This window comes from Trachinotus anak, unplaced genomic scaffold, assembly GCF_046630095.1.
Source record: "Trachinotus anak isolate AG129_WGS33_773 ecotype Australia unplaced genomic scaffold, CSIRO_AGI_Tana_v1 ptg000028l, whole genome shotgun sequence".
Lineage (NCBI taxonomy): Eukaryota > Metazoa > Chordata > Actinopteri > Carangiformes > Carangidae > Trachinotus > Trachinotus anak.
In genome coordinates this window covers 21,964,670-22,205,270 of record NW_027273879.1, presented here as the reverse complement: position 1 = coordinate 22,205,270, position 240,601 = coordinate 21,964,670, and the positions used below count along the sequence as shown (strand labels likewise).

Sequence of the window (240,601 nt, the reverse complement as noted above, 5' to 3'; positions counted from 1 at the left end):
AAGGCAAAGCAGGTTGGGACACCAGTCTTCACACAGCTGCATCACTTTGCTGATGCGAGTGAAGATGCCAATGGAACAGCAAGGTATATCCTGCTGCACTCTGCTACTTGTGAGGCACAGTCCACACTGATGATAGCTAAGCAGGGGTGACGTCCTTGAAGTCTCCAACCACTCCAAGAATGGAACTGACTGCAGCCACAGTTACTATTAAGATGGATAAGCTTCTGAAGATAGGGCTTGAAGTGGAATTTCATGACTCAGTCTTCTTGATGAATAGACATGAAAGCCAAAAGTTCAAGACTTTTGTTGCTAACAGAATCTTAGCAATTCTCAGACTTCAGGAGGAAGTATGTCAACACCACTTTGAATCCCACTGATCATGTTGAGAGGACAGACTGTTGAAGCATTCTTAAGAAATTAAAACTGGCTTTCAGAACCAATTTTCTTGCTGGGCACAAGGTGAGAGGCCAAAGAATCAAGATCCTGAACATGGATGAGCTAAAGTGTGTATCATTCGGGTGCAAGAGCCCAATGATTCAATGGCTCAACTGATGACTCACCGACTCACCTCTCATGTTGGACAAAGCTAAAACATGCTGTTACCTGGTTTCTGAAATTGAAAGATTTGCTTAAGGAACTGAAAGTAAAGAGAAAGGAAATGAACACATTGAGTGGAAAAAGAAAAATGGATGAGTTCAAGAAAGCTGTCAAAGGCTTGTGAAGGACCAGATTCTATCTATCTATCTATATATATATGTGTGTGTGTGTGTGTGTGTGTGTATATATATATATATATATATATATATATATATATATATATATATATATATATATATACAGTTAAGGTATTTGCAGTTATATATAGGCCTTATCACATCAAACAGCACATGAACACACCTAAAGGAGCTCACTGATTGGGCATATTTCACTGTTGTCTGTCAGGTTGGAGAATGTGTGGAATAACAGGCGCAGTACTGAGTTCATCCACACACAAGTGAGTCATGATGTCTTTCTTTACTCTATGAAGTTTATGTGTTGTGGTAGAGAATGCTCAGTAGTAATTAGTGAATACTGTGTTGTATCCTTTGTTCATTATTATTTATTTAGAAAACATGATTATTATTTTATGTTTATATTTCATGATTTGCATTCAGATCCAGTTAAATATTAAATAGACAGTATTAAAATACAGATTAAAAGTAAGGTTAATTTCATACATGATTTCATATAAGGCAACTGATATGTAGCCTAATGTTACTCATTTAGTCCACCAGAGGGCATTTCTGTGTTTACACGTCAGTTGAGAAAGGTCAAGGTTCGAACCATTAAAAAAAAAGAAAGTGTCAGTTGGAAAACGGAAGAAGAGTCATTGTTTATGATCTGTTAGTCATCGTCATTTTTTTGTATTGTGACAGTTTTTTCCGTCACTAAAAAACATGAAAAGACAACCAGAAGTCCCGCTTCGTTTTTCATAAAAGCTGCAGCTAAGTTCCCACATACTGTATTTGTCCTTTGTGAAGGTGAGCCAAGCATTTGAACTTGTGGGGATGGACCTCATTGTTAAAGTGGCTGAGAAAGAGGCAGGGACAGGTACACATGTGTGATGGTGGTCCAGGGACCTCCCCTCCAACAGCTGCAAATGTGGCAGACTGTGTGGTGAAATTTTTGTTTTGTTTTGGGCCCCAGAAAGCATCCTCACAGACCAGGGACGAGAGCTGGATATGAGGTTTGTTGAATGTGACAGCACACGGCTATATAAATGTACATCTATTTTTGGACTGTGTTTAAATATATGAGATGATCTCACATATTTCATATGTCTTTACAAAGGCTGCAATATTTTTGCAATGAATCATTAAATGAATGAATGAATCATAAAATCATTAAAAGTCATTTGTTTCAAACAAAGAATAATGTGCTCATTACTGTGTGTGTGTGTGTGTGTGTGTAAAAGTCAACTTTCGACAAAAAGAGTGCAGACCTACAGTCTGATGTTTATTCAGAGTGAATATTGATCACATTCAGATATTCAAACAACCCTGAATACCCCACATAATTAAATCCCAAAATATCAACAGCCCTGACACCACCAACAACCCCAGGTCCAGGACCACCAGCATCCCTAGTTCCAGGACCACCAACAACCCCAGGTCCAGCACCACCAGCATCAGGCTCTGCTGCAGCCAGAGCTTCATCCCAAAGCAATATTGAAAACTATGTTTCAGACTATTTAATTCTCTTGTATTGTAAATAAGTCAGTTCCTAACATTCCAGGTTGTTATGTAGTAAATCTTTGTGTTTTTTTCCCCCCTCAGATGCGAAAGATGCCTGTGATGCTCTAAAGGAAAGTGTCCTGCTGTAAAAAATTCAGCCATACAAGCTCTTACTGGAACATTGCTGTACTCTGCCTGAGTTGGAGCTTGAGTGTGAGATTAAATCTATATATGTTTTGGAAAATATAATTACCAAAATTAGTTTGAAAAGTATTTAATACTAATTCATATATGGATTGTGTTTGAATAAAATAATTGTGTTTAACACTGTGATAGGTAATGAATGCGTGCTTGGCCACACTGGAGCACCAACACAAGATGACATCAAAGGCTTCACACAGGTACATGTCGAATCAACTGAGTGGGGAGTGGACCAGGGTCCAGGATCCTGGGTCCAGGGTTTATGATCGACTGTCTGCTAACAGTCATTTTGATGGCTTGTAAGTCAAAGCTTTTGAATTTACATCAGTGATGTTTGGTGAATAAACGAACACCATCACTAGTTCAGCTCTTTCAGCATCTGAGAGCAGATACACACATACTGACATGTTGCAGACAGTAAAAGATCTGGTGGTGGTTTTATTTGAAATTTAGATTCAGCTCTAAACTCTTCATCTTGTCCTTTGGTGTAAAAGTAGCTGAAAGTGAGAAGATGTTCTTTCAGCTCACCCTCAGTAGAGCTCTTCATCTTTGAAGACCAAGCCCAGAAATGATTTTAAAAATGTCAACATGGTTGACAAACATGTATTTGCATGTACAATGATGTGAGGTCTTTATGTTACATACAGGTGATATATCCATCTGAAAACAGGGCTCTCCTACTGGAGGCACTGAGAGACACCACTGCAGAAACAGTGCAGGATGTAACAAAGAACACTTTAATTAGAAGTAACATTAAATTTGTATGTTATATTAAAAACATCACATAATACTATAGATACTACTGGAAATAATCAACTGAAGGTTTATTCTTCAGTCTCAAAGACTGAAGATGAATTGGATATCAGGGGAGTGAATATTGTTTATCTGGAGTGTGACCTCAGGGGTAGCCTGGGATGGAGTTAAATCCCCAGGTAGGTAACACTCCAGACAAACTTGATGTGTGCTCACACAGAAAAACAGAATCAGAAACAGTTGAAATGTTAATGTGGACCATTAGATGATATTTACATAATGGATAATGACAAAATGTGCAGGTGTGTGAAGTATCAGGTGAATATCAGCCAGAGGAATAGGATAGAGCAATGAGAACAGTTGCAGCTGTATATGTCAAATATGGACAATGGCAAGTTGTCTTCACTTGCAGCATTAAAGAAGAATATTTAACTGGTGCAGGGGCACAAGATTATGGAGGAGAACAGCTGTTTTTACTGTTTCTAAAAAAACTTGGACTCTGTGTAAAATCTGCAAATCATAAAATAGAACAAAGTTTTATTGTTCTATGAAAAATATTTGCTCAATTTGAATTTGATGCAGCAATATGTTTCATAAGGTTGGGACAGGGACATGTTAACCATTGTGTTCATCACCTCTTCTTTTGACAATACTCTGTATATGTTTGGGAGCTGAGGAGATCAGTTGTTGGAATTTTGAAAGTGAAATGTCCCATTCTTGTCTGATATAGGAATTCAACTGCTCAACAGTTCGGGGTCTCCTTTGTCATATGTTTAGTTTCATGATGCTCCAGATATTTTCAGTAGGTGACAGGTCTGGACTGCAGACAGGCCAGTTTAGTGTCCAGACTCTTCTACTACAGAGCCATGCTTTTGTAATACACTCAGAATGTGGTTTGGCACTGTCTTGATGAAATATGCAAGGCCTTTGTTGTCTGGATGGCAGCATATGTTGCTCCAAAACCTGTATATACCATTCAACATTAATGGTGCCTTCCCAGATGTGCAAGCTACCCAAGCCATGGGCACTAATGCCCCCCACAGCCTCAGGGATGCTGGCTTTTGAACTGTGCGCTGATAACGCAGGGAAAGCTGGATGGTCCCTCTCCTCTGTAGCCCGGAGGACGCAGCATCCAAAAACAATTTGAAATTTTGATTTGTCAGACCACAGGACAGTTTTCCACTTCACCTGAGACCATCTTAAAAGAGCTCGGGCCCAGAGAAGTCGGTGACGTTTCTGGATCATGTTTAGATATGGTGTCTTCTTTGCATGGTAGAGTTTCAACCTGCATTTGTGGATTTGTGTTCACAGACAATGGTTTTCAAAAGTGTTCCTGAACCCATGCAGTGATTTCCACTATAGAATCATGTCTGTACCATCCAGTACTGGTTTTCAGCCTTGTCCCTTGCTCACAAAGATTTCTCTGGATTCTCTGAATATTTTAATGATATTATGAACTGTAGATGCTGAAATTACCAAGGGAGGAACATTGGGCCGTTCTTAAGAAGAAATTTCTTCATAAAACCCACTTAAGTACTTTTTACGAAGGTTCTCACATTCACCAATGTTTTCTTTGTTCTTAGGTAAGACCAGAATCTACGCACATACAAGAGTATTCTTGTGCACATTTGTGCACTGACATGTTTGAGCAAAATACGTGGTTATTGCATTTTCTTCTGTTTTACAGTGATATAATATGATATTATTTAAATTACAATACCCCCTCAAGTGCTCTATGTCTCCTCTGAATGTGATTTTTTTTTTTGGTGTAAGATTTCAAATCAGTAGTGCGCCCTTCTCCAGATACTGCGTTCACTGAATGTGTGATTGCATCCCATGCAGCTTTTAGTGATTTTATATCCAGGATCAATACTACTAAATATTACCACCCGTTTTGAGGCATAAAGTTAAAGATGACACATTTCTTTTCAGCATTTTGTGCAACATTTGATTATTATTTTTGTTTTTTGTGATTGTAGAGTGAAACAAGGGAAGTAACACCATGCAAAAGTTTGGGCACCCCAATGCATTTGAGTTCTCAGGTAACTTTTACCAAGGTTCCAGACCTTAATTAGCTTATTAAGCTACGGCTTGTTCACATTCATCATTAGGAAAGGCCAGGTGATGCAGGTTTGACAACTGTACAACTGTATTCTATATGTGGTGCACTGTTCTACTGTGCAGAGACACTTGAACAAATATGACCTTCATGGTAGAGTCTGCAGAACAACACCTTTCCTGCGTCATAGCCACAAAATTCAGCATCTGAAGTTTGCAAATGAACATCTAAACAAGCCTGATGCATTTTGGAAACAAGTCCTGTTGAGTAATGAAGTCGAAATAGAACTTTTGTATAAATGTATGTTTTAAAGAAAAAGGGGGCGAATTCCAGGAAAAGAACACCTCTCCAACTATTGAGCATGCAGGTCGATCATACTTTGGGCTTGTATTTCTGCCAGTGGCTCAGGGAACATTTCATTGGTGGAGGGAAGAATGGACTCAAATAAATGCCAGCTAATTCTGGAAGTAAACATCACACCATCTGTAAAAAAGTTGAAGTTAATAAGAAGATGCATCCTACAACAAGATAATGATCTGAAACACACCTCAAAATCTACAATGGAATACCTCAAAAGGAGCAAGCTGAAGGTTTTGCCATGGCCTTCACAGTCCCCTGACCTAAACATCATTGAAAATCTGTAGATCGATCTCAAAAGAGCAGTGCATATGTAAGATGGCTCAAGAATCTTGCAAAATTCAAAGCCTTTTGCAAGGACGAATGGAACCCACACAGACAGGGGGAGAACATGCAAACTCCACACAGAAAGGCCCCAGGGTTCGAACCCTCTCTCACTCTTAGGTAATTAGTTTTAATAAATTTGGAAATGTTTCTGTATTTCTGAATGCGTTGAAGGAAACGGCTAAACTTTACTGAGTGGTCCTGTGGATTTCTTGGAGTAGATTCATATTTTTCAAGGTGGATTATGAGGTGAAGACTCATCAGAGCATCAAGTTAAGGCTTCATTCTTTGGAAACCTTCACCAGCAGTGTGACCATTACCATCATCTCCCAGTGACAGATCCATCATTTCCCTCACACATTAACTTCATTTACCTGAGGAGCTGCTCTAACTGGTTTTAAACCCTGGTTACCAGCTGTCTGTACGGAGGACTTCAGATGTGTGAGACGTCCTGGTGGTCCAGCCCATTCAGGGTTTAGTCGTTCCACGTGAACATAACTGTAACAATCAAATATCCTCCAATCAGGATCGTTCCTGTGAAACAGTGAAATGCATCACAGAGGTCTTCTTACATCTCATTGCATCTAGCATGTCTTCTCTATGCAGCAGAAATAAACATGTTTACAGCCTAGTACAAAAACTGTTTTGGTCTCTAGAGCTAATTTCCTCCTTCATGACAACTGTACGGGCTGAATTTTATAGAACTCACCTGTTTACATTTAATTAAGGACAAAAGTAATGAAGAATTGAGGGCGTGGGCTTTGTGAGTGACAAGTGGGCGCTGTCACAGTAGCTTAGCTTGTTCACTACCTAATTAGTCAGGAAATGAATAAGCTCAGACACTCAGCTGTGCTAACGGTAGCATTTGTTTGCCACAAACTGACAGGCACTGCCAAGATGGCAACGGTGGAGCAGCTGCTCTTCAGAAACCTGAAGGTGAAGTCACAGAGGCTACGTCATCTTTATTCAGGCTGTCTAACCCAACAACCAACAACACACTGTGATGCTTTGCAGACACTTTATTACACAAATAACATAGTTACTGAAAATAGTACTCTTGCAGCAAAACCAGTGTTACAATAAATATCAGATAGCTCACATGTGACTGCATGCTGTGGAGGAAATCATTCATTCAAAGCAGCTGATGGGGGTCTGAAGACAAAGGATGAACTTTCATAGAGTAATGAACGAGTGAGCAGATGAAATGAGACCTGAGAATACAGACTGGAACTGAATGCTCTGAACGGACTAATAACACATCTGTCTGTGTGTGACTGTTTATGAGGCGTGTGCTGATGGATGTTAGCTGTTGCATTGTTATTCGGGCGACTCGTGATTGTTACAACCAGATTTCACTGAATAACTTACTTTGATATTTCCCATGATATTCTCAGTCCATTCATTCTACTTATAAATGAATCACTTATACAATCACAAGTGATCAATTAATCATTTATGAGGAGGTGAGCGTGAGCTGAGGAGTGTCAGTCTCTGGAGATGATGGAAGTTTAACTGAGTATTGACTTGATTTTTCTGATCCAAATCAGAGGTTAAGAGTCCTGATACTCATCCTTTTAGACTGTGTAAATCCTCCTACTGAGTCTAATCCACATCCAGACTGTCCTACATCACACAGTTGCTGTCAGTTTGTGAGCTGCTGTACCTGTGTACCGTGGTTAACAGTAAACACAGGCTGATCCATTAAATATGCAGACAAACATTTAAAGGACCATTCCAGCCATTTGTCACGTTTCACAGCAACAACATCTGGATATTTCAGTTCAGGCTCTAGGGAGTAAATGTGGATATTTTTAAACATTTTAGACATTTTATAGATGAGACGACTTATCAGGTGATCAAGAAACTAGCTGCCAGATTAATCAATCATAAGATAATTGTTATTTGCAGACCTGTAATATTAGGTAATGCAGTGCAGACCAAGAAACATGAAGCATCAACAGTGAAGAGCTAAAAGCTGCAGTTCCTCTAATGACCACTAGAATCTGGCTCCAACAGTGAGTCAGTCCCCATAGACTCCCATGTTAAAATTTCCAACTTTACAGCAGAAATAAACATGTTTACAAACATATTTGGATTAGCTGGGAGTTAGGGGCAGAGTCAGAAACTGCCAAGATGGTGATGGTGGAGCAGCTCACTCAGAGCTTCAGAAACCTTAGGGTGACAACATCATCCATCTTAATCTACAGTCTGTAGATACGTACTGTTTTCTCTAATGTTTCAACAGTGACATTGCTGAGATCTGGCTGTTAATGTTTGTTGGCACTGCACGCACGCACGCACGCATGCACGCACGCACGCACGTTTATTCTAACTTTGTGAGGACACTCATTAACATAGTGCATTCCCTAGACCCTTAAACCTGAATGGAAGAGAGATCATGTGGTAGAAGCTCTACTAGCCGCAGCTGTTTTCATCCTGTGGTCATGTGGTAATGGCAGGAGCTGAAGAAAGGCAGAATACACATGAAAAGGCACAGAATTACAATGAAATGTCACGGATCTAAAACATGGAGCAGTAATGCTGTGTGCAGCTTTATGACATGTAAGAGATTCTCACAGGGAGGGAAGCACCTCCCTCACCTGTCTGTTTTAAAACCATCAGAAATTATCTCATTTCTCTACATGATCCGCTTCAGCTGAAGCTCAGTCATGTGTCAAACACTATTCAGTCCAAACTCAAACACTTAGCAGTAACATAAACAGTCCTCCACTGAACAGCTGACAGCAGGCCTCTGTTTTAAAGGAGCAAACACAAGTTTGTGGCCCTAACAAACACACAGGACCAGACCAGACCAGACCCACAGACTGTGTGGGCATCTCCACCTGCTGCTGTGGTTGATGGTATGCAGTGGGCTGTTGAGTGGTGCTGTTGTGTAGCAGCCTGTAAACAAGGTGAACACAGTGAATGTCTATATGTAATGGCACAATGCTCTGGTTTGGCACAGTCAGAGGCTTTGAGTCACTCCCCTCTGGCAGGAGGCTGCGGTCCTTCAGGACCAAAACCTCTCGCCACAAAAACAGCTTCTTCCCGTCAGCCTTATCAACAAGGCTAGAGAGCCCCACTGTCACTGATCCCCCTGATCCCCAATTGCACCAATCACCAGCACAAATTCCTTGTATGTGGAAACATACTTGGCAATAAAACCGATTCAGATTCAGATTCAGATTCTGAATAAACCAGATTTTTTGCGTCAACGAGGAGTGTTCAATTATAACCTTCTCTCTGAGCATCTTTGAGCTCCTGTAGACACACTCGCCACACTGCCAGCAGACTGATGGTGATCCAGAGACAGACATGGTTCTGAGACAAGACCTCAGCCCTCAACCCAACGTCTCCAAAATACCAAGGATTGTGTTGTGATTCCAGCTAATTGTACCTTTGTCTCAACTGTGTGACAGACACACACTTGGTCAGGACAATGCCTGCTGGTCACAGCTCCTCCATGAAAACAGAGGCCTTGGTGTTTCCTAACAGGTCAGCGTCAGTGTGGATGAGTGAAGACATGAACTGACCATGACACGTAGAAATTCTCCATCTAAAAAAGTCATTCAGTGAAGTTTGGTACATTTTTTTATGTGTTCAGATAAAAATCCAATAGCGGGCTCAGGTTTTCCATAAAAAACTGATATTTCCATAGAAAACTCATTTCAAGAATTTCACAGCAAAATTCCTTAAACAAGGGAAACGACAGGATAAATTATGTGAGCCCACAGCTGATTATTCTGGTTTTAAGGCTGAATTTTTGTCCCCTGTGGATTGTGCTGATAACAATAACAATCATTTCACTAATGCTGTTTGATTTGGGGAAAGAAATCTTTCATAGTTATGTGTCAATGTGTCACCGAGGCTGTATCAAGACCACAGCTAAATTAAATAAAGATTAAATAAACTGTCTAAATTATGCCAAATTATTTTATATACAGTATATATTTAAATATATAAACAATAAGATCGGTAGCTAACACAACAGTTACACACTTGATGAATAGCATACATCTTGGCAATGAAAGCAGGTTGGTGGGTGGAGTATCTAGGAGGAGGACTGAGGAGGCGGCAAAGCAGAGTACTCCTCGTTCTCCGAGTCACTGCTGTCCTCGTCATTCCTCTCTTGGTCGCTGCCTTCAGTGCTCAGCTGGTCGAAGCCTTGACGACTGTAACCTTTATGAGACGCAAAGAAGTTCCCCAGATTCAGAGTGCCCACCGCTTTACCTGAGCAGGAGGGAACATCAGAGAGGGGAAAACAACATGATGTCTACAGACAAAGGTTTCCTTCTCCAGGAGGAAAACACACTTTAAAATACCAAGTTAAAACACCACGTTAAAATACCACTTTAGAATAACACATTTAAATACTACGTTAAAATACCACATTTAAATACCATCTTGAATACCACGTTAAAATACCACTTCAGAATACCACTTTAAAATACCATATTAAATACCACTTTATAATAACACGTTAAAATACCACTTTAAAATATCACATTAAAATACCCCATTAAAATACCACATATAAAACACCACCTTATATATCAATATTTCTTAAGTAAAAGTACATTAACATTATTATACTGATTAGTATTAAAGTATTCCCTAATCTCACTCATTCTGCTGTTGTGTTGAATAATGTTAAGAGAATTTCTTGACGCATGAGGCTCTGCAGAGAAACATTCTTTCTTTCTACCTGGTAAATCCTGCACAGTGTTTCCACTCATCACCTGAATCGGTCCACAGTTATAATCATTACCGTAATGAACCAATGATGTATTCACACTCCTCATCATACAGGCCTAATAGAAAACATGTCTAACATTGTGATTTGTGTTGTTACTTCTCTGTAGAGCTGAGTGCAGCAAACTGATTCACTCAGCTCTTCCTTCCCCTCAGAACCAAATATTAAAGAGGCTAAATATGTTTTTTTACCAAGAGCATATATGGAAAGGATTTACACACGATGATGAGACAGTACAGCGCTGTGAACAGTGCAGTGTTCAGTAATTATTTGTAAGAGGAGGCTCACTGGACCCCACTTTAAAACCCCTGCTCTACATCACATCAGATTCAGCTGATTTTGTTAATAATAACTGATCTTATGACCTCACTATTGTTACAGCTGTGTCAGTCACATACTGAATGAATAGTGAAGTAAACCAGAATCAGACTGTTGTTTAAACCTGAGGTTTGTCACTACACTGCTGAGTAAATCAATCAGTCAGACCTCTGTCTGTCTGTCTGTCTGTCTGTACAAGCACAAGTCAAAGAATCAGTCAGGATCAGCGAGTGACGTCTGCACAGGTAAAAACCAGAATCTAATACTCATTTTATTTTCATGTCATATGTTATTATATAAGTGATATGTTATTTTAATGACTTACCTCTTATTTTTCCCAGGATCCCTCCCACAGAACTGGGTTCAGTTTTCATGTCACATTGGTCTGAAAAATTTAAACAAAATTCATAATATTTATCTGAACTGTGAACACAGAGTAAACAGGGCAGAGTGAATCTCTCAGTCCTTTTCTCAGGAAAACCTGATGGTCAAACAGTGTCACACCAGTGTCTGATCTGAGACAGACTCATTGACATTTCTACACCTTCTCCTCCATGTCCCTGACTCTCTGCTCCACTGTCCCATTAACACATTAACATGAAGAGAGCTCATCAATCAGAAGCATCATGTCAGCGTCAGTGGCGCAAAAAGTGGATATGCACTATATGCGGCGCATGGGGGCGCCGCGCTAGAGGGGGCACCAAAGTGATGGGAGAAAAAATATTTTGAGTCGGCATTTTCTGTATTTAACAGCTGTTTGTGCATGTGTAAATGATATGATCAATAACAGAGAGGCATGTCACTAGTTAGGCGCCCCTCCGCTCCCTCTCCTCCCCTCCTCTCGCCCCCTCCCACACACATACACACACTAGACGTTCCAGTGCGCGCCCCCTCGAGCACGTGCTGGAGCGCGGGTTTTTTTTTCTTTTTCATCTTGAATCGTTTGTTAGGCTCCATCTAATGACAGACGGAGCAAAGATGGAGAGGCAGAAGAGAAAGCTCACGGGGGCACAAAACAGAAAGAGGAAGAGGGAGAAGGAGAAAGATTTTGAGGGGATGAAAAAAAGCTTTTCAAAGTGGTTGAAAGACAGTGGGTGAGTTATATCAGTGTATCAAGAGGAGGCTTGTAAACAGTGCTGTTGTGATGTACTGGATCAGATGCAGCGTCCAATCACTAACTGATTTCTCCAAAGGATTTCCAAACTGATTCAATATGGGTATAATTTTTCAGGAGAGACAGGGGAAGACGACAGGTTGGTCTAATATTAGGTGGAAGTGTAGGAACAGCCACTTGATATCAAGTGATTAATTTCTAAATATTATTTATATTAAAAAATTGCATTCGCAAGATGTGTATATTTATTCAAAGCTATTAAACAATGCTTGTTTGACCATTTAGTGGTAACACTGAAACAGAGTACAAACTGTTGTTCAGATGTCATTTTCATATTTGCAATACAGAGCCACTGCTACATGTTATTACATTATTTTTTGTTTTTGATTGAGCTGATCACCTGCTGTAATATGAAAAATAAAAGTCTGTGATAAAAGTCTTATATTTTATAAGCCCATGAATAAATAAGATTTATACACATAAACATTGAAAAAAAAGGGGAAAAAAATGGGAAAAAAGGGGGAGGGGGAATCTAAGGACTCTCAGTGATCAATACCTCATACGACCACGTGACCTGATCAAATGTGAACCTGTCCTTTAAACCATGTGGCCTGGTTTTCATAGAGCCTCTTCAGAACCTGGTATAACTGTCATACATACTGTTCCTCCTCCAGCAAATGAAGACTCCTACAGAGAGGACCAGCAGCAGAGGGACTAGCAGCAGTGTGGTGATTATGGCTGGAAGGACACCCTCCCCTCTATCGGGCTTTGCTGCACTCTTCTCCTCCTCCTTCTCCTCTTCCTGAGGTCGGGGCTGTTGAGCCACAGTTTGCTTCTCATGGATGGCTGCTGTCTTCGACATGTTGTGTTCAGGCCTCAGCTTCGTTTGGATGATCGTCTCCATTTCTACAGAGAGAGTCAGGTTTTTTCAGATCAAATTAGAGAACACCTCAGATCAGATCAGAGCTGTTGCCTCAGTACTTTGACTGATGATGACACTAGAGAAGCAGACATGATGTGAGTACAGTGGTGACTGTTAAAGCTGTGGACTGCTGTCGGCCTCAGTCTTCTTCACCACAGAGGAAGAATCACCACATGCTGACTCCTCTGTGGCTCTGAACCCTGCTCTTTTTCCGGACCTCCACTGCCTCCTGGTCCAGTCACCTGGAGCTCATGTGTTTCTGTCTGTTCAACAACAACAACCAAGAACCACATGTGACAACCTCCCACCTGTTTGTCTTTCCACCTGCACCTGAGGTGACCACAGATGGACAATGTCAAACCACTGGAAATCAGATTGTGTTGACTGTGTTGGTCACGTGACCTCTCACAGTGAGGATGAGACAGACACATCAGAGACGGAGATGACTCCTCATCAGCTTCACATCTGATTTAAGGGTCTCTACATTACAAACAGTGTTTTCAGTTGTTTTAATGCGTCATATTCTGCTGGTGTGTGTGTGTGCTTGCGTGCTGAGACCCTCAGCAGCAGGAAGTACCAGTACTAACATGAACAGTCTGAAACACTCACTTTCAAGTTCTTGAACCTCGATTCCAGCTTTCTTCACAGAACGATGAAACTCTGGAAAATGAAAAAATAATAATGGTGTTTTTAAATTGTTTAATAATACTCAGTTAAATTACAGGTAGACCGTTAAAGACACAACAAAAAGGAAGAAGCATAAACTCTGTGTTTTTTCATCTATTCCTGGAGGAAACAGTGAATCAGAGTCTGTGCTTCAGAGCAGTCAACAGTCTGACTCCTTAGGACACTGACTTACTCTCAGGGGTAAACTTGAAGACTGATTTACTGCCTGCATCCCCAACAAACACGCTGCCGTCCCTGGTCTCCACTATGTCATGAGGCATTTTAAACTCCTGATGAAGGAAACACAGGTTAATGCAACAAAAATGATTCACAGACATCCCAAAGGACCAGTGTAATCACAGCGGTCTGGTCCAGGTGATGTACAGGTCCACCTGGAGGAAAACCTTCACTGACTGTATCTGGGTCAACGTCCACCAAACCTCTGATTCCACCAGGTGACAATGACGGCCAACCACCAGAGACGGGATGTAATAACTGGACATCTATCACCTGCATGTTGAGGTGGTCAAGACCTTACACCAACAACTGGTCCAGACCTCCTTCTGAACCTTGAGCAGGTCTGACCAGCAGCTACTGAGGAGCTGGTTTCAGGTTCAACAGTTATTAATCCAAGCTCCACTGACTGATTTCTCAGAGGAGGGTTAATGACTGAGTTCATTAAAGACAGGGTTAGTGTGATATCAGCTTAGAGACACAGAGTTTGTCTCAGATGAAGATCGGGTTCATGACCTGCTGATACAGAGAACCACTCAGAGGTTGACTCAGGTTTTCTTCCCACTGTTTAATGTCACCGTCTCCTCCCTGGTCCAGGTCCAGCTGAAGGTCTTTTGTGTGTGTGTGTGTGTGTGTGTGTGTGTGTGTGTGTGTGTGTTTACCTTCTTCTTTGGGCTGAACGTATCCAAAACATCCTTGGTTGAATAATTTATAACAAACCCTCTGAGTGGAGCTGAATGATATGGAGACTCTCCATTTACTGCAAAGATCAAACCATCTACACACACACACACACACACACACACACACACACACACACACACACACACACACACACACACACACACACACACACACACACACAGGTGTTACAGGAGCATTTCTAGTTGATATATCCTGGCTCTTAGCCCCTTAAATGAATTCTACCTCTCCCCTAATGCCATTCACCATCTTTGTCAGACCCTACCTCTCCGATGATGTCATTATGACATCATTTTGTTGTTTTCTCTGAATTAACAAAACTCCTCCAGGCCCCTACACAGAGCTTCACAGTCCTGACCAAGGTGAGTCACCAGATGTGAACCTCTTTCATTTCTCATTAGGACTGAATAATACTACTAATAACAACTAATAATCACTCACCTCCTGCAGAGCTGTAGGTGATGGCAAACACCTCCCCTCCAAACTCCTCCTTCTTTATTTCCTTGACGAACTCTCCAGTCTCAGCGATGAAGCACTGTATACGTCCATTCTCCCTGTCGGCCACACACACCTCCTGTCTGTCAGGGAGGAACACCAGGCTGTGGGGGACCCGGAATGGGACACGCCTCCTCCTGTCTGACGAGCCTGCAGCCACAGACAGAAGACCACAGGGCTGAAGGTGTGCCGGTGAGTGCAGGCGAGTGCAGGCGAGTGCAGGCGAGTGCAGGCGAGTGAAGGCGAGTGAAGGTGAGTGAAGGTGAACGCAGGCTTGTGCAGGTGTGTAAACCTGCTGAATCATCTCATACAAATTATCTCACACACGACACAACAAAAGATGGACCTGTGGAAAATCAGTATCAGTGAAACTCCTTATACGTCCTGTATGATCTGATGTGATGTATCAGTTTACAGCAGGATGTTCTCTAAGAAGCATGGTCACATTAAAACAGGGCGACTCAGACATGTGTGTGTCGCCTAAACCTCTCACTGCTCATTCAGGTGTGTTCATTCAGGTCTCATCAGTCTGGTTCACCAAACATGCTGAGAGGTCTTCCTGTTTTGCTCCATGTGTGTCAGTAAAATGTTTCCCAGGAACAAAACTAAAACCTTCACAGAGCAGCTGTCAAACACATCCAGCAGCTGTGACATCACAGAGCTGTGACAATGATAAAAAACACCTTCTTAAGGCAAAGTGATGAAGATGAGAGGCTCTCAGCAGTCATCTAGGTGGAGAGAACAGGTGATGTTATGATGGAGGCTGTTCACCTGGACAGAGGTCTGCAGACAGACTATGAGATAGCTGCTGGACCGTACAAGTCGTCATGGAAACAGCCATGATAAACAACAACAACAATCAAAAACATCAAAAAGCTCTCAGTGAATTAGCAGCCATGACAACTCATCATTATGATGATATGGTGGCATTCAGTAAGCAGTTATTGTGAATGTTCAGTTGGGACAGGCCAGGAGCAGCGGAGGAAACTCTCACATCAGTTAGTTCAGTGTACGTTCTGACACCATGATGTCACACCAGGCCAATGAACCATCAGTGAACCTGACTCTGTATTCATCCCTACAGTCAAACAGTCAGTGATCTGATCAACATCCGCACCCTGATGCTGGAGACACACTGGATGTGTGGTGTGTGAGTTGTGACTGCTGTTGTGTTCACACTGGCTGCATGTCTGTTGTGTCGCTGCTACTGCAGCTCTGTCTGTCTACACAGACAGGATACTTGAAAGTTGGATTTCTCTTCATTTTTAATTATTTTATGATTTATTCTTAACAGAAAATGTCTCTAAAACTCCACTGTCTCCACACGCAGCTGCTGAAATGATTGAAAAAATATCTTTATATTTTTTCATGTCTATGACATGTTCAGGTACACAGAGACTAAAGTGGGAGGTGTCAGTTTAATGTTGCTGGTATGATTTCATAATGATCAACAGGTCTTTTCTCAGTCTATTTTTCTCCGGCCTCAGCCACAGACCTCCTGACCTTTTCCAAGTAGTAGTTTTTTAGGCTTGGCTAATTTGAGTGTGTGTGTGTGTGTGTGTGTGTCTGTACACTTGTACTTGCTACATAGTAAGGACCAAAAAAAGTATTTTACTAACAGAGTGAGGACATTTTGGGAAAGTGAGGACATTTTGGCAGGTCCTCACTTTTTGAGACACCTTAAAATCACATTTTGAGGGTTAAGACTTGGTTTTAGAGTTATGGTTAGAATTAGGTTTAGGTTAAGGTTAGGGTTAGGCACTCAGTTGTGATGGTTAAGGTTAGGGTGTGTGTGTGTGTGTGTGTGTGTGTGTGTGTTTCCCACCTGCTCCCCACTCAGACAGGTACTGGCCCTCCGCAGAGAACCTGAGGATCCTGGCGTTGCAGTATCCGTCAGACACAAAGATGTCTCCGCTCTCAGGGTCCACGGCCACATCAGTAGGCTGGCAGAAGTGTTTACTGTCACTTCCTGGTGTGAAGGCCTCTCCCAGCACCAGCAGGGCCCTGTCTCTGCCATCACTGCTCACCTTTAACACCTGGTGAGAGCAGAGGTTAGGGTTAGGGTTACTGAAGCATCAGACCTGCTGATCACAACTGTTTATTTATAGAGGTTTATTAATGACTGACAGATGATGTTACTTCATCATTAACTAATCATTGTTAATCATAAACTGTTATTAATCCAGGACAGAGGACAGTGACCAGAGTTTCTAATATCATCTAATATGACACAGACACCTGACAACACCTGTGACTACCATAGTGTGAAGTGGGACAGGTTCAGGATGTAACTCTGTACTCTGTACATATTCATGTTACAGTGTAAATATATGACTTTTGACTTATGACTCATTGCTCACATATGTTATGACTTTATGTAGAAGAGATTTACATTCTGTAATCAATAACGTGATAAACCTTACATTCTATAATCAAAAACCTGGAAAATTTTAAATTCTGTAATCAATGACCTGATAAATTCTACATTCTGTAATCAATGTCCTTATAATTTTTTAATTCTGTAAACAATAACCTGATTAATTTTACATTCTGTAATCAATAACCTGATAAATTTCAAATTCTGTAATCAATAACCTGATAAATTCTATGTTCTATAATCAAAAACCTGATTAATTTAACATTCTGTAATCAATAACTTGATCAATTCTACATTCTGTAATCAATAGCCTGGTTAATTTAACATTCTGTAATCAATAACTTGATCAATTCTACATTCTATAATCAATAACCTGATAAATTTTATATTCTGTATCAATGACCTGACAATTTCTACATTCTGTAATAAATAACCTGATAAATTTTACATTCTGTAATCAATAACCTGATTAATTCTACATTCCATAATCTATAACCTAATAATTTTTAAATGCTGTAATCAATAATTTGATAATTCTACATTCTGTGATCCATAACCTGATAAACTTTACATTCTGTATCAATAACCTGCCAATTTTTACATTCTGTAATCAATAACCTAATAAATTCTCCATTCTGTAATCAATAACCTGTGTGATGATAAAGGTGTGGAAAGAGTAGTTTACCTGATGAAGAGCCACGTCAGTGACCAAGTAATTATTCTCCTTGTCTGTTGTTATTCCGTGAGGTAAATAAAACCTGCAACATCACAGATGTATCATCACTGTGTGACAGTTTCCACGGTGATACAACATCACACTCAGCTCTGCTTCACAACAGAGAAACTAAAACACACTGTAACTCACATGTTTCTGCCTGAAGCCTTCAGGATGTTTCCTTTAGCTGGGTCCACAACCAGAATAGTGGACTGCTGGATAGGACCCAGAGACCTCTGCTGATACCTGGCCTGGTTGTTAAAGGAGCTGAGGAGCAAACAAAACAGCTCATGTTATCAGGAAATACACAGGAGAGAAAAGGTGATTTCATTTTGACCTGTCTACCTGTTTGTCCATGTGCCCTGATAAGATCATCATACCTTCAATGCACCTCACATTTAAGAGTTAACACACATCAGTACAGTTCAGTGTGGTGGACTGACTGAGAATATGTGGCCTCACACAGGTGATGTAACTCACTTGGTCCCCCAGTGATGGTCACCTCTGTGGAAAATCACCAGGTTAGAATCTGAGTCCAGGGCGAGACCTGAGACCTGTCCCAGCTGCAGAGAACTCTGTGGCCACGCCAAGACTGGCTCCAGATGGTAGTCTAAAACACACACAGGTTAACACCAGGCTTCACAGAGATGTGTTGGTTACTGTGACACAAACACACAAACACAGTGTTGTTGAAATGGGTTAACATGCACATACTCATCAATAACAATAACACGGTGCATAAATGTGACACTACACTGAACTTGAATCCACAACAGTCTGCTTGGATTTCTGACAGTTCACAGATCACAGCTCTGAGGGAATGTTAACCCTGAGAAGAATTCCTTCCTCTGACTCATTCATTCTCATCAAAGACACATTCTGTACTCAATATTCTGATCATTGATTTAATGTGGTACCAGGGTCAACACAGTCCTCATAGAGAGTGGAGTTCATATTCCCCACAGGAAGAAACATGTTTGTCCCTGGTCACTGATCCTATTTGGATCTCAAGGCACAGCCAGAGGAGGAGGTCCATTTGGGGGACCTCAGAAATGCTGCTCTTTGACTCCCAGGATGCACTGGGGTGGAGCAGAGGTTCCTCCCTCCAGGTCAGGTTGTGGTTTTATTGATGCTGATTTCTTTCCTCCACCACGTCTCTGCTGGCTCTGGTGAGTTCTACCTGAGCCACCTTTATGTCTGCTGAAATAACACCACCTCACTGACTCAAGCAGAACCAGCCTCTGACTCGTTCTTTCTCATCAAAGACTAAAATGTTTAAACAGAGTGAAAACCTCCATCAGAGGAGAGGAGTGAGGTGTGTCTGTCCACAGGATCTGGACGTGTTGTTTGCCATCTCTGTGGAGTGTGAAGTGTTCACGCAACCAATCACTAACTACTCTGTCATTTACCCACAGACTCCTCCTCCCCTCAACATAAAACCAGGCAGACCAGCAACACAGTGGGGGGGCGCTCTGCTGCAGATGGAGGGTAACATCAACACAGGGAGAACAGCACCCTGAGAGGAGATATGACAATGAGTCCTCCTGGTCAACAAACTGAAGAGAAATCAGTCTGTCTCTGTACACAATCACTACTCAGTCACTTTGACAACCTCACTGGGGGGACGATCCTCTCCAGGTCAGCTGACAGGTGTCAGTCCCACAGGGTCATTCTCTGGAAACAGCTCTATATCCAGCTGTTAGGGTTAGGGTTAGGTGGTCAAACCTGTGGTCAGCCTGTGGTCAAACCTGTAGTCAAACCTGTGGTCAGCCTGTTGACAGCCTGTGGTCAACCTGTGGTCATACCTAAGTTCAAACCTGTAGTCAAACCTGTGGTCAGCCTGTTGACAGCCTGTGGTCAACCTGTGGTCATACCTAAGTTCAAACCTGTAGTCAAACCTGTGGTCAACCTGTTGACAGCCTGTGGTCAACCTGTGGTCATACCTAAGTTCAAACCCGTGGTCAAGCCTGTGGTCAAACCTGTGGTCAACATGTGGTCAAAAGTAAGGTCAAACCTGTGGTCAGCCTGTGGTCAAACCTGTGTTCAAACCTCTAGTCAGCCTGTGGTCAGCCTGTAGTCAGCCTGGTCAAAACTAAGGTCAAACCTGTGGTCAGCCTGTGATCAAACCTAAGGTCAAACCTAAGGTAAGCCTGTGGTCAAACCTAAGGTCAAATGAGTGGTCAGCCTTTGGTCAAACAGCAGCAGCTGGACTCAAACTTTTAACTAAAATTCAGTTTGAAAATGTTTTTATGAGGAAGGAAACACACAACATGACTCCTCTGAAACCTCCTTCATAACAACAACTGTGAGCTTCAGCTGTTTCCATGGAGCAGAAGAATGAGTGGTCAGACATCAGATTGTGTTAGATAATGTTTGGGGGGGCAGTGATTAAGGCTGAGGAGAGAGGAGACAGAAATGAGGAGGAAACACAGGATGCTACAGGCAGGGATGGGGTGTATAAAATAATCCATACATCTGTGTGTGTGTGTGTGTGTGTGTGTGTGTGTGTGGGGTGGGGGCGGGGGGGGTGGGGGGGTGGGGGGGGGGGGGTGGGGGGGGGGTGTCTTCAGCACCAGCCACCCACCTTGTCCTGTAGCTAGCTGCTTGCTTCGTGGGGACTTGGCTGGGGCCTCAAGCTGATGAAACCTGTGGACTCTGTCCCTCACCAATACTGGGTCCTCCCTGGTCTGGAAGGCCAGAGTGGCCCTGGGAGGGCCCAGGTCTTTGTTTTGCATTAAGCTATCAATGTGAGCCAGCAGCTCAGCCTGGGCTCTCTGCACCTCGCTGGGGTTGAACTTATGAATGTGAGCTCTGCTCTTACTCTGGCCTAGCAGCTTGGACAAGAGAGAAGAGAGGTCACCTGCACAGAGACACAGAGGGACAGGAGAGAGTGGACAGAAAGGACAAGGAGGTTGGAGGCTGGAGACCAAGAGGTGCTACAGAAGAAGATGCAGAAGTGTAGAAGACTGACAGGAAACCTTCATCAGGACAGTGATGATGATGAGGAAACAGAGCAGGAAACTGGTGACCAGTTAGAGTTGGCTCTAAAGGACCTACAGGCTAAAGGCTCGATCAACACATGAACACATGTCTGGTCCAATGCTCCTCCGACATTGAGGCTTCAAGCTAGCATTAGCTGCTAGCTGCCAGGGTAGCAAACACAATGAGGATGCAGGTGATGGGATGGGCGGAGCTTAACAGAACGGGTGGGGGGACTTATCAGTGTCTGACGGGAGTCAGAGTTATGATCGATCTGTCCAAGGTCACTAGAGGGATCATGGGAGTTTTCCTCCAGTCTACATGTGTTCTGTGGCATGTGCTCCACAGGCAGTCCTGTGGGGGATGCTGCAGGAGTATGTGGTACCAGGGCCGACACAGTCCTCATACAGAGTTGAGTTCATGTTTTCCACAGGAAGAAACATGTTTGTCCCTGGTCGCTGATCCTATTTGGATTTCAAGGCACAGCCGGAGGAGGAGGTCCAGTCTGGGGACCTCAGAAATGCTGCTCTTTGCAGATGATGGGGTTGTGACTCCCAGCATGCACTGGGGTGGAGCAGAGGTTCCTCCCTCCAGGTCAGGTTGTGGTTTTATTGATGCTGATTTCTTTCCTCCACCACGTCTCTGCTGGCTCTGGTGAGTTCTACCTGAGCCACCTTCATGTCTGCTGAAATAACACCACCTCACTAACTCCGGCAGAACCAGCCTCTGGCAGAACAGGCTCTGTGTGACCGCCCCCTTACGCAAGCAGTGAGGAGTGAGACACACACTGCACACACACGAATGACACACAAACTGAGGCTCCAGCCCGCTGTGATTGAGACACATAGGACATGAGTTTGGGGTGCGAATCATCACATCTCCACCGACAGCTGAAGCCTCAGTGTCGACCTGAGATGAGGGCAGACATGACAGTTACTGAGCTACAGAGCATGTGACAGTGGGTGGGTGGGGGGAGGGGGGTTGGGGGGTGAAGACTTGTGCAGGCCTGTGTAGGTGTGGTGTGTAGCTTATTGTCCTTGAACTCACCCTGATCCAGAACCTGTTCTTCTTTGTTGGGATCCAGCAGTGATCTGTTATCTTGATCATCTATGGATGGTGGTGGGAGTGAATCTTACATTAGAATAAATTAATGTTCTCTCCACCATAAAAAGAAAAACATGTTACACTGAACAGCTCTGGGCAGAGGTTCCTCTGTACCTGTTGAGTGTCCCATGTGCGTCATGGAGGTCATGTGACCTGGACTGACAGGGATGGGAACACTGGCCTCTGCTGGGATGTGCTGAAACAGCTCTTTGGAGCCCGTCTCCATGCAGCTCATGTAGGGGATTGCGTGTTTGTTGTCCATGTAGTACATTATATAGAAGTTGCACATTTCATCATCAGAGGTTCCACTGCAGACAGAAGAGAGATGCACATGGAAATAAATACAGCAGCTCTACTCTACTACTCCACCAACCAGCACAGCTTCAGCTAATTAGTATGTGACTTCTTCTGTGAGGTCACGGTGACTTTAGACCTTACCCGGAACATGTCAAAGAGGAAACTGTGATGAAATCAGTATCTACCTAAAATCTGATTTTAATTATAATATGAATCTTAATCTGTTTATAATCTGATTTTAATCTGAAATTTAATGGCTCAGTTTCTCTGCTTGTGTTTTCCTTTCATGTTTCTTGTTTGTTTATGTGGTTAAAGGAGGATTTATCGTCATTTGTTATAAATAAAGTTGGTGTAAAAAAAAAACAAACAATCAGTCAGATTCTCTCTGCAGCGTCATTGTCGTTTCCTAAATCCATATGACCTCTCCTTGACACCTTTCCTTGATCTCATAACGTTTTCCATCGAGGTTGAGGAGACGAGGCCAGAGAGGAGATGATTCTGACCTTTGACCTCAGCCTTTGTGATTATACTGTTTTATTAGCCCCTGAGGAGTGAGTGTAGGGGCTGTACTGGAATTGGGTGTGGGAGTTAAGTGGTAGGCAGGGCTGCGGGTTGTCTGCTCTACTTGCCCATCTGTGCGGGGCTTCCAGAGGAGGAGTTTTAAGCTTCTTCTGAAGTCTCTCAGTGTCTGCAGCAGGAGGACAGTCAGCTGACCTCCCAGCCCTCCTACTGAACTGCAGGAGGCTGACTTACTGCACCACAACATAATGGACTGTGCCCCTGTTGAGCACAGATTTAAACCCTCAGGTTATAGCTCTCTCTGTGTGGACACATGTAAAGAAACACAAGATGAGGAGGAGTGAAAGGACCATGACTGGAATGAAGCCTCAGTACCTGTCTCACACACCTGATACAAGAGCTCATCTGTCATTCAACTTTGAACTGAGTCACAGGTGACCTCCAGTGTGGTATAGTCACAACTCACCCGATGTATGTTTTGGAGGTTCTGCCCTCACCAGTAAACACACATCTGGCAGCGATGGTGTCGCCGTACTTCACACTCACCTCCCTGTTGGCAGGATAGAAAGCCTGGAGAGAGACACAGTCACTGCTGAGCACACAGCAAACAACACACACACTGTCGTCACCAACACACTCCTGCTTCAGGTCACGTGTTACTGTATATGTTTTTAGAGTAGAAGCTGGGTCTCCTGTAACGGCCAGGTGCGTGGTCGACATGAACCAATGAAGGCCAGCCCCCAGATACAGGCCGGGGAAAGACGAGGATTAACTCCTGTCATTCAACGTTCATGCAAGTTAAACATAATGTTCCTTTCTTTCACTTAAAATTAATAAATTCATTTAATACTTTGTTGTTGTGGATCGTTTTTCTGTTGTTGCGTATGGTATGCCTGCAAATATTTCACATTAAAAGCCCTGTTTCTGTCCAATTAAATGCTCAAGGACTTTTACTTTGTAATAGTTACAGGAAGTGTTCAGCTTGCATAAACAGCATAATCCAGTAACTTTAAAAGGACAAACAGGAGCGAATCAAAACAAGGCTTCTTACCAAAGTGTAGGTCAACTTATCAAACAGAGGAATTTAGAAATAAAAGCCTGTCACCTTTGTGTTTTATGTGTCACATGTATCTCATTAGTTAATTAGCCCCTGTGTACATGCAGCCTTTTCTCCTCTGTTCAGCTTCCTGTTCTTTGTTCCTGATTTTCCCGTTTGGACATTTAGTTTTGTTGAATTTTGGATTTCTGTTTTCACTGACTCGTTCCTACCCCCTCCTCCTCATACACCTTTGTTTAATTACTGAATTAAACAAAAGTGTTTAATTCAGTAATTAACTTGGTCTGGGGTCTTCAGTGCCCTGAGGTCCTTTGATCCTGCTTTAATATATTTATATGAACATACAGTCAGAGCCTCACACAAGACACATTAGAAAAACACAGCGGTATATACGAGCTGCACCTTGAGCCGTGCTCTTAAAGTGGCCTTTAACCAAACAGTGACCAGGACACTGACACAGACATCAGTTTACTGCCCTCTGATGATGTACCTGTGGTAACTGAGGCGACTGCCGTCCAATCAGGCTCCACTTCCCGTCTCGGATCCTGTATCCACTGACCACTTTACCTGCAACAGAGACACAAACACATCCAGACTACCACTGGTACTGACTCTAATGACCCTGAATCAGACTGAGGTCTGTGGCAGACTCACCGAGGTGGTGTGTGTGGGTCCTGAAGGCGAAGGGGTAGATGGTATATGAAGTGTAATCACAGGCGATGTCTGCATTTGTAACTGACAGAAAAAAATAAGAGGATGTTAAGGCTCGTTCTGTGACCCCTGTACAGCTTCTTCCAGCCCCTCCCCCCTATCCTTTAAACAGGTGAATGTGGAGGTTCAGGTAGAAAGTTTACCACAAACCACATCTTTTGAAATTAGACCTGAGTAACTGTTTCACCTGCCTCCATTAAACACCGTCCTCCACTAAGTAAAATAGTGTTTAATGTTAACTCTCTCTCAAACACACACACACACACACACACCACATCATTAAACAGTGTCGACAGTGAGACACATCACAGTGACCTCACCAGACAGTTTCACAGTCAACAGCAGGTCTAGGTTTCATACGTTGGTTCTGAGAGCTGGATTCAGATTCATCAGGCTCAGACACAAACAAACCTACAGACCTGGTCAAGTAGCTCTGGAGAGGAGCTGTGCAGGTGTGTTAGTCATTATGAATTATTTGGCAGCAGCAGTGGAGACAGACTGCAGGTGCAGGGATCTGAACAAAGAACCTGCTGCTCTAGACTATTGCCTATCAGGTCTCACGAGTCAAAGTCTGTGTTGGCTGTGCATGCTGCCATTAAATTCTCTATCATGTCTAGTAGAAAGATAAAGATGGCTGCACAGCAGCTTTAAATAAACCTGTATCAACAGGTAAAAGTACCTGACCCTCACTCTGTAACAGGAACAACTGATTCTGTGAACCTGACACAGTCAGACATAAGAAAGGTGCAGTGAGTTTACCTCTTTTTCCTGGAAGAATGACGGTGTCCACAGACATCAGCAGGTAGATACCAGCTATGAACGGCTGCCTTAGAGACCACACAAACAGCCACAGTTAGAGCAGCTCCCTCTGATCTATATTTACATTCCTCCTGATTCTGATGAAGATCCGGCTACACACACCTCTTCATTCATACACAACACACACAAAGACACAGCCCCCTCCACCAGGATCTGTCATGTCAGCATTCTTTAGAGAAGTTGATGCTTACGGTTTGGACGACATTCTTAAGGAAAGTCCTGAGCAGTCTCTGTGATGGTCTGCGGACAAACAATAACATCAGCATTAGGGTTGTGAACGATAAGCCGATGCGACCGGTTATTCGGTTCAACAAGTGAGAGATACGGCTGCATCGGTAGCAGCCTCCTCAATCGATACGAATTATCAATTAATTACTAGATGAATCGGTTATAGAGTCATGGATCGGGTATCGCGAGACTTTGAATCGGTTGGCGGCATTACACACCATGGCCAACCTTATAAGACCTTATAATTTAGTTCTTATAATACATCCATGTTACACACGCGCCAGGTCTCTAAAACAACGCGAGAGCTGAGGCTGCCCGCGAAACGCCGCAGCTGCCTAGCTGGTATCAGCATGAGTGATAAACAAGGGACGACCATGGATGTATTATAAAACCTGGATACGGCGCCGCCGCTCAGACTTGCAGCCAACTTTTTCCAGTGGCCACCCGTGGTATTGCAGCGAAAAATCCCCTGCGGCCCAAAAAGCATTTTTCCCATAGAGCGCAATTAATTTATTTTTTAATAAAGTCATTGAGCTTTTATGTGATAGTTTCTGTGATCTGTGAGCCAGCAGTGTTTCATCCTGACTGCAGGTCACCAGCCTGTCATCCCCTCACAACAACCGCTTTATTATTTTATAGGTCATTTAATGACCTTCACTGTGTCAGCGGGTTAAACTATAACTGAGTCCGGCCTGGATGCAGCGTCCTCTGGGTCAGCAGCGGGGGCCTGAGCCGCTGCAGCCCGCTCCCCCTCTCTGTCCCTGAGGGGAAGAACCGTCCTGGACGTCCTCATCATCGTCTCTCTAACTCCCCACGTCCTCAGTGTGTGCTCAGTATACAGTAGCTATATGTTAAGTGGCATTCTTCATTTAAATTAAATCTTTATAAAAAATAATTTTGATATATTTTTCATTTTCAAATCAAATATCTGTGAAACAGAACAGTGAAAAATAGAAAGAGCAATGATGGGACATAAAGCTTAACTACAGCACTGCAGTTTTTTTAAAGAAGGCATGCCGTATAAATCTGCTTCTCAATGAGAGAAAGTAAACGTAAGAACTTCATCTGATGAGTTGTAGTTTTCTATCACATGCAGCATCCATATCTTAAAATTGCCTAAAAGACAATTTAAACATAATATTTTAGCCTGGTTATGATTTTTTAAAATGTTAATTCCAATGTGACTTTAGGCTCTAAAGCTTCAAACTGAATGTTGTTACTGTTGCCGTTTTAAATCCGTGGTTTAAAGCCCCGGGCCGGTCCTGTATTATTCTGTTACACATCAGTCCGCTAGCAGAGCACTCGTGAACGCGAGCGGCAGATCGAGAACGTTTTTCACTCGTTCTCATTGCCCAAAGGCATGATGGGAGAGACACTACTGCGCAGTCTCTATGGGCCGCATAACGCGGAAGTAACCCGGAAGCCAGAAACTTTTTCGGCGTATGCCATGGATGTATTGTAAGACCTTCTTATAATACATCCATGGCGTATGCGCCAGGCGAGCAACTTGTATTGAACTGAATGGGCGCCATTTTTAGATCCGTCATTCAGGTCTTATAATACATCCATGGCTCAGCCTTGCAGCCAATTGTTTCCAGTGGCCACTCGTGGTATTGCAGCGAAAAATCCCCCTGCGGCCCAAAAAGCATTTTTCCCATAGACCGCAATAGTAAAAGAGACGCCTGTAAAACTTTTAACAGGACAAATATCAATCTTTCTATTCTACATTTTTAAGCCATGGGGTTTTAGTCTTTGTAAAAGTTTTTCAAAGCCCAGAAAAGTCTACTGTCTCTGAGTGACGTCACTACTGTGTACGTGCACTCTATCCACGGTCCCGCTGTGTCTCGGGAACGAGGATGGTTGCTAGGTTACTGCTAGCGTCGTCAGGACGAGAACAAGTTAGTGTGAAAAGTGAATAAACGGCACAAAGGCGAGTTTTCTTCTACACAAACCAAGGTTCATTGATTTTGTGCTTTGTTTTTTGCCGCATTTATTCGTCACTTCTTACACTTTTTTCAGGAATGTAACTGTTTTTAATCGATATATTCGCCGCATAACTGGATTCACTAAGACGCCAATATGATTTTTCATAACTTCCTCCGTAACAGTTTTCTTCAGGGTATTTTAATTTAAGTCACTTAGCTTCCATGTGATAGTTTCTGTGATGTGTGTGCCAGCAGTGTCTCATCCTGACTACAGTTCACCAGCCTGTCATCCGCTCACAACAACCGCCTTATTATTTTAGAGATTATTTAATGACCTTCACTGTGTCAGCGGGTTCAAATGATAACTGACTCCGGCCTGTAACCCGGTTATCGTTCTTACACTGTATGGAATCGATTCGTATCGAATCAGTCTGTAATAAAAGGATATCGTTTTTGAATCGAATCGTAACCTGTGTATCTAGATGCATATCAAATCGTTTTCCACATAGAGATGTGCAACCCTAATCAACATCATCATCATCATCACCACATAACAGAGAGGATGATCGGAGAGAAACACATTTAATCTGATGCAGTCAAACAGAGATTTCGGGATCAACCAACACCTCTGTGATGCTGTGTCACCAATCACTCAACTCTGTATGCATGTGTTTCTGAGACCAGGACTGACCAGGACCTTGCAGGACTCTGCAGGACCCTGCAGCCACACCAGCAGCTCTGCACCAGGTCTGTACCTCAGTGGTGCTTTTTAGCTGAATGTGACCTGGTGCTGGCACTAAATGAAAACATGGCTGTGACCAGAATGTTAAGCACAGTAACCATCCAGAGACTGTTTCAGTCTGGACCAACATCACATGAAGAATCATCACCTGACAAATTAACACTGAGGACTGTTGGGTGGAAACTTAAAGTGAGACAATGATTATTGGTTATTGTGTGTATTGATTTGTGTCTGTGAGCAGCCCTCTGAAAACATCAGTAGAAAACACTAGATTAGACTTAACAACGCTGATGAAACACAATGAATTAAAACTGTTTCCTTACAAAACACAGAGGTCCAAAAGAGCTACAGAGCCGTCACGCCCTTTGACCTCCAGAATGTGGGGTGCTGCCTCAAAACTAAGCTAAAGAAAACTCCAGGGATGCTAACTACAGGTGAATACACAACATTTACTTGTTAGATGTTGTTTCTCTTCTTGTTCTTTTTCAGTATTAGAAATAAAAGCTGCAGCTGAGGAAACATTACTAAAGAGGAGTGACATCTCTCACTCTGACTCTCCCTGATCTCTGCAGACTTTAAATATAAATGAATCATCTGTCAGAAACATAAATGTCAGTAGTTAGACTCGCATTAGGACTCACCTCTGAAAGCACTGACGTCTCCATAATGGATCTGCAGCACGAAGTAGGACATTCCTGAACTTCTCCCCACTTTAAAACCAACATCTGATGAGACAGAGAAGAGAGAGACATGAGACCAATGGAGGAACAGAGGACAGACACACTTACGTGAATACTTATTACAATATTATGTCTCCTGTTTTCAGTGAACTAACTCCTGTGGACTGTGGACAGTGACGTCTGTGGATGACACAGAGTAACTGTGTACAAACATCTGTCCACAGGGTCAGAGACAGCCACAGACCAGTCTATAAATACCACCACGAGTGAACATTTGAGAGACAAACCTTTGGGGAGTTTAGTGGGAGGTGCGTTGCGAGCCCAGGCGTACATGATGGAGGCTTCATCCTCACACGTGCCCTGAACATTGCCACAGTCCCTAGAGACAGAGGAGAGACGATCAATATCAGTCAGCTACGGTTCAGATGGTGCAACACTCCAAAACCTTTCACATGACATCACTTGACCCAACAACAGTGCAACACAAACTTAGGGGAGGGAGTGTGGGGTCCACATACACAACCACATCAAACAACAACACAACACAACTGATACAATACAAACAATACAGTGTCTGAGCACTGCTGTACAACACTACACTGCTGTACAACACAACAGTGAGCTGAAGTTGGACATTACCAGTAGCTGCTGGTGGAGACAGGAGTCTGGCAGCCAAACAGTAGCATATGATGGACTGTGTCCATACTGGCATGAGGTATGAAGTCCACTGAGGAGGAAAAGCACAGTGTTAAAGTGTTTCATACACAACTTAGCTCAGTCACTTAACACACTGGAGATCTGACCATCATCATCAGAAACAAACACTTCAGGTCAGGGGTGTGAGAAAATATTGATTCGATTCTCGATTCAAAAATTGATACAATGCATAGTCTGTTAAGGCAAATTATGGCATCAAAACAATACAGTTTGTATAAGATAATGTGATTTTTAAATAAAGTGATTCCAATGATGTAATCACACAAAGGCAAACTTAAGACAAAAGGCAACATTTATTCACGCTAAACTGCGTTAAACCTGCGTTCTCGACAACGCTGTAGGGACGCAGGTCCTTCGAGATATAACAGGCGATGGATTTAGTTATTTTTTTGGCCCGTTCAGAGTTGGCTGGGAGTTTGTTGACAAATTGGTGTAGTGTACGTTGGCTGGCTGCTGGAGGTGACTGTTGTTCCACCGTCGCTCCTTTTAACTCTGGGTGGTGACGTGCGATGTGTGCACGGGCATTTGTAATGTTTCCAAAGTACTTCACCTTCATTTTGCAAACCTTGCATACTGAATGATTCATGTCAAGCTGCTGTGTCCCAGGAAGATAATAAAACCCAAAATGAGTCCAAACTCCTGCCTTCATTGAAGATGGGACTGGCTGAATTTGTTGCTCCTCCATGGCTCCTGCCCCTTCACAGTAGAGTTGTGCCGTGTCTTTTTTTTTCCAAGTTGCTGCAACTCTGTGTACGGAAGCCCGTGGGGGCGCGCAGAGAGACGGAGGAACGTTAATAAAAAATTGATTTTTGAAGTTTATGAATCGATTCGGAATTGTGGATGATTAGAATCGCGATTCTTATGTGAATCGATTTTTTCCCCCACCCCTAATCAACACTGTATCAGTACTGTTTTGATTTCTAAAGAATGGTTGAAGATGGTTGAAGGGTGGCATGTTGGTGCAGTGGTTCGCACTGTCACCCCACAGCAAGAACCCTGGGCCTGGGGCCTTTCTGTGTGGAGTTTGCATGTTCTCCCTGTGTCTGTGTGGGTTCCCTCCGGGTACTCCAGCTTCCTTCCACAGTCCAAGGACATGCAACTGGTGACTATAAATTGCCCATATGTATGGGTGTGTGTGGTTGTTTTCCTCTATGTGTCAGCCCTATGATAGACTGGCAACCTGTCTAGGGTGTACCCAGCCCTTCTCCCAATGTCAGCTGGGATTGAGATCGACTCCAGCCCCCCCGCGACCTAGTTTGGATAGGCGATATAGAAAATGGATGGATGAAGACAGTGGTTCATGCTGCTGACTGCACTAAATGGACATAGAAAGCTCTGGCCTCATCGCCCAGTCAAAGCACTTTACTAACCACACTCACACTCACACACACACACACACTGAAGGACCCGGGAATCGAACCCCCAACCCTGATCGGGGAGTGTACAACATTAACTGAGACAGCAAGTAGATGCACTGCTAAAGTTAGCATTAGCAAACCTAGCTGAAGTCTGGGCTCACTGACTGACAGGAGTCACTGTTTGTCACAATAAGATACTCAAAGAACACAATGACTAGGGCACGACACCATCCTGATGCAGAGCTAACAGAGCAGCTAACAGCTGAAGATATATACATGTGACTGTTTACATTTTGTTCAGAGGATCCTGCAGCACCTTCACAGACCAGTGTTCACTCACTGATCAGATCACAGTCACTTATCATCTCACAAGGACCGAGGTAAAAACCAATCCGTGTTCAGACCCACTCAACTCAGACTTTCTGCTCATGGTGGTGTTGTCTTTATATGACCACAGTTCTCCCACAGTCAGATCACAGGACCATAACATACTGAACATTAACCCCTGTATGACACGGCACCATCACTTACACCACAGTGTCGTCATGGATTCAGAGAAAATTATCACTTCAAATCATACTGAAGTTCAGTCAAACAACACAAAGGCTGTTAAAGGCTGTCAACATATTCAGTCAAAACAACAACAGAGAGACAATGAAGAAAACACAGCTGGTGTTCTGACCTCCACCTGACCTCTACCTCCATCTGACATCCACCTGTGCATCGCCTGCGTCTTCTGCTCCATCTACTCCTGCTCTTTATCTGACATCTCATCCAGCAACAAACAGCTGGTCCAGTTCAGTTGAATGAGCCGTCAGGCTGAGCAGGTAATGATGGTTTTATAGTCAGGATGGTCTCAGAGCAGGTCTACATGTTCCTCTGTCAGTATGTTGAAGATATACTCACCGATATAAGTGTCTCGACTAGTCGGCACAGGAAAGGCCATGCACAGGTAAGTGTCCGACTGAAACATTGAAGAACAAAGTGGTGATCATTAATGAGAACAGAACAGCCATCAGCTGCTGAGTGTGGTCATTGTCAGACTGATGTCTACAGTAGCAGTTATTTCCAGTTGTATGTGTCATGAGACTGGAGAGCCACGGCAGTGTACTGTGACAGTCAGTGAGTCTGACCGCACAACAGAAACATGTTCACACCATGATCACAGCTGAGGGAATGAAAACACTTTGTTTCCTTCAGGTCAGGTTCCTGTAGTCCTCAAATACATCCTGGGCCCTTGGCAGCTCAAACACAGCTGGGGTCAGAGGCTGTGTCTAACCAGGACCTAGAGGACCTCCTTCATACCTGTATGTGGACCATCACATCGCTCTCCTCACCATGAGCATACCAGAAGACAGGTGCTGCTGTTCAGGTGCTGCTGCTGTGGTTCTGACAAAGACTAACAGCAGAGAGCACATTACTGCAGTTCTCTGTTACTGACTTCAGATAAACAACTGAATTCAGAACTTCACTTATTGTCTAGAAATCACTAAATGACCAGGGCCTGTATTCATGAAGTATATTAAGACTAAAAGTTTCTCCTCACTGTCTGATTCAGGAGAAAATAATAAGCGTGTCCATCCTGACTTCAGGACTCCTCAGACTAATTCACAAAGACACTTAAAGCTAAAAGTCTGGAGGAGTTAGAAATAGTGGAGAGGATCCTGACTCACTGAGACCAGATCACAGAGAATCATGAAGGGCTGTTGTCAGTGGTAACACAGAGCTCAAACTGAGCAGAACTCACTCTTCATGTACAAAAACTCAGAGACGTTTCAGAGGAGAGATGTAGGTGCTGAGGCACAACCTGAGATCAGGAGAATTAATCTGCAATGAATGATTCATTTCATTCATTATAAACTAGTTTGCTACATAATTTCGTCAGTGATCTATTAATTGTCTGATCTATAAATAAAAATGGGTAAAAGAAGATTTTCTGTCTGTGTTGTCTGACCAACAGTGAGCTTCAGAGGACAGCAGCAAATATTCATGTGAGGCCTAAAACACCACAATGACAAAGCTTAACCAACTGCTGAGACATCAGCAGATGAACTTCCTCTAGATTCACGAACTGATCAAAGGTTTCAGTGTCATGATGATGAGTATCCTCTACGTCTCAGAGACTCACCCTGGCCGGGACCACACCAGGCATCCGGATGTCAACAGAGAAGTTGTGAGGGTTCGTGAAGACCTGCTGCTGCTCAGTCCTGGACCCACAGCTGCTGGGGTCCATCAGCACGTCTTCCTGAGACCTGAGAGGAGCCCAACACACTCAGTCATTAACAGCAGTGTCACACACAACGCCTACAGTATACACACAAAAACACACATGGTCAGAACAATGAGGTTTTCATGTAACATCATGTCTAACTCTCAGACACTGACAGCGCTGAGCTTCTGCTTTAAAGGACCAGCTGGTGATTTTACTACTGTCAACCAATCCTCAGATCAACCAAACGGTGAGTCTGTGTGTGTCCCGAACCTGGTGGATCTCATTCCTCTACGTCATAGAGCTGCTGCTGCACTGGGTCACATGTTCCTTCATTATGAAGAATAATTATAAACTGACTAACAACAGAGATCACCTTCAGTCTCTGGAGAGCCACTGGACATGCTCAGAGACTCTGTGAGAAAGGAGTCACTGCATATGTTCTGAGTCTGTGAAGCAGGAGTCACTGCACATGCTCAGACACACTGTGCTTCACTGGTTTGTTGCACTACACATCACACCCTGTGGCTGTGATGATCCATTAAGCTGTAACAGGGAGACTGTGAAGGCAGCAGTGGACACTGATGTTACTGCAGCTCTGAGGACCCAGACAGAATGACAGCAGACTGTTGGTGCAACTGAGGCAGAACATAGACGCTGCAATGAATGCGGGAATCTGGAGGCACTAGAACCTGATACTGCAGGAGCTGCAGAGACCAGGATGAACACCTGTCAGCTCACCTGACAGTGCCAACACTGACTTTCATCTGGGAGAATAAGACAGGATCCACAGAGACAGAGTGGAGGAGCTAATGCTAACTGTACAAGTGGGAGGATTATATGTTCCCACACATTAGCAGTGCCTCCTGCCTCACAGGAAGGACTCCTGATGTAAACCACACTGCTGTGTTTTAATAGTCTCTGAGCTGCACAGCACAGAGAATGAAGGTTCAGAAACACAGAACATAGAACCCTCACAGACTTCACTGAGCCCACATGTGGACACAGAGGGTCTGTGGACACAGAGGGGTTGTGGACAGGTGCAGAGTCATCTGAACCCAGCTCATCTTTAGCTGCAGCAGAATGAAACATGACGTGGCAACAAACCAACGGTCAGTTCGGAGGTGAGCTTAGAAACCAGGTGCTGTGAGTGTAAACTGAGGCTCAGGACAGATGTTTTAATGTCAGTGAACCTGTACCACACACTATATGAGCAGGATGTGAGAACACACAGACGTACACACTTTCAGACCACAATGATGGTCTGAATGAAGGTTCAGAAACACAGAACATAGAACCCTCACAGACTTCACTGAGCCCACATGTGGACACAGACGGTCTGTGGACACAGAGGGGTTGTGGTTCCACAAGTTGGTTGTGGAAGATTCTAATAATCAGAACACTGTTCCTTCAGTGATCTGTCTTCATCAGGTATAGTCTCTTTCATATTAACTTATTGATCCTGTCAGATGATTGGTGGTGAAAACTGAGTCATCAGTGCTGAAGATGAATGAATGATAATGCACACACTAAAAATAAACACAGTAACTGTATGTCAATGACATGACTCCTTCTCTTCTTCCTTCACTAACAGCAGCAGGACGGAGACTGTGGAGATCAGGTTCTGGTTCCACAGGGACTGACATTTATAAAAACTGAGGCCTGCTTTATTTATTATCTGATGAAATTAGGATTTATTTTCATCTTCTCTTTCAGTTGATCAATTATCTCAATACTCTGGTAAATTACAGATTTCAGTTTCTGATCTTCAATAAATTTGTAATCATTTTAAAAACATATTTTCACTGTGGATTATTGAGACTATGAACCTGAGAGTTTATCTCATATCTCTGACAGAACAGATTCTACACTTGGCCATGTGTGTTTCACTCACACTATGTGCAACACAAGTGTGTATTTATGTCTACTACTGTGACTGTGACTGTGTAATAGGTGAATGACTATTTAACCCTGTACCTGAACACACCTCGTGAAGTAGGATTGTGCTGATGATGACGACAATGATCAGAGTGATTGATTATGTTAAAAGTGACTGCTGATAACTGGTGACTTTATCAATGTCAAAACAATATTGTCTAATTTTCCCATTAATGTATTGAATTATTATTATTAGTAATATTAAATTAAATTTGACACACCATGGTCTCAAGTTGGCAACCCGGATTAAACTGGTACTGTGTGTATTTGTCTCCTCTCCTCAGTGATGTATGCTCTGATTATTACATATAAATAATAAATGATATGACAGTTTTGCTTCGTCTGAAGAGAACATAGCTCATTAACATAAAATGTGTTGGTTATCCGACTGTGGCCATGCTCATTCCTCCCTGTTTGTATCAGATATACTCACACTGAGTTTTGATCAGAAACACTGGCTGTGAACATCCTGAACATAACTGTTCAAGAATTTAAGCAAAATAAAACAGATTAACAGAATTTCAGAAAAATATTAAAACATCAAACTTTCCAAATCTCCCTTTGATGTTCCCAGTTACATTTATCCAAAATAAAAAGCTTTGTTCTCACCTTCTAGACCTGTACAGAGCGTTCTGTACTTCCAGGCTGTGGCTGTGACAGATGAATGCTAGCACCACCACACAGAGCACAGGGACTCCCATCATGCCTGTGACCATCACAGTGTGTTCTGCTGCTGCTGTCTGGGCTGCAGATGTGAGGCAGTGGCTGCAAGCTCTACCCTGCACCCCAGGAAAAGACTCGTGGATAAACTGGACAACAGTAAGGCAGAGTCCGGTCAGACCTGGTCTGGGGGTGTGAGCTGAGATGAAGTTGGTCTCCCTGCTGGACCTCACTCCTTCAGCATGTCTGACTGTTAAAGGTTTCTCCAGCAGGTAAGATGGTTCAAAGTCTGTCTGAAGCAACCACCTGAAAAAAACCTGTTAAATGATGTGACAACAAACCCAAACACAGCCGGCTCCGTCAGTGCGTCTTATTTATTTACATGTTGTTATTTGATATGCAGCATATGGGTCATTGACATGACGTGCATATTTTTGTGTCCGAGTGTTTCACTTTCCTTTAAAATAATTTTAATTAATTCATGACATGCATCATTTTATTCTATACAACTGCTGTAGTTTGACCATGTTTTCAGTACATTATAATAATGTATATATTTTATATTTTGGCATCAAACCACCAAAATGTCAGGTGGCGCAACCGTCCAAGTTAATGAACAGCCTGAGAAAAGTATTAAATATGATATTTTAATAATAATAAATTCAAAATAAATACTGTGGCATGATTTCATGTTTGAGACATTTCAAATAAACTAAATTTACATATATTAATAGTTTTAAAGGTGTTAGGTGATAATTCAAAAACTTTTGTCCGAGAATTTGTGTATTGTCAGGGTGGTGTAACTGTATACATGCATCTTTTATTCTGAAGTGAATAGTTACAACATCAAACAGGATATTCCATCAGCCAGAGGACCCCAAGTGATCTTTATTGATGAGTGAAAAGGTTTGTAGAGCTCTCTCAAATATTGATAAAAATAGCTACTTTCAACTCATAGTTAGGCTGGTAGACTTTTCATGTCAGGTGGTATAACAAAGGTAAAACTAGGAAAATGTTATTTTATTATAAAACTCTTCGTTTTATTAATAAACTATATGTATGAACTTGCTAGCAAAGGCTACAGGTTAAACAGGTGTCTAAGTAGAAGCCTGTTTAATTTGAAATTAGCTGCAAAAGTCAGGTGACACAACTGAATCGTCAGGTGGTGCGACCAGGTAAAATATTTATTTAAACCAATAAATGATAGGTTAAAGTGAACAAATGGTTGAAAACTATGAGGTATATAGCTATTGTATTAAATAGATTCATTTGTATATTTATATACAGGTTTTTCTGTATTTAAATGTAAAATTGGATATTAAAAATATTAAATACCTGGCCACTGAAATGCAAGAATCTTAAATTATAGTTAACAAAAAACTCAACCCCAAAATAACAATGTGTTAGCCACTATAGACACACTCAGGTATACTTGCCAAAAATTTCACTTAGAATAAATAGCAGGAAAGTTATTTATATAAATTTGGTTGCGCCACCTGATATTTTTCAGGTGGTGAAGTTAAAAATACAGTCAAAAAATGAATTTAAAATTTTGAAATGTTGTAACACAAATAAGGCTTGTTGAAACACATTATTCTAATTTCAAAAATAAGCATTATATCCATTTTAAAAAGACTTTTTTGAAAAACATTTTTAAAAGCTTTATTTGTCAATGACCCATATATACAATATACTGTGTGTTCCTGCTGGTTCTTAAGGAGCACACTGAGTCAGAGTACAGAGACTGACACAGGCTTCCGTCAGACATTAAACTCCACAAACTGTCCACGTGCTTCATTTTAAAATCATCCTGTCTGACCTGAAGGAAAGCTAACAGAGAGCTAACAGAACCACAATACACTCACCAATCATCCACACACTACTCACTGACTGAATGACAAATTATTCCACTGTTTCCTTCACAAACAGCATCAATAATCACCATAATGGGTGCACTGACAGAGTGATTCAACTGCACTATTATAATCCAGATAAATGCCCCAGCTCTGTGTGTACATTTCTGCTGTTTGCTCAATAAATAAACTTGTCAGATAGAGACAAATCAAAATAAACCTCAGACAGAAATGTAAATGACTCTAGTATCAATGGTTCCATGTCTACCGTCATTAGAGATATATTCTAATGTTTCTGAGAAATAAAATGATGAATTGTGTGTAGATTAACAATCTCAGGGGAACATCTGCTTTTGTTTAAATCTGAAAGATTCAACAGCTAATAGCTCCAGGTAGTTCATCACACAGAAGAATCTCATAGGCAATTCATGTATGAGATATTATTCATGAAATATAATTCAGATATAATTTAGCTATGCTCACTGTTTTGTAATGGACTAACACACCCAGAGGTATTAACCTAACAGCAACCACAGAATAAACAATCTGGTAAAATCCACTACCCACCATGGAGCTGCAGTCTTTCTCCTGTGAAGCTGCGGCGACTCACATTTACTTTGAAACCCAGAGGATGCTGATCGATGGTGACAGAATCAGTGAGATGAGGAGCTGGCTTGGTGACTCATCGCTGTTGACTGAGTAAATGTGAAAATAACAGGGAGAGGAGTGTGGAAGGGCAGTGCTGCTCTGACATCACAGCCCTCTGAGCAGCAGATAGAGGAAACTATGGAAACAGGGCCCATCCCACTCATAGACCACAGCAAGTACTTCAGCAGGGTTTAACACTGAACACAGTTACACAGCCTCACACCTCATTTATACCCATATTAACAAACCAGCATCATGGTAGACACGGTTGCTACTTTCATTACCAAATTAAATAGCAGCAAAGATGGCAGACGGGTCAGCACAGGCTCAGGTGGGAATTAAAGCACACTCACATATAAAACGTGTTTTATTATATCAGTTTGAATATGTTCAACATTAATGGTGTTTTATGTTTTTCATACCACAAAGACTCTGTTAAGGATGAACAGATGTCAGATGTCATGCACTAAACAGGAAGCGACAAAAGAAAATAGCCATCTTTACCTGGCGCTAAGCTACTAGCTAACACACATACCAGACCGCTCTAAACAAGCTGACTGTCATGAAAATAAAGCAGCTACAGGTTTGCTGTAACTCGGTTAGGTCCTTAACTGTAATGTTAATGGTCATGTCACTGTTGTACAGAAGCTAACGTTAGCTATCTTGTTTGCGTTAGTGTGTTTTGACAGGTTAAACACGGCATCGAATCTGAGCTGAAATCAGTTTCAGTGTGAATGTCTGAACAGTGGCTCTAAATAAATGAAAAAGCTAAAGGGAAAATATTAAAGAGATAAAACGGTACCTGTTCGCTGCAGCTGGGCGTCTTTTAGCCGCCTGTACTCAAGTGATAACCTGTGTGTCGTTGGTAAGAATCACTGACAACCATACTTCCATCTTTTCAGAGTAAAACACATGCGCGCGCACACTTTCTTTCTCTCTCTCTCTCACAAACACACAGACACACACAGACACAGACAGACACAGACAGACACAGACAGACACAGACAGACAGACACACACACGAAGTTTGGAACTGGGCTTTATAGTCTGACAAATTATGAATAAAATATAAGTGTTTATTTCTGTAGAGGATATGTGGCTTTTATTGTGTAAATCTCACCGGAAGTTTTCTACATGGCTGTTGGTGGAATGGACTTGTGTGTTGAACTCATGCTAATAGCGGACGGGTTGTTGTCGTCTTAGTGTGTCTGCTGAATCATAAGACCATGTGAACCTGTGCCGCTGCAGGTATGTTGGTAAATGTCTGGGTCTGATGTTCGGTTGTCGTTTTCCTTGTTTTAGCCTCGTTAGCCTGACTGGACGTTAGCTCTCTGTGCTATGCTGAGTTTTGCCCGTTCATAACTAATGAACACAGCCACAGCTCCCAGACTCTGTGATGACTTCTACAGCAATGTACTGTTTAAAAAAAAATCCTCTTTGTCGGGTTCATCAGTACTGATAAACGATCTGAAGTCTATAGTCAAAGATCGTTTAGAGTCATTGCTGTTTTATTAGACTATTTGAAGCTGAGCGGCCCGAGGAACAAGCCTCCGTAGCCACTAGAGGGCCCCAGTGAGCTGTGCTGGCAGCTACTGGGTTATTACTATTCTATTGGATTTATCAGTTATGTCTCCTCCCGAACGTCTTGTGATCCAGATGTTCAGGTGGTTTGTAGCAGGAACCAAATTAACCACAGAGGTCTCCGTGTAAACGGACAGGGTGTTTAAAACCAGTAGAAACACCAAATAAAGCAGTTTCACATCAAAAATCAGTGTTTCTCCAACACTGTTCTGAAACATGCGTCTGAGGGGCAGGGAGCTCTAACATTTACTCAGAAAACTTCAGATCTAGACGTCTGATGATTAAAGTCCTTCATTTGGTTCACATATATAGTTGAAAAAAGCCAAGATGTAAAAAGTGTATCATAAAAATGTGACTTAAAACTGAATAAAAAGTCAGTTATACACAGTATAGGAGTACAAGAGGAGGAGGCATCTCTGAGCGTTACAGAGAAGAGCCTGTTATCTCAGATAAGAAATCAGCCAATCCAGAGCGGCAGTACTGATGCCAGTGTGTTCCGTTTGTCTTCACTGGTCTGAGCTGTACCTGGTAAACTGAGCCCCTCTCACCTTTCTCTCCCTTTCAGATACACAGCAACATGGGTCACAGCAGTGGCAGCAGGGCTCCAGTGGTGGTGGTGTGCCTTGCTGCCTTGCTCCTCAGTAATGTCTTGATCTACCTCTACCTGGCTTCTGTGTATCAGAGTGATGTGCAGCTGGTGTCCTCTCATACTGGCTGTCTGCCTCAACATTTTAAAATGGCCACCATGAAGAACTGCACCCCTTGGCTCCAGTGTTCACAGATCAGTGCAGAGGTGCGCCAGCTGAAGCTGGTGGGCCAAGGAGCTGTGAAGAAGGTAGACAGTCGTCTTCACTATGTGTTGCATTATGGATCAAAAAAATGACCTAATACCTACAGAAAACCTCAGGTCATGTCAGTGCCTCATCCTGTTTGAATGCAAGATTCACCAGCCTGATCCGCAGAATCAAAATCAATTATACTGCGTCAACCCTAACCCTAACCCACAGCTGGAGGCGTTATGTTTTCAGGTCTCCATCCTCCGTAGGTCAAGTTGTCGCGAGCATGATATCTCAGTAACATCTCACTCAAGGGATTTTCTTTGAATTTGGCACAAACATTCATTTGGAGTTAAGGGTGAAGTGATTGGATTTTGAAGGTCAAAGGTCAAAGTCACTGTGACCTCACAAAACATGTTTTTGTCTATTACTTTAAAATGCATTTGCTAATGATGACGTGATATAACTTAAATGTCTGATAAGTGATGACATTTTATATTCAAAAGGTGAAAGGTCACCTTAACTGTAACATCATAATGTTCTGTAAAAACACTGCTGACTGTAAATCAGAAAGGAGAGACTGTGGTGGAGGAAATGACAAGGTGATTCTAGTTGATTACTTTATGTTGACAGAATTTAAAAAAATTTTGAACTCATGGGTGAGGGCACATGCAGCACCCTGACAGTACACAGGACACACACTACTGGTCATTTATAGGCGAGTGTCTTCTATGTTTTAGTTTTCTCATAATAACTTCATTCTGTTAAAACTTCTTCACCATCACCAGAGACAAACACTAATGGACCAGAGTCCAGCTCAGATAACCACAGAGGCTGTCCTCCACACTGAAAATGTAACGTGCTGTGTGCTAAGCTTAGCTAACCGGATGCAAGCTGCTGCATTATATTTAGCAGACAGATATGAGATCTTCTTATCCAACTTACCAATGAGTGTATTTTCCAAACTATCATCACCATCGCCATCACTGTTGGGTGTGGTCACAAACACAATTAACCACACCTGTCTTAAAGAGAATGGCTACGACCACACTGATACATTTTCATTTTAAAACAGTGCTCAGAAAACATCACTGTCCACACCAACACACCTGAAACTATGTCATTGTTTCCAAAGGTCTCTGTTTCTGTCCGTCTAGACTACAACACAACCCTGGAGTTTTAGACCCAAACAGGTCTAGCAGTGTTTCTGAAGACTCTGGAGGAGAGTGGATGGTGGAGGAAACAGAGAAGAAGAGATGAGTTTAAAACTAAAACATAGAAGAATAGATGAGTTTAAAACTGAAACGTGTCAGTGTGGGCGGGGCCTAAGGTGACTTAACTGGTGTGCTTCACCTGTCACCTGTCTGAATTTACATCAAGTTTACAAGGGAACACATCTGACTTTCTTCGGACTGAGTTTGGGACTTCCCCAGACTTCACTGATTGAATTACCCACAATTCACTGCAGTAGTAATGTAGTCTTCAATTTAATTCAATTTTATTTGTGTAGCGCCAAATCATAATATACATTATCTCGAGGCACTTTACAGGGTCAGGTCAAGACCTTACTTTGTTATAGAGAAAAACCCAACAGTTCCCACAAAGAGCAAGCGCTTGGCGACGGGGGGGAGGAAAAACTCCCTTTTAACAGGAAGAAACCTCCAACAGAACCAGGCTAAGGGTGGGCGGCCGTCTGCCTCGACCGGTTGGGTTTAGGAGGAGAAAGGGGGGGTGGTGGGAGGAGAGAGGAGAAAAGAGAGGGAGAGAGACCAGGAACAGCTGTGTAGGTAATGGTGTTATCAATAATAATGACAGATAACAGTGGTTAATAGTAATGATGAGTAGTGGTGGATCTGGATCCTGCTGGGAGAGAGAGAGAGGAGAAGCACAAACTACAGGGGAGAGAAAAAAAATACAAAGTTAATGGCATAAAGTAGTCGAGAGAGAGAGAGAGAGAGAGAGAGAGAGAGAGAGAGAGCCCAGTGCATCATGGGAATCCCCAGCAGTCTAGCTCTGTAGCAGCATAACTAAGGGATGGTTCAGGACATACCTGAGCCAGCCCTAACTATAAGCTTTGCTAAACAGGACAGTTTTAAGCCTGGTCTTAAAGGTAGGGTGCCTCCTGAACCCACACTGGGAGCTGGTTCCACAGGAGAGGAGCCTGATAGCTGAAGGCCCATTCTGCTCTTACAAACTCTAGGAACCCACAAGTAGACCTGTATTTAGAGAGCGAAGTGTCCTATTGGGAAAATAGGGAACTATAAGCTCTCCAAGGTACGATGGTGCCTGACCATTAATGGCTTTGTAGGTGAGGAGGAGGATTTTAAATTCTATTCTGGATTTTACAGGGAGCCAATGCAGAGAAGCTAACACAGGAGAGATGTGATCTCGTTTCGTAGTTCCTGTCATTACTCGTGCTTCAGTATTTTGGATTAATTGGAGGTTTTTTACTGAATTTTTGGGACATCCTGACAATAAAGAATTACAGTAGTCCAGTCTTGAGGTAACAAATGCATGAAGCTTTTCAGCAGCCTTTAGACACAGAATGTGTCTGATTTTTGCAATGTCTTGCAGCTTCACAAACTTGATGGTGAGCACAGTATAAATATCAGAAACCGACCAGGTCCCAGGCTGTGAGTCCAGATGTGGACATCCTGTGGGTCTGGTCTTTACAGTGATACACTACATCACTGCTGTAACAATGCTTTTCCTGCATAGAAGGAGCAAAGCCTTAGTTTAATGCTGCAAAATCAACCACCAGAGCAAAGTAGGTGTGTCTACATGTGATTAATTATTTTATTCTTACAGATTTGTGTTGTATTGAAATGTGATGACACCAACAGAAGATGTTTCAGAACTTCATATCCCTCTATTTGTTTCCTTCAAAGTTTTAACCTTCCCCTTTGTTTGTTTATATGGTTCTTGGTGTGATGACCTATACATTCAGTTGTCAGGCTAAAGGTCTCATGGTCTTGATGCAGGTGACTGTTTACCAGTCTACTGTTTACTGTGGCAGTATAAAGACTGGTGTATAGGTCACCCTGTATATCACCTGGGGAGTGAATTTCATGCTGATGTCATTAATGCACACCTGCTGAAGTAGTGAGTATTTAAGAGAAGAACACAAACATGTTGTTGCATGAAGCTCATCGTGATTTGTCGTGGTCACTTCTAACCTTGTCCGCTTTCCTCTGCTCAGGTCTACCTGGCTGAGTGGAGAGCTCAGAAGGTGGCGCTGTCCAGACTGTCCTCTCCGGATTACCTGGAGGACTTCGTCCATGGACTGTCAATGTTACAGGCCTTGCAGGGCCCCCGGGTAGTGCAGTTGGTGGGGTTTTGCCTTGAAGACCACACCCTGGTCACAGAGCACCACCCACATGGCTCATTGCTTAACTTGGATGATGTTCTTGCACAAGAGCAGCACCAGCAACATAACACGTGGCAGACACGTCTGAGGCTGGCGATGGACTACGTCTCTGTCCTCCATTACCTCCACAACAGCCCCGCTGGGCGCCGTGTCATGTGCGACTCCAGCAGCCTGGAGAAAACACTCTCCCAGTTCCTGCTGACAAATGACTTTCACCTGGTCGTGAACGATCTGGATGCGCTGCCTGAGGTGGACCCGTCCAGAGGCTTGTTGGTGAAGTGTGGCCACCGAGAGCTCACTGGGGACTTTGTGGCCCCGGAGCAGCTGTGGCCCTTCAGAGATAGCGGGGAGCCATTTTCAGACGACCTCATGCCTGAGTACGATGAGATGACAGATATCTGGAAGATCCCAGATGTGACGTGGTTCCTGATGGGGAGGGTACCTGGAGGAGATGTAGTCCACTTCCATCTGTTTCAGATCCATGATGAGTGTAAGAAGGAGGACCCCAGGCGCCGGCCCTCAGCTGTGGATGTTTTAAAGGTGTACAAGTCAGTCTACAGCAGCATGGTCCGAGACAGTGCTGGCTTCAGAGACATGCTGTAGAGTGGGACTCAGTCAGTTATTGTCTTATTTTATATCAGAACTTGTCTGGATGTGTTACTGTTTTCATACAAGGCCTCAAGAAGGAGCAGAGAGTTGACGACTTCTTATTCAACAATATGTAAATATAAGCAGCAGAGGAGGTTGGCTACTGTTTGACTGTAGTGAATCCACTGACTGAGATTAATGACAGCAACATGTTTGAGAAGTAACTATATGATTTCCACCTTTGTAGACTGCTGTTGTTAGCCTGCTAGCTATGTTAGCTTCTTCAGTTTATGTTTACAGTGCCACCCATTCTACTTCCTGTCCTACTTCCTGGTGACATCAGGTCTGCACCAGGCCAAGATGAGCAGGGCCATCAGAGTGTCTGTGTCTGGGACCACATGTAAGAAGATGTCTGTTAAATGAATTTGTACTAAAAAAAAAAATTTAAAAAAAGAAAAAATTGTTCATTATTAATAAAACATTGGATCATTTTTTCAAGTCCATCTTAATACTGACACATATGTGCATGTTCCTTATGTCATGCAAACTACAAATAGATCTTCCTACAGTACATTGTAACAGGCTCAGAGGCTGGGACGGTGACAGGGGTTGTGGATGAGACCTCAGTTACAGAGACTTAACAGCAGCACCACAGGGAAAAGATGAGAAAAACTCAACTTTATGCAAATACCCTCTGATGCAGTATGAGCAACAACCAGGCAGAGCGAGTCACACTCATTTTAATGCCACACAAACTGGAACACAGAGTTGTTTACTTGCTGCTGCAGCAGGGTGTAGAAAGTAAAATAGTGTAGCAGGAAATGAAAAACTTCCCTCTGTGTTGTACTGTCCAGTACAACACAGCTCATTTACATACAGTCTTACACTGTATGTAAATGAGGTGCTCAGTGCAACACAGAGCTGCACAACAGGCCAGAGACAGAGGCTGCCTACTACTTTGTATCTGTATGTGTCGACACAGCAGAAGAGAAGGGGGACAGAATCCACAGTCCTCTGTGCAAAACTGGGATCTCAAGTTTAACTGAGGCTAATAATGAGGCCTCAGTCTGATCTGAATTAGACAAATCAAGTGGCCACTTCCAAAGCCAGGCCTCTTAGGAAGAAATTCCCTCTTGTACTGGCACAAAGAGGTAAAGATGATTAACTCTCCAGTAGCTCCCTGTCGACTGGTATTTCTCCTTCCCACTGTAAACATGCCACTGTTTACCTCCTCTTAGAGAAGGCCTCTAAGGATCTTTTTGTTGTAGGTCATTTTAGACCTGTCTCTCAGCTGGCACTTTATCTAAGATTTACATTACATTACATTTACTCATTTGGCAGATGCTTTTACCCAAGGCGACTTACAGGTTAAATTTCAATAAAATGTGTTCACCGAACATTTCTTTTATCAACATTATCAAATTGAACAAACATGTTACTGTGGTTTTTGTTCTCTAGAGAGCTATGAGACGGTTCTCTTTGATAATGTACTCCACTGGAGCCTTTATATATTATTATATCATCATGTATGATGATTACATCACACATGATAATGTAATCATGTAATCAATCAATATTATCACATGAGTAAGCCAGTAGTCATTACTACATTATTACATTACATTATAACACTTTAACCTCAGTACAGAAATGAAACTTTATTTAATGTGAAAATATGAAATACACATGTTCATAGATGACCAGTAACCTGGGTAATACAGTTATACAGTGATATTAATAACCAGGTCATATTCAAAGCCAGGATGGGACATAACATGAACTGTTGGGTTACCTGTGGGGATAACTGTGGGGATAACTGTGAGGTTAACTTGCAGATGTTCTGTCTTTTGAGGTATTCATGGTGTCATACTCGGTTGTTCACTTTGAAGTTGCCCCTGCTGACCTGCACACCTCCACAAATCTGACCAAACATGACATGACCCTGACTCTGGGGGTGCTGGTTTGGAAAGGTTACGTCAGTCATCAGACAGGAGAGCCGTTTAAGACACTGTGAGACAACCAGACAACCCTCAAGTGGCAACATACTGAAGCTTTTACTCCCTCACACTCTTATCTTTACATTTTCTGAGCAGTTTAAGACACATTTCCTCTAATTTTCTGTAAGTCTTTACTTTTACTGTCATCACCTGCAGGTTAACATTTAATCATTATTTACTTTACATGATTTGAACATGAAAATGAACCAAACTAGGGATGTGTCAGCATTTTGAGATGTGGGTGTCGGACTACAGGGCACATACTGGAGATTCATACTGATGGGCTGGCTTCAGTACAGGTGTGCCTGCCACTGGCACAGCCCCATCCGTCTCAGCAACATCAGGATGTCTCGGTGAAATGCTTTTGTCAGAATTACATAAAAAAATGGGTGTGCACAAGAGTTTAGAGGATAGAAAAGCACCAGCAGCACCTGTGGAAGAAAACAAAAATCAGCCTTTATTTTACACACACTGAAGAAAATCAGGATTCAAGCTAGTCGCACCTTTGAATCAGTGAGGGTCATCAGTGGTTGGTGGAAAGCTGCAGATAAGCCATAGAAGCAAATGGGAGCCAGACACAGGAAGCTGGTGAAAATGAGAACAGCCATGCGTTTGGCCATGCTGGTGTCACTCCTGCTGGACTGGTGCTGCGGATTGTGCACCATGCAGTAGATGTGGAGGTAACATAAGCACACCACCATAAAAGCAATTAAGTTAATCATCAGAATGGAGACCACATAGGCCTGAGCAGCAGCAGTAGCAGTGTCCATGGGTAAGCAGATGCTCACTCTCTGGTAGCTGCTCACACCAAACAACGGCAGCAGTGCGAGGACCACACACTGCAGCCAGCCCACAAGCATCAGCACAGCCGCATGACGTAACCTCATGTTTCTGTCCGGCCTCATGGCAAAGAAGATGGCGTGCCAGCGCTGAAGGCTGATTAAAGTTAATGTGTACACAGACAGCTCACTAGCAAATACTGATAATGTCCCTGCTAGACTGCAGCCACTTCCTGTTTGCCAGGCAATAGCATAGTGGTAATAATGGGAGTGTGTGTAAAGGTCAACAGATGCAATGATCAGTAAGTACATCCCCATACAGAAGTCTGCAAACGCCAGGTGACCCATGAGGAAGCGTGTAACAGACAACTTCTGGCGGCTGGTCAGCAAGATGAACATCACCAGGAGGTTAGCTGAGATGGCTAACAGACTCACTACCCACACCAGCACCCTCAGGAAGCCTCGACTCATCACGTCCTCACAGGGGTTCAGGGCGTCAGGCAGGGGGCTGCACAAAGGCCCATGATCATCTGTGTGAAGGTCATCACACAATGCAAAGTCAAAACCTTCACTGAACTGCTCTGTGGGTAACTCCACAGTAAACACCCCCTCAGTCTCTGACTGCTCAGATGGACAAATGGGGGTCTTGTAGTAAGGATTGTGATTTGTGGTGCCAGCAGTTGTGAGACTGTGTTTCAGACGCTGGTAGATTTTGTGTCCCAGATACTTCTGAGAGACACGTGCAGAGGATCCCTGCAGCTTCCCCAGAGCAGTCCGGGTCAGGTTACAGACAACAGCCTCAGAGAGTCTTGAACACAGATGATAAGTATTATTAATCAGAATCAACCACAACACTTTTTAGATGCATGAAAATGATGAAAGTCTGAAGGTGCGCAAGGTCAAAACCTGTGGATTGCAGAAACACGCACTGTCACTTAACAATGCTTCATCCAACAAAACCACAGACCACCAGGACCATATATAGTACATATAAACATAACCTGTGAAGGTAAGGCAAATGAGCTCCTCAAAAGATAAACTGAATATAATCTGAAAGAATAAGTCTGTATACAAGAGAGCATAAAGGAACAGATTCAAAGATGAAGCAAATACATAAATGAATAAGTGAAGAAATAATTTCAAACATTATGTTGGTTTTGAAAGAGCAGAATTTAATCATGTTTTTCATATGTCTTAAAAACTGTGAAAAGAGGTCAATATTACCTGAAAATCACATAATGGAGGAAATCCATAAAAATCACAACAGTCAAAGATCACCAACAACCACATCCTGTGTGTCATACTGGACTCATACTGGACTCAGGTGGACCTGATGTTTGGGTCCAGGTGGCCCTGTCTCCTCTCATGTGTATCAGTGATCTCAGGTTGGTGTTCATAGGAATGACTCAATGAATTTCACTCACTAACATGGTGGCCATCATCAACAAAAAGTGAAAACTAGCTCTGTTTCCATTTCACTGACATCAGTCCAGACCTGAGCAGCCTCAGTAAGTCTGGGGGTGTTGTGTATGTGGGGGCAGGAGGAACTGCAGAGGTAAACACTCTCTATTGTCTTACTCACCCTCTCCATCTTTTCAGCAGTTTCAGACCGCAGCAGTGGCTCGGGAAGGTCAGTTCAGCTCGCTGTAAATGGACAAAGGCCCCAAAGGGGGGCAGAGCTTTGAGGGCCCAAGTGTTTTTAGCCTGGAACTTTTCAACGGCCTCCATGCCTCTTGAGGGCAAAGAGCTAAGTTTGGTTTCTGAAATGTCTCTGGAACAAAAGACAAAGCACCCAGGTTACGTCACAAAGCTGAAGCTGATCCTGAAGACAGACTCAGACTCAGACTCCTCAGACTCAGACTCAGAGTTAGACTCACTCAGACTCAGACAGACTCAGACTCCTCAGACTCATTCAGACTCAGAGTCAGACTCATACAGACTCAGAGTCAGACTCATACAGACTCAGACAGACTCAGACTCCTCAGACTCCTCAGACTCGGACACAGACTCAGACTCAGACTCAGACTCAGACAGAGTCAGACTCAGACTCAGACTCGGACACAGACTCAGACTCAGACTCAGAGTTAGACTCACTCAGACTCAGACAGACTCAGACTCCTCAGACTCATTCAGACTCAGAGTCAGACTCATACAGACTCAGACAGACTCAGACTCCTCAGACTCCTCAGACTCCTCAGACTCAGACTCGGACACAGACTCAGACTCAGACTCAGACTCAGACAGAGTCAGACTCAGACTCAGACTCAGACTCGGACACAGACTCAGACTCAGACTCAGAGTTAGACTCACTCAGACTCAGACAGACTCAGACTCCTCAGACTCATTCAGACTCAGAGTCAGACTCATACAGACTCAGACAGACTCAGACAGACTCAGACTCCTCAGACTCATTCAGACTCAGAGTCAGACTCATACAGACTCAGACAGACTCAGACTCCTCAGACTCCTCAGACTCAGACTCGGACACAGACTCAGACTCAGACTCAGACAGAGTCAGAGTCAGACTCAGACTCAGACTCAGTCAGACTCAGACTCAGACTCAGACTCAGTCAGACTCAGACAGACTCAGTCACTCAGAGTCACTCACAGGTGAGTCGGGCCCTGAATCACACCAGAAAATGCAAGTTCATCTATTTGTTCCAAATCCAGGTTCCTGTGAAGATACCTGAAGAACAGAGAGCAGGTGAAGGGTCATGTCATCTACTGACTTAAACAAAACTCCACAGTCCTCCATCACTTCATCAACAAATTTTGTATTAATCCAGTCAGGAAATTAAAGCTCAAACACACATTTAATTGTACACAATTAAAACACTATTGTTTCACTGCACTATGACACAAAATGACATACACTTCTTCCAGTCTGGTCCCATTGAAGGCAAAGCTCTGGATCTCCTTCACACCGTTGTTATTCAGCATGCTGAAAAAAAATATACACATTATATTAATAATCTAGTCTCTGTTGAGGTTTAGTCACAGCTCTGCACTGATGCAAACATTTAGTCAAATCACTCTGGTTTAAAGTTGCAAGAGAAAATGAGCAAACATCTAAACCTGTCATGAGGTTGTGACATCAGAGTCTGTGATTAAGTGACAGTAACTATTGGTGAACTGATAGACTCACATGGTCAGAGCATTCTCACATATCCCACTGAAGGCATTCGCAGGGATGACCTGTATGAAGGCGTTCTCCACTATCTCCCTGTTGCAGGAATGAAGGTGAAATATTTTATACCAATTCATTTATTTCATCAAACATAATATTTATTTTTTTAAATTCTACATACAAAATAAAATCCTCTTGGTGGGACTGGATGAACTGTAGTCCAGGAAAGGAGGTGAGACCTGTGTTGGTGATCCCGCTGGTTTCAAACAAACCTCAGTTAGTGCTGGATTATTATTTATAGCATTTATATTATTTATGTTATTTATATCATTTATTGAATGTTTACATTGTTTTCTTGTGAAAATATTTTCTGATACACAGAAACTATAGATAAGAACATTTCACTTACAGGTACTTTAAATTAGGCAGGTCCTTAAATGCCTCTTGGTCAATGAATGACAGTGTTTTGATACCAGTCAGTTGTCTATTGGACACACACACATACACACACATATACACACACACTTCATAAAATGATCTGACTGTTTAATGTTTCTAACAGAGCTCCTTATAAACATAAGGAGCTCTGTATGTGACCTGTCCAGTAGAACTGGTACCAGTGCAGCACACACAGACACTGTGTATTACTGGTACATCAGAGGCTTCATTCCAATCACTACCAGGTGTTGAGAGGTGACGTACATGTGAGTGACTCTGGACAGGTTGTGGAAAGAATGTCTCTCCAGATTTGTTAAAGTGTCATCATCAGAGATGTATCTGAAAAAACACAATACAACATGAAAACAGTCAGATCACTGGCTCACAGTCTTCACCAGAGCTTTAACAACAGCCTGTGGAGTGTTCAGGTTGTAAATTTACAACTGGCTGTAAATGTTACATCAACACTGTCGTGGGCTTTAAGCCTGCAGGTGTAAGTTTATCTGTCACAGCTCACTAATGTCATCAAATCAGTGAGACAGAGGAGTATGTTATATTGTGTGAGATTAATCTGGACTGACAACTGATGAAATCACTGAAACTGCACTAAACATTGGTCTCTATCATCTAATACAGGAACCCACTAAATCAGTGGGCATCAGTAAGCCAGGCCCAGTGGTGGGTGTCAGCCCCAACTGGGTCACCTCAGCTAACAGGTACCAGCTGACTTATAACTGGTGTGGACCAGAGCAGTCTGAAGGGGCAGTGAGGGGGGGCTCGGGATGGATGGGGGAGGAAAACGGATAGCTAAAAGCAGCTTATTAAAAAAACAGAGGAAATCAACTTATGATCAGTCCAATGTGAGGGAAACACATGATCAGGGCTCAGTATAACTGTAGAGAAACCCTAAGAGGCAAGTGATAATTTTATTTTTTTGCCATGATTTTTTTTTTTTTACAGGATTCTTCAGTGTTTGTGTTTGTAATACTCATTTTAGCCACAGGAAGCTGAAGTGCACCATCTCAGTCTAATGAATGACAGGAACACACAGAGAAAGGCTGCCACAAAAAAAATTCACCTCTTTTCAGAGATCAATTTTTTTTATGATCCTGGCAAAAAAATTAATAAAGTAATAATTAGATAAAAAAATCACTTGCCGTCAGGGCTTCCGTAGGTTCTAGGTGATGATGATCCAGTGTTGTTTCTGAAGCAGTAACAGTCATTTTCTACAGTAGGTCTTTGACTGTGTTGGACTATGCAGATTTGGTGGCGCTACTGTCCTCTGTTAGTTTTAATACTGTTTATTTTTCCTGGTTAATGACATTTGTGTTCTGGTTCAGTTTGAAAGAGAAGGGTTAAAAGACCCTAAAATCTTACATGTGAGAAACGTTGGTCAAGTTGGCGAAGGCATTCGGAGGAACAGAGGAAAGTTTGGTCCCTGTGAGCCACCTGAAATAGACAGAAAGAGTCTGGACTCGGTTCAGTCCTGACACTCTGAATAGCCAGATCCTGCAGTCTGAGCTGAAAGAATGTGGGTACTTACACCTCCTGAGTGCTGCAGTGGAAAACAGGCAAGACCTCAGCTCCAACACAGGACACACTGTGGACATCCCAGTCACAGAGGCAGAGAACTGGACAGTGTCCCAGAGATAGAGAGACCTCGACCATCACAGAGAAGAGAACCAGCAGATTCACACCAGTCATCATTGTCAGAGCAGCAAGTTGTGGTGGAGACTCAGTCACAGAGGTTCACAGAAACAATGGGCTGTCCTGGGTTCAGCACAAGAGTGGAAGCAAGAGGGCACTCCTGGATGAGACCTTCAAAATAAAACACATTAACATATTTTTAATGTTTTCTTGTGTAATACAAATTATGTCAAAGTTTAAAATTCAGGTGGACTTCACTATTCAGTTCAATTTAAAATACTTTATTGTCAACACTTTCTTTTGGTGTCAAGATGTAATAACTGGTTTCTAACACATTAAAATGTAACTACATTTTAATGTGTGTTAATTAAATAAAGTGTTAATTAAATTATCTGTTAACAACTATAACTCCTGCTGTGGACACCTATCAGTGGAGGCTACTGATAAAACACAGCTGTAATAATATAAAGTACTAATTATTATATAAGTAAAAATGTTAAATAATAATTACAACTACCTTTATTTATATTTACTTATAATAATCAGATTAAACAGTCCGGCCCCCCTGTAATCTGAACACTGCTCCAGAGGATGCTGGGTCCAGCTCCCACTGCCCAGCTCAGAGGAAGTGACGCTGCAGGAGAGGAGTTAAGAGGCAGACCACTACCTGAGGTCTGAGAGACCTCTATAAACCATGATGTGGATCTGTCCAGGTTCAGGTCCTGATGCTCCTCCACCTGCTCCACCTGTGGGAGGAGGTTTTCTCTTTGCACCACACAGAGCTGCAGGTTCTTCATCACCTCAGTCTCATCAGACCATCACACGTGTTCAGTAGTGCTGTTGAGGTCAGTGATGCAGCAGCTTCCTCTGTGGTCTCCATGGCAACATGACACCATGGTCCATTATGTGTGGTGGACTCATGAACAGAGATGTGAACCAGTTCCTTAAACTGTGACTCTGATCCTCTGTATTGGGCTTTTGGAGTCTCTCCATTAGTCCTCTTCTAGACCTGAACACTGAACCATCAGTGTAGAGACAGTTTGACTGTGGACTGATGAAGATCTGAACTCTCTGAGATATGTTTACCTTTAAAACTCTTCCTAAAATACATCTCTTTGTCTTCCATAAGTACTTTATTTCAGGTCTGAGTTTTCCAGTTTCAGATTTTGCTGTCATTGGCACCGAGGATCTATACTCGGCCCCTTTAGCTGAAGGGTCTCACAATCCTGCCATATGTGGACAACTGGTTGATGGTGCACCAGGACACAGAGACAGTGCTGGCTCATGTGCATATCCTGAGGTTCACAGTGAACTGGAAGTAGGGCAATCTGCAGCCTTGAAAACTGGTGAGCATTTTTGATCTCCACCTCTATTCTTTCACAATGAACGTATGTAAATCCATATAAATCACCATGGTGGAAGTCACTGTGCTGTCTCCATGTAGCAAAGAAGCTACTGACATGGGACGTGGCCTTGACTGGCGTGTCTGAGGGCAAACCACAGGACAGGGCCTCTCCTGAGAGAGTACCCAGTGGAAGTGGCACAAATTTGGGCTCAATACTGGGTGGCCTATGTCAGTTCTTTCGCATCCGTGGAGGTGACCCCTTGCCTTGAATGGTACTCATTCAGGGATCAGAGGGGTAGTTAGGGCATAGACGCGCTCCTTCATTCCTCAAGTTTTCCAGAAGGTTAGGGAGGATCATTATAAATTTGTGGTGGCCTTGATTTCCACACATGATTAAGCTAATACAGGGTCACCTGTGGCAACCACCCTGCGGCTATGGGTCTGGCCTCTGGGAAGTCCATCTCTTGACAGTTAGACGGGGCTACAGCTAATTACTTCCTCAGGTAGAGAATCATTTCAGATTGGTGTCTGGGCATGGACATTGACTCTGTAGCTTTCCTGTACCACTTGGACTTGGACCAAGGCAAGGCAGCCAGTACAATTAACGTTCATGCTCTCACCATTTCTGCATTTCATGGGAGATCGATGGCCTGCCATTGGGTTGGTATCCCTTAGTGTGTCAGTTTCTGAATGGAGCTCAGCACTTGTGTCCAGGCTGTAGCCTGCAAGCACCAAGCACACATATGAGCCTATTGCCAATGCAGACTTGAAAGCTGTGTCTCTTAAGACAGTTTTTCGTTTGGCTCTCTGCTCTGCGAAACAGACTGGAGAGCTGTGTTCACTCTGTTAATGATGATTGTTTATGGTGGAGGGCAGATGGCACAGTGGTGTCACTTTGGCCTAATCTTGCCTTCTTGCCAAAAGTGCTTAATCCCCAGTCCATGAACCAGGTACTGGAGGTGGGTCAGTTTCAACCCTCTTCCTCCTCACAGGCAGAGCAGGAGTTGCTTGCCCTGTGTCCAGCTTTGAGTGTTTATATAACTCGTACTCTGACTCTCTGAGAAAGTCTCATTCTCACCTTTTTGTCTGCTACAGAAAGGCAAAACAAGATCATAGTGATGGTTAGAGTGGGGTATGACTGTCTTTGGCACTCAGAACCCTATGACGTTTTCAAGGAAAGAGGACCCAAATCACCATCTTTTCATAAACCTAACCAAGACATGACCTTTATTATAGTAACCATGGCGACGCAGGTAGGAGCATTGCTCTCTGTACAGTCTGCGTGTTTATTATTGTAACCATGAAAACCAAGGTCTGGTACACCACCATAGGGGCGCTATTTCAGGAGACACTGCTGTGGGTTGGATCAGAGAGACTGGTAGGATCCAGACTAACATATTCTTCCTGCTGAGACCAGGTTTCAGTAAGACAGAGTAGATCAATAGATCCATATGATGATCAGTTATCAGGGATTTACATTAACGTTCAAACTATAAACTTCAAAATGCAGAATATCGAATAAAAAATCTCTGGGGTTGTGTTGAGTGTTGGTAACAATACAGAGCCAGCTTTTACTGACTGAACCTTTCCCTTCACCAGCAGGAGACCAGATTATCTGTAGTGTTGTAGTCCAGTGATGAATAAAACATTAGGATCTCTAGCATCTGCTCATCAGATGCAGGTAATCAGCTGATTCATTATTCACTCATAAACATCAGTCCAGATGTTAAAGTTCAGCTTTGTGCTTCTGAGAGAACACAATCAGCGCACAGGTGACCAGGTAAAAAGGGGCGGAGCATGCACCTTCCAAACTGTGGTGTCAGGGGGCGTTAAAGGCAGCCATTGATTGTTAACTGGAGGATTAAGATGGTGAATATAATCTAAGACAGAGTAGATCAATAGATCTATATGATGATCAGTTATCAGGGATTTACTATAATAACAACAGGCTAAAACAATAGTCCATCTAACATCTATCATATATGATATGATATATATGATAGATGTTAAACTGATAAAGTGTTTATCATTTCAGCTGCAGGATGGCAGATGAGAACATTCTGACACTGTGAGTCACAAAGCACAGAACTGATTTAATGTTTAATAAGAAACAACAGTGCTAAAGGTTTTCATGGTGTATTTACATCAATTGAAGACACTCCTAGACCTAAAAGCAATGCATTGTGGGTAATGTTACGCATACAAGTGACAAAATATGACACTTCAAAGTTGTTATTGTCTATTTAGCACTAATACCCATGTGGAATAGATGGCTACATATAGCTAATATTTTCAGTCATGTTTGTTAAAATATAAATGTGTATAATATATGCTTTCATAGTAATTGATGCTTGTAATTAGCAGGAATTACCAAATAAATAAGAAATAATCTTAGTGTAAATATAAAGAAGTATGGCCACCATTAAAACACTGTTCATGGGGCAGCAGGTCTTCGTCATCATATGCTGATTCTACATACTTACATAAGAAATTATGGCTGATTACAGGGCCCAGTGATGGTTATTTACTCTTCATAGATCTGTTTATTCTGGAGTCTAGAGGAGGTGACAGTCTTTGGCAGGTTTTCATAAACTCTGTTTGTGTTAGTAGACAAGTTTGTTTTTTACAATCACACACACAATCAGACGGGACATGTGAACACAAGCAGTGGTGAATGAAAAAATAAGTGCAGTGACAGTTTCCAATTAGGAAAAAAATAAATGTCTGTACAGATATATGGACCAATTAAAGCAGGTTACTATCAGGTCCATATTTAGCAGTTTCTTTAATCCTAGAATGCACGAGTCAGGAGCACATGTCGTCTTTACATAGGGCAAAATGAACCAATGATTCAGTCTTTAGTTCAGCACACACTCTGTAGATACTCTGAATTTAAAGATGCACTCAGTAACACATTAGTGATGTTCTGGTGAGGGAACAGAGAACTGCTGGTCTTCTTGTCAGTAGTGGCACCACTTGAACTGAGTCAGTGTGTGGACACCTGCCAGCACAGAAGGAAAGGAAACTTTACTCTCTAAAAGACACTTTCAAGCATTATGGGAAATGTAAGCCGCAGCATTGAGCTTGACCCATAAACCACTGCAGGTCCACATTAACATTCAAACTATAAACTTCAAAATGCAGAATATCGAATAAAAAATCACTGGGGTTGTGTTGAGTGTTGGTAACAATACAGAGCCAGCTTTTACTGACTGAACCTTTCCCTTCACCAGCAGGAGACCAGATTATCTGTAGTGTTGTAGTCCAGTGATGAATAAAACATTAGGATCTCTAGCATCTGCTCATCAGATGCAGGTAATCAGCTGATTCATTATTCACTCATAAACATCAGTCCAGATGTTAAAGTTCAGCTTTGTGTTTCTGAGAGAACACAATCAGCGCACAGGTGACCAGGTAAAAAGGGGCGGAGCATGCACCTTCCAAACTGGGGGTGTTAAAGGCAGCCAGCGAGTTATTTTTGATTGTTAACTGGAGGATTAAGATGGTGAATATATGGCCCAGTATGCACTGTTGCAGTTCCTTTAAGCATACCAAGCAGAAAGGCACCGTTGATATTTCTCTGCTACCGCTGCTACATACCAGTGTATGGCACTTTTCCTACAAGACATGAACACATTTGTATATTTTTTATAAAACTCTTTATTCACTACGTCACTAAAATAAAAGTTTCATTTTTCATTTCAGTCTTTACACAGCAAATCATGTATCGAAAATAAAGGTTTAATCATGATTATTTCTTCTCCTCCTCAGCATAAAGGATTCTCAGCATTTCTTTTACCTAACAGCAACTGGGCGTTGTTGGGTGGAGGTGGATGACTTGACTTGCATGTCATTGTGTGATGCTGCTGGGTTAGTCCTGCTGCTGTCCACAACCCCGAGCATCAGGGCTGCAGTGTTGTGTGTGGAGAGGCAGAGCCCCTCTGTCTCACCACTGGACTCCACGCATTGCAGCACGTGACCGTTGGTGACTGCTGCTGTCTTGGTGCTGCAGTCACTGATGTTGTTGTTTGTGTGAATTTCCTGCTCAGGTGATGCTGAGAACTTGTGGCTGGCAGCTGTGTTGTCATGGTCACCTGTGTAGCTAACATCCTCCATAGTAAACAGTGGGCTGGGTGGTAAGCTGTGAGCTATATGACCATAGTTGTAGTGAGCGGAGGTCCTCTTCGGTTCATCCCGGCTCGAGGACTTGTGTGGCTGACGCCTGTTTGACAACAGCAGAGGGCGCTCCTCCTCCCCAGAGGGGCTTAAAGCCACTGAGGGGACAGAGATGGCCAGGCTGGACAGCGGGGCTGACATCTCTGAGGGAGGGGACCCTGGAGTCGCAGGAGAGGTCTGGGACACTGGAGACAGCTGGGTCGGGGTTGTCATTGCAGATACAAACCTGCAACAGAAAGATTAATTCACAATGTTTATGTACCACAAGTGAAATAAAAAGGGTATTGTTCATATTCTGACTCTGACCCACAACAGGTTCAAATAGAATGAAGCAGCAGAAATTTAAAGGTCTCGAGACAGTACGTCATCTGCCCACTCTCTAACCTGATTATCCTGCTGAAGGTCAAGAGGACTATGATGGTGAACTTCTACACCTCCATCATTGAGTCCATCCTCACCTCCTCCATCACCATCTGGTACGCTGCTGCCACGGAGAAGGACAATAACAGACTGCAGTGTATCATCCACTCTGCTGAGAAGGTGATTGGCTGCAATCTTCCGTCCCTCCAGGACCTGTAAGCCTCAAGGACTCTGAGGCGTGCAGGGAAGATTGTAGCTGACTCCTCCCACCCTGGTCACAAACTCTTTGAGACACTCCCCTCTGGCAGGAGGCTGCGGTCCTTCAGGACCAAAACCTCTCGCCACAAAAATAGCTTCTTCCCATCTGCTATTAGCCTCATCAACAAGGCTAGAGAGCCCCACTGTTGCTGATCAATTGCACCAATCACCAGAAAAAATTCCTTGTATGTGAAAACATACTTGGCAATAAAACTGATTCTGATTCTGATTCTGATTCTGATAGAGGCCTCATGCTCCACTGTCATCAGAAACCCTCATCACAGTCTCCTCTTAATTAACCCTTTGATGCACAGCTATAAATCCAGCTGGACCTGCAGGTCTGGACTGTGGGAGAAAACCAGAGCTCCCACAGGGGGATCTACACAGAGGTAGACCAGAGGACTAACCACTGAGTCATCATGTCACCTACAGTATGGATGAATTCATCATACCGCCCCCCAAGCAATCCATAGTGATCTTAATGTTGGCGCCGCTGATGCTGACCAGATCAAATATAACACAATATAGTTCCTTTCACCTCTGCTCATTTTAGAAAGCCCAGAGCCAGGAAACATGCTCTTCATTTAGATTATCAAATGGACAATGAATCATTTGTCTCTGGTTGCTAAAGTTAGTGTTAGCAGCATGGCTACCTATCAGCCTGATGCTGATCTCAGTGCTGGGATAAAGACTGAGTAACAACACCTGGTTGTGTTAATAAGGAGGCAAGTTTTGTTACTTATGGATCCAGCAGAGAAAAGGCCAGCTAAATTTAGGCTTGGAGCTCTCTCCATAGTCAAACTGGCCATCGGGACTGAAGGGACAAATCCCAGTGGGCTGCTGCTGCTTTTGGGCCATAGAAACATCCCTGCAGTTTTTTTTGGCTCTCTCTATCTATAGTCCCAGCAGAGAAGTCCAGGGCTGAATTTTCATGTTTCTGTCTGAGGTTCACTCTTGTTTTACTTTGGGTTGTGTCACTCTGACAATAGAGCCCTTTTTCTTTTAGAGTTTCCACACTTACTCTGGTTGTTCCACCCTCTGTCATTTCCACTACCTGTGGAAAACTACCAATAGCTTCCAGGGAAAACAAAAGCACTATCTCCTTCCTTTCTCTGCAGATTGTATACCCAGTGACAGAATTGAAAGTGAGGCTGATAAGAAACAAATCTAAACACTGATGCACAGCTGTTACATTGTGCAGTCAATATTTACTTCATGATGATAACAGAGTAAAACTTCTGTACTGACACTTTAAATATACAGTCCTCTGATTCTGTTATAGCAGCCAAATCAACCTAAACCCCTAAATGTCCTCTAAACATCAACACAACAACCAGGTTGTGATGGGACAGTCACATTACATCTCCATCCTACCAACACACTCTGTTTAGCTGACTAATGTTAGCTGGTTTCTAACTTGAACCTTAAGTTACAGTTGAGCTAACTAATGTTAGCTAGTTTCTAATGTTAGCCTTCAGTTACAGTTTAGCTTTACCCTGGCAGGTTTTATTGGTGTATCTATTGCATACGTATCATGTTTTTCTCCTGCATTGTACTGGTTTAAATGGAAGTTACCTTTATGCTTTTGTTCTGCTGTCATGTTTCTGAGTGTGTAGCATCATTAGCGCTCACTGACAAGCAGACACGCCATTCAGACACACCCTTGGAGCTAACCATCAGCGAGGACACGGTGTGAGATCATTACACTTCAGTTCTAGAGATTTATGGAAGAGTTTCTTTCTGTCCTGCGTCTTTGACCAGGGAGAAAAAGCCTTCCTCTGCACTGTCTCAGTCAGTCATTCAGTGGAGCTGAGGATGTCTGATACCTGTCTGCCACAAGACATGGGTCATCCCACTCAGTGGCTGTTCACTGGCACTATATATGAAGAAGTATGTGAGGTGGTGGGGTGTGCTTCACCAGACAGCCTCACAGCTCCACCAGCTGCACTGCCTCACTGTCTGTGTTGGACAGACATGTAAGGGTGGAGGACATGTCTCTGGCTATGTCATTGTCTCACTCCTCCACCTCTCCAGTCAGATTTCAGGGAAATTACCTCAAGGTACCACATCAGCTTCTGAGTATTCTGACAGACAGAAACATGAAGCTGCTGTCATGCTGACAAAGACAGCTGTGTTTTATTCTGACAGACTGAAACACATGTTAATGAGATGAACTGTATCCTGAATTCAGCTGCATTAACACAGTGTAGGTGGTACCGCAGAGGGCAGGAGACAGGAGGTTTAATGGCCTGACATCCACTGATGTCTATTAATGTGATATTTTCACATGAGGCCCAAATCCCCAGCTGTGTCTAAACCACTGTTGTTTGCACCAATCAGCATCCTCTGTGGGTGGAGCTTCTGGTAGCTACAGGGAGGCAACTGTTTTGGTTTTCATTAGAAAGACTTTTATTCACAAAGTTTCCCCTCAAAGACAAGAATGGTCCATGACACACTAACTAGCTTTCAAAGCTCCTCAGACTGCTGTGTTTCCTCTTACTACATTATATGATTGACAGATGGTTCATCCAATCACCTGCAAGTATTTTTTTAAAGTACCTGCCCTTTTCCTAACGAAGCCTTCCCAGGTGACTCTCAGCTCAGGTGTCCAACTGAGAAACAGGTATCATGACTGAGCTACAACCAAGACGCTGATCATGTCTTCACATGATGATGAACAAAGACACTGAAAGGTGAACTTATGAGTAAAGTTAGTGTAATGATCTGCTCTGGATGGACTCTTTATGTTTGGACCTTTGGGTTTTCCTGTTTTATTTTGAAATTACCGCCCTTTACTGTCTGTTGGCTGTTGTTTTACTTCCTGTCTTTGTGTTGTTGTAGTGATGGTCTGCCCCGCCCTGTGTTCCACATGTGTTCAGTTAACCTCACTTCCCTTGTGTATTTAGGTCTCTGTCTCTGTCAGTTTGTCTGTTTTTCCCTTGTGGATTTTGCCCTGTGTCTGTTGCCCCTGTATCTGTTGCCCTTGTGTCTGTTGTTACTGTTGTGTTTTCTGGTGTTACCAGTGATTTTCAGTTTAACCTCTGCTAAGTGTCCTCTGTGCAAACCTTGTGCTTTGGTTTTTCAGACTTTGATTTATTTCTGAATTGAATAAGATTTTGTGTTTAATAAGTGACTGAACTTTACCAGCCCAATTTTCTGCTCTGGGTCCTGAAACCACAGTCCAACAACGAGAGACTCGTGTACAGGAGTGTGGTGTGAGGTAGAGGGACTGACACCACATGTGCATGACACCACATGTGCATGATATATTGACCTAATGACAGAAAGACTTCAGTCATAGAGGAGCAGCACTGGAGGATGTTTGCTGCACTCACCATCAGTCATTCATATGATCACACCCTGAGACTGAGGAGCTGCTGTATTGTCTGATTTGACCTCATGTTGGTGGTTAGGTGGTGAAACTGGGGTGATGATCAGTGTTTGGTCTGATTGTCTTGTTAAGAATGATCGTGGATGAATCCTGTTGTTCACTGTCACTGAGACACTGAGTCTGTGGAGAGCAGGTTCTGCTGGGTGTAGCCTTCACTCACTCTTCATAATGTTCAGACCTCAGTGTAGTGTATCCTTTAGGTGAACAGTACAGGCTGCTGTGAGTCAGGAGACAGTGGTATCATGAATAATTACTGTTTTGAGGATCAGCTGTTATGGCTGATTTAGTAATTGTGTTGTTTAGTCTGTTAAATGCTGTGTGTATTTGTTGTGGTGTTTGTCCTTCTTGTTGTTCTCTCTATGTGATGAAGAGTTAAAATCAGTCAGTTACCTTCATTTAAGACAAGTTGCTGTCGGAGGTGAGTGTGTCTTGGCACATCTTTGAACGAGCACTTAAGTCTCTGGTGCCACCAGTAGCGTTCAGGCGACCCCGGCCGCCCTGTGGGGCAATGTGGCTCTTCTCCGCCAATGACATCACCGAGACAGACTCAGTGTCTGACACAACACTGTTGCTCCAGTCATTACTCCAGCTGCAGAGACAGGGAGGGGGTCGTTTACACGGGGAAGGTTGCAGACAGGCCTCTAGACCTTTACCACATAAATATCTGTGGGTTCAGTTTGCGCACCTGAGTCCATCTGATGCAGCAGGTTTTACATATATTAATGTATCTGTATGTGAAGCCAATGAGGACTGAGCATAATGTAAGAAAGTGGACCCAACAAAAATGTTTGATCCCCTTGTTTTCATTTGTTCTCATCCTCATCACTGTGGTCCTTAAATCCTCTAGTGAGGGAGGCACAGACCCAGGACCAGTCTGTCTCCAGCTTTGCTTTGTCAGAGCTAAGATCCACAGTTTGCCCCCCTCCCCTGAGGCCAACTGGTGGTTTCATGTGATCTCTTCATGTAGTCCAGCTGATGGATGTGATAAGCGCTATTGCTCTGGCTACGTGACATTCCTCCCTCTAACTGTACCACTGATGTCTGCCTGTCAGGTTACAAATGAGTGGCAGAATAAATAAATCTTGCTGATAAATATTATGTGTGAGGAGAGTTTAAACACAGTACAAATTTACTGCAAACTTCCATCCTGTCCAAACCTCCCACATGTGCCTGTGGTGCTCTTTGATATGAGGTGGTATCAGAAAGAATAGAAAGAGTGAACACACATTATAGGTGTATGACAGTCATGGCCAATCACATTCAGGACGTTCATCCCCTTTACACACCTTTTAGAGTCAGAGGAAACTTATTAGAGAGGACCTGCAGAATTTAAATACAGTAGCTCAACTGGTAGATTATGTCTCTGTTTATTGTCAATTAACTTTCCTGTTGATGATCCTATGAAATCATGTCTTCTGTGTGTAACAGTGTGTAATTCTATTTGTCAACACAATGATCCACTTAATAATCATCTGCTCTTAAATCCACCACATTGCCGTATTGAAAATGAAAGTAGAATTAAAATGTGGTCCAGTATTTAGCGTCATGAGAGGTGTGCCCGTCTCCTCACTGGACCAGGTTCACACTAACATTAAATATGAATTCAGAGTTGTCCTCGGGGCACCACTCTGTCCAGGAAGCCATTATTGATACAATCTCAAAATATACATCAATTCTTAACTCTGATTAATAATTAACTATAACCAAAACGATCATAACAATAGTTAGTATAAGCAAAAATCATCCTGTGCAACATTAAATAGAGCAGCAGGTATAAAGGCATTTATTTAACAGATATCAAATGCAAAAACACACAGTGTCTGAGAAAACTTGTTCACTTCTGGCTAACTGTAAGTTAAATTGAACTTGTTCACTCCTGAATAACTTTAATCTAAATTAAACTTGCTCACTCCCAACTAACTTTAAGTTAACCCTATAATGCCAAATGCATCAAGTTTGATACAAGCATTTCTGAGACCTATTGCATCACCTTATGGTAAAAACTTCACTCAAAACCCTCTTGTATTCAATCTGATACTTGTCTTCCAACCCCTGGTGGATACCTTTATCACTACAACAATTCAAACACAGTACATGGGACAATCCAAGTTAGCCATCTTCAGATAGTTCCCAACTCACTGGATCAAGGTAAAGAAAATTGCCATTTTTACAATTTTTCAGTGACATTTTCTTTGAAATTTTTAGTAATATTCTAACATGAACACTTAATCTGTTGAAGCAAGTTATAATTACATAATTTTAGTATGTAGTAAAATTGTGTATAAAATTTGGAAAAACCTATATGCAAATAATTTTTTGTAATTTTTTTTTTTTCAAATTTTGTGAAAGGGCCAAATAAAGGTTCCAGATTCAAGAAATCAGAATTTTCTGTCCATTATTTCTAGGGTCAGGCATTACAGGGTTAAATTAAACTTGTTCCCTCCCGACTAACTTTAAGCTAAATTGAACTTGCTTCTTCCAAACAAATTTTAAGTTAAATTGAACTTGCTCCCTCCCAACTAACTTAAAGCTAAATTAAACTTGTTCCCTCCCGACTAACTTTAAGTTAAATTAAACTTACTCACTCTTGACTAACCTTAAGCTAAATTAAACTTGTTCACTCCTGACTAACTTTAAAGAGGCACTCATGTCCCTGCCGTTGAGAAAGAGTGCAGTGCTGCAGTCTGCTGTGGAAAGACCTACAGAGAAAAGCAGTGCTAACAACAGCTGGAGTTCAGCCAGACAGAAGAGAGGGGCACAGCTGGTTTTGTTGACCTGGTTACACCTTGGGTCCCATGTCACACATTGACCAATACTGGCTGGTTGTTTGGTCCCTGGGTGGGTGGACCGAGGTCAACAGCCCTCTCTGACCACTATGGGCAGTTTGTGGATAAAGGCGACATGAAGGCCACCCCTCATCATGATGACTGTTCTGTGTGGATGGGTCCAGCTGACGTCTAAGGCACCTTTAACATCTGCCTGAGCCAGGTTAATGGTCCCTCAATGTCAAAGCCACCACCATCACACCGGTGCTGAAGAAGTTGCCAGTGTTGTGCCTCAAGCTGGGTCTGAACATGCAGGGGCATTGTACCTGTGGGGACCACAGGTACAATGCTGTTGCAGAGCACCAGAACAATACTCTGCCACTTTTATCTCCAAGTGAGAAACACAAAATTTAAAGTTCATTTAATTTGGATTAAATTCGTGTACATTTTTAGGGCCTTGATGATTGGATCATCATTTAAGTGTCTGTCATACAACAGACCAAATAAAACAAACTGAAGGGTCAAAGTTGACATATTGACATTTAAGGTCAACTCATGTAGTGACTAACACGTAAGAAAACATTCCACCAACAACAAACAAGTAGCCGGTAGCAGAGTGAATTAAATAATTTTTAGCTTGGAGAGTTTTTGCTGCTGGAAATGAAAACTAGCTTAGCTATGTCTTCATAGCCTAGCCTGTTAGTTTAGCAATGTTTTCATAGCCTAACCTGTTGTGTTGAGCAAATGAAGCCACATTGGAAACATCCAGGAAAAGGAAGGAGGAAAAGCTGCAGGGCAGCAGAGGTCAAGCTAAACTAACAAGTTAATAAATGATTCATTCAAACACAAACTACTTGTGTTCATTCACCTGCTGCTGATTACAACCTACCACATCATGGTGTCATCTGATGTCACTGATTCCAACCTACTGCTTCATGTAGTCATCTGACATCAGTGATTACAACCTACTATGTCATGGTGTTGTCTGACGTCACTGAGCTGATTACAACCTAAAACATCATGGTGTTGTCTGACGTCACTGATTACAACCGACTATATAATGGTGTTGTCTCACTGAGCTGATATTTGTCTGATGCTGCATCATATTCTCAACATGATCAAACTGGTCATAGAGTCAGTCTGACATCTGCACACATGTATCAGTACATCTCTGGTGAGGAACTGATCAGGACTTCTCTCCCATCCATCCAGAACCAGAGACCTGTCAGATCCATCCACTCTTCTTACAGACTGTCCAGGACCACCAGCCTCTCTAAGAGCTTTAACCACAGCCCATTAGACTCTTCAACTCACTTTAAAACATACACACACTCACAGCCATCTATATATATATATGTCTGTTTTTATGCATATTGAATCAGGAGAAATGTGATTTTGTTGTGCTGTGCTCTTCCTGTTACTTTAACAGAGGATGATCAACAATGATGTACAACCTGTGATTAATGTAAAGTTATTGATGTTCTGATTGGTCCAGGTATTTTAAAAACTACTCAGCCTATCAGCTATAAATCACTGTGCTTCATTAAAACACTGAAGGTGGGGTTTTGTGATGACAGCAGTAAGTGACCAATGAGATAAGGGGGAACCACACAGGGTGTCTGAATCCTGTCCACAACACATTCACACTGACATCATCTCTGTTTGGATAATACAACAAAATACTGTTGGACTCTGTGGAGATGAAAAAAAACATATGTTCTTAATTCTGAGCTGCCTATCTGTAAAACATCTGAAGTGCTTCAGCAATTTTGATGTAGGCCTAAAGTGCAGGAGTAGGAGTTGCAATCGCCAATAGGAAATCTCACTCACTCACTCACTCACTCACTCACTCACTCACTCACTCACTCACTCACTCACAAACAGTTGTGTATGTAGTGCAGCTGGGAAGCCAGGTGGCTGGTGACTGTGTAGCCCTAAGACCAGGCTCACTCCACAGTGTTGAAAATGTTATTATTATATTGTTAAATTTATTAAATTAAAGTGGTAGAAATGTACATTATGTTTGACCGGGTGCACATTATCACCAGTTTGTTCCCTCTGGTCTGTATCTCCCTGCCTCTGCTGAATTATTGGAGACTAAATTTACCCTACCCCCACCATAATAATGGCATCAGTGAGGGTTGATTACATATGTGAGCCCAGGACCAGAAACCACGTGCAGCTAACTCTCAATGAATGACGGGCACACACAGAGGGACAGTAAACCCACATCACCAGTGCTGCTGATGTCCAGTGCAACTATGGAACAGTCTATAGTGCAAACATCAATAATAGTATGTTAATAGTATGTTCTGAAGAGGTTACGTGCAACATGATATTAATGCATGGCTCAATCTGTTTTATAAGTGCTGAGCTGAGGTGAGAAAACAGCCTGGGACAGTTATTCAGTTGTGGCCTGTTAATGAGCAACACAACATACTACATCATTCCTTCTTCCAGTTCACCCACCTTAAAGAGGCTGTTTGAAAGATCAATACCAGTACCTCTAGACCATACTCCCTCTTTGTCTCAAAAACTGAGCTCACAGAAATCTGTCACAGCACTATCTCTGCCCCAGCTGACACAAGACAGTATATTCAACAGTAACAGTATATTGTCCATGTCATGTAATCAGCTCCTCCAGTACAAAGTCCCACATCCAACACATTACTGCTGTGTGTTAGCTAGAGCTTAATGAATGTGAGCTGTGTCTACATGTCTGTGTGTAGATATAGTCTTCATAATCTTTATTTTGGTGTAAACTCTGAATCGTTACTATGTTAAAATGGAAAGACTGAAGCATCTGTACTGACAGTCTGATGGTGTAGGATTCTCTGATCTCACCACTGAGAGTCAGAGACAAACTGTGATCTAAGTTTGAAGAAGCCAGAGTCATGTACAGAGAGTGAGTAAATAATCTGACTCAGATAAGGTGAGGCCAATTCTGAACTCCACTCACCACCAGATTCCTCTGTCCTGACCAGTGGCAGCAGGAATCACTACAAAGTTAAACTGCACCAAAAATGTTTAGGACAGCTGATGCTGACCTTCCAATGAGCCAAACCAGCTTCAAACCAACTTCAAACCAAACTGAGAAAATAACTGTAACTTTACTTCTTTACCTTTGGCTGGAGATATGTGTGAGTGTTGTGGCTTCATGCGCAGATAAGGCATATTTGCTTGTGGAGAAGGTGGTTTCAGTCTCCTTCTCAGCTGCATGCTGCAGGGTCATCCCATTACATTGCTATAAAAAAGCAGAAAACAGATTGACAGGCGACATGAATGTAGAGACTCAACATGGTGTGATGCCTTTTATTTGATACCAACAACTAACAGCATACATTGATGAGCTGCAAATCTTGAAGAGGCAAGTTAGAAATCTGACGTCCTCTGGCTGAGCTTGCCAGGTTGGGGCCAACACCAGTTTTGGTATTGTGGTTCCTCTTATTCCTCAGGCTCTGCCTCAGACGGTCATGGAGCTTCTTCCTCTGCTTCCTGTTTGTGAAGAAACAAACTAGAGTGTGAGGCAGCCACAACTGGAAAGCATATCTGAGGGGATAGTCCCAAACGTACCAAAAGGGAAACATTTACCCCATATTTCATCTAATGTTATAATGACTGACTGCAGTAATCATAATTAATATTTTTTTACTTAATGACATGAGTGGAAAATAAACTGTGTGATATAGTAATTGTGTCCAATAGCACCACCAATCCCTAAACTTTGGTTTGGTTGTATATCTGCTCGATGTTATGCAGATAATGTCTTTCTTTACATTAAATATCAGAGCCTGGATGTGTCTCAGTCCTCTGCAGCTGTGTCACCGCAGTCCAGCATCTGAAATGTCACATTGGGCATCACCTGGATTCCATCTCAAAACTGGGTTCTACAAACCTCTGGGACATTTTTCATACCCAGTAAAACTTTGACAAACAAATTAGTTTAGTTACGCTTGTCTTCACTGGGGCTCTGGCACAATTACAATTAAAGTTCTGCTGGGCAGTTACTAATTAAAAACAAGCATCAACCTCTGCAGCTGAAACATGAGGCCAACACTGAGGTGAAAACCTGCAGTTCCTCTAATGACCACTAGAGTCTGGCTCCAACAGTGAGTCAGTCCTGATATAGACTCCCATGTTAAAATGTCCAACTTTACAGCGGAAATAAACATGTTTACAGCCTGGTACAAAATTGTTTTGGTCTCTAGAGCTAATTTCCTCCTTCATAACAATTGTACGGGCTGAATTTTATAGAACTCACCTGTTAACATTTTATTAAGGACTAAAGTTATGGAGAATTGAGGGCATGGCCGCGTTGAGTGACAGGTGAGTCTTGGCTCCACAAACGCCCCTCCTCTTTGCCAATATATGGATTAGCTGAGAGTTAGGGGCGGAGTCAGGCACTGCCAAGATGGCAATAGTAGGGTAGCTCACTCTGAGCTTCAAAACCGCTCCTCAGAAACCTGTGGGTGACATCACAAAGGCTACATCCACCTTCATTTACAGTCTATGAGAAGACTTAGCAGTCATGTAACCCCTCCCTTCCGAGAATTGCCACCTTAACATGGCGGAGGGGTTTGTGTGTACTGGTGACCCTCAGGACCCTTAGGGTCTCCTAGGGCAAATTGTACCCAGGTGAGGGGCCAGACTAAGAGTGATTCACATAACCCTGAATGAAGAGGCCATGGGAGAGGGAAACCGGGGCCCCCCTCCTGGAGCCAGACCTGGGAGCGGAGCTCACTGGTAGGCATCTGGTGGCCGGGCCTTGACCCATGGGGCCTGGTCAGGCTCAGCCCAAAAAAACTACATGGAGCCACCGCCCTGTGATCCCACCACCCGCAGAAACAGAATTCGGGGTTGGGTGCAATGTAGCCCGGGTAGCAGATGAAGGCGGGGAAGACTTGGGGATGCTCACCCCCCTATTAAAGTCTGATCATGGGAACATGAAATGTCACCTCTCTGGTGGGGAAGAAGCCTGAGCTGGTGCAGGGGGTGGAGCGGTACCAAGCAGATGTAGTTGGGCTCACCTCTATGCATAGCAGGGGCTCCAGAACCAAACTCCTGGAGAGGGGCTGGACGCTCTCAGGTGTGAAGATATTCACAAGCCCCCAGTGGAGCACCGCGATGTTGGAGTTCTCCCTGACGGACAAGAGTGTCACCTCTCTGCAACTTAGAGTTGCAGAGGGGAAGGCTCTGACTGTTGTGTGTGCCTATGCACCACACAGCAGCTCAGAGTATCAGGCCTTCTTGGAGTCTCTGTGTGGTGTCCTGGAAAGGGTTCCGCCTGGGGACTCTACAGTTCTGCTGGGGAACTTCAACACCCATGTGCGCAACAATAAAACCTGGAGGGGCATGATTGGAAGGAACGGCCTCCCTGATCTGAAACCGAGCTGTGCTTTGTTATTGGACTTCCGTGCTAGTCATAGTTTGGCCATAAAATACACCATGCTCCAAAATAAAGTAGCTCATAAGTGTATTTGGTATCAGAGCACCTTAGACCAAAGATCAATGACCAACTTTGTGGTTGTATCATCAGATCTGCGGCCATATGTTCTGGACACTCAGGTAAAGAGGGGGTAGAGCTGTCAACTGATCACCACCTGGTGGTGAGTTGGATCAGATGGTGGAGAAGGTTACTGGACAGACCTGGCAAACCCAAACATGTAGTGAGGGTGAACTGGGAACATCTGGCAGAGGCCTCTGTGTGTGAGGTCTTCAACTCATACCTTCAGAAGAATTTCTAGTACATCCTGGGGGAGGTTGGGGATATGGAGTCTGAATGGGCCATGTTCAAAGCATCCATTGCAGAAGCGGCTGTTGGGAGCTGTGGCCTCAAGGTCGTCTGTGCCTGTCAAGACAGCAACCCAAGAACCTGCTGGTGTACACTAGTGGTGAAGGAGGCTGTCAAGCTGAAGAAGGAGGCCTTTATGACATGGTTGGCCCAGGGGTCTCCAGAAACAGCAGATGGGTATTGGGCGGCCAGAATGGCAATGGAACCCTTGAACCCAACTGACACGTCCTCCCTAAGGAGGCACACTTGGAAGATTCAGGGTAAGTCCAACTGGCAGAGGTTGCACTGGGTGTGGATGAGATACACCCTGAGATGCTGAAGGATTTGGACATTGTTGGCCTGTCATGGCTTATACAACTCTTTCAATGTCACGTGGAGGTCCAGTACAGCACCTATTGAGTGGCAGACTGGGGTGGTGGTTCCCATTTTCAAAAAGAGAGACCAGAGGGTGGGCTCAAATTATTGGGGTATCACACTGCTCAGCCTCCCTGGGGTAGTCTACTACAGGGTGCTGGAAAGGAGGCTCTGACTGATTGTTGAACCTCAGATCAAAGAGGAGCAATGCGGATTTCATCCTGGCCATGGAACAGTGGACTAGCTCTTCACCCTTGTGAGAGTTCTGAGGGGGTCATGGGAGTTTGACCAGCCAGTCCACATGTTCTTTGTGGACTTGGAGAAGGCATATGACTGTGTCCCCCCGAGGGGCTCTGTGGGGGGTACTGTGGGAGTATGGGGTACCAGGGCCACTGCCATGAGCCATTTGGTCCCTGTACAACCCAAGTGAGAGCTGTGTTTGCATCCTCGACACAAAGTCAAATATGTTTTAAGTGAGTGTTGGACTCTGTCAATGTCCCCCCTTGTCTCCAATCCTGTTTGTGATATTCATAGACAGGATCTCAAGGCGCAGCCAAGGCAAAGAGTGTGGCAAAGAGTGAGGGTAGGATGGAGCGGGAGATCAACAGGTGGATGGGTGCAGCATCAGCAGGCCCCAGGGTAGACCCAGAACTTGCTGAAGGGATTATATAGGGGGTGTATTTGGGGGCACTATTGGACACTATAATAAAATCAGAGAGTGTTCCTTTAAGTTATAAATTAAGCATAAAAATGTGACATGAATTACTTTGTTTTGCAGTAGGCAACCACACACATGATTCCAACGACTAGGAGTGCAATGCAGATTCCTGATATTGTTAAAATACGTTTCTGATACAGCTCCTCAGCTTCTGAAAAAGAGGACAGTCCACTGTTAGAACGTAGTCTACAACACACACAGACATACACATAATGACCATTCCAACCATAAACCCAAATAGTAATAAAGGGCTCTGCAAGGAGGTTATCAAAATGCACCTTCGTAGAGATTTGCTGCTGTTGATATGACTGACGTCTAGTCCTCTGAGCTGGGAGACCCTATGGCCCCCTTAGGTCTGTGGTCACTTCAGTTTATTTTTTACCTCTGAATGTGGCCTGTCCGACCAAAGCATTAGCATGAGTGTTAAAGTGGTACTCCAGTGATTTTGTGTTGCACGTCCATAAAGTTGGACAACATTTGAGGAGATTTGGTCAAAATGGAAGCACAAGACACTGTCCTGACTTTTAGTCCCTAGGATGGGTCAAGATCCTTAAACACTGGGTCCTACACTTCCCACAATGGACTGGCAGTCTCTTCATCGTCAGTTCCTACATTTTTTTAGAAAACATCACACAACTGTTTCGAAAATCATTGGAGTTTCCCTTTAAGATAATGATCTGTTTACATGCTGTGACTGAGAGCCCAACCAATACGTCACCAAGTTCAGTTTACTGTATAACATGTAGGTTATTGCAGGTACATTGGTGTCTGTAAATGTCTTTAGAAACTAAATGTAGGTGCATCCTTATCAAAGATGTTTAAGTTGTGTCTTTATGTTGAAAATTTTACATGTCAGAATTGGTGTGATCCTCATGAATCCTGTATGGACAGGGCTCTCGTCAACTGTCAGACAGAAATGACTCTAACATGCACTTGCGCATAGTCTCACTCAGGTCTAACAGTGCTAATTCTCTGTGGAAAACAACCTGAGTCAGAGAACACACTGTAGATATACCTGTCTGGAAAACATGTACACTCTGTTCTAAACAGTATATTGTCACTTTGATGTAACACAACTGTTTCTCTTCACTTTCTTTTTCTAGGATTGTCCTCCGTTGTTTATCAGAGCCTGAAACCTGCACGTTTCACTGAGTAATGTTTGTCTTTGCTCTGTTATGTATTCAGTTAAGATTCTATCTGTCTTTATTCTCTCTGGGACGTCCTGCTCTACAGCTTCATATTGAGACACACTATGCTTAACAAAGCTCACAGTGCAGACCACATGGTATTTCTGGAATAAAACATTCAATAGTTAATGTGAGTTTCACTTAAAAGCCACAGTTGACCTGAAAGCTCTGAGAGCCAGCAGTAACTGGATCATGTATCTATATACTTTAATATACTGCTTCTGCATGGCTCAAGTTAGTACACTGAAGCAGATAAAATATGACCCTGCCTCAGCATGATGAGGATAGGCAGAAACTACGGAGATGCTGTAAGGAGGAAAGGATATGAAGAACAGCTGCAAACATACAGAACATCTGGTGGAGGCGGAATCAGGGAGGCAGGTGGGAGGGAAAATAGGATGCTGCTACAGTGTCATGCTGAACACTGGGTGCAACAGAAGATGGAGGGAGGGAGAGCTGAAGGGAGGTGAGCATACAGCAACAGGAGCGTACAGCCTCTGGCTTTGACAGTGGACTCAGGTAAACCAGCAGCTTGGACTGTTTACCTGGATCTGAAAGGTATATGTCACATTTGATGTTAACACAATAGCATCTACACATACACACACACACACGTATATATGTATACATGTATGTTATAGCCATTGTTTTGACATCAAATGTCACATGTACCCTTTATATATATATATATATATATATATATATATATATATATATATGTATATATAAATGTGTGTGTGTGTGTGTGTGTAATGGTCAGGGCTGTATGATCCCTTCATCTGAAGGAGACGTAGGTTTAGTAGAGGGTTATAGCTTACAGCCTTGCATCTGCAAACTAAGAGGAAGGAACAGTCCATACCCATAAATTCAATCCCCAGATGTTCTGTCAATGCAGAAGGTGACAAAAAAGGTAGGTAAGGTAAAAGAGATTTTTCTTTGTGGATTAAGGATAACACATTATACACAGACTTATACACTGTCAATATACACAAGCCTAAACACTGTAGACTCAACATGGAGCAGAGTCTTAGAGGAAAGTTTCAACATCCAGAGGATCCATGACATGAAGAACTGAGGAACCCAGTTTTAGTGTGGTTCCTAATACAGTGATCACTGAGTGTATGTATATGCTTGAATAAACATCATGTCTCATTTCAAATTGAGCCTAAAGATACAGGAAATAAATAACATCTCCAGTTTACTATATATATATATATATATATATATATACAACCAACACTGACTCTACACACACTGAATCTACACTCTGACTCTACACAAATTCTACACACAGACTCTACACTCTGACCCTACTACACTGAATGTGAGCAGCAGAGAGAAGTCAACAGGCTGTTCAGTGTTCCTGTACAATTGTAAAACAAAGCTAGATGTAACTGTGAAACACTACACTATCTGTATCTACACTGTAGATGACAAACGAACGGCTGTCAACTTATGCTTTATTTTGAAAAGCCTCACTTACTACCAGATTTTGCAACAGTCCGACCACAGAGCCCCTGATTGTACTGGTCTGTTTAAAACCCAGCATCCAACCAAGAAGTAAAAAAAAAAACTAAAACAACACAGAGGAAATTAACATTTACAAATGAGCAACTTTGAGTTTCCTGTACCTTTAAAATACTAATGAAAGTATGAACTCCTGTGTTCACTGTGATCAAACACCTAAATCCACCACTGCTACAGTCTTGTGGTTTGATTCATGCACTGACACCAGTGAGCTGGGGGAGGGAGGGGGGGGGGCACTTATCAGCCAACACTATTAATCAAACATGCTGATCATCATGCATCCTTCCCAACACATACTTCAGCCTCTCTGTTATTACATCAGCTTCTGTTTTCAGCTTCATTATAATAAAAATGTGTTTATGAGTTTTTACTCTAATCAATAAAATGGAATAAAGACATGTGCAGAGGAATTATCATTGATCTGCATCACATTCACATCAGGTTTGTTTATAGTGAAACTTTCCTCACCCCAGAATCCTGCAGATTTTTAACAGCCTGGAGGTTGTGTAATAATTGAGTGGTGTGATTTTGTTGTAGGAATCAGGGCAGATGGTTGACAACAGAACATTGTTTTTTTTAAACCCAAACCAGGATCAGAAAAAACTCCAACCAACAAGAAACCTGTCCTGTCGTTTCATTGTTGTTTTGTTGTGTAAATGACAGAAAATGGAAGAAGAGGAGCTTCTAAATCTGTGACTGACACTAAGACATACATGTCTTGACACAGTCAGGTGAATCCACCTAACCATGGTCTGTGAGGAGGAAAAATGCTCCTCCCCCTGTACAAACATGTTCAGGCTTTGAACAATGAGAGTCCTGCTCTGACCTGACAGAGATGATCAACGGACCACCAGCAGTGTCACAGTGGGAGTCCTGGATGTGGCTTCACGGTGAGATCATCTGGATTATTGGTCCTCTAGTCCTAAAGAGGCAGCACTCACCAAAAACTGTTCAGCACCTTCAGGTCTCTGCTGGTCCAGCCCAAAGACAGGACCCCCCAGTGAAGGAGTCTCTGTGGTTGAGGTCCCACACTGTGGCATCATGGTACCTTGTCCCAGCATCCTGTGTGACAGGTGTAGGGGACATCCTTCTCACCTGGTCTCCTGGGTTACCTGAAGATGGTCTTGGCAGCTGTGAGCTCAACTCGTCTTTTAACTCTTCGTCAGAGACTTTGGCAGTTGGTCCTGATGATGTCATCACCTCCTCTCACCTGTCTACTCACAGGTTTGTTCACTGTTCACTTATTTTTATTTAATAGCAGCTACAGCACCACTTGATACACCCCGATACAAACGAACAACCACTGGACACAAGGATGACCTTCATCACGGCAGGAGGGTGTCTCCATCTCTGCCTCAGTCCAGAATCAGGACCAGGGAGGTTCACTATGAAGACCCAGTTCACATGAGCAGAGCTGGATCCTGGTTGTCAGACACCACCGCCAAGAGGACTGATCTGTACTGTTTCTATAATGTTCTGCTGGACTGATTCCAGACCACCACATGAACTGGAGGCTCCTCAGTTTGTAGAGTTGACTCAGGACCGGCTGACTCAGGATCAGCTGACTGCCCTGTCCCCTGAGCTGGCCCAGCTCAGACACTGACCTGGAGTTCCTTCTTGGCTCTGGTCTACAGAGACCTTCACGCTCTGGTCCAGCTGAACACATCACAGCTGGAGGTGCAGTGAGGTGTAGTGCTGTCACTTCCTCAGATGGGTCTGAGGTGTGGACCAGGAGCCTCCAGCCTGAGGCCTGTAAGTCTGTGGGTCTGCTGCCTCAGACACTCACATTGTATGTCTGGGATTTAGTCTTGAAAAAAGAGACATGACAGTCGTCTGCTTCTCAAAGACCAGAGTGACTGACCACGGCTGCTACAGTGACAGTATCGTGTGATGCTCAGTACAGTCATCTCATCGTGTGTGTGTGGACAAACAGACTGAAGAGCACAGTCAAACTATGCAACATATAACTGTGAATAAAATGAAGAAAATTATGCACCATGACAAAGAGATGCTTATTGACCAGGGTATGTGCACATGCACAAAACACTGACTGCACAAAAGGGTCAAGAGATCAGAGCATCTTTTACGAGACCATTTCATTGACCCTGCTCAAAGTCCCTTACTCTGGTACATTACACTGCGCTCACCAACCTGCAGCTCGCTGCCTGTCATGATGGTTACACACCTACTATTCCTTTCAGCTCATGTAGCAGGAGTGAGATTCACAACTGTTTTCTATGTAAAGATATGATGGAGTAACAACATCCTGAGCAGAGAAGAAAGGCACACCCCCTCTGTGTGGGATGTAATCTGAGTTTCTCTGTTTTCGGTTTTGGTAACCGGTCTGAGAAAGTGGGATGTTCATGTGTTTGAGTCCCTCCTCTTAATCTGTTGGCTTTCCCCACGTTTAAACACAGAGGCTCCGCCCACACGCGAGGCGACACAGTCCAGTACGCAGCGTTCAGGGGAAAGAGACCTTCAAAATTTCTTCCAATGAAGAGGAAACCACATTTTCATCTACAAAGGCTCCAACAAAGAAAGAGATGAGACCAGAGCACAGGAGGACTGGACCGAGGACTACAGGCTCAGATCATGATCAGCTGGACCGTCAAAACATCCAGAAAGTGTTTAAAGTCTTTACCAGCTCCATCAGTGTCATTAGTGCAGCCGGACCCAGTGGATCAGTCCAAGGCTGAATCTCTTTCCAGTCCGACTGTGGAGCCAGTCCTGGTCTGTCTTTACTCAGATAGAGAACTCTACGAGCTGCTGAAGGCTCCAGCTGGACTCAGAACTGGTTTTCTTCCCCTTCTCCTGTGTCAGTAACTTGATGCTACATAATGTTAATTTCTGTTTTCATTAGTGATGGCTACAGTAGCATGATAACGTTAGCTAACTTCCTGTTACCAAAGATCCTCTATACAGAAGATAACGCATTACAGGCAGTGCCAATGGTATGAAATAGTGTACACTTCCTGTCTCCTAAGTGGGCGTGGTCATGATTGCTTGTTCATGTCAAAAATTAACAATACAACACTACATACAGTTAGAATTTTCGCCTGATTTTGCCGCTCGTTTTTACCTGTTAGTTTAATATGTGATCAACTCAGTACAAGATCACGTCCGTCTAATAACACTCTGTTTTCCCTCCAAAAACAGTTACATGATAATAACAGTCATACTATTATTAAGCAAAGAAATACAAGTTTTATTTCAGTGTAAACCTTTAATTCATGGCTTCACATGTACGTCCCTCTAAACTTCTGTGACATCTACAGCAGTGAAACCAGAACCGACAGAGAGAAGAGATCTGGGTTCAGATCTCAGAGAACAAAGTTAAATTTCTCCTGATCAGAGTGTCACTGAGACAGAGACAGGTCTGAATAAATTTCATTTTCTCCCGTTAGTGTCTGAATGTTCTGAAGATCTGAGGCTGTGAAAAATTGATCCAGTATTTATTTCAGTGACTGTACAGAGAAAGAATCATAACCTGTGATAATGGTCACTTCTCCCATGGGACTGAACAGACTCAGACCTGGTCTCTTAAAGGGGCAGGGAGGTAGAGAAACCATGTGACACAGTTACAGGAAATAATACCTTTATTATGAATTTGTTTGCCAAATGTTGCTTTCACTAGCTGGCTAACTGTCAGCACAGCTGTGCAGCATATCACAGCATCACAGCAATGCTAGCGTGGGCTAATGGTTGTGTTAGATTGTTTTTGTTGGCTCTCATGTCCAAATGGTTTTCTGACTGAGAATGTGAATGGAGGCCTGAGCTGTGGCTGATAAAGCATTAGCTTTGGTCTTTGCTCTAGTGCAACATCTAGTGGCAGTGATGATCATTTACAGGAGCTTTAATTAGCAGCTGTAACCTGAGTGGAACAGGTTCAAGTGAATCACAGCTAAACTCTCATAAGTGTGAATAAAGGTCACAACACAGAATAAGACACAGAACTTATTTCATCATGTGTAGTTATTGTTGCACCTTTGGAACAATTTTTTCAGTCACACCCTTGTGTGTGTGTGTGTGTGTGTGTGTGTGTGTGTGTGTGTGTGTGTGTGTGTGTGCGTGCATGTATGTGTGTGTGAATGGCAGACACTGGAATGTCTACACCTGCAGCTGTAAACTGCTGCTGCAGGGTTGGGGTTAGCTGCAGCTCTAAAGGGGGATATTATTGATAACACTGATAATCTGGTTCCATTCTCTGTTTCTTCTTGTCTGATTGGTTGCATGTTTATATTGATCTGTTAATTTACATTGAAAACTAATTAAATAACTAAACAGGTGCAGTTAGAGAAAGAGTTTTGTAATTGATGGGAAGAAGTTTATTGATGACTGATAAAAACAGTTGGATCACTGCTCAGCCTGTTGATCTATCAGATGATCAGAACACATCCGACCCACTGGTGTTCACTCCCTAACAGAAACAGAAAGAAAAGCTGTGTCTGTGTCAGCCTGTTGTTTGGGTGTGGCGTGCCCTCCATCAGGTTGAACTATGTTGTTGTTGATGGGGAGGTATATAAAGGCTAAAGCTGAGCACACACATAAGGACTGGAGCTCTGACAATTTGCAAATCTTCTAGTTTAAAAATGTAAATGTGCAAACTTGTTCATGGAAATAAAAGTTCTGTAACTCATGCAGCTTCAACATCCAAAATTAAATAACACAAACTTCAACATGCAAGAAGCTTCTGCACAAATCACAGGTCTAAGGAGGAACAACGAAACAGGAACACAGCACAGGAAGTGTTAATTGAGCATGCTCAGATCCAACAGACTGAAGAGGAAGTAGACATACTGTAGAAGCTGGCCATTACATAGTTTTGGCAGCGATCACCAGTAAATTCATTGGGACACCTGGTTAGGAAATAAAAGGGACAGAGAAGAAGAGAGAAGGAGTTAATTCATACAGGAACTGAGCAGAACCCACAACAGTCACCACTGGTGTCGGCAGGAAGGGCCAGCTGGACCAACAAGTCCAACTCCTGTCTGTGAGGCTGGGTCCTGGTAGTCACCTCAGACCTTCAGACACCTCAGACCTTCAGACCATCAGCTCTGCAAGTTTGCACTTTGTTTTAGCAGCAGACTGAGATTTGCATGTATGTATAAGGCCACTCGGGGTGAGCCTCATGTTTGGCTCTAATATAATATAAGGGGTGTCTCCAGTGATCCATGGGTCTCCTGCATGAAGACATGTGGTTAATAACTGAGAAACATAAAGATCATGGCTGCTTCACCAACCACACAGCGATCAGTCCAGCAGTAGACCGGTGGAGGCAGAGAACACCCATCACCTGAGTGTTTTCTGGGAATGGTCTATCTCACCTCCAGACAGGACGCACCTTCAGCCTGAGGTGGAGGTGTCTCACTGCTCTGACAGCATGGATGAGGTGTGATGAGATGTGACTTACATGCAAATTTCAGTGCACTACTCCTCCTGTGCTAATTCGGGGGCTCAGGAACCAGTTATCACTGTGTCTAAAGGAAACATGGACATCTCCTCCGTTTCTGGGAGAGAACATGAGGGTGAAACACCAGCAATGACATGTGGGACTGATACAGTTGTGTTCACATACGTTTTGGGTCTGAGACTTTCTTAAGCACAGCTTGTTCACATCGGTGCCCAGTGAATCCCGCCAAGCACCTGGTTGAGTGGGTAGAAAGGAAAAGAGATAAACAGCACTGACATGTTACACACAACACATGAACACACATGGACAAACACAAACACATACACAGTCACAACACTTGACAGGATCCAGGATTCAACAGCTGATGAGACTGTCCTGTAACAAACGAGCCCACAGGTCGTCTGTCAGCAGGTTATTATGACCCATAGTTAGGTTTTGTTGCTAGGCGACATCTATTGGTCATAGTAATGATGACAGGAGCAAAGGGAAAAGTGCAGTGATGTAATTTATAAAGTGACAAGTCCACGTCAGGAGGAGGTTGGGGTGGATGGATGGGTCAACAAAACACAGGAATATGACACAGGAGAGCAGTGTTCAATTCCCATGTGACAGTAGAAGTTTGTGTTGTGTTCTATTATCCATGACTGTTTTCTGTTATTATTGTAACCATGACAACAAAGATTGTCTAATGTTGAGGAAGTACTTGTTTTAACCCAAATCACCATCTTTTCCTAAACCTCACCAAGCTGTGACCGTTTTTATAGTAAACATGGTGACAAAGGTAGATACACTGCAGTTTAGTATTGTAATCATGACAACTAAGGTCTGGTACACTATTTTGATTTTGATGGTGGTTCTGGTTGGTGGACTTGTTGGAGGACTGGTTAAAGGATTGGTTGGAGGACAGGTTGGAGGACAAGTTGAAGGACTGGTTGGAGGACTGGTTGGAGGACTGGTTGAAGGACTGGTTGAAGGACTGGTTAGTGGACAGGTTGGAGGACTGGTTGGAGGACTGGTTGGAGGACTGGTTGGAGGACTGGTTGGAGGACAGGTTGATGGACAAGTTAGAGGACTGGTTGGAGGACAGGTTAAAGGACAAGTTAGAGGACTGGTTGGAAGACTGGTTGGAAGACAAGTTGAAGGACTGGTTGGAGGACAGGTTGAAGGACAGGTTGAAGGACAAGTTAGAGGACTGGTTGGAGGACTGGTTGGAGGACAGGTTGGAGGTTCATGGCCACCGTACACGGACCATGTCCAGACCTGTACGGTGGCCACGAACCACCATACATGTCTCCAACATGGTCCAGACATGTATGGTGGCCTTGAGAGCTCAACACACTGCAACTTAAGAAAACACATGAAAACAGAAAAAACACAAATTCAAAAATCATCTTCATCAATCTGACAAAATCACCTTAATCAATGTGACAACACTGCAAAGAGCTGCAAATACTCACAACAGAAATGTTTTCAGGGGACACTAAAGACTGATGAACCTGCTGGGACACAGCTGTTCAATTATTTTAACCTTGAAAGTAACAAATCTCCATCTGCAGATCTGTCTGAAGTCACAAACACTTTGTTTCCCCTCCCTGACAGAAATGAAGTGTTTCAGTGTAGACATCATCTCATCACAGTCTTCAGTCTGCAGACACATTTGCATCTGTTATCAGTCTTAACCTTTGACTAATGGTGTGTGTTGGTGTGACAGCCCTTGGTTAAAGTCACTGAGCAGAAGATATAGATCTGTTAGACATCTGTATATGTGTCTCAGAGAGGGGACATGTTGACTACTCTGTTGCTCTTGAGGACAGTCTCAGCTTCATGGCTGCTGTGTTGTAATAAACAGTTGTTTCATTAACAAAGTGTTGTTTAGGCTGAACCTGAATCAAGGTGTAACCTACCTGCACAGAAACTTTGTGCTGCCGGGCATGATTTCCAGGGTAAAGCACTCCCCTCCATTAACACAGTAGTTCTTCTGGCTCTTGCTGCAGCGCGTCACATGACTGGAGGTCTTGGCTGTGGTGCTGGTGGAAGCTGCAAAGGACAGAACACAACAGACGCACACGTCACACACAGACCCACTCTGAGTGGAGGAAATATCCCATGATTCAATGCTGTTTAAAGGGAAACTACACTCTGACTGACTGACTGACTGATGACTGATGACTGACACATAGTGACTCACATTCTACAAAACTCTGGTGTAAAGATGGAGATGGTGTCAGGAGATAGATAGATAGATAGATAGATAGATTATCTGTTCTCACATTGATGAATGAAGATGATTAAAGAACATGTGGTCTTAAAAAACAGAGGCCTCAGTGGGTGCAGTGAGGACAACACTGCCAACATGTCCGTAGAACCATTATCCCAACATTACACAGCAGATTTTACTGTACTGCAACAAGCTCACTCACATCACCGTCCCTGAACACAGTGACTAAGATATGACTAGACATGACGCAGCTGAGCTCAGATGATGTAGACACTTCACTGAGGCTGTGAGACAATGAGGAGCTGCTCTGCATTCATGTCCTTATTCGACATAAACTCTTAGTGTTTCAGTCAACGGTAGAACTTCAATAATAATAAGCGGTGGTGTGTGTCAGTGGTTTCAGGTTCTCTGCTTGTGTTCATCCAGAGTGCAGTGAAGGATGCAGATTCCCCTGCTTGGTTTTTGCTGGTGGATCAGAAACATTAAACCAGGAGCAGTGACAGTGCTGGAGCTTCGCCAACAGGCAGCTTCACTCCTCTGCTGCCCAGGCTGGGCTGTTTGCAGAGCAGCCACTCTGCTGCAGTGGATGGTGTCTCTATCAGGTGTTGTCAAGGACAAACCAAGATGCACTTCACCAGCAGACCCCTCTCTCTGCATGATTAACTGGGGTCACAGCAGTCACATCTGTCAACGTGAAACCAGCCTGAATCAAAGATATATACATTTTGTAAACATTGCAACAAAACATAACAAAAATGATTCTGTTATGAAAGAGTAAGAATGAAAAGAGAAGAGCACCAGTTTCCATCCAACACACTGATGACACTGAACAAAGTTTAGGTTTTTAACTCTGACTCTGACTCTGACTCAGCTTGGTTTTCAGTTCAAAGAAGCCTCGAAGAATGTTTGAATTTTTATTTATTGATTTAAGAGAATCTGTTGTTAGCAAACAAAAAAATACAAACCCTGCCCCTGCAGACACACACATGCACAAACTGATCCATTTCCGCATCTGATGCACTTTGATGGCAGCACAATGCTGCATGTTGGAGAGGCATCACAAACCCCAATGAATTATCCAAAACCACAACAAGGTGGTCTCTGGTACAGAACTGTGACAGGGGTTTCATCAACTGACTTCTGACTTGTTCTTTAATTCTATTAAATCTTTAACAAAGCACAAGAAGGGGAACAGGTCAAAAAACAAAAAGGAGTGAAAATAGATCAGCAATTTACCAGAGTCTACTTGTGGCTCCTAGAGTTTCTCAGAGCAGAATGGGGGGCAGAGCCTTCAGCAATCAGGCTCCTCTCCTGTGGAACCAGCTCCCAGTGTGGGTTCGGGAGGCAGACACCCTCTCTAGCTTTAAGATCAGGCTTAAAACTGTCCTGTTTAGTAAAGCTTATAGTTAGGGCTGGCTCGAGTGTGTCCTGAACCATCCCTTAGTTATGCTGCTATAGAGCTAGACTGCTGGGGATTCCCATGATGCACTGGGCTCTCTCTCTCTCGACTACTTTATGCCATTAACTTTGTATTTTTTTTCTCTCCCATAGTTTGTGCTTCTCCTCTCTCCTCTCTCTCCCTCTCTCTGTCCTCATTCTGCAGGTGTTTCTGTTTCTGGAGCAGCATGATCCAGATCTATCACTACTCATCATTACTATTAACCACGGTTATCTATTATTATTATTGTTACTACCATTACCTATGCAGCTGTTCCTGGTCTCTCTCTCTCTCTCTCTCTCTCTCTCTCTCTCTCCACCGTCCACCCCCTCTTTCTCCTCTCCACACTAGTACTGGCACTCAGTAGTTATTATATTATTACCACATTAGTACTAGTATTCAGTAGTTATTATTCAGTAGTCATTGCTACATTATTTCTACATTATTACAAGTACTCAGTAGTCATTGCTACATTATTACCACATTAGCACTAGTACTCAGTAGTTATAACTCAGTAGTCATTGCTACATTATTTCTACATGATTACAAATACTCAGTAGTTATAACTTAGTCGTCATTGCTACCACAGATGGACAGAGTATTCGACCCCAGCACTTGAGTAAGAGTACAAATACTACCGGTCAAAATTTACTCCGTTACAAGTAAAAGTAGCTCAGTCTAAATGTTACTCGAGTAAGAGTAAAAAAAGTACTTGCTTTTAAAGGTACTTAAGTATCCAAAAGTACATGCTTTTAAATTTACTTTAAGTAAAAGTAAGAGTAAGAGTAAGAGTAAACTTCTTATTTTTCACATCAATGAATTACTATAATTTTTTCTAAATGAATTTAAGGACCTTTTAAGTCTTGTTTCAGAGAATTAACTCTTTGAAACCACCTGCACTGATGTGCTTGCTTTTAGAACCACAATGTTTTATAAAGCCTGCAGAAACACCTATAAGAACAAATAAAATGAATGGGATCATAAGAGGACAGCAGATGTTGCAGATGCAGTGTTTATTAACAATCATTAAAACTGTAACCAAATGAACCTGCACCGTCCAACTAACTCTCTATCATTTAGCTAAGTTGGGAACTGGAACCCCCTCAAAGACCAATGTTGTCCCCAGACCACTGGTTGAGAACCACTGCTTTACAAAAACTACATCTCTGCTTTCAATAACTCAATGTTGAAGTCACTTGACTTTACAGGAAGGACATGTGCAAGTACAATATAGGAGCACAACAAACTCTGTCTCCCCATGTCTGTCTTGTCTGTCTCCGTGCCTGTCTCCCCATGTCTGTCTTGTCTGTCTCTGTGCCTGTCTCCCAATGTCTGTCTCCCCATGTCTGTCTTGTCTCCCCTGTCCCGATATTATTATCTGCTTTTACGTAGATCCCAGTGGAGAGCGTGCACTGTGATAGGTTTCATTCTTTGACAAACACAGCTTGTGTCCAGTAGTATTTTAAAATTAAAAAAAAAAAAAAAAAGAGCAGACCTGAAAGTAAAAATATTTGTCTTGGAAATGTATTCAAGTAAGAGTAATAAGTACCAAAGAAATCTAATACTCAAGTAAAGTAGAAATCCTCTGGATATGTACTTAAGTACAGTACTCAAGTAAATTTACTCCGTTACTGTCCACCACTGATTGCTACATTACCACATTAGTACTAGTACTCAGTAGTTATTACTCAGTAGTCATTGCTACATTTTTACCACATTAGTATAAGTGCTCAGTAGTTATTACTCAGTAGTCATTGCTACATTATTACCACATTTGTACTAGTACTCAGTAGTTGTTACTCAGTACTCATTGCTACATTACCTCTTGTGTTAGAAGCCACCATACATTTGTATATTTCTTTTCACGTGTTTTCAGCTGTGTGTTTATGTCATTCAGCAGTGCAGTGTGGGCCAACAGCCATCACCATACTCATAAAACAACAGATTTAACTTTTATGACTGTTCATAAAACACCACCACTAACATCAAATCCTACTGTAGCCATTCTAACAGACACCAGCAGTCAGTGGATTAACACTTGAGTAACACTTCCATCATTCATTCATCTGTGTGACTAACTGCTTCTTCATCACACCAGCTGTTCTTCAGCTGGACAAATGAGGAGAATCTTAACAACCTTTTCTCATCGATGCTATGAATCCATCTAAAAACATGCAGAATTTAAAAACCAACTTGTTCAAAAGATGAATTTATATTTGAAAGGTAGTAGTGTTTGCAAAATCAGTGTCTACATACAGGCCCCTCTGAAATCTCAGGACTTGCCAGGAGCTGCAGATCCTGCAGATTCCTGACTGATTGATCAGATACTGAGGCTTTTATTCTGCTTCAAATCTAATCTGCTGCTGCATGATTCATCAATGATTCATCAATGATCTGCCGCTGTATGAATCAATTCATTTTAAGAGATATCAGTAAAGCAAATAACTTGTTCACTGGCTGATCTAAAGGACAGAGGCCAGAACGCAGTGTAGCCCAGACGTCCTATGAATGTGGAAAAATTAACAAATTCAACAGTTCAAAAGTGATGAATGCAACACTTAATGAAATCAAACAACATGGGTTTTGTGGGTCCAGGTTAGCTAAGGAAAACTACACATTCACTGCTGTCTAGCAATCATGGGATGTAGCAGTGTAATTCTTGAAATGACAGGGTGACATGTTGAAGATAATAACAGGTTGGTAACCTGTGTTTCAGTTTGGAGCAACAGAGCTTTGAGGACTGTGGAGTTCTTGTATCCACCCAGTGTCCAGGTTGGGCTCATCTAACTAAAACTAATGCAGTCTAATCCAACAGTCAATAAATCCTACCTCACTCAAGCTTTAATGTTCAGTGAGGATTCAGATTATTTTTGGAGAGATGTTAATTTAACTATATGCTTATTATGGATGTTGTAGTTTGTGATGTTATTGAACCATGTGGAGTTATACTGAGACAAATCTGTCTCTGACCACACCGTGTGATCAGCAAATCCTGCAAGTTAAAAGTGCTATTTAACAGGAACTGCACTGTTTGGACCAGGGGCATTGCGAGACATAAAGCTCTACGGGGCACCCAAAGTACTCATGCAATAATGTAGTAATGAGGACTGAGTACTCGTGTATTAGTGTAGTAATGAGTACTGAGTACTCACGTAATAATGTAGTGATGAGTACAGAGTATTTGTGTAATAATGTAGTAATGAGTACAGAGTACTCATGTAATAATGTAGTAACGTGTACAGAGTACTCATGTAATAATGTAGTAATGAGTACAGAGTACTCATGTAATAATGTAGTAACGTGTACAGAGTACTCATGTAATAATGTAGTGATGAGTACTGAGTACACGTGTAACAATGTAGTACTAAGTACAGAGTAGTCGTGTGTCAGAAGGTCAATATGCTGAAGCAGCAAGGGCGGTGACTGGTGAATTTTACTTCATAAAATGTACAGTAATGGGCGGCCCGGTAGTCGAGTGGTTAGGGCGCGTACCATGTGTGAGCGCAAGACGCTCTTAGCAGGCAGTCACCGGTTCGACTCCCGATTGGTCTGACTGTTTCCTGCATGTCATTCCCCTCTCTCTACCCCCTTTCCTGTCAGTCTCCACTGATCTATCATAAAGGAACAAAAAAAGCCCCCCCAAAAAAAAAAAAGTACAGTAATGAGTAATGAGTATGAGTAGTAATGAGTACAGCCTACTCATGTAATAATGTAGTAACGAGTACAATGTACTTGTGTAATAATGCAGTAATGAGTAGAGAGTACTTGTGTAATAATGTAGTAACAAGTACAAAGTACTCATGTAATAATGTAGTAATGAGGACTGAGTACTTGTGTATTAGTGTAGTAATGAGTACTGAGTACTCACATAATAATGTAGTAATGAGTACAGAGTACTTGTGTAATAATGTAGTAATGAGTACAGAATACTCAGGTAATAATGTAGTAACGAGTACAGAGTACTCGTTTAATAATGTAGTAATGAGTACAGCGTACTCATGTAATAATGTAGTAACGAGTACAATGTACTTGTGTAATAATGTAGTAACAAGTAAAGTACTCATGTAATAATGTAGTAATGACGACTGAGTACTCGTGTATTGGTGTAGTAATGAGTACTGAGTATTCACGTAATAATGTAGTAATGAGTACAGCATACACAGAGTACTCATTTAATAATGTAGTATAATGAGGACTGAGTACTCGTGTATTAGTGTAGTAATGAGTACTGAGTACTCACGTAATAATGTAGTAACGAGTACAGAGTACTCATTTAATAATGTAGTAATGACTACAGCGTACACAGAGTACTCATGCAATTATGTAGTAATGAGGACTGAGTACTCGTGTATTAGTATAGTAATGAGTACTGAGTACTCATGTAATAATGTAGTGATGAGTACTGAGTAAACGTGTAACAATGTAGTACTGAGTACAGAGTAGTCATGTGTCAGAAGGTCAACATGCTGAAGCAGCTAGGGCGGTGACTGATGGATTTTACTTCATAAAACCTTGTTTACGTTTATAATCTTAAAGAAGGAACAAACTAATGAGTGACATTTTTTTCTGCATATAAATATTGGATGATTATTTCTGTTTTTAACATATGTTACCTTCTTCAAAATAATTAGTTTTTGTAAAAACATCTATTCCTAATGTGACTGTGTTGTATTGCAGGTGCACTTTTTAATAAAAGGTGTACTCCACAAAAGCCTGAAGTGTCATGTGTTCAAGCTGAAACAGAGCTGCTGAATAAACACATGCTAACTTGTCCCTTGTTCCCTCTCTGATGTGTGCTGTCCACAAAGGCTTCTTTACATCTTCCAGCACTAAGTGTCTCACCAAGGTAACATGTGGGACGTTCAACATCTCAGTAAGCTTCAAACAAAGTGCTCCTCAGATTGTCTAAACCCTCTTTGCAGAAGCAGAATAAATTTTCTACCTTTCTGATACAGACAATCTGACAATCTTCTCCATGTAATTATTGGTGGGTGGGATTTTGACGTCTCTCTGCTCTGATCATTCCTCATACAACTATTTGAGTCACTTGTCACTGAGGAGAGAATGTCTGAAATTGAGTTTCATATTTCTCTCCCACACAGTGCAGATACATGTATGTAGTGTAACAGTTCATGGAGCGAGACTAGGGAGAAACATCACAACAACTAGTGCAACAAAGGCCTTCACACTCATGACTGCCCCGACCAACTACAGGAGGTCACTACTCCAGCACCAAGACAACCAGCTTCATATGAACCTAATACAAACAGATTTGTTGGGTGACGTGTTTGAGTGATTTTAGACAGCTTGTATCGTTCGCCAGTTTTCTTGTATTTAGAGTTGGTCACAAACCACGTGTTTCACATCCTCAGCTGCTGTCTCATTATTACTGTAATGAAAATCTTTTCTGTCAATGAAACCTGTCGATAATCAGACTTAATAACGATCAGCTGATCATCAACGAACTGTCCAAGTGTTGCCAAGACAATGACCTCTCCTTAAATACATGTGGTAGCCTGATTGAACAGGTCCATACACTAGAGGAGGACAGTATAACTGCCCAGATGTCTACAATTGCTGCTGCAGTGAGAAGTTCCTCAGAACAATTTGTAAATATTAGCAGTTAGTTAGAGATTGTTAACTACACAGATATCAACTCTCAGCTAATTCAGTGAAGCTAGTCCTTCACTGAGGCACTGGTTGGAACCTGACCCAACCCCCACCCACCACCCCCCACCTTCAATTAGCAAACCCAGGTCCAGTGTAATAAATCACACAGTGTTGTGACTAAAACAGGAATGTCACGGCGGCGAGCATCAGAAGACAAACAGTATTAGTGGTTGTTTTCCCTGCAGCAGAGGGATGGAGGGGCATCAATTAGCCTCCAGCAGGACTGACCTTGAAATGGAGCACAGGCAGAAAACAGGAAGTCTCCCTGCACCACAGCCTGGAGTTTCAGTTTGTGTCATGCATCATTTATTGATTTTCACTTTTTCATTCAACTGGCAATGTGCAGCCACACATTCTAGAGACTGTCCATACTGCACGCTGCCTACCAGCGAACATGTTCAGAATAACTACAAAACTAACAAAATCACTGTGGTGTTTTTAAATTATTGTGTGTGAATACTGAAAAAGGAAGGTTAGAAATGACACACCCACTGAGTGTGGGGGTGAAGCAGGTTTGAACAGAGCTGCTGTTTCCTGCACACTTATCAGTGCAGCAACATTTCAGTGGCTTAGTCCTGGGCCTCTGTGCTGCGCTTGTCAAGTCTCAACGTGTCTGACAGCAGATACTTCCTGGCACAGCTGAAAGAATGCAGTGTTTACACATTCAGTGATGACACATAAAAAATACATTTTCATACTTAGTTCGTCTTTACACTGTCCAAGGTTAATGAGGACTCCAGCCTGTTTCCCTGCCCAGCACCACATCCATACACACTGCTGTCACTCAACGTGCGGGTACTTACAGACTGTGGGGATGATGATGTCGTTAGATTCCTCTGTTGACTGAGGGTGGGGAGTCTGCTTTGAGATGGTGGGTCGCTCTGCGTTGTATTGCAGTGTAATAGCAGGTTCAGACTCAGTCACTCGTGGTTTCTGAGGCACGTACGGGCCTTGTGTCGATTTCTCTTCCACTACCACCTCGGGACGTCCTGGGGTAATGGCAATGGCGGTGGTTAGGGAGACAGTAGACGGAGATGAATGAGGAATCGACACAGTTAGCCCCAGCGTGGGGTCAACTGATATAATAATTGGGTCCTGTCCAATACGTTTAGGATCCAAGTGCGTGGGTGGTTCATACTCAAAGATCTTATCCACAAAGACCCATTTAAGGCCAGCTGTGCAGAGGGCTAAGCTGAGCAGACAGGCCAGGATAGGCAGGATGCAGATTTTCTCAGAGTGCAGGCAATTGTTAATCTGTTCCACCTCTATGCACACACAGCAGGTCCCTGGCAAGGCCACAATTCCCAAAGCCCCCAAATGCTCCCCATCACCATCACCCCCTCCCTCTGCAGTCCCCTCAGCACCCTCCTCCCCACTCTCACCAGCTGCCTCTGTCTCCTCAGGTTTCTCCTCTGGGACTTGTCCAGTATCAACAGTAGAGCCAGTGGGGGAGGCTGATCCGGGAGGGGGGACTGGCCCTGCAGAGAAATCCTCCATTCCCTCAGTCATCCTGTCCAACTGCTGGATGAAGGGTCTCTGAGCAGCTCAACTATTAACTGAGAGCATCACACGGTGGCTGTCTGCCACCAGTCTCCTCAAGTATGTTTTCCATCATCGGGCTGCATTCAGAGCTGGGGTTTCAAAGAGAAGTGAAGACGCTCTTCAGATTGAGTCCAGCCTTGTTAACAGTCTGGGAGGTCTGCAGACAGGAGTTCCTCACTCATGCTTTCTTACAAGAAACACAACCATGAGTCTATAAATAGAATCATCAAACCAGCTGCAGGGAAAACAGAAAAGACGACCAGAGAATCAGGTTCCTCAACGTCCCAGACGATGTAGGATTGAGCTGTGGCGGAGCAGCAGCACTCACTCACCTGAGCACTTGGGCAGAAGAGGCAGTGTGGACGTGACGGGCCGGCTGCAGCTGCAGTAGCTGTAGTGCAGATGACAGGATGGCCAGGCACTGCAGTAGCAGGAGGGACATGCTGTCTGGTCTGGGAGCTCCAAGCTGAAAGGCTGAATCATCAGGGAGCGGCAGGTGCCCTTCCTCTGAGCGCAGCCACAGAAACAGATGAGTAAGGGGAAAGAGAGAGAAAGGGAATCAGAGAGAGAAGGGTGGGGGGGGGGGGGGGGGGGGCTGCAGTAGCACAGAAGGGCAGAGAAGACAGGATACTCCCCTTTTTCTTCTCTCACCCCTCCTCTCTCAATCTTTCCTCTCCAAGTGGTGATCCAGGCAGCCTGCGGCCTCCTCCCTCTCCGCCTCTCTTCCTGTCTGCTGCTGTGTCCCTGCTCTCTTTGCCGGCTGCTCCCAATCCCAGCACAAAGCATCCAGCTAAGCAAGTTCCTACTTGATCCAATTAGAGAGCACATCAGCCAATCACAGGGAGGTAAACTGCTGTAGCCACCCCTTCCAGCACCACTCCCCATTGATTATGCTGATACTAAAGGGTGTGTTTTTTGTCAAGGGGAAGGAGCCAGGGGAGCAGACATATAATCCACCCGGGAGGATGCAGCCATTGTGTTCTACTCTTCTCAAGTATCTGCATTCAGTAGTGTAATAACATAATAACACAGATGATAATGATAATGAATACACTGCAAGTACAGGCTACACACACATACAGACATGTATATATAATAAAGTGTTAAATGCTCCCTGGTTTTGTTATAACAACCACTAGTGGAGCATCTCTGCTAAGAGGAAATCTGGGAGAATAAAATAAAATCATTACTAGTTGTTGAACTTGTTGTGATTATAAAGTAAATGAAACGAAACGTGAACTGAAACAGATCTGCTCCACTCATTTCAGCTACTCTGGAATAATACACACAGAAATCTTTTCTTCTGGTGTCTAGTCTGTCAGATATAATACTGGGAAAACTGGTATATTGATCAGAAAACTCTCACTGTTTCTAACAGCATGCAAGTGTGACAGAAAACCCCCAGACCAAACACTAACACCAATAAAACTATTAACTCCACAACCCCCAGCCCTGCAGGCTTATAGGCTAGCAGGACAAAGTCTTTCTGAGGAGTCGGGGGCTTAAACAAGATGAAGGCAGTCAGAAAGGTCAGGTCACCACCACCCTGAACACTGACACCGCTGTGACCCTTTCCAATCCTCAGACAGAATTAATACCAGTAATGGTATCTGTGGGAGAGGACTTCCTGTCAGTCCCTGAATTAGGGACGTCCATATTGATTCTCTTCTCAGCATTTCCATACTCTTTGTATGGAGGACAAAAAATGATCGACAATAATTCAATGAGCATGATAAATCAAAAATAAATGGACATTTTTCACAAAGAATCAATAAATAGATCAACAAGCAATAAACAAGTAAAGAATTATTTTCTGTATTTAAATAAATAAGCAAAAAAATAGAAAAAAACATGGAGAAAATACAGAAAAAAATATATTCTTCGTTAATTGTCAAACAAGTTATTTATCGATAATTTTTATCTGCTTCTATTTTTTTTTTTTAAATCCATGCTCATTTATTCATCCATTTGTTTCCTGTATCACCTTTGGGCCCACGTATCCTCAAGCATTAAAATTATATAAAATGTGCAGCACAAATTCATCCTGCATTAATGCACAAGATGACTCAGCAGTGATCAATATGATCATACTGTTTTATATTAGGAAGAAAACACGTGGTTGAGTGTTGGTGAAAGTCTATTCCACCTTAATAACTGTGTTGTGCAAAAGTAACACCGTAACTGTAACGTTTCACTTGTATGTGATAAGCAGTTCAGTTTACTAATGAGCCAGGATCAGAAATGTTGATCATCCTATGGAAACACTGCTGAACATCATGTGTACAGTGACGGTTGGTGGTTAATCTGGGTCTGAAACACCACAAACCTTTTATTTTTAATTAGCAGTGCTTTAATGTGGACACACAGAAATCAGGCTGTGTTGATTTCTGTCCTGATGAAGATTGTGTGAAATCATTCAGCATGTTAAACTCTGACGGTCTTCAGAGAGAAGAAACTGTTCTGCAGACAAAGCAGAGGAAGCTAAATCCAAAAGCCTTTAGTTAGTTTGATATAATCAAGGTGGATTTACTGCAGTTTGAAAGTGATTGAGCTCTTGGCCTCTACCTCCTTTTGTACTTTCCATTTGTTTTGCTGATTTATCCAGGAGCACTACAGTCCCTTCACTTTTTAGCACTTAATTATGTCTGGAGCATTGAAAACCTTTTCAGGCCTAAACAACACAATATTACATTTGTTGTCTGATGGCTCAGTCATTTGTCAGAGGATTTCAAACCTGTTACACATCTGTCATTTAAATAAACTGTATTGCTTTTACAGCAAATGATGATAGGAACCAAAATATAATATGTAGTGACCACAGTGTTCTCAGTGGACGAGAACTGGAGACAATGACATAACGTTCTTCAGGGTCCTGGGAACTTCAGGGACTGTAGATTGATAAAAGATCATCCATCCATCCATCATCTACCCTGATCATGACTGAGCACCAGTGTTTGCTAACTTTAGCTCATATATGACGTTTTATATTCGTAATGGAATGACAAGCTAACACTGGAAATGAAAGGGAACAATATTGGCTAGCTAACATTAGTTAGCTAAAATGTTATTTAAGGCTAAAGTTAGAAACCAGATAACATTAGTCCGCTCAGCTGAAACTTAAGGCTAAAGTTAGAAACTAGCTAACATTATTTTAGCTCAACAGTAACTTAAAGCTAAAGTTAAAAACTAGCTAACATTAGTTAACTAAACTGTAACTTAAGGCTTAAGTTAGAAATTAGCTAACATTAGTCCGCTCAACTGTAACTCAAGGCTTAAGTTAGAAACTAGCTCACATTAGTTATCTTAACTGTAACTTAAAGCTAAATTTAAAAACTTAAGCATTAACATTAGTTAACTAAACTGTAACTAAGCTGTAACTTAAGGCTTAAGTTAGAAACTAGCTAACATCAGTTTGCTCAACTGTAACCTAAGGTAGTTAGAAACTAGCAACATTACCTAGCTCAACTGTAGCTTAAGGTAAAGTTAGAAACTAGCTAATATTAGTTAGCTAAACTGTAACTTAGGCTCAAGTTAGACACTAGCTAATATCAGTTAGCTCAACTGTAACTGAAGTTACTTAGAAACTACCTAACATTAGCAGTGGATTCTTGACACAATCTAATTCAGAAACTCTGACAGTAATAAAGTAAAGTGTATCAAACAATCTACATAGTTAGTTACTTACATTTACCTACAGTGTCGTGCAACACATGAAGCACAGACTTGAGGACAGAGCCAGACAGACGAGACTTTCCACTAACGTATAGGTTAAGAAATGGTACAGTCCATTTTTAGGGGTGTCTGACATTGTATCATGAGATTTTTCCAGGCGTGGAATAGGAAATATCTTGTAATATTAACAGTTACAGATTAAAAGGATGTATAAATGTGTCAAAGCCCCCAAACTCTTGTTTTAGCCCCGTTTGGGGGTGTTCAAATCTTAATCGGGGGTTGGGTAAGGTCACCCTAATCCTTCACATAATTCGAACCCTGCTCTCTAAAACTAGACAATAACTTTCCACGAAGTTCCTGAGCTTCCACAAAAAATGAAAAACTAGAGAAAGAGAAGATAACACATGACTTTGAACAAAATATGAGTTGACTAGGGGCGACCCGATGGCCGAATGGTTAGTGTGCGTACCGCATGAGCGCAATTGCTCTTAGCAGGCAAGAACAGCCTAACACTTTTCTGCATGTCATTCCCCTCTCTCTGCCCCTTTCATGTCAGTCTCCACTGTCCTATCAAAAAAAAGGTACAAAAGCCCCAAAAATATCTAAAAAAAAAAAAAATGAATTGACTAAAGCTTAAGTATGTGAATCAGTGACAAAAACATTTACCCAGGGAGAAAGAGAGACAGATGACTGGATCCACCAGCCCAGAACAGGTATGTTAGTCATCATACACGTGTACTTCCTGCTTCACTTCCAAAAAAGGAAGTGAAGCAGGACAGCCCACAAAGATCAGCCCAAACAGGAAGTAAAGAGGGTCATCGCGACACTGTTTTTTGAGGTTTGCAGAGATTATCAAACTGACGGTTATTACATGGTCACACGGTTAGACTCCTCCCTCCTGTATGTTGATCCATCTGATCTGGTTACTAACCAACCAGTTACAACAGTGGTTTGTGTAAAAGAATAAAACAGAGAAAGCTCCATTGTTAATACTTAAAGCACAATCAACAAACAGCATTGCATGAGACTGAATTCATTATGATCATTTAAAGCAGACAATGAGTCACTGTCAAACAAAAAAACTGAAGAAAAATGACTAAACATGCTCAAAGTCTGACCTGACAATGTCTGCTCTAAACCTTCTGACAAACATGAACCACACATTATTTTAACATTAACACTCTACTCACCACTTCATTTTATGAGGGCTGAACATTTAATCACAATATTATCACAGTCTCAATGTGGCTATGTGCAACATCCAAATCACAGGAGGTGAAACAGGTCACCTCCTGTAACGTGTCACATCAGACCATAAAGACAGAGCCACCTACAGATCATACTCTCTGCATGTGAAGGAACAAAAAGCACATCATAATGATTTATGTATTTTCTTCAGTGAAAATCACAGGTGAAAATAACTATCTATTTAATCATTCCAGCTGAAACTCTGACTCATATCTCATTATCTGTCAAATGTGACAGATAATTTTTTTTATATCACTCATCCCTAATATGAGGTGATATTTTTTTTGTAACTTGGTAAGTTAGTTAGAAATGACAAACAGTGTTATTAATGATAGGAGCCATTAACTAAAATTTCTCAATTAAGACTGACAGATATTAAACTACAATTATTCTTCATACTGGTACAATTTGATTAAAAGACCAAACTCCACTTCTTCTAGACTGATACAGTTTATTTTAACACACACTTTCCCTTTGTCTATCCTATCATTAATAAAATACAACTATCATAAAAATTAAAAGGTTGTGCATAAAGTGTCTTCAGAGATAGGCACATGACACGTCTGTCGTCAAAACATAGACACAGTTCACATGATCACAACGTTAGAAATAATCCCTGGTGTCAGACAGACATGTCCGCCTGAAAATGAAATCACATGTTACTAATTTAAACCTGCAGTAGCTGATTGTTTCAGCCTCAAGGGGGCAACACTGACATATCAGCATCTTTAAACTGAGACAGTGACCTTTTACTTCCACACCCAGCTGTTACTGATCATCATGATGATCCATGTGTTGTGTGTCTGTGTCACTTGATGAGTCTCAGTCCAGTTTCCTGCTCTGTGTTTGGTCTGCTCTGAGTGTCAGCAGGTGGAGCTCAGAGAAAACAGCTGCTGCAGCTGGAAATCTCAAAGGTTTCAGAATCTGCACTGAGATTCAGTCAGAGCAGAGCCTCTCACGTTATACATCACCATCACATTCATCATTATTACAAAAATACTGATTACAGTTCACTCAGTGGAGAAGAATCAAAGCATAAAAACAGGTTTAGCACAAAGGTTTAAAAAGCTGTGACCACACACATGTTCCTGCTGCTGCTGCCACAGTGTGTGTCTGAGCAGGTCTGGGGTCAGTCTGAGCAGGTCAGGGATTAGTCAGAGGTCAGACTGAGCAGGTCTAGGGTCAGTCTGGGGTCAGTCTGAGCAGGTCTGGGGTCAGTCTGAGCAGGTCTGGGGTCAGTCTAAGCAGGTCTGGGGTCAGTCTGAGCAGGTCTGGGGTGAGTCTGAGCAGGGCTGGGGTGAGAATTTGATCGTAGAAATACCACTGGCTGGAAAATGAAAAGATGATAAAAGATAATGATTATGTCAAATCAAGAGATTTGATTCCTCTTTACAAATGACATCACTCTGACATCACAGCCACACACGTTGCTGCTGTGGGTTGTCAGAGCAGCCATGACCTAACTGGGATAACACAACATTATCCTCCATCTGCAACCATCACATCTGTTGATCTTGGCTCTGATTGGTTTGGAGCGTCTACGTCTGACTGCGTCCCTACATGAAGAACTGAGCCAGCAGGTTGGCCAGACCCAGCACAATGAGGAAGCTGTGGAAGAGGGCTGATGGCCAGTGCAGCATCCCCTGACGCTGCAGAGAGATCATGTGGACTAAAGCAGGAAAGACAAACACCAGAGCCAGGCCACACGTCGCTCCAGAAAACCTGCAGAGACAGAGAGGTCAGACTAGCAGAGAAGGTGAACAGGTGAGTTAGACTGATGCAGCCTGAGTCAACAATGACCGAGATGAACCACTTCAGAGTTTAGATGATTCTGTTACTTCAACAAGGAACATGTGAAACACGTATTCTGTGTTAATCGAATGTGGCCAGGTTTGTTAGAGGCCCACAGCAACTCCTCCTCTAGATCTACTGACACAGACGTTCAGTTGTGAGCACTGCTTCTTCCCGCTAAATCATTTTGAAAAAGCAATGACCAATGAGGAAACTTCAAAAGTTAGTCATGTGACATTCAGCTGACCAATGGTGTAACCTGGTCACTCAGAACTTCTGCAGACCAACAGTGACTATCAGTGAGCCAGAAGCTGTGATTGGCTGCTTGTGTTTTTCCTACGAGCACTACTGACAAAGACTCTAGTCTTCATCTGTCAGTAACACACATCTAACAAAGTTCAGACCTGCAGCACCATCACTGCTCTGCCTGAATCAGTCAGCACAAACAACATGCTTGTTACCTGGACCCTGATTTATCCTCATCACTCACTGAAGTTTATTAATTCTGATTCTGAATCAGAATACGACATAGTCGTATTTAGATCGGTGAGCCCCCGATTTACTCAGTCTATCTCTCTCACACTCTCTCTCTCTTTATTGGCATGACTGTCAAGTGGACAACATCACCACAACATCACAGACAATAGAGTAATCACATCAGGAAAAGAACAAAAACATTTACACAAACACACACACACACACACACACCAGTCATCATTCGCACACGTACGTACGTACACACACACACACACACACACGCACACACGTGAGCAGGACTCAGCTGTAAACTCACCGTATGATGGATCCAATGTTGGGATAGAACTTGGCCATCAAGACTCCAGCTGCAACTATCAACAGGTTCAGTGACAGAACGTGGAGGAAACTACAGAGACACAGTGAGAGACAGAAGAGATAGAGACTCAACACACTGCATCAAATGTTCACTGTACAATCATTAAAGCACAGAGTAACACAACATGTAATCACATAACACCACACTGTTAAATATTGATGACTGTACCACACAGTTAAAAACAGACTCCCTGAAAACTCCCACACACCTCAAACATATCATCATCTCATACAGCTGTGTTATCATACTGTTGTCTATTTGTTCATCAGCAGACACAGCAACATCATCATTCATGGAGTGCTGTTTGAATGTTAGTGTGCTCTCACAGACAGAGGCTGCTAACATTAGAGATGGGCCTGAGCCCCTCCTATATCGGTATCGGGCCGATATTGACGTCTTTCACTATTCGGATATCAGACGGACAGGGCCGATCCACTTACCGATCCAGATTCCAGTCCACAGGTTGCACTGGTGCATAAACCCGCCATAACGTAACGTGAGACACGTAATCGATTCAGATTCCATTCCCCATCTTACCATGAACCCGCGGCACGTTCAATGTGTAACTGAGTGGGCAAATAACATTAGCTGTTGGTTTGACTAAAATGTCGTTTGTTTATTTTAGCCTGGAAATGCCAAAAAGCAAGACAGCTACTTGTAATGTGTGTAAAGCCGGCGTGCCGAGGGGTGGAAGTACGGTTGCATCATACAATACAACCAATTTAATGAAGCACCCGCAGAAGTTTCACGTGAAAGAGTATCAGGAGTTCCTGCTAGCCATCCAACCACTACCTGTCATGGAAAATGTCGGATTTGGCAGCCTGTTGGAGCACTTAGAGCCCAGGTATAATCTGCCATCCAAAAAATACATTTCAGAGACGAACTGTACAACCGAATGTCGTCATAGTTAGTGGCGCAGTTAAAGCCACGGGCCTAACAGCGGATATTTGGACGTCATATGTGAGAAAGATGTCTCTCATATGTCTCACAGCTGTTGAGGTGTAACAAATAAATCCCTTTGGAATGCATTTAAATTCAATGCATTTGTGTATATTTTTTTTTAAACATTTTCTTCTAATAAGAAGCGCTGTGTGCTTTATTTTAGCCTCATGATGTAACCTTAAACACAATACCAACAGTAACTAAAGCTGCAAGCAGCGTTGATCGGGCCCTCGCACCCCGTGGGGGCTCGCGACAGGTCAAAACAGCAACCCGCACCCTCGCGACCACGGGCAGAGCGGCGCAGCAGGTTGCGCAAATCCGCCTGGAAAAGCAGCCGCGTACTGCAGGGATCGTTAGATAACGCGCTCACGGGTTAAGATTTCCTACGTTTACTGCGTGGCGGCCTCCAGGATGAGTCGCCTGTTTATTTGCATTCTTAATCACCCCCACTGCTTACAGACAGACACCATGCAACAAGCAGACATTATGTGTCAGAGTCCATTCAAAAACTGTCTATAACACTTTTATTACAAACTTACTATAACATTCATGCAGGATACTTGATTGCAGGACCACATTGTATTAGACTACATCTGTTTTAGCTGATTTTAGTGGATTTTGGTGCTGTCCTCACCTGGGAAATGATACACCTGGTAGCCAAAAGAATCAGATGTCATTATAATGACCATGTAACATGTTTTACCCCTCATCTTTTGAAATTAAACATGTAAACACAGAGTGCATTTTAACTGACTTTGCACTTTTATCAGACAACACATTTATACAGTGATTTTACTCAGTAAAATGTTTTCAGTAGCATTAGTTTGTTGCTGTTCATGTTGACTCACTGCAGTACAGCTGGAGACACACTGAATGCAGTGCTTGTGTGTGGTGGCTGCATAATGTCTTGGTTTTCATTTCAGTGTTCATGTTATCATACTGCCTGTGCCACATGGGTAAGTCATATGTCTCTTGTTTTGTGGTTGCTTCGCATAAACAGAAGGAGACAAGACCTGTTGATAGTCATTTTGGCATCATAGCAGTAATAACACGTAGATTGCCGTCATCTGTTGACCTCTTTAAATTATCACTCTATTTTAATTTTCACTCCATTTTAATAAACGCTGTAAATTATAGCCTACTCAGTAAAGCCATAATTTATTGCTTTTGAGTATTATTTTATTTTAACAGCAATAGCATTTATTAAGTGCAATACTCTTTTGTGTCCTTTGCCTGTTTCAGTTTGAAGAAATAACAACAACATGTTATGTGTGTGTATCAGGTGTAGTACACACAATGAAAATCTGATGTAGATCAAATAGTGATTGTCACTCAAGATTCTCCTGCTTTCGCTGTGATTATGACTTCATATTAGTAGGAATATGGCTTCAGTATCAGACTGCCATTAAACATGTGACATTTGAGGAAGATTGGACAATACAGAATAAAGTTCAAGCCAGAGAAGGCAATTTTTGCCATGCAGTTCTTAAATGTGTCCATAGATGGAGCCAGAGACCATGCAACTGGAGGCAGAGGATGAGAACTGAAGAACTTGCTCCATTATCTGTCATAGAGCACACAGTGAAAATGTCATGTTCCACTGCACCCACAGCATTCGACAGAGACTCAAAATTTTCACAGGGACAATTCATCAAGGCCTAAAGCATCACCTCAGCAAATGTGGGGCCGATTGGATAATCTAGATGGGCATACAGGCAACTTCCTGTTTCTCCATGTGGCACGCCATAACAAGCAATTGGTTCCAATAAATCTGAACATGTTCGCAATTTCACATTGTAAAGGCCTTACGATTAGAGTCACAAAAGGTAATCCTACAGAATTGATCAGGCATAAGTTTATGAAAATAGCTTTCTGTTTGATGGCAAAACATCAAAAATGCTGCACTCCGCCACTGATGTACCATTCAACGTAGACTCCAGTGAAGTTTCTTCAAGGTGTGAAGCATCATGTCACCTTTGGTGGAGACGATTACACAAAGTCTGTTGGAGCAGCAGGTCACTTCCTGTTGCAGATTCGCCATGCCATCACAGCCACACCCGTAAATTAAAACTTAATGTCTTTCTCAATCAAGCATTGTCAAGATCTGATGTACTTTTTCATCATATTTTAGGAGGTTTCTAATCAACCTGCTAGGAGAAGCAGAACAAAATGTCAAGCGTGACACTTCCTGTTGCCACTAGGGAACACTATGAGTATGACTGAATATGAGCATATAGATCTGTTCGTGCCGAGACTCTCATTAAACATAGAAACTGTGAGGCATTTTGGTGAATATATGCCAGAGCTAGAGCGAGTTGAATTTTCACGGCGAAACATCAAAATTAGATGCTCCAATGAGGGTGGGTCCTCTGACCAAAATTCAAAAGCTGTCTTTGATGAGCTTCATCAACTTGATCAAGCATGACTGTGACCTGGTTTGATGTCTTTGTGATCATCCTACCAGGAGGCGCACATCAAAATGTTACACATGACACTTCCTGTCGCCGCTAGGTAATGCTACGACTGAATATGACAATATAGATCTGTTCAGACCGGGACTCTTATGAAACACAGAAACTTTTAGGCCAATTGGACAATGCATACCAGAGTTAGAGCAAGTTGATTTTTCATTGCAAATCATCGAAATTGGCCACGCCCCCGTGGGCAGGTCCTCCGACGAAAACGCAAAAACTCCCACAATTTCACGCGGCAATGGTCTTAAGATGACACACATCAATGGAGAGGTCAATTCGATCTATTCTCTAGGAGGAGTTCGCTCAAGTATGAGACCTTCAAATCGCAAAAACGGCCAAAATTGCAATTCAATTTAAAATGGCGGACTTCCTTTTGGTTTTAGAGTATGGGTCCAAGATACCTTTTTGTGCGTCTCGGCATGCTACATATGCCTACTAATTTTCATGCATCTAGGTGAAACACACACGAGGGGCTCAATTTTTTTTTATTTTCTAGGTGGCGCTGCCATTTTGCTACACCCATGTGGAAGACCCCTAAAATACGTAAATTTCCGCCAGGCCTGACGCGTGTGCAAAATGTCATGACTTTTGGGCAACGGGAAAGTCCCCAAAAAGCCAATTCATTAGGCAGAATAATAATAATAATAAACACTACAGTTACAATAGGGTCCTCGCACCACTTTTCAGTGCTCGGGACCTAATAATATTAAACTAAAAAGAGCTCTTGTATCTGAATCTGTATCGGTATCGGCAGTTGTGTATCCGAATCGTATCAGAACAGAACAAATGTGGAGCAGCCCATCTCTAGCTTACATCTGGAAACATCTGCAACTGCAAACAGGATGATGAGAGCGACGTCTGTGAGTCAGGAGCCAAAACAACGGCCAGAGGCCGAATGGCTCCACAGGATTGAAGATTGACACGTAACACACATCTGATTCATTCAGATTAATATATTGATTAGAGCAGCTTTATTGTCAGTGTGAAATAAATCTGTACACTAATTATAAATGTAAAAAACTGAACACTGATTTATTCCCTCGTCATTGTAAATTATAACTCATGTAGCCAGTTGTTTGTAGAATTCACATAATGAGTGTAATGAGGATCAGCTGAGTGTAATGAGGGTGTGACGGAGGACGCTGACCAGCTGTCACACACACATCTCTGTCAGTGTATAAGTCAGTGAGATGTACCAGGAAATGACAGCAGAGAACTGTCAATCATATGTTTGAGGTCATTTAGAAACAGTGTCTGTATTACTCAGTTTGTCCAGCAGAGAGTGCAGAGAGCTTCCTGTTTACACTGTGAATTGTCTCCTCAGAAAACTCTGTCACTGATCCTTTATATTAACGTGTCAGATCAGTGTTCAGGAGTCTGTGGTGGTGATGAACCTCCAGCTTCACACAGAGTTTATCTCTGCCTCACTCACAGTGTTTCAATTTGCAGATGTTTCGTGTGAAAATGGCTTTGAGTGAATCCTGTTATTTTTGTTAAATATCTTGTAAAAACTATCATCACCATCATCATCATAAGGCTGCTTCTACAGAAATGACAAGAACATTCATGATGAGGGCTAGGTTTACGGTTCTTCAGTGTTACCTGGGGTAATGATTGCCAAAGATCTGGCCCATCATCTGGACTCGCACCAAGTACCCCAGCAGCGGGTAGACTGTGATCATCTGGAACAACAGGAAGGTCCGAGCCACAAACACCATCACATCACTGCTGGGGAAGTTGTCTAAGAAGTTCTGTAGAAGGGAACAAAGACTGTAAAACCACATCTAGCAGTTTGTAGTTGTTATACAAAGTCAAAGTGATAGAGTCAGAGTCACAGTCACAGAGTAAAAGAGTCACAGAGTCAATGTGACAGAGTCACAGTCACAGTCAAAAAGTCAAAGATACAAGGAGTCACAGTCACAGAGTCAGAGCAATAGAGTCAAAGAGTGAGAGAGTCAGAGTCAAAGTGACAGAGTCACAGTCACAGTCAAAAAGTCAAAGATACAAGGAGTCACAGTCACAGAGTCAGAGCAATAGAGTCAAAGAGTGAGAGAGTCAGAGTCACAGAGTCAAACAGTCAGGATCAAAGAGTAAGAGTCACAGTCTCAGAGTAAGAGTCACTGATAACAGCATTATTACCTACACTGATCAGCCACAACATTTAAACTAGTTACCAGTTTTCATTGGGGCTGATCTAAGTAATGTCCCTCATATTCTGTGACGGGACAAAAAAAGGTGATAAAACTGAAGTGCAACTCTTACTGGTTCAATGCAGTCTTTGAAGAGAGGAGGTGAGGGGAAGGTAGCAAAGATCAACACTCCCACATACAGATAGGTCAGCCCTACTAGGAGATAGGCCACGGATAGGTCACGCACCTGAAAACATCACAACACATTTACCTTAACACCATCACTTTACCTTCTGTGGTAAATTAGGTTTGGGTAAATTTAGTTGATATTTTATTTGAAGACTCTACTTCAAAATGGACATTAAGGCACTGTCATCACTGATGATGATGTAACTCAGTCAGACAAATGAACTAAGGCAGCAGACACCAGATTAGTCCAGTGTAACACATGCAGTATGTTCACAGTGCTGCTCACATTGTTCTCTTGGTTCTTGTTGCTCTTCATTAATGTGATGATGCAGTTGTGAATGAAAAAGGCCAGAGTGAGGACACCAGTGAGCTGAGGGAAGAGCAGTCTGAACTCTGAAAGAACAAGACAGAAATGACTCATCTGAGACTGCACACAAGCAAAACACACACAAGTCCACTGCAGTGGTTAAACTGTCCATGACAGTCAACAGGGTTCATCCCTCTGGGGCCATGAAGGTGGTCAAACCTCTTAACATTATGACAAATTATGAGAGAAGAGGAAGCTACAGCAACGGTAAAGGTGATCTGATTCAGCATTAATAAACCTGATAAAATCAAACTGCTCAGCAGAAAACTCACCAATGTAAAGTTTGACCAGACGCTTACAATATACCAACATTTATATCACAGTCTTGATATATGAATTATTATATAGAAAAATGTCTAAGTTCAGTTGAGAAGTAGATGATGGATAATAAACCCCTAACAGGAATGTGTGTTTTATTCAATATCTGTTTAACAAAGTCTGAGGCAAAAATCCTCATAATAAAAATATACAAATAATAAAAATCCAGAACTGACATGAAGTAGTTCTGCTCCTCATCTGAAATGGTCTTATACCCCTACAGGCGTTGAGGGATAAATACCACTGTGTTCTAGTAGGAACAATTATCCTCACACACAGTACACCTGGAACACAGGCAGGTATGTGTACAGTTTTTTTTACCAGGTTCATTGGTGAAAGGAAGAAGCTATACAACCTGCAGCAGGGTTACCTGGAACGTAGAACTCTGTGGTGTCAATCCAGTGGAACTCCAGGTGAAACCCGAGGCGTACAGCTTTAATGGTGACCAGCACGATAAGGTAGAGCACTGATATGGTGCCTGAACGAGCAGAACAGATCAACATCAGCTGGATGAGAGGTGCAGCACATTCAGAGGGAAAACCCTAAACCAGAGGTCTGATCCAGTTCAACAACCTGAACCCTGAGGTGGGAAACTCTGGGTCTTTGGTTCCACAACAGCTGATCAGGATTAGTAAAATAAGCCAGTTCAGCATGGAGCCTCCATCTGAATGACTCTCACTGTGTCTTCTAATGTACATGAAAACTGTGAATTTGACAGACATGAAGCTGAAGCTGAAGACGAGACAAATTGTACATCTATTTCAGAAGAATCTGAGCTCAGCAGCTTTTGACTGTTTCTATGTATAGTAAATTTAAACACAGTAACTTAAATGGGACTTTTAAACTAACTTCAGTTTAGTTCTAAATGTAAGAGGTCTTTCCAGCTGCACTGCTGTTATCCCCACTCAGAAATATTCACATCACCTCCCTCATGACACTGATACTCGTCACTGCTGCAGCTGCTTCTTACCCAGGAAGGTGAACCGAGCGAAGAAGGAGGCCGAGCGGAAGCAGAGCAGCGGCAGCAGCAGGATGATGAGGTAGAAGGGGATGGTGTTGGTTTTGCTCCACCAGCGTTCAAACGAGCTGCTGTTAGATGTGTCATTTCCACTGCTACTGAAGATGGTGGTGGTGGTGTCGTTCCCTCCAGTGTCAGTGTTCGGATATGGACAGATGACTACAGAACAAACCAGCAGAGCATCACCATCATCATCCTCTGTGCTGACTAAAGCTTTTTACAAGTGTGCCAGTCAAACACGCACATGTACCTACACAGAATAACACAAGGTGACAAGATAAATGTCCTCGGTTCACCTGAGAAAACACAACTGACAGAAACTCAGGACACACAAACTGACGCCAGCACACACACACACTGCATATCTGAAAACACACACTGTCTTATTTTAGTGTTTCTACTCAATATTTACACCACAGGGAGAACAGAGGATAAAAACTGTAACTGTAGAAAAGTCAATTCAGTAAACACAGGTAAAACAATTTGATTCCAGGTTATATAATATTACCAAATACTCCAAAACTAATCAGCATCATTTTGTTTTCCTGATGAATCCAGTCTTCATCTGCCTGGAATTCAAGACTGGTCATCGTCACCAAACAGGCGGCTCTACTCCGACTCTGAGCGTCCCAGATCGGAGCTGTGGAGAAACCTGCTGAAATCTTTGGTCCAAATCTGTGTCACATGTCCAGGGTGGACTGTCTGTGTGACGGTGTCAGGATGGACCACCAAACCTTCACCGTGTTGACTGCTGAAACAATAAAGTTGTAGTGAAAGTGTCTCACCTCTGTCTGAGCCGTTGGTCCCAAACTGTGAATCTGACATGTTGACGTTGTGAGCATAGTCTGCAGACAGAGGCGGAAACCATCAGTTCACAGCTCTTCTCCCACATTTAAAGGTGCAATCACCAATCATTTAACAATAACTTACCAATAATTTACAAATAACTTAACAACTTACCAATCATTTAACAATAACGTACCAATAATCTACCAATAATTTACCATCTCCGCACAAAATAACGATCTTCTATGAGCAGCTGCTCTGAGTCATTTCACACAACACTGGACACACACATGTGCCAAGTCTGTTCTTTATTGACTTTAGATTTTTGAAACTGGACCTGGTCAGAACAGGCCTGAACAGGTTTGAGCAGGCCTGAGCAGCCTGGACAGGTCTGAGCAGGTCAGAACTGGTCTGAACTTGTCTGAACAGGTCTGAGCAGGTCATCAGACCTGATGTGAGTTGACAGCAGGTTGTGTGTGTATATGTGTGTGTGTCGCACAACATGAACCCTTGTGTGAGCGACACAGAGTCAGACATCTGATCACTGATCATATCCGTTCTGATCGATCTGTGCAGCTCTAGTTTTAACCGTCAACCACACAGTCATGTGACCTCTCCTCTCTATTGCTGGTGACAGCTCTGTGACTTACTGTAGATAAACTGTCCTGTGTTGAACAGGAAGTTGGACATGAGGACCCAGTAAACCACCATGGCTCCAATGAGGGACACCATCGAGAAGAACAGGCTGGACCACTGGCCAAATTTACCAAAGTAGTAACGGCACACATCCGGGAACTCCCAGTCACAGGTGTCCACGTAGGCTGGAGCAGACAGAGAGGGAACAGAGCCGTCCACATCTGGTTACTTAACTTCCCAAGGAGAAACACCTGTTCACTCAGGTGAAATGTTAGAGAAGCTTTACATCACAGACCAAGTTTAACCAGGTATGACAGAGTCAGGGAGAGAGTCCATGAACACCTGGATGAACAGGTGGATGAATGAACAGGTGGGTGGATGAATAAATGGATGGATGAACAGGTGGGTGGATGAACAGGTGGGCAGATGGATAAATGGATGGATGAACAGGTGGATGGACAGGTGGATGAACAGGTGGGTGGATGACCTGACTGTGTCTGCACTTGTCATCAAATGATCCGCCAACTTTTGAACACTGAGACACACTGGGCTTCATTCATCACTGTGACCAGAGACAAAGAGCTGCAGCTCGTTCCTCACTGGACGACTGTCTGCAGCAGCAGAGAAGTGTGAGCAGAGGAACAGGGACCTGTGTGTCAGTCCTGACTTCAGACAGCGTGTGGTGCTCTGAGGTGTGAAGGCTGACAGGTGCATGCTACAAGAGCCACTCCTCTGTGGAAACATCCAGACGACTCATCACTAACACCTTGGGTCAGGGTCTGGAGCTCATCCATGAGCTGAAGCAAGTCCTGGTTAATAACTGTTCTCTACCAACAGTTCAACACTGCCTCTTTCCTGTTCACTGTTACATGAAGACACTCCTGAACCAACCTCAGCATGATGATGATGATGATGATGAGCACATTTATAACCTGCTAAGCAGTTTTACATGTTGTCATGAGCAGAGGGATGTGATGATAAAATATCAGGATGTTTTCAGTGTAATACATGAAATAAAAACCAGCGTCTGTATGAAGCTGAAGACTGCAGGTAAACAGGGCTGTGAACTGTAGGCTTTATTTAATATCTCAATACAGTCCAGCCCAAATGTCATGACATAAGATCACTATTTTGATATCATATATCTTTTATAATAAGATGGTATTATTGTATTTGATGTTTCAGGTATAAGCGATACTTTACCTGTTTTATTTGTCACATGCTGAGGTCAGTGCACAGTTAGTGAAGCTGTGAAATGAGTCGGAGTCTGCAGCAGGACAGACTATGTTACACAAAAATAATCTTTAGTTTCCATATGAAAAATATCAGTTAGACAGACAGGAGTGAGTGTGTTAAACTTCAAATACAATAAACCACGTTTCTTCCTCTCATGATGTAAACACACTCTCAGACTCCCAACAAGGGAGCTTTGATTTGTCCCAACAAATCAAAGCTCCTCTCTGATGAACACAACAACACAACAGTTGTGAAAGAGAGGTGAAAGTGAAGCCTCACAGAACAGCTTTGTGAAAGGTCACAGGTCACCAGAACTCACAGGTCCACTTCCTGTTGACGAAATCAATGTGCAGTGAAAGCTGAGTTTTATTGTGGTAATGAGGGAGAAGACTCTAGCTCGTTCTCACTGAGGATGATTAGCAGGTCACTGCTCAGGTAACACAGCTCAAAACAAGATGGACAGGAAACATCAGATCACTCTGACCTCAGGGAGAACTCAGTATCTAACAGTTTCTAATGTTACATCAGCTCTGAAAGATAATCAAGAGAAACTGATGATTAATTCTCACGTATGGCCTTTGGTGATTTGAGGACGACGTAACAACAGTAGAGCATCAGCAGACCAACGAAGATGAGGATGAGGATCCCCAGAGTGAAACCAGCCTAAAGACACAAACACACACTGATTCAATGAGTTCACACATTGCATGTCAACAACAACTGAGGTCAATCCAAAAACACTCTGATGGGGTAGACCACCTGCTTTATGCCCCAGGGGATGCTGAGGATGGAGGTGCCCATCATGGTGTTCCAGATGGCAAATCTGAGGAGAGGAGAGCAGGTGATGACCACAGCAGTCACACAGATGAATGAGGGGAGGAGTGGTGCTGATGGGGCTTACATGGTGATGATGCTGGGGTTTTTAGAGGAGGGGTCACTGCCAGTCACCTTGAAAGCCGTCCCCAGGGGGCTGTAGATGTAGATCTCCTCTGGCCGGGGGATCACATGGTTTGGAGGACTCTGGAGGCAAAAACAGAACAGCTGTGAGGTCATTTCTGTGACTCTTTCCTGAATTTGATTCTCCATCGGAGATAAATGACATCTGACATCCATCATATGTAAGAAAACACAACTAAAATGTCTCTATGCAACATATCCAGTTAATCACCTACAGAACCCCCCTCCCCCTGACTGGTTTGTTCAGGGGGCTTTCAAAGTAAAGACAGAGTGGACGCACCAGCAGCCTATCAGAGGAGCCAGTCAGTCTGCTGTAGTAGTGGACTCTGCTGTTGAGGATGGCAGCCTCAGCAGAGACTCTCTCCTGAGGGTCATCATCTACGATGTTCCTGGGCTCGACGTGGAAAGGTCTAGAGACAGACAGAAAAAAATCAATCTGTCAAACAATAAATCAATTAAATGATTAACGGTTCTATTATCAGTACTGTTGTTATTAATGACTCTGGTGAACTGCAGTCAGCTTCCTCTCAGTCTGCTCTGTAGGTCAGAGTGAGCGAACACCCTGGACATCCAGTGAGTGGAGGTGAGTGGAGGTGAGTGAAGGTGAGTGAAGGTGAGTGAAGGTGAGTGAAGGTGAGTGACATTTCACTAAATCAAAGCTCTACTTTAGAGCTCTACTTTAGAGCTTTGATTTAGCATCACAGAACAGATGTTGTCAGGTAACATGACTGAACAGGTAGAACGATGATCTCACATCAGTACTGAACAGGTGATAGCACTGGGAGGAGCAGCAGTCTGGAGATAATGAACCTATGAAGTAACAGACTTTGTGTTTTGTTTGTGCTAGGAGCCGCCTAGGAGACTCCACCTCTGAGCTAAAGTTAGCTGGTGTTGTTGAGGCTCTCAGGAGCATCAGCATCACATCCTCTGGTTTCCACAGAATCAGTCCACAGGCTGTTCCAGGCATCAGAGAAGGCAGTCTTAAGTTCATCAGTTCACATGTTGGTAATAAAAACACATCAATAACATGCTTCACATTCTCACACACAGGACCTGAGCTGCTTCAGCGTCCTGATTCCAGCTGCTCCACTGACGACAGGCTGCTTCTCTCTGGTTTATGACATTCCCTCACTACGTCCTGACATTTTACATCAGATAATAATGAAGATGTTGATAATTAAAATTGTTAATTTCATCTTGACTGAAGGAGTTCACACACGTGAACACACACACACACACGTGTGTGACCTGATGTGGCAGGAAGCTCATCGGTCACTGTGAAATGCCTCACTAATGAAAATTCACACCATTCACTCACTCACACACACACACTCACACTCACACTCACACTCACACTCACACTCACACTCACACTCTTAGTGTTTGCCTGTCAGTTCCAGGAAGTCTCATTTGTTTATTATCTAGTAAACAGACAGTAAAACTGAAACACAGAAACAGCCTCGGTCCAGATCAGCTGACCAGAGCAAGACTGGATCCAGAGATCAAGGTGACTACAGAGGAACTCTAGGATTTTCCATGTCCTGTGAGGGACCAGTGATATCTGTGACCTGCTGTTCATGCATAACTCTCTGCCCTCTGTTCTATATAAATATTTGTTTGACAGGATTCAGTGAAGAATCCTGGTCTGTTCTGGCCATCTGAGGCTGATATGCTGAGTTGGCTTCTTGATGTGGAGACTTTTGTTTTGGCGAGACTCACAGGAGAAGCCTGGTTGCTAAGACAGAGGACGCTGTGTCCAACATGATCAATGGATTTGAACTTTGTCAAAACTGTGGAAGTGTGTGCACTGACCTGTTATGCTGCTATGGTTTATGTGTCTTGTCAGCCCACACAGGCTGGGCACAAGACAGGTGCAGGACACTAAGACACCACTGAACTACAGACCTGTGAGGTTAGAGAGCAGCTATCCAATCAGAATAATCCAGTAATCATGTAGTTTTTTCACCCTCAGTCAGTGGGACAGTCAGTCTGCATCCCCTTTGTCTGAAGTTAGATTAATGATGGCGCTCTTACCCTGACGTCAACACAACATTAACTGTGTGAATATAGCTGATCTGTTTGTGATAAGGGAAACATGTTCACCACACAGGATAGTCGTCATGTACTGGAGGGACCATTAAAAAATAAAGAGTGAGACCTCTTCACCTTAACATGTCTCTATCTGTCTTTCTCTACCAGTAAATGCTTCCTTCATGTTATCTATTGCTAAGCCCATGAGTGGCTCGGTGCTGGTAAGTGTTGTGTATTAACTGTGTATTGATTGTGTATTGATTGGTGCACAGTTTCAGTGTACTTCACCTTTTGGCCTTGACGTCCAGAGAGTCTGTGGAGCCTCTGTGTGAGTAGCTCTCTGTGGTCTGCTCTGAGCTCAGCAGGGGCCTGGAGTCGTCCTCCATGATGCCTGGACTGTCAGCTACAGCTCAGCTCTCACCACCTGAATGAGAGGAAACATGTCATAAGGTCGTCATAAAACATAATTTGTGTGGTACAGTTGTTTACTGCAGTCATGTGTAGCTGACAGTACAGTCCACTCGGTCACACTCACCTCAGCTGACAGTGAAAATTAACCTGTAAACCTCTAATCCATCACACTGATTACTGGTCTGATGGATAAATTCAAATCTCTCTAAGATGATTTTCACACAGAGAAAAAGGCTGAGAAACACCTGTCTGCTCCACTCATTGTTACACCTGAGCCATACAGACCTCAGTGTGTGTGTGTGTGTGTGTGTGTGTGTGTGTGTGTGTGTGTGTGTGTGTGTGTGTGTGTGTGGGGGGGGGGGGGGGGGGGGTTGTTTTCAGTAGTGACGTCAGATACACACAGTTAATCACACTGAGGACTGATATTAAACATCAGTATGATAAAAATAAATGCAGCAGTGTGTGGTCTGTACCGGTGTCTGGACCAGCAGCGTGCAGTCTGTACTGGTACCTGGACCAGAAGCGTCTGGTTTGTACCGCTCCCTGGACCAGTAGTGTATCTGGCTGTAACGAGCAGACTCTGATCTGGTTTCAGGTTTTGGTCTGGACCTCCACTCTGCAGGAGGACAAACAGTGGATCTAGAGAATGCTCAGACTCTTTTACTTCTCTTATATTACTTCACTGGATTATATTTGTGCTCATCAGTTCATTTTTTTTTGTTTTGTGTAACTGTTGTGTTGTAGTTGTGGTCACAGACTTGTATCTGTCGTCATGATGACATCATAATGACATCGTGATGATGATGATGGTTATGAATCTGATACAGCCTCAGCCTCCAGATGACTGACTGTCAGCAACAGTGCTGGAGGTTTGTATCTTCAGAGGCCAATCAGAGACGGTTTACAGGACAACTCGTGTCTTATTGGCTGAAAGGTAGAACGATGATCTCACATCAGTACTGAACAGGTGATAACACTGGGAGGAGCAGCAGTCTGAAGATAATGAACATGAAACCTATGAAGTAACAGACTTTGTGTTTTGTGCTGGGGGCCGTCGTTTGTTGGAGTTAGCAGACTCCATCTCTGAGCTAAAGTTAGCTGGTGTTGTTGAGGCTCTCAGGAGCCTCAGCATCACATCCACCGGTTTCCACAGAATCAGTCCACAGGCTGTTCCAGGCTTCAGAGAAGGCAGTCTGTTCTTAAGTTCATCAGTTCACATGTTGGTAATAAAAACACATCAATAACATGCTTCACATTCTCACACACAGGACCTGAGCTGCTTCAGCGTCCTGATTCCAGCTGCTCCACTGACAACAGGCTGCTTCTCTCTGGTTTATGACATTCCCTCACTGACATTTTACATCAGATAATAATGAAGAGGTTGATAATTAAAATAGTTAATTTCATCTTGACAGGTCTCCGTCAGGTTACTGTGGTTACCTCAGGCTATTGGTCAGTTTAAAAGATGTTATCTCAGCAGAGATGTCTAATTGAACCAGGAAATAAACATGAAACACAAACACACGTCCATGGACCCTCATCAACCACTCAGTAGCCCTCAGATGGAGGATGGAGTCAGTCTCCAGTCTTTATCTACAGTGGAGACCAGGAGCTGGTCCTCCTCAGTGTGGAGTCATTTGAGAACCACTTGTGGTTCACTGGTGGAAACTAACCAGAGAAAACAAAAAAACCCACGTTACCTGAGCTGCAGGAGTCCAGGTAGAGGTAGAGTCCAGGTTAATCTTTTCAAATTTACAAAAGATAATTGTTGTCATTATTATTATTATTATCATAAAACAATGTAAACGTTTTAACAGCATGTTGTCCTCGCTTCTTGGAAATAGTCTGCAAACCAGGATCTGAGGTCATCCAGGTAACTTCAAGTTTAACTCTGGGTTTCAGTCTTATGATGGTGGTTCACTTGTTACCAGGGTAAATCACCATGGTAACTGATGCTGAACTCCTAACCTCCTCCGGATTGGATCAAAACCTATTAACAGCCCAACTATTGACCAATCAGATCACTGGAAAAACGGAGTCGTCATTTCTACAGGATCCTGACAGAGACAAAAGAGTTTACAAATATGTGATAAATAATAACGAGCAGTAATTCTTTATATAAATCAGCGGGTTCGTTCTGCTGTTGGAGTCTTTTCATGTGTCCACTCTGGTTTTAAAACAGAGCTTCAGACAAACAAAGGAGATTTCATCACTAAATAACTACATCAGGACTATTAGAGCTTCATCTGAACTGAGCAAATCAAGTACGTCAGGAAGAAACTTCACAACAATTCAGGCTCTGATCCTCAGTCTGACTTTAATCAGTCAATTATTACTACTGCTTCTTCTGATGGTTCAGATTTCACCTTGATGATGTCACGTTTGGATGTTGTTGTAAATTAAGTTACTGACAGGTGTTAATACTTTATTCATTGTTGTAATAATGTTGTTTGTAATTAAAAACTCTGCCTCTTTCACATGAGCAAGCTCGTACCTGGACAGGTAAACCAGAGTTCACTGAACCAGGTGATAGTCCAGGTGATCAGGATGGTTAATGTGAGCTTCAGTCAAGGAAGATGATGAAAAGATGTCCATGGTCTGTTGAACCTGCTTCTTAGTGAAGGTCTCAGGTGCTGAACAGAGCAGCAGTGGGTCTGCCCCCAAGAACCAAAAATATGAACAACACAATCACCTGGTGTAGTGCACTGGTTTCACTTCAGCTCAGCGTTAGTCTGCTGTGGTTCCCTCCTCTGCTTCCTGTTTCACTGTGTGTGTGTGTGTATATGTGTGTGTGTGTGTGTGTGTGTGTGTGTGTGTCAGCCCCTCCACCCACACACACGTTGACAACTTCGTCATTAGAAATCGTATCTGACAGTCAGGACAAATATCAGCTACAAAAAACTCCCTTTTGTTTTCATCATTATCATCATCATCATCATCATCATCCCCATGTTGAGGAACAGACTGAGGTCTCTGCTGTTAACTGTCAGCTGAGCGTGTTTACTTGGTTGTTGTTCAGTTGAGTTGTTTGCGTTACTGTTGTCTGCCTCTGCTCACTGTTTGTGTTCATTTTAAATGGGTATGAGTAAATAAACAACCTGCTCTACAGGTCAAAGATCAGATCACCATCCAGCTGTAGGGGTGAGGGGCACCCGGGTTCAGACCCGCACCCGTCGATATGAGGTGGTCTGAGGACTGTCTTGTGACTTACACACACACACACACACACACAGAGTGCAGTGTCTTCTTCCTCATGCCTCCCTCCACACTTACACTGACTCACTCAGGCGGCACGTGACCACACCAACACACCTCAGTACAAACTGAGCAACACAACGTTTGTCAAAGGTCCGAGTCTTCACCTGAACCCGTGCGGTCTCACACCGCCACACGTATCCGTCCTGTAGCTGAACCAGTACAGATCCGGTTCACATGAAGCGGATTTCAGAGGAAACAAAGTGCTGAGTCTGCAGTCCACATTCAGCTAACTTCAACACAACATGTTATGTGTCTTACCAGGCGGTGTCTGTCTGTTTCCCCGTCTCCGCTTCACCGTAGGTCGGCTAAGTGTCACTGAACCGTAACCCCCCCACCCCCCGCCACGGGTCTTCAGCTCATCTCAGGTCTGCTAGGTCAGCAGAAGTTCCCTCCAACAAGCAGGACTTACGATCAGACGTCAACACGCTTTGCGACTCGTCGTTCCCGGAGAAAACCGCGTAAATTGAACAGATTAACAGCCGACTGACGAGTCCGACAGCGGGGGAGGAGGAGTGACGAGCTCCCACTGGTAACAAAACTGTTGTGTTTGTGTTGTTGTCATCACTGGAGGACCGCGTCTTCTTCTTCTCCTCAGGCTGTCTCATCTTCTTCTACGGTCTGCACAGAGAGTTCAGCTGCTCCACCGCCCTCTCCTGGTCCGGATGTGTGTGTGCATAGGATTAACTGAATAATAAAATCATAATATTGATAATTCTAATGGAACTAATCAATTGTGATCGAAAATCAGCAAACCAGTTAACCTCACCTTGTTTCAGGACACCCCACCGCTCTGTCAGTTTACAAATACAAAATTTATTTAGATTTATCATCCTGTGATTATGACTTCCCGTCTCAGGTGCATGTCAATTCTCTGTCAAGACATCAGCTTAAATATCAGATTTCTACTTTGGAAAATGTCAGACATTAAAAGTCATGAAATAGAAAGTTTAATGTTCTTTTGTTTAATGTTTAATCTAAAAACCTAAGGATTCTCACGAAGGTTCGGAACTGTCAGTGTGCTCCTCTGGCAGGTTTGGGGGCAGCGCTGGGACTTTGGGCCTCAGTCAGGCTGTCTGACTGTCTGCGTGAGTAAGTAGCAGCGTGCACAACTCCAAATACTCCAGCACTGGTTCAGTTGCACGTCGCTGGTATCTGAACAAAACAAACAGAATTCACTCACAGAGAGACAATCTCTTCTTTAATGTGGGCTAAACAATGTTGACTACGAATTCAAAACCTTTATTTGTAATGAAGGGACATAGTACGGCACCATTCAGAAGTTCATTCATAAAACCTTTGTTTTTAAGAATAGAAATATCTAATACTAATAATAGAAATTAGTCTTTATATATTTCTGTATGGTTTTTGTATCTTTGAATTTGAATCAGATTTGTATTGGATCCTCTCAGAGGGACATACACGCACCTCTACTTACTAACTTATGACTGTAGATGAGTTATTACAAAGGGAAACTTTGAGTCTTTATTTGTGACCGGTGAACCTTTTAAACTGAATGAAGAAGACTCCTCCTCCCAGCAGGGGGCGTGGTGGAGTCAGTCCTGACCCGTCCCTCTGCAGGAAACAGCCTTGTTCTGCTGCGATCACGTGTTTTATATGTTGACAGTTCATTCATAAAAAACTCTGGTTCCTCACTTTATAAAGTTTACCTTGTCTTACAGTAATAATGAATTAATAAATTAATAAATCACTCCATCATTATGTGAGGCAGTGAGGCAGCATGTCACTGGGTTCAGAGCAGATATGAATCTACATTCAGCAGAAGTGGAATCACTGCACTGTAAAAAATACTGTAATAATCACAGATCACAGTCCTGCATTTCATGTCTCACACAAGTCAGTTATTAGATATGAATTAATCATATATTCAGAAAATGTCTGTAAAGTATCAGGAGTAAAGGTAAATTAGCTCTAGTGAGGTATTTTTTTACACACGATCAGTCTGTTCTTATTCTATATTTGTCCAACTGAAAAGACAAGACAATACAATATGTTGGTCTCTCAACCCTATTAATAATTATTATTCAAAGTATTTTTTTTCATCTGTGAAAACAGGTAAAAATAAATGTCACCTGCCCTGAGAGGCAAGTGTGTCTCACCTGACTTCCAGTAGCATTTGTAACAGGAAACCCTCACAGATTAAAACACACATCCAGACCACAGAACAGTAAAGTTACAGAACTTGCTATCACACCTTGTACGTTGTGTTTAGACTAGAGTGTATGGAGAAATCAAAAATCACCCATAGACTGTGAAGTTTCCCTCTTGTATTACAACAACAGACACTGTACATAGTCCTGACCAAGAAGTGTGTGTGTGTGTGTGTGTGTGTGTGTGTGTGTGTGTGTCAATGGAAGAGAAGTGACGACCTGATAATCCTGTAAAACATTTAATGAGGAACATAAAAGTACGATGACCAGTACAACCAATAAACACATTTTCATTTCCAGACTCTTTTCCAGCAACAATCAGCAGAAACTCAAACTGTGACCTTTGACCTGCAGTGACGTCTGCTGTCCTATAACTCTGCTACATGAGAACTTATTAACACAGAAACATCTGAAGAAGTAAGTACAAAATGATGTCAGTAGATTGTCTCTAGATTTTTTGGACCTTCGTCACAAAGGCAGTGTAACTGTAAATAGACACGAGCGACTGCTGCTACAGTCTGACACACTGTTGGTTCATGTCACTCAAACACTCAGCCTGATCCTGGCTCTGGTTCTGGCTCTTATTCTGGTTGGGCTGAGGAGGCTAGTGATGATGATATTTACAGTTAGACTGGGGTGTTTGTGATCAGGTCAGCTCTCTCCTATAGTTAGAAATTACCAGCTGAGTTAACCACCTCCACGTGTTCAGGTGATAAAGAACAGGGAAGAACATGGACACTGAGACTTTGTCCCAGTTAAAATGTGAAGTCCCCTCACTGTGTCAGCCGGTGTGTTTGGAGGAGGACTGAAGGGGCCCCAGCATGCACTCAAACTCTGTCAGGTTCCTGTGAGGGGCCACAAGCCTGTGAGGGGCCACAGGGGCCTGTAAGGGGCTGTCACATTTTAACACAGAGAAAGGTGGAATTTCCAAATGTCCGACGTCTTTGGGAAGCAGCACTATTTGAGAACAGCTGTCGGACATCGAGTTTCTCTTTTTTTCTACTGTGATAGTTCCTCTGCATGCATTCAGCTGGGGTCCATAGAAGCACCTTTATATAATATAACATAGCACCATTTTTTCATATAGTTTTCCTATTGTACTGGGACCCGACCATTGGCATGCATACACTCTAAAAACTTTGTTTTCTTGTCACCATTTCTAAACGTAGCATTGATTCAAACGTTACAAGGCAAATAATGAATATTCATACAGTACTTTACATGTAGAAGATGAATTAATACAGTACACGTTAAAGAAAGTGCTAGAGTACAGAACCTCCTTGTTTTTTAGTCTTACTCTACAGGACTATAGACACACCAATGTATTACATTACATTTATCTATATATACACCTGTTCACATTGTCATTGTTCACTTCAGTTCATTTACATGACTTTACCAAACATGTAGTTTCCCACTCTGAAACTCTGATGCTGAACAGAAGACCAACAATCAGGATGCACATACTCACATCACTCTACCTGCACGAGCACAGACACACATGTACACTTTGTCCAGGTAAGCCCCACCTCTCTACTGCAGATCTGACTGACCCCTCCAGAACCGGGTCTCTGCTTCGACCGGTGGACGCTTCTTTTTTCTCGTCTCTGTCTGATCAAATAAAGCAAATGAGTCAAAAGGAGCATCAGCAGCCACCTTCACTGTCACTGTGAAGGTGCTTTAAGGCGTCAGGGTTGGAAACATTAGATCTTTGTTCACAGTTCATCATGTTGTTAATCAGAGTCCAACATCCTGCAGCCTCTTGCTGGACTTAAAGGAGCAGACAGTCTGTTTCTGCAGCTGTGGTCAGACTATGGCTGAATACACTGCTTCTCATTGTGCTTTCATTCTGTGACTGTCTGACTGACGCCATGGCACCAGTGCTCAACAACATCTCACAACAACATGACAGTCCAGTCTGAGAGAGCAGACAGATGTTCAAAACTACAACCTGAACCACACGTCAGCTCGATCCACAGGTTTAAACTGCCTCAACCATGAGACTCAAGTGAAAGGTAATTTCAGCTTCACACCATGGTCTTCCTTAGCAGATAGAAGACTGGTCATCTCAACGCTGTGGGATGTGGTTGAAAGCTCCAGAAAAAGTTGAACAGTGAACCTTGAGTCAACACTCTTGAAATGACAGAGAAAATAATGTTGTGTTCAAGTTCAGTTCAGTTTTGAGCCTTGTTGCATGATGAAGGCGGAGTCTGACCACAGCTGCAGCCTCAGCCTCTCACAGATGAGGGCGCCACAGCTCCGAGTCTCCAGCAGCTCTCTGACTGACCTGGTAGATCTGGTGCCAAGAAAATAATCTGTGACATCTCATCATTCTGAATAATTCACCAGGTCTGTTTCCTGACAGAGCTCTGTGATTTGGCACCAGTTATTATCCAGACATCAACCTAGTGTGGATGAAACTGAGAAAGAGAAAATGTCAACACATGAGAAGAACAGAGGTCAAAGTTGAAGCAGGAAGTGTTGACTGGAAACGCTCCAGGAAACATCTGGATTCTACCATGTTTCATTCAGTAAAGTTGATAATGTCACACAGAGATGAGGAAGCATCACTTCCTGGTCTGTAAAAAGTAAAGTAAAAGATTCTGACTCTGTGCACTGAGGTGGAACCAAGTGTATGTATATATATATATATATATATATATATATATATATATATATATATATATATGTGTGTGTGTGTGTGTGTCTGTGTGTATTTGATGTGTGAAACCGTGTGAAACTTTTTTACAGTAATTTTATACCAATAATTAAAATCTTCTTATTGAAGATCCACCACCAACTCCACAGAGGAGACAGAAGAAGAGGAAGAAGAAGGGTGGTGGATCTGAGACCATCTTCATCCTGAACTCATCACTGGTTTCATGAGGTTTGTGAAATGAGCCTGAGACAAAACTGAACCTTCTGATGTCCTGTTCAGAGGACCACCTTTATTTAACCACCTGATGTGGTTAAATTGTTTATTCAAGTGTAATCTGATGATTTCACATGTGTGCCCTGGTCTGGTGAAGAACAGGACCTGATCTGAACAGCGACAGTGTGTCAGGCTCATCTCACAGGGGTCAGTGAGACTCAGAGTCTCAATCTACATTAACACATATGAAGCTGAACTGTCCCTTCAGTCTGAGACAGACTCAGACTCAGACCAGGAGCTGGTCTACACAGGGATCCATGATTGTCTCTTCACACCAAAGGCCTGGACAGACACTCCCTCTACATCAGCTGATCGTGAAGTAGCAGAACCAAAGTGCAGCTTTTCTTTAAAGTGCTTCTGTCTTATTTGGAACTGGACAGACAGAAGATCATCAGACATGTAGGATAAAACCAGGTCTTCGCCTTCATGTCTGAGACTTTGTCTCTGGAGCTGAATCAGATCAGAATAAAGGATTTCATATATATTCTAACTCTAGATCATTTGTGCTTTCAATACTTCCTACAACACTTAAAGAACCTTTATCATTTATATGAAAATAAAACTGAACCATCACAGTTCAAAAACACACTAAAGCAACCGGTCCTGTGCTTCTCATGCACCTGAACGCATCACGACAAGCAGCTGTCACCTGTTCAAACCTCTAACACTGATTCTTTTTCCTCCAAAAAATAAAAAGATGAAAATGAGACATTGTGTTATGTCACTGAACATGACAGTGAACACGACAGTGAACATGACAGTGAACGTGTCATTGAACATGTCAAACATGTCACTGAACACGACAGTAAACATGACAGTATACATGTCACTGAACATATCACTGAACACGAAAGTGAACATGGCAGTGAACAGATCACTGAACACAAAAGCGAACATGTCACTGAACATGACAGTAAACATGTCACTGAACATGTGACTACTGACATCAGTCAGGTCACTGACACAGAGCTCGACTCAGACGCCCTCAGCTGGTCAGTTAGTGGTCAACACTTTTTACTCTGCCTTTAAATAACAAGTTGATTTAATTACAGCTCAGTGTGGTTTGAATCTGTGAGGACAGAGCCACAACATGAGATAATACGGCTGTGTTTTGTTGTAGTATTGTTGCTATGGTAACCTGCAGTTTAAAACACCTTGAACATTGATATAGAGTGGTGGTGAAACAGACTGTTTCAATATTCTATAATATTATAGCAGCCAGCCAATCAGAGCCCAGTGTTTGCCACAGACATCTCTGTAAGACATACCTGTATGACAGACATACCTGTATGTAGCAGGTACCATGTTTGAAAGGTCACATGACAGAATCTGACCTGTGATTGGACGTTTTACTGCCAGTGACAGAAAATACACAGAACTGTGCAAAAGTTATAGACTCTTCTTCATTTTCTTCATCATCATCACCATCAGGAGGCATCTGATTGGTTCATATTCATCCTGAGACCAAACACACAGCCAGAGTCATGAAGCCTGTCAGAGAACAGGAGAACTACGAGTCCTGCAGCAGATAGTCTCCAGAGTCTCCTCCATGTCCAGAGTCTCCTCATGTGGAGTCTGGACCACATGAGGTGACAGAAGAACTGAGGCAGGTTCTTCAAGATGCTAGAACAACCTATGTGCAGAGCACCTGAAGAACTGTGTGCAAGGAGTAGGAGGAGAACATGAGCTGGTTTAAAGTCAAAGCCAGCAAATCCTGATCTGATTGAGGCTACATCCACACTGATACATCTTCATTTTAAACAAAATCAATCTTGTTCCACACTAACACACCTTAACACACACATCACATGACCATTCACCCACACTGAGCATGTGCGAACCAGTGTAAACAGGAGGCAGATCGTCTCCTCTCAGTTGGTTAGTTCCAGTAGATCCTCTGAAGAAGGAACAGCAAAGACAGTTATAGAGTTAAAACACTGAACAGCGTCTGCAAAGACAACAAGATCAGTTACACTGTAATTCATTACGTCCATATGATAATAGCCAATCAGGAGCCACCATGGGTGTCTGCGTCATCGTTTCCAAAGGTCTCTGTTTCTGTCCGTCCAGACTACAACACAACCCTGGAGTTTTAGAAATAAAATGTGTCAGTGTGGAAGGAGCCTGAGGTCTCTTTCACTAAGACATAAAAACTGTTTTCTAAAACATCCTACTTCACTTTTAGGCCTGAAACTTCTGCACAGTGCTGTGACTTTAAATTAGTCTTTAACAACTGAATCTCAATTATGCTTAATTATTAATATTTTTTACTTTATTGAATTAAACTGTTCATGTTTGATGTGTTTCTGTGCCCTGAGCTCTGGATGTCGAATGTACCATCAGAACAGAGTCTGAGTTCTGTGTCTAGTGAGCAGCTCAGAGCTCAGTGTTAACACAAATCCAGCTGAGATGGACGTTTATGGACCTGCAGCCATTGCCACACTGGGACACCATCACCTCCTCATCATCAGAAGAAGGGCACAGCACACTGGTACTGAGACATTTCTCTCTATCCCACCACTCATTCAACGAGGCATTCACTGACATCAAGGTGACCAGCCTCTACCTTCACCTGTTCATGTGTCAGAGTCACCACATTTCCTGTCTCTGTTTAACTAATTTCAGACCAGCAGAGAAGAAGAGTTCAGACTCTGTCAGGGTGAAGGTCTGAGCCCTGAAGTCAAATGTTTCAAGTATCCACCAGAATTTTAAAGGCATCACTACCCAACCTGCACTATCTGGGTACTGGGTACTACAGGTCTGGTACCAACAGATCTAGTACTACAGTCTGGTCCAGTAGTACAGGTCTGGGTCTGCAGGTCTGGGTCTACAGGTCTGGGTCTGCAGGTCTGGTAGTACAGGTCTGGGTCTGGGGGTCTGGTTCCTGCAGGTCTGGGTCTGCAGGTCTGGGTCCTGCAGCTCTGGGTCTGCAGGTCTCGCTCCCAGCTTGACGTCTGAGCTATGATATTTTAGTCAGAGACTTATGGGAGAGAACAGATGCTGAACACTCTGGGATCCTTGTGGTTCAGGTCTGCTTCCTCTCATAATGGTGAACTCAGCCAAACAACTCTGAGTCCACATCAGAGCAGGTGCAGGTGTGAGTCTGCAGGTTTGGGGCTGCAGGTGCTGCAGGTGTGAAGCTGCAGGTGTGTCTGAGAACAGTTTCAAGTGTTTGAGGCTTCAAACAAACTAACAACTAACTATATTAGACTGTAACTGTGACTCTCTGTGTGTGTGTGTGTGTGTGTGTGTGTGTGGACTAAGTGCCTGTGTTGAAGGATAAATTGCTAAATTGCACTGAAAACTGAATGTTTCTGATTTGTTACGATCTCTTTGTTGACCTGTGTAAACTGTGTGGTGTAATGTCAGATTGACGCAGGGGTGACAGGTGACATACACCAAGTCCAGTATGAGTCTGATCAAGAACCAGAACCACACAGTACTCTTAACCCTGGTTCTCCTCTACAACTATACTCTACAGCACTACACTTTTACACCAGGTGAGCAGCTAATCAGCACATTGCTACATTTCACACGCTGTAGGTGTTTTACCTGCTCTGCTCACCTGCACTGCAGGAAACCAATGAGGAAGCTTCAGTTCATTTTACACAGTCTGACCTGTGTGTGTGTGCGTGTGTCAAATGTAGCAATTATAATTGACGTTATGATGAAAGATGAATTTCCAGCATAGCTTCAGACTGAGGGACAACACACACCAGCAGCTAAGCCGGTCTCTCCACTGACCCCCTGCACCCTCACCTGCCTCCTCAGTACACCAATAGTCTGCACCTTCACTCCTTCCTCTACCTCTGCAGGCGGTGTAGAGTGTTTGCTGCAGCCTCAGCAGATGCAGCTGGTGTGTGTTGCTCTCAGTTCCTGCTCCAGGCCCAGGGGCCAGGAGGGGCCCCCAAACAAACTGTTTCCACATGTGAGGTCTTTTACTTTGAATTTAAACATAAATATCTTCACTAAACTTTTATATTTTTCTTAGCTTTAATTTCCTCCTTTGTATTTCTGATGAAAACTGGCCCACACTGAGCTCAGATTCATAAACTTCACGTGTCAGTGCTGTTAACCAACACGTGATAAAGTGGTTTCACCACTGTCTCACCTGTGTGACAGTGCACAGGTAAATTTAAGGGGGGGGCTAAGTGGCTAAAGTGCAGGATCCAGCACTGAGACGTGATGTAGCATCAGGCTAATGAGTGAATGACTTCTTGGCAGGTTGGATGAGTCGTTACCAGCCCTTGGCAGATGAGCTATAAAGTGAAGGTGGGACCCAGAGTCCCTCTTCACCGAGGGACCCCAGCAGACCCCGGGGTCCCCACAGACCGCCTCCTGTGAAGGTCAGTCCTGCTCCTCGCTGTCCTGCCGCCCGTCTGTCCTCTTCTCTTTGTGACACGAGAAAATCCGTCGCATCTCCTCTTCGTACCGGATGAAGTTCTCTCCGAATCGGGCCCAGGCTTTAAGCGGGACCGTGATGGTGTTCCTGTACGGCTGCCGCACCTCGCTGATTTTTAAAAAGATGCCGTACCGATTGGAGCCGACGTCGAAGTAAAACCTCTTGTTGTCCACGCGAAAGGATGCGGCCTCCGGGAGCTCGGGGCTGTCGTCGTGGTTCCTGGACCCGGCTCTGCCGCGGTCGTCGCTCTCCTCGTCGCCGTAGTCTTCGATGAGCTGCGACAGCGCGTCTCTGAACTCGATGAGCCCCTGCGCGGGCAGCACGATGGTCTGCTCGATGCCCTGGCCATAGTAGCCCATCGTGCCGTGTCCTTTGCTGACAGTCTGCCGGATGCGGAGGAACCGGCCCCTCTGGTTCTCCTTCAGGTCCAGAAAGTACTTTCTGTTGTCCCTCTCGATGAACTCGCTCTTGAGCACGCGGTGGGCATGGTCGTCGGATCCCGCGGACCCGCTGGGAGACAGCGCCGCGTGCTGCTCCTGCGCTCTCCTGCGGGAGTCGTGTGCGCGGCCCTGACCGTTGCTGCTGTGCTCCTCGAGCTGCGGTGGCGCGAGGCCCCCCCGCAGCCCGATCCGGGCATAATAATCTATAAAGTCTCCCAGGCAGTAGCGCAGCGCGGGGGCCATGGACATGGACAGCGTCAGCTTGCTCTTCCTGATGTTGTCGTGGCGGCCTCTTCCGATCCACACCTCGGCGATTTTGAGGAAGCGTCCGCGGACGCTCTGCTTCACGTCCAGGTAGAAGCGTTTCTTCTGGATGTCGACGCGTTTGGAGGCTAACTCCTGGATGTCATTTCCCTGCTGCTGTGACCCGCTCTGGATGTACTGCTGGGGATATGTGGGTCTCGGTAAAGAGTCTGATGCAATCTTCCCCCTGCCTCTGTCCATCCCTCTGCAGCATCCATCAGCCATCATGGTTTATGTTCCTCCAGCACACAGACCAGGACAAAGCGATCCCCCATCCCAGTGGGCGACTCTCAGACGAACGAAGCGGGTTTATTCATGCACCCGGCTGGAGCCGCACAGCTCAGCCCGACGCCTCAGTGACCTGAAAATGGCAGCTAGTTTGGTTCATCAGCTGATCGAGTCTCTGTCCCGAATAAAGGTCAATCTCCACTAGTCAGTCATTTTCTGTGCAAACTTCACCGCCGTCCTCCATCACCTACGAGCCACAGCCGCCCCGCGCACCGAGGACCAAGGAAGCGGCCAACCTGAAATGGGAGGAGGCGTCCAATACTACATGAACCCGATGAACCCCCCCCGTCCTGAGAATACCTCAGTTAAAGAGACATGGTTCTCCTCACACAGAAGCTGGATCCAGACCATCTGCAGCTGATCCCAACACATTTATCGATTATTGATTCATGAGAAGATGATGTCAGTTATTCAATAAAGAATCATTGTTAAAGAGAAGGGTCAGATAAAATCATGAAATGAAAACCGACTCAGCAGAGACAGTCTCAGTATAATGTCTCATAATGACCTCATCTAACCACTGACGTGTCAGGACAAAAAACTGTGATAAATCTAATCTGTTATTGATCACTGGACAGTCAAAGGGCTACATTTGACTCAGTCAGTAAATGTTCATCTCTTTCTGCATCATGACAGAAAAAAACCTCTGTGGCATGTGATGGTAAACCACCAGGTAAAGAGTGAAGCACAGTAACCACAGCTCACACAAACACTTAGTTCAAAGATTTATTTCATATCTGATGATCATCTACAGCTCACTGTCGTCCTTGTCCTCGACCTCCACCACAGCAGATGTGTTTAGGTGTGCCCAGGTGGTCTTCCACTTTCACTTCCACTAACATGTCTTATCACATAGGTGATTACCGCTCCAGCTCAGGTTTATTTATTGTGGTCAGAGCAGACAGATCATCTTTCAGTTGACCTGATGAACCTCTGATCAAACAGCTGTTTATCTCCACATTCAGCTGTTACAGATCATGATCATCATGACCTGCAGGACCCAGACCTATAGTACCAGACCTGTTGTGGTGTCTGTCACCTGATGAACCTCAGCCAATGTTCCCTCTCTTCTGGTCTCCAACAGCTCCTCTCACTACAGTCAACACATGGTAAAATATGGAGTAAAGCTGCTTTAATCGAGACCCTTTGGCTCTGAGACCAGGTCTGTCTCAGGTCACAGTGATAACTACTCACAGCTGTTCGTAGTGATGTCAGCACAAATCAGAAATCTATTGAGTTTTCTCAGCTGGATGTGTTTACTGTAAATCATGGAGCCGACAGATATTAGGTCGATCTGAGACCGTGACAGTATATTCAGTGTGTCTGAAGAGTGGAGGAGGATGTGATGCTTCCACTGACACACACTGTGGAGGAGGGATTATTTGTAGTGTCTAGAGATTAAGTGGTAGAGATTATAGTGACCAACATGATCACGTTATCAGTGTTATCACAGTGTTGTTAAAATGAGCTGAAAATGTTCAAGAAGTAAAGTAAGTTCCAGGCTTAATAATAGAAACCACAGAAAAATAATAATTTAAAGGTTGGAATAAAAACCATGGACCAGTAGAAGCTCTGGGTTTACCTGCTGCAGGTCCAATCTGAACAGAGGAAGAGTAAATATTGTATTATTATTTTCCTGCTGTGGCGTCTTTCAGAGCACACACACACTGTAAACACACCTGTCACCTGTCCAGCACTGTGCCATTACACCAGAACCACTGGGATGACAGCGTGAGCTGCAGCCCTGAAATAAGTTTAAAAAATACACAATCACCAATTGAAGCATCTCATACTGACTGACAGGAGAATCACCCTGGAGATGGGACGTGATTGATCCATTTCACCAGTTTACATAACGGCTCTCCTGCGTCTGTGTATGTATGTGTGTGTGTGTGTGTGTGTGTGTGTGTCTGTGATGACATCGCTCCCTGCAGTTGCGTGACTCCTCTCTGAACAGAAAGACAAACTCGTCTGTCAGTGTGTGAAAGGAGTCAATCACCTTTTATTGTGGTGTATGGGTGTTAGAAGGAGCAGCGCTGTCACCGTCCTCAGTGACTCACTGAATAAACATACATTGCTGCTTGATGCTGTAGATTTAAATTAACCACAATTAGTGATTTATTAGACAGTTATACTGTCTGACTTGATGTGAGACAGTTTCTTCTCTAGTATCATCACTGAGGTCAGAGTCAGCTGCTTTTATAACTGAAATGACTTGTCTTTAAACTGTACACGACTCATGTGACTGTACTGTTTCCTTTAGTGAAGAGTTTTATTGAACATGCACTGTCATTAATTAGCTGTACATGTCAGTGTGAACTTGTGTTACATTCATGTTTATATACTGAAGCTGAAAACATATTGTGTTAATGTCAATGTCCAGGTAACATCTCTGCAGAGGTGAGACTCCTCCACTAGAGCACCGCTCAGTCTGAGCTCCACCTGTGTCCCTCTACCATGTGACTCTTACTGAGTAGCTCAGAGTGTCCACATACATGTGTCATGTATGTTTGACCTTTCATCTTCTATAAAGATATAGTTTGTACAGGTTGATGTGAAAGCAAAGCAAACTACTGCTCCAAGCTCACGTTCACATTGTATTTACAGTCTCTCCCACAGCTTCCTGGACTTTCTGTATATTGAAGATACACACTGCTCTTCTTCACAGAGATGAAATGCACATTAACAAAGGCACAGAAGCATTGACACAGGTGACCCAGGATCAGGTCTCTGTGGTCTTACTGTGGCCTGTAGCCACCCAGCTGAGGCATGTAGCTGGAGATGGGTGCTGCTGGCAGCCAGTCAGCTGACTGCTCATCTGCAGATGCCGTCTGCTCAGAGTCCTCCTCCAGGGGACAGAAGTCCAGAGGCTCCAGCACCTCGTGCTGCTCTGCCTCCAGCTGGCTGGTGCCGTCTTCGTTCCCTGCGGCATGTGTGAAGCAGGGCTGTCGGGGGAAACGCTCCTGCACCAGCATGTCTGGGTTCTCCTCACAGTCCAGCAGGGGCTGCGTGGACTCAGACCGGGAAAAAATGGCCTGCTGGGGTTGGGAGCTTGGGGTCTGACCCTTGTAGCCACTGGAGGCCACCACAGAGGAGTACTGGACAGTGCTGGCTGTGGTGTCGGCCATGTCGCTGCCCTCATCACTGTCGGACACACTCTGGCGAGGTGAGGACATGCAGGAGGAGCCGCCGATGCCGCTGCTGTGCTCTTCAGACAGATACTTGTCCTTCTTCAGAGGAAGACCGGTCTTGTCCTCCTCAAACACACACTTTGCATCACACACATCCACATCGAGCACACTGATGCCTGACAGACAGTTCTCCTTCGGTGTCTCCGCCTGCAGAGAATACAAAGAGAAACGTTGACTGTATTTTTATCCACAGATGAAGTTCAACTACCTGACACTTCAGGGTCAACAAACTGGTGTGATGTCACTAACTGTATGTGAGAATAAAAGATCTGCGTCTCTCTGGGAACAGCCCTAAATACTCCAGGAGCTTTCCAGCAGCCCTGTGAAGGGTGTAGCAGGGCCGGGTTGGTCAGGTGGTTACACCCCCTCTCTCTCCTGGATGAAGCCTCCAGCTGCATTTACATGCATCTCACTTCTTCATGTTTAACATCCTCCATGTTTTAGTGCAGGCAGATCTCAGACATACCTCTACATCATGTGCAACTCATGACATCAGCATCAGTCATGATCTTAACATCAGTGGCACCCCCCACTCCCCCCCCCTCAACTGCTGCAGCTCATCTATTGAGTGACTGCAGTGCAGGTACAGCACAGTTGCATCGCAACTGCAGCGTGGTCGCAGTGTGATTGAAGTGCAGCTGCAGAGTGGTTGCAGTGCAATTACAGTGCAACTGCTGTGCAATTACAGTGCATCTGCATTGTGGTGGCAGTGCGATTACAGTGCAGCTGCAGTGTGGGTGCAGCGGTCAGTCCCAGTGTGACTGGTTCAGAGCAGACTGAGGCTGGAAAACAACATGGAGCTTGTACTGTTACAGTGTGTAGTTAGTTGTGTCAGTTCACAGGAGGTCCTTACTTTCAAAGGATAATCAGGAGACCAGTTACCAATGGTGCTCTCTCCAGGGTTTGGAATCTGAGGCCAGAAGTTCCTCTTGATCCTGTAGGACAGGAAAAATTGAGGGGGTCACAATCATTATCTAACACGCCTTCAGTCACAGTGTTTCTATGGGGTATTTCAGTGATGAACAGTTCAAACTGAACAGCAACTTCAAATCAACAAACTGTTCAGGTGTTTCAGTGGAACTTACACATCTCTTTTGTAGACGCAGAGCAGCATCATCATGACAACAACAAACAGAAATCCAAGGCTCACGCACACCACGATGAGCTCGATCACTCCGTCTTCTATGGGACAGAGAAGATGACATCAGAGCAGGTCATCATGAACAGACTTCACCTGCACTGCTCCCACCCTTCATCACTCCATCACCACCCCCATCAACATCATCATCCCATCACCATCATCGTATCATCACCACATCATTACCCCGTCATCATCACCCCGCCATCATCACCCCCCCACATCCCATCATCACAGGTTTGGTCATTTCAGCTCCATATTTAAACATCATGACCTTTCTCTTCAGACATCATGAAGTCAGTGTGTGTTTGGAACAGTAGGAAATGGCTCTGAGACTGAATGTAGGAGACACTCACCGTACTTCAGAGTGATGAATGAGTGACGGTCGCCGTTGGTTGAGCCTGCGATGGTCGAGGCTATGACCCACGTGTCATACTTGGTGTTTCCTGTCAGTGAGGTCAGGGTGTACGAGGTGGTGTTAGCTGGAACCAACACAACTGCAAAACATTCAAACAAACATCAGCGTTAGGACACGGTCAGTAAAACCTGGTCACGACCTGACAGGAACCATGTGATGGGTACAAACAGCGTTTTTCCGTGTCACTGGAGTAGAAGATTGTGTAGTTGGTGATGAAGCCTCGTCGTTCGTCTTGGGGAATCTCCATCCACACCAGCTCAGCGTGGTTATGTCCTGGCTTACCGTTCAGACTCACTGTAGGACCTTTGAGGGGAACTGCAACAATAATAGTATCATACATGTTACTCATACAACTGGGCTCATCTGATGTCACATCTACACAAGTATCGGTCACTGTTAGTGACTCGTGTCAGTGCTGTGGTTGTCTGCGAGAAGAGTCAGACTTGACTTTTATCCGGTTTTAAGATTCACTTTCTACACCTTTGACTTAATGTTTTAACCAAATGAAGGATTTTAGTCGTTGGCCTGGATCTAATCAGAGAAACAAGCTGAGCACAGGTTCAACCTCTAATAATCTCTGACTGTAAAAACTAAAAACCTCCTGAGCCACCGACACTGAAGGAATTAAAAACAGGAGGAGCAACTTCCATGATCTCACACTACTTGACATCACTAAACATCTTTTATTATTGTTGTGACTGAGACACCTCAAAGCAGAACTTACAGACTGTGTTTAATTTCAAAAACATCTTTTCAGTGACATTATTTAGAGTTTGGTCTTTAATGACTGAATGAGTCAATTTTCATTGTGACATGAACAACACAACAGTGAGTGTGTCGTTGTCTTACCTCCCTGCTCCAGAAAGGCCTCCATGGTTGCTGCCCTCCCAAGCCACCCGGAGTAGATGGGGTACACAGATACGCTGTAGCAAACAAACTTCTCCAGGTTTCCTAGATTCAACATTGAGACCAAGGATCACATTAAATGTCAGTAAAACCTAAATAAAACAATGTAAAAACTATTTATTTGTGTAAGTATCATTGAAGTGGTCTGAAGTCTTTCATGGAGAACAGTCAACGGATTGATGATAATAAAGATGTGACGCTGCCACAATGACAGGAAACATCTCAGGTTGCTTCCTCTGATCAGATACTGATCTCTATCTGACCTCACAACTAATTATCCTCAAACCTGTCTTTTTGTGAACATACATCAACTCTGCTGTTTTAGTGTTCAAGTGTTTTAGTGCCACACCAGAGGAGATGAGGACTGGTGTCATCACTCTGGGAGGGTTGTGTTGGTTTGTTGCACTTTACTTACAAACTACCTCAGCAGACTTTGATGCTGTTACAGACATCTGAACCACTGCTGCCTGTGGCTCCCTTCACTATAAATGAACAGTTTAGTCCACATCACATCTCCATGTCATGTCTCTACGTTGCGTCTCCATGTCACATCTCTAAATCCCTGGTTGTGTGAGGAGAAATGAAAATGGATGCAGACCTGATGTCGACAACAGAGGAAAAACATGTTCAACAATACTGAAGTCTGCAGACAACATCTGGAAAACAACAACACACCAGGATCCATGACATAACACAGCGCGCGTGCACGCACACAAGCACAGTGACTCAGACCTTGACGGCCATATTTCAGTGAGTGGATCCAGTTTCTACCGGTGTTCAGACTGAACTGGTTTTTATTGATCTCCAGTCGCTGACCCCAGATGAACCAAGCTGACCCCAGTTGACTCCAGCTGACCCCTCTTGATGATGGATTAAACCACTTCACTCTTTATGGGGGTGAGTGGTTTGTTTTCAGTGAGAACAGATTTGGGTGAACTGTTCCTTTAAATGACACCTTGACCTGACCTGACCTGACAGACTCACCTTTAATGGCAGTGAGTCTGGTGCTCCCGTTCTCCCTCTGCCAGTCCACCTGGTCCCCACTGACCCACTCCACAATGTACTCTGACACAGGTGATCTGTTGGGGGGGCTCCATTCCAGCCACAGCTGACCCCCATGGGGCCACACCCTAAGACCTTTCACTGAGGGGAGCTCTGTAACACACACACCAAACACAGTGTCTCTGTTCAGATGAGTCAATGATGTCACACAATCACGTGACAGGTTCACACTAATGAGAAGCTGATCAGCGTAAATAACACAAATATGTCTACAGACATCATCATCAGATGGACTTGATGTCCTTTGACATCATCATGTCCGTCATCATGTCACAGGACATGTGACAGGTGGGTGTCTGAACAGTCGCTCACAGACTCGCATTAACCTGATCATGATGGAGATCACTGTCAGGACCTTCAGGGTGTGGCCTGTAGCTCAGCATTACCATGGAGACCTACCATGTGCTTTTTCAGGGATGACTAACGATGCTGGAGCAGACCCCCCCACTGAATTGATGGCGATAACATCCACTCTGACGGACTTCCTGTCAGCCAGGTGAATCTCTTTAAGGATAGTGATCTTCCTCTGGGTGGACCTGTAGTCTTCCTCTGACCTGTTGACCAGAACCCGCTCCCACTCCAAACTTCCATTCGTAACTTTTCCCTTCTGGTCTTGGATCTTCAGGTCAAACCTGATTATCTTCCCGTTGGCAAACAAAGGATCCTGTCAGGACAAAGTCACACTGAGGGTCACCTGTCAGCACCAGGACGTGGAACATAACCAGGTGTGGCACAGAAAAACATCAGCCTTCAGGTCTTTATCAGTATTCTGTTTACTCTGTGTGTTCTGACTAAAGTTAGTCTGACCTGGTCCTGGTCCAGTGGACTCTTGAGACCTGATGAACACTGCAGTGCCATCAGTCCTGTGTCTCTAAACCTGACTATTTTTTTTAAGAAAGAGCCCACACCTCATCTTCATCAGTTCCTTTTTTTGTTGTCTCAGGAGTCAGACTGGAGCTGCTCTCAGTCTCTTTACACTGCAGACGACCTTCATTCATTTAATGACTTCATTTATCTATGATGTCATATTTATCTTTGATTCATCATTTAGATGTCATCAGTCGTCTGCTGCTGCATAGAAACAAAATACAATCTGCTCTTTCCTCTGTCCTCCAAATTAAAAGCATGTTTAATAAAGAGTGAGTGAAGTCCATCTGTGAGCATATGCTTGTCTCAGAGATTAAGCCATGCAAGTCTAAGTACACACGGACAGTACAGTGAAACTGCGAATGGCTCATTAAATCAGTTATGGTTCCAGTGGAGACAGAGACAGTGGAGACAGAGGCAGAGACAGTAGAGATGGAGACAGAGACAGTAGAGACAGAGACAGTGGAGACACAGACAGTAGAGACAGTAGAGACAGTGGAGACAGTGGAGACAGTGGAGACAGAGACAGTGGAGACAGTAGAGACAGAGAAAGTACCGATAGTGGAGACAGTAGAGACAGAGACAGTAGAGACAGTAGAGTCCTGGTCTCTGTGGTCTGACATCAGAGGTCAACAGGTGTCACAACTGCTCTCCAGATGTTGTAAAAATATTCACATTGATCCATCAGGTGTGTGTCAGGTGAGTTTACCTTGCATACCACCTGCACTCGTTCATTAGTGATGATCCTCCAGAGGTCTGGTCTACTTGTTGGTGCTGAGCCGAAGAATAGAAGACAAACAGCTGTTATTCCATCATCACAATCATCATCATCATCATCGATTTTGTAGCGAAGCAAGGCCAGGGCTTTAGGTAAAGTCTGCCAGCAGACTGTCTTCTGGGGCACTCTTGATTTTCTAGTAGGCAGATGGTGTTATCTGCCTGCGTCTCTTGCAGGTTGATGTAAGATAACACTGTAATTACTTAACTTTAGAGGAGTCTGGTGTTGGCCAGGCAACTAAAATAATCAAAAATCTTGAAAAAAATTTTTAAAGTTACAAATAATAGTCTGAGGCACTTCTGCTGCTTGACTCAGCAGAAGGTGCCGTCTGATATGATCACGACAGTTTTATCCTCTGGGGGTTGGTGCATGTTTCGGGGGCGTTACCCATCTTCTCCTTTCGTTTCAAATTGAGGAGAAAGTTACTTTCTATAGAAATTTTGAATTGGTTAATCTGGAGTTTTTAAAACTCACACATCCATCTTCCACCATGACCATAAAACATTAAAGGAGACAATATATAAACCTAATATCATTAATAATGACAGGAAGAAACAATACAAAGCATAGTGCTTTGATTATAATAGTAATAATAATAAAGACATTGTGGAAGTAGTAGTGTACTGTACTGTAGTGTAGTGTCTGTTAGCTTGTGTAAGGGATGGTGATAGATTGTCTTTTTTTTTTTTTTTTTAAGATATTTTTTGGGGGGGTTCATCTTTTATTAAGTTCACTAAACTACTATACAATAACCCGTCTGCAATGATTAACAGGAATGGCATCATATCAAATAAGTTTAATTTACCACGCTCATGCCGACAAGGATGCCCGTTAAGCCCGCTTCTTTTTATTTTGTCATTAGAGCCCCTTCCACAGAAAATTCGTCAACACCCAAATATCTCCCCCATCTTTTTTAACAACACCACACACTCCATATCACTATACGCTGATAACATATTACTGTATTTCGACAGAGCAACCTTATCATTACCGCATATTTTGGACACTTTTCATGAATTTAGCTCTCTATCCGGTTACAAGATCAATTGGACAAAATCTGTGCTTCTCCCCTTAAACTCGGAATTGAACCTGAGTTCATTACCTCAGCACATCCCAGTGGTTAAACAATTCAAATACTTGGGGGTGGATATTTTTCCTTCACTATCTAATATTGCCAATAAGAACTTTCAGGGCATCTATAACAAAATCGAGGCAGATCTTAATAGATGGTCTCACTTGCCAAAATCTTTACAAGCCCGTGTCTCAATTATTAAGATGGATATTTTACCACGCATAAATTTATTTTCTTCGATGTTACCCTTACCACCCCTAATTGATTACTGGAAAAAAGTACATTCTTTGGTCTCTAAGTTTATTTGGGGAGGGAAACGGCCACGTGTTTAGTTAACTACTCTACAATGAGATAAAACAGAGGGTGGTCTCTCCGTGCCTAACTTTAAATACTATTTTTGGTCATTTGTATTGAGACCACTCACAGATTGGCTTAACCCCAACTCTGATCCATGTTGGAAATCTATAGAAAAGAATCTAGCATCCCCACACAGACTAGAGGATCTGATTTACTCCACTGTCCCTTTGAAACGAGCTAAGCTGCGACTTGGTCCCATAATGAGTTTCCTCTTATCAACATGGGCTAGTGCTGAGAAGGAATCTAAGAATACATGCAAATGGCATATGAATAGTCCACTCTTTAATAACTATTCCCTACTCACTGGAGGGGTCCCATTCTCATTTCCGGACTGGAGCTCAAGGGGTATCCATGTTTTGGCTGATGTATATAATGAGAATGGGCTTCGTGATTTCAATGACTTGAGACTGTCTTACCAATTACCTGGTACATCTGTATTTCTGTACTTTCAACTACGATCATCTATGAAAGCATATGGAGTTCCATGGAATTCTCCTCTTTCTGCTCACCCTTTGCATTCCACTCTGTATAATGGAGGACGAAAAAGAGGTTTGGTTTCCCGAATTTATTCACTTATCCGCGATGCCTCTTATAAAACCCTTCCTATTGTACATGTTTGGTCTAGTGAATTGGAGCATTATATTGGAGGTGATTCATTGAACTAGAATTGAAAGATTTGGTCTTCGATAGTCTTGGCTTCTAAAAACCAAAACCATCAACAGATACATTTCAACTATATCCACAGGACTTACCTCACTCCAAGGAGAAACTTTCTCATGAAACGTTTATCATCTCCAATTTGCACCCTGTGCTCAGATGAACTTATAGGCTCATATATACATATGTATTGGGAATGTAAGGATGTGAAGTCTTTTTGGGGTGAGGTTTGTTCTACTTTTTCTAATGTACTTGAAGTTGTTGTACCATGTTCTCCCATTGTGTTACTCCTGAATGATACCACCTCGTTAAAATTGACTTGCTGGAAGAGACGTACTCTCCTGACGGGCATCACTGCTGCTAAATAGATACTGGCTTTACGCTGGAAACCTCCACATACAGTTACCAAACCCCATTGGATTAACACTTACATTGACATAATAAATATGGAGCTTTCAGTGGCAAGAATGCACTGTGCTGGAACTGATACTATTCTAGCATGGCAAACAATGGCAGAAAATATCAGGGAATTGCTGTAAGCATTATTTCTACTTGCATTTCTTGTTAAACATGGTCTCTCATGTCCTGTAAGAGTTTTTTTTTTTTTTTTCTTTATAGAGATCCAAGTTGGGGGGGTGGGGGGTAGGGGTCGCCGCCTGTTTTTGTTTGTTTGTTTGTTTTTCTATGTTGGTGTTTATTAGATTACAATGTATCTTTCACTTTTATCGGTCTGATGTATTTGTTTCTCCTTAAAAACAATAAAAAAATTAAGTCACAAAAAAAAAAAAGAGATATTTTTTGGGGCATTTTTTGCCTTTATTGACAGGACAGTAGAGAGTGACAGGAAAGGGGCAGAGAGAGAGGGGGAATAACACGCAGGAAAGAGTTGGGCCGGGCGGGAGTCGAACTGGCGCTCGCCTGCTGAGAGCATCCGCTCTTGTGGTACGCGCACATCTCAGCTCTGTAGGATATAAATTTAGGGACTGACTCGTGACACAAACATCACAGAATAGTTTTATAGTTTTATCAGATCTGTGTCTGTGAGGAGGAAACTGCTGGTTCCTGGTGAGGACTGGATGGAGGCTGGTAACATAATGTATAATTGTGTATCTAAAGAGGGACAGAGGAAGAACCTTAGACTGTGTGTGTTGTGTGTGTGTGTGTGTGTGTGTGTTAAGTCCTTTTTACTGTTACTATACCAATGACAATCAAACACTGATTCAGAGTCTTATTGTTACAGAAATGGAGAGTCTGGTTGTTTACTCTAATCTTGTGTGTATTGTTGTGTATTGTTGATCCTCTGGAGATGATCATGTGACCCTTTCACCCATGGTCTGGGTGTATATGTGTGAGGGAGGGGTCCCTTGTCTCTGTTTCTTATCACTTTGATGGTGTGATGTTGGAGAGAGTAAGAGTCAATTCCATGTCCATAACCCTGCATGTCCGTCCCCTGAACGTCTTTAAGGCTTGTGGCTGATGCCAGGTCAGTATGTCTGCTACACTCTGAATCATCAGCACCTCCACATTAACCTGGATGTACTCAAAGTCAGACTTCGCTCAGGTTGTGTTGGTTTTCATACTCACCGCCCTCTGGCGTTCTCTTGGTGGCACTGTGACTCCACTCACTCCAGTAACCGAAGCCTTCTTTAGCGTGTTTACAGCGGACCTGAGTGACGTAGACTGTGTCAGGCTGAAGATTCTGGATCCTGAAGGACTGGATGTCTTTGGCAGTCTCCCAAGGAGGAACCTGCAGGACATGAGAAACATCTTTCATTGATTGTGTCAACTGACAACTAGACACAAACACGCTGCCAACACTCACAACATAACGTGAAGAACCAGCTGGTACGCACTCGTGGTTCAGCTCTTTGTGACGTTTAGGTTAACGTCAGGTGAACAGGTGTGTCCCAGCCAGTCCATCACTGCTCCCTTGATCGTGTTTGCAGCTCGTGTGTTTTCTAAATGTCTTCTGAAGCTGCAGGGTTGAACCCTCAGGGCCACCATAGCGGTCCCCCATATGAGCAGTAGGACAATCATACTTACATAAGTCCAAGTCAGGGACCCATCTGTGCGGAACCTGATCTGATACGTCAGTCCCACAACATATTCTTTAGCGACAGGACGATTCCAGTTAATGAGCAGGGAGGTGGGAAAAGTCTGCTCTGAGATGATCCTGACGTCAGCTGGAGGGTCGGTTTTCACTGCAGCACAGACACAACGAGCAGCAGCAACAGGGTCAGGGTCATCATCAACAACATCCTCACTATCATCATCATCATCATCATCACAATCATCATCACTATCATCACCACCATCACCATGATCATCCTCATCACCATCACTATCATCCTCATCCTCATCACTGTGACAGCAGTGAACAGGTGTCAGTCAGGTGTAGATCAGTGAACTCACCCACATATCCAGCCTCTGTCCTCAGGTGCTCAGACTCCACTGCTCCCAGCTTGTTGTGAGCCTCCACCCAGATCTCCAGCTCCATGAAGTTAGGGAACGTATTCACAGACACCTGGGCTGTGTTACCTGTTGTCGTCACGTTGTAGGTCTCCAAAATGCTGACAAAAGATTTAACACAACAGTCAGACCTTCACTACAGATCATACGGCTGTGTTACTTGAGACTGTGTTACCTGATGCCGTGTTACCTGAGGCCTGAGGCTGTGTTACTTCAGGCTGTGTTACCTGAGGCCTGAGGCCATGTTACCTGAGGCCTGAGGCTGTGTTACTTCAGGCTGTGTTACCTGAGGCCTGAGGCCATGTTACCTGAGGCCTGAGGCTGTGTTACTTCAGGCTGTGTTACCTGAGGCCTGAGGCCATGTTACCTGAGGCCTGAGGCTGTGTTACCTGAGGCTGTGTTACCTGAGGCCGTGTTACCTGAGGCCTAAGGCTGTGTTACCTGAAGCCGTGTTACCTGAGGCCTGAGGCTGTGTTACCTGAGGCTTTAACAGAGGTTGTCTAGAACATTAAACATCATCACAACTGATCCACTCACCACAGGTAGAGGGGGTCAAGTCATGTGACTCAGGACTTGACCTCCTTGACAAACACTGATAAAAGCCTTGACTTGTACCCTTTTTCCACTAAAATTATCATCAGGTATAAGCAGATGTGGGTAAACCCGCTTATAAAAACTGATTGACCGCTTTTCCACGGACTGTCGAGTTTGTCTTTCTGTTCGGACTGAGGAGACACACAACTACAAGGAGTGATGTCATCACATGCAGTTAGAACACACGCACAGGAGCACTGGAGGAACAGTGAAATGTTAGCCACCCTGCAAACTGGTAAAAGCCAGTTAAAGTGTCGGAGCCTCCGTATGAGATGTTTCCATCGGTGATTGTGTGTTTTTAAAACTTTCAGAGCTGCAGCTCACTCTTTTATCCCTGATCTCAGTGTAGCCATTGAGTTTCTGATGTTACAACACCTGGACAGGTGACAGGCCTGTGTCTGTGTGCTCAGAAAGACGTTACAGGAAAAGAGGCGAAAATTAGCGGGTTCACCCGGTTTTGTTTTTACATCAATGCCAATTGGAGCCAGAGCCGATAAATACCGTTGTCTACTGCAGAGTCATTTGACCCGGGTGTGAATGCTGATTAAACCCTTTTCCAGACCTGATGTTAGCGGGTCTGAGCGGGTTTTTGACAAGTGGAAAAGGGCTTGAGAGACAGAGGACTCTAAAGGACTTGATATTAAATATTTTTTCAAGATTTTTTTCAGATAAGCTATATTTTGTTGTTGAAACATAACTGGATGATTTCTAGTGTGATGCCTATAACCAAGACCTCAGGGGGAGGGGCTAAGTCAAAAAACCACCAACATGTGTATTACAGGAGGAAACAGTGCACGTGCACATAGACTAACAGTGATAAAAACACTCAGGGTTCGCACCTCCACCAAGGCCAAACAATCCTACACATTAAAGAGTGTGTAACAAACTTTTTGTGGTAACAAACTCCTGGATCCACCCCTTCAACCAGATCAGGACTACATGTAATCAGGTCTTCCTCCACCAAGTTTGGTTCAGATGAGTTCAGGACTTGGTAACAACAGAACCTCCCTGGTGGGGGTGATGATAATGAAGGAGATTTTCCACAGGACTTTTACCTTGTGATGGAGCATTTTACATTTCTGCATCACTTCTTTGAATCAGAAGATTTCAGACTCTACAAAATCACAGAGCTTCATTGTTTCATTCATTCATTCATGTCAGACCTTCTCATGTGCCTGAAATCCAACAGGACTGAGCTATTCTTCAGAGTCTTTATCACTTCAGCTCTCTGCAGCTTACACTCCTCAAAACAACACTCACACATGAGCGAAAAGGCCACACAGCCACACACACACACCTACTTCTGACAACTTCAACTACCGGTAAATGCTTCACACTGTCATCTAGTGTGATCTCGTCAGACTGGCATCTTAGACTTGATCTCTGCTGTGACTGATTGTTACTCATATGACACGTTCAGATTGAAGCATTAGACACACAAACATTGAACAAGAACACTTCAACAAACACTACTGCTGCATCTGAACCTGCACATTTTTACTAACTTTAGTGCCCCGTCACTGATAGATTCAACAGAAACTTTTCTTTACCAGCCCCTCAGCTCTGAGACAAACAGCACCACACAACCCTTTTCTCCGACAGACACAGTCACCACAGGTAGTGATTACACTGGAATTTCTTTCCTGAGGATGTGTCTCACTGTGGGTCTCATCAGCGCCGGGCACAACCCGAAGTAGCCCCAGAATTAACCACCCCTCCGGTGGGCTGTGGGGGATAACACACACCACAGTCTTTTCAGATTTACAAACCGACCATTCAAATCTTATAAGATGACTGACTTTGAGTCCAAAGTCACAACTCACTTGAATTCTCATCTTCTGCTTCACTTAACTTAACAGTTTTGTTTGAACATCCAATCACAGAGCTCATCCAGGAGGCTCAGTGTCTCCACTCACTGATTGCTGACTTTTTTAGCTTTAGGTGTTCATGGCCAATGTGCAGGACTTCTACACAGTTTCTTCATGATCTTGTCAAACACAGATGTGGTAAGGAAAAAGCAAAGACAAGCTTTAACACTTACCAATCTTGTTGTTCTGAGATCCTGTTGACAACACCAAAATGTGGAGGAAATCTCTGTGAGCTGGAGGAAGAGACGACCAGCAGGAGTTCAGATGTCTTAGGCAGAAGATTTCAGTGTCAGCTTGGCTCCAAGGAGACAATGATGAGCAGTTCACTGTAATCATGTGAATCAGAGTCGAACCACACCAGTTTCCTCCCATGTCCTGTCTGACAGTGGGTGTATACTCCCAGGTTTCACATGATTCCAACATTTTACCGCACCTTACCCCAAATAAGGTTAAACTACAGTCTAACTTGAGAAACTTCATTACACGCCAAAATCAAATATTATGCATCCCTGAAAGGTCTACAGAAGAAAAAATAATGAATATGGATTGCTCAGGGAGGGGTTTAATATCCAAAATTTATAAATGCCTAATAAATGGAAGTACAGCAACATCAGCAGGACGACTGGGGGCATGGAGAGAAGATCTACAGGAGGACATCCCAATAGAAAAGTGGGGGGAGGCATGCTCTCAAGCACAATCAAGAACCCGCCTGAAATTACTACAATACAACTGGTTGACGCGAACATATATCACTCCAGAAACACAAATATAACAGCGCTATACCTGATATTTGTGTTAAATGTGCGAAGGAAAAAGGTACATTTTTCCACTGTATCTGGCAATGTACAAAAATACAAAAATTCTGGCAAGAAATAAAACAATGTATTCAAAATATTTTACAGATTCAAATACCCTTAGTCCCACATTTGTTTATATTTGGTCTATAAGTTTAAAAAACATCAACGAATATTTGTAGACTTAAGTATACTCATGGCAAAGAGAGTAATAGCGTGCTCATGAAAAAACACCAGTAGCCCAAGTGTAAAGAGGTGGTTGTCTGAACTGTCTTCAACTCTCCCTTTAGAGAAAATTACATATACAATGAAACATCAACAACATAATTTCCACCAGATCTGGGACCCCTTTATTTGTTATGTATTGAGGACAGACTTGTCTCATGTGGTGAAAGAGCCTGGGGACATGTAAACAGTAGCGCTTTGTAGTACTTAATATTACAGAAATATGTTTGTTTTAATATTATTTATTTATTCTTATATATAATGAACTCACTAACCTGATTCCCAACCAAGAATTTGAAAATTTGTAAGGGCCGGGGGTGGGCGGTTGACATGTTCGTTCAAGACATGTAATTGTATTTCTTTCTATTTCTTTGTTATATTGTAAAAACAATAAAAAGAATGTTGGCAAAAAAAACTACAGTCTAACATCCATGTGTGAAGATGCTGTCGGACACCAGAATCTGTCACATGTTCTTACCTGATTACTATGACATGTTGTCCTTTCACACACGCAACTCATCCTCCACAACTAGATTTGAACTGCACTTTCGGAGTTTATATTTTCCCTCTGCCTCCTTATCTATGAGATCCTGGGTACCAGCCGTGGAGGAGTCATGGCTCCATCCACACACACAGTCACAACAGGAGCTGAACAGTGACACAGTGAACAGTGAAGCCACAATGATCACACTAATAATAATAATGATGATAAAGAGTGTGTGTGTGTGTGTGTGTGTGTGTACTTGTACTTGCTACATAGTAAGGACCAAAAAAAGTATTTTACTAAAAGACTGAGGACATTTTGGGAAAGTGAGGACATTTTGACCGGTCCTCACTTTTTGAAACATCTTAAAATCACATTTTGAGGGTTAAGACTTGGTTAGAATTAGGTTAGAATTAGGTTTAGGTTAAGGTTAGGGTCAGGGTTAGGGTTAGGCACTCAGTTGTGATGGTTAAGGTTAGGGTAAGGGGCTAGGGAATGCATGATGTCAATGAGTGTCCTCACAAAGATAGAAGTACAAGTATATGTGTGTGTGTGTGTGTGTGTGTGTGTGTGTGTGTGTGTGTGTGTGTGTGTGTGTGTGTGTGTGAACATACTCCTGAGTCATGTGATGTCTTCATCTCTGTGGCTCTCATATGTTGCCTCATTAGTTTTACAATATTGTCATCATCCCCTCTCACAGCGGCAAGTGTGTCACCTGAGTGAGTGATGTTTCACTCTGACCAATCAGAGCAGAGACCAGTTTCATTACTTTACGTCACACATACACAGACATCAGTTAGATTTTTAACTAAAGATCAATAATTATTAAAAAGATCAATATGATCCAGACAGGTGTCACTCTTCTGACATCACACCTGGAGAATCAAAAGGCTGTTACTGAGTGTGTGACAGGAAATACACATCACTGTCAGTGTCATCACAAACACTACACAACAATAGTGAACTCTTTATCAGAGGATGATGATGACCATGAGTGTGTGTACTCACGGGATGACTCGGAGGAACAGGGTGTGTTTTGTGGGAACACCTGTGGTCTGACGTCCCACTGAGTCCCAGCGACAGGTGATGTTTGGGGAGATGTATTTGTTCTCCTGCAGTGCTGTACAGGTGAGGTTCTCAGGCTTCTCTGGTCGATCTGACAGAAGGAACAACAACAACACAACATGTTTAACAACCTGTGTGTGTCCACAAACCTCCTGCATCTGAAATGAGGTGAAAAAACAAACGTACAGCCTTTAGTGAGGAGGATCCCGTGGATGAATCTGCCACTGTTCAGCACCACGCTGGCTGACTGCTTCCAACACTTACAGTACAACCATTCACGCTCTTCCCCTGTCACCTGGAGGCTGACACTCAGAGCCGACTGGTTCACCTTGGTGTACTGCTCACTGGGTATCCTGGTCTGAGACAGATTCCAGTAGAGGTCATCTGCCGTGACTTCAGCTGTGTTGATGATCATGCACGTGGCTGTGAAGGTGGTCCCAATCTCCAGCACCGGAGACTGAGGGGCTATCAGCAGATGACTGTCGCTGCCTGAGGAGCGACACAACAAGATGCTGTCACTCAACAATCATACTCTCATCAGCAGGGTGTCACACACAGCTGACACGACACAGGCTGGGGCTCCACCTAGTGGCACAACACTGGTACCACAACAGAACACAAGAGTGTTTTTCTCCTCTGAAGGTTCAAACTAAGACATGAAACCTCTGAGAAGCAGCCATGATCACAGCTGTTTGTAAGTCTCTAAGTGAGGAGGAAAGGAGCTTCAATCTTATCTTCTATCTTATCTCCTTTAGCAGAGGAAACACTGGACCTTCCTTTACAAAAGGAAAGGAGAAAATGCCGTCCCACAATTCCTTGCTACAACAACATTTAAAGCAAGACCATTGTAGTTTAACCCTGACAGACCCACATAAATATAGAAACAACAGAGCAGCTATTTTATGTTTGTGACAGGATCCAGAACTGATGTAAATCCTGGTCTGAGATCCAGATCCAGAACTATAGATTTACTCTGTTCAATCTGTCAGATTTATAGAAACATCATCATCGTACCAAAATATCATATACAGAAATGTCATTTCACTAAATCCCCTCCCATTGTGTAAAGAACTTCATTATTTTAATTTAATTTTAATTTTTAATGTCTCAGTTTCTCTGCTTGTGTTTTCCTTTCATGTTTCTTATTTGAACATTTCATCCTGTTTGTTTCTGTGGTTAAAGGAGGATTTATCACCCATGTGTTATAAATAAAGTTAAGTAAAAAAAGAAAAACTAAAAAAAAAAAAAAAAAAAAAAAAATATTCAGTCAGATTCTCTCTGCAGAGTCGTTGTCTCTTCCTAAGTCCCTATGACCTCTCCTTCATACCTTTCCTTGACCTCATGACGTTTAACATCAAGGTCGAGGAGACGAGGGCAGAGAGGACATGATTCTGACTTTTGACCTAAGCCTCTGTCTGACTGATACAATGTGTTTACTGAAGCTCAGCAGAACAGAACTACATCTGTTATTCCAACATGTATGTTAGCCCTGACGCTAACCCTGTGCTGCTGTGTTGTGTTACCAGGTGACATCAGACACACACAGTGTGTACACACTGAGCTGACTGGACTGTGTCTCAGTCCTGTTGTGTTGTGTCCCCTCCCTCCAAGATTACAGACATCAAATAATGATGGTGCACCGCCAGCAGAGGCAAACCAGGCAAATGTTTGAGGCCCCCCAAGGAAAAAACGGGCCACAATGGCCCCTCATACATGGGCTCTATTCAAATCACTGTGAATGTGTAAATGGTTCTGTGTCCAAACCCAGAGCAAAAACATATATGACATTCAATAGCTACACAACTATGAGGTGACCTCAGGTTTGATTCTCTGACATCAAATCCCTCGGTAAATCCCCCAGTAAATCCCCCAGCCCTGATTCTTGAAGCTTTTCCGTCTGTTAAAAAAGACTGGTTCCTAACAAGTGTCTAAATGAGACTACAGAGGTTGTCGGGGACATTAAACGTCATCAGTCCAACATGAAAACTGATCTCCTCACCAGTCCACCTTTACAGCCTCGTTGTGTCTCTACAAAGTGTTACTAACTTTGTCAGAGGAAAGGCTTTTATAGAAGAGGTCAGAGCTAAATCAAACTACAAGTTGAAGTTTAGTGGTGGTGACGGTGAAGTCATGTGACCATGGTGTAGTTGGCTTATAGCCTAACATTAGCTTTTTACTGCTACTAATTGTATTTAGGCTTCAAACATCATACAGTGGTGTCACTAGTGAAGTGAATTATCCTGGTGGACAAAACCTGTCACAACACTTTTTTTATACAAAAATGCAAAGGTCAATGTTAAAATCCCACTGGCTCCTTGTGGATCAGGATCAAACAACAATAAGACATTCTCCCTGCGGCTCTGTATCAGGGTGGAAATGTAAAATGGTACTGACCAGCTCTGGCAGGTACCGCAGAGACAAGGCAAGCTAACCCCAGCAGCTGGAGCACTCTCGAAGACACCATGATGACGACTGTCTGTGAACATAAACACATGAAGTGAGGAAGGAGTGAGAGGTTGGGTCGGTTCTGTCTGAAACATCCCATCCCGTAACTTTCCCGTTAGTCTTATCAAAGCGTAACGTCAGATCAGCGTCACAATTACTCTGAGAGATGACAGTCAGGGAGAACAGCGGCTAACGTACATTCTGAAAAAGCACAGACCGACGGTTAATGGTAACTTTGGGCTAACAATGTTCACAGTAATCACTGTGGCAAATTAGATATTTAGCACTGTGAGCTAACACTATCATCTCCACGCAGGCGCCATATTGTTTCCGCAGTCTAAAGCAGGAGGTTGTTACTCACCTAACGGGCGTCAGTTAAGGTCTCTGTTTAATCTTTGTAGATCAAAACCATGTCTCTTTACGTCTCAGACCATCAACGGCCGAAACTAGTTAAATTTATTTAAGATATTATCGGTGTCACGTCCGTGTAGTTCTTGGGTAGGACCTCCCACTTCCCGTCAGGAGGAAAGTTGTGTCGCAACAGTTGGCGGCGCTGCTCAGACTGAGCCGATCTCACAGTGACCGGATGGACCGACGCCCTATCTGTGGATCGTCTGCTCTGACGCTGCTGGTGTAGGGATCTGGCTAAATGCTCAGTGAAGACATACTGTTTGGTGGTTGGTCAGAGAGACTGTCCCCCAAACACTTTCAACCAATCGGAGATCTCTGCTCTTACTGCCCTAGTTCTGTGCGTTATTCACTGTTGTTTTCCAGTATGTCTCCGCCCCTGCATAAGAATGCACGCGCGTGCAGAGGTCCGTGACCTGTTGGCACCAGCTTCCTGAACACAGGTACTGGGAGGTGAATACTGTCAACGATACAACAATAAAGAGTCGTTGAGAAAAATTAACAATGATACTTTGATCTGAACTTCTTTTTATTTTATTTTCTATTTTATTTATTTCATTTCTGCCCCTGGAACGAATGTTTTTTTTGTGTAAATAGTTTTAATAATACTCCAACAAAGAGTTGCTGAAAAAAAGCTGTTAAAGAAAAAAGTGGCCATGACTGAGGTAGATACACCTTTAAAAAATCCAGAAGCCCAGAAAACAAGAGTTGTTGCATTTTCATAGGGAGAAAAAAAGGCTGGACAACATGAGACAAGAACCAAAAGGAACCAGCAGCTCAGTCAGGTCATGTGACTCAATCCCAGGCCACCCTGGTCACAAATCACCACACACCTGATTCTGTAGGCCAACCCAGTCTGATACCTTTTATTCTTAAACCAGTCATTAGATCTGTTTGTTATATTACAGAAACTTCCCAATTAGGGTTATGACCTTCATTAGGGAAAAAATCATTACAGATGAAGAGTTCATAAGTCACTGTTCCTATCCTAACTGAAGCTCTCTGACGTCTCAACTGTCCTAACCGTAGGACTATTCGTCTGTTCTGACCTTCACTCTTATCCATCACTGCTCTTTTATTCTTTTTATCACACAACCAAATGTCAGCAGGCAGAACTCATGAGATACAGACGACCCCAGACCATGATGCTGCAGTGAGCCAAGCAGCTACCACCAGCTGTGAAGAGGATGACGGAACTCTTCTGGTTGTGGTGCACCTCTTTTTTTTGACGTGGCCTTATTCAATGAGACATCTAAAGGTTTACAAAAACACCTGAGGGAGAGGAGAGAAGCATCCATCCATCCATTATCCATACCACTTATCCCTGCAGGGTTGCGGGGGAGCTTGAGCCAATCCCAGCTGACATTTGGCAAGGGTGGGGTGCACCTGGACAGGATGCCAGTCTACCACAGAGGAGAGAGGCAGCATCGTTGAACTTGTTTGTGTGACATCACACTGGGACACATCCTCAGACAGAAGACAGGAAGTGTCTGTTATATGACCCCAGCTGACTAAACATCCAATGTCTACTCATCTAATTCAGTTATGTAGGAATATCTATTTGCATACACTTCCCAACATGTTTTGCACAGCAAACTGTACTTCATACACTTCATATGTCCTTGTTGTGTAACAGCTGAGTGTTGTCATGTTGAGGAATGTGTCCTTGGGTTTAGTGTCACAGTGAGCAGCACAGAACTGTCCAGATTTACACAATAAATAATCAAGAGAAGAAAAGCTGATGATTTCTAACAGACACAGATCTGAGTCACTTTTAACTAATGGTCATTTAACAAAAGTCAAAGTTGAGTTGTGATGTAAAATGTCAGTCAAATTAACTAACTGAAGTTAACCAGTTTAACATTTATCAGAGGTTTGAGTTTTCTTTGTTTTACAGTGAAGATCACAGGTTAAATCTGGACGAGCAGTTACTTCCTCTTCATCAGCAGGTGAGACCCTCTGTAACATCATCCTCACCTCTTCATCACTGTCATTCAGATTTATCTCAATTAAACAGACTGTCTGATTGTTTGATTCAGTAAGCTCATACTAATGATCATCTGTAATAAATAAACCACAGTCCCCTGCTCCACCAACCAACCAGGTCACAGGAAATAAGACGTCACTGTCTTAAATGTGAACGTTATGATGTCACAGTGAAGTTGACCTTTGATCTTTTGGATATAAAATGTCATCACTTCATTTTATCCTTTTAAGACATTTGTGAGTTATGGGCAAAAACATGTTTTGTGAGGTCTCAGTGACCTTGACCTTTGACCTTTGGTCACCAAAATCTAATCAATTCATCCTTGAGTCCCAATGAGTGTTTGTGCCAAATATAAAGAAATTCCATCAAGGTGATACTGAAGAACAGGACGCATGTACGACCTGAAACCATGATGCGCTGACTGTGGAGACATGAAAAAACTATATTCTGATCATCAATCAATAATTCACACAGCTGCAGTCAGACACAAATCAATACTGCAGCCACTTAATTAGAGTGTAAAGATGAAGTAGACTCAGTGAGTACATGAGCACATTTCTCTGTTAGAGAAAAAATTCACCATCTCCTCCCCACAGCTGACTCAGATGTACTGTACAGTTCAACAGCCTCAGAGTCCACTGTAACTGGTTTATATTTTGACTGTTTCTCTCCTGTAGATCTTTCTGAGCTCACTTCAACAGTTTCTTCATCTAAACCATCGACTTGTCTTCTCGACCCTGTTCCAACAAGGCTGTTCAAATAAGTTTTTCCTTTAATCGACACCTCTATATCAAGTCTGATTAACTTATCGTTATCAACTGGTTATGTACCACAGGCTTTTAAAGTTGCAGTAATTAAATCTCTACGTAAAAAGCCTACTCTTGATCCAGATGTTTTAGCCAATTAATCTCAATCCTTGAGAAGGTCATTGCAAACTAGTTATGTGATTATTTGCACAGGAATGGTTTGTTTGAAGATTTTCAGTCAGGTTTTAGAGTCCATCATAGCACAGAAACAGCTCTGGTTAAGGTTACCAATGATCTCCTCTCAGACAATGGATTTGTCTCTATACCTGTCCTACTAGATCTTAGTGCTGCATTTGACACTATCGATCATAAGATTTTATTACAGAGAATAGAGCATATGGTTGGCATTAAAGGAACCACACTAAGCTGGTTTAAGTCATATTTGTCAGATAGACTCCAGTTTGTTCATGTTAATAATGACTCTTCTATCATCACTAAAGTCAGTCATGGAGTTCCACAAGGTTCTGTGCTAGGACCAATACTTTTCACTCTATATATGCTTCCTCTAGGAAACATTATTAGGAGGCACCAGATACATTTCCATTGTTACGCAGATGACACCCAGCTGTACTTATCCATGAAGCCAGGTGAGACTAACCAGGTGGCCCAGCTTCAGGCGTGTCTTAACGACATAAAAACCTGGATGACTCGTAAATTCTTACTCTTAAACTCAAACAAAACTGAAGTTATTGTAATTGGCCCAAACCACCTCAGAGATACACTATATGATAATATACTGACTCTGGATGATATCACCTTGGCCTCCAGTGCCACAGTCAGAAACCTTGGTGTCATTTTTGACCAGGACTTATCCTTTACTTCACATATAAAGCAAGTCTCTAGGACAGCCTTCTTCCACCTGCGCAACATTGCAAAAATGTCCCAAAAATTCAGTAATAAGCCTCCAATTGATCCAAAATGCTGCAACATGAGTAGCGACAGGAACTACAAAACAAGATCACATCTTTCCTGTGTTAGCTTCTCTGCATTGGCTCCCTGTAAAATCCAGAATAGAATTTAAAATCCTCCTCCTCACCTACAAAGCCATTTATGGCCAGGCACCATCATACCTTAAAGAGCTTATAGTTCCCTATTTCCACAATAGGACACTTCGCTCTCTAAATACAGGTCTACTTGTGGTTCCCAGAGTTTGTAAGAGCAGAATGGGGGGCAGAGCCTTCAGCTATCAGGCTCCTTTCCTGTGGAACCAGCTCCCAGTGTGGGGTTGGGAGGCAGACACCCTCTCTACCTTTAAAATCAGGCCTAAAACTGTCCTCCTTGATAAAGCTTATAGTTAGGTTGACTTGGGTATGTCCTGAACCATCCCTTAGTTATGCTGCTATAGAGTCAGACTGCTGGGGGATTCCCATGATGCACTGGGCTCCCTCTCTCTCTCTCTCTTGACTACTTTATTTCATTAACTTTGTATTTTTTTCTCTCCCCCGTAGTTTGTGCTTCTCCTCTCTCTCTCTCCCTCTCTTTGTCCTCATTCTGCAGTTATCTCTGCCTCTGGAGCAGCGGGATCCAGATCTACCACTACTCATCATTACTATTAACCACTGTTATCTGTCATCATTATTGATAACACCATTACCTACACAGCTGTTCCTGGTCTCTCTCTCTCTCTCTTTTCTTCTCTCTCCTCCCCCCACCCCTCCTTTCTCCTCCTAAACCCAACCAGTCAAGGCAGATGGCCGCCCACCCTGAGCCCGGTTCTGTTGGAGGTTTCTTCTTGTTAAAAGGGAGTTTTTTGTCCCCCTTGTCGCCAAGCACTTGCTCTTTGTGGGAACTGTTGAGTTTTTCTCTATAAGGTACCCTGTTTACCCTGTAAAGTGCCTCGAGATAATGTATATTATGATTTGGCGCTATACAAATAAAATTGAATTGAATTGAATTTAAAGACACAAACAACACACTGTAAAAAGTCATCATCACAGCCATTTTGAAAATATGAGGTTTATTTTTTACAGTATCTGAAGCTGAAGCTTTCATACTCTGTTACAGCTTCCAGCACCTCGTTCACTTCATCTGTCAACAGTTTGTTCTGCTCAGTGATGTCATCAGTAATCTGACAATTATTTTAATTCAACAGCCTCAGGTGTCACTGTTTGAAATCATTAAGCTGACACAGGTGGTTTAGTCTACCATCAAACACGTGTTGAAGACGATACAACTAAACAGATAAAGTCCTTTAAAAGTAAGTATGGTGTGAGGTGACATCTCTAACCCACCTGGCTGGGAGGTGCTCAGCTGTAACAGTATTAAATCCTCATTTATCAACCAATGAAAACCTGTAAAAACAGAAGCGTGTGCTGCAGACTACAAAAGGCTGCAGGTCTCTTGTGTGTAGTAGGAACTGTTTCACTTCCTCGTCATGAGCATGTTTAGAGGATGACTGTGTGAGGGGGCGTGGCCTGTGGCACAGCAGGGTGGAGGGCCTGAGACCTAGAGAATCAGAACCAGCAGGGAGGGTGTGGTCACTGCTGAACACTGAAGATGGAGTCCAGAGACCGAAGCTTCATCATGTTTGGTCAAACAAGTGAAACATGGATGAGACTTTGTCCTCAGAGTCTCAGGAGTCAGGAAGTACAGTTCATACTGCTCACAGGATCTGTCAGTGATGTCATCAACATTACATCTGCGGGTGGCTGTAGGTGTGTGTCTGTAGGTGTCTGTGGATGTGTGTCTGCAGGTGTCTGTCGGTGTGTGTCTGTAGGTGTTTGTCTGTAGGTGTGTGTGTAGGTGTGTGTTGGGAGCTTTGTTGTGAGATTAACCCTTTGTTTCTTGTCTGTCTTACAGACCGTCCTCACTCAGCTCTGAGGACGTCTCTACAGGTTGTTGAGCTCCAGCAGGGTGTGGTCCAGGACCTGGTGCATGTCCAGGTTCTCCTCTTTGGCTTGGGCCAGTTTCTCTGGAGGAGGACACAAAGTCACAGGTGAGTCATATGTTAGTCACAGGTGAACTGTCAAATACACTTCCTGTTTGGAAGTGAAGGTCCAGAGAATCCTGAGACTCGACTTCACACTGTCACACGGTCGTTACATGACTCGTTCTGTCTGACTCACACTTCACAACACAAGCACACAAAGTTTTACAGAGGAACAGTAGGAGTGTCAAATACTGACACATAAACACATATCAACAGCACCTGACACACACAGTGGACTCACACCTGTGCTTACACACACGTAGTGGACTCACACTTGCACTTACACACACATGCAGTGTGTGATGCAGACCTGAGATCTGCTCAATGCAGAGGCTCTGACTCTACAATCAATGGCTGTGAGAGAGACAGAGACAGACAGAGAGAGAGAGAGAAAGAGCCTCTTAAAGCTATCATTGATAAGGCATGTTGCATCTTCCCTAACTCCAAGATAGTGATGTCCACTCTGTTACCCAGGAGGGATTTTCACCCACATACAATACACAGAGTGAACGTCAGCATCTCCAGAGACTGTGAACTGTGGCCAAATGTGCACTAGGTCCAGTACCCCTCTCTCACTGTGCAAGATCTTTATGATCACGTTCATCTCTTCAAGGACGCAGTCCCACTGTTCACTAAGACACTAAAAAATGTCATGCTAAACCAAAGAGGAATAGTTAACAGGAGGAGTAACACAGAAACCCCAAACACTCACACAGCAGAGAGGCACCTCCCAGGACCTGCCAACAACACGCTGAGGAGGGCCTGCCAAGTCAGGCCACAACCACCACCACAGCACAAACCTCAGGAAAGCACCAGCATCTTTTTAAAATGCCTTTTACATTTTTTACAATCTTTTACATTTGAAATGAAATCATTTAGACTTACGGTGAGTGCTTCAAGATGGCGACATAGACTGTTAGACTCTCCTGATCAATTGGTAAAAAACTCCACTAAAACATGAAGGTAAACTTGTTACAAGAAACTAAAGTGACTGAGAATGAGTGGGGTTAAAGGCAAGAAAGTTTCAGGAAAACCTTAAAATAACGTCCTATCAAATAAAGGCAAAAAAAAAAAGAAGATCAAAGAAAGAAGATCACACAAGGGGAAAGTGATAATCTTTGCACGACTTTCCTACTGAAATGAACAAATAATTAAAGGAGTAGAAGGACATAAAGAAAATTCTCAAGGAGAAACAAATACGATTTCAATCACTGTACCCTGCTAAATTGAAGATTCACTGGGAGAATGGAGCTTGCCTGTATGCAGCTGAGGCAGCTGAGGATATGAACTAGAGAGGCTGCCAGGTGGACAAGCAGCGGCTATCCGAGGGGCCAGCGGACTGGGAAGAGACTCAACCACAGCACATAATGGAGGAAAATGGACGGAAACTGCTCCGTCAGAGTCCGAGAGAGGCTCAGAGAACTTCAAAGACAGCAAGAGTAAGGTCATTTCAGGGTAGATGATAAGATATAAGTATATCTATTTCAGTTCATAAGTTTACTTTTTCCTCTTTTCCTAAATGTTTGCTACAGAATAAAAATTTCACATTACGAACAAAACTTGAAGTTGCTCAAAATGGTTAAACTGTATATAGACTAACTTCATTCACTATCCTTTACTTAAACTTGTTTGACGACTATTATACCCTAGGCACTAGGTGAATTAAAACAAAGTGGAGCGGATTATATTTAAATCGTCCACTCTCCTACATTTCATGTATTCAGTTTTATCTCTACATTATTGGAAACCCAACTAATAATCACAAAGAAGAGAACTGATCAGGAAGAGAAGAGAAATGACTGTTCAGCTCAGAGGAAAAGGGTCCTAAATGGTGTAGGACTTATTCTCCAAGCCTGCATGAAAGGACATGAAGGTATGACAGGGCAAAGTAAGATCCTGAAGTTGGAAGTCACTGTTGCACATGTTCTAGACATGCCTTTTTTTGTTCGGCTTTGTCATTGTTCTTATGTTTACGTTGCCAGCACAAGAAGATTGAATTATTGTTATGGGGTATAGATATTTTAAGGCAGCTTCTTGGAATGTAAATGATTTAAATAAAGTTAAGAGGAATAGAGTAATGGCTAAAATAAGGAGGGAGAAGAATCAAATTATATTTCTACAGTAAACCCATCTATCTCAAAATGAACATGAAAAACTAAAAAACTTTGGGTATAAGAATACATTTACAGCTTCTATAAAAACGGTCATAAAAGAGGTGTAGCCATATTATTACATAACTCTATAAATTTTGATTTAGTTAGGGAAATCAGAGATAGTGAAGGCAGGTATATCCTGGTACAAGGAAAAATAGAAAATAATATGACCACACTCATCTGTTTTTTTACCTCCACTAAGTGATCAAACCCTTTTGAAGAAAATTCTTGAACACCCTCAGAGTCACAAGGTACATTAATCTGGGCAGGTGCATTTGAATACAGTAATAAACAGATCAGACATGTCTAACAACAAAAGAATTGTATCACTTCTGAATAAAATTCTCAGGGACTTGGATGAGATTGGCTTATTGGATGTTTGGAATTGCTTACTTCCAACAGATAAAAATTACAATAAAACATGACATTTGGATAGTAGACAGAAGAAAACAATTTGGAGAATTAACACAAGCTTACTTAATAATAAGACAATCATACAACAAATAAAAGTTGAAAATAAAACATTTCTTGAAATAAATGATAACAGGGAGGTAAATCCAAACATACTGTGGGAAGCTTTAAAGGCGGTTGTCAGAGGCAAACTGATTTCCCTCAGTACAGCATTAAAGAAAGCAAAGGAAGATAACCTTAATCAACTTGAAAATAAACGAAAAGAAAAAAAACAACACAGCAAGAATCTAAATGACCAGATAATGAATCAAATTAAAGAAACTAGGAATCAAATTTCTGATCACTCTTTTTTTTTTTTTTGATACTTTTTATTTAGTTCTTTTCAGTTTAAGGGGAAACAGGTTGACAACAGACTGTCAAAAACTTAAAACAAAACAACATACAGGCAAGAACATGGGGGCTCCTCTGTCAATCTTGTATTTAATGTCCAATGTCTTTACTTGCTAACATGTAGCGTCCTCAATTGTTTTGATGAAAGCAGTCCATTTCTCCCATTTCCTGGGAAAGATCTCTCCTCTAGATCTGAGAGAGAAAGTTATCTTTTCCATTAAACATATTTCCTTCACTCTGTCCATCCATTGATTAAGGCTTGGAGACTCTGTTTTATACCAGCACTTTGTTATAGCTTTTTTACAAGCCATCAACAGTATTTTACATAGGTACCAGTCTCTTTTAATAATCACATTCTCATTGAAGACACAAAAATAAAGGACCCTCACATTGTTAGGAATTGTGTATCCCAGAATCTTCCCCACAGTTGTACATACATTACTCCAAAAAGTTTTAATTTTTGGGCATAGCCAAAATATATGGGAATGATCTGCGTTCATGTTTCCGGACTGCCTCCAGCACTGTTCTTGTGATTGAGAGAATTTGCTTTTTAGAAGAGGTGTAATGAAAAAACGAATCATATTTTTCCAGCCAAATATTTTCCACTTCTTCGAGCTCGTAGATGAATGCTGTGCACACCACATAGAACGCCAATCCCCCTCCGATATTTCAATGTTTAGTTCTTTCTCCCATTTTGTTTTAATGTATCCTGTGTTGTTCCCGTTCTGTTTCTGAAGACCCTGATAAATTTTTGAAATTATTTTTCTATTGTTCTTTTTGTAGGCTTCAGTCAGAATATCTATCACTGCATTACCTTCTCTGGACAGTGATGGTTTGATTCTTTTATCATAGTAATCTCTTATCTGCAGGTAACGGAAGAAATCTTTGTTTTCTAGTCCGTATTCTTTTTGTAACTCACTGAAACTTTTAAAGAGCCCTCTGTGTGTTAGTGTGCATATTGCTGTTATGCCCTTGTCCCACCAATGCCTGAATCCAGCATCACTGATTCCTGGTTCGAATCTGGAATCTAGAGCAGGCCAAATTAGTAATTTGCTGTCTCCCTCCATATTGTATTCTTTTACCATCTTGCTCCAGATAACCAGTATTTGTTGAATAATATCATTTTTGCTTTGTTGAGCCAGTTTGTTTCCTATATCTCCTAATATTGCCTGAGTCCGGAAACCTTCTATCTTGGCCTCTATGTCTTTCCATCTTGCCTGATATATAGGGCAGCATGTACACACCAAGAACTTTACTTGAGCTGCGTAAAAGTATTGTTTCAGATTAGGTAAGGACAGCCCCCCATCTTCTTTTTGTAGCTGGAGTGTCTTATACCTGACCCTTGGTCTCTTTCCGGCCCAAATAAATCTGGCTATAAGTTTGTCCCAGTGTCTGAATTGAGCCTCTGGAATCATCTGTGGGATAGATTGGAAAAGGTATAACAGTCTCGGTACCACATTCATTTTGATTACCTCGATTCGTGTTTCAAAGTCCATGTTAAAAGCTGACCACCGTCCAATATCCGTCTTGATATCATTGTTAATGTTGTTATAATTTATTTCAAATGTTTTGATGAGATCTTTTGCTAATACCACGCCCAGATATTTAATTGCTTTGGAATTCCATTTAATTCTATATTTTTCCCTAATTTCTCGACCTGGGGAGTAATTCAGTGTAAGAACTTGTGTTTTTGCTATGTTTAATTTATAGCCTGTATATTTACCATAGTCTTCTAATATTGACATCAGATTAGGAAAGGTCCTATCTGGGTCCTGGAGAGCCACAATGACATCATCAGCGAAGAGCCCTATGCGATTCTCCTGCGCTCCTATATGGATTCCTTTTAAGATGTTACTTTGTCTGATCATTTGTGCCAGCAGTTCAATAAAGATAACAAACAATGTGGGGCTAAGACAACAGCCTTGACGAGTTCCTCTCTGTAGGCTAAATCTGTCAGATAGGTGTCCATTAAGTTTTATTCTCGCTGTGGGTTCTTGGTAGAGGCCTTGAATACACTGTACTAACTGATCTTGAATCCCTAGCTTCCCCAAAACCTGATACAGAAACCTCCAATTGACACAGTCAAAGGCCTTTTCTGCATCAAGGCTCACCAGAACTCCTCTCAGGCCCTGTCTTTGGATCTGGTCGATTATGTGAAGGACACGTCTGATGTTGTCCTGAGTCTGCCTGCCTGTGATGAAACCTGATTGATCTTCATCTATCAAGTCAGACATAAAATCCTCAAATCTTTTGGAAATTATTGAAGTGAAGATTTTATAGTCCACATTTAAAATTGAAATGGGTCTATAGGATTCACAAAGCTCTTTGTTTTTGCCAGGCTTTGGAATAACAGAAATTATGGCCTCTTTCTATGAAGGGGGCAGTTTGCCCTCTGTCAGAGTCAGATTGAAAGAATTCAGAAGTAGCGGGGTTAATTCCTCCCTAAATGTTTTGTACCACTCACTGGGGAATCCGTCACTACCTGGTGTTTTGTTTGATTTTAATCTGTTAATTGCAGCATCTAGTTCCTTTTTTGTGATGTTGGAAATTAATTTTCTATTTTGCTCTTTTCCAATGGCCGGTAAGTCCAATGAGTCAAGGAATTCTTTGATTTCACTCTCTCCCCTCGCTGTGGGCTGGGTGTATAAGTTTTCATAGTATTCTTTGAAAACCCTATCTATTTCTTCAGGTTCAAACAGTAATTGTTTTGTTAGGGGGTCTCTAATCTTATGTATTGTATGAGAAGCTTGCTGAACCTTAAGTCTTCTTGCCAAATATTTAGTTGCTTTAGAGCCAGACTCATAATAGGTCTGTTTTATGAATCTTAGTTTTTTCTCAACCTCTTGACTTAGGATGTCATCTATCTGTCGTCTCACACTGATTATTTGTTGTAAAACTGGCTCATCTTCATTATTATTCTTATGTTGTTGTTCCAGTGTTATTAGTTGTTTAACCAACTTCCTATAGTCTTCCTCTCTAGTCTTTTTTTGGTAAGCTGCCCTCGCTATTAACCTTCCTCTCATTACAGCTTTAATTGTGTCCCATAGTATGGTAGAATCCACTGGACTGTCAAAAGTTGTCCTCTATACAGTCTTTAATCTCTTTCTTAATCTCCTCCTGTGTTTTCCTGTTATTCAGCATACCCACATTCAGTCTCCATAGTGTATTCTTATTTCTCCTGTTTAAGTGGATATTGAGGTAGGAGATACTGTGATCAGACAAATCAGTTACCCCTATTTTACATTCCTCTACTCTGTATCTGTCTATTGTGTTCATGAAAAAAATAGTCTATTCTGGAGTACACTGAGTGTGGAGCTGAATAATGCGTGTAGTCCCTCTCTAACGGATGGAGTTCTCTCCATACATCAAACATCCCCAATTCAGCGAGCAAGGTGCTGACAAGTTTTGATAGATGAGTCTTACTTCTTTTGTTATTAGTTGTGTCTAGTTTAGCATTTAGGATCATGTTGAAATCCCCTGCACAGATTAGAATTCCTTCATTTTCCTGGGCTATGATCTCAAACAGTAATTTCAAAAACATTCGATCAGAGTTAGGTGGCACATAGACATTGACCAAAGTAACTAGATTACTGTCCTTTTACTATTACATATCTCCCTTCTTTGTCGTTTATTTCTTTAATGATTTCAAAACTGACGCAATTGGAGATTAATATAGCAACTCCTCTCTTTGGACCTTTTTTAAATGAGCTAAAGAAGGCATTTTTAAATCCAAATTTCTTCGGTTTATCGTGTTCTTGCTGAGGTAGATGCGTTTCTTGTAAATATATCACTTGAATTCTTTCTTTCCTCAAGTTAGCCATTACTCTTCCTCTTTTAATTGGACTATTTAAGCCGTTCACATTCAAGGACGCTATTCTCACATTGTTACACTGCATCATTTATAAAAAATAAAGACATAAAGCATCGGTAGCCCCACTATCATTGCCAAAACGGTGGCGTAGAACAAACAGAACGCACTTCCAAACAGTTGAGGATCTTTCCGTCCTCCAGCAGTCTGATCCCGTTGGTGGATCTAGGGAAAGCCCTCTTGGATAAAGAGGGGCCTAACTTAGTAATGACAAGACCTACCGTGAGGGTTTTGGTCATTCTAAATGAGTCCAACGTGAAAACTTTGAAAAAATAAGCCTTGAAAAAATACGCAACCCAGACCTCCGATAGTCACTTTGATTTTAGCATAGGAATAGCAGGATAATTATTATTCTGACGACTAGAAACACAGGCTGTATCTGAACAATCCTACCGGTTTATTTATTTCTCCGCTCTTAATCAAAAAGTCTTCGGAACTCTTGCAGCTTTTCCTTGGCGCGTCCCGCTGCTGATGAGTGGCTCCTCCGGGGACCCCCCCCGCGCTGCCACTCCATGGCCGTGCGGAGCTGTGGCTCCCGCCCGTCCGCCGCCGCGGTCGTCGGTGTCTTCTCTGCGAGTCCGCGTCTCTCCAGCTCCTCCTTCACCTCCTCAGCGCTGTTGTAGTTTCGGGTTCCCGTTTCCCAGTGGATCCTCATCCTGGTGAATGGCGTCTGAAACCGGACGCCTTTCTCCTTCAGGATCCTTTTAGCGGCGTTATACTCCTTTCTCTTCTGAACAACCTCTGTCGCGTAGTCATGGTCGAATGACAGGACTTTGTTTCCCAGCTGTATTTTCTTACTCCATACCTCTCTCAGGACTTTCTCTTTGGTAGTGAATTGCAGAAAGTTCACGATGATGGGTCTCGGCTGAGCTCCGTCTGCAGGCTTCTGTGCAAGTGACCGATGCGCTCTTTGAATTTGGAAATTAAAATCCGGCAGGTGAAGTTCGCGCGGGAGCAGGTCTTGGATAAACTTGGCCGCAGACTCGCCCTCTTCCATCTCTGTAACTCCGTAGATACGGAGGTTATTTCTCCTTGATCTGGATTCCAGGTCGGTTACCTTATCCTGAAGAGCTTTTTGTTCTCTCAGTGAGATGACCAGAGCATCGTTAGCTTCCTGTGCCCAGTGTTCCAGTTTTCCAATCCGCGTCTCGGCCTCTGAGATCTTGCCGCTCTGTAGCTGCTGTTCAGTGGCCACTTTAGTAAATTGCCGGTTTATAACTTGTTTGAAATCGTCCAAGTCTTTTTTCACGTCGCGCCTCAGTGTTTCGCCAAATGAGCGAAGGGCATCTTTTATTTCTGTTTTAAATTCCCGTATCTCTTTGCTGATAGTTTCCAGATCCGTGCCTGTATCCGCTTCACTTTCAGCGGGGTGTGTTGTTTCATGGCTGCCGTCTTCATCTATTTCGTGGCTAGCTAGCGATTCCTCCATTTCGTCTGTCGCCGTGTTTCTAGTCTGAGTGAGTCGAGTTTTCCTTCCCATTCCAACTTTTCCCCGGTCGCACTTATGCCAGTATGAATGTTAGCTCTAGTTATTCGAGTTTTCGGGGAGTTTTTACCCTTGACTATCGGGAGCTCTGATGCCGCGCAGCCTACCACTCCATGTCCAAACCGGAAGTCCCTTTCTGATCACTCTTTTCATATAATACTAAATCTCAGGCAAAATAAATTGAAAGCTGTTCTGGACGCTGAGAAGGCGTTTGACTGTGTCAATATTTATTTTAGTGCAAGAACGTTTTGGCTTTGATAAGAACTTGATTAATAGTATTAAAGCTTTATATACAGCCCCAACAGCAAGAATGAAGATAAAAGGACGTCTTACTGATCAAATTAAGTTGGAAAGGTCCACTTGTCAAGGATGTCCTCTTTCTCCAACCCTTTTTGCACTTTACATAGTCTCTCGCACAAATGGTAAACGAAAATATTATTACTCAGGTAATAGTGGTCAATGAAAGAGAACATGAAATAGCTTTATATGCTGATGATGTTTTGTTATATGTGGCTAATCCAAATATGTCTCTCCATGCTCTGCTAGATCTACTTAATATATTTGGCTCATTCTCAGACTATAAGCTTAACATACAAAAAACCCAACTTTAACATTCGATTACAACCCATCACTTGAATTTAAACAAGAATTCCCTATTGAATGGCATCAACACACTGTCCTTGTGATTAGTATAAAAAGAACTATGATGCCATAAACAAAAAAAATTGAAGAAGACCTTAATCACTGGTCAACATTCTTATTGAATTTCAGTGCAAGAATTCATACTGTTAAAATGTTTGTTTTGCCTCAACTAAACTATTGTACCTATTTTCCTCATTACCAGTTAAAATCGCAGTCAATCAATTCCACGAATGGGACAAACAAATGTCACAGTTTATTTGGAAAGGACTAGACACAGTACTCTAAACATAAGAAAGGAAGGAGGTCGGATGTCACTTCCAAATCTCAGGGATTATAACCTTTCTGCCCAGATAAGAACTGTAATTCTTTGGTGTGACAGTAGATATGACGCCAAATGGAAAGACATGGAGAGAATATGTAAAAAATATTCCAATACAAGCAATTGCAGATCAGAAGTTGGTACTAACATGTCAGGAAGACTTAAATCCCTTGGTTTCATTTACCCTGTCTGCCTGGTTTGATGTTATTAAACAATTAAACTTATGGGCTCAGATAAAAAAAAAACTTAGATGGGTTGCATATGACACAGAATTCAAACCGAATGGTATGAACTCTAGGTTCAAGTACTGGATGAGTAGAGGAATCACTACTTATTGTAGAGTAATGGAAAAGAACAAATTACAAGGCTTTCAAATACTAAGAGAAAAATACAACCTGGAAAAGCCTGACTTTTTTAGATATTCACAGCTACGCCAATACTTCTTAAAAGAAATAAGCAAAAGTGAGACGGATACAAAACCTAATGTAATAATGCAATTGATTACACAAGCATATACTGGTGGATAATTTCAAAACTTTATCAGGAAATTGCAAATGGTAGAGGAACCAATACAAACTATATTAGAGAGAGATAGGAAAAGGAACGCCAAAATAAGATTTCCCCACAACAATGTGAATACATGTGTGAGACTGTTTTCTCTGCTTACTGGCGTGAATTTTGTTGGAAGAATCTTGTACATTTTTTCATTACTCCTAAGATGAAAACATATCAAGTGTTGCAGAGCCATGCTTGTTGGAGGAACTGTGGGTGTGTAGAGGCTGACCACTTCCAAATTTTTTGGGCCTGTTCAAAAATTCAAACATTTTGGGAAAATGTTTGGATATTAACACAGTAAATTCTGGGGCTACAGATACCATTGACATGCAGACCAGCAGGAGTTAAACTCTTATTTACTTGGTTTAAAAAGTAGAAACCTTGACTTCTTAAACTAGGTTCATGATGTTGATATTGTGATTTTGCAAGAGACTTGGTGTGAAGGAGACATCCCCACTGGTTGTCCCCCTGACTTTATAGTCCCATCAACAAAACTAAATGGAGTCACCAAGGGCAGAGACTGGGGGCGATGCTGATATGGTGTAAGTCAGAACTTGCAGATTCAATAGAAATAATAAAAATAAAAATTTTAATTTCCACTGAGAAATCTTTTTACCTATGTGCAATTTATGTACTACCAACAGAGTCTCCACATTTTAATGAGGAGATTTTCTCCTCCGTAGAAGAAGAGATCAGTCATTTCCCGGCCCAGGGATCTGTGCTGATCATTGGAGATCTAAATGCTAGAACTGGGGAGGAACTACACTTTACTTGTACTGAAGGTGACAGTTACATCACTTGAGCTGACCTTAACCTCCCTGACCTACCCAAGAGGAATAACTATGACAAAAACACAAACCAGAGTGGAAAACAAATCTTTCAGATTTGCAGAGCTCTGGGTCTGTACAAGGAGGCTGCAAGGGGACTCCTTTGGACATTATACATATTGTTCAAACCTTCGCAGCAGTAATGTTGATTATGATATAACAGACTTAGACCAAACCTGTTTGAGAGACCTCACAGTAAAAGAACAAATACCTCTATCAGATCAGATCGGATCACTCTGTACCTGAAAAGAACAAACACAGGTGACACATGTTCTCAGCCCTGTAAGATGTACAAAATAAAGAAGAGATACAGGTGGGCTCCAAACAGTCTGCAGCAGTACCAGGAAGCAATGGTCAGTGAAGAGATCCAGTATCTATCTTCAGAATCCAGACAGTGTAGAGATGTGTCTGGTGAACATTAACCACATATTTGATCATTTGGCCCCATTACCAAACTTAAAATGTCAAACAAAACAACCAAAGAAAATGAACAAGGACAAAAGATGTGATTCAGACTGAAAAACCATGAGAAAGACCAAAAACACAGCGATCCAGACCGCCAGGAGCTCTGCCGAGTTACTGTGAGACTGGGAAACAACATAAAAACACACCAAGAGCAAAAAAAGAACAATATCTACAAAACCAGTTACAATTAATGGAAGAGTCTCTGGAGACAAATACATTCTGGGAAACCTGGAACTTATTTAGAAAGAACAGTTCATCAAAAAAACATTTTTTGAAGATCTCTAAAGAATCAAGCTCAAGAGAAGATCTCGCTGTAAAGAATTATCAGACCCCACTGGATTACCCCATCACAGAATCAGAGGTGAAAGACAAACTGAAAGCTCTGCTGCTTAGAAAAGCATGTGGGCTCGATGGCATCTTAAATGAGATGTTAAAATATACCAGCCAGAGATGAAACTGGTCATCCTAAACCAGTTTAACCTCATACTGAGTGTGGGTCATTTCCCTGAAAGCTGGGGTGAAGGGCTGATCACATCCATCTTCGTGAATGGAAACAAATCTGATCATGACAATTACAGAGGCGTCTGCGTGAGCAGTAACCTGGGGAAGTTATTTAGCAGCATTTTAAATTCAAGGGTTACAGACTTCCTCATCCAGCACACAGTTATCAGCAAAAGTCAGATTAGATTCCTTCCAAATTATATAACAGCTGACCACATCTTCACCTTACACACACTAACTGATAAATATGTAAATTAAAATAAAGGCACAATTCATGCATGCTTTGTTGATTTTCAGAAAGCTTTTGATTCAGTCTGAATCAGAATCAGAATCAGAATCAGTTTTATTGCCAAGTATGTTTTCACATACAAGGAATTTTTCCTGGTGATTGGTGCAATTGATCAGCAACAGTGGGGCTCTCTAGCCTTGTTGATGAGGCTAATAGCAGATGGGAAGAAGCTATTTTTGTGGCGAGAGGTTTTGGTCCTGAAGGACCGCAGCCTCCTGCCAGAGGGGAGTGTCTCAAAGAGTTTGTGTCCAGGGTGGGAGGAGTCAGCTACAATCTTCCCTGCACGCCTCAGAGTCCTTGAGGCGTACAGGTCCTGGAGGGACGGAAGATTGCAGCCAATCACCTTCTCAGCAGAGTGGATGATACGCTGCAGTCTGTTATTGTCCCTCTCCGTGGCAGCAGCGTACCAGATGGTGATGGAGGAGGTGAGGATGGACTCGATGATGGAGGTGTAGAAGTTCACCATCATTGTCCTTGGCAGGTTGAACTTCTTCAATTGCCTCAGGAAATACATCCTCTGCTGAGCTTTTTTGATGAGGGAGCTGATGTTTAGCTCCCATTTGAGATCCTGTGTGATGGTGGTTCCCAAGAAGCGAAAATGCTCCACGGTAGCCACGGGGGAGTCGCACAGGGAGATGGGGGTGGGTGGGGCTGGGCTCTTCCTGAAGTCCACTATCATTTCCACTGTCTTCAGAGCGTTTAGCTCTAGGTTGTTCTGCCTGCACCAGGTCACCAGACGCTCAGTCTCCCACCTGTAGGCAGACTCATCGCCATCAGAGATGAGTCCAATGAGAGTGGTGTCGTCTGCAAACTTCAGGAGCTTGACAGACTGATGGCTGGAGGTGCAGGTGTTGGTGTACAGGGAGAAGAGCAGAGGAGAAAGAACGCAGCCTTGCGGGGATCCAGTGCTGATGGTCTGGAAGTCAGACACGTGCTTTCCTAGCTTCACGTGCTGCCTCCTGTCAGACAGGAAGTCAGTGATCCACCTGCAGGTGGAGTCAGGCACGCTCAGCTGGGAGAGCTTGTCCTGCAGCAGAGCCGGGATGATGGTGTTGAAGGCAGAGCTGAAGTCCACAAACAGGATCCTGGCATAGGTCCCTGAGGAGTCCAGGTGCTGGAGGATGAAGTGGAGAGCCATGTTGACGGCGTCGTCTACAGACCTGTTGGCTCTGTAGGCGAACTGCAGGGGGTCCAGGAGTGGGTCAGTGATGGATTTGAGGTGGGACAGGACAAGACGCTCAAATGATTTCATGACCACAGAGGTCAGGGCAATGGGTCTATAGTCATTTAGTCCTGTGGGCCTTGGTTTTTTGGGGACAGGGATGATGGTGGAGGATTTGAAGCAGGCTGGCACGTGGCAGGTCTCCAGTGAGGAGTTGAAGATGTCTGTGAACACTGGAGACAGCTGATCAGCACAGTGCTTCAGGGATGATGGAGAGACAGAGTCAGGACCGACTGCTTTGCGGGGGTTCTGCTTCTTAAAAAGCCTGTTGACATCTCTCTCCAGGATAGAGAGAGACGTTCCTTTGGTAGAGGAGGAGGAGGGGGGTTCTGATGTGGCTCTGATGTGGAGGTTAGTGTCAGGCTTGTCCCACTGTCTTTCAAAGCGGCAGTAGAACTCATTCAGATCGTTGGCCAGACGGAAGTCATTAATGGAGTGGGGGGGTTTAGGTTTGTAGTTTGTGATCTTTCTGAGCCCTTTCCAGACAGAAGCAGAGTCATTGGCTGAGAACTGGAGCTGAAGTTTCTCAGAGTACAGTCGTTTAGCTTCTCTCACCGCTTTGCTAAACCTGTACTTGGACTCTTTAAACTTGTCCCTGTCCCCACTCCTGAAAGCTTCCTCCTTTTGCCTCCTGAGCTGACTGAGCTTAGCTGTGAACCAGGGTTTGTCATTGTTATAACTCACCCTGGTGCGTGATGGGATACAGCAGTCCTCACAGAAGCTGATGTATGACGTCACAGCCTCTGTGAACTCATCCAGACTGTTGGAAGCAGTCCTGAACACCTCCCAGTCAGTGCAGTCCAAACATGCCCGCAGATCCTCTATGGCTTCACTGCTCCACTGCTTCGATGTCCTCGCAACAGGTTTACACAGTTTTAGTTTCTGCCTGTATGTGGGAATCAGGTGGACCATGACATGGTCAGAGTGGCCCAGTGCAGCCCGGGGGACGGCGTGATAAGCACCACTGATTGTGGTGTAACAGTGGTCCAGAGTGTTCCCCTCTCTGGTCGGGCAATTAACAAACTGTCTGTATTTGGGCAGTTCATGACTGAGGTTCCCTTTGTTAAAGTCACCAAGTACAATAACTACGGAGTCCGGGTTGGTCCGCTCCACACACAGTATCTGGTCTGCGAGCGCCCGCTGTGCCTCCTGCACGTTGGCCTGTGGTGGGATGTAAACACCGACCAGGATGAATGAGGTGAACTCACGGGGGGAGTAGAAGGGCCTGCAGTTTATGATGAAAGTCTCCAGGTCAGGAGAACAGTGCTGCAGGATCACTGTCACGTCTTTGCACCAGCCACTGTTTGCATAAAAGCAGATTCCTCCACCTTTGGTTTTGCCGGACAGCTCTGTGTCGCGATCCGCTCTGAAGAGCTGGAAGCCGGCCAGCTCCAGCGCAGAGTTCGGAATCGATCCACACAGCCACGTCTCCGTGAAGCACAGAACGGCAGATGAGGAAAAGTCTCTGTTCTTCTGCACCAGTAGCTGAAGTTCATCCAGTTTGTTGGGCAGTGAACGCACGTTGGAGAGAAAGATACCTGGGAGAGGTGTGCGGAGTGCGCGCCGGCGGAGACGCGCAAGCGCACCGGCACGTTTTCCTCTCCTCCGGCGTTTCACTGCGAGAGCAACGGTCAGTGCACCTCTGACCAAAATGTCCAATAATCCCACAGATGAGTCGAGAAAAGTAGGAAAAAAATCCACTGGAGTTGTTTCTCTGATATTAATGAGCTCTTCTCTGGTGAAAGAGCTCCGGAAACCAAAGCAGAAAACTGGATTTATAAAGAAAATAAGGCAAAAAAATATGTCTGGCATGAGGGATTACCTTTTAAACTAATAGAAAGTGGTGTAGGGGGGAAGTCATTTGATGTAATTAAATCAATATATGAAAATAACAAACTGGCTGTGAAAACTTTAGATAAATGCACAGACTTCTTCCCACAGGGTAGAGGGGTGAAGCAGGGCTGCAACCTCAGCCCCACCCTCTTCAATATTCTGGCACCATCATTAGAACAGTCACCTGCACTAGGTCTCACACTTCAAGACACAGAAATCAAGTGTCTGTTTTATGCAGATGACCTGGTCATACTGTCTCCTACTGAACCAGGTCTTCAGCAGAACCTGGACCTTCTTCATCAGTACTATCAGACCTGGACCTGACAGTCAACATTAAGAAGACCAAAATCATCACCTTCCAGAAAAGATCAAGGCTGCAGAGAAATTACCCGACATTTAAAATAGAAGGGACACAAATGAGTTCCACTGGAAACTTCTGCTCTGCTGTGAAGGAACTGAAAGAGTAGGCGAAAAGAGCTTCCTATGCCATCAAGCAATCAGTTCAAATCCAAATCCCAATTAGGACATGGCTCAAAATATTTAAATCAGTTATAGAACCAATTGCACTGTATGGCAGTGAGGTGTGGGGGACCTTACTACAAAATGATTGGGCAAAATGGGACAAAAATTCCAATTGAAACCCTGCAAGCAGAGTTCTGCAAAAGTATTGTCCCGGGTACAAAGAAAAAGGCCAAACTTTGCCTGCATGGCTGAATTAGGCCGACACCCTTTACTTCTGAATATTCAGAAAAGATCTCTCACATTCTGGAGCCATATTAAAAACAGTCAACCTTCCTCTGACCATTATAAAACCCTTGCCCACCAAGAGCTGAATATTAGAGAGGAATTCTTCCCAAAATTTGAAAAAATAAGCCCCAAATTTAAATGTAACAGAAAAGTTAGAAAAGGTAGAAACTACCGATCATTCTGTGAGAAAAGAAAGAATGTGCAGTGTTGGCTGCTAAATATGTCACTTCCTGTCACAACAGAAGAAAGCTAGATATAGAAATGTAGAAACCAAATGTGATCACCACCAAGTCTCCTCTTCTCTATTATCTGATATCTGCATGCATACATTTATATCTGTACAAATGTATGAATAAATGCTTATGTGTATGTATATATATTTCTTTGCTTTTTGTTTCCTTTTTCCTTTTCTTTATTCCATTACATATATGATTATATTGTATTTTATTATATTATTAGTGTGTATGTATGTATGTGTGTGTGTGTGTGTGTGTGTGTATATGTATGTATATATATATATATCATTGCATTGAATAATTGTAAGTGTGCTTTGGCAACACATTCAAAATGTCAAGCCAATAAAGCCTGTTGAATTAAAAATTGAAAATTGAGAGACAGAGAGACAGACAGAGAGACAGACACAGTGAGAGTGACAGACAGAAAGAGAGAGAGAAAGAAAGACAGACAGAGAAACAGACAGACAGACAGAGAGAGACAGAGAGAGAGAGAGGGAGACAGTTCTCACTTGATGAGGCTAAATGAAGCCTCAGGCCTGTCAGTCTTTATTATTGTGGATCTGTGATGTTTAACCGGGTCACCGGTGACCTGATCACGTCAGTAAGAAGCAGTGCAGCAAGATAAAAATGATTAAAGGTTTGTCAGTTTTGACATGCTACAAATCGTTAGCTCAGATAAATGATCAGAGTGTAACCTCTGAGTTCATTTCTCAGTTACAATGAGCATTAAAATCTAATTCATTCAGATTCAGCAGTATCATAAACCAGCAGGACAGTGAAGGTGTTGACTGCCGCCCTCTGGTGGTGAAGTCCAACTGTCTGTTCCACCATTATTTATATTCCTTCAGTGCAGAAGAGTCCACAGATCAACAATCAGAGGGTTTTTATTAAGTCCATGTCATCGATATTGTCATGTATATGTCCTAGTTAAAGGACAATAGAAAACAGACAGACTCGTTTCCTATCAGATGACTCATTGAACAAACCTGCTTTTCTTCTTCAAGACTGACAAACCATCCAGGTTCAACAGAAAGTGGTAAAACACCACATCTCAGCTTGTTAGTTGAATCATATACAACGTAATTCTCAGTGCCACATTCAGTTTTATCATCCTAAACATACACACTTTTATCATCCTAAACATACACACAGCTCTGACTCTCTGAATAAAATAATGTTGATATTTTCAATATTCAAACCAACAGAACAAAGTGCTCAGTAAATGAAGATTTCTCCACATCAACAGATTCATGACTGAGCCCAACGTGAATCCATCTCTTCTTAAATCAGAAGATTCTCAGGTCTGAACCACAGCAGTAAAATCTAACGTCCTCATTTGTTCATCAGTGGAGGTTTATTCATGCAGAGGAGAAGTTATATATAAATTCTAAAAAGAGGAAGGAAACAGAAGAGAAAGAGACAAGACTGGGAGAAGTCAGGAGAACTTTAATCCATTTATTACCGGGGGTGGGGTTGGGGTTGGGGGGGGGTGCTTCAGTAAACAGAAGAACCAACAGATACAGCAGGGGGGGGGCAGTAACATGACCTTCTGTAAAAAGAGGAGTGTAACACATACAGCTGATTGAGGGGGCTGGAGGACAATCTTCTAACCCACAATGCCGCTGTGCAGAGTAAAGACAGGAAGGAAGAGTAGACAGGAAGTAAGAGCGTCTACAGTGTAGTCATGTCATTGAGGGCCAGGTCCAGCTCCTCACTCAGAGCCTTACCCTTCAGCTTCTGAGCATACACTTCATCTGCAGTAGGAGAGACACACACGCAGAGAGAGAGAGAGACACACACACACACACACACAGACATAGAGAGAGAGCGACACACACACAGACACATTCAGAGACACAGAGAGCGAGAGAGAGACAGACAGAGGGAGAGACACACACACACACACAGTGAGTGAGACAGACACAGAGACACAGAAACAAAGGACGGAGCAGAGTGGAAACATAATGAGGAGGAGGATCAGAAGAATAAAGAGAGAAGTAAAAGCCTTTGTGAAGTTCAAACTGAATGGATCTGTTTCACTGCGGTTAATGACATCATCACATCACCTGGTTACTATAACCAATCAAATCCACACAGACAGAACAGATCATGCAGAGTTATCAACCAGAGTTCCACTCAACACCTCAACAGGGTCAGTATCACAAACACCTGTAGGATCACACTGGTCCTGGTTCAGCTGTTAACAAATCATTAGTTAGTCACACCCTCTGGACGCCATGATGGAAGAGTTCACTTCCTGTCAACAGCTGAGGCTCACATCATTTCACCTCTAACAGAGTCTTAGTGTAGCCTATCAACATTGCAAACGTGGTAGAAACAGTTCTCACTACTGGTTACCAGTTCTTACTACTAGTTACCAGTTCTTACCACTCGTTACCACTTCTTACTACTAGATCCCAGTTCCTACCACTAGTTTCCAGGTGTTACTACTGGTTACCAGTTCTTACTACTGGTTACCAGTTCTCACTACTAGTTACCAGTTCTTACTGCTGATTACCAGTTCTTACCACTAGTTGCCAGTTCTTACTACTGGTTACCAGTTCTCACTACTGGTTACCAGTGGAGTAACAAGTGCACAGTGCAGAAGCATCATCTACATGAGAATGTTATAATATATGGTAGCATTAATTAACATTAGAGTGTTAATATTATAATGTTAATGTTATAATGTTAATATTATAATGTTCATTTTATAATGTTAATATTATAATGTTAATGTTAGAGTGTTAAAGTTATAATGTTCATGTTATAATGTTAGTATTATAATGTTAATGTTAGAGTGTTAATATTTGAGTTGCTGGAGACAGTGAAACCGCTTCCTGCTGCTATATCTGTAAACATGTTCACAGTTTAAAATATGAATCTGTAAAATAAAGAGTTCACTGTCAGTGTTCATGCTGAGATATTTCTGGAGTCACAGACTTTATAGGAACCTGCTGTGGCCAGTTTACAGCAGGTCAGTGGAATGGAACGCCAGGAGCTGCTCGTGGTGCCCCCTGCTTGGCTGTTATAAACATTTGAATGTTTATCATGATGTTTCAGGAAGCTGCAGATTTTATATCTGCACTTTAAATGTTGTTCTTTATGGTCTTGAACTTTTATCTGTTGTTATTTTACATCATTGTACTGATGTCCTGTTGTGACACACAGCTGTGAGATCCAGACAGATGTGGGCTCACATCTGTCACATCAGCAGCTCAGGGTGACAGTTTTACTGACATCCATGAGGGTGCAGTATACTCCTTCAGAACTGAACGTTCAGAAATCCCTTAGATTACAGGGTCCATTTCCAACCATCCATCCGTAACCCCCCCCCCCCCCTCAGGACGACGAGCAGGTGTGTTACTGCAGTCAGTAAAGTACAACAGGTGAGTGTGAAGTACCTTCCAGATCGTCAATGGTCTTCTCCAGCTTAGCCACAGACCTCTCTGCAAACTCTGCACGGGTCTCAGCCTAAAGCACAAACACAGCACAACATCTGAGTACATAGTCCTACCTGTATGAACAGGCGTGTGTTGATGTGGAGGACACAGAAGCATCTCACCTCTTTCAGTTTGTCAGTAAGAACTTTGATTTCTTCTTCGTATTTGTCCTCTTTCTGTGAGTACTGCAAACCAAACACACATGGTTTAATGAAGAGTCATTAAAATACATGTACACTTAGTATTAACTCACTGTCATTAAAATATATTTACATTAAATATTAACTCACTTTAATTAAAATACATGCACAGTACACTAACAACTAACAGACTTCGGGAATGGATGAACACACTGAATCTATTTTAAGAAAGGACAATAATGCATGAAACAGAACATAAACAGTAATATGTTAAGACAGTTGGAGGACATGTTACCATGGTAACCAATGTTTGCTCTTATTGTATGTTCACTACAGAGAATTCAAGTCACAGTTTTTCAAGACATAGGTCTTGTTCTCTGGAAAACCCTGAAGGTTGTTTAACAACATTTAATGCACTTTTTCAGGTCTTTCCAGGATCCTGGAAAACTCCTGACCACGTTATAAAATTTTTTCCATCCACTGAGATAAAAAGATTTTAACTGATTCCTCAGTTTTTAATTCAGTGTCTGAAGTAGCTGTGAACTTTTCACTTGTGGTTCACATGGTATTTTACACTGATGTTCAGCTGTGAACGCTCACTTCATTAAAGCAGGTCAGTGAGTGTGGATACACAGAGTGTGACAGGTGAGTCCTGAGGCTGACCCCTCAGCACCACTGTACCTTCTCAGCCTGGGCCTCCAGTGACTTCAGGTTGTTGGTGACATTTTTCAACTCTTCCTCGAGGTCACCAGATTTACTGATCAAAGTAGGAAAGAGGGGAAGGAGAGGAAAGGAGGAAGAGGAGGAGAGATCAAACCCTGACACGTTTATTAATGTATGTCTGTCTCACTCAGAGACAGGAGACATCACTGTGACTCAGAGAGACAGAGAACAAGGCTTCAGGCAGAACGCCAGGTGTTGTTAAAGGGGAGGTGCCAGTGGAGGGTAAAGGTGGATACAGCAGGTAACAGCTGCTCTTTTTCTTCTTGTCAACAAATCCCATGAAGAGTGTGTTGGTCCGTCTTTCAACACCTTCTCTCCTGTCTGCAGCTCTCAGCTCTGAACACATTGGTTCCTACTGATCTTTAGAAACAGCTCACAGGTGTATTATTAATTACTGTTTATCCTCAAACACGTGGGCACTGATGTTTTCATCAAACAGAGGAAACAGTGAATTTAAACCATCACATACCTAAACACAAGGAGCACTTCAGTTCACCTCCAGTCATCACTCCACCAGTCACACACTCACAGCCACCCCCTCAGTCACTCCTCCATCATACTTATGTTGATCCCCTCACACCCCCCAGCCCTCCTTCCATTTGTGTTCACTTCACCTTAACATCAGAAAATTGCTGCAGCCTCAGGAATCAGACCATTTCAATGTTTTGGTTTCACAGGTGAGTTCTGGTCCTGAATGAAACTGTGGTTCTGGTTCTTTCATCACATTTGTTGACAAGAAAAAGAGTCTAGAATATCAGCTGACTGATCTGATGACTTTAACCTGCCCTGATGTCACAGAGGGTGAGTGCAGGTTAGACAGAAAGCAGAGAGGGGAGGGGTGAGAGGCAGCAGCAAGTATTTGACCTGGTGGACTTTGTACTGTAAGTACCTCTTCCTCTCCGCACAGCATGTACTTCAGATTCTGGTCCATGAGTCTGAGCTCCTCCTCCAGATCCCTCACTCGGCTGCAGGTTAGTCCGGGAGGTCGGGGGTGAGGGGGGGGCAGTGGGCACGGCAGCCATGACACAAGACAAGTCCCAAACAGGTGGTGTTGTGTTCAGGCATGCATAACACAAAAACACAAACAACACACATCCAGGTCTCTGTGTGATTAGTCCACTCACACACATGACAAGGTCCTGTAGACTGAAGAGATCAGCTGACTGATCAATAAATCAATCTGGATCCTTGATTAATGGTTCAGACAGACTGAGGTTTCAGGAACATTATGACCTGAACATCTCTGACTTCTGTCTGTTTATTTTACACCCAAACCATTAATCAATGTATTGATCAAAGAATCAGTTGATTAATCAACAGTGATCAGCAGCTGCTGTTGTTTAAAGAAGTTTCACAGTAATGTTAGTAGCTTCACTATGACAACATGAATAATGGTAGTGGCATCACTATGACAACATGAATAATATTAGTGACTTCACTATGATAATGTGAATAATGTTAGTGGATCCATTATGACAACATAAATAATGTTAATTGGTCCACTATGACAACATGAATGATGTTAATGCCTCCACTTAAGACAACATATATAATGTTAATGGCTCTACTATGACAGCATGAATTATGTTAGTGGCTCCAATATGACAACATGAATAATGTTAAGGGCTTCACTATGACAACATGAATAATGTTAAGGGCTTCACTATGACAACATGAATAAAGTTGATAGCTTCACGATGACAACATGAAAAGTTAGTGGCTCCACTATGACAACATGAATTATGTTAATGGTATCACTATGACAACATGAATGATGTAGTGGCCCCACTATGACAACATGAATAAAGTTAATGGCTTCACTATGACCACATGAATCATGTTAGTGGCTCCACTATGACAACATGAATAGTGATAATGGCTTCACTATGATAACATGAATAATGGTAATGGATCCACTATGACAACATGAATAATGTCAATGGCTTCACTATGACAACATGAAAAGTTACTGGCTCCACTATGGCAACATGAAAAGTTAGTGGCTTTACTATGATAACATGAATAATGTTAGTAGCTTCAACTATGACAACATGAATAAAGTAATGGCTTCACTATGACAACATGAAAAGTTAGTGGCTCCACTATGACAACATGAATAGTTAGTGGCTTCACTATCACAACAGGAATGTGTCAGTGGCTCCACTGTGACAACATGAAGGAGTGGCTCTCGTGTTGTGTGCGTTGACTTACGCCTCGGCCACCTCAGCACGCTCCTCTGAACGCTCCAGGTCACCCTCCAGGATCACCAGCTTACGTGCAACCTGCAGACAGTCAACAATCCTATTGGTCACATGACTGCTCCAGAGTCCTTCACTGTTCCTGTGTCTACACGACACAATGATCTGACTCACAAGGTAAACAGTCGGTAAACTGGAATAATGGAAGCTGGTTTGTTGTTATTGCTGTGACACAGTTAAATCATCATCATTTAAAGGTTTATTTGTTTACATGTGAACCTGAACATGTGACACATCATCTGTCCATCTGCTTTAACTGTCCCTATGAATGTGGGTCAGTGTGAACCCTGTCAATGTGTAGCATCAGTTTATGCTGTGAAAACTTCCCTACCTCCTCATATTTGCGGTCGGCCTCCTCAGCAATGTGTTTGGCCTCTTTCAGCTGCATCTCCTGGATCTCCATCTTCTCCTCGTCTTTTGTTGCCCTGTTCTCGATGACCTTCATCCCTCTGAAAGAGATGAACAGCCGCTCACAGACTGACAGAGCTGAGGGGTTGTGTTCGTGCTCACTGTGAGCTCTAACTGTACCTGAGTCATGACTGCTCAGACAGCCTTTCATGAAGCAGCTGTTTTACACTTGATCAGCTGACTCCTCCTCTGTCTGTTTAATCAATGTCTAACTTTCTCTTTCTGTGGATGAGCTTCATCAGTGTCACAGTGATGTCATCAGGGTCGTCTCAGCTTGTCATTGCAGAACCCTTTTCAAACAGGCCTGTGTTATACACTGGAGGTGTGGAGAGTGACGGATGGGACCAGTAACCAGGCTGTGGGGGGGTCTAAGGAAAGATGGTACTGAGTGCATTCTGGGAAGTTTGTGGTTCAGTGTTTTGGGACTTTGAGCTAAAGGCCCTTAGCCTCCGTTGTGACCACAGCACAAAACTAATTCAGTGGATTCACTTCCTCAACTACTCTGATCTGGTTTATTGGATGTGAAAAAACCACAGAGGTAACACAACTGTACATTCACTGACACAGTGACTGACACTCAACACACAACAGCTCCTCACCTCTCGCTCTCGTCTGCAGCCTTCTCAGCCTCCTCCAGCTTCTGCAGAGCCGTGGCCAGTCTCTCCTGAGCTCGGTCCAGCTCCTCCTCCACCAGCTGGATACGCCTGTTCAGAGATGCAACCTCTGCCTCAGCCTGTAGAGGGACACATACATACACATACACACACACACACACACACACACACAGCAGACAGAACAGATCCATATTTGAACATATCAAACACATACTAATTGAAAAATATAATCACTTTCAGAGGATTTTTAATAGAAACACATCCAGATGATAAATAATGTTTTATATTCACAATGAGACACTGAGCTCAGTCCAGGTCAGGTTATGTACTCCAGCTGGTCACATGATGTCTCTGGATGTGATTAACATGTGACACAGGTCCAGGTCCAGGTGTTGCTGCAGTACAGATCCTGTGCCTGGGACCATCACATGAGCACTGTACTGAGCATCATGTAAAGAAGAAAGGAACAGTTCCCCTGAAGAGAAGCTGGTAGGTGGACTGAGATAAGGTGACTGTGAAGGTCACAGCATAAGATTCACATCATCGTCATCATCATCATCATCATCATCATCAGATCATCATGACCCTGTGACCTCATCCTGTTCCTGTTACTCCTCATTGTCAGGTGTTTCCTTTAACCTGTCACCTGTAGACCTGTTTAAAGGAGCAGAGTCACAGTCTCCTGAATACCTCCCGTGTACAGATGATGTGTGTGTCAGTTGTGTGTCTGTGGTGTTGACACAGAGCTCAAACAAAGACTGAGGAAAATGGAATTGAGCTATCACAGACTCACAATTTAACCTATTCTGGTAACAGGTCTGACCCCTGTGTGGCCCATGTTTGGCTCCTGTCTAGGCCCTGGACTGTATACTGAAGCCTGGTCATACACTGTGATGAAGCGGACATCTTTAAACTAACATAAGCGGTAGTCGTGGTGAAGCTGTACGACTTCCGGTCAGACTCACAGGTGACATTTACCTGTACCGTGCAGACTACAGTCGGTCAGCACTGATTCTAGCTTGTACTAATAACTCAACATGGCCGTTTGTCATCTCTGAAACTCGTTGAGCTCATTGACGTGTCCACAGTTTCCGGTGTTGTGAGTCCTCAGATCAGGTGTAAGTGTGTTACCCGTTCTCTGGCCTCCCTCTCCGTGTCCGCCTCCGCCTGCAGCAGCTCGGCTCGGTCCTCCGCCTCGTAGGTCGCCTGCTGCAGGCTCTGGATCTTCCTTCTCACCGTGTCTATCGAGGTAAAAGCCGCCATGCTGTCGAGTCTCCACTCTGCTTCTCCGGGTGACACGGTGTTGTCGTGGCAACCGCGGTGGCAACGGTGTCAGTGGTCGGATTTAACGCGTGATTCTTCCGGTTACAATTTCAAAATAAAGCAAGAAACAAGCAGATATTAATAAACTACACCAAATATTCATAAACTGCTGCAGATATTAATGAACTATTTGTATTTTTTTTCTCTCCCGTAGTTTGTGCTTCTCCTCTCTCTCCCTCTCTCTGTCCTCATTCTGCAGGTCTCTCTGCCTCGGGAGCAGCAGGATCCAGATCCACCGCTACTCATCATTACTATTAACCACTGTTATCTGTCATTATTATTGATAACACCATTACCTACACAGCTGTCCCTGGTCTCTCTCTCTCTCTCTCTTCTCTCCTCTCTCCTCCCCCCACCCCCCCTTTTTTATCTCCTCCTAAACCCAACCGGTCGAGGCAGACGGCCGCCCACCCTGAGCCCGGTTCTGTTGCAGGTTTCTTCCTGTTAAAAGGGAGTTTTTCCTCCCCCCTGTCGCCAAGCGCTTGCTCTTTGTGGGAACTGTTGGGTTTTTCTCTGTAACAAAGTAAGGTCTTGACCTTACCCTGTAAAGTGCCCTGAGATAATGTATATTATGATTTGGCGCTACACAAATAAAATTGAATTGAATTGAATTGAACTACTATTATAAACTGCAGCACATATTAATGAACTATTATTAATTAGCATCAGCAAATATTAATAAACTACAACAGATATTAATTAACTACTATTCATAACCCAGAGCAGATATTAATAAACTACTATTAATAAACGACAGTAGATATTAATAAACTACTATTAATAAACTGCAGCAGATTTGAACAAACTGCTGCAGATATTGATGAACTACTATTATAAACTGCAGCAGATATTAATTAACTTTTATTAATTAACTACAGCAAATATTAATCAACCACAGCAGATATTAATTAACTACTGTTAATATACTGCAGCAGATATTAATAAACAGTTAATGAAATATTCCTGTACAACTCCATGGACACATAGAAACTGGACCCTGAGCTGGATCTGATTTTACTGTATATTAGTATTCAGTGTGTTGTTTCTTAATTCTGCACATTTATGCCATTTATTTCTAATTCCTCTGTATGCATCAGTCGTGGGTCTGGGTCCAGTCTGGGTTAAATGTATAACATAATGTAACTGTTTCAATCAGTTGATCTTAGTAATGTAACTTATCACATTTAATGACTTTTCAGTCCCATTCATTTAGTCATCTGACACCTGTCACCTGTCATTTCACACCTTTGTAATCACCAACATTTTTATTGACTGTAATTTAATTACACTGTTTTTCTCAGTAACAGATTTAAATTACATTTATATTGTAATCGAATTAAGTAATCCTGTTACATCCTGTTTACTAGTTACTACCCACCACTGATAACAACATAAGTGACACCTGCACTTTGACTCATGCATTATACCACCATCATTTCTAATTTTTCCCTCACCTTCTTCTACATATTTTATCTGTCTATGTATGGTAAACTAAATATGGTAAATGACACATGGTAAATCACTGTGACTAATGCTAGAAGTCAGTGTGGTCTTTAAACCGTATTACTTCATGGCTTCAGAATATTTAAGGATTCATTTGGTGCAGAGTTAATTCATTTATTAATTAATCAAGGTCCTGGTTACATCTGGTGTACGACTGTAATTAATTTATTATTACATCAGGTTTAATATATTAACAATATTATATATTTAGAATCACTCATAAATAACTGTGTAATGCAGCCATTTAAAAGAAAGATAGTTGAGTATTGACTGTAAATGGCCTTCAAATCAGCTTTATATCAGCTGCACATCAGCTTCATATCAGCTGCACATCAGCTGCACATCAGTTTCATATCAGCAGCACATCAGCTTTATATCAGCTTCATCTAGCTGCACATCAGCTTTATATCAGCTTCATATCAGCTGCACATCAGCTTCATATCAGCTGCATATCAGCTGCATATACAGTACACAGTTAGTGGGCAGACGTGTAGTGAACACCAGCTCCAGCTGCAGACTGCTCTAAGTTCTGGAAGCATAAACAAATTCATGCATTGCTCTGATTCTTTCCCATCTTTGGTAACAACATTGTAACAATGCACACAGGAAGTTCCCACTCCTCCCTGCATCACTCTCACTTTCTGCTCTATAATTGGTCATAAATGCTGTGACTCATCACTCACTCATCACTGAAAACCTGCATAAATATCATAACTCTGGCCCCAGTCTTCACAGCACACACTGAGTAAAAGCCTCCAGGTTAGGGTAAATGAACACTAACATGGTGATGAACAGCTGTGTAGCTACACCTGTGAGCTCCATCAGTCACATGATTGGTTGGACATACTGGGTTAGAGATGGAGGAAGGTCAAAGTGAATTTGAATTAGAGGATCTGGTTTGGGAGGAGACCAGTGTCCCTAAAGCACTAAAACACATGAAGCTGGTTCACGTTGGAGTGTGTCCTCATCAGACCACAGAGGATTATTTCATACAGACCAACGCAGTGATTGGTCAAATCCCTCATATGACCAGAACAAATCATTAAAATGTAAAGCTCAGTTAAATTTATTGTTATTGTCACATTAAAATGATTTATTGTGATCAGAGGGTGATCTGTGGTGGGAGATACAGTGATGTCATGTCTTATAGAGACTTGACTCACCTGGACACCTGTAACAGTCTATGTTCAGGAATGATGTTCACACACAGAGGCTGAGGAGGAGAGGAGGAATAGAAGAGGAGGAGGAGGAGGAGGAGAAGAGGAGGAGGACTAAGAGGAGGAGGAGAAAGAGAAAAGGAGGAGGACGAAGAGGAGGAGTAGAGGAGGAGGATTCTGTCCCTTTCACCTTCACTGCATCAGAAATGGTCCAGTAAAACCAGTTCACTGTTCACACAGATACCTGAGCAACACTGTGGGCGGCTGTGGCTCAGGAGGTAGAGCGGGTCATCCACTTATCAGAAGGTCGGTGGTTTGATCCCTGGCTCCTCACATGTCGAAGTGTCCTTGGGCAAGGCACTGAACCCCAAACTGCCTCTGATGGCTGTCCCATCAGCGTATGTGTGAATGCTAGAAGCACTCCACTGTAGATGTAAGTGATGTATGTATGTGTGTGTGAATGGGTGAATGCGGCTCACGTTGTAAAGCGCTTTGAGTGGTCAATATGACTAGAAAAGCGCTATATAAGCAGTCCATTTACCATTTAACACCTGAGACTGACTTCAACTCTGAACCTGCACATCAACCTGGACCAGGTGAAGTGTGGCCAACACTGAGCCAGGATTAACTTTAGACCTGGACTAACCTGGACTAAGCTTTAGACCTGGACTAACCTGGACTAAACATTAGACCTAGACTAACCTAGTTCGGCTCTGTGTGGGAAGGAGGAACATCTGAGTACATGATGTACTGTGATAGATACACAGTACTGCAGTACTGTGATGTAGTACTGTAGTTTTACTGTGCAGCTGTGTCCACATGACCATTAGCACAGCAGCAGTATGTGTTCAGTCTGGATCCAGCAGACTCAAGAGACCGGAGACTGGACTCGGTGTCCATCAGCCTGAGGTGCTGACAGCCTTTATGACATGTTGGTAGAATCTGATACAGCACTCAACAGATTTAATGGAGCCTGTCAGCAGGGAGGCTGCTGCTCCACACCGGTTCTCACATGGATCCGATGATGATGAAGCAGTTTTAACTGACACTGACTGAAGGTCGACATTAAGATGGTTATGATTACTGCACATGTGTGAAGTATAGCTAACAGTGACAGACGGGAGGAGCTAAGACCTGACACGGCTGGTTATAGCAGCAGTGATGTCACTGAGCGTCTCAGTTTACAGCTGCTGGTAATTCAAGTTAAACAAACCAGCAGAGAGTCTGTGATATATGAAACAGTGACAGCACATGTAGTCACATTGTGGGGCTCAGGTGTGACTGGACTCAGTACAATAATGTGGTCTGAACTGTTTCCTGTCTGTAACATGACTCCATCACTCACGTCTGCTGCCTTCTTCTCCGCCTGCTCCAGCTTCTCCTGGGCGTCCTTCAGAGACTCTGAGTATTTGTCCAGCTCATCTTCCACTCCCTTCAGCTTCTTCTGCAGACCCAGCAGCTCCTCCTCCAGCTACAGCACACACACACACACACACACACACGCACACACACACACAAACAACAGGAAGTCAAAAAACTGACACATGTAACAGAATAACTGGAGGTCGTCTCCCACCACCAGCAACACATCTCCACTTACCCTATGATACATTAATATGTACATGTTAATATACATACTCAACACTCCCTGGTTTTTTTCCTCCACATCCCCCTCACTGACACTGAAGATGAGTTCAGATCTTCATCAGTCTACAGTCAGACCAACTGTCTCTAGAATGGAGATGGTTCAGGTCTAGAGGGTCCAGCTGAGAGACTCCAACAGCTCAACACAGAAGCTCAGAGTCATAGCTGCAGACTTAGAGGACTCATTGGAGCTGGTTCACATTTCTCCAGTACAGATCCGAGGACTGAGACCAGACTTCCTGAGACTGTCTGAGCTGATTATTATTATTATTATTATTATTGGATATGAGTCAGTCTAATGATGATCTAATGTGCAGACTGTAATTAAATCCAACTTGAGCATATCTGAGTGTTTTCTGTTCAGCTGTCTCCATCCTGGATCTCAGGCTGCTGTTATCAATAACTCATCTGAAGTCTTTCAGCACGTTGTCATTTACAACAACAGCTTCAAGGACTATAAAAAGCCAATTGTACCCGACAACAATGTCCCCGGACAAATGTCCTTTCTGACAGTCTCCCAGCCTGCAGCCATGTAAGGCCTCTCAGTCACAAATAGCCTGGGCCAGTCCTGATCACAGTTGACTCTGTGGCAGCTCCCAAACCAACAGCCTTGACCGTCTTTCTGAAGAGCAACAATTCAAAGAAGGTGGGGTTCTTTAGAGGGGGCACAGAAATAGATATGGCTGCAGTCGTTGCTCCAGCACAGAGAAGTGATTGTGCAGCCATTGTAACAGCTACAATCTGAGGTCCTCCAGGAACACATGCTATGATGCATAGCTGAAAAGTTGTTGTCTATTCATAGACTGCTACCTGATCTAGTCAGTTACTCTGGAGGTGGTTATACATGAAGGGACATCCTGTGTCCTGAGACAGTGAGCAGACACCAACCTTTCAGTCCACAGCCGTAGCTGCAGCTGGATCCAGCAGAAGGCGGCAGGTTAGGGACTGTGATGTCATATATCATGATATTTGGTCTGGGCTTTGTGGAGATACTGCATACGGGCTCAGTCTTCAGTATTACACTGAAGCTTCCTGTCAATTAGTTGTTTTTCAGATTTCCTGACAGTAGTTATTTTGCTTCAGGAGCCTCTGCTATTTTACTGCAGGTCTCAGAGTCTGGTCCTGGAGCAGTGTCACTACAGCACTAACAATGAACACCAGAGTCTGACCAGTTTGAATCAGGATGAGAAACTACATGAATGTGTTTAGAGCTGATTGGTGAGGACCTGCCCCAGAGGGCGGAGCCATCACACTGTGTCACTTTCATTGATTCTACCTGATCCATGTCAGAACTCCAGCCTCTTTAACAGTAACATGAACTTTGGTGTGGTTCACAGGCTGATGCTGTCAGACAGTGACTGTTCATCTGATGATACCAAACAAATCAAAACTGGACATAATGACACTGACAAACATTATTATAAGTTTACCGATGATTGACACTGATGAAGGTGATTTTTACAGTTAACACTGTAACTGAACATCTGCTGCTCATTCATGGAGGTTTCCATAGTACATGATACAGTCATTTATCATCATCCAGCCCTGCCTTAATGTCTGGGACTGGCTTCAGCTCCTCTTGTCTCTTTACAGCTGTTCCTCACTCTGTCTCTTTGTGTTCACAGTTTTCTATGAGGAACACAGTCCTTCATCAGAGCCTCATCCACTCTGACTGACTCAACTAATGGCAGCTGACACTGTCAGAAACATGTTCACGTCCAGCTGATGAGTCTCAGTCCAGTGCTCCTGGTTAGCCTTGTTAGCTCTGTTAGCTGTTATCTCTGCTAGCTCTGTTAGTTCTGTTAGCTGTTAGCTCTGTTAGCTGTTAGCTCAGTTAGTTGTGTTGGCTCTGTTAGCTGTTAGCTCTGCTAGCTCTGTTAGCTGTTTGCTCTGTAAGCTCTGTGTTTGGTCTCCTCCAGCTCCTCTCTGTTCACAAGGATTATGGCTGGATTATGATTCACGTTAAAGTATTTTAATGCTAGGTTGGATGTTTAATGCTACCAGTTCTCAGATGTTAACAGGTCAAATTTACAGACACTATTTCAATACTGTATGTTTGACACTGAATTATAGACTGTGTGTTTGTGGAGATTGTGTATTGAAGAGTAGTAAACATTATGTGATGTCACAGTGTCATTGTGTCATGCTGATGAATTAAATTAAATTTGAACAGTAACAGTTTAATGTGTTCTTATTTTCAAATACATGTTGCCACAGTAATAATTATATTGAGATTACAATAAGAGTGAGATGAAAGTCATCCTGTAGATTAACAGTCACAGTCATATAGTTACAGGAACAACACTGCACTGTCAGCCGGTTTAAAACAACTGTTAATATGATCTAAGCATGAACCACAGACTGCTATGTTATTTTTCTTATTCGCTGAAAAAGTGTCGTTATCTGATTGTCCCCAGTTGTAGTCGTGAAGAGACAGAGAAACAGAACGTCAAACCAATAACTGATCAAACCCACCAGAATATGATGTGTCACTGTGACCATCAGTTACTGCTGATTGACGCTTCAACTACAGTCAGCTCTGTACAGTCACTTCAATAAATCTAATTTCCTCGCTGCATCTGAGGATGTAGATGGTTCAGTGGTCTATCCTCAGGGGAGTCACATAGATTTAACAGGAGAACTAATGATGGGGTGTATCTGAATTTCAGACACAATATATTTAACTAAATAAATGAATAAGACTGGTGTTAGTATGAATGGGTCCACTAGAATCTGCGAGTGTCTGAGTGATGTAAATGTCATCATCAGAAGGTGTAGATGGGGCTCTGTGTGGGCATGGCCACTGTTACTTAGTCTATCTTAGAGTGACAAAGAAACTACACGTGAAGCTGTTTTATGTGCTTCACCCTCCACCACTAAAACCTGTTTGACAAGTCTCCAGTCAGTTCAGTCATTCACCAGTATTCACCAGTGTTCACCAGTATTCACCAGCGTTCACCAGCATTCACCAGCATTCACCAGTATTCACTGGCATTCACCAGCACTCCTGTAATGGAGTCTTCTCCTGTTTAGTCTCAGTTCATATCAGACCAGCACTGTTCAGACTGGTACTGGTCAAACTGGTCTGGTCACACTGGTACTGGTCAGGCCAGTACTGGTCAAACTGGTCTGGTCTACTGTTTGTTAACATTGGCTAGCTAGCTTAGCCACCAGAAGCCCCCCAAATCCCTGATCCCTGATCCCTGAGCCTATTGGAGGTTTCCACCAGTTTCCACCTGTTAAAGAGTTTTCCTCTCCACTGTCACCAGGTGCTGCTCCTTGAGGCTCTGGTCTAGACCTGATCTGTGTCTGGTATAAGTCATTGCTATAAATACAATTAAACTGATTTGTTTTTTTACTGATGAATGTAAAACCAGATGAACGTGGTCTCTGTCTGGAGCTGGTCTTGCTCTAAGGCTCCTGGTGATTTAACCCCTCTGAGCTGCTGGTGCCAGGGGCCCCACTGATCCAGTCTATCATGTCCCTCCTATAAAACTCAAACCTGTCCCACAGTTCCATCTCTCCCCGATGTTTCTCTAACCTCTCTCGTTCTGGTCTTGTCCTCATTACTGTTTAAAAACTTTTACTGACTAAACAAACTCCCTGCTCCCTGTGACCTGCGACAGACCGGGTCTTCAGGTGGAGGTGAGGGGTGGTGCAGGGGAACTTACCTGTTTGCACTTGTCTTCGGCTCCCTTCTTGTCCCCCTCGGCCTGCTCCGCCCGGTCTATCGCGTTCTCCTTATCCAACTTCAGCATCTGCATCTTCTTCTTGATGGCCTCCATGGTTCCTCAGCGGCGGGAGAACAGAGCTCGTTATCCGGACAGAGACAGAGACAGAGACCGGTCTGTGACAGGGACGGAGGTGGACAGGAGCGCGCGTGCGGCTTGTCTGAGCGGCTCGGGCAGGGCTCGAGGATGGAGTAACAGCTGCACTAGCTCCTCACTTTTTTCATCGTGGATCCGCACGAGGACGTTGTCCATATTTAGGCAGCGCAAGAGGCCCAGTGTGTGTGTGACGTGTGTGTTGAGTATGTGGGAATAAATCAGCTCTGTCCACGATGAGGAGGTTGCCCCTGCCTTCATCACAGGAGGACGAGTCCTCTCCGAGCAGCACCAAGGGGGGAGGGGGGGGGGGGGACACGAGGGGGAAACACACGTTGTTAAAGATCTGATATTTTTTTCTACACACACAGAGTTCATTTAATTTAATTTATTTATTTTTTAATTTATTTTAATCATCACATTAGAAATACTAAATATAAAAGAAGTCATGAAGACAGATCAACAGTGTCAAGGTTATATTCAGTCTGACATAATTTTTTTTTTAAAGGTATATGAAAATTTTAAATGTGGAGCACAAATTGAAGGTTTTCAGTTTTCTGTGACTTGAGGTGGATACTGTTCTAATGCAGGACTGTTTCCTTTTAAAGCTACAGAAAGACTTTAGTTTTTAACACTTTACATTTATGGATATAAACTTGGGCAGTCATATGATGAGGCTGCACAGCAAAATTTAATTCTTCTGTAATTTGTGAAGCCAACAAAACATCATTTAAGCAGAGTGCAAAGTGATCATAGATACAGTCCAAAATGAAAGGACAGATCTCAACAGACTTCCAGTGTGTTCACAGACCCTGAGTGCAGAGAGCTCAGGTTACATCTAGTTTACCTAAATGATAAATGATCTGAAAGACTCTTGAACTCTGTTCAGTAGCAGATCAGGGTCAGGAGGAGTCGATGTCTGTCCCAGTCTGAGTCCTGACAGACAGTCTGGAATTAGCTGCTGATTTTTCTGTTGGTTTTACTTGTACATGAAGCAGGTACAAAACATAATTTTCCTCTATGTGTCAACTGGATCAAGGTGTCATGACAGAGGGAGGAGAAGGAGGATGATGAGGAGCGTGATTTTTGACCCATCAGTGTACGAGTACATGTGTGTGCAATCTATGAATGTGTGAGTGAATGGGTGAATGTGGTAAATATTGTAAAGTGCTTTGAGTGGTCAGTAAGACTAGAAAAGAAAGTCAATTTACCACTTACCTTCACGTGTCTGATTATCGGTGGCTGAGTGAATTACCAACCAAGTGAAGACAGGCAGACAGGTAGTGAGCCGGGGCGTCTTGTGGCATTAGAAGAATAAAACTAAATCGATTTTCTGGCTCTAAAACTTTATGAAACTTTTATAAAACAATATGTTTCTAGAAAATATCCTGAGACCTGCAGAGACTCACAGAGATGTAAGCAGTTCAACTGAAAACTGGCTTTATTGAATAATTGAATATAAATCTCTATTACAGTGCCCAGGAGGTGGTACAGCTGTTCACCAGCTTTACATTGATACCACAGGAAGTGAAACGTGAACAAAGGAAAAGCTCTGATTACAGTCATTTAATATCTGTGAAGGAAGATAGACGTGAGCTTCTGTTTCTCACTCTACTGATGTTGGGCTGAAGACACTTTAGAAGCAGTGAGTTAACATCAGGTCCTTTAACAAATTTTTTCTCTCACTAGAAAACATTAGGCAGAAGCCAAGCATCATGGAATCGTACTGTGACAGGAAGTCTCAGTGTCAGACACGAACAGACAACGTGTTCCTGGAGTGAGTCAATAAACACTGGAGTTAAATATATGGCTTCATAATCTTAACACAAACAAGGCCTGAATACTGCAGCTGCTTCAATTCAAACACCAAAGGATCATTGAACACAGCTCATTCTCAACCTTTAAAAAAATAATGTTTGATTTGTTCCATTGCAAAGTTTCCAAATCTAAAAATATTCATCATCCTTATCTCAGGTTCAAACACTACGACATGAAACATACTGGACATCATCACCATCATCATTATCATCATCATCATCATCATCATCATCATCATCATCATCTGTATACATGATGCACAATCAGCATGTCTGCCTCTATCTCTAAGGTCTAACAGTGAAGGCAGAGTTAACACAAAGACACACAACATGTACACAATGAGGACACAAATGAGGGAGAAGATGCAGATATGCTGAAAGTATAAGCTCATATATAATGAAAGCACAGACACTTAATAAAGACACATAAAATTCAGTAATATCAAAACTCAGAATCATTGGCATCGTTTAGTTTCTGACTTGAATCCAGACACTGATCCTGTGGAGGTGGACTCAGTCTGCCTGGTGGTAGTTCTGCTGAAGCATGAAGCTCCTCTACATGTAGCTGAGAGGGTCCTGAGCGATCACTGCTGCTGCGGTACTGGTCTTTTTCACTGCTCCTGGCCGTCCTCCCGCAGCTCTGTGGGGAGGAACTTGTACTGTTGCTGTCTGATCATGGCCAGCTTCTTCCTGGCCTCGTCCAGCTCCCGCTCTTTCCTCAGCATCTCCTCCTGAGCAGCGATGATCTGCAACACAATACAGTCTGTCAGCTCAAGACACTGTTAATGACCATTAACACCTGCCCCCTCCCTCACTGTTAGTACCATAACCAGGCAGGTGCTTTAGGCTTTGGGTTCCTCAGCCTGATAAATTTTGGTCTGTAAAGAGTGTGGAAAGCTTTTATCACCAGGACAAGACAAAAACAGAGGAGAAAGGAAACACAGTGTGTCTTCATCCATCTCCTGTAACATGAGCTGCTAATGTTAGCTCAGTGTTAGCTTGCTGCCTGTAGTTGACCACTGTCATTTATTGAATGGTTAAAGAAAAACCCCAATGGTTCTGACTGTGTTATATGTCAAAGTTTAAAGCTAACGTTAGCTCCTCACTGCATTTGAGGAAACTGTAGTTTCAGTCAAACTAGTTACCTGACTCCCACCTGTCAGTCTTCAAATAACTTTCCTCCTTTGAAGGTCCATACAGTCTAAAGGTTTTTTTTTCTTTTTTTAAGTTATTTTTTTGTTTTTTTTTGTGCCTTTATGATAGATCAGTGGAGACTGACAGGAAAGGGGGTAGAGAGAGGGGAATGACATGCAGGAAAGAGTCGGACTGATCGGGAGTCAAACTGGTGACTGCCTGCTAACAGCATCTTGCGCTCACATGGTACGCACCCTAACCACTCGACTACCGGGCTGCCCCGAGTCTAAAGGTTTTTAAAGGTCCATACAGTCTAAAGGTAGATGTCCATATGATGTGATTATAAAACAGGTCTAGATTCTGTATTAATACTGTGAAAGTATCAAAGCCTCAGTACACAGAGAGATGCACACAGCCTGTATTCAGAAACTGAGCCCTAAAATGAGCTGTCAGGAATTCTGGAACTTTGTGATGTCACAAGAAAGCAGTCATCGCTCTCAGCCACGCCCCAAGCCCCACCCACCTGGACCCACCATCCAACCTTGCAGGATTTGGTTTCTCTGAGTGTTTACCTGAAATCTGCTATATTTTATTGGGTTACTCAGAAATAAGTCAGCCAATCAGAAGAGAAGCTCAGAGCCTCTCTTCTGATTGGCTGATTGGCTGAGAAGCTCAGAGCCTCTCTTCTGATTGGCTGACTGACTTGTTGTTACAAGAGCTCCAGAGAGAAGCCTGAGAGAGGAGACGTAACACTACACTGAGATGGTTTTTGGTTTTTAAAACCACAAACCTATCTTCTGATGGATATCAACACTTCAGATAAAACACTGGGGAAGTTGAAATATGGACCTTTAAACTCTGATTGAAAACACAAACAACATCATGTAAATCTAACCTGTGTCATCTGATTACATTTTTATTTATGATACACACTTTTTCTTTTATCTCTTTGATTATTTTGGTGTACATTCACAGTACGTGTGGAGCTATGTTTGTGCTTGTATTGTGTTGCCATTGTGTTTCTGTAACTCACCTGAGCGATGCCTCCCACCATCTTACTCTTGACCACCACAGCCTGGTCGTCCTGAGCATCAAACGCTGCTTTCTGTGCTGCCTTCACCAGGTTATCAGAGGCTCTCTTCACAGCGTTTCCAGCAGCCTGCACGCACGCACGCACGCACGCACGCACGCACGCACGCACGCACGCACACACACACACACACACACACACACACACACACACACACACACACACACACACACACACACAGAGTCAGGAGTTTATAAACATACAGAAGTCAGACCTCACTGGGGTTTTCTGTCAAACTAAAACATGGAGATGAGGTGGATTAGAAACGCAGAGGTTAGTGTTTCTGACCACGCAGCAAAGTTGAGTCACTGAGGGGACGTGGAAATAGAGTCATACAGACTCGTAGCAGCAGACAAACCAACTGTGCTTCCTGTGAACAGCAGCTCCTGGAAAGGAAATAATAAATTCCACCAGTGGTCAGAGACAAAACCATAACAGTTTTTTTTCTTTCTTAGTGCCTGAGAACTGCTGTAAAAGGTAACGAGCAGCAGGCTGCTCAACTCCACTCAGAGCCAGACATCCATCTCATTGGGTTGCTCGGCTCCAGCAAACAGGAGTTTTGTCCTTTTGTGGCTGTGGGGGCTGAAATCTGACACTGGGCTGGCAGAGTCACTCAGACATGAGTGAATCCTCCCTTCTGGTTTATCTTTGGCTGGAATGTTACTGTTAGTCTGACACACACTAACACTGTGAAGCTCCTCATCAGCTGTGCACACACTGAGCAGGGAACTTCACAGTGCTGGTCCCAGGAGGCTTCACCGGGGCTGATGCTCTAAAAATGCATATTACATCAGTAAAAGAGGAACTCAGCCTGTTTTAACTTGACTATACTGTTCACACAGTAAAAGAATCCACTCATGTCCAGGCTCATCCCAGTACTGACACCACCCCCACCAAATTCAGCAATGTCTCTGTCATTCATCAGTTCAAATCAGTGACAGCTGAGTTGATGCATGAGAACACAGGATCTTCACACCTTGTTACAGGTTAAGACCTGGTTTTAAGATGTTAGAATAATGTTTGTCTTGATTTTGGCTGCTGATGTCGAATCTGGGCCCACCCCCCTTGAACATGAGACTGACCCATGTCATCGTTGTCTATGCTGTTGTCATCCTGTGACCTCTTACATGGCTCTGTTAAGGTTTCTGGCTGAGGTCCTGACCTAGCTGAGGTCATGACCTAGCTGGACAGTTTTGGACTGGCTGTGCAGCAGTGACACAGAAAGCTAGTGAGACATCTTTGAGACATCTTAGAGACACCTTAGAGACATCTTGGAGATATCTTAAGAGACACGTTAGAGACACGTTAGAGACACCTTAGAATAATCTCAGAGACACCTTAGAGATATCTTAGAGACACCTTAGAGATATCTTAGAAACATCTTAGAGACATGTTAGAGACATCTTAGAGATAGACTGCAGCGTCTGCTGAGAAGGTGATTGGCTGCAATCTTCCATCCCTCCAGGACCTGTACACCTCAAGGACTCTGAGGCGTGCAGGGAAGATTGTAGCTGACTCCTCCCACCCTGGACACAAACTCTTTGTGACACTCCCCTCTGGCAGGAGGCTGCGGTCCTTCAGGACCAAAACCTCTCGCCACAAAAATAGCTTCTTCCCATCTGCTATTAGCCTTATCAACAAGGCTAGAGAGCCCCACTGTTGCTGATCAATTGCACCAATCACCAGAAAAAATTCCTTGTATGTGAAAACATACTTGGCAATAAAACTGATTCTGATTCTGATTCTGATTCTGATTCTGATTCTGATAGCTTACACATATCTTACAGATACCCTACAGACATCTAACATAAATATATTAAAAACATAGATGAATGAAAGCAAAACCAGAGAGAATTTTTTTTTTTGTAATTTGGCTAAACTGATCCTTTTATATTATGTCCACTTCATGTACTGTAGGGTAGAGTCATATGATTGTAATTTACATACCCATCACAGGCTAAGCAATGCATTGTGGAATTATTAGCAGGAAATTACGCATACAGGCTGTGGACGCTTACATAGAATTGTGGGAATTTTTGAGGGTATAAATTTGACACTCTACAAATACTTGGCAGTAAATAAAGAACTAGGTAGTAAATAGAGAATGATTCAAATTTCACAGCCACAATCAAGACATACATTGACACTAATACAAAATACATATTTATTATTTCCAACCATATCTAGTGTTACTGCATGGCTTTGGATAACAATCTTGAAATCCATGAGAGTAACGTGTGAACAGGATGGCTGCTGTATTATACTGGATCACTGTAGGTGGTACAGAACAAACTGGTAACGCAGTGTATAAGCCAGTCCTGTCCCTCTACCACCTGCTGCTTTCCTCAGATATTCACACATTCAACAGAGACACTGTGCATTACTCAGCACTCTGAATAATTACAGCCTTAAAAAGCACCATGGCAGAGAGTGATGAGAGCAAGTGCTGCTGCTGTAATCATAGATCAGGGTTAATGTTTCCAGTTCTCGGTGCCATGGCCAGACCAGTGGATTGTTTCCAGAGTGACTGCAGACATAAATGTATGGGAATTACTGGGGTGGCAGCTGCAGGCCCAGAAGAGGAGGAGATAAGCCACTGCTGATTGGATCAGAGAATATGAGATGGCCTAGACAGGCTGATGTGCTCACAGCTAGCACACACAGCCTTAAAGATAGTATTTTTGGGCGGATGAAGTGACAGGAGATACTTGTAGTTTCTGTAATGTCTTGGGACTGACCGCATCAGTTACACATAAAGGTCAACACAACCCTCCTGTGCCACATTGTGTCCATCAGTGAGTTGGTGCTTTCACTGGAGTTTAACAGGAAATGTCTTTAAGAGACATTGCAGCAGTTTCACACAAAGGTCAGTCCCACTCAGGCTGTAGAGGAGCATTACAATACATGATGATATCACATAGTGATGTCATCAGGCTTGTCTCAGTTTAGAGTTTTAGGCAGGGAGGGTCCATGAAAAAGATCCAGTTGATTGCATTATGGGAAATGTAGGATGTGGTGTTTTTGGATGTTGAGTAATAATAGACCAAGGTCAGGATATCTCAGCCTCTGCTTCTGTGTTTCTAAATCTGCTGCTATGTGAATTCTGTGGATTAGTCCTTTAAAGTGGCTGAAATGCAGCAGGATGTAAAGTGCTCTCTTACCTGTGCTAAATATAGAGCATGCTAATCCTGATGTAGCAGCTGTACAGATCACGCAGCTCACCTGTAACCCTAAACACTCTACAGTCCTTTCTAAGAATAGACTCTAACATACTGTATGCGCTCCAGCAACCTCAGCTGTTGCAGAGCGGCTGATGTGATTGTTCCTTCAACAGGTACAGCAGCTCTGAGTCATCTGCACAGTGAGAATCACACCTGTTACTGTGCACCTGCCCAGATCAGGTGTCAGTCTGACAAAGCAGAATTAGAGGGTTACAGATCTAACTCTGGCTTTTCAGTGTCCAGATGACAGCTCAAATCCAAACACACTCTGTTGCCACAGTGACCAGTTCCAATCCCTTGCCTCTACTTTACTCATGTTTTTATCTCAGATCCAAACCCACAGTGTGTTAGTCCGTCTCTCAACACAGCCCTCCCGTCTGTGGCCTTCAGCTCATTGGTTCTTACTGAGGATGTATATAAGCATTTAAAAACAGCTCATAAACATCTAGTTTCAGTTTTTAAAGTGTCAGTAAACTGCTCCTCACTGTGGTTTTTATCAGTCAAACAAGAGGAAGTAGAGCATTTGTTGGGGACTATTTTCAACAGCAGTTTGATCCACATTTGGTGCTATAGAGAGTATTTGTGGCAGCGGAACAGGGCGTGTGTGTGTGTGTGTGTAGCTGTGAGGCTCAGAAGAATCAGGATCATCAACCTGTTGGTAGATTCAGTCACTGTTGGTTTTAATCTGTATGAAATTAGCTGCCTGTCAAAAAAATCCAGATTTTCACGAGATTTATGATTTAATCGTTAGATGATTAGATAAAAGGGTGATCAGAGTTGCTGTGTGACAGGGTGACAGGGTCTATGTTTGAGATGACAGCTCTTTAAGATACTGTCGTTTTAACTTCCTGTTGATGGAGCCTCAGCTGTCAAGGAAACACTGCTGGATTCTGTCAAACAACACTGACTGTTTACTGACTGTTCAGACTGTTTACTGACTGTTCACTAACTGTTCAGTTTAGTGACTGTTTACTGACTGTTTACTAACTGTTCACTGTTAACTGTCTGTTCAGACTGTTTACTGACTGTTCACTGACTGTTTAGTGACTGTTCAGACTGTTTACTGACTGTTCACTAACTGTTCAGTTTACTGACTGTTCAGACTGTTCACTGACTGTTGAGACTGTTTACTAACTGTTCAGACTGTTTAGTAACTGTTCACTAACTGTTGAGTTTAGTGACTGTTTACTTACTGTTTACTGACTGTTCAGACTGTTCACTGACTGTTCAGACTGTTTACTAACTGTTCTGACTGTTTACTGACTGTTCATTGACTGTTTAGACTGCTCACTGACTGTTCAGTTTAGTGACTGTTTACTGTTCAGATTGTTCACTGACTGTTGAGACTGTTTACTAACTGTTGACTGACTGTTGAGACTGTTGACTGACTGTTGAGACTGTTTACTAACTGTTCACTGACCATTTACTAACTGTTCAGACTGTTTACTGACTGTTCACAGACTGTTTAAAGTGTTCACTGTCTGTTTACTGACTGCTAACTGACTTTTCAGACTGTTCACTAACTGTTCCGACTGTTTACTGACTGCTCACTGACTGCTAACTGACTGTTCAGACTATTAACTGTTCAGACTGTTTACTGACTGTTTACTGACTGTTCACTGACTGTTCAGACTGTTCAGACTGTTCAGACTGTTTACTGACTGATTTCCTGAGTCCTGATGATGACAATGATGGTGGTGGTCAGGTGCTGTGGTGATGAGCAGTCTGTATCTGTGCAGGATCCTCTGATCACCTGAAAACTGTTCACTTCCTGTCAGTCCTTCATGTTGACACCTGCTGGTGTGTTTGTGTGTCAGAAAACATGTGGCTCAGAACTAAAGGTCAACAGTGGCTTCTTGTTTCCTTGGTTCAGAGCAAACAACCTCAGGTGTGACAGTGACCTGAGACTCCATTATCACCACCTCTGTCTCTCTACCATCAGGAGCTGTCAGCTTCCCTTGTGATCTTTATTTGACACACACATACAACAGTGTGTGATTGACATGAACAGTGCTGACCTGGAGCCTCTTCATGGTCTGGGAGTCCTGGTCGGCCTTGACCTTGCAGGCCACCAGCAGCTGAGCGGTGGAGGCCGCCACCTGCTTGGCTGACGAGATGAGTTTCTCCTCACTGGCGTGTCCCTGCACCGCGGAGTTGGCTGCCTCGCACAGGTTGTTGGTTGCTGCAGCAACCATTCGAGCCTGAGGAGTCAAAGGTAAGAAGGTGAGGTGTTTGATGATCAACTAAGAGAAGTTCTGAATTCTTCTTGAGGTAAGAGACTTACAGCTGAAATCAGCCCCTGAGACCACTGTCCATCATCCACGGCGTTAGCTGGGATCGCTCCCACCTAAGAAGAGAACAATCACACGTCACCAGTCTGAAGAGCTCAGGGATCTCCAAACAGAGTTCATGCTGGAAATGACAGGGACCAGTTTTCAGTCTGGATCATCCCATGAAATCAGGATGATACAGTGATACTGAGGATACATCTACGTCTACAGGTGTTTCCCCCAGCCTGGTTTTTCTCATCCACCTGGATGACACTCAAACTCTTTGCCTAAGCTTCAGTTCACATGATGCAAATGATGGATTCTTCTTTTCAATGATCAGCTAGCTTCAGTTTTAGTTTCTTGTTTGTGAGAGAATAAGGAACATTATGAAGTTGAAGATATCATTGCTGCACTTTTTTTCTCCAGGGTCCTGAAACTTTTCTGTCAGTTTGTTGCTGTGTGGTGGAGTCTACATAGACACAGTACTGTTGTCCAGATGTTGGATGCCACACCTTCATATCTGAATGGAAGTAAAGGTATCTCAGAAATGGGCTATCAGGTGTTAGAGTGTGGCCTGTGGACTGTGAACCCTGGTGGACTCAGTGTGAGCCTCCGACCTTCGGCCTGGTCCACACGTACCTTCCCCTGAGCCACCAGCTCCCTCTGTGCAGCTGAGGCAGCTTTCACTAGAGCACTGGTGGCAGCGGCGATGGACTTGGCTGCCTCCAGAATCTGCTCCTCAAAGTTCAGGCTCTCGTCTGCTTCCTGTTTACAAGAGAGGGAAACCAATCAATAATCAATAAACAGCTTGTGTTAGCAGGGCTAGTCCACAGTAACATACAGACTAATGCTAACAGGGTGGTGTCAGTGTGAGCCATCACTCGTGTGAGGTGCTGACAGTTCGGAGGCTGTGCAGCTCTGTGACCCTGTGGTAGGGTTAACAGGCTCAGTTAGACCCCCAAACCCCCCCAACCCCACCCCCCCTCCAACCTTAGGCTTGGTCCTGGGCCTCAGCTGCTCCAGTTTTTTGGCAGCTGCTTCAATTGCGGCTGCTGCTCCCAGCAGCTCGTTCTCTGCAATGACGGTGGGGTCCTCGGGGTCCACCCACTCTGTGCCTGCAACACACACCACCAGATTACGTTAGTCTGCACCTGTGTCCCAGGACGTCTGCTGAACGTGGTTCAATGACAACATAAGTCATTGATTCTCCATCGGTGTCCTCTGGCTCCACCTCAGACACACACCTCACTCACGTTCATGATGTTCTCACTGAGCTGAGAGCTGCTTCATTTATCACAGGTCAGAGCTGATGATCACAAGAGAACACAGCAGGGCTCAATAATGATTACTGATCGGTAGTACGTGCTGCAACATGATCTTTAACCCTTCACCCTCCAGCGTGTCAGATAAACGACACTGACCCAGCTCTTGCTGGTCCTCCTGATTAAAGGTGCTGCTGTCACATCTCATCAGAGTCTGAGGTTCATATTCTGGACTGTATCACTCACTGTTGTTGTCCAATCAGGAGCTGAATGAAGCCCTGAACCTGCAGGTCATGTGTCTGAATCTGTCACATGATGTGTTCATGGTTCCACCTCATTTGTACTTGACTTGCACCGGGCTCTGTGGACCTCTGAGCCAATGTCAGCCCAGGGTCAGGTCTGGATCTCAGTCTGCGTAACTTCTACAGGAGGCGTCAGTCAGAGTTAAAGTCCTGGGCGGCGCAGTAGTCGAGTGTTGAGTGGTTAGGGTGCGAACCATGTGTGAGCGCAAGACGCTCTTAGCAGGCAGTCACCGGTTCGACTCCTGATCGGTCTGACTGTTTCCTGCATGTCATTCCCCTGTCTCTACCCCCTTTCCTGTCAGTCTCCACTGATCTATCATAAAGGCACAAAAAGCCCCCCCCCGCCCAAAAAAAAAAAAAAAAAGAGTTAAAGTCCTGACACTGAACTGGACCATTTTAAAAGTCATTAATGTAGATATTTATGTGTGGTGTCAATCTTCTCATCATCTTGTCACCATGATGAAACAGCTGGTAAACATCTGCTCTCATCTCTACAACTGTCCCACTGTGCAAGAAGACTCAGACAGAGGTCAAAGGTTAACTTACCTTTCATGGCCTCAGCAGCCTGGATGAGCTCAGTGACGGAGCCCGCCACCCTCTTGGAGTAACCAGCCAACTGCTGCTTCAGGTCATGAGATGGTTTCTGGATGATCTGTGGATAGAAACATACACAGCCTTTAGTTCCACCTTTACACTGATGATCAACATCAAGGCCCAGCCTGTGATGAGCTGATGCTAAGCTATCGCTAAGATGATATAGGTAGGCACATGGTGGAGCAGAACACCTCACTGACACACAGCTGCTGGGTTTCCTTTTAGTCCAGGTCTGAGAGGACCGTGGACAGGTGACAGGTGAGAAGGTTAGTGGCTCAGTATCAGTCTGCTGCCATGTGGTGAGTAATGACAGATCACATCAACATCATCATCATCATCATCATCATCATCATCATCATCCTCCTCCCCAGCTTCACTGTGTCTGCAGCAGTAAGTCAGTCTTCATGCTGCTCCTCTGCGTGTGCGTGAGACAGTGAGTTTGTTTCCACAGTGAGACACTGACCAAGTTATGAACTCTTCATGTTTGACTCATTCATGTTGTATTGGTCCTAATATCAATATGTAGTTATAGAGGCACTGATGTGACCACAGTCTGAACCCAGATCAAGCAGCTCATACTGATGCTAGATGGTCTCATCAGTGACAACTCTGAGCTGTGTCCTAGGTGGACATGCACTATTCAGGTTGGAGCAGTGTGTGACAGGTGCAGGGCATTAACAGGGCTCAGCCCACACCCAGCTCAAGTTCATTCAGATGTGTTGTCATGAGAGAGAGGCCACGACGTAACTGCACAGGAACGCACACAGCATGCCAACCTACTGCCAAATATCCACATGCTGCACACCAACACACAACATACATGTTCACACAACGCTCGGTGCAGAGAGAACACCACTACCTGATTAAACTGTAGTAGAGACAGTGTTTAACCAACACAATTAACCAAGTACTAGTAAGTGTTAAACAGTATTGAACAGTGTTAAACGGTGTTAGACAGTGTTAAACACTGTTGAACAATGTTAAACCGTGAAACAGTGTTGAACAGTGTTACGGTGTTAGACAGTGTTAAACAGTGTTGAAAAGTGTTGAACAGTGTTGCGGTGTTGAACGGTGTTGCACAGTGTTTAACTGTGTAAAATGGTGTTGAACAGTTCTGAACAGTATTTAACAGTGCTTAACGGTGCTGAACTGTGTTATGGTGTTAAACAGTGTTGAACTGTATTAAAGGTTGTTGAACAGTTTTACAGTGTTGAATGGTTTTAGTGTTAAACAGTGTTGAAGGGTGTTTAACAGTGTTGAATAGTGTTGAGCAGTCTTGAACAGTGTTAAACAGTGTTAGACAGAATGACAGTGGAGAAAACATGTTTGTGTCACACCAACACAGACATTTGGTGCAACAGTCCTTGAAAAGCTCGACGAGGTTTAAAGATGACATGTCTGACTGTGCTGTGTTCAACACAGCAACAACTACTTAAACATGTCACTGAGCAACATGATCATGAGTCAGTGGGAGAACATGATTTCCTACAGAGGTCAGGACCACAGAGACACAGGCTGCTTGTGGGTCTGCCGCCATCAGAGGTTAGGACCACAGTCAACATGGAACCTGTGACCTCCTACTTTTCTATGTCAACTGACCCTATGTGATTGGTCAAAAGCTCCAGTCTGAGAGGTTGAAAAGGTCTGAGGTCAGAGAGTTTTGAGCGGTCCGTGGTCTGAGAGGTCTGAGGGGTCCGAGGTCTGAGGGGTCTGACATCTGAGGGGTCTGGGGTCTGTCTCTTGCAGAATCAGACTGAGCCCTGTCACTGTATCTGACACCAAACTTTACAGGAAACATCAGTGAGATTGTGAAATGACATTTTAAAACTTCCTGAGGACAGGTACAACCATACAGGTTCTTCAGGTACAACCAGACCAGTTCTTCAGATACTACCACACCAGCTCTTTAGATACAACCAGACCGGTTCTTCAGGTACAACCAGACCAGTTCCTCAGGTACAACCACAGCAGTTCTTCAGGTACAACCAGACCGGTTCACAAGGTACAACCAGACAGGTCACATGACCAGTGATCAATAACCACCTCCTCACACGTCCATAATGTGTCAGTGACAGTGATACAGCTGGAGATGTTCGCATGTGTGTGTGTGTATAATGAGGTCTTACCACCAACACATGCTCCAGCAGTCCCAGATATCCAGAGGCACATTCGTTGCCATAGCGCAGAGCTCTCATCTGGACCTCTTTGCTGACCTCAGGGTGGTAGGCAGCTTCCTGAAGGACAAGGAGAAAAGGAGGAGAAGGCGAAAGAGGAGGATGAAGGGGAGGAGGAGGAGGAAGAAGATAAGGAGGAGGAAGAGGAGGAGGAGGATTAGAAGGGGGAGGAGGAGGAGGAGGATGAGGAAGAGGAAGACTGATCTCGTCCTCTTCATTAAATCACTGTGACATTTCCTTCAGTGTTTATGTATTACATTTATTTTCCCAGCATCACTTTCTTCTCTGTTCTGATCTTCTCACTGTCTCATGATGTTGTTTACTGTGTCCAAATTTCTGTCACACAGAACTCTGTGAGCTACGTTTCTTGTCATGAAAGGTTTATAAATAGAGTTTGTTATTAGAGGTTAAAATCGTCAACAGTGATGGTCAGTTGGTTCAGAGACACACGATCTTTCATTCTTATAAATCTGAATACAGTTCTGACATTGAAAATATGAAAATTACAGGTGGGCGTGTCTGGTGTGGTCATCATAGTGACTGCTCTCTCAGGATATTTGCATAAATGTGAAGCAATTGGCTGACGCCTGCTCTCCTGCTTGAAAAGTTGAACTCAAACAACAGAACCAGTGTGTCGGTCAACAACAGGTGATGTCACCTGAAGGAGAGGCTGTTACAGTCAGGTGTTCATCATTTGTTACAAGGAGCAGCACAGTGGTACACACAACTGTGAACTGTAGACCATCATCATCATCATCACCTGAGTGTATCACCACCACCTGTGGACCCTGACCTCCTGACCACCTGACCTGAAGCCCAGGTGTACCTTGCAGGAATGCAGCATGTCAGCGATGGCTCTTCTGCTGAGGTTTGCCGTGGCGATGATGTCTTCCTGACGACAAGAGTTCCCAGCAGCCACTGCCTTTGCTGTTGCCATAGTGATTCCTTTAGTCATGCGAATGAACTCCTCTGGTGTGGTGGTCTTTGGTGGTGGGTCAGAGCTGCTGAACACCTGTGTGGGTGAGAGAGTGTGGTTTGAGCTGGTTGAGTGCTGCAGCACCTCATGCAGGTGGAGAAGTGCAAAAACATCGGCGACAGTAATGACTCACAGCCAGCTCCTGTTTGATGTGTTCGATCGTGGCCTCCAAAGCTCTGGTCCCCTTGGTGGCCTCATCCTCCACGGCCTTCACTGTCTTCAGGAGGGACGTCACATTGGTCACCATCACCTACAATGACAGGTAGGGTCATGTGACCGCGCTCATACGGATACACGTCACAAACAGACCACACAGGCCTCAGTAAAACATTACAACACACCCGGTGCTCTTTGTGACATCTAAACCTAAAGCGCAGCCACCACGCCCACCTCACTCTGATTGGTCAGCTGTGCAGAGGTGAGACAGGCTGCAGGGTTGTCTCTCTGCTCGCTTCATCCAAGCCTCACCTGCAAGAGGTGTAGAAGTGTGGAGCAGCAGACTGGTCTCTGTCTCTTACCTTAGCAGAGTTCTTGAGCTGCAGCATGCTGGGGTCATCATGAGGTTTGCCTGCAGCTGCCTTGGTGGTGCTGATGAGGTTCCCCAGAGCTTTGGCTACATCCTTCACTGCATTGATCAGGACCACCTGTGGAGAGCAGGACACAGCTATTCAGTCTCACCTGATACCTTTATAGGGAAGCACAGAGCTGTAGTCTATGGTCCATACCTGGGTCTCTGGGTCTTCAGAACCCAGGCTGGCAGCTCCCAGTTTGACCACATCAGCCAGTTTCGTGATGGTGGACACTGAGGACTGGGCAGCCTGGGCCAGTTTCTCCTGACTGGCTCCAGCCCCCGACACCAGCAGCTTGGTGTCCTCCACCAGAGCCTTGGCGGTCTTCAGGATGCACTCTCTGCAGACAGGGGGGGCAGCAGGGTTATTACAGACTGAACTAGCCCCCACCCACAAACCCCTCCTCCTCTTCTGTTGAGACATGAAGTTTAGCCTGCTAACGTCTAGGGCTTATGGGAAATGGTGTTATTAAAGACAAATATTAGATCTCCACAGACCTACTAGCCTGATCTTAACAAATGAAGTGAGCAAGACATCGTACTGTGGACTGTTTTCTACCTCCTGCAGCAGAACCCACAGGTCCTGGTCTCCGTCTACTGAGGGTCTCTGAGGTTTTCAGTACCTGTGGTCAGCGAAGGTCTCTGCGTTCTCTCTGTTCAGAGTTCCTGCTGTAGCAAACATGATGGTGGTGTCAAGGTCTGCGATGATTCCAGAAACAGCGCTGGCGGCTGTGATGCAGGCCTGGGTGCCACGGTTTCCCGCCTGCAGGGATGCCAGCACATGGGAGACCTGCAAGAAGAGGACCGGAACAGAGGTTGGACTTGAATGGACCCATTCAAATATGATCTAATGTGTCAGTTCACAAATGTCCAGGGCTCTTCATGATGAGACAGCAGGACTTCAGTGCCTTGACATCCTGGGCTTACTGGGTTACCATGCCAACCATCAATAGTAACATCCCCTGTTCAGATCCTGCAGAGACCTGAGTTGCATCCCTCCCACACTTGTTTCCTGTCACTGCTCATGTTTCATTAAACACCAAAAAAAAGAAGCAGCAGAAGTGAGGTGATTGGCTGAGCTCTGACCTTCTCGGAGACCTTGCGGGCGCTTTCTATCAGCTCCTTCTTGGTGAATGAGTCATTGGGACTGCACTGCAGAGCTCCAGCTTTGGTCACCAGACCCGTGCAGCTGAAACCCAGCTCCCCTACCTGCTTCTTGATGTGAGAACCGATCTGGACAAAAATACAGTGAAGAGAGTGAGACACGAAGCCAACCTCTGACCTGACTCTGCAGCTGGCTGCTGGTTTCATTCACCTCATCATTCTCTGCAGTCACGGCTGCATATTTGGCCTCATTGGCCAGATTTCCAAACTCATTGGTCAGTTGGTTGGCGAGTCCTCCGAGGTCGTCTGGGTTGGTGTTTGACTTGGTCACCTGAGGACAGAGGACGTTAGTTCATCTGTCAGGTGGCAATAAACACAACAGTCACTAAAGACGGTGAGGTGCCCTGTCACAGGGACGGGGCTTGAACTGTTTTAGGGGCAGGGGTTGGACTGTCAGAGGGGCGGAGTGGAGTGAGATTGAAATTCTCTTTCTATTGTGAGAAGCATTTGGATGGCAGCTGGTCCTAACTAACTAACTAACCTGTTACTCAGGAAGTAGTTTGTTGTCATTGTGTGGTGAGTGGGCAGCAGAGAGGAAGCAATGCTGAACCAGAACCAGAGCAGCTCCAGACGTGTTCATATATGATGAATGAATGAATAACAAAGCTTCTCTGAGACACAAAAACATCTTCACACAAACAAACTCCACCTGTCTGCATGTCACATTCACAGCCCCACCCACTGTTTCCCTCCCAGCTTCAGCCACAGCACAGGTATAAATGTCACCAGGTGGATTTCAGCCTGACTGCACCATGATAGGGGTGGGGCCTCACGATGGGGGTAGGACAGGGCAGGACCTAATACTGTCACAGGGCTGGAGCCTGATTAGGGCTGGGCGATATGGACCAAAATTCATATCTCGATATTTTTTAGCTGAATGGCGATATATGATATATATCTCGACATTTTTTTCCATGTAATAACAAAGCAGACAGTCCTAGTTTGAAGCCACATGGGCCAGCCACTTTTAATAACATTCAGCAGCTGCACAGGATTAACATGCACATTAAATGGTGCAGAAAAAAAACAGCATATATTAAATTAAGAAACTTCTTGAATAAAATAAAAAAAACGCGTCTTTCTGTTCCACATCTGCCACTTTAAATCCAAACCACCTCCAAATTACCGAGCCAGTTGTTTTTCTTTTGCTAACCAGTTCTTCGTCGTCCCCTGTGTCCGTTTTGCTCTTCTCCGTCTCCATCTCGTTTACGCCGCCATCCGTCTACTCAGTGTGCGGGGGGTGGGGGTGGGGCCATGTAGGTAGTGAAGAGGTGAGGGGTCGTGGCATGTGTTGTGAGGGGTGGGGCGTCATGGCATGCGCGTAGAGAGAGGCTGGGAGAAGCTGAGTTTGACAGTGCTGTATCGATATAAACGATATGACATAATTCTCTATCGCGCATGAAAAAATATCGATATAAATTAAAAACTCGACATATCGCCCAGCCCTAAGCCTGATGCTGTTAGGGGGCAGGGTCAGATGCAGGTGACAGGAGGCAGGGCTAGCTGCTGTAACAGACTGTTCGTTTTTGGACAAATGAGAAGTGATGTTTACTGTTCAGCTCCTTCAGGAACAGCTCTGCCTACTGGATGATGATGGATGATGACGTCTTACCATCTCCTGTACGGTGACAGCAATGGCCTTGGCCGTCTTAACCATGGTGGTCTGGTAGTCCACAAAGGTGCCTTCAGGTTCGAGCGCAGGTGTGTCCTCCATTTTATTGATGGCATCATTGATGGAGTCCACCATCCCGCCCACAGCACCAGCTGCACTTGCGGCTTCAGCCAGAGTGGCCCCCAGGTCGTCCACTGCCTCTTTCATCATCTGCACGGACTCCTCCAGGGCCTCCTGCATGTGTGCTGCCTGGAAAACAGGTAACACACCTGGGTGAGGATGAGGTGTTCAGACATCACAATGACATCAGATAAAGCTGAAGAGACAGGGCTGCTGTGATCTTGTCTGTGACCGCAGCCTGAGGCTGACCGGTCATGACATCATCACACAACCACACTTCACATAACACAACTATCACTGTATGTATTAGGCTGCCTTAACACTGCACCATTAAAGGCTGGACTCTGGATGACCAGGACCAGGTTCAGTACCTTGGGGTTTCCTCCAGCCTCTTTGGCGGTGTAGAGCATCTGCAGGGCTGACTCTGTCAGGGTCTTGGTCTGGTCCAAGACCGCCATCTGCTGTTGGCTGCTGAGGATCTTGGACGCTGTGCCGATAGCTGCCATGATGAGGGGCTCGAAGTAGCTGGCCATCTGAGACACCTGTTCAAAGGTGAGGGAACAATGAATAATAATGTCAGCGTGGCTCTGGTCTCTGGTCCACACTCAGACCAGAGACCAGAGACCAGACTACAGCTCTGAGTGGAGCTTTCGGTGCTTCACCTTGTGTCCCAGCTGGGAGGCCTCGGAGCGAGCAGCCACAGCTACAGGGTCAATCAGGTTACTGATCTCATGGACCGAGGCCGCCATCTGCTCATGGAGGGTCTGAAAAACACACACACACACACACACACACACACACACACACACAAAAACTGACCATCACTGTCTGAGGATTCTCACAGGTGAACTCTGAGTCACATGACACCTGCTGGTGTGACCTCAGGTGACTCTGACCGAACACCTGTCGCAGGTGGAGACACTGCATCAACAACAAGAATAAACATCATGTGAGTGTGGATGCTCATTAGCTGAAGAATGCCATGGGTCAGGGCTGAAAGCTCTGGAAAGAGTTTTAGTTCCTTCATCGTAGAAAATAAATCAGAAATGATGAAACAGGAAAAAGAGTCACAAGACTCAGACCATGTGACCGTTTGGAGATGACGTCATGATTCAACCTGGAAGTTTAAGATGACAACCTGACACAGTGTGTGTGTGTGTGTGTGTGTGTGTGTGTGTGTGTACCTCCATGGAGATGTCCTCTCGGGGGGTCAGCTGCTGACTGATAGCAGCCAGAGAAGCCTGGTCCACCTCCCTGATGCATCCGTTCAGAACCTCGATAGCATCGTCACACTCTCTCTGACCAGGAGCCTTCTCTCTGCACACACACACATTCTCACACGATGACGATGACAGTATTCATATGGAGTGAAACAGCTGTGACTGTAGAAGAAGTTGGTCACCATCACAAACCTACAGCCTCAGGGTGGTGGTGGTAGTGGTGGTGGTGGTGGTGGTGGCAGACATTACCTCATGTTGGTGATGAGCTTCTTTATGGAGTCGGACACAGTCCTGGAGTGTCCGGCCAGCACAGACCACTTGGGGGGGTCTTTGGGGTTGACGGCCAGAGAGCGGGCGGTCTGGATCAGACCGGTGGAGCTCTCCAGCATCGTCCTCGCTGCCACCACAATGGGCTCCATGGCTGCATGACCCTGGGGGAGGGGGGAGGCAGGACATCAGTGAGAGACTAAAGGTTTGAGACAGAAGAGTCTCCCCAAGCCCCCCAAGCCCCCCAAGCCCCCCCCCCACCGACAGGCGAGCTCTTACCTCGGGGCTGATCTGAGCAGGGATGCTGGCGAACTCTGGGTTGGAGGCGAAGGCAGTCAGGTTGTCCACAGCTTCTATCAGAGGACCAGTAGCAACGCGACACTTCTCCCTGTTCTCCTGGTTGAAGGCACCGTCCAGGGCCTGGACAGGGGACACTCTTTAGACCGGACTCTGAGTCAGTCAACGTCTCCATCACAAACCTGAACCTCTGTCAGACCTAATGTGGTATGAAGTGGATCAGTCCTGGACACGGACTGATCCCTAAGCCAAGTCAACCACTAGCTGATGGGCTCCTATTTAACCCCCCCGCCTCCCTCCCTCTCTGTACAGGTTTGTAGTAGAGGCTGGTCCAGGGTCTACTGTGTGATAACTGGGTTAAACACAAACTGAATCATCACATCAGCTGGTCCTGAGAAAAACCAGGTGACACACAGGAAGCAGGGAGCTGAACTCTGTGAGCTGGCCCTTTTGACTGTGCCTGCTTGGTAATCAGGACCAGGATCCTGAACCTGAACCTGAACCTGGATCAGGACCAGGACCAGGACCAGGACCAGGACCAATGAAACTCTTAATAACACTTAACACCTGATATCTGACACCTGACCTGTGGAGGGAGTGTGAAGGTGTGCTCCATCTCCTCAGCAACACTTCCTGTCAGCCCAGAAAACCACATGTCTGCAGATGGATGAAATACAGACCTTGATGGACTTGACCAGGTTGGCGGTGGTGTTGGCCACTTCTTTGGCTGACTGGACAAACTGCCTCTTGGCCACAGGGTTGGGGGTCTTGGAGGAGGCCAGGCGACAGGCGTTACACAGCGCAGAGGTGTGTTTGGCCACAATGGTGGCAGCAGAGAGCACCTGGGCAGAGAATCAGGTTCAATCAGTACTGGTTTCAACCACATGAAGAAGAATCATCAGAACCAGAATCAGAATCAAAATCCGAATCAGAACCAGAGCCAGAGCCAGAACCAGAACCAGAACACTTTACTGATCCACAGGGGGAAATTAGGTCACGTTACGGTCTGTCCCTCAAGAACAGAAATGTAACAGCACAGAATAGAGAATAAGATAAGATTATAGAGAAAATACAGATACAAATACAAATAAAATACAAATACAGACATAAAGTGTAAAAACATGTCCTCATACTATAATATACAAATATACAATATAAATATAAATATAAATACATAAGTATATTGTGGAAGTGCACAGTTTAAAATTGAGAATAGTAGTATTGAAATACTGCCCTCAAAGTTGTATAAGAACTATAAAGAAGTATAAATAAATAATGCAGTCAGCTTCAGAGGTCAGTGTTTACCTGGGACTGTGTGCAGGCCGGGTCCACCAGGTTCTGACAGGCCATCTGAATGGACTGATTAGCCCGTGCAAACTGAGCGGGATCCACCAGGCCCTTCTGACCTGCTGAGCTGTTGGGGTCTGACACCCCCACCAGGTAGGCAGCCTGGGGACAGAGCTAAGGTCAGTGAACAGGCCAGACCACATGGTGTCAGACTACAGACTAACAGAGTCAGGACTGTACCTGTGCAGCGGCCTCTGTCAGACCACACAGGGCTTTGGAGCCGGCACTGACTGAGTCACCGAACTCTGGCAGATTGGAGTTCTTGGCATTGTGGGAAATTCCGGCCATGGACTCACCGAGGACCTGAACCAGGAAGAGGCAGGTTCACACAGGAGACTGGTTTAGTTTGGTTAGTCTTCATGGTCTGAATACGACAGGTCAGTGAGCAGACAGAGATGCAAAACTGTAAATGACAGATCAGGATCAGGACTCAGACCTCATACCTTAGGATCAGGACTCAGACCCATCATCCTGTTCACTAAAGTCCTGATCAGACTGTTCCATAAGGCTGTTTTATGTCAGCAGCTGTCACATCTGTTACATCTGTAACAGTTTCCCCACTTTAATGTTTGAACTTTAACGTCTTTGGTTCAATGAAAAACTTTTTATGTTTTTGAATCAGTGAGAAAAGTTCAGTATTTTGTAAAGTTCAGTATCAGGAGTCAAACTCTTTGAGCTGACGCTCCACAGTGACTGAGGGACACAGAAGGGTTGAATTTTAACTCCTCTCCTGCAGGTGAGTAAATACAGCTGTGAAGGCCTGTGCAGGGAAATGATGATGTCAGCATAGTTTTACCTTAGAGTTCTCCATCACACTGTCAATGCAGTCAAAGTACGACAGCTCACTGACAGCCTCTGTAGGGTTCTCCAGCATCCCCCGCACCGACTGCACGCACGCACGCACGCACGCACACACACACACACACACACACACACACACACACACACACACAAACAAGAAATACACACATTACCTGCACATCTCAACTGTCTGTCCACATGACCTGTGCTCATCCTCATTCTTATTATCAGTCGGTCCAGGTGACATACAGAAACCAGTCCAGGAGTCATATAGAAACCAGTCAGACCTGGTTTAAACTGGTGACTGACCCACTGTGGAGGTGAGTCACATGATGGTTGATCAGTTTTACCTCCAGCTCTCTCAGAGCATTGTCACACTCCTTTTGACCCGGGGCCTGCTGGGTGCACATGGTGATCAGCTGGTTGATGCTGTCCGTCACTGCCCTGTGGACACACACACTCACAGATGTTAGGGACACGCAGGAAGTGAAAAACACTAAGAAACTAAGAGCCAGAGAAGCTCTCCTCACCGGGCGGCGGCTGCCAGCTGGTTCTTCAGGTTGGGGGAGCTGGGATCGGTGGACAGGGCCTTGGCTGCCAGCAGCAGTTTACTGGATGACATGGAGATGGTCTTCAGGTTGGACACCACCTGTGTCTGGTCCTCCTTAGACTGGAGGAGGAGGAACAGTTTACAGCAGGGACCAGACAAGGATGTTTCTTCATTATCATCAACACACACACAAACGCTCCACTACAGCACCAAATGTGGATCAATCCACCACTGAAAATAGTCCCTCACACAGCACAGTTTCCTCCTGTTCAAAAAAGTCTGCAGTGATCAGCTGTTTGAAGAAATGACTAATTAAACTACACATCTGTTATCTGGTTTAAAGATTTACGTCCTCAGTGGGAACCAATGAGTCGAGAGCTACACACAGAGGAGGGAGGGTGTTGAGAAGTAGACCAACGCAGTGACCATGAGTTTGAACATGTGATTCATTAAGAAACATCATCATCATCAGATCAAAACTTTAAGGACATGATGATTAATATAAAATATATATGGTCAGAGCTTTTATTCTGAAAGTTTATGACAACACTGGAAATAATTAACTGTATCATGGGGGCATCAGAGTTCATACACTCATCACTTTATTAACACAGTTTTTCTCTGTGCCCTCCCTGTAGACTGGAGGGGGCGCTCTGTGTGTGTGTGTGTGTGCGTTCTTGTCGCTCTGACCTGGGATGTTCCCGCCATGTCAACTCCAGCCTTCAGGAAGTTGCTGAAGTCCTGGCCAAACTTGCTGGTGGCCCTGGCCAGGTCCTGGGTGGTTCCTCTGGAGGCCTGGACCACCTCATTGGCTGACTGGTTCAGACCAGCTGCCACCTCGTTGAGCTGAGTCTGAACCTCCTGGAAGCTCCTCCCACTGGATGGAAACTGCAGGAGGAAGAGGAAGAGAAGAAGGAAGTCCAGTGTGGAGGAGAGATACAACCAAAGTGGAGGTGGTTGCTATGACAACACCATCACCTGTTCACTGGTGTCAATCATGGAGGGGCTGTTTGTGACTAAGAGTAAAAATAGAAACACACAAACACCAGGACTAAAACACAGATTTACATCAAATGAGTTTCATATATATATTATAGCGTTTGACACATCAATGAGTCAGCCTGATGATGTCATCTATCAGACAGGTGTCAGCATTAATCTCTATAGTCACATGGTAATGATGCCATCTATCATACAGGTACAAGTGTACTGACCGAGTCAGACAGGAGTGTCTTGCTGGCTTCGCCCACGGTGCGGATGGCGTTGTCCACATCCCTCTGACCGGGGAGGCAGTTCACACATCTGTTCAAGGCCTGAGACACTGCCTTAGCCACCTACACACACACGCACAAGTCAAACACTTACATGTCTCTGCAGGATGATTTTTCCTGAATGATTGTGTTATTATCACTGAAGTGACCCTGCCCCCCCCCCGGACCTGGGCCAGTCTCTGCTGACTCTCTGCGTCTCCGGGCTTAGCGATGGCCCTCTTGGTCTCTTCGATAAGGTTGGCTGACTTGTCCATGACATCACCAGCACAGTCCAGCATGGCGTTACGCGCTGGTGAGTCATCTGTGGTGGCGGCAACTCCTCTGGCAGCCGAGGCCAACGACTTCAGAGCCTGAGCCACGTCTCTGGCTGCCATACCTGGATCGACCGGGAGAGACAAGAGTAACTTCAAGGTCAGCTCATTTGTTCCAATGACAACCAAAATATCCAGACATAAAATAAACAACAATCCAAACAAACACAGAAAAAAACAACAACAGAGCCTGTACACCTGAGTAGAACCCTCGATCAAAATGATGATGATGATGATGATGATGATGATGATGATGATGATGATGATGATGATGATGATTATATGTAGTTTCACCCTGTTTCTAACTCTGTGTCTACAAAACAAGCAGTGTAGGTCACCTGTGATCTCCATGTGTTTATGTCAAGACCTGACCGCTGATTGCCGCTAGTCTAAGTCAGGATGTGACAGGTGAGTGCAGTTATTGTTGAACTCACCTGTGTAGTTCTCATTGCCCTGTGTGGCCTCACTGAGCAGCTGAGCGACGGCTGAGCTCACAGCTTTGGTGCTGGTCCCTAGGTCCTGAGAGCACTTCTCCAGCTGTTTTGGGGGGGGGGTCAGACTGGTGAGGGATAGAGACAGTGTGTGTGCGCGTCTGTGTGCCTCAGTGTGTGTCTGTGTGTCTCAGTGTGTCTCACCGTCTCTCCTGGCAGTGGTCTCAGTTTTCCCTCCTCAGCTGAGGCCTTGGCCTCCTGGATGTCCTTCTCCAGACCTCTGACCATCGACAGAGCGTTGTCTATCTCCAGAGGACCACAGGCCTCCTGAGCCTGCTCACACGCACGCACGCACACACACACACACACACACACACACACACACATACTTCAAACACTGTCTTTTTGTGAAGTTTGTTTAAATCCAACTGATCCAGACAATGTGACACAGACGTACCTTCTGGGAGGCAGTGCGGAGCTCAGCCAGAGCGCTGGCCAGGTTCTTGGCACACTGGCTGAGCTGCATGGCTGAGGCCTGGTCACTGATGGTGGGAACAGTGGCCTTGGAGGCGGTGACCATCTTAGCTCCAGGCTGGAGGAGGAGAGGGGGAGACAAACTCTGAGGACAGGATGGAGGTGCTGGATAGACAAAGACCTGGGGCTAAAGTCTCCTGAAGGTAACACTCATCCTCTGCACCACCCACATCTACATTTTATGTTTTCATTTTAAGGCCTGAGTTCAGTGACATCACAGTGACATCACCACAAACACAGTGAGACTGTTGTTCCACTACTGTTCTGTTACAGAGGTTCAGCCCTACTGAGAGGGTGCAGAGGTGTAGTCCTGGTCCCTGGTAGACTGACAGACCTGCAGGAAGTTCTGACTGGCACTGATGAGGGCAAGCTGAGCACTGGGACTGTCAGGCTGAGACTGGCTCCCTCTGACCCCCTGGACCAGCTGAGGGATTTGCTCTGCAACCACCTGATGACACACATACACATACACACACACACACACACACACACACACACACACACACACACACACACACACACACACACACACACCTTAACATAGAGACATGATATACAGTGTGTGCAGCAGCTCAGGTGAGCAGACAGGTGCAGCTGGTGGTTGTTTACCTTACAGCTCTGGACCAGCTGTTGCTGTGCAGCCTGGTTCCTGTTGGAGGAGGCAGCGTGCTGAGCAGCAGCTATGGTCTGAGTGGCTGCTGCTGCTGCCTGTTTGGCTGCATTCTGACAGGAAACAGGAAACGTGTCAACACTGGGCTGGTGTACAACCACAAACTCCCATCCCATCACTGGAGTTATTGAAGCAGCTAACACAACGTTAGCAGCTAACCGTTGTGGTGATGTGGTGGTGTGGATGGGAAGTTTTTGGTGATGTTGTGGTGTTTTGTGGTGATGTGGTGGTGTTGTTGTATTGTGGTGATGTTGTGGTGTGTTGTGGTGATGTGGTGATCCTGTGGTGTTGTGGTGTAGTTGTAATGATGTGATGTGGTGGTGATGTGGTGATGTTTTGATGTTGTGGTGTTGTGATGATGTTGTAGTGTAGTGGTGATGTTGTGGTGTGTTGTGGTGATGTGGTGGTGTTGTGTGGTGATGTGGTGGTGATGTGGTGATGTTTTGATGTTGTGATGATGTTGTGGTGTTGTGATGATGTTGTGGTGATGTGGTGGTGATTTGATGATGTTTTGATGTTGTGATGATGTTGTGGTGTTGTGTGGTGATGTGGCGATGTTGTGATGTGGTGATATGGTGATGTTGTGGTGATGTGGTGTTATGGTGATGTGGTGGTGATGTGATGTTGTGATATGATGATTTGCGGATGTTGTGGTGGTGATGTGGTGATGTTGTGGTGGTGATGTGGTGATGTTGTGGTGGTGATGTGGTGATGTTGTGGAGGTTGTCCCTCGTTACCTCCAGCTTGTTGACCAGACGTTTCTTGATAGCATTCTGGGCAGCAGCATTGGTGGCCATGCGGAGACCTTCAGCAGCTTCTCTAAGCTTCTGCTGCTGCTCCTCACTGTCGGGGTTCGCTGCTGCTCCCTGAGGACACAGACATCGTTATAGACTGGACTGAAGATGTCTGCTCAGTGTGTTCAGTGCTGACGGATGATGGAAGTCACACCTTTGCTGCCTCCACCATCTTGGCGGTGGCATCAGCCAGCAGTTTGGCGGCTGACAGCAGCTTGCGTGAGTTCTCCAGGTCTGACTCTCCCTCTGCATCCATCTTGATGGCGTTGACCAAATCAGACGTGGCCTGGGCCAGGATACGAGCCTGACGCACCATCTCACCTGAAGAGGGAAGAAGAAGAAGAATTACCAGGTTAGAGATGATCGGCAGCTCACTGTCATCCTGTGACAGCTGCTGTCATGATTCATGTTCATGGTTCATCCTCTGGACACCATGAAAATCACACTTTAGAGAAACCTAATGTTTTTGCACCGAATTTGAGCTCAGGAGGTGTCAGATTCACTGAGGACCAGGAGGTCAGGAGTTCAACCTCGGAGGAGCAGGAGTGAGTGAAACCAGGAGCTATGAACACAACAGTAATGTGTCGTCACCCACCTGCGTCTCCCATTGAGCTGAAGATGTTCTCCGTCACGTCCAGGATGCGGTCGGTGGCCTCTCCGTGGCGTCCTATCGGATGGCCTCCACTGGCGTATTGTTTGATGTGTTGTAGCAGCTCATTGAGCGCCTGAGTGACACCTGTGGCAGCCACACCCACCTGTTTCAGGAGGCCCTCGTCATTGGTGGCCCCCTGTGATGCCTCCACGCAGCCTTCCACAGACTTAGCCACGAGCTTTCCGGCTTCAATCAGCTGCTCCTGACAGACTGGGGAGCTGATGGTTGGAGCCACCACCTGGACCAGGGAGAAGGTGGAGAGTATGACCAGAAGAACAGGAAGAGCTGTCAGACAGAGCCTATCCCAGGTAGACCACTCACCCTGGTGCAGGCCACTAGCTGAGACGTGGACAGAGCACACTGAGTGGCCGCAGCAATCACCCGGTTCTGCTGGGCCGAGTCCTCGGTCTTCTGGGCCACATTCTTGGCTTTGAGCACCAGAGCTGCTGCAGCATTAGCCACAGCTTTAGCCAGCTGCATCAGCATGTCCTGTCAATTGCACACACACAGTTAGATCAGGTAGCCCCGGCTGTCATCACTCGTGATGAGAGGACGATGTAATGTAAACTTGAGACATTGGCTTGGAATCATGGACAGTAAATTATTCACAACATCATTAAAATATGAGAAGAAGAATCTGGAGACAGGAAGTGAAATGATTGAATCACAGTTAATGAGGTTTTATTTCTTCAGAGCTTCTACACTCGGAGCTGCTACACTCCCGATTGCTACAGTCAGAGTTTCTACACTCTGAGCTGAGCCAGTTTTTGTTTTTTTTTCAACACGTCAGATAACACATCAGCAGGAAGACACAGACCATCTAAACTAAAGCAGAAGTTCAGGTTTTTGGGTCCAGTCAGGCTCAGACTCAGACCCTCAGCTCTGACAGAGTGCTGGTCAGGGTTTAGACCCTCAGGAGGATGTTGTCCTGATCAAACCTCAGACTTTAACCTGAGAGCCATGAAGCTTCAGTCATTGATTATTGATCCATTAGCTGTGAGACATAATGTGTGTGGGTCACACACATTATGTCACACAGACACACACACACACACACAAACACACACCTGACACGACACTGGTTACTCTGAATGAATTAGAGAGTGAAGAAGAATCAGAGAGAAGCTGCCCCCTGCTGGTTCCCACTGAGTCACCTCTGTGGATCTGAACTCAATTATTGACAGATTATTATCAGATTATTGACAGATTACTGACAGATTGACTAGATTGTTCACTGCTGCCTGGTTGACTGACAGATTGATCCGATTGGTCCTTCTCTTGAGGACACGTTTGTTACCGTCATTTGACAATAGGAGGAGACTCTCCGTCTGCTGCCTCTGACAGATCCTTTACCTGGAGACTGTCACATACAGGTGTTAAACACAGTCTGACCACACACAACAGTCCTTGTCTGCTCCTCTGTTTCAGTCCCTGACGGGAAGTAGATTCATCCTGACTGACATTTGTCAGTGAGACTCTGAGCAGTTAAATAAAGTTTACTTTGAAGTACAGATCTATGACACATCACCAGGTTCAACCTGAGGCTCAGTACCAGCTGACAGAGGAACATGAAGGACACCACAGACAGGACCGACCTGGAACTGAGGATCAGTGTCTGTCTCTCCGATGTGGGACAGCAGCTCTCCGCTGGCCTGGCCCACGTTTCCTGCAGCTTGCAGCAGGTTCTGACGAGGCTACGACCACAACACAACGACACATGAATGACTTGAACACACAACACGTCTCCAGCCTGAGTGTGGCGCGGTAGTGTACCTCAGTGTTTGCAGGCTGAGCCGTCTTGAGCATGTCGGAGACGGCGCAGGCCAAGTTCTTAGCAGCCCCTAGCAGCTGCTGCCCATTCCCTCCTTCATCCTCCATCAGCGCCGCAAGCAGCTTCACACCCTTCGACATCTCCGTCAGGTTGGAGGAGATGGTGGTGACGGCACAACCCACTGCCGTGTAGTCCGTCTCTGCTGGGTCACCTGACCGACAGGTAGACTGGTAACTGTACATATACTCCACATTAAATCTGAATAAATCAAACATCACAGTAAAGATGATTTTACCAGGTTCAGAGCTGTCACCACCTCCATCACTCTGAGATCCGACAACCAACCTGAACTGAAAACACCTCTGACTGAAGCAGGGCGTTACCTCCTCCAGGTCTCTGTCTCCAAAACCTTGTCTACTGGATCAGGACCCAGTTTTAGCAGCAGCAGCTACAGAACCAGAAACGAACCAGAACCAGAACCAGCCTCTGATCAACTTCTCAATCCTGTTTCCAGCCCAACACACCGACTGCTCAAAATGGGCAGAATTCATATGTGGCAACACCTGACCACCCCCTAGTCAGCCCTGCTGAGACCCCCTGGGGTGAACTGGGCCACATCACTGGAGACTTAAATGGCATCAATAAATTGACTCATTGGTATTCTCTTTGCTAATAACTTTGTGCCTTTTAGTCCTATTTCATAATATGATTGACTTAAAAATTTACATTTTTTCTCTAACTCTTGCTTATATATGTAAGAAATTTGATTCCTAGGTTCCTTAATTTGATTCATTATCTGGTCATTTAGATTCTTGCTGTGTTGTTTTTCTAATTCTTTTCATTTATTTTCAAGTTTATTAAGGTTATCTTCCTTTGATTTCTTAATGCTGTACTGAGGGAAATCAGTTTGCCTCTGACAACCGCCTTTAAAGTGTCCCATAGTATTTTTGGATTTACCTCCTCGTTATCATTTATTTCAAGAAAGGTTTTAATTTCACCTTTTATTTGCTGTATGTTTGTCTTATTATTCAGTAAGCTTGTGTTAAGAAGCTGCGTCCATCTTTATTCAGACTTGGCTCAGTCACAGAGACCTGATCTAAATCTGATCAAGTTTGAGGTTGAACTACAGAAACACACAAAGCTCCAGATGTTCACACATGTGGATGATGTTGAACATCATCAGACCCTAACAGGAGAACACCTGTGTTGTGTGTCAGTGTTGGACACAGGTCACAGGTGTCATCAGGTGTCTGATCCCCCCTCCTCTCTGTCTGAGAGCATGAAGGCCCTCAGGAGTAGCTGCCATGTTTTTTCTGAGTCACTGACTGAAGGTGAACTTTCAGACTCAGGTGTTCTTCTGAAACTCACACCGGTCTGAGAGAGCATGAATACCTGAGGGTCTGAGCTGATCCTACCTGCAGTGAGGTTGACCATGGAGGCGGTGCCTGCTGTGATGGCATCCACCTGGGAGTGGATCTCATGTTTGGACTCGTCCATCTTGTTCTTGCGCCAAGCTTGAGAGGCCTTGAACACAGAGACAACCAGGTGAGGTTACACAGATGTGGAGAGGACAGGTCAGGACTCACATATATCCATGTGGACTCAGAGTGAAGGGGGTCAGTCTCACAGCATCTGTTCCCAGCGGGGGCAGAGTATCAAAGTCATCCAGGGAGGCCTGAGCAGCCTGGACCGCCTGCATACTGGAGTTGATGGTTCCAGTCAGAGCCTGTTGTGCTGACGTCTGTGGACAAACAAAGACTTGGTTAGGACAGTTTGTTAAAGACCTGGTCTCAAGAGTCCACATCAGCTGGACTGTTTTGGATTTAACTGTTAGTCTTTCCTATGTCAGCAAACCAACATGTGTCAGTCAGAGGCTGTGTGTGTGTGTGTGAGAGAGAGTGTGTGTGAGAGTGAGAGTGAGAGAGAGAGTGTTCATGGTGATGAAGGAACATGTGACCGGCAGTGATGAGTTGTTGAGCTCTGAGGCCACATCAGACTGTGACACAGGAACATGTCAGTAGATACTACATCATCATCATCATCATCATCATCATCATCATCATCATCATCATCATCACAGAGACAGACAAAAGGTCAGGTTCACATGTTAGAGAACCTGTTCTAACTTGGTTCCTATGAGAACAGACAGAGACAGACAGAGAGTCAGGATTACATGTTAGAGAACCAGTTCTGACCCAGTTCCTATGAGAACAGACAGAGACAGACTGGGGGTCAGGTTCACGTGTTACAGAACCTGTTCTGACCTGGTGCCTATGAGAACAGAGTGGTGGTCTCTGTCTTACCAGGGGGGGCATGTGTCCTCGGTGCATCTGTCCACTGGTGATGTGCTGCTTGGCCTGCGGCATGGAGCCCATCTGGAAGCTCTCTGGGCCCCCGGCCCCTGAGCGCATGATGGCCGGCAGGGCCACAGAGCCTGTCTCCACTTTCCCCACTTTGTTGAACTGCTGCTGCAGCACCGTGGACCTGGAACATGAAGAGGAGGAGGAGGAGGAAGAGAGAAGTTACCTGAATGTAGACACAGGGTTCAGTGGAGGCAGGTAAGTACTCAGAGCTGCTGACTCATCACACACACACACACACACACACACACACACTTACTTCTTGGGGGATACAGAGTCCTCCAGCATGGTTGACTCTTCATCTCCCTCCAGTCCAAAGTGGTCTTTGCTCTTTTTCTGTGAACAGGAAGTGATGACATCAGTAGTGACCTAACAGGAGCAGGTTAAACACCTCTATAGTTCCTGTATATTTCTAAGGACAGTGGTCAGTGAACAGAGCAGAGCTGTTGGTCCTCTTTGTGAGGGCTGAGGAAGAGGATACAGAGAAGGTCACCCCACAGTATAACATTGGCTCTCATCAGTGTTACCTTCTTGAGGATGATGTCGATGTAGCCAGCAATCAGCTGAGCTATCTGCTCCCCCTCAGTGGTCTGCACAGAGTAGTACCCGTCCTGGTAGTCTCCAAAGTCCTGACAGCAGAACACAGAGAACGTGACGGAGCTGCAGGTGAGCAGCAGAGAGCAGACCCAGGTAACACTCACTCACCTGAACCATATTAACACAACCTCATTATTCTGTGGATGAGATCATCCAGGTCCCCATGACAACATGACATCCATCCTTTAGTTGATATAACCAGAGAGTCTTTACCCCCTCTGTCCCTGATTTACAGAAAAACAGGAGGACCTGGACCCATTTAGAGTCTGAGCCAGTCTCTGACTGACCCCAGCTCTTCAGCTAAAACACATGAATCTGATCTGGATCAGGTCTGGAGGCTCCTGCTACAGACAGGGCAGGGACCACATCAGTCCCCCACACAGGGATCTGCCCTCTGAAACATTTCAGCTGCTGATATCCACAAACACACATCACACTGTTAGCATTAGTGAGGACTAATACTCACCAGGGTGAAGCTCTTGGGGGACGCCGCCCAGCGTTTGATGTTGGTCAGGTTCCACTCCTGGATCACCTCCTTGGTCTTCTCGTCCACCCTCATCACGCTCTCTTTGGTGATGCCCAGCAGACGAGGAACCAACTTGTTCTTGCCCTTCATCTTCTCCTGCAGGAGGTTAACACACAGATGTACCATTTTCCCACCAAAATTATCAGGTATAAGGAGATTTTTAAAATGCGGGTAAACCCACTAATAAAAGCTGATTGACCCCTTTTCCATTGACAGTCGAGTTTGTCTTTCTGTTTGGACTGAGGACACACACAACTACAAGGAGTGATGTCATGACATGCAGAGCACACACACAGAAGTAGCGGCAAAAGAGTAAGGTGCTAGCCGCCCTGCAAACTGGTAAAAGCCTGTAAAAGTGTCAGAGCCTCTGTATGAGATGTTTCCATCGGTGACTGCAGCTCACTCTTTCATCCCTGATCTCAGTGTAGCCGTGGAGTTTCTGGTGTTACAGCACCTGGACAGGTGACAGGCCTGTGTCTGTGAGCTCAGACAGACGTTACAGCAGGAAAAGAGGCGAAAATTAGCGGATTCACCTGGGTTTTGTGTGTACGTCAATGCCCATCAGAGCCGATAAATACCCGTGTCTACTGCAGAGCCATTTGACCTGGGTGTGAATGCTGATTAAACAAAATCAAAAGCCCAATGCTTGTGGGTCTTAGTGGGTTTTTTGAGCAGTGGAATAAGGGCTTTAGACTGGAAATACACAGCCCCACCCAACTCCCTCACGTGGAGGTGACGAATGAATGAATGAATGATTGAATGAATGAGGACATGACTGTGTGCAGGATGTGATGTCTCTCAGCTCAGGTGGTGAACACAGCAGAGAAGAATCACATCCACAGGTGAACAGATGTTTTAAACCTGATGTTAAACTGATGCCTTGTCTGAGCCATGAGAGACAGCAGTGACCTGACAGAGCCAGTCTCTGGTCTCTGATCTGAGCATTGACCTGTTCCACACACTCAGAGGGAAGCATCACATGTAACAGCAGCGCTGTGAACATGTGTTCACCTGATCTCACCTGCAGAAACAGTCAGTACTCACTGAGGTGACTAAAGACAGAGAGTTCATGAGAATTTACTTCAGACATGGTGACACTTCAGTGTGTGATCCACAGAGTGAACCCTCTCCTCACCTTGACCAGGAAGAAGGAGACTCCGTAGGTCTTCAGAGACCGGGCCAGCTTCACATAGCTGACTTTGGCCTCGATCTCCGTCATGTTCTGACAGTTTTTATGAGCCTGCCGATTCAGAGAAGGAGGCAGTAAAACAACAACAATCACAGAGCATCATCATCACAGGACTGTGTCCTGTTGTTCCTGAAGCCAGGATTACTGAGCAGGGTGGTGGACTCAGAACCCACAGGGCCCTGTTCCTCCACAGAGTCCAGTTCTCACCTGGAAGATCTTCTTCTCTCCTTTGTGCTTGATGTACTCTTTTGGCAGGAACTCCTTCAGACTGAGGAGGAAAAGTGCAGCTCAGATCAAACCATGTTCTTGTACACACACACACGATCATGGTAAACAGAGAGTGAAGGTGGTTCTTACTCTAAGAATCCAGACTTGTGTTTGGACTCATTGTGGTCTCCAAACTGGATCTGACACTGGTACCCTGCAAACTCACAGGCCTTGTCAAAGGAGACAGGATGAGAGCCGTTCAGGATGTCATCACGGGCCTGTACACACACACACACACACAGTGAGAGAGAGAGAGACACACACAGTCAGAAGAACAACTTCTTTTATTGTAACAGTATAAACAACGACCTGAGCAGGATGACTTACAGCTATGAGAATACTTGATTCTGATTGGCTTGAGGATATGATGACATAACAGTATCGGGCCTCAGCTTTCTAAGTTAATAGAGACTTTAAGCAGCAACAGTTGAAGGGAAGGCAAGTTGGGCTGCAACGGTTGAAAGTGTTGAGATAGAATCTATGTCATATGATGTCACACCACAGCCGTCCATTTAACCTTGCTGGTTTAAGTCCCTAATACTCAGCAACAGCTGTTTGAAAGAGCAATAAAGTGAGAGAGAGAGAGAGAGAGAGAGAGAGAGAGAGAGAGAGAGAGAGAGAGAGAGAGAACTGAACCCTGAGACAGTCCCCCCTGATCATGAAGCTCCCATCAGTTCTGCTTCAAAACAACACATCAGGGCGCAGCCCGGTAGTTGAGTGGTTAGGGCGCGTACCATGTTGAGCGCAAGACGCTCTAAGCAGGGCAGTCACCGGTTCGACTCCCGACCGGTCCGACTCTTTCCTGCATGTCATTCCCCTCTCTCTACCCCCTTTCCTGTCAGTCTCCACTGATCTATCATAAAGGCACAAAAAGCCCAAAAAAAAAAAAAAAAAAAAAAAAAAAGTCAAAGTCCTGACACTGAACTGGAAAAAAAAAAAAAAAAAACAACACATCAGAATAAAACTTATCATCAGTCAAAAGATCAAAATTAAAACAAAATCCAAAATATAAATGTCTGAGTATCTCCACTCTCAGAGAAAGGAAGCAGAGACAGATCCTGACCAAACCCAGTGACCAACAGGAAGTTACAGACAGACATGGCCACCCAAGAGGAGCATGTCTGTGGTCACTGCTCGACAGGGAGGAAGAAACAGAGATGCAATTCAATTAATATCCTGATAAACCACAGAAGAGGAGCTCCTGCATGTCTGAGTCCTCCTTTCTACAGTGAGACATTTTAGATCAGGACCTGGCCATCACAGGAGGAACTATAAGGTATGTCCAGGAGCTGTCAGGTCTGTGTGAGTAGTGTGTGTACCTGCACATAGAGCAGGTTAAGCTGGACGGGGTCTCTGGAGTCCACGTTCTGGTCTGAGTAGAAGAACTTTCTCCTCAGCAGCAACATCTCTGTCTCCTCCACACCCTGCTCCCTCAGCGTCCTGCCATGATCCAACCAGTTCACTGAGGACAGACAAACAGACTCAGGACTGACAGGGACTTGGTGGTCCTGGACTGGTGATGGTCCCTCAGGCTCTGTGTCTGTCAGGAACATGACCCCTGACAGACACACTACTGATGGTGATATACACACATTCACATCACTACACTAACAGAGTGACATCATGGTGTGTGTGTGTGTGTGGTGTCATACACTCGTCGTCTGTGTGCAGCTTCTGCTTCAGCTTCTCCATCTTCTTGTCATCTCTCAACAGAGTCTTGTCCCGTTTCAGGGTCCCCGTGGTCTCCTCCTTCTTCTCCTCGCCAATGTCTCGCACCAGAGAGTACTCATCGTAGTTCGTGATGCCTGACACACAAACACACCAAGGTCACATGACACACTAACAAGAGTGTCAGTTTACCCGTTGGACAGAGTGACATCAGGCAAGAGATCAGTCAGTGAGCAGACAGTACATTAGAGAGTGAGAGAGCTGACCTATCCGAGCGCAGATGGTCATCAGCATGTCACTGACAATCTTGGAGTCGTCCACCATGACAGTCTTCACTGTGCCGTCCAGCATCCGGATCTTCAGGGGCCTCTGCTTCTTCTTGTACTCCAGAGTGTCCTGACAGACAGGTGGACAGGTGAGTTACCAGAGGAGACAGGTGAGTTACAGAGGAGACATATGAGTTAAGTGGAGACATGTGGGTTAACGGAGGAGAATAAAGAGAAAACACTTGAACTGATATCAGTTTTTTTCTGTGGGATTTTTGAAGCGACTACAACATGTTTTCTCAGCTGATCTCCTCACTTAGCTCCTGCTGCTCCTCTCAGTCTACCGCAGGTAACACACTGTAGATCAACCACACCTCCGATAACCACAACTACCACTTGAAGTTGGTCCTGGTGTTTTCTTGCACACGTTACCTCTGACAGACACAGTTTATCTGCTTCCTGTCTGTCAGCACAGTTTCCTCTACAGAAGGGGGTTCAGTTTCTGCAGAGACCACACAAGGTCCAGACCACACTGAGCGGTTCTCATCCCTTCATTTCCCCTCTGTGTTGGACTGAAGTATTCAGCGGTGTCTAAGTGAGTGCCACAGTGACTCACCCCATTCCTCAACATGTAGTAATCCAGGGCCTTTCCCGCCTCCAGCCAGATGCCTTTCTTTGGGTCCTCGTCAGACAGAAACAGCCCATAGTCATTGGCTGCAGAGGGACACAGACACACAGAGTGAGTCACTGTGGTTCTGGACATAAGCACGTCCAGTCACTGTGCTGGCTGAGCTGCTGTCTCCAGGACGTCCTTGCTCATGTTAACCAGGTCAGTGGATCAGTGGTGGATAAGCTGTTTGTACAGATATATGTGATAAGATCAGGTCACAGGGTTCTCATCATCTCCACTTATCTCCTGAAGGTTATACAGGAGCAGAGACAGAGGCTTAGGCTTCAGCTCTTTGTCTCCCTACAGGTTAAATGACTAACAGGTTGAAACAAGCAAAGCTCAGAGCCGCTGTTGAAACAGTAATGACACATAACTCTGCATGCAGCCAGCTGATGGCTCTGAGGAGCAGAGTGTTCTCACTTTACAGCCACACAGTCTGTAATCAACAGACTACAGGACACCTGCTGCCTCCCTCTTTAACTAACTTATCTTTGTTTTGTTTGTCTTAACACTCTTATTCACACGTAGCCAGAATCAATCTTCATCTTAACGCTCCTGTGTGACTGGTGCCCAACTGCTCGTTTCCTAGTTAAGGATCCTTCATGATCATCATCATCATCGTCACCAACAGCTGCAGGAGCCTGGAGCTTTTTTATACAAGCTGCAGTGAACCCAGCTCCATGTTAGAGAACCCCACAGTATCAGAGAGAACATAAAGATCCCCTCCACACATGTGCAAACATACCTACAATTCTTTGAATAATAATTTGTGGCTGTGGTTTTTCCATTAAACAATAGACAAATATTTTTCATTTTAAAGTTGAGCTACCTGAATGCAGGTGTCACCTACATCCCTGCCAGATCATGTGCAATAAACACACCTGTGTCAACTGCCTATTGGACCAGGACTGAATTCCAGGACCACATCCTATCATTATTCAGTCTAGTCTCAGCTGGTTTCAGTCTTGTATCTGCTGGTATCAGTCTAGTGTCAGCTGGTTTCAGTCTTGTCTCAGCTGGTTCCGGTCTAGTATCAGCTAGTTTCAGTCTAGTCTCAGCTGGTTTCATTCCAGTCTCAGCTGGTTTCAGACTAGTCTCAGCTGGTTTCAGTCTAGTATCAGCTGGTTTCGTTCTAATATCAGCTGGATTCAGTCTAAGGGCAGCTGGTTTCAGTCTAGTGTCAGCTGGTTTCAGTCCAGTATCAGCTGGTTTCAGTCTAGTATCATCTGGTTTCATTCCAGTCTCAGCTGGTTCCAATCTAGTATCAGCTGGTTTCAGCCTAGTATCAGCTGATTTCAGTCTAGTATCAGCTGATTTCAGTCTAGTATCAGAGAGGTGAGTGTGTGGAGGGAAAGGTTGTCCAAAAAGTCACATGATTTCTCTCTAGGTTCTTTAAACAAGTCACTGTATCGTCTGTCAATCTATTGAAAGAGGTGGTTTATTGTCAATGCTGCCTGTTCAAGGTGGATGGAGCTGGAGTGTGAGTGTGTGTGTTTGTATGTGTGTGTTTGTGTGTGTAGGGTCAGGGGACAGAGGAGGACTCACGCTGGCCGAGCTGCGCCTCAGGGACCCTCTCCCTGATGATGCGGCAGGCGTCGTACACCATGGTGGAGGGCTCAAACTGCATGGTCTTCACCACGTTCCCCACGCCGATCTTTAGTGACAGGGCCACCATGATTGCTGCTCTGCACCTCCACCCAGCTCACACCTGCATGACAGACACCAGTAACAGTCAGAGAGTGGAGCTTAACATCACAACACGTCTGAGACAAAACTGTTAACAACCCACTGAACCAGCTTTTAGCTAAACGTTCTTACCTGTAAGGGTAACTCTAACACTTAATCAGGCTAGCCGTTTCTACCCGTCTCCATTGTTTGTGCTGTGCTAAGCTAATCAGCCACTTAATTTCATGTACAAACAGCAGAGTGGTATCAGTGTAAGACAAACTGTTCCTTTAATTCTGAACCAACAGGGATGAGAAGTATTACAGACGACTTCATAACTGCTCTGGTATACATGTTAACATCTGTCATGAGGAAGACTGTGCAATATGGTTGAAACATCTGGAAAAAGACGTGGATGTTTGAGAGTGGTGTTAGTTTGTCTTGAAAACAAAAAAAGCTCACCTCTTCTTCTTCTTCTTCTTAATAATAATCATACTGAATATTTTTTGCCTCTGTGCAGAGCTGCTCATTGGGAGGAAGTACAAATATGTCTTTACTGAGGGGATTTCTGTTCTCAGCACAGGGTGAAGGGACGTCAGAATGAGGAACTCCAGTTATATTTACATGCACATATGAAACCAGAGGAGTGTGAGAAACCTGGTTCAAACAGGAAGCTGAGCAACAGCACACTTTCATAACCTGAGGTGATTAGTGTGAGACACATCTACAACCACATGGTCAGACAGAGGTTCTCCACTAGCCTCTCTGACAACCTCTACAGCAACAATGGTTCATACACTGGTCCATGAGAAGACTCAGGACAACAGCAGGAACACATTGAGTCTGTCTCAGTGACTGCACAGGAAGACCACCTGTCCCCCCTCACCTGTCCTCTCTCACTTGTGTCCCCTCTTACCTGTCCTCTATCACCTGTGTCCCCTCTCACCTGTCATCTCTTACTTGTGTCCTCTCTCACCTGGGTCCCCTCTTACCTGTCATCTCTCACCTGTGTCCCCTCTCACCTGTCATCTCTTACTTGTGTCCTCTCTCACCTGGGTCCCCTCTTACCTGTCATCTCTCACCTGTGTCCCCTCTCACCTGTCATCTCTTATTTGTGTCCTCTCTCACCTGGGTCCCCTCTTACCTGTCATATCTCACCTGTGTCCCCTCTCACCTGTCTTCTCTCACTTGAGTTCCCTCTTATCCATCCTCTCTCACTTGTCCTCTCTTACCTGTCATCTCTCACCTGTGTACTCTCTTACCTGTCCTCTCTTACTTGTCCTCTCAAACCTGTGTAGTCTCGCACATATCCTCTCTCACCTGTGTCCCTGCTTACCTGTCACAAGAGGGTCACTGTGTGGAGGTCACTGTGTGAAGAAAGTCACTGTGTGAAGAAGGTCACTTTGTCACCGTCACTGTGTGAAGGAGGTCACTGTGTTAAGGTCACCGTGTAAAGAAGGTCACTATGTAAAGGTCACTGTGCGAAGAAGGTCACTGTGTGAAGGTCACTGTGTGAAGAAAGTCACTGTATGAAGAAGGACACTGTGTGAAGAGGGTCACTGTGTGAATAGGATCTGTGTGAAGAAGGTCACTGTGCTTCCCTTGAGGAAGCTGCTGGGTTCAGTGTAATGCATCTGAACTAAATGTGCAGGAGGTGTGAATTGACACACAGTCATTAGACAAAGGTGAAAAACACAACACATGAAAACATGAACCATGCAACAGAAGAGACGTGCACACATCTGATCAGTCATGTTAATGACAGGAGGGGGCGCTGACCACACATTTCAATTTTGATTTGATGTCTTTCTTGTCTCATGTATTAGACAAGAGCAGGACATTTGTGTGTGTGAGTGTGTGTCGCTCAGACGGCCTGCTCTCACATCCTGCTGACACTGTGTCACTATCAGTTCCTCCTTCTTTTTCTGGCCCCCTCCCTGATGACAGGCGGATGGAGCTGGAGTGTGAGTGTCAGATAGAGAGCGCGCGTGTGTGTGTGTGTGTGTGTGTGTGTGTGTGTGTGTGTGTGTGTGTGTGTGTGTGTGTGTGTGTGTGTGTGTGTGTGTGTGTGTGTGTGTGTGTGTGTGTGTGTGTGTGTGTGTGTGTGTGTGTATGCTGGGTAATGTAGCAGATAAAGAGACTTATCTAGGAACTAAGTGTCCTCCATCCCTGTGAGGAGGTTTACTGACTGAGAATGATCCACATCCCACATCCATTATTACACTGGAGCAAAGTGAAAACCAGCTGCAGGAGTATGATGTCACCAGTCTCACCTGTGTGTGTTAACTTTAGAGAGAAGGTGAGACAGTAAATACCTGATGTCAACCAGTGTTTGAGTGACAGCCTCCTCCTCCCTGTCAGGTGACCAGCTCTGCTCTCTTCTCCCTGCTGACAGAGACGACACACAACAGGTCACTTCATTCAACCAACACCCACTTCACTGACATGACACTACACACACTCTTCACACTCTGTCCAGAGGTAAGTGAATCCATTTTAAATGTGAGGTGACTGAGACTGTCTGTGACCTATTATCATGTATGAACTGATTTAATCAAGACAGACATTCACTCCTCCACAGACAGAGCAGCTCTCCTCAGCTTGTCTCTGTTCACATGAATCACTGTATAAATACTTGACAGGCTGCCTCTTGTCTGCAGAACAAGTCTGAACTGACTTCAGTTGACTTCAGGCCTGTGGTTGTAACAGCCTCAGCTCCTCTGCTGGTTGTTGTTCTTGTCTAGAGGCTCTCATTCATCCTGTCATAGATGAAATAACATCTTCATTCACTCTGCTATTTTAGTCTGGCGGGATGTCCGGTGTCAGTGGTTTCATAGATCCTCCTCTACTCTGGTGTGACAGTGTTCTTGGGAGAACTCTAATGTCACTTCCTGTTTAAAAAGCTCTTAGTTTCCATAAAAGGAAATTTCAGTCATGAGTATCCTCCCAGAAGTGATTCAGCTGGGAGCACTGGATCCTGCAGCCAATGGGGGGACAGAGGAGAGGCAGGTGAGACTACCTGTTCCTGTTTGTTCACGTGTCTCTACTTTATTATCAAAGACATGTAGGAGCTTTCGAACTGCTTCAGTCGTCCAGTCTTATCAGGATCAGCTCAGATCCTGATCAGAGTCTGGAGACACTTCCCACTCCACCCTGACTGAAAAAGGAAGTCAGAGTCACAACGGTAATTACTGCAGTTACTGAGAAATGAGGAAGGGCCCACAGGAGCCAATCACTGTGTGTCTGACACTACAGACCAACATAAACATGGAACAGCCTGAAGAACATATAGGAACTGTAACAATGATCAAAGTGCATGATCAGCTGACTCTGGTCACATGACTCCATCAGTTGAGAAACCAGCTCAGAACTGATGTGCAGCTCATCACTGTTAGCTCCCATCATGCATTGTGTTTGGGCTGCATGATGATGTCACTCACCAGCTGAAGTTCAGTTTTATTTATATATCACTGACGCATGACAGACGTCGTACCTGATGGACTGTGCTTGTGTACTTCGTCTCTGGTCCTGTTCAGCTTTACACTACAAACCATATTCACCCATTCACTGCACCGTCTGATGATCACAGGCTTTTTGTCATTCAGTAACTCGCCAATGGACACGTGGACTGGAGGAGACAGGAATCAAACCACTGACCCTCTGATTAGTGGACGACCTGCTCAACCCAGCTCTCTACAGGACTCTGTTCATACAAAGACAAACTGGTTCTTTAAACAGGAAGAGGATCTACATGACAAACCTCTGAGGCTGTCAGCTAAAACAGAAAGACACCTCACTCTGTATGAAAACTATGAGACTAAGAGAGACAACACTGACCTGAGGTACCACGCACAAACACAAACGCACGCACACGCACGCACACACGCACACACACACACACACACACACACACACAGTGCAGGACCTTCTAGAGAAGAATCTGTTGTTTGCTGATCTGAGAGCAATGATCTTTATGAACAGGATTAATGAAATACAGAATCAGTTCAATCACACAATGAGCTCTGTCACATTCATAGGTTTTCACAGTTCACAAGTGACTTTTTCACTTTGTCATTATGGGGAATTGTGTGTAGAATTTTGAGGTAAAAATGAATTTAATCCATTTTGGAATAAGGCTGTAACATAACAAAATGTGGAAAAAGTGAAGTACTGTGAATACTTTCCGGATGCACTGTATGTCCAGGGTCTGGAAAGACATAAAGGTCACTCCACTGCCAAAGGATAATAAATCTGCTTCCACTGTCATCCTGTTAGTCTTCTCCCCGTTAAGTCTTCTCCCTTTAAGTCTTCTCCTGTTAAGCCTTCTCACGTTAAGTCTTATCCCGTTAAGTCTTATCCTGTTAAGTCCTGTCCCATTAAGCCTTCTCCTGTTAAGTCCTCTCCCATTAAGTCCTCTCCAATGCTGAGTAAATTATTACAGAAACAGTTTCCAGCATTCATAGACAGACGGACCTTCTACAATCACAGCATCAGTATATGTGACTGATAATTGGCTGAAGGATGTCAGGTGAGGGGCGCTGATGTTCTATAGTTAATATAAATGTTATAGTTCTAAGTTCTCTGCTGTGTCCTGGGTGGGGTCACCTGTGTGTTCTGATATCATTACAGTGTGGGGTTCCTCATGGTAGAGGTTTAGGACTTCCTATATTCCATATTTATGATTTCCTGTTAGTATTAGATAGAGCTGGAGTGATCATGTATGTGAATGAGTTAACTGTGTACAGTTCAGTATGAACAAGTCAACAGATGAATGATGTATCGAACACTGAGCCCAGAACGGTGGGTACATAATAAGAGCTGAACCATTCTAAATCAAAATGTATGGTCAGTTGGATCCACACATGCTGGATGATAGACAAGTTAAAGACTGTGACAGATGTGAGTTTTTCCTGGACTCAACACATTGATAATATCATAACTAAGATGGGTAAGAGCTGTTTCCAGGACATGTTCTGGTTCTTCAAAAACTCAGAACCAAGTGATCAAAGCTTTGGCTCTGTCACACCTTGAGAAGTGTCAGTCATCTTCAAACCAGAAAGTAGGGAGAGTAATTTAACATTACCAGCGAAACAAGTGTGACACCAGTACCTGCCTGCTAATTAACCATAATGGACATTTATTCCATGCACTCGCCTTCGCATTTAAAACTCCACACAGTCTGTCAGCCACACAAAAGTAGACTGCTCCATCTCCTTCCCCGTTTACTATACGTTAGAATGTACCTGCCCCCATTCTGCAACGTCCCTCCTCTCCTCTTTGCTCCCTTGTCTAAATGTGAATAGGATTAGAATCAATGACTCCACCTTTAAATGAACATGTCCTGATCAAAAGATAACTCACCACCATCTGGAGTCACTGGATCATTGGATTGTGTTTCTGAGGTTTGAGGCCATGTACAATGCTGTGTGAGGTGAAGTTTACAAACCCTTCAACAGACGAAGAGTCTAACCTGCTGAACTGAGCTGACACAACAAGACTGTCGACATTTTTACAGTGCAGTATTTCTGACACTTTCTTGACACTGACATTTTGTGTGATCAGCTAATATATATTGACATGATAATGTCAATATATGTGTGATCAGCTAATATCTGCTGATATATCAGCTTAGACTATTTCTGCTCTGAGTGTAGAGAAGCTCCAAACAGTTTGAAGGAAAATTACCAAATATGCAATATTGATTTATTTATTTATTTGTATTAGAAATATTTCTAACAAACATCAATGACATTATGACCAATGAGAAGCTTTCAACATGGGGTCATAATCTGATGAAACACTGTTCAAACATAGTGACATTAACTAATAATCTGGACAACAGCTTCATCCTATGAGTCCAGTTCATTAAGGTTTAGATCAGCTGTGTCTCACCTGTCTGACTGTAGCACTGATACTGAGTATTAATGAACTGGAACAGCCTTTAAATCATCAGTAATGTTAGGAAGTACAACATAATGGAGCACCCACATCAGCTCACAGAGGTCTCTGAGCTGCTGTCAGTCCACTCCAGACTCCAATGAGAGTGACAGCAGTCAACCGTCATCCTGAGGACCAACATCCTGTCTGTCTGCAGCTGCCAGATACTGAACATCTCATCCTGCAGACACCAGATCCTGAACATCTCACCCTGCAGACCTCACCCTGTCCACCACCAGTATTACAACAATTATTCTCACTGGACCAGAACAGCACATTTCACTGTCACAGCCACACTGTCCAGCATGTGATGCTGCAGGTCCTGATACCACAGGTCCTGATAATGCAGCTCCTGATACTGTCTCTATAGAAAATATCAGCTGGTTCCCTTGAGCTCACTTAAAAACAATAACGTTATGAAGGAACTGAATATGTGGATGAAGTCTGGATACTGAACTGAACCAGTTTTAGGTGTAGAGGAGTCAGGTATAGTACACACCTACACAGCCAATGTTTTCCTGCAGCACCAACACTGTGATTGTGGATATGGCTCAGTTGTCAGTAAGGTTGTGACAGGACATACACACTGACCTGGTAACAGTGAGGATACAAGTCACACATCATAAACCAGTGATCGTCGTGTTCAGCCCACCGAAGCTTCCAATCTGGCCCGCGATTGAATTTCGAAACAGTGAGGAGGAAAAAGAAAATCTCTTATGGTATTTAGGGTATCTTTTAAAAAACAAAGAAAATCGCCGCTATTAAAGCAACCCAAAAAGCAATTGAGATCGAGTTCTCCTCCTTCATCTTCTCTGTGAAGTTGCCGCAGCAGCCTCCTTGACAACAAATCTGCGTGGAACCGATCAAGTTTGTTCGCAAACGCATCAAGTTTTTCCAGTGATGGACATGACAGCCCCACAAATATCAAGGCAAAATATCTCTATCACCCCTGGTGGCTGGCTGCAGTATAGGTGATAGGAGCCTGACTGATAAAGGCTAAAAAATGCCATCAATTTTGTAAGAAAATTAAAATCAAAACAACAATACATTAATTAGGCCAAAATGTAAATTTTATTTAATTTTATTTTAAAGTCTGCCCCCCCCCCGTGTCTGCCCAGAAAGATTCTGGCCCTTCCACAAAGTTGATGTGACTGTTATAAACACTATATTAAGTCCAACAGAGTCATGTTCTAGAGGAGAGAATGAAGGAGCACACACCTCAACACAGTCCACACATTCATCAGCACTGAGTGACAACATGATGAGGAACAAAGTTAAGTCTACATTAGACTTGAAACCATGAATGATTATTGGATCAGATCAATTGACAGAAATAAGACTAATTATTAATCATTTCAGTCATTTCAAGAAAAACTGGCAAAGCAGAGAAACACAGTAGAAACACAGAAGAGTTCAAAACTTCAATTCCCACAGCTGTTAGCTGGATACATTAATTGCAGTGACATAAGTCGAAACAACACCAGTCCTCTCTATTAAATACAAGTAGTCGAGTATTGACAGTGAAGAAGTGGATTAAAAAAATCTGTGGAAAACAGTTCACCACGAGTTCACACTGCAGCAGAGCACAAACAGTTCTTTGAAACGAAAGAGCTCCACTGTGTCTGTTCCCAGCTGCACTCTGACTTCCTGTGTGATCACGACCTTAACCAGCCTGCTGCAGCCCCACAGCCTGCAGGCTGCAGGCTCACAGCCTCCCAGGCTCACAGCCTGCAGCCCCCACCACATGCGGCCCCATAGCAATCAGCCCCATTTAAGCTTCCGTATGTGGCCTTAAATTTACTGAAACATTTTTAGCTTACATGTTCTGTTGTCCAGTGCGTACACTGAATCACGAGCTGGGACTTGTCAGGTAAAAGTCATGAGGAGTGCTGCAGCCCTGATAATCATTCAGACTGTTTACTACATGGAGCAGTGACAATAAATCTACTGGAAAACAATATTTTACTTCCACACTGACTTTACTGTGCAGCTACAGGGAGGCAGAGCAGTTGCTGTTAGATCCAGCTGTGTTTACTCAGCTGTGACACTGTCACAATGACCTGGTCTAAAACAGAACCACACCCCCACTTTGAAATACTGACTATCACTGCAGAGACCCGTCCTTAAAACTCCCGACATTAAGATAATTAACATTATTTCTATCAACAAATCTCTTCATGGCCGCTCTGGAACACAGGATCCTGCAGAGGAATTCATCTGTGCATTCCTCTGGAATAGCAGCATCAGAACAGAGACAGAGGGAGACGCTGTGTTCAGCTCAGCTCCAGATCTAAATACAGACTGTCCCAGAGGAGAACAGGAATGCCAGGACTGAGAGACTCGGAGGAAGATAACATCTATCCAATATAACTTTTCAACTACACCAGAGCTGGTGGATTATACAGTGTACATGACATTTATTTAGATAAGCAGTGAAATGGGTTGTAACCTCCTCCTCCACCTCTAATTACTATTTACCCTCAGAAGTTCAAAGCTCCTGCAGCCTCAGCCATTCACACCTTTCCAAAAGAACAACCTGAAGGGATTTGACCATTTATGGTGTTGTGGGCAGAGCATGTGGCTCACCAAAGTGGCACATTATCAGGCTGACTGATTTATAAAGAGGTGTGTATGTGCACAGTTTTTCAAATCTGTTTACTTTTTACTGTACGTCATTTTCAGCTTTTGTGTGCAGGTTCACCCTCAGTCTGGACCCTTTAACCTGAGACCTGAGGGAAACATCATCTTTAATAATACAGCTCTGTCTGTTACAGAGGTAATGTGTAATCACCCGCTGTAACCCGGCTGTGAGGTACATCCGCAGAGCTTCCTGCAAAGGGCCTGAAGCAGCCTGTTTGTAGCCTGACAGGCAAAACTCAGGGTAGGAAGGACCATGAAGGTTAATGACAGGATGAAGACACCATTGTTGCTTTAACTATTATAATGAAGCAATAGTGACAACAGTTGTGGAAAGAGTAGTTTATGTGTGAAACAAAATAAAAAGACACACAACAAAGTTTTTTCTCCACAGATACATGTTATGGAGATTGATTAAAAAATGATTAAGTTTCCAGTTTCCTGTTTTTATTTGACCATGAACCTGAAGAGTCTCTGAGCTGCTGTGATGACACAAGAGCAAAGAACAAAATGACGCTTCGTATGTCATACGAAGTAGAGCTGACAGTGAATCCAGCTGAAGGCTGCACACAGTGTATAGATCAAAATCAAAAAAAGCTGATGCTCATGTTTTAGGTTTATATCAGATTTTAAAACAGATGTGAGATGAGATGAAAGGTGCAGATCTTCACATCACCTGCTGTGTGATGCACCAACAGGAGGATGGTGAGTTTAAACACACAGAACATCAGTTTACCTCTTCACTAAGCTGAGGTCAGCCAGAGTTCACACAATCATATCACAAGTCATTCAGAATCTTGGTTTACTTTCTCTACAGGGAACTGGTGTTATAACACCAGCAGTGAACAGGGCTTCAGTCCCCAACCTGCACCCACCCACCCAGATGTATCTAGATGCAGTGATATTAGATGTTAGCATAGCAGGAGGTATAGAGTGTTAAGTGTTGACAGGGGACACCTCTGAGGGCTTGGTGCTCTCTGACTGTCCTCTGTGTTGGCTCAGCTAAAGTGGTCTGTGATGTCCTGTGAATATGTCACTACTGTAACACTAACTGGCCAGAGACCAGTACACAGGTCTTTCTGCAGAGGCAGATGAGAACACCACAACCAGTTTCTGTGTGGGTAAATAAACCAACATCAGTGGTGCTGACAGGTCACAATGAATCAGGATCCACATGGATCCCACAGCCTCAGCAAGTCTCAGCCACTGTCTGCTGCTGCAGGATCTATACTGCTGTAGGTTCTGTATTGCTGCAGGATCTGTACTGCTACAGGATCAACTGCTGCAGGATCTTTACATACATAAAGAGAGTCCTCAGTGATCTGAATGAGCTCCTCAGGCATCTGACAGAGGCTTGGGGAACTGGCTCAAGTCTAAAACAAATGATTTCTGGTGCAGGGGGAGGGGCAGCACATGTCGTCTTTACCATATATGGCTGAGAGAAAACACTACAGCCGCTGTCTGCAGCAGCACACTGGAATGAAAAGCAGTTTCCTTAACTGGTGTGAGAGTGGGCCATGACACAAACACTGACACCTCTCCAACACAACCTCCACTGCACAGCTGGACACATGTGGCAGGTGGAGCAGCAGTCAGGTTACAACAGCTACTCAGTCTCCAGCTCCAACTCAAAGATGTACTTAACTCATCACATCCTGTGTTCACATTCTTGTTCCTGGATGTCACTCTCTGGCCCCTCCCCCTGATGACATCACATCACGTCATATCTCTCAGCCAAGTCTCAGCAAGAGCTTATGACACTGTAATCTCCTGATTTAACACAGTCACCATCATATCACACAAAAACACTGTGTAGTCTGAACACAGCGTAACAACATAACACAATACTATGTGGTGCAGGGCAAAGGAAACATGAGGGGCTGATATCATGTGTGCTAGAGAGATGATGTTGTATGACATCAGGCCATGTGTTCAGTCTTAGTTTAAACCACCAGTCTCATCCAGGTCAGCTGATGTCTCTGTTTACAGTGAAGCCTCACTGACACCTAACTGATTCTAAATGATCAGACACGTCACTGGTATTTCTGTTCAGTCACTGCTGACAGATCAGTAATCTGATATCACAATTCAATATCAGAAATTAACGTCGCCGCTACGTCACTGTAACATCACCACTACGTCACTGCTACATCACCGCTATGTAACCATTACGTGACTGCTACATCACTGCTATGTCACCGCTACATCACTGCTACATCACCACTACGTCACAGCTAAGGTTGTACTCATGGATGATGATCTCAGTGATTGATGGCAGAGGCTATCATCGATATAAAGAGAATATTTAGCTTGTTTTCTCATTAATGTAGTAACTTATTATTATCATTATTTGTACTACTAAATTACCTTTAATTTGCCCTATAGTTTTACATATATAATCGCATATAACTGATGGTTGCAACACACACTCACAAACACATGTGCGCACACATGCACACACTCGCACACACTCACACACACACACACACACACACCAGCTGACTGTCACTGAAGCGCTGCTTGTTGTGAGTAGGTGCTGCGCTGTGATTAAAGAGTGTGGAGGAGATCAATGGACAGAGCACTTATTTCAGTTTCTCAGCTGTTGCTTTTTAAGGTTGTAAATAGAACTGTGGGACACTCAACAAGAGAGAGACACAGAGAGAGAGAGAGAGAAACACAGAGAAAGAGAGAGACACAGACAGAGAGAGAGAGAGAGAGAGAGAGAGAGAGAGAGAGAGAGAGAGAGAGAGAGATAAACAGCTGTTTCTACGTGCCTCCCCCTGTTGATTTCAAGTGATTATTGTGAATGGTCTGTCACATAATTAATCCTTTATCGGTGATGACAGTTTTGTTTTCACATATGCCATAAAAAGTGTAAAATTTGTCATCCTACTGTCATTACTCTGAGCATCTGAGAAAGAGCAAGAGAGAGTGTCAAGCAAAACTGGATTTGCTGCTACTTATACACTACTTCACCGCTAGTTCCATTACATCGCCTCTACATCATTTCTACATCACTTCTACATCATTGCTACGTCACTGCTACGACTTTTCTACATCACTGCAAAGTCACTTCTACATCACTGCAACAAAGTGAAACAAGATTTTCACCTGGTGTTGAGCAGCTCTGTAACATGTACTGGTTACAGAGTCAGACCTGCCGGAAACACTCATTTCAACTGGTTGTAGCTGCTCATAAAGGACAAAGTCAATAATATTACTCACTTAAGACACATAAAATAACCAATACTGTCAATCATTCTGGTGAAGGAACAGATTATTCACTTCATTTGACTTTTTCTATTTAATTTATACTATCAAGCCATCATGCAGAGTGTTTTCTCTCCCTCCACAAACAAAACCACTGATGAGCCTTTCCATTGTGAGTCTTTAGAAATATCACATAAGTGAGCTAACTTCAGCTCAGTGCAGACCTTATTGGGTAAAATGTCTGGTGATTATCAAATTTACTTCAAATAACTCTGCTACAGTAGAATATAACTGTCACAATAGAATGTAACGGCTACAGTAGAATGTAACTGTTACAATACAATATACTGATGGACACAGACACACACACACACGCACACAGGCTGTTGACATTTATAACCCTGTGTTGGTATAGGACTAAATCATTTGTATTTGTATTTTTATTTCCATATGTCGGATGGAATGACCCTTCGCCTTCAGTAAGCAGCATGTAGCATGCCTACAGACTGTTATCTGCGGCTCTCTGGCAGTGTTCACAAACAGACCTGGCCGTTACTGACAGCAGTCTACAGCTCAGAGTAAACGAGTCTCCGTCCACATTCCTCCGCTGTCGCGCACCACATCACAGAGGTGGAGGAATCTACACCCGGAGGCTGCACTTTCTGTCCTGTTTGTGTAGTAACACACCCAACACTGCGCTTTGTTACCGGAGCTACTCAGCACAGGGACTCCTTTAAAATACGGAACTCTACGAGATTACACAATCTCTCTCTCTCTCTCACAGACAGACAGACAGACAGACAGACAGACAGACACACACACACACACACACACACACACACACACACACACACACACACACACACACACACACACACACACACGCACTCCTCATCAAAATGCCAGACGCCCTAACTTATTGTCCGGAAACTTGAGCTGTCTGTAGACGGAGCAGTGATAAAGCGTCAGTACACGACACGTCGTTTATTTCTCGTGTTAACTAAGAGGGGATTTCACATACTCACTGTCTGTGTCTGTGTTGTGTGTGTGTGCCGCCGCTACACATTAGTAGGCCTGTGTCTGTTACTTTCACCAACTTTTCTGCCTCCACATCGAGGCTGTGCTGACGTCACGGCCTCGTCGCTACAATGGTGGAAACTTTTCAAAGTTAGAAACTATCAGTCTGACCTGAGCGCGTCGATGCTCTCCCGCCAGTGGACCCTCGACCTCTAGAAACCACAAACGGTAGCGGTCCTTCAACCGTTCCCCGGTACGAAGCGGATTTTTCAGTAGGGGAAAGGCCAGATAGCGACGTTTTCTCGGTTCCCCTCCCTATCCGCTGTCGGCTTTGCGGCTGCTAAACTCCACCCTGGCTGGGTGCGTCGCCGTGCTATGGGGCGGTGTCCGCTGCTGTGGAGCCTGTAGTGGACTGCTGCCCTGTGGCGGGCGGGTCTTCGTTTCTCTCTTTTCTCTGGAGAGAATTTACACATAGACTCAGTTCCGTTACACAGCTCCAGTGAACATTCATGTTGAATTGTACTAAACACATAGAGAAAACGCCGGGGAGAGGCTTTCCGGACTTCAGGACTTCAGGGTTTCGGGCTTAAGGGTTTCATGCCTTCAGGCCTTCAGGGTTTCAAGCTTTCAGGGGTTCTCTGTCCCTCATACAGGTGGATTAGTTCACTTCCTTCTGTTTGGGTTTGAACCTTTACAGATTCACATCTATGAATAAAACACAGCCAACACAACCAGTTATTGAACATAAAATGTCAGTTTGTCCTTCAGTCCTCAGGTTTAACAGAGATTTAGTGATAAAATCATGCACAGAGGAAGAAAACCTGTAACCTCCTCTGACACAGGTTCAGGATTTAAAAGATCCATTTTCTAAATTCGGCGCCACGTGATGCAGTGGTTAGCACTGTTGCCCCACAGCAAGAAGCTTTTGCGTTCGAACCCCAGGTATGGGGCTTTTCTGTGTGGAGATTGCATATTCTTCCCGAGTCTGTGTGGCTTTCCTCCGGGTACTCCGGTTTCCTCCCACAGTCCAAAGGCATGCACGCTAGGTTAAGTGGTGCCTCTACAATTCCAATAGTATGAATATGTGGTTGTTTGTCTGTATATGTCAGTTTAGATTCAGTGTTTCGGTAAATATGATACTGTGACACACTGAGAACAACTGTTCAGTCAGTTCTGGTGTTTGTGTCAGACATAAAAGATTAGAGTAGATCAACATCAGCAGGAGGTAGAGGACACAATTTGACTGTGATGAAGACCAGACTGTTCATTTAAAGATGATCAGTGGCAGGACACAGATAATTTAAACAAACTCCACAATTGAAAAAATCAGATCATTATCAATCCAAAAGTATCATAACTTCAACTCATTGATTAATTGAGTAAAAGAAAATGAACTGACACTTATTTTGATAATTGATGAATTGTTTCAGCATTTCCTGTTTCCAGGATGTGAAATGTTTGTTATTTTCGACATTAAACTGGATATCTGAAGGGTTCTCTATGAAGAAGATGCTATTTTCACTATTACTATACTATTGTTCTATATTTCATAGACTAAACAAGGATTCGATTCACTGAGAAAACAACTGTCAGATTAATTAATCATGGAAATTATCATTAGTTTAAACCATTCTCAAAACACTTTTTCATAGTTCTTTACTTTGGCACTATCTGGTGGTAGAGATAGGGAAGTGTCTGAGTGAACCTATGTCACTTTTTTACTGATTTCGTCATTTAGTTATGTGTTTCCTGCCTCTGACCTCTGACCTCCAGACCCTTCACCTGACTGAAGCTGTGACCTCCAGACCCTCCATTGGACTGAGGCTGTGACCTCCTCTGAGTCTGTGTTGGTCTGAATGTTTGTCCGAGTCAACACAGAATCACTCAGGTTGACTATTACTGTAACTAACCCTTTTCAGTCTAATAACATCAACATGACATAATTATACACATTCAAGCAGTTAGACGTTCTCATTGGATCCCACTCAGTCACTGGTCACATCAGCTGCAGAATGGCGCATCTGTCTGTGGATCCTTTGATCATCTGTATTTCCTCATTGAAAGCGGACATCTCTGGTATAATCAGGTCAGAGCTAAAGAATGTACTGACGGAGAACTTCGACTTCCTCAAAAACAAGCTGAATGAAGTTAAGGCTGAAATTGCTAACAGCACAGCAGCTATACGCTCAGATATGCACACTATGAAGGCCACCATCGGTGACATAGAGGAAGGCTTGTCAGCATGGTCGGGTGAGGTCACCAACAAGTGACAGTTGTTGAACTTAAAACTGAGTTGGCTAATTTGAGGGAAAAGACTGACGACATGGAAGGGAGGATGAGGAGGTGTATTATTTGCATTGTGGGTGTTGCTCGAGCTCCCCTGCCTCAGTCTCTAAAATACTGAAAAAAGTTTTGCAGTTGGAGAAGGAAATTCTGGCTGATCGCTCACATAGGGGCCATGCACTGAAAAAAAAACAACAGAAAACCAAGGGTGATTGCTGCTAAATTGCATTACTATCAAGACTGTGTTGATGTTTTGCAGCAAGCCCAAGAGTAAGGCCCACTTCGCTTTAAAGGGGAGCTGGTAGGCATCTTTCCAGATTACACCAAAAGTGTTGCCAAAACCCATGCTGCATTCAACGAGGACGACGAGATGTCTGTTATGGGATTATGTTCCCTGCTTGACTCCGCATCTCCTACACTGGGGATAACAAGGAATTTCTAGACCCAGAGGATCCAATGGCCTATGTAAAGAATACTATTGCAACAGCAGAGGCTGTGGAGTGAGGATTTTGTTGTTGGATCCAACCTTATTTTAGCCCAACTCTCTCTCCTTTTATACAGATGTTTTGATGTGGAAGGTTTGATAGATAATCCAATTTACAGGATTGCCACTTACTTTGTTAATCTCTTATTTTCATAGTCATCTAGGTGTGTTTCTTTTTCATGATTATCTGTTTGCTTTTTTATTATTTCCTTTTTATCTTTATTTTTATTAAATACTGTGTAGTGGTAGCTATACCAACCCTGCCATACAACATAGGATACATCAGGAACAACAGTAATTTTGATTTTTGAGCGTATGAAAGTAGTATATAAAACTGATTTAGTCAACTCCATTACATTATGGGTTAAGACACACACCTCATTTCAGTCTCCGTTTTTTCCCCCCTAATGGTTAGATATGTATCTATATATACAAGCATATGCCTGGAGGCGCAGAGATGTAAATTTTTGTTTGTTTGTATTAACTTTCATCCTGTGAATTTTTCTTTTTTTTCCTTTTTCTCTTTTTTTATCCCTTTCTTTTATTCTTTTTATACTGCTCCACGGTCATTACTATATCTTACTGCAACTTGATGTGCTTTTCAGTTCTATTTTTGAGTGCAAAGTTGTGCGGGAGCTGGACTACTCTACACTAAGTCGTTCCCCAATACCATCACTCAATGTATGGTTTTTTATATGAAGGGTGTTGCAGCCACCATGTTCACTTAGTTGGCAGGGGTTGGGGACTTACCAGACCAATGTTACTTGATTGCTTTACATGTCTGAAATTCCCCTGTATTGAAACTTTGGGGTTAATTCATCGTATGTTGCTCATTACGACCCCTAATGGCTGACACAAATAGTCTAGGACAGGCTACAGGGTCCATAGTTAACTTTGTATGCTGAATGCGAAGTCTTTAAATCATCCTGTGAAACGTAGGAGGGTGTTAACTCATCTTAACCATCTTAAGACTGACATCGCTTTTCTCCAGGAGACTCATCTCTGCACTGTTGATTGATACAGATTAAAGGGCGGATGGACAGGACAGTCACATCACTCCAAATTTGGCTCTAAGGCGAGGGGAGCAGTGATCCTAATTAGAAAAAATATCCCATTTGTAATGTCTAGCACAATATCGTATCCTATGGGACAATACAT

At 43.7% G+C, this 240,601-nt stretch overlaps 9 protein-coding genes and 1 long non-coding RNA gene across 53 annotated transcripts; 1 reads left to right on the top strand and 9 right to left on the bottom strand.

Annotated features, from left to right (window-relative positions):
* Positions 1 to 6,911: 6,911 nt before the first annotated feature.
* Positions 6,912 to 39,542, bottom strand: pam (peptidylglycine alpha-amidating monooxygenase). Of its 8 annotated transcripts, none has more exons than XM_071465253.1 (27): positions 39,450 to 39,539; positions 38,567 to 38,694; positions 36,096 to 36,463; positions 33,468 to 33,591; positions 32,246 to 32,303; positions 29,904 to 29,991; positions 29,552 to 29,643; positions 29,226 to 29,309; positions 25,881 to 25,929; positions 25,630 to 25,697; positions 24,814 to 24,894; positions 24,650 to 24,726; positions 23,569 to 23,672; positions 22,401 to 22,594; positions 22,230 to 22,289; positions 20,788 to 21,063; positions 18,684 to 18,813; positions 18,354 to 18,470; positions 18,174 to 18,246; positions 16,937 to 17,147; positions 15,058 to 15,261; positions 14,577 to 14,692; positions 13,874 to 13,970; positions 13,624 to 13,674; positions 12,753 to 12,998; positions 11,304 to 11,363; positions 6,912 to 10,137 (listed from the first exon to the last, which is right to left on the bottom strand). In XM_071465253.1, the coding sequence occupies exons 2-27, from the start codon at positions 38,567 to 38,569 to the stop codon at positions 9,959 to 9,961; spliced, it is 3,210 nt and encodes a 1,069-aa protein (XP_071321354.1). In that variant the 5' UTR covers positions 38,570 to 38,694; positions 39,450 to 39,539; the 3' UTR covers positions 6,912 to 9,958. The 8 variants fall into 8 exon arrangements, with proteins under 8 accessions (XP_071321354.1, XP_071321355.1, XP_071321358.1 ...); XM_071465254.1 differs by having other exon boundaries at positions 38,567 to 38,783; positions 39,450 to 39,521; XM_071465257.1 differs by lacking the exon at positions 38,567 to 38,694 and having other exon boundaries at positions 39,450 to 39,542.
* A 201-nt stretch (positions 39,543 to 39,743) lies between these two features.
* On the top strand, positions 39,744 to 45,450 carry pomk (protein O-mannose kinase). The gene is made up of 3 exons (XM_071466592.1): positions 39,744 to 39,895; positions 40,794 to 41,063; positions 44,204 to 45,450. The coding sequence occupies exons 2-3, from the start codon at positions 40,806 to 40,808 to the stop codon at positions 44,972 to 44,974; spliced, it is 1,029 nt and encodes a 342-aa protein (XP_071322693.1). The 5' UTR covers positions 39,744 to 39,895; positions 40,794 to 40,805; the 3' UTR covers positions 44,975 to 45,450.
* Positions 45,451 to 46,597: 1,147 nt separating this feature from the next.
* On the bottom strand, positions 46,598 to 53,053 carry LOC139611819 (thyrotropin receptor-like). The gene is made up of 11 exons (XM_071466756.1): positions 52,844 to 53,053; positions 52,678 to 52,749; positions 51,565 to 51,639; positions 51,272 to 51,346; positions 51,044 to 51,118; positions 50,881 to 50,958; positions 50,608 to 50,676; positions 50,344 to 50,421; positions 49,318 to 49,506; positions 47,460 to 48,543; positions 46,598 to 47,387 (listed from the first exon to the last, which is right to left on the bottom strand). The coding sequence occupies exons 1-11, from the start codon at positions 53,005 to 53,007 to the stop codon at positions 47,247 to 47,249; spliced, it is 2,100 nt and encodes a 699-aa protein (XP_071322857.1). The 5' UTR covers positions 53,008 to 53,053; the 3' UTR covers positions 46,598 to 47,246.
* Positions 53,054 to 56,373: 3,320 nt separating this feature from the next.
* Positions 56,374 to 95,820, bottom strand: nrg1 (neuregulin 1). 23 transcript variants are annotated; one of them, XM_071466991.1, is made up of 10 exons: positions 95,436 to 95,820; positions 91,430 to 91,902; positions 90,359 to 91,280; positions 82,134 to 82,266; positions 80,395 to 80,462; positions 72,154 to 72,256; positions 68,584 to 68,737; positions 68,365 to 68,486; positions 62,868 to 63,066; positions 58,557 to 58,694 (listed from the first exon to the last, which is right to left on the bottom strand). In XM_071466991.1, exons 3-9 carry the CDS (start codon positions 91,062 to 91,064, stop codon positions 62,874 to 62,876), a joined length of 1,479 nt encoding a protein of 492 aa, XP_071323092.1. In that variant the 5' UTR covers positions 91,065 to 91,280; positions 91,430 to 91,902; positions 95,436 to 95,820; the 3' UTR covers positions 58,557 to 58,694; positions 62,868 to 62,873. The 23 variants fall into 23 exon arrangements, with proteins under 23 accessions (XP_071323069.1, XP_071323080.1, XP_071323081.1 ...); XM_071466968.1 differs by lacking the exon at positions 62,868 to 63,066 and having other exon boundaries at positions 56,374 to 58,694; positions 91,430 to 91,899; XM_071466979.1 differs by lacking the exon at positions 62,868 to 63,066 and having other exon boundaries at positions 56,374 to 58,694; positions 72,154 to 72,253; positions 95,436 to 95,457.
* Positions 95,821 to 95,962: 142 nt separating this feature from the next.
* On the bottom strand, positions 95,963 to 116,007 carry slc38a9 (solute carrier family 38 member 9). 4 transcript variants are annotated; one of them, XM_071466993.1, is made up of 16 exons: positions 115,672 to 116,007; positions 112,629 to 112,771; positions 112,033 to 112,168; positions 109,994 to 110,123; positions 109,658 to 109,776; positions 109,516 to 109,579; positions 109,326 to 109,419; positions 107,535 to 107,705; positions 106,884 to 106,943; positions 106,051 to 106,257; positions 105,451 to 105,558; positions 104,682 to 104,788; positions 104,340 to 104,453; positions 103,680 to 103,828; positions 98,602 to 98,691; positions 96,449 to 97,739 (listed from the first exon to the last, which is right to left on the bottom strand). In XM_071466993.1, exons 3-16 carry the CDS (start codon positions 112,128 to 112,130, stop codon positions 97,574 to 97,576), a joined length of 1,677 nt encoding a protein of 558 aa, XP_071323094.1. In that variant the 5' UTR covers positions 112,131 to 112,168; positions 112,629 to 112,771; positions 115,672 to 116,007; the 3' UTR covers positions 96,449 to 97,573. The 4 variants fall into 4 exon arrangements, with proteins under 4 accessions (XP_071323093.1, XP_071323094.1, XP_071323095.1 ...); XM_071466994.1 differs by having other exon boundaries at positions 112,667 to 112,771; XM_071466992.1 differs by lacking the exon at positions 112,629 to 112,771 and having other exon boundaries at positions 95,963 to 97,739.
* Positions 116,008 to 117,804: 1,797 nt separating this feature from the next.
* Positions 117,805 to 122,494, bottom strand: LOC139611957 (uncharacterized). Its single transcript, XR_011686402.1, has 2 exons — positions 119,945 to 122,494; positions 117,805 to 119,868 (listed from the first exon to the last, which is right to left on the bottom strand). It is a non-coding gene; the product is annotated as an uncharacterized lncRNA (long non-coding RNA).
* Positions 122,495 to 124,518: 2,024 nt separating this feature from the next.
* purg (purine-rich element binding protein G) lies at positions 124,519 to 126,201 on the bottom strand. Its single transcript, XM_071467044.1, has one exon. The coding sequence runs from the start codon at positions 125,884 to 125,886 to the stop codon at positions 124,861 to 124,863; it is 1,026 nt and encodes a 341-aa protein (XP_071323145.1). The 5' UTR covers positions 125,887 to 126,201; the 3' UTR covers positions 124,519 to 124,860.
* A 1,993-nt stretch (positions 126,202 to 128,194) lies between these two features.
* On the bottom strand, positions 128,195 to 146,952 carry il6st (interleukin 6 cytokine family signal transduce). 4 transcript variants are annotated; one of them, XM_071467039.1, is made up of 17 exons: positions 146,698 to 146,848; positions 146,286 to 146,367; positions 144,078 to 144,380; positions 143,835 to 143,982; positions 141,497 to 141,556; positions 138,805 to 138,962; positions 138,436 to 138,593; positions 137,977 to 138,139; positions 134,238 to 134,302; positions 133,061 to 133,325; positions 132,584 to 132,754; positions 131,543 to 131,644; positions 130,862 to 131,008; positions 130,632 to 130,772; positions 130,223 to 130,319; positions 129,991 to 130,072; positions 128,195 to 129,284 (listed from the first exon to the last, which is right to left on the bottom strand). In XM_071467039.1, the coding sequence occupies exons 2-17, from the start codon at positions 146,353 to 146,355 to the stop codon at positions 128,685 to 128,687; spliced, it is 2,730 nt and encodes a 909-aa protein (XP_071323140.1). In that variant the 5' UTR covers positions 146,356 to 146,367; positions 146,698 to 146,848; the 3' UTR covers positions 128,195 to 128,684. The 4 variants fall into 4 exon arrangements, with proteins under 4 accessions (XP_071323140.1, XP_071323141.1, XP_071323142.1 ...); XM_071467040.1 differs by lacking the exon at positions 141,497 to 141,556 and having other exon boundaries at positions 146,698 to 146,952; XM_071467041.1 differs by lacking the exon at positions 132,584 to 132,754 and having other exon boundaries at positions 146,698 to 146,849.
* Positions 146,953 to 151,477: 4,525 nt separating this feature from the next.
* On the bottom strand, positions 151,478 to 185,572 carry tpm2 (tropomyosin 2 (beta)). 8 transcript variants are annotated; one of them, XM_071465987.1, is made up of 9 exons: positions 185,295 to 185,572; positions 181,325 to 181,450; positions 175,982 to 176,115; positions 175,306 to 175,423; positions 174,928 to 174,998; positions 173,606 to 173,681; positions 171,976 to 172,038; positions 171,815 to 171,884; positions 151,478 to 152,448 (listed from the first exon to the last, which is right to left on the bottom strand). In XM_071465987.1, the coding sequence occupies exons 1-9, from the start codon at positions 185,406 to 185,408 to the stop codon at positions 152,366 to 152,368; spliced, it is 855 nt and encodes a 284-aa protein (XP_071322088.1). In that variant the 5' UTR covers positions 185,409 to 185,572; the 3' UTR covers positions 151,478 to 152,365. The 8 variants fall into 8 exon arrangements, with proteins under 8 accessions (XP_071322088.1, XP_071322083.1, XP_071322090.1 ...); XM_071465982.1 differs by lacking the exon at positions 173,606 to 173,681 and adding an exon at positions 172,675 to 172,750 and having other exon boundaries at positions 185,295 to 185,566; XM_071465986.1 differs by lacking the exon at positions 151,478 to 152,448 and adding an exon at positions 169,837 to 170,164 and having other exon boundaries at positions 185,295 to 185,571.
* A 1,298-nt stretch (positions 185,573 to 186,870) lies between these two features.
* On the bottom strand, positions 186,871 to 237,008 carry tln1 (talin 1). Of its 2 annotated transcripts, none has more exons than XM_071467063.1 (57): positions 236,848 to 237,008; positions 226,191 to 226,260; positions 223,756 to 223,918; positions 222,157 to 222,254; positions 221,541 to 221,670; positions 221,259 to 221,411; positions 220,926 to 221,068; positions 219,697 to 219,824; positions 219,547 to 219,607; positions 219,286 to 219,390; positions 218,091 to 218,246; positions 217,555 to 217,656; positions 217,287 to 217,363; positions 216,971 to 217,151; positions 216,295 to 216,408; positions 216,083 to 216,191; positions 214,670 to 214,878; positions 214,492 to 214,590; positions 213,218 to 213,385; positions 212,840 to 213,134; positions 212,399 to 212,565; positions 212,188 to 212,316; positions 211,390 to 211,503; positions 211,115 to 211,228; positions 210,704 to 210,838; positions 210,451 to 210,579; positions 210,250 to 210,352; positions 209,672 to 209,880; positions 209,448 to 209,567; positions 208,924 to 209,121; positions 208,214 to 208,353; positions 208,034 to 208,127; positions 207,679 to 207,768; positions 207,063 to 207,185; positions 206,841 to 206,984; positions 206,216 to 206,377; positions 205,518 to 205,658; positions 205,221 to 205,402; positions 204,936 to 205,068; positions 204,414 to 204,515; positions 204,123 to 204,293; positions 203,632 to 203,880; positions 202,171 to 202,290; positions 201,942 to 202,088; positions 201,479 to 201,645; positions 201,013 to 201,196; positions 200,806 to 200,931; positions 200,421 to 200,537; positions 200,138 to 200,323; positions 199,264 to 199,371; positions 197,090 to 197,195; positions 195,970 to 196,094; positions 195,619 to 195,744; positions 194,994 to 195,056; positions 194,728 to 194,910; positions 189,432 to 189,557; positions 186,871 to 188,010 (listed from the first exon to the last, which is right to left on the bottom strand). In XM_071467063.1, exons 3-57 carry the CDS (start codon positions 223,883 to 223,885, stop codon positions 187,876 to 187,878), a joined length of 7,626 nt encoding a protein of 2,541 aa, XP_071323164.1. In that variant the 5' UTR covers positions 223,886 to 223,918; positions 226,191 to 226,260; positions 236,848 to 237,008; the 3' UTR covers positions 186,871 to 187,875. The 2 variants fall into 2 exon arrangements, with proteins under 2 accessions (XP_071323164.1, XP_071323165.1); XM_071467064.1 differs by having other exon boundaries at positions 226,191 to 226,263; positions 236,848 to 236,988.
* Between the last annotated feature and the right edge of the window lie 3,593 nt (positions 237,009 to 240,601).

Bases quoted from the DNA above. Each gene is read 5' to 3' on its own strand.
- nrg1 (XM_071466968.1), bottom strand. From the start codon at position 91,064: ATGACTGAGGGAATGGAGGATTTCTCTGCAGGGCCAGTCCCCCCTCCC. The intron at 72,257-80,394 runs GTATGTGAACAC...CCTCTTTTTCAG, and splicing joins GAAAGTCTCAGACCCAAAAC to AAGCTGAGGAGCTGTATCAG. The intron at 68,738-72,153 runs GTAATTCATGTC...CTTCACAAACAG, and splicing joins GTTGCCTACTGCAAAACAAA to GAAGCAGAGGAAGAAGCTCC.
- pam (XM_071465253.1), bottom strand. The intron at 33,592-36,095 runs GTGAGAACAAAG...GGCTCCTCTCAG, and splicing joins GCTCTGTACAGGTCTAGAAG to GTCTCAGGAAGACGTGCTGA. The intron at 13,675-13,873 runs GTAAGTCAGTGT...TTCATTTTCCAG, and splicing joins CTTCAAGTTTACCCCTGAGA to AGTTTCATCGTTCTGTGAAG.
- slc38a9 (XM_071466992.1), bottom strand. From the start codon at position 112,130: ATGGAGGACGACTCCAGGCCCCTGCTGAGCTCAGAGCAGACCACAGAG. The intron at 109,580-109,657 runs GTAAGCCCCATC...TCCTCTCCTCAG, and splicing joins AACCCCAGCATCATCACCAT to ATTTGCCATCTGGAACACCA. The intron at 98,692-103,679 runs GTAACACTGAAG...GTGTCTCTGTAG, and splicing joins TTTGGCAATCATTACCCCAG to TTTCCTCCACGTTCTGTCAC.
- tln1 (XM_071467063.1), bottom strand. From the start codon at position 223,885: ATGGTGGCCCTGTCACTAAAGATCGGCGTGGGGAACGTGGTGAAGACC. The intron at 216,192-216,294 runs GTGAGACTGACC...TCTGTGTTCAAG, and splicing joins CCCCGCTGGGAACAGATGCT to GCCTCTCAAGCTTGGCGCAA. The intron at 200,324-200,420 runs GTGAGTCATTAC...TCACCCACACAG, and splicing joins ACATCAAACAGGAGCTGGCT to GTGTTCAGCAGCTCTGACCC.
- LOC139611819 (XM_071466756.1), bottom strand. From the start codon at position 53,007: ATGATGACTGGTGTGAATCTGCTGGTTCTCTTCTCTGTGATGGTCGAG. The intron at 50,677-50,880 runs GTGAGTCTATCA...ATTTTTTTTCAG, and splicing joins TGTGAGAATGCTCTGACCAT to CATGCTGAATAACAACGGTG. The intron at 47,388-47,459 runs GTGCGACTAGCT...TTTCTTCCACAG, and splicing joins TGACCCTCACTGATTCAAAG to GTGCTGCTGGTGCTTTTCTA.
- il6st (XM_071467039.1), bottom strand. From the start codon at position 146,355: ATGGTGTCTTCGAGAGTGCTCCAGCTGCTGGGGTTAGCTTGCCTTGTC. The intron at 133,326-134,237 runs GTAAACTCACCT...TTGTCCTGACAG, and splicing joins GAGTGCAGGTGGTATGCAAG to GATCCTTTGTTTGCCAACGG. The intron at 131,009-131,542 runs GTAAGACAACGA...TTATTGTTGCAG, and splicing joins GGCCTTTCTGGAGCAGGGAG to TTCCCCTCAAAGGTCCTACA.
- pomk (XM_071466592.1), top strand. From the start codon at position 40,806: ATGGGTCACAGCAGTGGCAGCAGGGCTCCAGTGGTGGTGGTGTGCCTT. The intron at 41,064-44,203 runs GTAGACAGTCGT...TCCTCTGCTCAG, and splicing joins GCCAAGGAGCTGTGAAGAAG to GTCTACCTGGCTGAGTGGAG.
- purg (XM_071467044.1), bottom strand. From the start codon at position 125,886: ATGATGGCTGATGGATGCTGCAGAGGGATGGACAGAGGCAGGGGGAAG.
- tpm2 (XM_071465987.1), bottom strand. From the start codon at position 185,408: ATGGAGGCCATCAAGAAGAAGATGCAGATGCTGAAGTTGGATAAGGAG. The intron at 173,682-174,927 runs GTAAGTCAACGC...ACTAACCTGCAG, and splicing joins CGTGCTGAGGTGGCCGAGGC to CCGAGTGAGGGATCTGGAGG. The intron at 171,885-171,975 runs GTGAGATGCTTC...TTTGTGCTTTAG, and splicing joins TTACTGACAAACTGAAAGAG to GCTGAGACCCGTGCAGAGTT.